Source organism: Myxocyprinus asiaticus, chromosome 42 (assembly GCF_019703515.2).
Source record: "Myxocyprinus asiaticus isolate MX2 ecotype Aquarium Trade chromosome 42, UBuf_Myxa_2, whole genome shotgun sequence".
Taxonomy (NCBI): domain Eukaryota; kingdom Metazoa; phylum Chordata; class Actinopteri; order Cypriniformes; family Catostomidae; genus Myxocyprinus; species Myxocyprinus asiaticus.
Genome location: NC_059385.1, coordinates 25,186,430 through 25,474,787, shown reverse-complemented (window position 1 = coordinate 25,474,787; position 288,358 = coordinate 25,186,430). Strand labels below are relative to the sequence as shown.

At 38.9% G+C, this 288,358-nt stretch overlaps 6 protein-coding genes, 2 long non-coding RNA genes and 1 pseudogene across 15 annotated transcripts in view; 3 read left to right on the top strand and 6 right to left on the bottom strand.

Moving 5' to 3' along the window:
* Positions 1 to 75,183, top strand: part of LOC127432382 (ADP-ribosylation factor-like protein 15) — a 108,303-nt gene extending 33,120 nt beyond the window's left edge. Inside the window, exons 2-6 of one of the 5 annotated variants that reach the window (XM_051683376.1) lie at positions 3,439 to 3,583; positions 3,819 to 3,878; positions 10,578 to 10,786; positions 70,820 to 70,949; positions 74,810 to 75,183. In XM_051683376.1, coding sequence (XP_051539336.1) covers positions 3,439 to 3,583; positions 3,819 to 3,878; positions 10,578 to 10,786; positions 70,820 to 70,948 — 543 coding nt within the window. In that variant the 3' untranslated portion in view covers position 70,949; positions 74,810 to 75,183. Of the gene's footprint in view, positions 1 to 3,438; positions 3,584 to 3,818; positions 3,879 to 10,577; positions 10,787 to 34,039; positions 34,403 to 52,835; positions 54,666 to 70,819; positions 70,950 to 74,809 lie in introns of those variants that run through there. The other 4 variants (XM_051683379.1, XM_051683375.1, XM_051683377.1 and 1 more) reach the window with 4 other exon arrangements.
* LOC127432384 (uncharacterized) lies at positions 73,001 to 74,132 on the bottom strand. Its single transcript, XR_007895740.1, has 3 exons — positions 73,635 to 74,132; positions 73,271 to 73,534; positions 73,001 to 73,183 (listed from the first exon to the last, which is right to left on the bottom strand). It is a non-coding gene; the product is annotated as an uncharacterized LOC127432384 (long non-coding RNA).
* Positions 75,184 to 77,802: 2,619 nt separating the features above from the next.
* On the bottom strand, positions 77,803 to 88,232 carry LOC127432878 (follistatin-A-like). The gene is made up of 6 exons (XM_051684378.1): positions 87,920 to 88,232; positions 85,902 to 86,093; positions 85,046 to 85,264; positions 82,949 to 83,173; positions 81,103 to 81,333; positions 77,803 to 78,738 (listed from the first exon to the last, which is right to left on the bottom strand). Exons 1-6 carry the CDS (start codon positions 88,173 to 88,175, stop codon positions 78,656 to 78,658), a joined length of 1,206 nt encoding a protein of 401 aa, XP_051540338.1. The 5' UTR covers positions 88,176 to 88,232; the 3' UTR covers positions 77,803 to 78,655.
* Positions 88,233 to 91,013: 2,781 nt separating this feature from the next.
* LOC127432947 (uncharacterized) lies at positions 91,014 to 97,960 on the top strand. 3 transcript variants are annotated; one of them, XR_007895818.1, is made up of 5 exons: positions 91,014 to 91,957; positions 92,084 to 93,774; positions 93,848 to 93,966; positions 97,092 to 97,245; positions 97,359 to 97,960. It is a non-coding gene; the product is annotated as an uncharacterized LOC127432947 (long non-coding RNA). The 3 variants fall into 3 exon arrangements; XR_007895819.1 differs by having other exon boundaries at positions 91,172 to 92,262; positions 93,637 to 93,774; XR_007895817.1 differs by having other exon boundaries at positions 91,189 to 93,774.
* A 1,045-nt stretch (positions 97,961 to 99,005) lies between these two features.
* Positions 99,006 to 127,052, bottom strand: LOC127432320 (integrin alpha-2-like; annotated as a pseudogene).
* LOC127432851 (integrin alpha-2) lies at positions 125,886 to 156,775 on the bottom strand. Of its 2 annotated transcripts, XR_007895803.1 has the most exons (32): positions 156,678 to 156,775; positions 156,077 to 156,200; positions 155,520 to 155,629; positions 153,833 to 153,924; positions 153,557 to 153,671; positions 153,322 to 153,449; positions 153,085 to 153,233; positions 152,779 to 152,929; positions 152,373 to 152,526; positions 152,163 to 152,236; positions 151,879 to 152,017; positions 150,217 to 150,362; positions 149,543 to 149,686; positions 149,214 to 149,417; positions 148,914 to 149,044; positions 148,666 to 148,829; positions 147,985 to 148,133; positions 147,759 to 147,869; positions 146,598 to 146,680; positions 146,192 to 146,333; positions 145,937 to 146,023; positions 145,611 to 145,687; positions 145,095 to 145,178; positions 144,576 to 144,678; positions 144,347 to 144,457; positions 143,490 to 143,600; positions 143,099 to 143,212; positions 142,919 to 143,008; positions 141,572 to 141,688; positions 140,345 to 141,445; positions 132,672 to 132,795; positions 125,886 to 126,143 (listed from the first exon to the last, which is right to left on the bottom strand). XR_007895803.1 is itself a non-coding variant. In XM_051684310.1 (30 exons), exons 1-30 carry the CDS (start codon positions 156,718 to 156,720, stop codon positions 141,356 to 141,358), a joined length of 3,537 nt encoding a protein of 1,178 aa, XP_051540270.1. In that variant the 5' UTR covers positions 156,721 to 156,775; the 3' UTR covers positions 138,894 to 141,355. The 2 variants fall into 2 exon arrangements, 1 of the variants encoding a protein (XP_051540270.1); XM_051684310.1 differs by lacking the exons at positions 125,886 to 126,143; positions 132,672 to 132,795 and having other exon boundaries at positions 138,894 to 141,445.
* A 2,987-nt stretch (positions 156,776 to 159,762) lies between these two features.
* Positions 159,763 to 240,791, bottom strand: LOC127432734 (integrin alpha-1-like). Its single transcript, XM_051684114.1, has 31 exons — positions 240,597 to 240,791; positions 240,359 to 240,484; positions 202,131 to 202,251; positions 198,922 to 199,034; positions 193,294 to 193,385; positions 192,682 to 192,796; positions 190,447 to 190,568; positions 188,568 to 188,716; positions 188,145 to 188,295; positions 187,828 to 188,002; positions 186,125 to 186,198; positions 185,335 to 185,479; positions 183,624 to 183,766; positions 182,562 to 182,705; positions 181,001 to 181,261; positions 180,293 to 180,423; positions 179,459 to 179,622; positions 178,886 to 179,022; positions 176,413 to 176,523; positions 175,216 to 175,292; positions 174,779 to 174,905; positions 172,186 to 172,266; positions 172,013 to 172,089; positions 171,818 to 171,907; positions 171,314 to 171,422; positions 169,458 to 169,571; positions 169,247 to 169,351; positions 168,604 to 168,714; positions 168,391 to 168,486; positions 167,709 to 167,822; positions 159,763 to 160,916 (listed from the first exon to the last, which is right to left on the bottom strand). Exons 1-31 carry the CDS (start codon positions 240,613 to 240,615, stop codon positions 160,854 to 160,856), a joined length of 3,657 nt encoding a protein of 1,218 aa, XP_051540074.1. The 5' UTR covers positions 240,616 to 240,791; the 3' UTR covers positions 159,763 to 160,853.
* Positions 240,792 to 269,345: 28,554 nt separating this feature from the next.
* LOC127432319 (insulin gene enhancer protein ISL-1-like) lies at positions 269,346 to 274,312 on the bottom strand. The gene is made up of 5 exons (XM_051683213.1): positions 274,294 to 274,312; positions 273,945 to 274,131; positions 272,599 to 272,852; positions 272,189 to 272,475; positions 269,346 to 269,468 (listed from the first exon to the last, which is right to left on the bottom strand). The coding sequence occupies exons 1-5, from the start codon at positions 274,310 to 274,312 to the stop codon at positions 269,346 to 269,348; spliced, it is 870 nt and encodes a 289-aa protein (XP_051539173.1).
* Positions 274,313 to 277,543: 3,231 nt separating this feature from the next.
* Positions 277,544 to 282,769, top strand: LOC127432775 (Golgi phosphoprotein 3-like). The gene is made up of 4 exons (XM_051684193.1): positions 277,544 to 277,945; positions 278,432 to 278,563; positions 278,661 to 278,775; positions 280,248 to 282,769. The coding sequence occupies exons 1-4, from the start codon at positions 277,736 to 277,738 to the stop codon at positions 280,670 to 280,672; spliced, it is 882 nt and encodes a 293-aa protein (XP_051540153.1). The 5' UTR covers positions 277,544 to 277,735; the 3' UTR covers positions 280,673 to 282,769.
* Positions 282,770 to 288,358: the final 5,589 nt, after the last annotated feature.

The window sequence follows — 288,358 nt, the reverse complement described above, 5'->3', positions numbered from 1 at the left end:
AATTTTTTTTTTTTTTTTTTTTTTTTTTTTTTTCATGAAAACCCTAAGGCTATATTTTGATTTTCTCTCAGTCAGCTTGTATAAAGTGGGCCTTAGTTGTACGGCTGTACTCAGGTGAAAAGCAATGGGTAATTTTAACAGTAACAGTACATGATTTATTGTGCATAGGAAGAGAAGGGACATTTATTAAGGAACATATTTTGGCCATGTATTGTATTTCTGAGTGAAACAGTATATTCAGCGAGAATTAAGATGTCAGTGGCAATAGATACTTATTGACTGGACACTGCAAAGAGAAAGGCGGAGAGAGGTTCAAAAATAAGAAGGCTTGCTTACCTCAACCATAAAGGAAAATAGTTTCCGAGGAAGAGCAAGTTATAACATTTTTGTGAAAAATGACAATGCATTTTTTTTTTTTTTTGGAATGATGTGCACTGATTAATCAAGACCAGAAAAGTGTATTAAAAAAGTAAATAGGGTAAATTTAGCAAAATTATATCTTGAACAAGGGGTTTAAGATACACATGTCTAGTAATTTGTTTAGAGTCACTGGTCTGTTTGCATCCTTTTTGTTCTTTAAAATGTAGCACTATGTTTTACAACCTCTTTGTTTGGTGTAAAGCCCAGTTTGTCCCCTAGAGGGCAGCATTTGCTAATCAAAAAACGCCCAAACTCAGTCTGTAGTCAATTTTAAACGAAGCCCCACCACGCCTCCCTCACATTTTCCTTGCAGTCACATGTTCAGGCTTTATAATATATATATATGCAAACAAACAAATGCATACGCTGATTTCTCCCTGTATTGGCCATGCTTTAGGCTCATGTGTGCTATGTTTGCTTTACTCAGCCTGTGAGTGTCACTTGAAGACTTAATGCATTAAGCACAGATATTTCCACGTGTGATGAAAGATTCCACTGTCTCAGTGGCACTTACATTAATGCATTTCTCATTGACTGATTTCTCAGGCTCATATACCTCTATATAAAGCCAGAATTCTGTTTTCAGTGGCACTTGATAGCTGTGTCTCAAATGACGCACTTCATTGTGCTCTTACACTATACACTCTCTCTTTATAGATGCATCTGTATACAGCTAACCAGATGTCAGATCTGCTGTTTTGTGACTCAAAAAGGAAGCAGACAGAGAAAGACATCAACGGAAGCATCAACGGAAAAATTTAACTGACAGTAGATAGATTTGTTTTTTACTCCAGAAGGGCCTGGCTGCATTAAGTTCCCTTTACCCGTACCATCATAATGTAACACAATGCAGTGCCTCCTGCTCACGTATTATGCATGTCAAACATACTCAAACAGAGGGCCCTGCCGGCTTTGATCTTCTTTGCTTAGGCTATATAGTAGGAAGCTTTTGATCTGTTAAGTGATCCGATCTGTTTTAGCAGTTTTTCTTTATGTGTACGTGTTTTGCCAGTTAGGTCAACTTTGCGGCGTTGACATTTACTGTCCAATTTTTTTATTTGCTTTATCATTCATTGTCATGATGTCAACCAAAGGGCTCTGACAACAGCTTACAGAAAACAGGGATATTTGGGTGGGGTGGGGGGGCTTACTTTGTCTAGAACACTGCAGTAACTTTCAGCCCATATGATTTCAATGGAGGCACTGTGCAGTAGACTTTGTTTTTTCTTCCGTAGTAACTTTTGCTGAACCAGATGGTGTCAACAGATGTCAGATGGCTTTGAGATGTGTTTCTGGTTCTAGAGTGATACACCCACAAAAATACACAAATACACCCACAAAATTTCTTTTGGAGAATCGCAGGCCAAAAGTTGCAAAAACAATCGCAAAAACCATCACAAAAACGCAAACCCGAGTGAGAAGTTTCTCCCAAAGTCACAACCCAAAAGGGGTTGCAGGTCTGTTCTAATATGGTTGTGGACAACTGGGAAAAACAATGCCAAATGTAAATAATAAAATGCAAGTAACCCTGTATTTGTGCATAGTTAAGTCCGAAACATACTCTATGCAAGTAAATGAACCTAAATGCTTCTAGCTATGCTAGATCGATTGCATGCACTGTTTAATGCAAGCATACGTTTGCATTCTCAACGTTGCCAAAAGGGGGATATAGTGGACATTAAGTGTGAACTGTCCGCATCTACGGTGACTTTCCTCTTTCAAGTCAACTACCATCATGGTAGAACAACAGTTTGAAGAGAGTATTGTTGCGCAAGTAATTTGGAGTCAATATATTTTTAGCATTTTACCTCAGTAATAAGACTTTTGAAGGTAACTCTATCACCCCCTTGTGTACTGTGGTTTGTTACCACCACAGTAATGCAAAAACACGTTAAAGGTATAGTTTACAAAAATGAAAATTATCTCATCATTTACTTACCTTCATGACATCCCAGATGTTTATGACTTTCTTTTTTCAGCAGAACACAAACAAATATTTTTAGAAGAATATTTCGGCCTTGTAGGTCCATACAATGCAAGTGAATGGTGATCAGAAATTTGTAGCTCCAAAAATCACATAAAGCAAACATAAAAGTAATCCAAATGACTCCAGTGTTTAAATCTATATCTTCAGAAGCGATACAATAGGTGTGGCTGAGAAACAGATCAAAAAGTCATTTTTTCACTCTAAATCTCCACTTTCACTTTTACATCAGAAAGTCACATGTGGTGCGAAAGTTAAATTGGAGATTTAAAGTAAAAAAGGATTTAAATTTTGTTCTGTTTCTCAACCACACCTATTATATTGCTTCTGAAGATATGGATTTAAACACTCTTATGGATTACCTTTATGTTTGCTTTGTGATTTTTGGAGCTACAAATGTTTGATCACCATTCTCTTGCATTGTATGGACCTACAGAGCTGAGATATTTTTCTGAAAATCTTAATTTGTGTTCTGCTGAAGAAAGAAAGTCACACACATCTGGGATGGCATGAGGGAGAGTAAATTATTTTTGGGTAAACTATCCCTTTAATTATGTTCAACTGGACTGCATGTTGCCAATGCATTGGCCAAGCGCTGCCATCTGCGTACGTGTACTGCATAAAGACAGGTTGTGTGACATGCCCTCACCCTCGAAAGACCATGAATAAATGTATGCAAAGAAAACAATATGACTCAGAGTACATTCAATATAGGTTCTCTTGCAATGATGTTAAGCATGGTGAAAACCACACTTGTGTTTGTACAGTGAATTATTGATTATTAATTGATCACAAATGTCATCGCTTACTGTGGTTCATTAAACACAAAATGAGATGTTAGGGGCCTACAACTTCAGTCACCATTAACTTTCTTTGTATGGAAAAAGATGCTTTGAAATTCAATGGTGACTGAGGCCGACTTTCTGCGTAACACCTTCTGAAGAAAGACAGTCATACAGGTTAACTTCCCTTCCTCCCCATTTCCTTATCTATACTTCACTCTACCTCCCTATCTTTCTGTCTCCCATCTTCAGTGTTTCAGGACGTTTTGCTGTAAAGGACCTCCACCTCCCAGACCAGAGTATGACGTGGTTTGCATCGGTCTGACAGGCTCTGGGAAGACCAGTCTGCTCTCCAGACTTTGCAGTGAGGCAACCGACAGCATCGTCCCTACCACAGGTCAGCCCACCATCAGACAGTAACACCAGACACATCCTGCAGACACAAACACGGATCTCTGCACTTCCTTTGCACCAATCACTTTATATTCCCTTGTATTCTGATTTTGGCTCAGCAAATGTCTTTGAAATCAAGCTTGATTAAATCTAGATCAGTGTTGCGACGGAGGTATATTTATGACTTAATGAAACCCTCATGGCTGCAGTCGGTAATGTTGTTCAACTTTCGTTCACAGGTTTTAGCATTAAAGCTGTGCCGTTCCAGAATGCCATTTTAAATGTCAAGGAACTCGGAGGTAAATGTTCTCTGTTGTTAATGAGAATACTTCTTTTGTGTTTTAAAATACAATTGGGTACAAAAATCTGAAACTTCTAGTGAACATGCTTCTATTGTACATTATTCTGATTTGATTATTTTTTGCATTACAACTTATTTTATCAACAATTTGAGTGAAAAGTTGAAATCCACAAGTTTGTGCGAACACTGATGATCCATATTTTCCAGCATGATTTGACAATTTTCCAAAGAGCATCTTGTGTGTTTATTGGAAGCAAGGAAGTCTGACTTTTGTACAAAATTTATTTTGCTTATTTATTACTGACCTAGAAAATTGTGCAGATTCTTGTGTATTTCTTATTCATTTCACTGCATAAAATGTATTTGTTTTAATTTTTCAAAGTCCTAAAACTTTGTTTATTTAAAAATTTCAATTAGATTTTAAATCCCAGATATTCAATGTGAACTCAGACTTTTAGATCCCACTGTGTGTCACAGTTAATTATAGCCAGTACTCACAGAGACATCTGTAAACAGCATTTCAATCCATTATTTCACATCTAAATGTTTGAAAAGTAAATGTTTGCAACATCTGACACATCTTAAGGAACGTTATTTGACACAGATGTTACATGAGGACCTGACCAGAAAAGACACAAACTCAGTTCTTTGATGACTAATGGTTTTCTCTTCAAGGTAAATTGAACCATCGGTGCTTAGATGCAGCACGCAAAGGAAATGTTTCTGATGTCACTCGCTAGCTGAACCCGTAGCCATCTTGTCCTGAGTAGCATGAGTCATGGACTTAAGCTTTGAATCTGTCTGTAGAATGAGTGAGTGATGACGGGAATAAGAGGGTGTTAAAGATGCAGGGAACACTAGGAGAAGGGAGGGATCAGTTTTTCGAAACTTATTTCTATGTGTCAGAAAAGGTCTATTTGTATTTCTCATTTAACATTAAGTTTGATATACCAAAAACGAAGCAATTTACAACAAATATTTATTAGGCTTTTAGTTGCAATAATAGCTAGAATTTATACAGCTATGCAATTCAATGACAGCTATAAATTCATTGGCAACACTTTGCAATAAGTTTCTATTCGTTACATTATTAAATGCATTAAATATCATGAACTAACAATAAAAAATGTTTGGTAACACTTTACAATAAGGTTCCATTTGTTAACATAAGTTAATGTATTAGGTATCATGGACTAACAATGAACAATATGGGTCATAAATCATGTCTAGTATTAACAGTGATTGTATCGGCAGGCACTTCACTTCTACCAGTTGATTTTGATTTAAAAAAATTAAATGCATGTATTCAAACACGAAAAAAATAAACCAAAAATATTTCTAAATTCAAATTACACTTTAAACGAAACGAAAATATAATCAAAATAGCGAAGTGGTACAAAATTCATACCAAATCCAAACATTTTGGTCTCTCCTTCCACCAGCCTCTTTTGCAGTAACTTAAAAATCAATCGCAACAACAGGTGGAAAATTACTAGTCAGCTACAAATTAAATCATAAATACAATCGTAAATATACAATAATAATAATAATAAAACATATAAACATAACATTAAAAAAAACAAATAAATAAATAAACCATGACCTCGAGAAAGTTTAATCCAAATCTCAAGCGATTACCTCTGAAAAATTGCGATTGTCAGACACATTATTTGATGCTCTACACTTTCAGAATTTCAGAATTTCACTTTCACCTTTATCCCTCGCTCGCCTTATCAGGCTGATTGGGATCCGGGTGTCCATCATTCCGCCCGGCCCCGCCCTCCTCCGTGCTACAACTTTCTTACCACCTGCTGGTGGAATCTCCAAACTGCAAATGTAGGAACTGAATTTGAACTTTGCGCTGAGTTAAGAGGTGATATTGATATTGATATTGAAACGTCTAGCGCAAACACTCCCACCCATGCCCATTTGTGCTTTATGCATGGCACAATATATGGCATTTAGAATTAGCGCTCTCACGAAAATTTGATAAGATGTTGCGCACGGTCGTAGCGCGTATCGCTGTACTTTGCGCACTCACGAAAATAGAGCCCTTATATATGTTTACAGCATCTATTAATCTTTGTTAATGTTAGTTAATAAAAATACAATAGTTCATTTTGTGTTTATGTTAGTTCATAACTAATATTAACAAATGCTGCTTTTAATTTAAAAAATGTATTAATGTCAAAATTAATATTAACCAAGATTAATAAATGCTGTAAAAGTATTGTGCATTGTTAGTTCCTGTTAACTGATGCTGTTAACTAATGTAAACAACTAGAACCTTATTGTAAAGTGTTACCAAATGTTTTTTAAAGAATACGGTAGTATTGGTTAATGTTAATTTATAAAAATACAATTGTTAATTGTTAAAATTGTTAAAGTTCATGTTCATAATTTATTAATGTTAACATACACAACTTTTTATTTGAAAAATGTATTAATATATGTTGAAATTAACATTAGTAAATACTGTAAAAGTATTTTTCATTGTTAGTTCTTGTTAACTAATGTAGTTAACAAATGTTAACAAATGCAACCTTGTTGTAAAGTGTTAGTAATGCATTTATTACACGGCTCTAGAATACATGGTTTTGATTGGTCAATCTTGACTTTCAGTGTTGAAATATTTCAAAACAATTATGATGATTATGAATTGACGATATTGTCCATGGCCTGTCATGGTTTATTTTGCAATATTGACTGGCTGAATATACATTATCCCTTACAAACACTTTTGCTGAAATGGTAGCATAGAGTGTAAAGCATTACTGATTTGTTTGTAATTTTCAACCCATTTTAACTGACGCTTCCAAGACAATAACAAGTCATTCTGAACAAAATTCCACTATTTGAACAAAACCTCATCTCTGCTAGCCAGCTAGATAACTTTACCTTGGTGACATATTTTAATCAGTATAGTTCACAACAATATTCAGTGCATTACAGAAAAACTAAAGCACATGTACATGATCAACGAACGTTAAATATAGTGACAACACAGTGACAGTTCTGCCACCATGCCATCCTTATTGTTGAGTCCTGGTTAGGGTTTAACAATATGGAAAAGGATATTCAGTGTGAGCTATTCTTACACAGTTTTTGGTGAGGAAAAAACTCCCATTAAGGTAAACGATCTTTAAATTGATTTAACCTTTGAATTCTCCTTGAATATTTTCCTTATTAAGCACTTTAGAAACCTTTCCTCTAGACCTCCAAAGAGTTCAGCTCGGTGTCAGGGGCCTGCAGAGTGTGACCTCTGTTTCCCCAAAAACACCAGTGTATGGTTACGGCTGGGACATTAACCTTGAACCTGACGCGGAAAGCTCATGTCACACTTTATTGATGGAGGTTGTGCGCTGGCTTGACACGACCACTCTCCTGTCTTTTCCGCCACGGCCATCGAGGCGGTTTACCGTTTTTGTGTGTTATTGCTTGGTCTGCCCGTCTGGCCCAAATTTTGGTTCTGTGTGAGTGATGTCAGGAAGCCGGGAGATGTTCAAAGCGCCGTGATGTCTGTGTGCATTTCCCATCAGTGTCACGATGACACCCTGTGTGATCTGCCAGGCTGAGAGGCGCTCCAGCGAGGGACCTCCACATGCTCACATTTACCATCTCACAGCGGCCATCTGAAAGCACTTAGCAAGCTCTCTCTCCCTCTTTCTCTCTTTGTTTCTCTGGACCTCAGCCATGATGTAATGATTTCTGTGAAAATGTGCTTTAGTTGCATTATCACATGAGATTGTAATGCAGCAGCCCGTTACTGATAAAAACACTGTTTTGTTCCGTCACATTTTTCTCGTCTTAATGCACATATTTATGTGTTGGAAATGAAAGTAAACCGCTGCTTTTCGAAGGCCGTCCTCCTCTCAAGACCTCCCAGAACTTTTATTTTTCTTGGCAGCCAGTAGATGGAGACTTTGAGCAAAACTGTAGGCACACGGTAAGGAAAGTGTCGGTGCAAATGTGTGACTGGTGGGATGTTGTGTGTTTTGGAAAAGCAAGGTTATCTAGTAATAAGGCCACAGGAAAAAAAAGATTGGAAACTGGCTGCATAGGGTAAGCAATTTAGTGTTAAAATTGAATAGTGCTTGCTTTAAAGGGATAGTTCCCCCAAAAATAAAGTCATACGTGATTGAACCAAGATGAGTATGGATAAATGATGATTTCAGTTTTGGGTGATTTATCCCTTTAAAGGCAGCCACAGATCAAACACTTGTTAATCAGATGAGTCAGTCTCAACCATGCCCTGTCTTTTTGCATCACAAATATTTATTTGAGCCTCAAATTGTCTAAACATCTGCAGAAAACATTAGTATTTCTCTGGAACGGTATCGGTAAGTGTGTTTGCTATTGCTGTCAGGGTCGCATGTCAGTGGTTTGAAAATTGTTGGTGAACCTCACAATGGATGATACCTAATGAGAACAGGAAGTATTATGCTTTCCATCATATACTGTGATGATATCGGGGAGTTGAGCTCTGCAACCCAATCTGAAAGGTGGACTCTGTTGCAAACTTGAACCTAGTACTCTAGAACAGTTTTAGTGGCGATAATTTGGTGATGCGTGACTAAGAGCTCAATTTGTTGTGTGACAAAGGCTCCGAAGTTTGGAAGTGGAACCATTCAACTCTCGTCCAGTGTTTTTAGTGGCCAGCAGTTGTGAAAAAAGTATCGCACAGCTGCTTAGTGTCAAGCAAATAGCTTATATGATCTGGCCAAACTTCAAGAGCTTTGAATAAAGCTGTCGATTATTCACAGACATTGATTTAAAGGAAAATTTCACCCAAAAAATTTAATTCTGTCATTATTTACTCATCTACTCAAATACTCTTAGTGCTCATTCACTCATGTGCCATCTGCAGCCAAAAACCATTCACACATCTGCCCAAATTAAGATATGCCTGTCATCATTCTTTCGTCATTCTTTCTGCCCATTAACACTCTTTTATACAGCCATTCTTGTAATAGTTTCAATGTCATCATAAATTACAATAACCGTATGTAATTGGCGCATATTATGGCAGCCTATAGCGTGTTAGCGCATTAGTGCCATGAATGCACAAGGTAAACATTACAAATTACACATCTACTGTGTATAGATTACTTTTAATCATCGTAGAGTAGTTAAAACAGCTTCTTTTACTGATATCGTGTGAATTAAGAATAAGGCATGAAGTCATTGATAACACATTTTTGTCATATTAGTTGATGTTTTGCATGTAGTCTTGAGCGTCCTCATATTTACATGCTCCTTTCAACGCCTCCCCCAGCAGCGTGACCAGTGTCTGAATGTTCGCAAACAGTATGTTGTTGCACAGCTCTTTCGATTTCATTTTGGCTATGAGCAAAAAACCAAGAAGCACTTCACTGTGTCTGCTGGGGCCTTTTAAGATGCCACCTTTCTGAACACCGGATGTGAATAAGATGAACTTAATATTTTCTCATATGGCATGCATAAAGATGAAACTTTCGTCCTGGACTTATCACATATGTGTGCAAGAGATGATGCACATGAAGCATGCTTGTAATTAATGCAGTGCATTCCATTCGGAAAAACTCACAAGGACAAGAGGTATAGAGAAACTGGGCTCTGTTTTTTCATGATCAGGGTACAGGCCCCTCAGTGACTCACTTTAACCAAAGCCATGCTGCGCATTTGCGCACTTGTGTGTCTTGGTGGCCACATTTTTGTACCCCCAAATTGCTGTGCACAAGAGAAACCATATGTTCACTGTAAAAGTGGGCCCATTTGAACTGTGCTGTAGACTGGCCATCAGAAGAAACCATTTTAATATGCTCTCAGGGTTGACTTTAAAGAAACACTGTTGTGTCGAATGCTCTTCATTTGGACACAGCTTTTCCTACAGCCCTCCCCAAGTGGGCGTGCGAGTTGGCATGCATTCTTGAAGTCATAAAAATACATAATGCAATATCCGCAATGATTTTTGAAAGGAGGCTGGGGTCCTCTCCAAATGCATTCCAGCAATGTTCGATTTGATACTGTGTCGAAATACACTGTAGTCTCTTTCACACTCAGTTGCCAGAAAGTTTAGTTGAACCTCTCATTGTCCATTTTCCTCAATTTGTAAAGCTGATCTGTGTAATTTCTGTCTTACTGGCATCACCAAACAGAATTGCAAAACCAAATAAACTGCCCCGTCTTTCATTGGTTGTAAAAATGTATAATCCCTCCCCAAACTCACACCATTGGTCAAGTCAATGTTTTTGTGTCGGGTTGGATGGACCGCTTAAACGTTTTGATAGCGCCTTAGAGATACAGTGTTACATAATGTCTTCCATATATTTGTCTCTGCATTTTAAAGGAATCACTTTTTTTAATGGGTGAGTTTACCCATTTATTCACCCTCATGTTTTAAACCAGTATGACTTTAATTTTTCTGTGGAACTCGAAAGGAGAAAATTTGAGGAAGACAGTCACTGGCTTTCTGCCTAACATCTCCTTTCTTGTTCCATGGAGGAAAGAACGTCTGAATTATGCCTTTAAACTGGGATACAAGACAGAATTTTTATGTTGAAAAAAATCACACGTTTGTGTTTTTGCCATGGGCACAATCTGATTTATGTCCAGCAGGAAAAACACCTTTTTCTGTGAAAGGGTTAATGTGTGTATTAAATGTTATGACTTCCTCGCTGAGATTCTGACAGTGTACATTTATGTGTTTTTGTTGCAGGAGCGGACTCAATTAAAAAGTACTGGAGCCGGTACTACCAGGGCTCTCAGGGGGTGGTGTTTGTTTTGGATAGTGCTTCATCGGAGGAGGATCTGGAGGTGGCGCGTACAGAACTCCACTCGGCCCTGCAGCATCCTCAGCTCTGCAGGCTTCCCTTCCTCATACTGGCCAACCACCAGGACAAACCTGCTGCCCGCTCTGCACAAGAGGTAACCTAATCCTCGCCTAATACTTCCCTTCCTTATCCTGGCTAACTACCAGGACAAACCTGCCGGCCGCTATGTACAAATGGAGACCAAATACCGAATTTGGACCACTCGTAAGTCAGTGGTCTTTCTTGCATCTGTCACAGATAATAAGAGACAAAGTGACATTTAATAAATTGTATTGATATATTTTGATCCTTGGAAAGCAATTGTACCACTGATATATAATAGATCAGTGCATTGTGCACTTTTTCTGAGGATAAAAAACATGTTGAAAAGTATGGATGGAACGATATGATTATCTCACGGTTCGTTTCGATATACGATATGAAGTTCATAATTCGATATTATCTCGATTCGATATGATAACACTTAAATGACAAAGTATGGCAGAATTTTTTTTTTTTTTTAAAAGCTTGTGCAAAATGCACATTATAATTTCTCATCAAAATAAAATTATTTAATACACAATTTAAATGCTCAAAGTTTAAATAATAAAGTTTCTCATATACATTCACTATAAGAAAAGATCACAAACAAATAAGCCTTCAAAAATAGTGAACTACATTTAGGCAGATCAGGTGCAGTATAAGCAACAGAGCTGAACAGAACCTGTCCTGAAAATGTATGTGAAAATAATTTGTTTGTCTTGATTATTATAATCACATTTTAACTTTTTAAAAATATAAAAATTCTACATTCTATCAATTAATATTATTTCTTTAAATTGTATATATAATAAAGGTGTGAGATGTCAATATTTAAAATGTGTACAATTTACAAGTAATAACATTAAGTTTACATTCATTTGTATAACAAGCGCTATAATGGTACTGTAACTTTAAGAGTTTAACATGCATCTCACAGACATGCACAGCTGTTGCGGTTCATTTATTAAAGAGAGAGAAGTCTCGATTTTTCAGTGCATCCATGCTATTTGCTATTAAAATTAATATTTCTTTTTACTTTTTTATCTGATTGTAAAGAACAGAAAGGATATTAAAAAACACATTATTCAATAAAAATGGAGTTCGGGATCTCGTCTTTGATGGACATTCATTACACGGAAGATATGGTCCGTTTTAATCTCAAGCTTTTTTCAACAAAACAAGGTGATTTTCCAGGTATTCCAGTACTTGAATATCTAAAAGCTAAATTCAAGCACTTTTGCGAACCCTGTAAACAGTGTAGGAAAAAAGTGCAGTGGGGTAAAATCAAGCGATAGAGAGATGATGATTTTTCACGGGTCATTTCATTTATAATCACATGGACAGAAAACAGTGTTTCAAATTTCGAAATATCGAGTTTGGCCTCGATATGGTTCGTAATTTTTTTGGGTTTGCTATATATCGAAATTAGATACAGTACTGTGCAAAAGTGTTAGGCACATAAGATGTTTCACAAAAACATTTATCTTAAGATGGTTAGTTATATCTTCAGCTTTAGTGTGTCAATAGGAAATATACATTTTAGACTCCCAAACATTCCTTTTGCAAATATAAAAGAACAGAAAAGAAGAACAGGGAACCCTGCAACAGATGGCATGACCCCACTGAACATTGAATCAGTCTGGGTTTACATGAAGAGATGGAAGAATTGGAGACAGCCTAAATAGATAGAAGAACTGTGGCAAATTCTCCAAGATGCTTGGAACATCCTATCTGCCAACAACCAAGAAAAACTGTTTCCAGGTGTACCTCTGATAATTGGTGATGTTTTGAAGGCAAAGGTGGTCACAACAAATATTGATTTAGCTTGTTTTATGTTTACTGCACCTTGTATGACATTAATTGATATATGAAAACTATTTATGGCATTATATTTGAAGACATCCTCACTATGCAACAGTTTTCACAAATGCCTCAAACTTTTGCACAGTTGTGTGTATCGTCCTATCCCAATTGAAAAGTACCGCATTAAAATTCGTCTCCTTGCATGCGACGAGAAAAGCGTAGATATTTGACAGATAGGTCTACATCTGAAACCATGTCTTGCCAAAGCCATCATTATTTATTTTATGTAATCCAATACTATGTAAAGACTTTCAGCGCCTTGACAAGATTACATACAATTTCCATATTTGGCAGTGTTTCATGTTGAGAAAACAAAATTCTGGACATATCGGTGAACATTGCAGCCTTAGTTCGGCACCTTTTCAGACGGACAGCTCCCGTATCGAAGAACTTATATGAAAAATGAATAACGAGTTATCTACGTGCTGGTTTGGGAAACAGGTACTCCTCCATCCTCAAATGACTTACGATGATATAGGAGAGAGTGAGAGAGATGTAACCCAACTTCAGTTTTTTCCCTTATGTGAATAGAACACTTTGTCTTGTTTTTTCCACGTGGGTTTTTAAATTCTACAATAAATCTTTGCTTGTAGTAAGTCCCCCCCCCCACACTCATGTACATCCTCACCATCATTAATTTTCAGTGAGCATTTGTGATCGGCATCGTTCTTATAATATTTGATAATGCTTGTTATGCTCATGATAGAGCATTATCGGAGCGGTCTTTGAGTGAGAGAAAACTTTCTGATGCTCTGACTTTCAGAAAAACCTGTCCTCCCTCCTGCCAAGATCATGCTCCCACTCCACACTTCTCACTTACACTGTTTGGGGGCCCCACTACAACCCAGGGCCCAGGTTAGCCCATGCATAAGTCCAGCCATGCAAATAACTAGTCTGCTGCCTGTCTGTACAAATGATAACCAAATGCTCACTTAACATTCATCTAATACTGTTTCACTTAATACTTTCCTTCCTCATACTGGCCAACCACTAGGACAGACCTGCCACTCGCTCAGTGCAAGAGGTTACCTAAAACTCAACTAATACTCGTCTAAATGTTCATGTTCAAGAGGTTCCAGAGGCTCATGTTCAAGATTATTATTTGTATTATTATTAGGTAACCTAATATTCCCCTAATACTTTCCCCCATCACAATGGCCAACCAACTCCAAAGAGGTAAAATACAAAGAGGCCTAATACTTGCCTTATACTAAACTAATTATCATGTTCAAGAGGAAATCTAATACTCACTTAATACTCATGCTCAAAAGTAACAATACAGGTACAAGATGTAGTCTAAACAATGTTCAGGAAGTTAGCCTAAGGTCATAGAGAACTACCTTTTTTATAACATAATATTGTCCATCCAAAACCACACTCCGAAAACCCTATTTTACTAAATACAACATTATACCTTGCAAGGCAGAACTGACACCAATGCATGCGTAATATTACACATACACACAAGATGAACTTAACGTTAGGCTCAGGGTCACTTTGCATACAATTTTGTATTATTTTATCATGTAAAATTGCACTCAGAATTGAGACACCTTGTATCATTTTGGGATCCCACACACTTTATATCAATCTAGAGATATTTTTACAGAAAACAAAAAGCCTAAATATTACAGCCATTCTGCTGTTTCACCTGAGCAAGTCCATGTGACATCCAAATTTAGCAGGGGCAGGCCATTGTCTTGGATAAAGATGGACTCTTTTAGGAATATTGTAAAGCTAATAAAATAGCTGCCTGATTACACTTGTTAACCTGCCTATTTAAGAACTGTTAATGATAATTGCATTAGCTACTGCTCAGTTTTGGCCCCTGGTTGGGGAAGTGGTGCTTGAGTCTCAGAGGGTTTGCTTGTTGTTTGCAAACACTAACAGGCCACAAGACATTCTCCCACAGATCTGCACCACTCAGCTTACCCACTTTCTCAGGCTTTCCCGACAATAAGGCATTGTATTGTTGGGATCCCAAAGAACTGGTGGTGTGGGGAAACACTACAGCTGTTGTCCCATCTCATTAGATTATATTCATTTTTCTGATTGCCCTATTAGAGATTCTTTCAAACATCGTTTCAAAAGCAAGTGGCATCAAAATTAAGATGAATTGCAAACTGCTGTTGTAATAGCAAACAGCTGGAATGTGCGGCATGTCTCTGCTGTCGCATTTCTATTTTAATGGACCCCTTGTCACTTTTTATGTTTGGAGGATTGAGTTACTCAGCCTGTTTGTCTTTTCCTGAATGATCTGGTGTGTGTGTGTTATTTGGCAATACCATGCAGATTGGTTTGTGTCCGTATGTGAGTATGCGTGTGCGCACATCTGCTCTGAGTAGAGAAATCGGTCCACGGGCTACAGGGTATCACCCAATGCACAGAGCACTAATTAACTGGCTGAGAAGTGGTCTCGAGTGTGCAGTAAATATCTGCCTTTGGAGAATAACACATCCCAGTTCAATGATGTGTGTCAAAATGGGGCTTTTCAGTTGGCAGCCACATTCGTTCCCTTTGCTGGAGATAGAACTTCGGTTACACAAGACGCGAATGAGATAGAAACTGACCAGCTTGTTTTCCATTAAATTGCTCTCAATTGATTTCAAACTGGATCAGCTCTCATGGACCTCCAATGGGCATTTTTAAAAAAGGGAAAAAGATTCACAGTGCAGAAAACAGACAAAGAATTAGTGGCATGTTTTTTGGTGGTGATAAAAGATAAAGTCGCTGCCAGTATTTAAAAAAATAAAATATAAATCTGCTGTCGAGTCAAATTGGCTTTTTGATATACACTCACTTAGTACTTTATTAGGAAGACCAGTACACCTTGTTATTAATTAGATTATCTAATCGGCCAGCTGTGGCAGCAGTGCAATGCATAAAATCATGCAGATATGGGTCAGGAGCTTCAGTTAATATTCACATCAACCATCAGATTGGGGAAAAATGTGATCTCAGTAATTTCGACCGTGGCATGATTGTTGGTGCCAGACAGGCTGGTTTGAGTATTGTGCCAAAAACAAAAAACAACCAGTGAGCGGCAGTTCTGCGGGCAGAAATGCCTTATTGATGAGAGAGGTCAACGGAGAATGGCTAGACTGGTTCAAGCTGACAGAAAGGCTATGGTAACTTAGATAACAACTCTGTACAATTGTAGTGAACATAATAGAATCTCAGAATGCACAACATGTCGAACCTTGAAGCGGACGGGCTACAAAAGCAGAAGACCACGTCGGGCACTTTATTAGGACCATAGTGTTCCTAATAAAGTGCTCAGTGAGTGTATGTATGTAGCTATTGTTTGGTAAACAAGGGGTGAGCCCTTCAGTATGTCCCACCTCAACTTTCTGCTTCAGTAGGAAATCAACGTCAACACAGTAAAGAAAACTGTGTTCGTCAAGCGATTTAATAGGGTCTTTAAAGACAATGCTTCGTCTGATCTTAATTGACTACCAACAGTCATGTGGCCACTGCTGTACCTACATAAAATGCATCGTTAGGACATTTTTAAATTGAGTGAGGAAATAAATTGAGTGCCGGGACCGTCTAGTGCAATGGTTGATATTTGAAATGTGATTGGTTTGGTGGATAATGTGACTGATTTTGGACTGGTGCATTTATTTTCTGTATACTGGAAATGTTTATGCCCCATATCATATCTTGAGATTTCATAAAGGCAAGTTGTATCACCTGAGCCTCCTCTTCTAAACCCCACATATCAAACCCAGCTTAACCAGCCATTTATCAGAGCACCAGGGCTCTACCAGAGGAAGTTGGAGCTTACAGACTGGCGACATGACATTAGACAGCTTTGTCTTGTTCTTCGTTGGGATTCTGAGACTCACTTCCTTAGACTGTTGTCTGTCTTTTGACATTTGCACATAAATACTTTGATTTACAGTAGGTTATTGTTACGAGATGATATTCACTCTATGTGCAGTAAGGTTACCATCTGGTCTTGTGGAAATGTGAACTCATAAGTGAACCATTAGCATAAAAAATGAACGATTTAGCATGTTGTGATTTTGATGGGTGTTGTTGTGAATATAAGTGAGATTGGAATTACATGACTAGGCATGGGCATGAGCTCACTCATCTTGAGAATAATTTTTCCCAACTTTATTTGAATTGGAATTGTTGAAAGTTGGGAGTTGAAGAGTTGGGATTTGTTGGCTTGAAAAATTAGGATTTCAAGGGGACCCATTTGCATGGACTGCTAGATTGATTCCTGTGTTTTCCTCTGTGCCTTATGAGGATGAGACAAAAAGTAGTATATTTAGGACCTGTTGAGATGTATGAGTGTGAGAATAATACAAGTTATTAAAAAGGTGGCAACAGGGACCTATTATACTGAAATTGAATAAACCAATGTGCGGCAATCTCAACAATCACAATACAAATAACACTGTATTTCCCCTCCTTGTGTAAACTTGAGTCAAGATCACCATAGGCTACTATTAAGGTTTCTCAAAGGGACAAATATAGTCATCCAAATTATGTTTTTAGGACTGAGATTTTAAATGGAATGAGGCATTAATTTTCTTGCAGACCTGTGTCTCTGTCATCATGTTATTGCACTGTTGACAATTCTGAGCCAAATGAGATGGGAAAAGTTGTGACAATACAGAGTTGATGAAGATCCAATTTAGAAGTCTCACTAGTAAAAAAAATAAAATAATAATTACCAGTTTGGACATGATACTCTTGAAATAAATTAAAAAGTACTGTATTATAAAGGATATGAGAACTTAGTTAGTTTGGTCTTGGCGGACTGGATCTCCTTATGCTGCTGCTGGAGAGGAAGTACAAAGACTTGTTACTGCTGAAAACATACACTTTCTCTGTCAAACATGTAAAATGTGCTGTTGTTGCTGCACAATTATACAAGCATACAATCCCCCTGAAGCAGATCTAGACCTGTGGTGCTAGGGAGGAGGAGTGTTTCACTGAGAAAACTCTGCTAGCATTCTGTAGTAAGACAGGCTTACTTGCAAACGTCTGCCAGTTTAAATGCAAGGCAAGTTGATTGGCTAACAGATGATAAATTAAAGAATTTATCATCTTAGGCCATGGAGTATGCAGCCAGTTGGCGAACAGATTGAACGTTCAAAGGACCTATCAGTTTATACCATGCATAGTTTCATGACTGAACTTAAAATTATTTAGCCCGTATATACACTTTAATTGTACATTAACACAAGAATAGACTGATGTCTTATCCAGGAGGTGATGTGAGAGATTGGCTCAGTTGAGTCAGTATGGAACTGGAATCTGTGTCGTGCATTGTCCCTCCTGTGGTCACGTAGCAATCTGGGTTCAAACAACAGACCCATTTGTTGTTTTCCTTGGGGGCTCGGAATTCGCTTAGCGGACATTGGCATGGTTTTAAGTGCTAGGTGCCAAGGCCAATGTCTGATCAGCAGGAGAAACACCATTCTCTCTCATACCACACACACACACACACACACACACACACACACACACACACACACACACACACACACACAACACTCACTCCACTGTCTGGGTGTCTGTCTGGCTTTACACCCCTTCCTCCGTCTCTTGTGTTACTTGCTGTGGGAAAGATTGGTGCTGTCGATTTTTGCTCCTTCCCTCTCTCCGAATCAGAGTCAGATATAGACAATACAGTAAATAAAAAAATATATAGGAACATCTCTCTCTCTCTCTCTCTCTCTCTCTCTCTCTCTCTCTCTCTCTCTCTCTCTATTTTGACAATGCAGAGATTCTGGAACCTAGAAAGCCCCAGGATGTGGACCAGGGGGTTTTAAACCACTCCTGGAGTTTCCCAGCACTGCAAATTTTGAATGTCACCCTTATTAAAAAAAAAAACTCAGTTAACTCAGCTTACACTCACATTTACAATATATGATAAATATCAGTTTGCTTCTGCAAAGATTCTTAAATTGACACCCCTAAATCTGAAATGTTTTCTCACTGCTACATACTAATTAGTGGTGGCATATAACATTAATTTAATGCATCACAATATGTTAACTGGGTGTGTCAAATAAGGGAGACATTCAAAATGTAACCCTGATATTATGATAGCAGCTCCCCCCATGCAGAAATGGAAGGGGTCAATGTTTACCTTTTAAAAGAACCACGATTTTTCCCCTGCCTGACCCACACACCCCTCACATTTTCCTGCAGCTGATCTCACTGGGTTGTGATTTAGAGTAATAATAAAATTACAGTGGTTCTGGAAGTAAACTGGGCACCCGTAACATCTGGCTCTAATGGAGTTATGACTGATAGAGATGGATGCACATCAGGGTTTCCCACAGGATTTTGTGAGGCTGTGGTGGGTGGACCTCGGGCCCTCTAGGGGGGTCGGGGGGCATGGTCCCCTACATTTTAAAGTTAAATGCATCAATCTGGTGCACTTTGAGAGCAAAATTAAGAAGCTAGGTCTATGAAGAACTTTGTGCTCTTGTAAACAATTTTGTGCTCTAGTAGTAATTTAATCATAAACACATTGGTTGTATAGATATGAATGGTGATGACACAGCAAAAAAGTCGTCCACAAAGCATGTAAACGAGACAGAGTTAAAACAGTAGTGTTACTTCAACTTGATTAAATAACATTACAAATAGCCTAACATTACATGATGAGCCAACTTGCTTCTCAGATGCTGAAAATAGTTATGTTGTCAGAGCTGCTGGTAGTAATGTTAACGTTAGATAATTAGCTAACGTTAGCTAGCTAGATATAAAGTTACATACGAAATACATTGTTTTTCACGACAAGCAGCCGGATATGTCAGTCGACATAAGCGAGGAGACTGATAGCTATTGTTGTTAGCTAACGTTAATGCTACGTAACGTTAAGGTTACCTAACTTAGCTAACATTATATTAACATTATTGATCAATGATAACTTCTGCAGTAATGTTATATGTTTGCTGTTGTACATTGATAATGATAAAATTGTGTTTGGACTAGTGGATAACTGACTGAGAGTGAGAGATGCTTTGCTGAAGCAACAGCGCAAAACACAGAGGGCCGCCACAGTCTAGGTAATTAATGGGAAACACTGTGCACATAGAATCAACATGATTGGAAGAGGCACATAGAGCTCAAGCTTCAGAAAGTATGACTGGACCTGCTTCAGATGATGGATATCTTTGGGCACTCTTGAAGCCTTCTACCTTAATGTATGCAGGAACTGTCTTTCCATGCAGAGAGGAATGGAAAGCAAATGTATTTGGTGGTATAAAGCTTGTCTGCTCTCCTCTTGTCCTCATTGACCCTCCTGACTTGCTTTTCTCCTCTTCGATACACACAAACCATTCTTGCTCAATGATGCTGTCATTCCAGAACGTTACTTTCTCGTTAAACGAATTTAGCTATACAATGGAATTCTATTGCAATTTGTTTTTTTGTTTTGTTTTTTTTGTAACATGAACGATGGGCCAACATTAGCAGTAGAACGTACAACATACCTTACGACACATTATGTAAGTGGTCCTGAGTGATTTGTTGTGTATCCCTAAAATACATGGGAGAAAAGGGATGAGGAAAGCCTTAGAGAAGTCATTGCCATCAGGCGCCATCAATTGAATGTTTTTTGGGGGAGGAATTTTTCCTCGCCTGTCCTGAAAGATGTGTTTGAGACATGCATACAAAGGCCATCTTGTGTGCCTGAAGGAGGCTGAACTGTGATAGAACTGTCTGGCGGGGTGGACTCTGTATTCTGTCTGGCCTTGAAAGAAACATGCTGGCCAGAAATTATTGTGTGGCCCGGCTGGCAGCCTGACTCAGGGCATTTTGCTGAGAGAGGTCATTGGTGCTGCCACATGGAGCACTTCTGTCTGGTGGCAATGCCCATTGTCTGAACAACCAGCATCCGCCTGCTCGGGGACCAAATGGTCTTGAAACTTGGATAGATAATGCAGTCAAAGTAACAACATTCTTGCAGTCCAGTTATGCTACTTAGGATAATCTGCTGTATCGAGACTACAACATGCAATGCAAAGAACATGTTGTCAACAAAATCATGATAGATTGTTGTTTGTGGTGTTCATACCACATTACAGGGTAACATCATGTACTGGAACATCTTGTATGGTTTCAGTGATGAGAATTAGAAGTTGCACTCTGAGCAGACATGTTTCCTTCGATCTGGCAGCTGATGCCCACCTTCTGTATAGAACAGACTGTACAAGCAAGCCAATACGGTAATAGGTCAGACCTAGGCATTGACAGGAAGAGCTCCTGGGGATATGTGTGATATCACCTAAACATATTTAAAACCCAAGCTATAGTTATGCCGCAAAGCATCTTCTTACCAGGACACTGGGACCCGTCTTCAAACCAGGCTGCTCACATCTCGTAATGGAGTATTTTTACCTCTACAGATCCCATTTGGCCACTCTAATTGAATTGCTGCCCTCATGGGCAACTATTGCTTTTGCCAATTAGGTATTTTTAACCAATTTGATTTGCAGTTCTGTGAGTCTGAGCAGCAATTCTTGCCTAGCATTTGAATTTGTCTGAGCAGGTCTGTTTACAGCTCTGTAAGCACATTAGAAGGATGTAAACGCATAAGCGAGATGCAAATTGCATTTGGCTGACTGTCTATTGGGGTAGAATCTCCTTTGGATTATCTTCTATGAATCACTACTGATATGGCCTGGGGCTCCTGGGTTGGAATTATGTTTAGGTAAAGTGTTGTGAAGATATCCAGGGGAGCAGGTTGAGCTCCTATTAATGTTTTCCTAATGTTGTGGAGCCAGACTTGGTGAGTTATGAGCACTCTGAATTTCAATCTTCAGTCATCGTCATAACTCAAACACATGCTTGCATAACAGCCGACCAACACTAGTCATGATGGCATGAAGCTATGCTTGTTCGAGGGGCCATGGCATGGGAGCAGTTGGTGTTTTTTCATATCAGGTGTATATAGAGCATTAAATACGTTTAGTTTGTTTCTGTGCTCGAAATTTGACAACGTAAGCAATCTATTTGTTGGAGAAGTATTTGCTTTGGAGAAGACTCCCTTGAGTCATTTGTCTCTTGGTTCATGTTCTAGATTTGCAAAGAGCTTCCTGTGTCAAAAGAGGTTGAGTAATGCATAACACACACATGTAAACCTCTAATACGTGCACATGTATACGCGTATTGCTTGGCCAGCACTTTTTTGTTTTGAAACTTGAACACGATTTTGGCTGGAGCTTTTGTTCTGAGATACTTTGTCAGGAATGTTTCTTCACAGTGGAATCCCCAGCGACAGGGCCTTCGTTGCCCTGCTTGAAATACTGTTCCATTTATTAATATGAGGAAATCTCTTCAGAAAGGGAGTACAGCCTCCGACATGCAAGTAGAGGGGGCCCATGGAACTGCTGTGGTTTGCTGTGGAATGAGCCTGATTTAACACATGAATAACAGAAACTAGAGCTCCACAAAACAACTGGCCAGAATCTCATCTATTGGGGGAGGAGGTGTGCTCACCACCATTTATCTAGTGGTCTGCTTGAACTCCATCTTTGGACTGAACCTTTTCATGTGTTTTTCTTTGAAATTGATGAATATTACAATGATTACATATTTAGGGCCCAAGGTCTGAAGGTGCAGAGGCCCTATTGTTCTTATAAGGATTATTTTTATTAGAGCCCAAGCACTGAAAATGCGGAGGCCCTATTGTTTTTCTAAGGATTATTAATATTAGGTCCCAAGCACTGAAAGTATGGAGGCCCTATTGTTCTTCTAAGGATTATTATTATAATTATTTTTATTAGGGCTCAAGCACTGAAAGTGCGGAGGCCGTATTGTTCTTCTAAGGATTATTAGGGCCCAAGCACTGAAAGTGTGGAGACCCTATTGTTCTTCTAAGGATTCTTCTTCTTCTTTTCAATGTTTTCGGTACTTTTGGGGTACTTAACGTGTGAAAACTCTTGCAAGTTTGCACACACATCAGAGTCACATTATTGTGGCTATTGTGGGTCACGGTTGTAGCGCCACAAACTGGTGGAAGTGTGACATTTATAACAGACTTTGAAATATCCCTCTTATGTTTACCTGAATTGCTCCAAATGTTTTTAGAATAATGTCAAGACAGTGCAGATTTAAAATTCTGAAGGGATTCTTGATATCTTAACTACTCTTGCCATGACAACGCATTAAATGTCATTATTCCTTTTTATGTATATTCACATCTTTTTTTAGGTATTTGGCATGCTTGGATTTTCACACATTAGAGTTGTTGGCCATTAGGCCTGGGCAAAAGTTATCACATGGGCGTGGCCTGGGAGCTCTGTTTCTTCTACGGTCACCAAACTTGCTACATATATTGTTCTCATCAAGCCAGACAACTTTCAAAATTAAAATCATTAGCTCTGCCCAACAGGAAGTCAGCCATTTTGGATTGAATGTGCATTTTTTGGAAAATTGCAGGCCCTAAACTTCTGAATACTCCTTGGGGATTCATGTGATTGTCACCAAATGTAGGCAATATTATGCCAAGACATTGAAGATGCTAAATTGCTAATGGATTTTTGATATATCAAATAGTGTTGCCATGGCAGGCAATAAATTAAGGGCAAAAATGTGAAACAGGAAGTTCCTTATATCTTCTGTGTGCATTTTATGATTTTGATGAAAATTCAGCTGTATGTTTGGTAATGGGGGCTGATCACATTTTTGTGGCTATTATGGGTCACGGTCATAGCGCCACCAACTGGCAGCAGGAAGTAAGGCAATTTTAACAGACTTTGAAATAGCCCTCTTGTGGTTACATGAATTGTTTCAAAATTCTAAAGAATAATGCCAAGACACTGCTGGTGTAAAATTGTAAAGGGATATTTGATATCTTAAATAGTGTTGCCATGGCAACACATTAATTGTTATTATTCCTTTGTTCCTATATTTGGGTGTAAACTTAAACAGTGGCAGCTCATGAATGCTAGGGAGTACAGTCCTAAGCCTGGTCTCTTTTTAAAGAAGACACTTGGCAGTTTATTGTGCAAGTGAAAGGAGTTTTTAAAGTTAAATAAAAAAGTTATAGAAGTTTAAGTTTATTGTAATGAAAATGTACTGCACAAATATATATAAATAAAATATACTAAAATTATCAACTGAAATGTAAAAATATTAGAAAATCAAAGCAATATGTCTAATCCAGTTCTGTTCTAAATTTTAGGTCGATATATCAAAAAATGACCTTTTGGTGGCAGATTTCATAAGCAGTACCAGAAATGTCCAATAGAGGACAGCCAAGTTCCATTGATGAATAATTCCCAAAATACCACATCTGCACAATAGACCTTTTTCACAGATTGTGATTACGCATTTCCATCTTATTTATTAGCGTAAATCTCACCATTTAAAAAAAAAAAAATTATACATTTATTGAGTGTCGTGTCTTGAGTATTGAGTGTAAATTTAAAACATTATACATATTGTTATATTACTGTAACACTTCTCAGTGGAAAGGAAGAGGCGAGAAGCAAGATTTCCTGGTTCAGGTAGGCGTTTAATTGTGCACCCTGACGCTTACAGTTCCACACACACTCGACAGTTTCACAAGCAAATATTTACTTAAAGAGTCCCACTTCATTACATCATCAACATAATAACATATAGCACCGTGGCCTTCCTTGCGCCAGTCTCTCTCCCCGTCTGCTGGCGGTGTGGCTCTTTATTGCCGCTCTCCCCGTGCTCACTGAAATTAGAGACAGGTGTTAGACATAATCTAGCTCAGGTGTAAGCACCCTTACCGCTTTCTCTCTCTCCGGAGAGATGCTTGACCACGCCCCCACTACCACAATTACCCTGGAATTATTTTTAAAAAACGTATTACCACAGCTGCGAAGAAGTTTCGATTACAGCTGCTGAGAGAGTGACAGTAAATTTGTCATCTTCTCCCATCTGACTGTCTTAATCCACCGCTCTCTATTTATTTCCTCTTCTGGAAAGTCATTCAAACATTATAGTGGATTTTTTATTTTGGTCTTAGAGCAAATGGATTAGTGAAAATAATATTTGCCGAGATCTCCCATTCCTGCTGTCGAAGTTTACCCTGCAAACGTTTACTTCCACGTTCCAAAATCCGGAGTGTGAAAAAGCTCTATTATCTGAGAAACTAGGCAGGAATTGGCATAAAACACCAAGGAACCAAAGTAACTTGTCTGACCATGTCTTGATATGAATTTAAGAACAATCTGTGCTTGAAGTGGGGCTGTACACAATACTTGCATTTCTATAATTTACTCTACAGCGTACAGGTGTCCTGAAAATATATGCTACCTATCAGGATGTGCTACCAACACTAAAATCACATTAGGGTTTGGGGTAGGGCTTAGTACAGCCTCCCGTCCATTTCACATCACAAACTTGACTGTGACATTAGCATAGCATCAGCTTAACTACAGCGTAACTGCAGCTACAGACTCGACAGGGCTTTCACTCTGCACAAAATGGCGGACGTGACTCTCATGGAGAGTTTGTCACACGAGACTTCCGGCCAGAGAATATGGCCGCGAATGTGGGCGGAGAGAAACCAGTCAATGGCTTCTACCAGTTACCGCGTGTATCCGCTTGTACGATAGCTTAGGGACAAAGCTGAGCTTTATCACGAAGCTATCTACTAGCCAAAAATGTGTCCAAGAATGTTTGTGAGGGATCGCGCGCTTGCATGTGCATGTGTGTGTACGTGCGTGTGCGTGCGTGTGTGCGTGCATGGTCCTCGGCCACTCCTCCACCCTCTAGTGGATGACAGTCGCACCTCCCATGGTGGATCGGAGGCAGTCCTCCAGCCCCTGGTGGAAACTCCCCGCCGTGTTTTTGGTGGATGGAAGGGGTCTCCCCCGCCCCTAGCAGCGGTTTTCCCGCTCCAGGCGGTCGGCCAGGAGCCCCTCCCTGCTCGCGGTCGGCGGTCCTCTCGAACCCGGCGCGTTCTAGCGGCTGGTAGGGGTCGGCTAGGATCCCCTCCTCCCCTTGCGGTCAGTGGCCGTTCCTCCGCTCTCAGGTGGCAGGGCTCCTCCGTCCCCCAGTGGATGGCCGCGGGTGCTCCGTTTGGATGGATGGTAGTGGCGAGGACTCTACTACGGTACATCCCTCCTCCTTCCCGGGTTGCGGCACCGGTGTAACGGGGTAAAAGGGAAAGGAGGCGGCGAGAACCGGCTTGACAATATAAATAATAGTTAAATAATAAACTTAAAAAGACAAACACATGCCGGGCAGCTGCCCGTAACTCACTCTCTCTAGAACTGCCACCTCCGGTCTCCTTTATCCCTCTCGAGGACTTGATTAGCCTGATTAGGGGCCGAGTGTGCAGCATCATGACCCGGCCCGCCCTCCTCCCTGCCACAGGGCATTACACCAAATCACACTATCTGATAGTTATGCTGGTATCACATCCTGATAGGTATTATCTGGCTGACAAGGTGTGCTACCTAGGTTTTTAACACCTTTAATGCTGTTGTAGTACATACCAACTGGTTTTCCCATGCCTCGACTACCCAATGTTCTACCCAAATTTAGGCTTTACATATCACTGTTTTCATTGCTGGTAGCACATCCTGAGCAGGTAGCACAGATTGTCAGAACACTGGCAGTTTTTCTTGCATACCACCACTTCTCAGAGTCTCCCAGTACAATGTAATGTCTTTATTGTAATGTAAGTCAGTGATTTGATGAGGCCAGCCAATCACTTTTATCTGACCTTTCAAAATAATTTTGATAAAATTGCGGTGGTAAATATCCGAGCCATCTCTGCGCAAAACTCAGTGGTGAGTTTAACAACATTGGACACATGCAACAACAGCATCAGCGGTCGTCAAGTTATACGTGGTCCAGTTCCGGACCGGAGTGCACATGTTTAAGCTTGTCTGGCCATAGTACAGTTACACTCTTTTCCAAAACATGAACCAGCAACTTTTAGGTGAGCGTATTTTATCGTGTCTTATTCAATCAAATGTATTTATGCAAATTGTTTATCCGCTGGGTACAGTCAAAACTACAGACTTAAAAAAATGTCAAAGCTGTTACAGAAGTGATGTCAGCTCATATGCACAACCTTTTTTCACAAAAGATAAATCGATGATGAAAACCGAAGTTTCAAAGAAAATACACAGGAAAATTTTCATTTTATTCTCAGTTCTTTTCTGTAGTGCTCATAAGAAGATTATGTGAAGTGTCACTGAACTTGCCTATGCTTAAATCCTGACAGTGTTTAATTGTATACAGGTGTGTGTCAGCATTCGCAAACATCATCAAATCAGTTTGTTCATCGTTTCTTATGATTATTTCTTACCTGCACAAGTATATGGCTCCTGTGTGCAAATTCATGAGTGCAGGACAAGAAAAGGCTAATTGTCCACTTATTGAATAAAATAATAATAATAAAAAAGGAAAAACAGACATTATGCTCTTTTTTCAGTTTTAGGCTACATTATTTTGTGTAAAAAGAGTGTTCTACATTAGATTGCCATTGTTCTCTTATGTGGGTTGATATGGTCAAAGATAGACTTAAGCAGGTCTAAATAGTCTTAAGAAGGAATTTATAGCCAGACTCAAATGTTAATTAAATACCCCTTGTAATGTATTGTAATTACATACTATTTTAATATAAATAAATGCATAATATTAACAGTAAGATCCCCCCAAGAGTACCTGCATTTCTTTCTTCCAGCACTGAGAACAATAATACAAAAAGATCAGATATATGAAATCTTTTTCTACTCCTCCTTGGGGATTCATGAGACTGTCATCACATTATGCCAAGACACTGAAGATGCTAAATTATTAACAGGTTTTTGATATATCGAACGGTGTTGCCATTGCGAGGCATTAAATTAATACATAAATATGGTAAAAAATGGGAAACAGGAAGTGTCTTATATCTTCTGTGTGCAATGTGTGATTTAGATCAAAATTAAGATGTATGTTTAGTCTTGAGGGCTAATAACATGGATGTAACTATTTTGGCTCACCGTCATAGCACCACCACCTGACAGCAGGAAGTGTGGCTCTTACAACAGACTTTAAAATAGTCCTCTTATATTTACCCAAATTGCTTCAAAATTGTACAGAAAAATGTCAAAATTGTCCACTTATTGAATAAAATAATAATAATAAAAAAGGAAAAACAGACATTATGCTCTTTTTTCAGTTTTAGGCTACATTATTTTGTGTAAAAAGAGTGTTCTACTGAAAGTGCGGAGGCCCTATTGTTCTTCTTAGGATTTGTCTTTATTAGGGCCCAAGCACTGAAAGTGAGGAGGCCCTATTGTTCTTCTAAGGATTATTATTATTAGGGCCCAAGCACTGAAAATGCGGAGGCCCTATTGTTCTTCTAAGGATTATTATTATTATTATTATTATTATTATTATTATTATTTCAAGGTTTTCTGTATTTTGGGGTACTTAACATGCGTGAAAACTCTTGAAAGTTTGCACACACATCAGAGTCATCAACCATTAGGGCTTGACAAAATTGGAGGGGGGGGTGGGGTGTGTAGGGGGGGGTCTGTAGTGCCACCTAGAATATGGGCATGTTCGCGGGGCTCTGTAGCAAATTTTTTATTTATCCCCTTTTCTGACAATTTTGAATGCCCAATTCCCACTACTTAGTTGGTCCTCGTGGTGGCGCAGTTACTCACCTCAATCCGGGTGGCGGAGGACAAGTCTCCGTTGACTCCGCTTCTGAGACCGTCAATCCGCGCATCTTATCACGTGGCTCGTTGTGCATGACACCGCGGAGACTCCACGTTTGGAGGCTCATGCTACTCTCCAGTGTATGTGTACAAAGTTTGGTGATGGTAGCTCAAAAAGGGATGTACTACCACCCCTGGAGTCGCGAGTTTGAATCCAGGGCATGCTGAGTGACTCCAGCCGGGTCTCTTAAGCAACCAAATTGGCCCGGTTGCTAGGGAGGGTAGAGTCACATGGGGTAACCTCCTCATGGTCGCAATTAGTGGTTCTCGCTCTCAATGGGGCACGTGGTAAGTTGTGCATGGATCGCGAGCTACCATCACCAAACTTTGTACACATACACTGGTGGCCAATAGTTTGGAATAATGTATGCTCTTAAATAATGCTCTTATGAAAAGAAATTGGTACTTTTTTTCACCAAAGTGGCATTCAACTGATCACAATGTATTGTCAGGACATTAATAATGTGAAAAATACTATTACAATTTGAAAAAAATGTTCAAAACTTCTTAAACTACTTCAAAGAGTTCTCATCAAAAAATACTCCATGTGCAGCAATGACAGCTTTGCAGATCCTTGGCATTCTAGCTTTCAGTTTGTCCAGATGCTCGGGTGACATTTCACCCCACGCTTGCTGTAGCACTTGCCATAGATGTGGCTGTCTTGTCGGGCACTTCTCATGCACCTTACAGTCTAGCTGATCCCACAAAACTCACTGGGGTTAAGATCCATAACACTCCTTAACACTGTTGTCCAATGTCTGTGTTTCTTTGTCCACTCTAACCTTTTATTTTTGTTTTTCTGTTTCAAAAGTGGCTTTTTCTTTGCAATTCTTCCAATAAGGCCTACACCCCTGAATCTTCTCTTTACTGTTGTACATGAAACTGGTGTTGAGCCGGTAGAATTCAATGAAACTGTCAGCGGAGGACATGTGAGGCATCTATTTCTCAAACTAGAGACTCTGATGTACTTATCCTCTTGTTTAGTTGTATATCTGACCTTCCACATCTCTTTCTGTCCTTGTTAGAGCCAGTTGTCCTTTGTCTTTGAAAACTGTAGTGTACACCTTTGGATGAAATCTTCAATTTTTTTGGCAATTTCAAGCATTCTGGAGCTTTCATTCCTCAAAACAATGATTAACTGACGAATTTCTAGAGAAAGCTGTTTCTTTTTTGCCATTTTTGACCTAATATTGACCATTTGCATTGCATACTGTGGCAACTCAAAAACAAACACAAAGACAATGTTAAGCTTCATTTAACAAACCAAATAGCTTTCAACCGTGTTTGATATAATGGCAAGTGATTTTCTAGTACCAAATGAGCAATTTAGCATGATTAATCAAGGATAAGGTGTTGAAGTAATGGCTGCTGGAAATGGGGCCTGTCTAGATTTGATCAAAAATTACTTTTTTCAAATAGTGATGGTGCTGTTTTTTTACATCAGTAATGTCCTGACTATACTTTGTGATCAGATCAATGCCACTTTAGTGAATTAAAGTACCAATTTCCTTCTGAAACAGCTAAATCTGAACATTATTCCAAACATTTGTCTGCCAGTGTATAGATCTCATCAAGCCGGACAACTTTTGTGCTGACAGTCATAAACTCTGCCCAACAGGAATTTGGCCAATTTGGATTGTTTGAAAAATGCGTGCTTTGAAATTTGAAATACTCCTCCTAGGGATTTCATGTTCCGGTTACCAAATGTGGGCGACATAATGGAAAGTTATTGATGATGCTAAATTGTGAATTGATTTTTGATGTACAGTATATCGAACGATGTTGCCATGGCAACGTGATAAAGTAACGTAAAAAAATGGGAAAAAGTAAGTGTCTCATATCTTCTGCGTGCATGGTGTGATTTACATCAAAATTTAGCCAAATGTTTGTCCTTACGGGCTGATCAAATAAAATCAAATCAAATCACTTTATTGTCACACAGCCATATAAACAAGTGCAATGGTGTGTGAAATTCTTGGGTGCAGTTCCGATCAGCATAGCAGTCGTGACAGTGATGAAACATATACCAATTTACAATAACATCAGATTAACACAACACAATTTAAACATCTGTTATACACATAATTACACTCAACAGTATACAAATAATAACATACACTGTACAGTATACAATATGCACTATATAGATACACATTATTCGATAAAAATAAAAAATAAAAATATATAAAAAAGTGTGTGTGTATATATATATATATATAGAATGTACAGTATTGTACTGTATTGACATTCAGGCTGTCGGTTGATAGTCAGTTGTTAAGAGAGAACATAATATAATAATAATATAATTTATGACAGTCCGGTGTGAGATATAAGAGTGAGGGTAATAAAGTGCAGTGCTGATGTATTTTGATCATGGGAGATCAAGAGTTCAGAAGTCTGATTGCTTGGGGGAAGAAGCTATCATGGAGTCGGCTGGTGAGGGTCCTGATTCTGCGATACCGCCTACCTGATGGTAGCAGTGAGAACAGCCCATGGCTCGGGTGTCTGGAGTCTCTGATGATCCTCCGAGCTTTTTTCACACACCACCTTGTATATATTTCCTGGAGGGAGGGAAGCTCACCTCCGATGATGTGTCTGGCAGTTCGCACCACCCTTTGCAGTGCTTTGCGGTTGTGGGCGGTGCTATTGCCGTACCAGGCGGAGATACAGCCAGTCAGGATGCTCTCCACAGTGCAGGTGTAGAACCGTGTGAGGATGTGGTGGTTCATTCCAAACTTCTTCAGCCGTCTCAGGAAGAAGAGGCGCTGATGAGCCTTCTTCACAACGACTTCAGTGTGGATGGGCCATGTGAGTTCCTCAGTGATGTGGACACCCAGGAACTTGAAGCTGCTGACTCTCACCACTGGTGCTCCATTGATGGTGATGGGACTGTGTTCTCTGTTTTTTCTTCTGAAGTCCACCACAAGCTCCTTTGTCTTACTGACGTTGAGGGAGAGGTTGTGCTCCTGACACCAGTGTGTCAGAGTGTGTACCTCCTCTCTGTAGGCTGTTTCATCATTGTCAGTGATCAGACCTACCACCGACGTCAAACAAACTTAATGATGGCATTGGAGCTATGTGTTTCCACACAGTCATGTGTGTACAGGTAATACAAGAGTGGGCTGAGAACACAGCCCTGTGGGGCTCCAGTGTTGAGGGTCAGTGATGAGGAGATGTTGCTGCCTATTCTAACCACCTGGCGTCTGCTTGACAGGAAGTCCAGGATCCAGCTGCACAGCAAGCTGTTTAAGCCCAGAGCCCGGAGTTTCTCATCTAGCTTGGAGGGCACTATGGTTGAATGTTGAATGCTGAGCTGTAGTCTACAAACAGCATTCTCACATAAGTGTTCCTTTTTTCCAGGTGGGAGAGAGCAGTGTGTATTGTAGATGTAATGGCATCATCAGTGGAGCGGTTGTTGCGGTAAGCAAACTGCAGCGGGTCAAGAGAGAGTGGCAATACAGAGCAGATGTAATCTCTGATTAGTCTCTCAAAACATTTGCTGATGATGGGGGTCAGAGCAACAGGACGCCAGTCATTTAAACAAGTTATTTTTGATTGTTTTGGAACAGGCACAATGGTGGATGTTTTAAAGCATGTGGGCATTACAGACAAAGAGAGGGAAAGGTTGAAAATGTCTGTAAAAACACCAGCCAGCTGGTTCGCGCACGCTCTGATGACGTGGCCCGGAATGCCATCTGGGCCAGCGGCTTTACGGATGTTCACCCGTCGGAAGGATCGGGTTACATCCGCTACAGAGACGGAGAGTGAACTAACCTCTGTAGCTTCAGCCGCGAGAGCTCTCTCCGCGAGGGCGGTGTTATTTCCCTCGAAACGAGCATAAAAAGTATTTAGCTCATCCGGTAGAGAGGCAGCGGTGTTCATGGCGGAGTTTTTATTCCCTTTAAAGTCCGTGATGATGTTAATTCCCTGCCACATGCTTCTAGAGTTGGTGGTGTTAAACTGTCCTTCAATCTTACTCCTGTACTGGCGTTTTGCGGTTCTGATAGTTTTTCGGAGGGCATAACTGGCTTGTTTATGCTCCTCCACGTTCCCGGAATTAAAAGCGGAGGTCCTCACATTAAGTGCCGTGCGAACATCGCTATTTATCCATGGCTTCTGATTCTGATTCGTACAGTTCTGGTCGGAACGACGTCCTCTACGCACGTTCTGATGAAACACATTACGCTATCAGCGTAAAGCTCGATGTCGCCATCAGAGGCGGACCGGAACATCTCCCAGTCCGTGTGATCAAAACAGTCTTGTAGCGTAGAATCTGATTGGTCCGACCAGCACTGGATCGTTCTGAGGGTGGGTGCTTCCTGTTTCAATTTCTGCCTGTAAGCGGGCAGAAGCAGAATGGAAGAGTGGTCCGATTTGCCAAATGGTGGGCAGGGGAGGGATTTGTAGCCATCCCGGAACGGAGAGTAGCAATGGTCCAAAACCCGGTCCCCTCGTGTGTTGAAACTAATGTGCTGGTGATATTTTGGTGTGACTGATTTTAAACTGGCTTTATTAAAGTCCCCGATCACAATGAACGTGGCCTCAGGGTGCGCGGTTTCCTGCTCACTTATAATCCCTTACAGTTCCTTGAGTGCCCGGTCTGTGTCGGCTTGTGGGGGGATGTACACAGCAGTGATAATGACCGCTGTGAATTCCCTCGGTAGCCAGAATGGTCGACACAGAAGCATAAGAAATTCCAGATCAGGAGAGCAGAAAGACTTGATATAATGTACATTCCTCTGATCACACCAGGATTTGTTGATCATAAAACATACACCACCACCTCTGCTTTTACCTGAGAGGTCTTTCGCTCTGTCCGCTCGGTGCACGGAGAACCCCGCGGGTTCAATGGCTGAGTCTGGAATCTCCGCAGACATCCAAGTTTCTGTTAGGCAGATAATGCAGTAGTCCCTTGTATCTCGTTGGAAAGAGATCCGCGCTTTCAGCTCGCAGAGCTTGTTATCCAGAGACAGAACATTTGCCAGTAGAATAGTGGGTAGCGGGGGTCGATTTGCGCGGCATCTTACTCTGGTGAGAACGCCGGCTCTGTTTCCCCTTTTCCTCCTGCGTTTCCGCAGCCGTGCTGCCCAGACAAAGGGCTCCGCTTGCGTGTTTGTAAACAGCGGGTTGGCATTGAGGAATGTGAAGTCCGGTTTACGGTGTGAGATTGCTGAACCAATGTCCAAAAGTGTTTGTCTGTCGTAGACAATAAGGCAGACAACATCCGAGACAAAAAACATAAGAATTGTGAACAAAACAAACAAAACATTACTATGTTGTGTCGGAGCTCGCAACGCAGCAGCCATACTCGGCGCCATCTTGATCACATTGATGTGGCTATTGTGGGTCACGGTCGTAGAGCCACTAACTGGCGGAAGGAAGTGTGGCATTTTTAACAGACTTTGAAATATCCCTTTTATGTTTACCTGAATTGTTTCAAATGTTTTTAGAATAATGTCAAGACAGTGCAGATTTAAAATTCTGAAGGGAGTTTTGATATCTTAAATACTCTTGCCATGGCAATGCATTAAATGTCATTGTAGCAAGGAGGAGGGCGGGGCTGGGCAGTGATGACGCACACCCGGCCCCTAATCAGGCTAATCAAGCTGATGAGAGGGACAAAGGCTGCCGGAGAGAGAGTTTGGCAGAGAGAGAGCTACAGGCAGCTGCCCTGTATGTGTTTGTGGTTAAGTTTGTGTCTTTTTGTTTAATTAAACATTACTTTGATGCTTTGTCCGGTTCTCGCCTCCTCCTTTCCCTTTTACCCCTTTACATTGGTGCCGAAGCCCAATAAGGAGGAGGGATGCACCATAGTAGAGTCCTCGCCATTACCATCCACCCCAAAGGAGCAGCCTTGGCCATCCGGCGTTGGACGGAGGAGCCCTGCTGCCTGAAAGCGGAGGAATGACTGCTGACCGTGAGGGGAGGAGGGGCTCCTTACCGAGGGACGGGGAGGGGCTCACTGCCGAATGGCTGGAGTGGGAGAACCACTGCCAGGGGCTGAGGAGACCCCTACCATTCACCAAAACGCAGCAGGGCGTTCCATCCGCCAGGGGCTGGAGGACTGCCTCCGATCTACCCTGGGAGGTGCGGCTGTCGTCCACTAGAAGGTGGAGGGGTGACCGTGGACCAGGCTACGGCGTATCAGAGAACCGGCGAGTACATTTTTTTTCTCTCTCTCTCTCCTCTCTCTCTTCCGCTATCGCTCCATGTTGGCCTTTCCCTCTCTTTTTTTTGTTTTTCCCTCCCCTTGTCTCCCTCCCAGGTCTGAGAGGGCAGGGAAGTCCTACCGGCAGGGCACGCCATCGTCCGGTTCTCGCCGCCTCCTTTCCCTTTTACCTTGTTACAGTCATTCCGTTTTATGTATATTCACATGTTTTTGAGGTATTTGTCATGTTTGATTTTTCATAATATTTTGGACACACATCAGAGTTGTTGGCCATTTGGCCTGGGCAAAAGTTAACACATGGGCGTGGCTGGGGAGCTTTGTAGCGCCACCTTTTGACAAAAGCGGTGGGGTCCGTTTCATCTACGGTAACCAAACTTGTTACATATATTTTTCACATCATGCCGGACAACTTTCAAAATATTAGTCATTAGCTCTACCCAACAGGAAGTTGGTTATTTTGGATTGAATGTGTACTTGTTGAAAATTGCAGGCCCTGAACTTTTGAATATTCCTCCTAGGGGACTCATGTTACTGGCACCAAACTTAGGCAATATTATGCCAAGACATTCTTTAGATGTAAAATTGTAAAGGGATATTTGATATCTTAAATAATGTTGCCATTGCAAGTGAAAGCATTTTTTAAAGTGAAATAAAAAGCTATAAGTTTATTGTAATGAATATGTACTGCATAAACTTTTTTATAGAAATAAAATATAATAAAAATATCAACTGAAGTGTAAAAATACTAGAAAATCAAAGTCAGTTCTGTTCCAAATTTTAGATCGAGTGGCAAAGTGCTCAGACGCAGTACCAGAAATGTCCAGTAGTGGACAGCCAAGTATGAGGGTATTTTTGGAGCAAAACAACTGAGTGCCTGTGACGGTGGAATTTGTAGTTGTAGAGATTAGTCACACATGTGTATCAGTAAATTTGAAGTCACAGAGAAAGATGTTTTAAGAGTTGCAAACTTGTAGATTTTGTTTTTTTCTCCCACAAACACAAAACAACAGTTACACCTTCTCAAATTCTTCATTGCAGGTGCACAAATCCTATTCTATGAATCACAAATTAAGAAACTCATATGCTCACATTTTTGCTACAGTTGCTGCAAAATGGTGCAAAACACATTCATACATCTGCATAAAAAATTTGAAGTCACGGACAAATTTTGCTCATCCGCAAATCAGTATGTGAATTCATCCAAAGAGAGTTGCACACTTGTAGAATATTTTCTCACAAAAAAGGGATAGTGCGCGAAACTTGTCATTTGAAAGCGAAAAACAGTGTTTGAGACTTGTAGCAGCAGATTCAAGCAGTTGTAGTTATGTACTTGTGTTTGTGCTAGAAAAATTTCCAAGAAATCTTTTTTTTTTGTGAGAAAATATTCTACAAGTGTGCAACTCTCATTGGATGAATTCACATACTGATTTGCGGATGAGCAAAATTTGTCCGTGACTTCACATTTTTTGATGCGGGTGTGTGAATGTGTTTTGCACCATATTCACTGAAGCAACTGTAGCAAAAATGTGAGCGTATGAGTTTCTTAATTTGTGATTCATAGAATAGGATTTGTGCACCTGCAATGAAGAATTTGAGAAGGTGTAACTGTTGTGTTGTGTTTGTGGGAGAGAAAACAAAATCTACAAGATTGCAACTCTTAACATTTTTCTCTGTGACTTCAAATTTACTGATAAACATGTGTGGCTAATCTCTACAACTACAAATTCCACTGTCACAGGCCCTCAGTTGTTTTGCTCCAAAAATACCCTCATAGCCAAGCTCCATTAGTCAGAGGACAGCCAAGCTCCAAGAGGTCCACACTGCAGCCTGAAGCACGATGACGTACTGGATTAGATCCAATATGTACTGGATGTTGTAACACGCATGCACCGGAGTGGATTTTGGTGATGTCATAATTGTTTGAACATGCATGCGCTAACTCAGTGGCACCGATGAACTGTTATTGTATGTGTTTTGAGTGTTCATGTTGTCTTTGTTTGGTAATTTTTTAATTATCGTTGTTTATGTCTGGATTAATGAAATATGTATAAATTTGTTATTTATAACAAATTTATACATGCCCATCTCAAATGAGCCTAATGAAATGCATGCTGTTTTTTCTTCAATCATTGGATAAGATCATAAGCAGAGAATGTGAAACAGAAGTAGCCTACTGTCGCTCACATGTTGCATGTTTTAAAATATCACTGTAATGTTCTAATTGTAATATAGACTGCAGAAGATGAAAGTTGAGTTTTTCAATTTAATTTGATACCAAGTATGTGAACACTGATGAAATTTTGGATATAAAACAAAGCATTTGTTTTTTAGCCACACTCAAATGGCCCACCTGTTGGCCAGTGACAGTTAACAGGTTTAAAATGGGTGAGTAAGAATATTTTAAAAATTATATATGTTTATAAGGCAGCAGAATGTGTGGCACTTAAAACAGACTTTGAAATAGTCCTCTTACATATACCCAAATCACTTCAAATATGTTTAGAATAATGTCAAAACACTGCTGATGGAAAATAGTGAAGGGATCCTTGATATCTTTAATAGTGTTGCCATGGCAATGGATTAAATTACATGGTGTTGTCAAACTGGAATGGTGGCATATCTATTATGCATTGTATGATTAGGGTCAGAGTTAACATGAATGTTGAGGTGTTGCGGTGTCCATCATGAATTGTTTTCTGAAAGCCAATGGTGGAAATGGACCCATGGTGCTTGGGCCCATCATCGCTGCTTGCAGCTATATTTGTTATTATTCCTTTCTTCCTATATTTGGGTGTTTTTGAGGCACTTGGCATGTTAAAATTTCATGAAATTTTGCACACACATCAGCATCGTTGGCCATTATGTCTGGGCAAAAGTTCATGCATGGGCGTGTAGGGGGGGCTCTGTAGCACTGGCGAGGCATTAAATTAATGGCGAAAAATGGGAAACAGGAAGTGTTTCATTTCTTCTGTGTGCAATGTGTGATTTAGATCAAAATTGAGATGTATGTTTAGTCTTGGGGGCTAATCACATGGATTTGACTATTTCGGGTCACAGTCATAGCACCACCACCTGGCAGCAGGAACTTTAAGGATACTTTAAAATAGTCCTCTTTTATTTATCCAAATTGCTTCAAAAAATTTTAGAATAATGTCAAATGCCAAATGCATGTGTCTGTTTTTTGTATTTTTACAAAAGCCACTGGGTGGAAATGGACCAGTTGTGTTTGGGCCCATCATCGCTGCTTGCAGCTATATTCCTATTGTTAGAAATTCATTGTGATATGATCTCTCACTTACTTGAAGTTAGCAATGGAGAATTTTTCCCTGTTTGGGGAGCAAAGCTGCAGGTGTGTGTGGTTAAATGTATTAAGTTCAGAGTCTGATGGATATCAGATGGATTTGTTGAATGTAGTTTGAATAGTGTGTTGATGTGGGCTTGCCAGTAGGTCACTTGTCAGTGCCTTAGAGAATGCTTGTCTCTGTGGGTGTATGTTCTTTCTTAGTGGGTATTTCTAAAAGTTCCTTGAGTGAAGGTCAGTCCACACACATGTTCAGAGCAAGAGAACAGCTGATTGTCAGTCAGATGGGTGGACGGCGAATAAGAAACCTTGCTGTCCTGCAATGCTGCAGTTAACTGGCTCAATCCCAGCTCCTTTTATCATTTTGCAAGTCCAGATGTGAACCGTCAAGCTTCACACAAATCAAGTTACTGTAAATCTGATCTGTGACCAGGCAAGCAGACGATGAAAGCACATAGGCCAAGAGGCTGGTTCACGGCCCTGGACCTGGAACCTGCAAGGTTCTGACTTCATGCAGGGGCATCAGTAGTCGGTCTACAAACAAAGTGATTTAGTCACTGCTTGTCTGCAGTTAGGCTTTATCCCAATGACACCGGAAAGGCTTCACATCCAAACACGTCATAAAGAGAAGCTGCCGTAAACCAGGTGTAACAGACAATCTGACTTGTAGAACTTGTGGAGCACTCAACAACGGCTTTATACAAATTTAGTTGGCTTCATGCGAGCAATGTACATGTCTTTACCTGAGGTCAGCTCCATCTTGGACTTATCTGCTCATTTACAAGGTTCCTCAAAGAAGAGCTGGAAATTACTGCATATCAGGCTGATCATGTTAGCAATGCCGCTGATCCAATTGACTGCAAACAGACTGGTTTGGCAGGAGTACAAGTTATTTTGGAGGACCAGACTCAGGTTGCATGAGGGGGCCACACAGTGCATTACATTTTACACTTGAGCAGACACTACACATGTAAACCGTCTCATGTAAATGTTTAAAACCAGTAAATATAAAAAAGTATAAAAGAATATTTTTCATAAAGAAAATGAACCCTGCATTTATAATCATTAATACACCCACCTATATTACTGTAACATGTCAGGAGATTTTACTTTTACTGTTTGGTTTTAGTGACGATTCTCATTACCATAACAGTCTGGACAATAATTTGTTACGTTAAAATTATAAAAAATGAAAGGCAGTACCAAGGAAGAACTAATTTGATGCATAAATACTTAATTTAATATATACTGTAATTTTTTTTTCACGTTGCGGTAATTAGAATATCATAATGACTATCTTTTTTCACATTGTGGTTAATGAGAATTGGAGGTTAAAATGTGCATAACTGTCATGAGAAAATGTCACAATGTAAACAACCTCAATGGCCCTAAAAATAGGCTTCATTTTCTTACAATTTGGAAATTAAAGAATTTCTTACATGTTTCTTTTGATTTTAAAATAAAATAGAATCAGAACATGTTCTTGACAGGTTTTGTGAGACATGTTTACAGGGTAGAGATGACACAAATTTTGCTGCATCAGCTGCTGCCGCCGTCAGACGATGCTGATGCCGTCTTTATCATCTTTGTGACGCACTGTTCATTAGCATCACCTTCAGCTCATACTAACCCCCCCACCCTGTCTTTCATAAACGTTACATTTTTAGGTTTGAATATGTTTCACTGTGAAACAATAGACAAATGTGGCTTTGCATTCCAAGTTTGTTCTTGCTCTTCGAAGCAGCAGGATTGTGTAATTTTGTAGCGATGAGGTCCCATACATGGAAATCTTAATCAACATTCTTGGAATGATAGGGAAGCTTTGGCTCAAAGAATGTTTTGTTTGATTATTTAATTTACTTTTTTTCTCAAAGAGAAGTAAAACATTCCAATGGCTTTTTTTTAACCCTTCCCTCTGGCTGTCAGTTAAGCTCAGTGTTTGCCTAGAAGTGACACTGACGCAATTTTCAACACTCTCGAGTAAGCTTAAACATGGTGGAACTAACGGAATCAGAGCTGGTTTGGGACTGAGCCAAGCAGGCAACGATACATTTTGCTGGCTCCCAGAAACAGCACCAAAACATGCTGAAAAAATATTAATATAGAGTTCCTGATGTGTCAAGAATGATGATTCTGTTAAATTAGTGCAGCATTTGAAATAATTTAGTCACATTCTTCACTCTTTACACCTGTGCTAGTGGCTTTGTTTGTATTTATTCTTGTCCTCTTTAAGTCCCCAAGGTCAGAGGTCAATGTTTTAGATGGAAGCATAAATTAGGAACTGGAGAGGGAAAGCACTGTGACAGACGTTTTTGGATAAGTGGTATAACAAAGAGTGCATTTACATGCACGTTGTTTCACTGTTTATGCTTAAAAAGCCCACAATGTGTGTGGTCATGTAAACGCATTAGACTGCTTTCCTTTATCAGTGTAAGACTATAAACGCCGTAAGAATAAACCGATTGGCACGGGTAGATTTTCGCACATTACCCCGATTTCGCGTTGCATGTAAACACCTTTAACAATGTTTCTACTGGCTTATTCAGTGTGCGCTTGTGTTGTGCACATGCCTCTCCACGGTTTGTCGTCAAAAGCAGAGAATAACACGATTATATAAAATCTCATGTAAACGGTTTTCTTGATTTGTTGGATTTTTTAAATGCGCTGATATTTGAGAGTTATCAGTGTAATGGTGTGCATGTAAATTGGCTAAATTTGTAGGTGCTGTTTAGGGCTCCATAGTTAATGACGTGATATGGCATTGTGCAGGAATTTATTTAAATGCATAGTCCTTTCAGCTCTCTCATCTACTACCAAATACACATAGGGTCTGTTCCATAACGTAGTAAGCTGCCTCGCTGTCTCCTGCCTATCTAGGCAGCTGTCTTCATGGCAGCATCCTTAATGAAATGATGCCTCATAAGAGACCGATTTAGAACGTTCTATATAGGCGGCAACTTCAAGCATCATTCAAGTAACGCTTCTCACACTCAGCGCATGGGACACTCAACTCTCAACTGATTTCAATACAGATGACATGAGGGAAACGACGCAGTCCTCTACTGAGCATAAATACAGATGGCACACACATTTTTGATAAAATTGTGGTTTTATTTCATATTAAACTGTTATTTATCAATACTTTTCAGTATTGAATTGATTGTAAGTATATTTATATCTAAATTTATTCTGCTTCATCTGCCATCTTGGATTTCTTTTTCCACCGAGCTCATCACGGTGCATTCTGGGATCGCCTACTCGGGGAAGGATACATACGATACTACCTTAAAATTTGGCCGAAACAAGATATCTTAAGATACCTAGCTTTTGAAACAGCCTTCACATCGGGAGCATGCCTGTGATGTCTTAAAATGCTGCCTCTGGAGGATGTTCACTAGGTTTTGGAACAGACCCATAGTCATAGCACACTTGGGGCTCCTTATACAGTGTTTTTAACAACCTCTGAGCAGTTCGCAACAGTTCTCAAGTGTTCTATGTTTGGTTTGCTTTATGTCTGTATTTCGTATAAAACATTCATTGTTAGCACAAAGCAATCAGGTGTACTTTATTTTCTCATTCATGTAATTCCAAATATTTTGGGCTGCTGTAAGTTATGTAAATCTAATAAAGCAATGCCAGATAACAGAAAAGGAGATTAAAGCTTTTTGCTGAAAAAGAAAAAGCTGTATGGAGTGCAATGTTTTACTTTTTTTTTTTTACTTGACACAGCATCTTAAAAATGTGGCATTCCTGCACAAGACACACAAAAAAAAAACATAAGACACGGTGCAACAGTCAAAGACAGACACAAAAACGTGAGCAGTGTGAAAGGTCACTTTGAATGCTGTATGAAATGCCACGGCCGGATGTTGGCATGGGCAGCGTAAGTTTTGCCCAACCATTAAATAATTAAGCAAACGGGACTTCCGGTTGGCATGTGTGGGGAGTAGCTGCATCTCAATCGCGCTCCCACAGTTTTCATTTTAAAGTTTCTTTTTTGGCCCATTAATGACTTGATAACCCAGTTTATCGGTCAGCTTACTACTTTGTAACTTTCTGGGTGAAAATGGCTTTGAAATCTAAACACAACACTAAGAAAGACGAAGTTAAGAAAGACGAAGCACAGGCTAGTGCGAGCTTAACAGATATGGCCACTCTGACGACGCTGCTGGAAGAACACAGAGCGGCATTGTCTTCGGAATTTAAATCAGCATTTTCCACCTTGGAGGCGAGGCTGGACACATTATATACAACGGTGAACGACCATGAACAGAGACTTCTCTCACTTGAAGCAAATGTGGACACGAGCAGCCTGAGTGTCGGAACCCTAGAGTCTAAGTATGCAACTTTAGCTGATGAACACGCTACACTCAAGGCCAAGGTTATGGATTTAGAAGGGAGGAGCCGCAGAAATAACATACGAATCTTCGGCTTACCTGAGACGATTGAAGGCCCTCATCCGTCCACTTTCTTTTCTGAGCTCTTAGTGGAAGTTTTTGGCGCGAGCCTGTTTACCTCTCCTCCTGAGTTGGATCGTGCTCATCGCACCCTCACAGTGAAACCGAAGTCGGGGGACAGACCTAGATCTGTTATTATTCCCTTTCATAAGTTCCAGACCAAGAATTTTGTTATTCGCGAAGCCCGCAAGCTAAGAGGAAAGCTTCAGTATCGTGGTAATCTGATTTTCATCAATGAGGACTATAGTCCCGAAGTTCTGGAAATGCGTGCCGAATATCAAGCGGTGATGAAGGAGCTGTACCAGCTGGGTCTGAGACCATCTCTTCACTACCCATCCAAACTTTTCATCATGACATCGGACGGTAAGAAGAGGTGGTTGTCGTCAGTTCATGAGGCCGGTGAGTTTCTCAGAGCCCACCGGCGCAAGACAACAGAAGCTACGTGAGCAGAACTTGAGTCTATTTTTGACTACTCGAGTCTACTCCTCACTAACCCAATGCTGTGTTTTGGATTTAACTTGTTAATGTGTCATCTAGTATACAGTAATCTGGACACCTGAGTTCATAGCTAATCATGCTATATGAACCAAAGGATGTTCACGTTACAACGTTTTATGAGTACAGAGGCTCACTGAACTCATACTGGGCATTGACTGTTTTTCTTTCTTGCTCATTTTGCTCCTGGATGATCATAAGACTGATAAGACTGTAATTTTGTACATCTACTGCCCAGGAGAACTTTTATGTGGACTGCTTTCTGTTATATATAACGATGCTTTTGTTGCTGATCGTTTGTTCTTGATCAGTTTTTGTTTTTCATTCATGGGCTAAACTACATATTTTTGTGGAGCTGGGGTCCTTTGTGCAATCTGATAGTAAATTAGAATATTTTGAGAATTACATTGAGATGCGGATGTTTAGCAGGTTCTCTGCGCGGTTTTGGGTTGATATGTTAGGAATGGGATTTAGGATCTTGAATTGGGTTTTTGTTTCTTTTTCTTTATTGTTTGCCATGGTTTTCTACCTTGCTCTATTGTGTTAAATTTTATTTCACTTGAAGTTTTCCTTTTTTCCTTTATTCTTTTGTATTTTGCTCAGATAGAAAACTGTCTTGTGGCAGATTGATAATGGCTAAGACTAAGGAGAGTTCCAGTACTCGTTTCATATCATGGAATGTTAAAGGGGTGAATAATAATGTTAATATTAGCCACATTCTGTCTCATCTCCAACATCTTAGGGGTGATGTTTTTTTTCTCCAAGAAACCCATCTTAAGTCAAGTGACATTCAACGACTTAAAAGAGCATGGGTGGGCCATTTGTATCACTCAAAGTTTAGTGCACGTGCAAGAGGTGCTGCTATTCTTATTCACAGAAGTATCCCTTTCGAGTTGGAAAATGTTTTTATCCGATTCTAATGGGCGTTATGCCATAATTACTGGCAAACTCAGAGATGTGCCTGTCGTTATGACAAGTATTTATGCCCCTAACCAGGATGACGACAAGTTTATATCCAATTTCTTTTCATCCATTCCTGATATTGATAGAAGACATGTTATTATAGGGGGTGACTTTAACTTCGTTCAAGACACGGTTTTAGATAGATCCTCGAGCAAACCTTGTGTATTAACTAACTCAGCCAAAACGTTGAATACCTTTGCTGGACAACTAGGGCTGTCCGATCCTTGGAGATCAAAATTTTCCACAAATAGGGCCTACTCATTTTTCTCCCATGTTCATCACTCATATTCACAGATAGATTTTTTCTTATTAGACAACAGATTACTTTCAAACCTATCGAGCTGTGAATATCACAACATTGTTATTTCGGATCACGCTCCCACTTCTGTTGACATTAATCTTTCTCAGTTCATACCTTTTCCTAAACAGTGGCGCTTCCCCTCTTTCTTTTTGGCTAGAGACGATTTTAAACAATTTTTGACTGAGCAAATAGCCCTATTTTTTTAAGTCAACAATATGCCAAGTATTAGTAGAGGGACTCTTTGGGAAACGTTTAAGGCATATTTAAGAGGTATGCTAATTTCTTATTTTTCTGGTACAAATAAGGCTGACAAACTTAAATTAGATACAATCCTGAAAGACCTACAAAGTTTAGATCGTCAGTATGTTGTTGATCCAAATAAAGATCCATATTAAGAGCACCTTCGTCTGCAAACGGAATTTGATCTTTTGACCACGAATAAGGCTGAAGCACAGTTGCTTAAATCTAGGCAATGTTTTTTTGAACTGGGTGATAAGGCAGGTAAATTATTAGCTCATCAAGCTAGAGCATCGGCAGCATCAAGGCTGATTACTGGAATAAGGTCACCACAGGAAGATATTTTTCATGATCCATATAAAATTAATAGCATTTTCCTAGAGTTTTACTCAGGCCTTTACACTTCTGAACTTCCCTTATGCATTGACTGTGGGGAATGGTTCTTGGATAAGATTACCTTTCCCAACATTGATAGTGCTATTGCTATAACCCTTGGTGATCCAATATCAGTTTCTGAGGTGGTGGAAGCTATCAAACTTTTACAGAATGGCAAGTCACCAGGCCCTGACGGGTTTACTACCGAGTTTTATAAAGCGTTTTCTACATCCCTAGCACCTGCACTACAGAATATGTTTAACGAGGCTTTTTCTAAGGGCTGCCTACCTCCCACCCTGTCATTAGCATCAATCACTTTGATTGCCAAGAAAGACAAAGACCCCTTATTGTGTAGCAGTTATAGACCCATTTCACTTTTGAACGTGGATTATAAATTTTTGTTTTAAGATTTTATCCTTGCATTTACAAGTGTTGCCCCAAATATTTTTGGCTGACAAAACAGGTTTTATGATTGGAAGACATTCTTTCTATAATACAAGGAAACTTTTTAATATTCTCAATATGCCTAATTCAGATGCGCCAGAGGTGGTTTTGTATCTTGATGCGGAAAAGGCGTTTGATAGAGTCGAATGGGGATATCTGTTTTGTGTAATGTAAAGCTTCGGCTTTGATGATTGCTTTATTTCCTGGATCAAAGTATTGTACGTCTTTCCACAGGCATCTGTGTTAACTAATGGTGTGGTTTCACCTCCATTTTTACATCAGAGGGGCACTAGGCAAGGCTGCCCTCTGTCGCCTTTGCTTTTTGCCATTGTCATTGCCATTGAGCCCTTAGCTATCTGGCTTTGTGAGGATGTAAATTTTAAAGGTATCAATCGGCTAGGTAGAAAGTATCAATTATCCCTATATGCAGACGATCTTCTACTTTTTATTTCTGATCCCGAGACTTCTGTTCCTATTATTTTGAACATTCTAAACCATTTTGGTAAAATTTCAGGGTATAAGATTAACTTTCATAAGAGTGAGTTGTTCCCTGTAAATTCTTTGGCAGATAACCTTGCACATTCACTTTTACCCTTTAGATGGATGGCTAATGAATTTATTTGTTTGGGTATTTTTGTGACCAAATCCTTAACTGGAATGTATGTTTCTAATTTTGTCCCCTTACTTAAAAATTGTGAATCTGACATGGAGCGCTGGGCTAACCTCCCTCTTTCTCTTGCTGGGCGTATAAGCCTAATTAAGATGACTGTTCTTCCCAAGTTTTTGTGCTTATTTCAACATATTCCAATTTACCTTAAGAAAAACATTTTTATGGATTTGGACAAATGAATAATTTCCTTTTTATGGGGAAATAGACCAGCTCGAATTAGGAAAGCAATTTTACAGCTCCCTAAAAATAAGGGAGGTTTTGCACTCCCAAATTTTTTGCACTATTATTGGGCTTGCAATATCCAGAAAATTTTATACTGGAGGAACAATCTGAATTCTGAACTCCCTTGCTGGGCCTACCTGGAACAGTCCTCGGCACGCCTCTCTCTGCATTCGGTTATATGCTCTCAATTACCATTACCTGCCAACATTAGTTCAAATTTAGTAGTATCTCACTCAGTTAAGATATGGACTCAATTTAGAAAGCACACTGGTTTGCACAGATCCTCCACCTTCTCTCCGATTTTCAAAAATCACTGTTTTGCACCATCTAATATGGATGAGGCGTTTCGAATATGGTTTGATGAAGGCATAAAGACCATTGATGATCTCTACGAGAGTGGAGTTTTCTCATCCTTTAATAACCTTTCCAAGAGATTTGACCTACCTAATTCCCACTTTTTTCGTTTCTTTCAAGTCAGGCACTTTGTGCAAAAACTATTCCCTCACTTTCCAAATCGCCCCCCTGAATCTCCATTGGATGACTTCTTAAAGCCCGAACCACATTCCAAACATTGTATTTCTGTCATTTATAATCTGATTCACACAATATCAGTCCAGGCTCTGCAAGTCAGGCCAGGTGTGCTTGGGAGGGGGACTTGGGATTTGAGTTGTCTGATGAACACTGGGAACGTATTCTTGATCTCACTCACACATCATCTATATGTGCAAGACACGGCCTGATACAGTGTAAGATTCTACATAGGGTTTACTATACTAATGCTAAACTTGCTAGAATATACCCCTCTGTCAGCGATGCATATAATATGTGCAAGCAATCACCAGCAGATCTCATTCATATATTGTGGGAATGTCCAAAATTACTCGATTACTGGACTAAAATATTTAAAACTTCGAGGGACGCTTTTGCCATAGATCTTGATACAAATCCACTTCTGGCCATTTTCGGGATGGCAGTTGATGTCAACCTTTCAGTAACGGTTCAAAAGGCTCTAGCCTTTACCACTTTACTAGCGAGATCTCATCCTTTTGAAGTGGAAACATGTCTCACCCCCTTCTTTTGATACATGGCTGAAAGAAGGGTTCACTTGCATTAAATTGGAAAAAATCAGGCTATCACTCACTGGTTCTTTAAGTACCTTTGATAAACTTTGGCGCTCCTTCTTAGATTATTTGCTGGCTAACTCTCAAGACACTTAAGCTGAGCATCCTCCATCCGCCCCCCCCCCCCCCCCCCCACACACCTTTTTTTGAAGGAGGGGGGGTTCTGAGTGTTGCAGACTTTAAGGGTCGGCTGTAGACCACCCCAACCAATCCCAAAGTAGCATCATAAATTTAGTTTATTTTTTTATATATGTCTGTCTGTCTGTCTTTCTCTCTATCTATCTCTCTATCTCTCTCTGTGTCTTTCTGTCATCTATCTGTCTGTCTGTCTATCTGTTTGTCTGTCTGTCTTTCCTGTCTGTAAGTGATTCCAGGATATACCTAAATTATTTGTTTGATTACTTAAATGGCATGTACATATAGGGTCTGTTCCAAAACCTAGTGAGCGTCCTCCGGAGGCAGAATTTTAAAGCATCATAGGTGCGCTTGCAACGCGAAGATTGTTCCAAAAGCTAGGTATCTTAATTATGCTGCCTCTTAAGATATCTCATTTTGGCCAAATTCTAAGGTAGCATCATATGTATCCTTCCCTGGGTAGGCGATCCCAGAATGCACCGTGATTAGCTCTGTGAAAAATGTATCCAAGATGGTGGACGAAGTGAGAGAAATTTTGATTATAAATATACTTATAATTCATTCACTACTGAAAAGTATCAGTAAATAACAGTTTAATATGACACAAAACTGACTATTTTACTCAAATTGTGTCTGTGCTGTGCATAATTATGCTCATTTGTATTTATGGTTGTTTCTTTTGCGTCACCTGTATTGAAATCTTCCGCTGCGCATGAGGAGTGCTATTTGAATGATGCATGGAGTTGCCACCTATGTACTGTAGAGTACGTTTTCTCTGAAACTCAGCATATAAGCCAAACTCATCTGTCAACTCATCTCCCCACCCCAAAATGACATCTCCCAGCTCACCCTAACATAGCTGGCTAGAGCCGAGCCTGCATGTGACATAGGGATGTGCACGAGTAATCGAGTACTCATTCTGCACCAGCTACTCGAGTATTAAAAACACTACTCAAATATCGCAAATGTATTTTCCTTTCCACATTTGCCTGCCATGAGCAACGCTGAATTACACTGTTTTCCCTCTGAATTTCTCATCAAATCTCACAGTTACAATTGAGTCCACTGGAGGGGCGCTGTGGATGTGTGTGGTGTTGAGGTGTTGGATGGGAGAAGAATATATGATGTTGTCTGAAGCTATATTACAACGCAATACTTAGAATATTTAGATTCTTATTGAATTCTACTCTATTTGTATTCAGTTCTTGTTGGAGTCATACAAACCAACAGACAAGGATCTTTTATTTGTGGAAAAAATGCCAAGCGAACTTGGAAGCTTAACAGGGCAGTATGTGTGCATGAAATCTCTCAACACCGAATGAGCGCATTTTATAAAAAGCAAAAATTCACTACTTGTTTTTCTGAATAATAACGTGAAATGATAAAAATGTGATAGCCTTTATATAGACTTAGAGTTTATGTATGTGCATTACCCTCATGCCATCAGTATTGGTTTCTATGTTATCTCCAAAGCTATTGGACATTATAATTATTTTTGATATTGTAATATTAAATTTTAGATGTTCCAATTTATTAACAATAATAATGAGATCTGAGTTTGGTTCTTTTAAAAGGGACTCAAATTTGAATGCCTTTAAAGACTTAATATTGACAACACAGTATGGATAAAACATGACTTTATTTGGAGACGAAAGGCATTGTCGGCAAGACTGAAGTGTTTGCACTTCATTCAACACGAGCGCTGCTGTTTCTGTGTGAATTTGTTGTTTTATACTTTTGGCCTTGACATCTTAGCAGCAATATGATATGTTTCTAGTTGTTTATCATATCACTGTTCAAATCACAATCACATATGATTTCTTGACTGAATCATGCAGCTCTAGTTCTGTTTTTGGTCAAATTAAGGTCAAATTTTTCTGGCATCATTATGTTCTTTCAGATCTTAACTACGTTAAGCTCTTACAGATGCGTCTTTAGTGAAACATACAGGCACCTGCCTGTTTTATTTTTGCAATCAACAGTTAAGAAATCACAGATCATTTGCAAAAGGGATTCAAGCATGGAAACCATTCAGTCTTGTTGAAATATTTATTATCTGTTGCTGTCTATTGTTGCCTTGGAAATTCTGAAAACACAGAAGCACTGCTAATAATCAGCAGAAATGTCCTTTATGATGCTTTGATTCATCCTAAAAATTTACTGTCCTTGAAATATTTTGCTTGCTATCTTTACTAATCATAGGGCAGCATAAATACCTACTGTATACTGTCTCATTCCCTTTTGAACATATTTCTGAATTTCTCTCTTGTGTTTCCCAAAGTTTTCCTCCACATCATTGACTGTAGCAAACACTGATCACTGCAGTGATTGAATTCAAATCTCCCCTCCACATTCTGCCCATTGAAAAGGACTGGTGCTAGTTCTACAACTTTGTCCTCATATTCCCCTGGCTAATACATTGGAATTTCTTGGCAGATAGCACACATTTTCTAACTTCAATAAAATACAGATCACATTATTTTACTTTGAAGCTCACATTACAAACTGAATATTTACCTTTTTTTAACCGATGCAGTTTAAAATGCATTTTTAATAGTGCTAACTGATTGCAAAATAACCACCCCTCCTAAGCGTTAGTAACCTTCATTGAATGCATTTGAAGACTAACAGTCTGATCTCAGGATTGTTTGGTCCCATGATGTTTGTACTGTACAGTGCAAACTAGTTAGCTAATTACCCTAATAAAAATGTTGTGCCAACATTTAAGTTGGAATGACGATTGTTCCTCTTAAAATTGCATCCAGTATTGGTTTTGATGTTTCTAGAACTTAAAGGTTATTTGTGTCATTTTATTATTATTATTATTATTTTTTTTTGGTGTTAAACACTTTCTTGTATCCCATCTTTTAATATGCAGAGACAACTGAGTTGTTTGAGCATCCCAACTTGCATAATTGGCTCAACCATTAGGGAGTGTTCGGTAGGGCTGGGTATTGATACAGAATTCCCAGTTCAATTCTGGTTCACATGCTCTCAATTGGATTCTGATTTCGATCCTATTCCGTCTCATTTGGGTATTTTTCAGTTACAGTTTTTTTAAATAATTTTTTTTATTTAAAATTAATTCTCTCACAGTTAATGCTGTTAAATATACAGGAAAGTCATACACATCTGGGATGGCATAAGGGTGAGTAAATAAGGTGTTTTCATTTTTGGGTGAACTATCCCTTCAACGTGACTTCACACAGATAGTTCCTGCAGTTTTTAACCAGATCTCATAGCAATGTTGTGTACAAGTTAAGAAATTATTAGAGAAATATTACTTATATAATAATAATAATAATAGTGTTGTTATTATTAGTTATTATTATACAGTTGTTATATATTTTGTCATTTTTTAATGTAGTATTAATAATCATTATTATAATGATGATGGTTATTATTATTATTTAGTATTATATTACAATGATGAATCCTTGACTGAATGAACTCACTGAATCACTGTTGTTCAATGTTCATATGACAACGTATAGCTAGCTACAGATGAAATTATGCATTAAATATTTTGTTTTTAAATAAATGTAAAAATTAAAATGTTACTAATATATAATAAAAATATAACAAACTATATAAATAATATAATGTAGTGTAATATAATATTGTGGGGGGAGGCATTGCAAGAGCTGAATTCTGTAGGAAACACTGTTGCATTTTATATACTGTATTTTATTATATATTTATTGTTGACATGCATAATTCGTACTAAGTACAAGTACATTAATATGTAAAACAAATGCTAAAATGGCACTGTCTCTTTAAGAATAACTACAGTTCGGCAAGCGTCTCATAGAAGTTTTTTGGTTGAGCGCATATTAATAAGAGTCGCATATGGCTTCTTCACCAAATCTTTTCTATGTGTGATTAGAATAACATGTTTGTTGTTGTTGTTTTTATGGACAACTGATTGTAAAGAACAAAAAGTGTATTAAGAGATGTTATTCAATGACACATGAATTGCATTGATCACACTTGGATTACACAAGCCAAACTTTTACTCTCAGCACGCATTGAAAGGATCTTTACCACTCAATCACAGGCAAGCGAAATCTGAAAATTTACCAGCAGTGTATTATCACAGATATTTTTAGTCACATAGCATGAAATTTGGTCACATATGCAAGTGATTTAGAGGGTTGTGCGTAAAGTAAAAGATAAAAATCAATATCTGGAGTTATTCAAATGAAGATTGCAATTAATCGGGAAATTCAATATTTTTACCCAGCCCTTGTGTTTGGGAAATGTATTTGAAAACAGTAAATTTTGGAGTTCTGTTTTTGGTGACGTTAGTGGTGAAGAAATTTTGCACTTCACTTTTAAGAATAAACCTAATAGCTAATACACAGTTCAGTCATGACAACTCTGGTAAAGACAAAACAAACAATCCCCATGTAGCAGATCTAAACATGTGGAGATGAGGTGGAGTTAAGTTTTAGAGAAATAACTCTTGCAGTGCGCTGCAGTGAAATCGGCATGTCTGCAAAACAGCAATTTAAATGTTAAACAAAGAGAGATACACAATTTGATTGGCTAACCGATTACATGTCAAAGAACCAATCCGCATACACCATGCGAGCCGATTGGCTTAACATGTCAGACGTGAGTGAGGCGATTAGCTGACATAAAACAAGCTCAAAGAAACTATCAGCACCACATAGAGTTGCAATGGCTGAAAAAAAAATTATTATTATTATTGTTTTTATTTTTTCTCCCCAATTTGGAATACCAAGTGCTCATGGTGGCGTAGTGACTCGCCTCGATCCGGGTGGCGGAGGACGAATCTCAGTTGCCTCCTCATCTGAGATAGTCAATCCACACATCTTATCAGATGGCTTGCTGAGCGCGTTACCGCAGAGACATGGCACATGTGGAGGCTTCACGCTATCCTCCGCAGCATCCACGCACAACACACTACGTGCCCCACCAAGAGCGAGAACCACATTATAGCGACCACGAGGATGTTACCCCATGTGACTCTACCCTCCCTAGCAACCGGACCAATTTGGTTGCTTAGGAGACCTGGCTGGAGTCACTTAGCACGCCCTGGATTGGAACTCTCGACTCCAGGGTTGGTAGTCAGCGTCTTTACTCGCTGAGCTACCCAGGCCCACTGAAGTTTGGTAATTTAACATGTTTGCAATGTTGCTTACTAGCCATGCTAATAGAGCTGTTCAGCTGTGATGTCAATTTGTAGGCGAACCTAGAAGTCTAATTCACTATGGGTTCCCTTGGTATTTTCCTGTGGGGTTTTGGATTTATGAATAAAATAAGGTCTGTGGTAAACATTACTTCACGATACGTGGACCTTTTGTTCTACAACATATATTATACACTTTCATACCTCAAACTTGAATTTTATAAAAACCCATAGGAAAATCCCAAGGGAACCCATGGTGAATTCTCTTCTGGGTTTGTGGACCACAACCTGAACAGCTCCAAATCACTGCAACCATCGTTTGTTAACATCTGCACTACTGCTTTGCTGACCCGCAAATGGGACGAGAATCAGCTGAGGTCGATGAAAACCAATTTTTATTTTTGCTATTTTTTTATTATTTTATAGTGGGAGATGTAACAGTTATCTTCTAAACTCTGACTACAGTACCACATACTTCTACTCTCGTCTCTTCCTAATTAAACCTAATGTCTCCCTGTCTCTTCGTTACACACACAGATAAAGAAATACTTTGAGCTGGAGCCGCTGGCACGAGGCAAATGCTGGATTCTTGAGGGCAGCGCTGTGGACAACATGGACGCAGTCAAGGAGAGCTTCGCTCAGCTCATTAATCTGCTCGAGGAGAAGGACCAGGAGACGGGCAGGATATGACCCAGGGAAGCCATTCCACCACCCATCAGACACTAGCAATCGCCAACTCACCACTGGCCAGCACAGCCCAGTTCACCATGGCCACTGTGCCAACTACACTGTTACTCTTAACTCTGTTACTGTGATGTAACAAATGAGCCATGGAAAAATGGACTTTGTCACTTACATGTAAGGATACATATCTGCAGAGAAATAAGAACTTCAGAACCTCTGAAATTTGATACCTTCTCCAGACCACATGTATTAACAGAGAACAAACATTTAACACACAATTACCTTTGTCAATTAATATGGTTCTATCTGTCCTCTTTAATACAGACCTAGTTGCACATTGCTACTAAATGGATAATGTAATCACGTACTTGGTCATGTAGGGCAACTGGAAGTCATGTTTTTGTAGTGCGTAGATTATTTTTCTTAGCACAGTGCGGCGTGAATGATCGTGCAAATGCATGTTTGCAAGCGAGAGATGCCAGTTTGTACTTCAAAGTCTTACAGTGAGTGCTAATGGATTTTTAAAACAAACGTATAAATGTGTTTTCACAAACAGCAGTCCTTAGATGTAATTTAAATAGGCAGTCTTAATTATTTGTGGCTGTAAAGTGAAATGTGAATTATGACTGATTCCAAAAATCACAAAGATATGAAATTTTTCTTTACCATTATAGAGTGAATTATAAAGACACATTCATGAAGTTATTCAGGTTTTTATAGTCTTTAAGAGATTAGGGAACCTTGTTGAGGGCAAAAGGATGTTTTCATAACTTGGTCTAGTATTATTTCAAACCAGAACATATCAAGGATTTTGCTCAACTATATCTCTATCTTGGTTGGTGACGGTTGACAGTACCCTACAAAACTGTTGAACCGGTAAACAACTTAAACAATCTTCACCAAAGACACGAAAACCACAACCAATTCTCTCTAGGTGGACTGGGACAGAGCCTTCAACTTAATTGGATATTATATTTCATTTGTTTGTTTTTTATTCTTTTTAATTTCTTTTGGCCCGAATGTAAAACACTCTTTGTATAAGTGCTCCTCCTATTGTCTAATGGCCTCACATTTAGATGGAGTAAAGCATTTGGTTTTGTTCTGCCGATTTCTGTTTTTACACCCATACTATCTCCGGAGATCTAAACAGAGGAGAAAGCTCATTCTGAGTGTTAGCCAAATGACTCATGTGATGCAGCCAGGCTTCCAAAAGCAAATATCCCTTGAAAAATGACCACCACCTGGATTTGCATAGTCATTGTAGAACTTGCGCAACAACATCTTTTGTTTTATTTATATCTACAAAAATGTTATACCCGCCAAACCAATTCAGCTGCCTTTTTGTAATTCTGATATTTGTACATTTGTTACAGATTTTGTCTTGTTCTTCGGAAAGGACATGTGCTTGTCTGTACTGGAAGAGAGAAAAAAAAGTCTAGGTGGACTTTTGAGCAGTTTACCATGGTTGGTGTTAAGTCATTCACATGTTTGACGGTGTTTATGTATGCATATGTATTTATACATAATTTCCATTGAGCAACTTGTAAAATAAAGGCTGAAGAAGGAACATGTCTTTCATGATTAGTGGAATTTGCTACAATAACTAAGGTGGTGGAAAAGGCTGGAAAACCTGGAATTTTTCAATGCAGTTTTCCAGTCATGGAAAAGTCATGGAAAATTAGAAAAATACATAAATGTCCTGGAAAATGTATTAGTATAATAAAACGGTTTGACTATGTTGCATGCAAGGTTTTCATTACAAAAACATGGTAACAAGTGGGACTTGGATTAGGAGTAAAATACAAAAATTCTTATTGTTTTTTCACTGCCGGCAGCTGCGCATTGTGAAACAACGTCAATGTTTAAGGGCGCCAACACACTAGAGTTTATGCTGCAAATGCATTGATTTCAATGAGGATGGTGCTTTGGAAGGACAAAGAGGAAAAACGCATGTGTTTCCGATAGTGAAGCTCCGTCATGCGAAAACATTTTTGTTCCACCCAAAATTTGAACAAATTGAAAACATTTAAACTTTTACTGCAGCGCACTTTGGTGTAGGCATGCATTGAGCAATGGGAATCTCGGCGAGGTGGGGCAAACTCAAACATGGCGGACAAACACAAATATGCAGTGTATTCATTCCCTGTCCTCTATTATCTTTCTCTGTCAGGCTAAAAAGATAGTAATTTAGGCGAGAGGGCCTGGAGAAGAGTTTCAATGTTAATTGGTACTTTGTCATTAAGATATATTTTTGGATAGCCATCTCTGTCCATGACCGCCTCTTCCCTGTGGTACACGCCTTCCAAACGGATCTTTCGCAGTCCCATGCACCAAACGCTCTGTAAGAGCTTTTGCCTAGTGCATAAGCGCCCTAACTGTCATGAACGAATCCCTGTCACATACACTCTCTGCTCATCTGCTGTCATCTCTGGTTTGCTCCAACTAAATAGTTTAAGTATTATAGTTTATAGTAGCAATAAAACGCAGAAAGTCATGGAATATGATATATTTGGACGAAAGGAGAAATTTTGGAGGTGAGAAACTACCATCAAAAAACACAGAAACATTCAAATAAAAGTTCGATTTAAATGGACGCATGGGTTTTTGCTTAAATATTACACTTGTTGGGCGCATAAAATGTCCTGGAAAATTGTGCCTTGAAAAGAGTGGGAACCCTGTAGTTCCAAAAAGCAACTATCAACACCGATTTATCTGTAAAACCGATTTATCTGTCTACCTATAATTTGTATGTAGGAATTTATCAAGTATCACTTTGGTGACTCATAAATAGTTAATGAAAGCCTTTATCAGTTTTGATGATTAACGCCTTTATTGCATATTGGAGTCTTTAGCTGTGTCCCAAATGATGCACTATACACTGTGCACTTGGCCATTTAGTTTATGAATTTTCATAGTGAAGTTATGTTCCAAATGGAACACAAAATGTTTTGACTACACTAAAGCAATTGCTGCTTTTCAGCTGACAGAAGTGTTGTTTCAAGCACGAGATGTGTTGCTGCTAGCTTTAGCTCTAGCTCAATACAACACTTGTATCTCAAATAATGTTCATGTTCACACAGTGTGGGGTAATGGTAAGCATTCAGTTAATTTATAAGATGCCCTCTTCACAGATATTTCACTAGTTGCCACATTCACAATTGATTACAATGGTTCTGTCAGGCCAGCATCACGACCACGTAACCACACCCCTTCCATTAAAGGCAAGCCACGACCGTAGCGTGCATGAAGTTTCCAACATTGCACACAACATTTCATCCGGGACTCTTCTCGTTGCATTTTCCGTGTGAACACACCATTTGCACTACTTACACTACAAAGTGCCGTAGAATGGTGCAGAAGTGTGCAATTTGGGATTAGGGTTGGCACTTTTGAAGTTTTACAATAAGGGACACTTAAATGAGGTTTGGGGGGATCACAGCCCCTAACCACATCCTCCACAGTTTTGGCAATAAATGCGTTGAGTTAATATGCGTTATTAATAAAATTGTATACCCTTTCTTATATGCTGAACTTTCCTGACCCCTGACTTATAAAAAAAAATAAAAAAATACATCTTTTATATGTTAAAAATACATTTATTTTTATCTTTTCGATTATTTGTCTACTTTATCTTATTTATGTATACATTTTGGTTGGTTTATACGTATTTCTTTTCTTCCTTCACCTGTACTTGTCTTTATGACTCAGTGATTGTATTCATACATTGTTTGATCTTATTGTACATTTATATAGAAAAAAATTCATAGTTTTAGCACCATTTGTGGACTTTTCGGATGGTCCTTTACCCACCATAGGCACATTTTCCAACTTATATCAATGTTAAATTAGCGATCTGGGACGATTTCACCATGACGCCAGCTGACCAGCTTAAATACGGGACAAATCGTGTATTGATTCGATACGGGACGCATAATTTTATCTTTAAATACGTGACGATCCCATATTTTATGGGACGGGTGGCAACCCTATTTGGTATATGACACATAAGTCGCATGGACTACTTTATTGACACTTTTGGGATGCTTTATTAAGCATTTAAACAAGTCTTTATGTACTGCCATTGAATTGAATTCAGCCAACGGGACATTCATTAAATTATTTCCTTTTTTGTTCCACAGAAGAAAGTCAGACATCTTTGAAATAACACGAGGATGAGTAAATGATAACAGAATTTTAATTTTGGGGTGAAATATTCCTTTAATAAAATGTAGGCTACTCAGATTTCCAGGATGGTCAATAAATGTTGTGTTTTATAAGCCTGACAAAATTTTTTAATACGTGAGATCAAACAAAGGTGCTTAGAGATATCAGCATTTTTTATGACTAAAACATTTATCCGTTTTCATACCGAGGGATATTATACCGCAAAGCTGGTATGTTTCATCCATTCATTATATTTTGGTATTTAAATGTGATGCATCTTTTTTTTATATAAAATATTTTCTCCTGGCTTAATATGCAAAAACAACTACAAGTATTGCTCAGTTTAAGTATCCCAACATAGCAACAGTCTTAACATGCAAACGGATAACATGTTTAAAAACCTTTAACAATATGTATAACTCTATTTTTATGATACTTTTCCTTGTTTTGGACATCGAGATGACTTTTAGCTCTCAACTGACTAAAGCTTAAAGAATGCCAGCGTCTGTGCAGGTCACCCCTCTAGGACTAGTGATTAGTCATAGTGTTTCCCTTTCATGGATTAGTCATCTACAACTGCCTGTCCTTCTAACCCACAAAGCTATTAGATGTAGGGAGTTTCAGTTCATTGGCTTGTAGGACTTCCCATAAACCAGCTAGTGAACAGTTACTTTATCCATGTATCCAAAAATATGTATCCATACAGGAGCTAAAAGGAATAGTCCAGTTACTCAGCATCGTTCCAAACCTGTATGACTTTCTCTTTTATGCACAGTACAAAAGGAAATCTTTTAAATGAAAAGATCGGTCTGTCTTCAATACAATGGCAGTTGATAGTTACTCACTTTATAGCTTCAAAAAGGACCCAGAAGTATCATAAAAATAGTACATGTGATCCGTGCATCATATTCCAAGTCTTCTGAAGCTATATGATTGGTTTTGGTGTGAAACAATAGTAAAACTAAAAACTGCTTTTGGATGAACACGCATACCACCTTGCAACATCAAAAACTTTCATCCAAATTTTCACAAAAAAAAAAAAAAAAAACGACTTAAATTTAGGAGTGTTTTAGTGTTCATAGAAAACATCTCATTTTGTGTTCCATAAAGTAAGAAAGAAAGTCATTGTGGCTTAAAACAAAATGAGGGTGAGTAAATTATGACAGTATATTCATTTTTTGGGTGGAATATTCCTTGAACACAACCAGATGCAGCACTAAAGCTTTTAAAATTTGAAACATTCGTATATGGTGACACTATATTTTGATACAGTTATACTGGAAATAACATAAAAGTTAAATTCAAAGTTGCATTATTTGACTCTTCTTGTACATATCAGCTTCAGGAAAAAGAAGAATATTGTGTTTGTCTGACTGTTAAGTAAGGAATAATTGACGACGGACCGTTGAATTGTTTAAAAATAATGCACACGACGCGCGGCGGAGTGACCATTGCACCTCAGGTGTGCATTATGTTTAAACAATTCAACGGGCTGGAGTCAATTATTCCGCTTATACCACAGTTACCACACCTTAAGACATCGTTCAGGGTTTTATCTCAAGACATTTTATGGTTTTCGTCCCTAAAACGCTCTTTTGGAACTACTTTCTTCCGCCACATATTAAGCGTCTTGCTTTAATACAGTCGGAGACTTCATTGCTAATTCGAAAACGTCACGTTAGAACCAGCAATGGGGGCTTGCGCTGCTTTACTCGAGGACTTACTGGAGTAATAAGTTAGTGCGTTTGTGCGTGTGTGTGTGTCCGTGAACCAATCAGAATAAGCATTCAACAGACCCGTGGTATAATCATTTAATAATCTCTAAATACAACCTTTTCTGGGGACAGAAAGAAAGTTATTCCTCTGATTTTCAGATCTGACTCACAAAACCCTTTTTGACTGAATAAAATGTAAATGAAGTTGCATGAAAGACCTTCTGAAAAACCTATCTGTTAGTATTGGGTATTGTGTCTGGGGAAGACACATTATCTAAAATAACCTGAGACTATTTGAAATTGCTCACTCACTCGCTATTCCAGACGAATATTAGTATGCAGACAGATGAACACTAGGGATTAATCTTTAAACTTTAGCCATGTCTGAACAATTTCACAAAGCTGTCTGCAAGACAGAAACTTTCAATCTTTCAATTGCTTTTATCCAGTGTCGGTCTGTCTGCCAGCCTTGCGTTAATCTTCTTTTTTTTTAAAGTCTCTTCTTTTCACACCGTCACACCTTTACCCTGGCAGAAGAGTTTCAGAAAGTTTTTTAAGTGTGGGCATTATTATTTTCTCTTGCAGCTGTTAACTTGCACAAGATGGGGAATTGCACCATTTAGCACCATCTTTCTGGGGCATGTGCAAATAAACAACGCTATCTGCGGGTGCAATTGATTCCTAGTGAATTCCCCTCTCAGAATTCCCCCTGAAGAGGCCCCTAAATAGACCTTGCATCCTTTTGTGCTACATTTCCTAAATTCAAGTGAGAAAGTTGCAATTTGCGTTGTCTTTTCAAATATGTAACTTTCCGAACAAGCTTGCGGTCGTGTAATGCAGTCATTGCATAGCTACTATACCTCCACATACATGCTCTCATGAATAATACTAGTGATTCAGAGCGGCAGCTTGCATCTCCTCCATTACTGAATGTAGCTGGCATGCCATTTTTTATTGTACTGCAACACAAAGGTCAAATGTAAGGACAAAATGGACATTCTCCCATTTGCATTAGTGGGACATCAAAACCGCCCCATCTGGGGTAACGAGGCATGCATGCTCATTTGGGACACTTTTGATGCATGGACATACTCCGTCACCCATCGGCCATTTGAAAGCGACTGAAAAAAACTCTTCTTAGTGATGTTTGGACTAACAATGAAGGCCAGTGATAGACTCTATAGTGAGCTCTCTGTGATCTCATTTCAAAGCCCAGTGCCAGGGTTTTAATTGCTGATTGTTTTTAACGGCAGATTCCGTTCCCTGTCTGATTCTAATATGATTCACTGTCGGCACAGTAAAGTGCAGCTTTGAAGGCGCTTATGCCCCTTTTGATGGCTCTGTGCATTCTGTCCATTGCGCTGTTACAATTCAAAACAAATATGACTACTAATAGAGAACATTTCTGTAAACTGCAGAAACAGTCAACAACACATTAATAGGCATGGACTTTACATACGGACCATCACTAACTTTATATAATCTCTGGTTTTAATAACTCTCTACTTATAACAACAGACTTGCTCTGTTCCAAAACCTAGTGAGCTGCCTTGCTGCCTAGAGCATACAGTATACAGGCAGCTGCCTTCTAACGCCACATCCACACTAATACTGTGTTTTCATCGTTTTCCAAAGTATGCGTTACTAGAGAGCTTTTTTGAAAATCTCCTTTGTCAGTGGAGAAAAATGCTGCTTCAGTGTGGATGAGAGGTGTAAATGTAGCAAAATCAATGCATTTTCAACCAAAAACGTATCACTGCTTCACCAGATTTGGAATATCTGTCATCCAAAAAGTTCTACCAAAGTCCCTTTCAAGGCAAGTTAGTCAATTCGAGGACCAAGCCATTTTGGGAATGCTCCCGGGCAGCTATTTTCTATGGATACAAGCTGCATGCAAGTACAGCTTCTATCTACTGTAACTGGAAAGTCTGAAATCTCCAAAACGGTTGGTCAAGATTACAATCAAAGAAAATGATTCAAATCAGCAGTAAAATCGGACAGCAATGGTAACATAAATTGTGCTTCTTTACCTCAGATATGAAAAAAAGGGAAAAAAAAGGCTATTTTTCAGACTGGTTCCGCTAATGCGCATTCATGAGTTGGCTGACAGGTGACGTCTGTATCTAAAAGGTGATTGGTTCTTTACCTGTAAGGTAGGACTTCCTTTTCTACATCCGCCATATTGGGCGTTCCCATTCCTCCCATTCATTTTAACACAAGTGCTCCATTATGGGAAAAATAGTCTGTGGTTCTGCTCATTCTTTGCCTATTGCATGTTTGTTTATTAAGTATTTTGGTCATTTAAAAGGGTCTTGAGCAACAGATTTGAGTGTAGTAATTTTTAAGATATTTTACCATGTTTAAATAAAAAAATTGAAAAATGTTTACCTTTTATTTTGGCACTAAATATTTTTTCCCCAAAAAATCAGTGCAGAAAAAGGTACACATTTCTGCAAATTGCGCCTGAGTTTGCTCATTGCAGCAACTCCAAACACCACACAATTAGCCCTCTGTATGGGAAATTTGACTCACCATTTATTTCAATAGAGGTTGATGCTAAATGTTGCTAAGCTAATGGTGCGAGACTCTCATGATCATAAAAATACATAGCACACTCAAATATTGGGTAAAATTATACATTTTAGAATTGATTTAAAAAAAAAATTGTGCTTTTCAGTAATGAATTAGGTATGTTTTCTTATAATCGACATTTCCCTGAACTTATACACAATGTTTATTTATTGTTTCTCTGAGTTTGTCACAATTCATTGGGGGTTGCTTCTGCACAAATGATTCAAGCAGTGCTGCCTCAGAATGTCCCATAAATAAGGTATCTTTAAGAAGGCAGCATAAAAGACTAAATTACCGTGATGTCGCACCACAGACAACCGTGCTGTTGGGTTCTTTTGAGCAGCATCTTTCAGTAGTGGACATGGACAGTGCTGCGATTTCAATAATCTGTTAAGCATTATATAATCTAACAGTGTTTACATTAATAAAAGTTATTATAAAGGGATATCTGTGGTTTATAGGGAAGAAATATGTATATAAATATGATTTTTTTAATGTCATTTTTTTTTTTTTTTTTACTATCGACAAAACCAAGTTTGAACTTGATCCAATAGGACTCTATGATTTAATCGTACATGTAAAAGGTTGATGAATACACATCTTCACACGTTTAACACTTCTAAAGCCTGAAAAACATGGCACCTACAAAAAAAAACTACCATTAAACATGCAATATGCATCTTTACTACTTAAATTATTGGTTTATATACAATACAGTACATAATAACATTTCACATATCTAAGATGCAAACAGATTGAGCAGGTTATTTGTACAAAATAAATGTATATAAAAATGTTAGAACTATGAACATTATTTTTTTAGTCACATATCGATTCACAATCAGCCAGTATCCAATCCAGGTCCGGTTCGTACCATTAGACCTTGTCTTGTTCAAATAAGATCATCGTTGGCCTCATTTCTGTCACAGTGGTTGTGCTTTAGAAATTAAAAAAACATCCACTGGCGAACAGCAACTGTGGGGCAATTGGGTCTTAATAGATCACAGATACATGATCTGTGAAATATCACGATTAATGTCAAATCTTGAGTTTGTCCTGATTCACTGATACTGATGAAAATATAAAAAGGCCCGTACCTTCAATAATCTTTTGGAAACAGCACGTTTTGGGCATATTCAGCTCAACTGGAGCAAAGTGCTCATTGAAACCAGTGCTTTTTTGGGTGCTGCTGCCGAGCATTTGTTTGTAAATAATAACTTAATCTATTAAAGGTGCAATCAATAAAATTTGTTTTTATGTTGCTTTGATAACTAGTGGTCATAGATGCAGCATCCCGCAAAAACAGAGGGTCTCTGTACCTATTACTGTTACTGTACTGTTACTGTTATTGTACCTATTTCATCATAAAAATGTGCAATTCGCAGTCAGCCATGATTAATTTATTCTGCAAGAAGTTATTAAGGTAAAGCGAGTAATATTTGGCTGGTCATGTGATCTCAACATGTCAGCGGTCATGAATGTGCACCCAGAACTATATGTAGAACAAATCATCTTTTTAACCTTATTTTTTAAAAACACTATTCTGCTATTACTATTTCTTTCTGTTTAAAATTTTTGCAATTAACAAAAACTACTGAGTGCATCTTTAAATTGATAACCTTTTAGAACACCTTTGATGCCTTAAAATGCTGCCTCCATAGGCAGCTCGCTTTGTTTTAGAACAGAGCATATAAACCTACAGCAGATAAAGGTTTGTATAATGCATGCATGAACTCCAACGGAAACACTCCAGTTTGCCTTAATCAAATGTGGCCAGAGACAGACAGAAGAGACTGTTTTGACTGCTGTCCAGAGCTGCAGAAATTTTCAATACACCCCCAAGTACATTTCTCATTCTATTTCCAGGCATCAGCCGTACACTGGGTGCACTAAACCTCAGCTGACCGGTGGCTGTCTCACAGACATCAATTGACTCACACGTTTGTATTGAACTTCTATAAGAGACCCAGCGGGGATCTAGTTGAATCAGGTTGCAAGAGAGACTCCAACAGATTGTCAGGAAATGACCCACAGTGCTCAAAACTCTCTAGGCTGGTTTGGTCCAAAACATTTTATTTGTGCATACAGAGAACATTATGATTTAATATCAACTACTGGCCTTTTTTTTTTTTTTTTTTTTTTTTTTTTTTTTTTTTGGACAAACTCTTTACCCAGTTGTTTTATACTGTACCTATAGAGTTAAAAGGACATTCATGAAATTGGTGTCCTTGCATAAACTTGGCAGAAAGTTGTAAATCTCTCAAATGAATGTTGCCTGTTTATACAGAACTGCAAAAACTCATTTTCTTAATCTTTATTTGGGTGTTTCTTCAACTTTGGGCACTTTTAGGACTGTGGACTTCTAGAAAGTAAAATCTGATTAAACATGTATCACACTCTCTACTAACAATGTCCAAACGTTTATGTACAAGGAGATTTATATCATTTTTGTCATTTATTTTTGAAAGTCATGAAAATTTCCACCACAGTGTCATTTCCAGCTCATCTCAAATTCTGTATATTGTTTAAAGGAATATTCCGGGTTCAGTACAAGTTAAGCTCAATCAACAGAATTTGTGGCATAATATTGATTACCACACAAGTTTACTTTGACTTGTCCCATCTTTTCTTTAAAGAAGCTAAAATCTTGGTTTCAGTGAGCCACTTACAATGGAAATGTATGGGGGGGGGATTTTTTTGAAGGTTAAAATACTCACTTTTTCAAAATGATTGCCAAATGACATTAACAATATGCGTGTAAACATGATTTTAGTGTGATAAAATCATTTACTAACTTTTTCTATGTAAAGTTATAGCCAATTTTACAACTACGCTACCATGGCAATGTTGTCAACAAACCCTAAAACCCTAAATTGAGTGTAAAAATTACAGTTTAAACAACTTTACAGCTCAAATAATACATGAGTTTTAACAGGAGAATTAATGTAAGTGCTTTTATAAAATTTTAAGCTTCGCATTCCTGCTTTTAAACCCTCCAAAAATTGTCCCCTTTTCACTTCCATTGTAAGTGCCTCACTGTAACCTTGATTTTTGCTTTTTGTTTTAAAGAAAATGAGGGACAAGTGTGGTAGTGGGTGTGTGGTCGAGAACCAGTTTGTGAATGGAGAGCGAGATTGGAACATGAGAACGGTAAGGATCATCACCTGTGGAGGATCGGCGGGCATTACGGTGCCTGGTACCCCAGAAGTCCTCACGCATGACCCCGGAGGCAGCGATGACCATGTCCCAGCTCATGGGGGGGGGGGGGTCTCCCCCTTTCTCTCCCCCTTTCTCTCCACCCAATTTCGCATACCCAATTCCCAATGCGTGCTAAGTCCTCGTGGTGGTGTAGAGACTCGCCTCAATCAGGGTGGTGGAGGATGAATCTCAGTTGCCTCCGCGTCTGAGACAGTCAATCTGAGCATCTTATCATGTGGCTTGTTGAGCGTGTTACCACGGAGATGTAGCGTGTCTGGCCAGGGAGGAGTGCGACGCCGAGGCGGTGATCGATCTGATTGTGTTGGAGCAATTCATCGCTCGTCTGCCAAGGGGAACCGCAGAGTGCGTCCAATGCCATTGCCCGGCGCCGCTGGATGATGTCATCCAGCTGGCAGAGGATCACATGGCAGCCTATCTGGGGGCCGGCGAGCCATCATCATCATCTCTCTCTCTCCCCTCCCCTGCCTCCTGTCCTGTTCCCACTCCCCGGAAGCGGGGAGTTCTCCCCCCAAACCATTTCTCTGGTTTTGGGGTTTGCCCATTTCTCCTGTTTCCTCTGTCCCTCTCCACTCTTACTCCCAGGTTGGTAGACCCGCTGCCATGGGCGTGAAGTCTGGGCCTGTTTGCTGGAGCTGCGTGGAGTCCGGACATTTCCAGGACCAATGCCCGGTGATGGAGGTGAGGACATTGGTTCAGGTCCCCGACGCACTGCAGGTCTCCCCCAGTCGAGCTGGGATGTACCACATACCTGTGAGTATTAAGGGGGGTACATACCGGGCCTTGGTGGATTCGGGTTGCAGCCAAACCTCCACCGCCTGATTCAACACGATGCTTTGCTAGTCACAAGGTGAAGGTATGGTGTGCGCATTGGAATATACACGATTATCCTGTAGTGACTGTGACAATTCAATTCCGGGCTAAAAGCATAGTGTCGAGGTGGCGGTTAGTTCACGCCTCAAACAGAGCATCTTGGTGTGGGATTTGTGATGCGCTGGCTGAGGAGGCTGAGCTTGGGCCATCTACGTCAGCTCTGCGTCAGGGTGACATAAGGGAGGGGGGAGTCTTGGCTTCCACAGCCCTTAGAGGATTCTCCGCCAGGGATTTCCCTCTGGAGCAGATGCGAGACGAGACTCTAAGCCTTTGACCTGTGAGAGTGATTGATGGTCAATGTCTTCAGCCAGACATTGCACTCGCATATAAGTACTTTTCATTATATATGATCGGTTGTATCAAGTGATGCAGGACGCTCAGACAAAAGAAGATACAACCCAGTTATTGATACCGAAGAGCTGTCAGGAAATGTTAATCCAGATGGCTCATTACAATGTAATGGCTGGTCACTTAGGGCAAAAAAAAAACACTAAACCATCTAATGGCCCACGGCATGCCATGAATGTCAGCTGGTGAATCCGCCGGCCACCCCAAGAGCGCCTTTGCACCCACTTCCTTTGATCGAGGTCCCCTTAGAAAGAATTGGTATGGACCTCATCGGGCCATTAGAGCAGATGGCACACGGACATCACTTTGTGTTTGTTCTGGTGGACTACGCAATGCGATATCAGAAAGCAGTGCCTCTACGCAACATTTCAGCACTCTTCAGAATTATCTCCTGAGTGGGGATTCCAAAATAAATCCTCACTGATCAAGGCACTACTTTCATGTCACATACATCATGCGAGCTGTATGAATTATTGGGAATTAAACCGATTCGGACAAGCGTGTACCACCCACAAACGGACTGCTTGGTCGAACGGTTTAATAAAACCCTGAAAAGCATGATTCATAAGTTCATGCATGAAGATGCTCGGAATTGGGATAAGTGACTTAAACCCCTGTTATTCGCAGTATGAGAGGTCCCGCAAGCCTCCACGGGGTTCTCCCCATTTAAATTATTGTATGGGCATAAGCCTCGCAGTGTCTTAGACATCATGAGGGAAAATTGGGTGAAGGGACCTTCAAACAGCAAAAACAAAATTCCATACATTCCTGACCTGAGAGCAAAACTCCACATTGAGGCAGCTACCACAGGAGAATTTGCTACAGGCTCAAGAACGTCAAAGCCGGCTGTATAACAGGGGAGCTCGGCTATGGGAATTTACACAGGGAGATAAAGTCCTTGTATTACTACCCACATCAAGCTTAAAATTACTTGCAAATTGGCAAGGGCCCTTTGAGGTCACACGATAAGTTGGGGAAGTCGATTATGAGTTTAAACAAATGGAGAGGGCGGAGCACGGCAAATTTACCACCTCAACCTCTTAAAACCATCAAGGGAGGCAGTCACTGTGTCTTTGGTGAAGGTGGTTCCGGAAAGGGAGGAGTTTGGGCTTGAGGTGAATGTAAAACCCAGGTGCCCCAGTCACTTGCAGAGACCACCTCTCACTGTCGCAAGTCACAGATATGGCCTGATTGCAAAAAGAATTCTCCGACATGTTCCCGGCCCTTCCTGGTCATGCGAACCTCATAGAACACCATATCGACACAACCCCAGGGGTAGTGGAATGCAGTCACCCCTCCCGATTACCTGAGCACAAAAAAAAAGTGGTTCGGGAAGAAGTAAAGGCCATGCTCGATATGGGGGTAATAGAAGAATCCCACAGTGAATGGGCCAGCCCGGTGGTGCTTGGTTCCGAAGAACGACTGCTCGGTCCGGTTCTGTGTGGATTATAGTAAGGTCAACATGGTTTCTAAATTTGACGCATATCCAAGGCCTCGTATTGATGAACTGCTCGATCGGTTGGCCGCAGCTCATTTTTATTCGACAATGGATTTGACTAAGGGATATTGGCAGATCCTCTTAACACCAGTGTCCCATGAGAAAACTGCCTTCTCCACACCGTTTGGCTTACACCAATTCATGACTCTTCCGTTCGGTTTGTTTTGGGCCCTGGCTACGTTTCAGTGCCTTATGGACCAAGTCCTCAGACCGCACGTCGCATACGCCGCTGCCTATCTGGATGACATCATAATATACAGTAATAATTGGCAGCAGCACATGCAGCATCTGAGGGCGGTTCTGAGGTCGCTGCATCAGACGGGACTCAAGGCAAACCCCAAGAAGTGCATAATTGGACGGGTGGAGGTATGGTATCTCCAGCCCACTGACTCATCTCACTAGAAAGGGAGCCCCAGATCCGGTCCAGTGGACGGAGCTGTGCCAGCAGGCTTTTATGCAGGTGAAAGCTGTGCTTTGTGGTGGCCGTTGTTACATGCTCCTGATTTCTCTCTCCCTTTTGTTTTACAGACCGACGTGTCAGACAGGGGGTTGCGAGCCTGTTGTCCCAGCAGGTCGAGGGGGAGGAGCACCCAGTGCTGTTCATCAGTCAGAAGCTCTCGGTGAGAGAGGAGAGGTACAACACCATTGAGAAGGAGTGTCTGGCCATCAAGTGTGCGATCCTCACCCTTCGTTATTACCTCCTGGGATGGGCTTTCACCCTCTGTTCGGACCACTCCCCACTCCAGTGGCTCCATCACATGAAGGATACCAATGCGTGGATCACCCGTTGGTATCTGGCTCTTCAGCCATTTAAGTTCGAGGTGATCCAGAGGCCGGGGGTGCAGATGGCTGTTGCGGATTTCCTCTCTTTGGGGGAGTGAGTACTGGGCAGGCCGGATGGCTCCCTGGCCTGAGTTGGGTGATGGGCTATGTGGTATTGGGGGTGTGGTCGAGCGCCGGCTTGTGAATGGAGAGCGAGATTGGGAGATGAGAACGGTAAAGATCATCACCTGTCAATGATTGTCTCTAACAGCTGCTTGTCATTGCAGTGAGGGTGGAAACGGAGTTAAAAGCGAGCCAGATGCCAGTAGAGGGGAGAGAGAGAGCCCTGCACACACACCCGCTGAGCCTGTGTGATTGTTAAGCTGAAAAGCTATTTATCGTTTGAGTGTGAAAATAAAACTTACCATTTCAGTTGAAGTTTCCGTCCTCCGCTTCCTCCTTTGTCAACATGTATATAACCCTGTTACAATTACATTTTGTGGTAATCAACATTATGTCACAAATGCTGTCGATTGAGCTTAGCTTGTGGTGGAAATGATGGTGATGGAAATTACATTTTTTGAAATAAAATGGCCAACTTCTTTGTCTTGCTGAGACTAATTTCAAAGCTAACATTTTATGTATCCTAAATACACACAATTAACCAATATTTTCACAGTTTTTGCTAAATTTAGCAAAATTACAGCTTGATTAGAAATGACCCCCAATAAAGATATTCTGCTCACAAGTGATATTTACCTTGATTTTTCTTTGTTTTCTTAAAACATCACTTGACTCATATTGCATCTCAAGCATGCTCTTTACTGACACTTGTTATTGGAAGAAAAATGTAATAAGGGGCAAATATGTTTGGTGTAGCAGAAATGACACCACAACAGTTGTCATTTTCGAAAAATGTACTTAAATCATTTTCACACAATAAATATTGAAATGGTTTATGTTAATTTTAATCTTTGTTTAGATGATTAAAGATTTTGAAGTTTGCAATAATGAGTATTTTTTATAATGGATTTTCATTGTTTAATATTAAAAGTCTGGGTGTGGGACAAGGCTAAAACAGTCAAATCTAATGTATGTATGTATGGCATCTGAAAAGTACCAAAAATAAATGAAGGCCTGGAAAAAAAAAGTGTCCAGGTCAGTTTTAATGTGACCTTCATAGAACAAAAATTACATGGAAGAAACACACATTTTTCTATTGTTTTTGTTTTCCTCAGTAAAATATCTAGTTAACCTTTTAACAAGAAACATTGACTTGAAGCAAAATTGTACGAGATATTAAGACTTCTTGTTTTTTTAACTGTTGGCAAATACTTTTTTCTTGTTTTAAGCATAAACCTAACAAAATTTGTGTGGTTAATCCTTAAAACAAGACAAAAACTATATTGAATGGCTCGTCCCTTTTTTTTTAAATAGCCAATAGCCTTGAACAGCCATGAACTGAGATTTGATACTCGCTATTGTTAGTGTGTGGCAGGTGTTATTAGGCTGGGAGGGACATTCTCATTCAAGAGAGCGTGTAGTGGGACAAAAATATGGACATGCGTTTAAGATGTGTTATCAATATTTTGGTCCATTTTCAAATACTATACATTTTAAATGTGTATATCTGTTAAATGTTCATTTTGTGAACTTTAAGATGTACACTAGCATATACTGTATACAGGGTTGGGAGGGTTACTTTTGAAATGTATTCCACTACAGATTACAGAATACATGCTGTAAAATGTAATTTGTAATGTATTCCGTTAGATTACTCAAGGTCAGTAACGTATTCTAAGTACTTTGATTACTTCTTCAGCACTGGTAGATTTTTTCACTAAAAACTCAGTAAGACAAAATACACATGTTAAAAATACATTCTCTGAAAACCTAAATATCTTATGCAGTGTTGTTTCTAAAACAAATCAAATTGATCTTGTTTTAAGGATTTTTAGATATTTTTACAGGAAAACAATACAAAAATTATTATCAAGAATACGATTTTTGCCCTAATATCAAAGGTCTTATTAGAAAAAAGAAATTATGATCCAACGTGAATTTTCTTGATAAAAAAATATGATCGTGCCTGGTCACGTGCATGTAAAATGGCTTGAAATAGCATTTTAACTTAGTGTAAAGCTGACAATTAACACAAGGTTTATTTCTATTTCTTCTGCTCCAAACTTACTTCAAACTTACTTCTCTGTCTGCTCATATGAATGTAACACATCGTAAGAAAGTGTTTCACCGCTGTTCAAATGCACTTTGGATCACATCATTTATATGGATAAATGTTTTCCATCTGAATGGACTAAATATTAAATGAAACAAATGACAATAAAATGCAAAGTAATCTCTTCAGTAATCAAAATACTTTTTGAATGTAACTGTATTCTAATTACCAATGATTTAAATTGTAACTGTATTGGAATACAGTTACTTATATTTTGTATTTTAAAAATGTAATCCCATTACATGTATTTCATTACTCCCCAACCCTGACTGTAGATAGTCTCAAAGCTAAAAGACATGGACTAAAAGCCACAAAACTCCAATTTTGATCTCATGGGGTCTTCAGTTGAAAAAAATATATTCTCTGAAAACTCATTATCTTAGGCGATTTTACTTCTCAAATAAATGTCTCTTGTTCTGAGGATGTTTATATATTTTATTTAATTTTTTACTAGAAAACGACGAAAATACATACTATTGGAAGGTCAAGGGAATTTAACCTTATCAGCATGAGCATGGAGGGAAAAAGAAGAAGAAGAAGAAGAAGAAGAAAAAAAAAAGAAAAACGAGTTTCTCCCCTCTAGTGTAAGTCAGCTTTTCCCTAACATTGTTATAGTGGCTGTCTGCTATTTTTTCCAAAACAAGTCTGATACAGTGACACAGTGTTCGCTCTGATTACCATCTTCCCCACTGCAATCATTTCAAATATAATTACTCTTTCTGTCTCTGAGCTATCACAGATTCTGCCCAGCAGGTAGCAGCAGGGCCCGGGTGCCCATATTCCCTTATGATAAAACAGCCTGGGCCCACTGCTGATTCAGCTACCCTATGAGAGACAGATTGATCATTCATGCCAGCACAGACTTTACTGAACAAAACCTCTGTCCATCATTTTCATTGAAGCCTAAATAAATTTGACAGGGATGACACTGGATGGACTGTTTGGAAATAGCTTAAAGGAATACTTCAGCTTAAAATGAAAATTTTGCTGTAATTTATTCACCCTCATGTTATTCCAAACCTGTATGACTTTCTTTCTTTCTTTCTTTCTTTCTTTCTTTCTCGGAAGACCAAAATAATTATTTTACACAATGAAAGTGAATGGGACTGAGGCTGTTGAGCTCCAAAAATGACTAAAATATCTAAATCCTGTTCGCATACATTCAAAAAGGGCATGTCAAGATGTATCATGCCAGGTTGAGCACCAGACACATGCAAGATGCAATTCTGTATTATGTCATTAACATGAAAACTACCACTGTGTTTTTATATACTGTACTGTGTGTGGACATGAAGGCAGTTTGAGAGCTATAATGAAGATTTTCAGTGAATCATTCCTGACACATTTACATTTCTATTCCTAACACAAAGCTATCGTGGTGTTTCAGAAGACTAAGAATATAGTGCACAGGTTGTATGGGCGACTTTTATGGTGCTTTTTATTTTTGGAGCTCAACAGCATCAGTTCCCATTCAGACTGATCGTACTGTGAAATTCGGCAATAGTAGGTTGAAAGTTCTGCTGCTAAATTGGTCTGTGCTTACCTAAATTCGAATCACTGCCCCCAGTGGCCAAATTTGGAAATGTTGTTGAATGTGTAGGCACGTGTGAACTCCAGTTTTCAGGTGAAATGTCCACAGAGTGGCTCCAAAAGCATGTATTTGTAGTTAATCATGTAATACAGTCAACATGCATATTTTCGCTGATTCTTGAGATAAGGGACAAAATGTGTTTTAAATCTTAGTTTTTATTTTTAAATACTAAATTAATTTGAAATGGATGTATTTGTAGACAAAGGTCTCAGCTAATGGACCATGTAAGGGAAAATGTTTTAGAGAAACACCTTTTTTGTTTTTTTATTTGTTGAAAATTGACATTTATTCACTTCATAACTTACATCTTACTGTAATTTGTGTCAACTCCGTCAGACAAACTAAAAAGCATGCTATTTTAATTTGATCCATCCAACAAGAGTGTAAAGTCTTTAATTATCTAATAATGGTGTTAAGTAAAGGAAATAAGTGGTAAAATACATTCTATACACACTCTAAGAAGAAAAGGTTCCATATAGAACCCCAAAGGATTCTATCGCTCACTTCATATTTGGAACCCCTAAAAGGTTCTATGTAGAACCTTTTTTAAGGGTTCTATCAAAATAACTCTAAAGGGTTCTTTGAGCCAGGTAAAAAGGTTCTATATAGAAACTTTTAGGGGTTCCCAACATGGAATCATGGAATAATGTTTATGGATATATGAATTAAATATTTCATATAGATACTCTATCACTAAGAAATTGAAATAACCATATAAAACATATTTAAGTATTATTCAGTAAGCATTTTAATAGTTTGTATTTACAGCAACATAAGCAATAAATAACACAATTCATAATGCTATTGTTATAAGAACTGACTTAAATAAATCCACAGGTTTGTAACAAGCTAAAAGTTGAAATAGTAGCAATATTATTTATGTAAAAATCATTAACATTAATTCATTTAATTTTAACCATAAGTTAAAATTATAACCAAAAGTAACATTAATAAGTAAGTACAAAGCTAAGTACAAATAAATAAATAAAAACCAATGACATATGAAAATCTGAATATAGAAAAAAAATGTGTTGCCACTAGGGGGTCTTTCTACAGCATGGTTATAATGAAACACACTGAGTGAGGTCTTTTGGATACAACAAATTAAAGAAAACTTCACTTGACTTCAGCCAACTCCATGTCATAAGTTTGATGCCGACTCTCTGCACTATCTGAGGGGTCTTGACACCATATGAAAGATCAGGTTGAGGATGGATGTGCTGATCCCTGAAAATAAGAGAACATTTATTAGACGTGCTGTCAGTATGCATAGTAATAGAAAAAAAAAATCTCTAAATTACATCTTAAACTTACATGAAGAGGAGTGTTGTGTTTTATCTGTATGAAGATGGTCAAACCAGTAATGCTGCACTCCAGAGCCATTGCAAACAGAAATTAACCATTATTTATCATAAAAACCTTGATGCAATGCAAAAAAATGACAAATAATGGGAAAATATTTAACTTTTATTTCTTTGTTTTGAAGTCAGATGTCCTGTGTGATTTTCACTTCTCATGGCTCTGATGATGTTGGTGACCAGAACTTCAGAAGTGCTCTGAGTTAGATGAAGGTCTTTCCTAAAACCCATGTGAAATAATATAGCATCTTCAATAAAAAAAATCCATAATTATCATATTTTTGTTAATTACAATAAAACTGCAAACACTAAATACTCACAAGTTGAGAAACTGAAACATTTCCATCACTTCCTCTCTTTGACATTAGACATTCTCTTGAATAGAGCTCAGTTAATCTCTTTATATCAGTGCAGTCGGCTTCATTCAGTTTTGGATGTAATGTGCTCTATGAATGAAACTACCTCCTGGCGGAGAACAGTGCAGGCCTGGACGAAACAGTTTGTGGACGTTTCTTCTTTGTGCTTGCTGAAATAAACATGTAAGTCATAAATGATGAGGAGTAAGTTCGAAATAAATAAAATAACAAAAGTAATCAACACATTTATGTATTTCTTACTTACCAGTGTAACTTCGCCCCCCTCAGGTTTTCAGCTCAACCGATTTTCCGTGACTGATTAAATTTGAAATAGGATGCTTGCGCGTTTTGATCACTCGTGCGAGTTGCGCGTCTGTGAGCGCACAGCTTAAATGACCCTTGGGTGATTACTTCAGCATGAAGTTGTTTGCTGTTTATGATTAACACGATTTTATGCATCTGTTGTTGAATTAAGAGTCAAGAATAGGGGGCCTGGGTAGCTCAGCGAGTAAAAATGCTGACTACCACCCCTGGGGTCGCAAGTTCGAATCCAGGGTGTGCTGAGTGACTCCAGCCAGGTCTCCTAAGTAACCAAATTGGCCCGGTTGCTAGGGAGGGTAGAGTCACATGGGTTAAGCTCCTCACTATAATGTGTGGTTCTCACTCTCAGTGGGGTGCGTGGTGAGTTGTGCATGGATGCCACGGAGAATAGTGTGAAGCCTCCACATGTGCTACATCTCCGCGGTAATGCACTCAATGTGCCACGTGATAAGATGCGCAGATTGACGGTCTCAGATGCAGAGGCAACTGAGATTCGTCCTCCACCACCCGGATTGAGGCGAGTCACTACACCATCACGAGGACTTAGAGCGCATTGGGAATTGAACAAAAAAGTGGAGAAAAAAAAAAAGATTCAAGAATAGACTGGACCATAGACTGATACTGAAATATGTCGTCTTAAAGAGAAAGGACATTGGACTGATCATCTGTCATTTATCCTTTGTTAAACCAAACCCAAAGCTGAAGAAGTAAATTGTAAAAGTTTTTTTTCCAGTATGAAATGCAAAAGTAATGTAATGTAGTGTTTAAAAATTTTTATAAATAAAACTTTTAATTATGTAAATTATACATACACATAGATACTCAAATTAAGGAGTCGCTGCTGGCTGCCAGAATGCGGAGGGGCGTTCCATCTGCCAGGGGTCAGAGGAATGGTCGAGGACCAGGCGACGGCGTGTCTGGGAACTGGCAAACAATTTTTTTTTTTCTCCTCTCTTTCTCTCACTGTCGCTCCGCCTTGCTCTTTCCATCTCCCCTTTTCCCTCCCATTGTCTCCCTCCCAGGTCTCGAAAGGCATGGAAAGCCTGCCGGCAGGCGCAGCCTTAAGGGCAACGCACCCTCCCCGTCGGAAAGGAGGGGGGATGTACGTCATGCGGGGGGTTCCCTGGCCTGAGGCAAAGGAGGGAGGAGTGTGACGAGGAGGAGGGCGGGGCGGGCCATGAGTGCGCACAGCCGGCCCCCAATTGGGCTAAAAATCCGAGGAGAGGGATAAAGCCGAGCCAGATGCAGCAGTTCGGGTGAGAGAGAGCCACACGCAGCTGCCATGTGTGTTTATGTTTGTGTCTTTTTAAGTTTTCATTAAAGGTGCAGTATGTAAGATTCAGAAACCCTTGTTATTAATGACATCTGTGGCCGTTAAGTGAACTGCAGCCAGCTATCTGTTGCTCGTGCACACATTCCATAGGGACGCGAGCGAGCGAGCATTGGCCAAAACAATGACGTAACGTACAAAGAGACTGAACGTGATTCACCGGTATCATGCTGACAGATGAGGTAGCGTAATAAAATTACACAATTATGATTGTTTTACTACAAACTTCGAGACTAAACTAAAACTACTTATCAGCTAACATAGCTTACTGATACACACATACAGCTACATACTACCAAACTATACCAGACAGTTTACTGTTGCACTGCACTGTTATGTTGCACTATTGTATGTTTTGTATGTCATATGTTGTACTACGATCAAGAAACCAGCGTATTTGCTTATATTTATCCTGTATACCTGACTTTTATTATAAAGAGAAGATCGTTGAAATTATTTGAAAGTTACAAAGCAAGGTAGCTTTTAATTCATCAGTGTTAACAGGCAAGATCAAGTTAGCTAAAATTACACAGATCAATCCTTATGCCACTATAATTCACATGCTTTGCAGTTATGTAAGCTTACCTGTCCAATAAGAAGAACGCCAATTCAGGGTCGGATTTGATCTCCAAAACCGAACAAAGGTCCCTCCAGGAATCAAATGCCCTGCTGATGTTAACTCTAGTTTTCGCTCGACCACGATCACGTTCCCGCTTAGCCAGAGTGTTTGTTGTCGCTGTTGAATAGCAGAAGAGAAGCACTGAGGCAAGGCTCTTGGGAGCGTGCATAAACATCACATCCTTTGGATTTTCCCGGCAAAAGTGACCCACTCCCTTTGCATGAAAATCAGTCTACAGGCTTTAATAGGCAACCTAGGAAGTCTGGGAAGGGCTCATTTTTTAAGTTGCGTTACAAGCCGTTCACACAGTGGCAAAAACAGGTGAATATTACATGAAAATTGTAACATACTGCGCCTTTAAACATTATTTTGACTGTTCAGCCAGTTCCCACCTCCTCTTTGCCCATTTTAAACCTTGTTACAAAAACTTACAAAACCACGTGTCCTACAGTTGCATCCACCATGAGCAGGAAGTGGTAAAGGGGTCCTCAGAGTTATACTGTAACTGACCCATCACATTGTCTGAATTATTTAGGATTATAAAAAAATCTGACTGAGTTGATGCAAAGTGAGGACCCAACTTTGATAGTCAGTTTTTTTTTAATGGAAAATATAATTTAAAGTTTACTTCATGTGTTTGAAATCTGACAGATCCATACCTTTCATTTGATATTTATATTTATGAATTTGTTGCATTATAAAACACTTTGTTTGGCAGTTTATCATTGTGACCTCTTGCTGAGGACAGGTTAAGTTACAAGTGCCTCCAAGAATAGAGCATGCACTGATAGATAATCTAATTAAATGATTTAAAAATAGCTAATAAATGCCCTGAGTATACATATTTCCCTTAGATTGAACTTTTTCAGTATTTTATTATTATAAATTTCTTGATTCTTAACATAAACAGGACTTTTGGATGTAGGAAATGTTTTGTCCCTTATCTAAAGAATCAGTGTTTTATTAACCATACCCCCTAACTTAAACCCTAAATCCTAACCGTCAGTAAAGTAAAAATATAATTTTAGCGTTAAAATGTAACCAATTGTAACCATTGTTTAGGTGAACACAATTACTTTATGGTTTCCACAGGACTAGAACCCACATCTTGAAAGTTGCTCTGGCAACATGCTGTCAGTAGCACTAGAGGGAAATGTGACCATGTTTGAATTGATGCAAAAATGTCTAATGGGGGATGGCCCTTGGAAGCAACAAGTCAATATCCCGTTGCCTCTTTCATGGTTATTGTATGTAAAAGAGCAGCTTAGACTTTCTGCTAAATTTCTGCTTTTGTGTTCCACAGAAGAAAATAAATTTTTTACTGATTTGGAAGGACACATTTTTTATTTCTAAAAATAAATGTCAATTTAAAACCCGTTAACTTGATGTTTGAAGGCATTTGTTCCATACAGTATGTACAATATCTAGGAATTAGTGCAGGAATCTGTGTCTCAAACATCTCTGTGGGTTGAAATTAACGGTAAGCATCCAGTGAAGGCAGGCAAAGCAAAGAGGTGGCGTCTTTCTCTTTTCCAATTAGCTCCGTCTGTACAGCTTCCTGGCAGATTAGTTTACATGCTTGAGCTCAGACAGTTCTGGTGGCTTCTAAAGAACTTTGCTGAATTGGTTTGTGTGTGTGCATGCTTTAGCGTGTATGTGTTCAGATAAACCTGCTTCTGGCTAGCTAGGAATAACAACACATTCACTTTCTAAGGATTTGAGGTCAAGGTTAATTATGCAAAATGTTTCCAAACACTGAATTCCACAGGATTTCTAGGAATGTTCTGGAATATTACTTGTTGCTTTTTGAGCCATAGGTTTTGAAACAAGCTTCCGACCACAGTAATTGAAGTAGGAGACTTAAAAGTTTTTTTTTCTTCAGTTTTTACACTTTATACTGCTTCTTTACAAATGGCATAATTAATTTTTATATACATTAAACATTTACATAAAAATACAAAACTACATTTATAGCTGGATGTCTAAAATAAAAAAAGACAAACAATGTATGGAAGAAAAACAATGTTAAAATTGATATAGTTCATTCTATACAATATATGATAAACTAGATTCCTCTGTCGAGCACCCACATACAACACTGGCAAAAATGTCAGTTTCTACAAAACAAAATGCATTGATTCCACTAGGATAACATGATCATTTTCTTTAACACTATTTTTGTAACATTAAACCACTGTTTTTTTTTTTGTTTTTTTTTTTTGGTGTACATGTTAAAATGGAAAAGAAAATCATTCAAAGTTTTTTTAATGACAAAGACGCTTTGGTCGGCTTTGATTGTAAACAGAACCAAGTCTACGGTAAGTACATTTATTAGTGAACATTAGATTACAAATAAATAAAACACATGCAAATTTGTTGCAGATATTCCATTTGGAAATTTGGCAAGTTGGAAGTTTTTTTTGTTTGTTTTTTCACAAAATGTAACATACACTTTTCAAAACACATTTACCTTACATAGAGTAACATTGCACGTTATAATAAATAATATTTTTCCAAAGATTACAATGAAAAAATGGTAGACAGTTCATTTATTCAGACTATGAATGCATAAATAATAAGAATAAAAATGTATAAATAAACATCTACAACAATAAGCATCTTCCATGTCTGTCCATGGAAAATAAATAAGAGTACATGTATGTACAATATCAACATGACTCTGTGCTTAAACCGAGTTCTGCTGTTGACTGTGGTTTATCCAGTCAGTAACAGAGATACATGGCTATAATCTGTGTAATCTTCATCTTCCTCCTCTTCATCCGTCTCCTCTGGGAGGGCTACAGAGAAATAAAGTAGCTGGTGCATTAGTATAAAACAGAACAGCATTGACGCACAGAGTCTTACTGCATAAAAAAGGTTGTAAAGGTTTTCACATCTTTCTCCCAAAGCAACTCAAATGATGCTTTGCAATTCACACAAGCTGGTAGGATCGTAACTTCTAGCTGAAGAGAATGGGATTGAGTTGCAGTGATTAAGCATGAAAGCATAGAGAAAGCACACTGCCAGGCTCATATTTGATTTTCGATAAGTTCAGCTCTCTATAGGGTGCCTTTGGAGACAATTTCTTGTTTTTTATTTTACAGAATAAAATAAAAACAAGCAAAGAGACATTGTGTCATCCCTTCTTATAAACAAAAATTTCCTTAAGCTTTTTGGAAAATGATTTGTCAATGCCACGCGCAAACTTGACTGGAGAAAAACTTAATTAGCATAAGCAGATGTTATAACTAATCATTTAACCATATAAACATTTTTACACTAAACATAATATCACAAAAAGGAAAAATTTTTCCACATGAGATTTGTTATGCCATGCATTATTCCATTGCAAAATTTTTGAAGAACTTTAAAAAGAAAAAAAATTGGATATTATAGTTTAGAAATATTTTATGTACAAAGAAATTTCCTCTTCGGGTTAGAGGAATAAGTGGCATGTATATGTACAGTTTCATTAGAAATAGTTTTACATTAAAAACACAAAATATAATGTGATAAATGACATAATTTTCACATATGTTGACATGAGCAAGATGGACATAACAAACCTTATGTTGAAAAAAATGATGGAGTGTCACTTTGTTACACACAGACAAGTACCACTACTATAAGAAGGTTGAGATGTTAACTTAAGTATTGCACAGTGTCAGAAATTAGTTGGATTTGCAATATTTGCCAACGGGAATTGATTTTAGAGGTATTTTATACTTTAATGTGGGCCTTTTTTTCCTAACCATATAAAAACACAGAGCATGCCATTAATTAATGTCAAATGCTTCAGTTAATTTAAATATCAGTAATAGTGATAGACCGATATATCGGCCAGGCAGATTAACTGTCCGATAGTTAGCCATTTAAAAAATATGGTAAGATAAATAACATTTGCACATATTTTGACATGCGCAAGATGGACATAACAAACCTTACATTGAAAAAATTGTGGAGTGTCCCTTTATTACACAAAAACGATAAAAACTACTACTATAAAATTATTGAGATATTAGCTTGAGTAATGAGCAGTGTCAGAAATTAACTGGATTTCCAATATTTGCCTCCTGGAATAGATTTTTCAGGGGCATTTCATACCTTAATAAGAGCCTTCATTTTTTTTCTAGCCATTTAAAAACACAGGGCATGCTGTTCTTTTATGTCAAATAATTGAATTACTTTACATATAAGAAATAGCGATAGACCGATATATTGGCCAGGCTGATTAATCAGCAATTTTGGCCATTTTTTGATTATTGGTATCGGCCAATAACCATATTTACTTGGCTGATTAACAGAAATGTGAACTTTCCCTTTTGTCAATTCTTCCAAAATCGACCAATGTATTATGTATTTCGGCATTTATATCAGCCATCCTGCTTGCTAGATATTGCATTGGCCATTGAAAAACCCATATCGGTCGACCACTAATCAGAAATATACAGTATCTATATATTAGATAACATAAAAACAGAGGAATTCACTACAGGAGCATTCTTTCACCCACATATTTTAAACATTTTTGTCACTTTCTGTGACATTTTTGCCCCAAAACCTGGTTAATTTCTGACCCTGGTATAGCAGCACCATAATGGCACCAGGCTCACTTTTCTTTGTCCATATCATGCATGCTCAGCCATATCACACGATGAGAAAGAGCATTCGAGGGTCAGCCATAGGCAGAGACAACAACATGATTCACAAACAGAGCACACTAAGTGAGTTTATGTCCCTATGTGCTTTCCACATGACTTGTCAACACCGTCAGTCTAGACATTTCTGTCTCTGATGCATAGACAGTGTAACCAATGAGCAATTGTCTCGCATTCCGAATCGAAATACTTCCAGGCTTGATCTCAAGGACTTTGGGTTAACACCTCTTTTAAGTCTAAGTCTATAGATGTGCAGAAGACATCTGCACTGTCCTGGACACAGCTAATGCATCAGAATGTCTTCTTGGACAGAATGTCTTTGTGGAGGAAGCCAACACAAGGGCACATAGATGCTCTCGAACAGTCCTAATGTTCCTTGTGGTGTCTTGTGGGGGCAATGGAAGGGGGTGTGGTTTTGGTGGGGCAAGATAGAGGGATATTTCTCTGCGGGGCAAGGGGATGGGGGTGCACATTTTGCAGGCTGGTTTAGCATCCTTTACTTACAGTTGCAGGAGCCCAAGTGTTTGACTTCCAGGACGAGACCCAAAGAGCAGGCAGCCTGTCGCATGCCGCACTCGCTAGGGTAAGTGGCATTATCGCTGGCACAGACACTGTCGCCTGGACGACTCTCGGGACAGGTGTCCTCACACACCAAACAGCGTCCCCTTCCTGTCTGCTTATCCCACAGACACTTTCGTCCCTCTCGGCAGTTGATGTCCTCACATGATCTGGCATCTGGGGAGAAGAAAGTGGATTGGAGAAGCTCAATGAGAACTAGCCTGTTGTGTGCATGTGCCCCTACACGTGACACAATGTGCAAGTGCGAAAAATGAGCAAACATTATGCAAAACAAACATTTGAATGGATGACATGAAAGGCATCTTTAAAAAACAAATACTTTAATATACTCCTAACCCTAGCCCCTAACCCCAAACCCTAATATTACTGAGACCAAAAGAGCATTTTTTTTACTTTTTTGCAAATGTGCTATCAAACTACAGGTGGAGATCAAAAGGGGTGCAACGTCAAAGCAGGCACATGCGGGCAATTTTTGGGGCATGAACATTCACCACATGGTGGCACTTCAGAATTCCGCACACTGGGTCCAAATATGGGTGAGAATAAAATTAGTAACTAACACGGTGATTTCCTTTGTGATCTGTAACTGTTTTGACTGCTAGATTTGCAACAATGAAGTGTGTCTAACAGTGTAATCATACTGTATATGATTAAAAGTTTAAAGATTCTTAAGGCACCATGTGGGGTTCCATTAGATGTCAGAGGGACTGTCTGGAGAACCTCCAGCCACCATTTATATCTCAAAAATATTTTTTAGATACTTAATACTTATTTATATTTAATATTTAAAGTTCCTCAAAACCAGCCTGATTTCATGAAAATTATGTGATTGGCAACATTTTTGCAAAATTATATTACTGAGAGGTATTGCGGCAGTTCCAAGGTGAAATGTCCACCGTGTGGTGCTAAAAGCAGGTTAAATTTTCTCCCAAACAGATGAGGTATTTAAGGTTAATGTTCTATCGAGTTTTAAATCAATAAAACCAACCTCCCTACCCTAAACCTAACCGATAGTGTAATAAAAAGCAAATGTGAGATGAAAAATGCAATTGCTGAAACAACCACGTCCTATTCTGGTGCTTTTATGACATCTTCGAGTCGTGTCGACTTGCGTGCCCTTCAGGACTCGTAACATTTGCATCGTAAGTGCAACGGCTCATTCAGTTGAGCCACCATGCAATTTGATCATGTTCAAACAAGCTTGTAAATGTAGTCGAATATGTAATGTAAACGTTAAAATGTATCGCCTTGCATGTTTAGATGTCAAAAGATAGCATTGTGTGAGGAAAATCACGTGTTTATGAACTAATAATCTGCCGTTTTACTTGTACATTTTGTGACAGTATAAATAAACAAGGAACCACTGACCATCTTTAGAGTTCTTGCAGGAAATAAGATTACGTTTCTCAGAGAACTGGAAGGGTGTCTAGAGGTTTTCCAGAGGGTTCCACTATATGGTATTTAAGGAACCCCAAATGGTGTCTTGAGAATCTAATTTTAAATCATACATGATTTCACTCTTTGTAAAACCACTTCCTTGAGCCACACTCTATATTGTTGCTATATGTCTTGAAATAAATGTTAATTTCAGTCATATTTCAAGCTTTGCACTCAATGTGGTTTGAGGAGGTATTAAATAACACAGAAAAGCAGCAACAGTCAGAGCTAACCATGTGAAACATGAATGTGTTATTGCAACAGAAAACAGATTAATGAGAACCACATGTTTAAGAGGCTATTGTGCAAGCACAAAATTCAGTCTGATTCTCACCTATGCATTTCCCTTCATAGGCTACTCCAATGGATCGTCCCATGATACACGTGGCTCTTCTGAGATGGCAGGCGCTGGCATACACAGTCCCATCATTACCACACAGGTATTGCTCTGGCGAAGTCACTTCAGGACAAAGCCGGTTACAGGTCACGCAGTAGGCGTTGTTGGTCTGGTCCAGTATACATGTTGAGCTTCCAGGGCAACGCACATCATTGCACGACTCTGTATGAATATTGTAGCCAGTCAAAGTTGGCAGCTTCAATGTTAATGTCCTTCTACCTATATTATACTATAAAGTTCATGCATTACTACATTACTACCACATTATTAGCAAATAACCATTTAATTCCTTTTCCAAAAATGTGTGACGCTTAAAATGTTTGATTATAGGAATGTCCCGGGTTGAATACAATTTGATTAGCACAATAAATCATTTCGATTTGTCCCTCATTCATTTAAAAAAAGATAGGGGGGCCTGGGTAGCTCAGCAAGTAAAGACGCTGACTACCACACGTGGAGTCGCAAGTTCGAATCCAGGGTGTGCTGAGTGACTCCAGCCAGGTCTTCTAAGCAACCAAATTGGCTAGGGAGAGTAAAGTCACACGGGGTAACCTCCTTGTGGTCGCTATAATGTGGTTCTCACTCTTGGTGGGGTGCGTGGTGAGTTGTGTGTGGATGCCGCGGAGAATAGCGTGAAGCCTCCATGCATGCTACGTCTCTGCGGTAACGCGCTCAACAAGACATGTGATAAGATACGCGGATAGACGGTCTCAGACGTGGAGGCAACTGAGATTCGTTCTCTGCCACCCGGATTGAGGCGAGTCACTATGTCACCATGAGGACCTAGAGCGCATTGGGAATTGGGCATTCCAAATTAGGGAGAAAAAGGGTAGAAAACAAAAAGACGGAAAAATTGTGGTCATAGGAAGGCACTTGCAATAGAAGTGAATGGGGCCAGTCCATAAACATTGAAATACACACTATTTCAAAAGTATAGCCACACGTAAAAACATTATAAATGTTAGCAAGATTTTAGTGTGATAAAATCGCTTGCTAACCTTTTCTTTGTAGAGTAATATCCAAAATTACAACTTTGTAGTCATGACGACGTAAACCAGTAAAACCCTGTAATCTGGTAAACACCAAAATGCCAGTAAACCCGTGATTTTATAACACAAACATAATGTTAGCATGTATAATGTTTACGTCTTGTGGCTATACATTTGAAGTATATTTTTCAATGTTTATGGACTGGCCCCATTAACTTCCATTGCAAGGGTCTAACAGTAACCACAATTTTGATTTTTAAATGAACAAGGGATGAGTTTTTGAACTTGGAATAACTCTTTCTAGTCTTGGATTATACGGAAAAACTTTACAATAAGGTTCCATTTGTTAACATTAGTTTATGCATTATGTATCAATGAACAAACAATGAACAATATATATTTTTACAGCATTTATTAATCTTTGTTAATAAAAATAGAATTGTTATACAATAAGTTATACAACTTTTGATTTAAAAAATGTATTAGTATATGTTGAAATTTACATTAACCAAGATTAATAAATGCTGTAAAAGTATTGTTCGTTGTTAGTTCATGTTAACTGATGTTGTTAACTAATGTTAACAAATGCAACCTAACTGTAAAGAGTTTTAGAAATTAGCTGTTAATATAATTTGTTCCTAAAAGGTTAAAGTCAACATGAAACACCATTTACAACCCTTTTTATCAGCAGTGTGATGCATTTCCAATTGGAAAAAAATATAGGATTGGGCTTTTATTCATTGGATCATGAAAAGTGTGCGATCCACACCAGAACAGAGCCAGACCTGAATGTGAGTTTGCTAAAACGATACCTAAATAACTATTTGGCTATTGATTATCCAATAGCTTGCGCAACCTAGATTACATCAGAGGGAAAGGAAAGTCATTTCAGAGTCATATTTGATGAAAGTTTATGAAGACAAACATTTCTTTGGAATAATGTGCAACGAGAAATCATGACCAGGAATGTTTATCAAGAAAATAAAAGGGTCAATTTTGATTTCATGTTGACTTTAAACTTTAAAGAGGATTTGGATAATCCTACTTTTGCATTTTCCCTGATACTGCGCAGTCAGGTCAGGATGTCTCTTGCACTTGGCTCTAAGCAGGGCACACTCGTTCCGGTAGGTTTTCCCATCTGAGCCACACACCGGCCCTTTAAAGGTGACACTGGAGCAGTCTGGGGCGCATACACAGCGGGGTTTATTCCGCTTGTTCATCTTGCACCTCTTCCCAGGACCACAGTCCACATTATCACAAGTCTCTGTGGAATCAATAAAATTATCTGATCAAATGAACTGACATTTCAATTCTGTTTTTATAAACATGTCTTTGCTTAACGGTCATGTTGTGTATTTCCATACTCTACAAATCATTATTAAGCTAAGTCAGACTGAAAAAGCTAATAATTTATGATGTTATTTTAATTCACAAGCAGGCGGCACTGCATGTTAAAGGGATATTTTACTCCAAAATGAAAATTATGCCATCATTTACTCACCTGCATGTTGTTCCAAACCCGTATGACCCATATGATGTACCTCAGTCACCATTCACATATATTGGATGAAAAACAAAATGCAATGAAAGTGAATGGTGACTGATATTATCATGCTGCCTATGTAATTTTCATTTTTGAATAAATTATCGCTTTATGTTGCACTGTATTTGTCCATATTTCTACTTTCCATGCTCATATCTGCTTAATACTGTATAAATTGAAACTCTTTTTTCATGTAGAGTGTTATGCCTTTTCACTTTAAAGTATAATATTTCCTTTTGGAAATCTCCTTAGACTGACAATACAATTCTCCCTTCAAGTTCAAGTCAAGAACTACCAAATAATGAAAAAAAAAATATATATGTTTTTTCTCTTTCTGTTTTGTAGTCTTTTGTAGTACCTTTACAAGGTATACAGTTTGGTGCACCGCCATTGAAGATCAGCCACCGGAAGAGTGTGTTATTTGGCACATCCTCTTCGGTCCACGCCGTGCCAAGTCGACCACTTCTACAGCAGTCCTCCCGACTCATCCCAGACATGTACAGAACCTGGCATCTCCCATTCTTGCCCTGCTGAAGCCAGCAGTTGCCACCTGATACATACAGAACACTACACTCAAAAAACTAATTCATTATCTTTAAAAAAAAAAAAAATTATCCCCTTTTCTCCCAATTTGGAATGCCCAATTCCCACTACTTAGTGGGGCCTCGTGGTGGCGCAGTTGCTCACCTCAACCCGGGTGGTGAAGGACAAGTCTCAGTTGCCTCCGCTTCTGAGACCGCCAATCCACGCATCTTATCACATGGCTTGCTGTGCATGACAGCGCGGAGACTCCCAGCATGTGGAGGCTCATTCTACTCTCCGTGATCCATGCACAATTTACCACACATACCATTGAGAGCGAGAACCACTAATCGTGACCACGAGGAGGTTACACCATGTGACTCTACCCTCCCTGGCAACCGGGCCAATTTGGTTGTTTAGGAGACCTGGCTGGAGTCACTCAGCACACCCTGGATTCGAACTTACGAGTCAGCGTCAATACCCGCTGAGCTACCCAGGCCCCCCTCATTATTTTAATTTAAGAAATTTTTTACAAGCAATTTAATTAAGTTACTTATAATTAATTCAGTTTCATTAAACCAACATAATTTTGTTGGATTACGTCAAACTTAGTTTTTTATGTTGGTTTTATGTAATCTTATTAACTCACGACCTTTAATTAAATTTATTGTCTTTTCAAATTAATTATCTTTTTTAATTGTTAATATATTACCAACTGCTTATAGAGCTCAGCAGCATTCAAATCAACCATCACTAAAGTCTGTAAGTCCATCCTCAACCAAAGCACAAGCACCAGACTTCACCGCAATGGTAACCCCAAAACTCCAGCCAAACAAACACTACTTTTAAAAAATGATAAAACAGAACAGTAAACATGAACAAAACTCATCCTGTTCTTATCTTGCTCAGAAATGCATAAAATAACACTTAGTTTCAACATTTGTTCACACCATCCAGTCCCCTGCAAAGCATGTTGGGAAATCGAAATCCCTTGGCCAGTTTCATCAATGCGACAAAAAATATTAATGTAGACCTTAAATGGATTTTGTTTTTTTGTTTTTTTTTTTTTGTTTTTTTACAAATTTAATTAAATTGAATGTAATGAATTTAAGACAAAATGTTCTAGAACTGTTGCTTTATTTAATTTTAATGAAGTTAAGAGAACAACCTGCAAAATTCCTTTTGTGTGTGTGTGTGTGTGTGTGTATACTGCTCATTTATCGCCCATACCAGTCATCTAATTGCCAAGAACCAAGTAGTGCCAAGCACCTTTCTGTCTATAAATTAAGCACTGATTATTGGTTTTGGCTGATCCAAGTACAAGAGCAAACAATCACTGTAGACTAAAGTTTTAGAGGAACTTTCTAAAGGAACTTGGATTTAAATTTCTAGCATGTGAAACAGACTCTTCTACCATATGAATCCACTAAATCTCTAAAAACACACTGTATTGTGGTTGTGCAAGGCTTTTTTGTGCATTGCAAGGAAACATGCTCAACCATTTAGACCTAATGCCATTATAAACACAATAAATGAATACAATACGACACTTATTGCACAATGTTTTCCCAATATTAATAAAATATTTTAAATTATTCAACATGTCAAGATCAAGTTATTAGGACAAGAAGGAGCCCTGGTAGATAGCCTACAGATCCCCTTGCAAGGACAAATTACTCTACGTTTCTTGAAAACAATCACTTATAATCAGCTTTTACGCACCAAATGTACCAGCGCGAAACAACACCATTCAAGCACGGATACATGCATGAAGCTCTTTAACACTGTAAAATCGTCCTCAGTCAGACTTTTCAGACTTTAAAGACTGCATGCAAATAGTATATCCCACATTACCTTGAACTTTATGCTGTTCCATCGAGTGCGCAAACCATATGAGAAGCGCGATGACGCTCTGTCGGAGCCGCGGCAACTGTAGCATCCTCATTGAAAAGTGGAGACGCGTGTTGGAGACGGACGGATAACAGACTGACAGATGTTCGCTCGATACTTTGCACTCAGTGACTGTCATACACACGGATTCCGTCTCGCTTTTTAAATCTATAAGGGGTCTCCAGTCGGATGCCTGTGGTGGGCGGTCTTCATAGTTCATAGGGGGTGGGGAGAATTTATTGTAATAGTTTGCCCACTATCAGGTGGCATCTGTAAGTCTCAAAACTTTCTCCGCTCAAGAGCAACATTGTGATTTGTGGGTGTGCTTAGGTGGTTTCAGAAGGTTGGGTAACGGCAGCGAAGTGATTTGGGAGTCTGGTTACATTTAATTTGGGAATGGCGCATTTGATTATAACATAACAGTTCTACGATATAAATACGTAAGTTGTTTCAACATGAGCCAAACTTTGAGCTTGAACTTGAGGACACAGGAGCCAGTTCAAGAACAATCACTTCTTGTTTAAAATAATAAATAACAGTCGTTTATTTTGATGTGATTCAAATATTACAATCGAAATCTTGTATGATTGTTCAGGTGCACTTATAAGACAAGATATACGATTGCCTTATAATAAATATATCTAAAAGCGATGCAAGCCTACTATTGATTTAGGTTAACTTCATCTACCCGTTTTTAATTAGTGTTTTATGGACAGCAAACCAGACAAGGAGAATAAATTCAATAGGTGCAATTATTACATTAGTAGGCTACTGTGCCATGGGAATGAATATGAACTTTGACTCCTCGGCTTTGAATAGATCCAGACATCCAGTTCAGTTCAGACGATAAGTGTTAATCTTTTAAAGTGGCTCATTACAGTGTATTCTGACGGGTAATAATAGCATCAAGGATATGGTCATTCTAATAATAGTTGAGACAGTTGTTTGGTCCTACCGGGGTCAAACCTGTAAATATAGCACAACAAATCCACCTTCAAAGGAAGCTATCGTGAAGGGTATTATGTCTTTTACCCCATCCACACTACTGATAGCGATGCAACGTGACAATTAAAACATTCCTATGGTCATCTTGGCGCAGTTTTCCACAGTTTTCCTGACTGACCACTGGGCGGCGCAATTACGTGAAGGGTGTTGTATGTTACACCCCATCTACACTACTGATAGCAAGGCAATTTGACAATTAAAACGCTCCTATTGTCATCTTGGTGCAATTTTCCTGACTGACCACTGGAAGGTTGCATTACGTGAAGAGTGTTGTATGTTACAACCCATCTACACTACTGATAGTGATGCAATGCGACAATTAAAATGCTCCTATTGTCATCTTGCTGCAGTTTTCCACAGGTTTCCTGACTGACCACTGGGTGGCGCCATTACATAAAGGGTGTTGCATGTTACACCCCTTCTACACTACTGATAGCGAAGCGACGCGACAATTAAAACTCAACTATCGTCATCGTGCCGCAGTTTTCCTGATTGACCATTGGGTGGCACCATTACATGAAGGGTATTGCGTGCTACACACCGTCTACACTACTGATAGCGATGCGACACGACAATTAAAACTCTCTTTTCGTCATCTTGACACAGTTTTCCACAGTTTTCCTGACTGACAACTGGGCAGAGCCATTACATGAAGGGTGTTGCGTGTTACACACCGTTTACACTACTGAAAGCGACGCGATGATTAAAACACTCCTATCATCATCTTAGCTAGTTTTCCTAACTGACCACAAGGTGGCGGCATTACGTGAAAGGTTTTGCATGTTACACTCCGTCTACACTACTGATAGCGATGCGACAATTAAAATAGTCCTATCGTCATCTTGCTGCAGTTTTCCACAGTTTTCCTGACTGACCACTGGGTGGAGCCATTACATGAAGGGTGTTGCGTGTTACACACCATTTACACTACTGATAACGATGCGATGCGTCAAGTAAAACACTCCTATTATCATCTTGCAGCAGTTTTCCACAGTTTTCCTGACTGACCACTGGGTGGAGCCATTACATGAAGGGTGTTGCGTGTTACACACCGTTTACACTACTGATAGCGACGCGACAATTAAAAAACTCTTATCGTCAACTTGCCGCAGTTTTCCACAGTTTTCCTGACTGACCACTGAGCAGAGCCGTTACATGAATGGTTCAACAGTCCCGCTGAGTATAATGAGCATTCTAGTTTTTTGCATTGCATCACAGACTTACTGTGTTAAGATAGAATGTATTATATTAGATCAGAGACTTTTAAGCCCAAGACTGACCCCTTGTTTTAAATGAATGGGAGAAATGGGAACACCCAGTATGATGGATGTAGAAAAGGAAGTCCCACCTTACAGGTAAAAGCCAATCACCTTTTAGATACAGACATTGCCTGTCAGTCAGCTCGAGAACACGCATGTGCATTAGCTGGACCAGCCTGAAGAAAATAGTGTTTTTAGAGAGATATGAGCTAAACAAGCATATTTTATTATTGCATTGTTGTGAGATTGTACTGATGATTTGAAATTTATTTTGAGATGATTATTTTCTTTGATCGTAATCTAGATTTCGGTCTTTCCCCATTCCAGTAGATAAGAACTAAACATTTATGCCGCTTGTATCCATAGAAAATAGCTGCACGTGACAGGAGCGTCCCCAAGATTGGGGCCAGAGTGGACTGACTTGCCTTGAAAGGGACTTTGATTAGATGCAAATAACGGGACACACTGGTCTTCTATGAAAGCACAGTCATATGGGACTATTTGATGGTGGCACATACTTTGTCAAAGTCTCAGGTTGAAGTCATTGGCTTGCTGTCCGTCTTTCGAATAATGGGGGAAAATGCAGGACTCTGAGTCTGAGAGTTGTGAACAATCACTGTGTAACGGGACATACGTTGCACAGCTGTGGTCTGTGGTTGCAGATGTCACTGGATTGATGGAATACCACACAGAATTGTCTTACTGAACAAAAACAGCCATCGGCTGTTTACTGATGGCAAAACGTGCGTCATGATCTTTATTTTTAATTGTTCTCGTGTATATACATTGCTAATTTTAAATTTTCATACAGGAGTCCCTAAATACTTAAATAATAAAAAGCTGTTTAGTGTTTGATATTAAATCGTATTGGAGTGATTTCATTTAGAGACATTACCATACCTGCCGGTATTGGATTGTGAAAAACCGGTGGGTGGGGTATTGTGTAAAATAAAACTTATTTAGCACGATGTGTGGACTTTTCAGACGGTCCTGACCACATCCTCCACACAGTATTAGAGCGTTTCAGCACAATATGTGCACTTTTCAGACGACCCCTTACCCACCATATGAAAAATTTCCAACTTGTTTCAATGTTACATTAACGATCTGGAACCACTTCGCCGTGACGCCATCTGACCAGCATACGGGACAAATCGCGTGCCGTAGGCTATTGATTTGATTCGGGACGTATCATTTTATATTTAAAAACGGGACGATCCCGTATTTTACGTGACAGGTGGCAACGCTACCTGGAGGTCTAATACATTCTCATGTGCAAAGTGTGGATGCGGAAAATCGTGAGTTTATCGGGAGAAATTGTAAATCGGGACTACAGCGGGAGGAGTGGTGGAAAAACGGGAGAAACCCGGTAAAATCGGGAGTGTTGGCAGGTATGCATTACAGGCTAATTGCTCCTTGTGGTCGGTGAATGGCTCGGTTTGACATTTACATGATGTGAATTTAGAGACATCTGCTGGTCAATGGTGGAAATGCAGGCAGAGGACAACACTGGTTAAATCGCGCAGCGTTTCAAAATTAAATCATAATATATATATATATTATAAAGGAAGACTAGTAAAAGTTTATGAAAAGTCAATTTAAGCAGGAAAAATAAAGCGTGACGTGCATGTTTCCTGCCACGAGTCAGCTGACCTGAAGCAAAACCAATAGGACCAAAGTCACGCTGCAACTGTATTAAATCTACGTGTTCAGACAACATACACACATGAATACCGAGGTAAGTACTGTAAGTCTACTTTTACATTTTCTGATTATTGACATGCACAGTGGAAATATCACTCATATACGTAATTCTGATGATATTGGATGAACTTGAATGTTTTGTTGCTTTTTTGGTTAACAGTTTCAGCTAGAAACTGCACATATTACTCTTATATATTTACACCGTTGCCTGAACCAGATGTCGGTTCTGTACTTTGCAAAAAGTGCCGAATTAACGGGGCTTTAATTAGAGAACATAACTATTCAGTCAAATACAACCTCTCTACAACTGTGGCAGGATTTGGAGAAGAGACATCCAAGGTACATTTTTACATTATTACATTTTTTGTTGGACTTTCACACTAATGATGCCCACTGTTTTCTTAAAGGTGCACTCAGTAATTTCTGACTCACTAAAAAGTTTTACTCCTAAAGAAATAATTTGTAATTTTGAAACATATGTATAAAATAATGAGCACTCACATGAGATGAAGACTCCAGTCATATCAGCAACATTATAAAAGCTCTTTTATTCTACATAGAGAGGGTCGCTTCATGGGGGCAGCCATGTTAGAATCACATGACCAGTCGAATACTACTTGCTAAATCTCAGTTACTGCACTGTTATTGTACACTTTCACTCTTGAATTAAATTAATCATGGCTGACAGTGAATAGTGAATTTCTGCCATGGCATCTCTAACAGAAAACTATTGTGTTTGAATGATGCTACGTCCACGCTGCTAGGTTTCAATGTAAAGGCATGGTCATATTTACCTTTGCACGGGTGCGAATGGGTGGATGTTGTCCGCTTGTGAAATCAGCATAATAAAATAACAACCAAGCAGTCTTTTTTTTAAATGCTACTCTAGTAGAGTGAAGTTTAAAAGAAACTTTCTGAGTTGCAGCTAAAATGATTCCTTGTCCATCGTGAATATTCAGTGTGGCTGTGTACAAACACCGCTCACTCAGATGTCAGCTGCCAGACGAAGCAACTTCTTACTGGTCAATGTGGCGAATTCGCCCATTAAAGTTCACAAAACTTGAACTCCACGTGAAGTCCACGAGAGGAAATTCTTCGCCACCGGAAGTCCATCGCATGAAATTCATGATTGCATTGATTCCCATTGAGAAATGCATTTTGCCCACAGAATTTCACTGTGAGAAGGTATGTTTGACTGCGCGTTAAGTCCAAGACGATGTGCAAAACAATATGCTGAAAAAACAAACACTTATGCTGCCTTTGGTAGGTCATGTACATCATGTATATTCACAGAAATATACAGTATATTAAAATATATGAGTCAAAGTGTCTAATGACATTTTATACTATTTGATTGACCATTTAAGAAATTATCTGATAAGAATATTATGTTTAATGATTTAAAAAAGAAAGAAAAGTGTTGCCATAGTTGCTTGAAATGGTATCTTATTGTATTGTGCTAGTTTGTAATACAGTATATAATGCAATCTGTACAGCTGTCACTGTAAATGTTATCTCAGTCAATAAATTTAGTACAGTTTTTCTGTGGGTGCCTCGTGCCACCCCCCTGCAATATGCCGCCCTGTGCAACTGCATATGTCGCCCATGCCTAAATCCGCTACTGTTGGCAGCTAGTTTTGCGAGGGCAAGCCCCACTCACATTCACTTTAGAAGATGCAAAATTCTAGTAAATTTGTTTCTCCTGTTTGTCAGACTCTGTGTTAAGGGATCAAGTGGTTCTGGCAGTGTGTCAGTAATACGTGCCTCTGGGTGAACAGCCCTTGACCCTCAGACAGGGAGACGAGGTGGCAATTATACCGCCCTTTAGTGGAGGGTAGAGGAATTACCGAGGTAGGCATCAAGTTTGATCTGTTTGTATTTCTGGGCGCCTGTCTCTGCCTAATGTAATAATTTGTTTGTACAGGAATGACTACAGATGGAGGTCAAGATCTAATCACATTAACAACTGACAAGCTTTCTGCTGATGCTGTTTCTGAATCTGTAACTTGTGCCTCCTGTGGAGCTATATCACTATTTATATTGGTAAGTCCTTTGATATATCTTTACGCTGTATTTAGTAGGGGTGTGGGGGAAATGGATTCTAATGCATCATGGTTCTTTCTCAAACAATTCTGAATCAATCTGCATAAATTCATAATTGGAATTTTAAAGGAATAGTTCACCCAAAAATTAAAACGATCTTACTAACTGCCATGCCATCCTCGATTTGTATGACTTTCTTTCTTCTGCAGAGCACAAACAAAGAACTCTGTAGATCCATACAATGCAAGTGAATGGTGACTAGAACTTTGAAGCCCCAAAAAGCACATAAGGGCACCATAAAAGCAATCCATACGACAGTGGTTATATGCATATCTTCAAGTCATTTTTACTGAAAACCACATTCAATTTCACATTCTTTTTCTTTTGTTTTTGGCGTTTCACATTCTTTGTGCATATCGCCACTTACTGGGCAGGGAGGAGAATTTTTTGTGAAAAAGGATTTAAATATTGACCTGTTTCTCACCCACACTTTTATTGCTTCAGAAGACATTGAATAAACCACTGGAATCTTATAGATTACTTTTATGCTGCTTTTGTCCTTTTTGGAGCTTCAAAGTTATGGTCACCATTCACTTGCATTGTATGGACCTGCAGAGCTGAAATATTCTCCTAAAAATCTTTGTTTGTGTTCAGCAGAAGTAAGTCATACACATCTAGGATGGCATGAGGGTGACTAAATCAGGGTTGCTGCAGAGTTTTTAAAATCAAATGTAAGACTTTTTTCAAGACCTGAGCAAATAAAATTAATACTGTATCCCCATACCAAAATAAACCAACACAATCTCAAAATAAATCATGTATCACAGACTCTTACTTAAACAGGCAGGGGCACACATTCAACATGGCCTTAACATTGCTTATCAGTAAAACAGGGTAGGCTATATGCAAGTTTAAAATATTCAAGACATGTTTTCCACATATATATCACATTCAAATTGGTTTATGTACCAATATATAAATAAATAAAAATTAGAGGTCGACCAATATTGGATTTTGCTGACACAATAATGTGTTGAAAGAAAGGCAATTCATCATTTTTCAGTAGTTTTTAAAATTGTAGGCCTATAATAAATGCAACCAAAATACCAGTGACCAGTGGAGAGGGTAAAAAAATGTGATTCATAGCGCAGAACTTTTAACTTTAACTTTGAAATACTTATTTGAAAGACTCTTATTTTAAAATGTTTGCGCTTCCCTGTTTCTAGCAGCTCATTCAAACAGATAAGGGAAATAAAAGGTGCACTCCTACAATAATCTATAGCGTATTAAAATATAAACAATTAAAAGTAAACATTGTCATATTTCATCAAAACTATTTCATCATAATCAACAGTTGATCTTTAGTGATGGCTTGTCATAAATTTCCGACATGGCCTAATGATTGTGAACTGCTCTGCAACAGCTGGAAACACTCACAAGCCCCCACGTGCTTAGAGAAAGTACAACAGTCCATGTTTTTACTTTGAAGGATGCAGCACATGCATTTATTCAATTAAATTGTATTCTTTTGAAGTTTGATAATCAAATTAGGTCAAATCACGATTCCTGTCTTTCCACCCCCAAATTTAAGACCTCTATAAATGAAAATTAAGACTTTTGTTGTATCATTTAAGATATTTTAGACTTTTTATGACCTTAAATGTTGGGTGATGAGATGATGAGAATTTTAATTTTTGGGTGAACTATCCCGTTAAATTAAGGCAGATGCTATTTGCACCCTGATGCAAATAATGGTATATGCTATTTATGCCCCAGTGCAAATAGTGGCAGATATTACCCCAGCTTTGGTGCAAATAATGGTAGATAGTAACTGCACCCTGGTGCAAATAGTGTCAGATACTATTCACCGTCACTCCCCGACATTCACCGTGACCAAATCGCTGCGATGAAATCAGCATTTATATTCAATTTCATATATTATTTTAAGTAGTATTAAAGGAAATATTAAGAGTGGAACGCCACTGCAGCGACATCTATTGGTTAGTTTGTCGTATATTTCTGTGGTTTCACCAGACTATTGGGGTGCAAATGGACACTCCGTTAAATTAATTACTAACAAATCTGGTTATTGAAAAGCATATGAAAGACAAACCATTTCAAAGTTATCTCTTTTTAACGGCAAGTTCAGGGCTCGAGTTGAGGGGGGATGCGAGGGGATGCCATCCCCTTTGTTGAAAGAAATGGCAAAAACATCCCCCTTGTTAAACAACCATCCCCTTTTAGATCAGCTGTGTCATGTATTACTTAGAACTAATCATGCAAAATATTGTACAATTTTTTAATTCTCTATGTTTGATAAATAACAGACTTTAAATAACAGCGATTAGCCGATCGTAATTAGATTGACATATTTGGGGTTGCCAGATATCAAGAGAGGCAATCCCCCAAATCAGATCGTTACACTTGAACAGTTTGGAAATATTCTGCCAGTGTTATACTTCAGTTGCTCAATCTGGCAGCCACGAGTGTGTAAGCTTTCTCTCCACTGCGGAAAGGCGCTGGTGTTCTGAAAACACCGGCAAACTGGTGTGTTGGAGGTTAGCGATGGGTTGATGTGTCCTTCTCAGTGTTCACATGAAACTTACGCCACTGAAGGTGATGCAAGTTTTCAAAACATATATTCAAAAATATAAAAGAGAATAGTTCAAGGAAATCTTTTGACTTTCTTTAAAAATAAGATAACAGAAGACTAGTGCACAGTTACAACATGTACATGTTTTTAACTTAAACAATTTGTAGGTTTTCGCCCATAAAAAAAATGCTTTTGTGTGTAGAACAACTTTCTTACACCACTGTTTAAGCATCCTTTAAAGAAACAGCCCAAACTTCCATTACTAGTTTGGTTATTTGAGCAGAAAAGATACGCGTGTGTAACAGTGAGCGAGCGAACTTTAACTAAGCCAAAGATTTGCACCCTTCTGCTGTTGCTGAACAATTGAGATGCATTGATAATCGTTTAGTAATCTGATTACTAAACGATTGCCATTGGGTGCCTAATGTTTCCTAAGCCCAATATTTAGTCTGGTCATTGCTACCATTTAGAGTTGCCTCTCTCACAAATACAGTGCATATTAATTTTATAGTTAATCTCTTTTTTTTTTTAGGGACTACCAGAGATAATTTTGAGGGCAAGATAGTAATACAGCTTGAATATGACGCATACATTCCAATGGCTGAATCAGAATTGAAGAAAATCTGCAGTGACATCAGGACAAAATGGCCAAGCGTCAGGCATATCAGCATAGAACACAGACTTGGGTGAGTCTCATTGTCTGTTCTGATTGACTGTCAATTGACTGATTATCATTATACTGTATATAAGTATATTTGTGTTCTTTTCCCCCATGGCCACCGTGTGGTTCCTATAACAGAAGCAAGTGTTATAATTAGTATTTCATCACCACATAGAAGTGATTCTCTGGAGTCGGTGAAGGACTGTATCGATACACTGAAAGCTACAGTGCCAATCTGGAAAAAGGTCTGAAAACCCATCATACATTTATATGTCCAAAAGTATGTGGACGCCCCCTAATGAACCTGTTAATTAGAATGGGGTGTTTATCCACATACTTTTGGCCATATAGTGTACCTAGAGTACTTGTAGTATCTGTATTGGCCTATATGGATTTTTTTTTTTTATATAAATGTTTATTAACTTGATTTTAATAATTTAAAGTATGTTATGTTGTGCAGTTGCGTGCAAAATGTAATTATTTCTTTTTTTTTTTTGTGGAAATATATGAATCTGGAGAGCCTTGTTGGAAAGTGAACAAGGAGTGTTTGTGGGCAGATGGTGGAGATCCCAAGAAAAACAGTTAACTAGCAAATGAGCTACAGTAAATATCAGTGCTTAAACTATGCAATTCATTAACAGCACTCAAAGCATCAACAATTTCTTTTATTGAAAAAATACTGAGCTCAGTTAAGATTTCTTTGCAACACTTGAACGAAAATAAAGCGTTTGATCAAAACATTTCAGTCAACTCTTTTCTTAAACAACAGAAATTATTAAAAAAGTTACCAGTGCAAAAATAGTATGTAAAAATCTCTCTTAAGGGCCACTCAAACCGAATGCATAGACCGAACAAATAGAACAGAACGCTGGTGTCTAGAGACGCGTTTTTAAAGGTTTTGAAAAAAGAGTTACATTTACAGTCTGTTCTCAACCAAAGCTGATTGGATCACTTCAGAAGACATGGATAAACCACTGGAGTCTTATGGATTACTGTTATACTGCCTTTATGTGCTTTTTGGAGCTTCAAAATTTTGGTCACCATTCACTTTCTTTGTATGGACCTACAGAGCTGAGATATTCTTCATTTCAAAACTCTTTGTGTTCTGCAAAAGAAAGAAAGTCATACACATCTAGGATGGCATGAGGGTGAGAAAATGATAAGAGAATAACATTTTTTGGGTGAACCAACTTGACACGGTGTCTACAAAATTTGGCACTCTTGGAAAAAAAACCAGCGAGAGTGTCTGGTGCATTTTTAAATTAAAAAATAAATAAAAACAGCAAAAACTTGTTTGGGGTGAACCTATGCTGCTTTCGATAAACCTCTGTTCCCAAATTGCCCTAAAAGATACCATCACATCACGGCATCAGTAGAAGCTAAACACTCAACTAATGCGTCTTATCCACTAATTTGCTGAAACAATATATTAGCGTTCATTAAGTCACTAACAATATATAATGCCTAACAGATCAGTAGTTCATGTACGTTCAAATATAAAAATATTGAATTTATAAAAATTTGATGACATTTCACATTAATCAGCTAAGCATTATATAATGTAAAAATATAATGTGCGATGAAGTGATGTCATTCATTTTGAATTTACAGTACAGTTTCTTATCTTTTTTTTTATTTTAATTTTTTTATCCCCTTTTATCCCAGTTTGGAATGCCCAATTTCCACTACATAGTAGGCCCTCGTGGGGTGCAGTTACTCACCTCTATCCGGGTGGCAGAGGACAAGTTTCAGTTGCCTCTGCGCATCTTATCACGTGGCTCATTGTGCATGACACAGCGGAGACTCACAGCATGTGGAGGCTCATGCTACTCTTCGCAATCCACGCACAACTTACCATGTGCCACATTGAGAGCGAGAACCACTAATTGCGACCATGAGGAAGTTACCCCATGTGACTCTACCCTCCCTAGCAACCGGGCCAATTTGGTTGCTTAGGAGACCTGGCTGTAGTCAGCGTCAATACTCGCTGAGCTACCCAGGCCCCCCACAGTTTCTTATCTTGAAAATTTGCGCAAGAATGCTTTCTCTGCATAATTTTTCGGGTGAAAATTATTGTCCAGAATGCTGCTGAAGCGGCACATTGACGGCCTGCCATGTGGTACCTGTTACTTTTCTCAGCACTGGTCAGGATGGACCAGTCACAGCTGTTTATTATTACTGGTTGAGGATTTTAAAATTCATTTTAAAGAGATTGCTGGGACTTCCATTCGTGGGTGTGAATCCTTGGAACTATCAGTTTGTTTGTTTTTGAATCAGTTTTATTGTACTTATGTCTCCAATTAGACATCAAACATCCTGAGATTTGAATGCAGATCAGTGGAGGATTCATCTTTTTGAGTCATCAAGCACCACTTTGTGGAAGAAAATACTGAGTACTGAAAATACATTCGTAATTTCAATCTGTTCCTCACACAAAGCTTTTGCCGGATTTTAGAAAACTAAAATATGGCACGAGTAATATGGCTTAGATTTATGGTGCTTGGATCTTGACAGTGCCAGTTATATTATATATGTCTCTATTTGTGTTCATGGTTTTTAGATGGTCCGGCCCTGGTACTCAAGTATAAAATAAATGATTAAATGTTTTTAAATAAATTAATCTTTAGCCAGTGACTCAAAGGTCTGTTCCATTTCCTCATATGACATGTATGTCTTTGTTGCTGGACATTATTTGCGCAATAGTCAAAAAATGTACAGTAGTTGTATATTAACTACACTGGAAATGAGTGGCAACAGGAATGCTATTCCAACACTCCTATTACATTTTATGTTACTAATACAGTGTAAAGCCTTGGGTAAATGTAAAGGGACACCAGTGTTCAAGTCAAACAGGGAAGAAGAGCAAAAAGGAGATGAATGTGTTGAGAATGCCAATACGGCATTACCATTGTTTCATTGTGTGTGCTTTCTTGAGATATCGGGATCAAAGAAACCGGGACCTAATTTGCCCCAGTTCATGAAAACCATGTTAGCTCTTTTTGTAGTTGTTTGAGCTGTTTATCCTTACTAGCCCTTGATGTAAAAGAAGTAATGAACCAGAGGTTGCCAAAGAGTCTCGGTAGATCTCTTTGATGTCTCACTGAGTGTTCTCCTGCAGTTTCTCAGTTTCTGTCCCATTCTCTGCATTCTTCATCAGTTGATACTTCCTCTTGAAGAAGCCGAGCTGGGATCACAATGTTTTGTGTTCATTTTTAAAAGCAGAAAAATTTAACCAGGCAAAAAAGGCAAAATCAAGTACCTTCCAAAGCAATGCGACGGCAAGAGCTAATAATAACAGACACCCAATAATGCTTCCTTCAATGACACCAACTGAAACATCACCTTTGGCTCCAGGTTTACTCACCGTGACTTCAACCTGCAATGAAGCTTCAACTCATGAAATGAAAACTTCAGAACATCCTGTAAACGCTAAATAGACCTCTGGTAGAACCAGAAAATGACATAGTTAACTCAACTGTTAGGTCTACAACGTGATGAAATCAATATTTTCTGGATGTGTTTTGACCGTACCTGCAGGTGTTTCTGTTCAATGAAGAGTAAATCTCTATCTCAGCTTTCACAAAGAGTAAGACAGACAGGAAATCAGCCTTCAAACAAACAGACAGAAAACAATTTGAGAATTGTCAGCAAGGAATATTAGACCAAAAGCTGTAAGTCAGAACCAATAGACCTTATTCACGCTAGCACCATCTTTGATTTTTAATGGGAATGACACCGAGGCTGTGAGGGATAGACTGTCTCTTCAATGGCATGAATGGTATAAAACTGTATAAAGCTCCTAGATCACTTCTGATTTTCCACAACTCATGTTGTCTGGAGTTCTTTGTATATTGAATGTTCTTGGACAGATATTTTATCAATGTTTTGTCTGCAGAATGATCCAAAAACTCTTTAAACTGCAGTACAGCCCATTGAAGAGGCTGTAAGGGTGCATATCAGTCAGCTCCCTACTTTAGTAATCAGGGCACTGAGCAGGGAGTCAGCATTTTTAAGGGCTGTCTAAATCGCAAAATCATTCCAGTGCACCGAAACTTTCACTACATAAGAAATCCCACAATACACCATAAAAATTAGGGAGCATCGTCAAAGTCTCTTTAGCAAGTCAGTCCACTGTCGGCCATATTTGGAATGCTCTCAGGAGGCTATTTCCAGTCATGCCAGTGCAGCTCCTATCTACTTGAATGCCGACATCTAAAAAATGGTTGGTCAAGATTACGATCAAAGAGCATATTTTAAATCAGCAGTAAAATCTGACAACGCTGAAATCATAAATTGTGCTTCTTTACCCAGAGGCATCATGCACATTCAGAGTAAGGGGGCATGTGCCCCCTCAGATATTTGAGCCAAGAGGATTTTAAATGGATTATTTGAACTTCCAAAAACATATTTTTACCTTTTGATAATTAAATTGAATGATTATTGCATGTAAAAAAGAATGTGTATGAGGCAGAAATCTTTATTCACATTCAAAATGTATTTTTTTTGTCAGTACAACTGAGTCACATGTTCCGCTAAAGGTGACATCCCGTGGCTGCCTTGGATCGCGCTCACGGGGAAGGTCGAGCACATATGGGAAAGCACGATGTTAAGCTAAATAATTAAATCAACTCGTGCATTTAACCTTTCCTAACTGTGTCTGTCTCAGTGGAACAGTCAATCGTTTTCTAATATAGATTATGTCAATATTTTTGTTTGATCGGTCGCTGTTCAGTTACTTTGGTGCTGAAATGCGTTTGACTGGTTTTGCAGCGTAACACTCTCTTTTCTGCATGTTTAAAGAAAGCAGCAGAATGGAAGGCAGTTTTACATGGTTCCTCTGTAGCAGCAGATTTTGTATCCATTGAGAAAGGTGGCGGGCGGCTGAATGGATTGAGATGACCCGCACTGTTTACATTCTCTCTCTAGGGAAATGCTGTAATGTGTCAAACACTGATGGCAATTGCGATAACTGGCGTGATGAAGAGAGACACTATTCTGTGTTTTCTTGGCATGTTTCAGAAGATGAAAGACAAACAGATATGGTTTGCTTGGTGACATTTCCACAGTATTTGTCCAATCACTGTTATTGTGAACAGTGCAGTGACTCTCACGTCTATGGGTTCTTCTCTTTTATAAAATTGTACATCCTCTTTCCCTTTCCTTGCATAATTTCTTTGCAAATTTTCTGTGAAATATCAAGAACATTTTTTATTATTTACTGTGAAAAAAAAAAAAACAATTCTCTCTGCAGATTATAAAAAGCTGGCATTTAAAACATTTCATTTTAATGTGGTGAGGCCTATGTTTAAAATTCGATGCCCTGTTCAGTACTTTATTTTAAATGCATCGACAGATTATTTATTTATTCATAGCCTACATATGAGCCATTCATTTATTATCGTAGTATTTTGAAACACTGACGTTCAACCTGGAATTTAGACTCTTAGACTATCGTCTAAGAGTGAGTTAGGCTACCTTTTGTAAATTAATGTTTGGTTTGATTGTTCTAAAGTTGATATGTGTAATTTGTTTATATTCAAAATTTATGAATTTTACTCATTATGTAATGAAGACACAAACAAAAAGAGGTATAGATAAAGCATGCATCTAAAGGTGAAAAACACCGCTACACCAAACAAAGCACCACAACAGTATTTTTTTATCTGACTTTTCCGCTTGGATTTTGATTACTTTTTTTTTTAATCCCCTTTTTCTCCCCATCTTATCACGTGGCTCGTTGTGCATGACACAGCGGAGACTCACAGCATGTGGAGGCTCATGCTACTCTCCACGATCCACGCACATTTTACCACGTGACCCACTGAGAGTGTAAAAAGGGGTATAAACCAAAACTATTGGTTCGATGTCTGATTCCAATAGAATGGCCCCTGAAGGTTTCTGCATTGTTCTGTCTTTTCTGAGCACTGAAACAAAAAACATATTAATTTGTACTTTATCAATTGACTTAATTTTATCTGACTCCAATTTAAGTTGAACCTGTAATTTAGATTTAAGCTCTAATTGATTTCTGATCATTCTTTTAGTGTAATCTTTTTAAGTTATTGTTTACTCTGAATCGTCCTAACTTTCATTAACCTTTCATTCGGGCCCCGATTGTCACTCAGAGTTATATGCCGGCCGATTAATTACATAGATCTTACAAACACAAAATAGCCAGTTCCGTTCATAGTCAGCGGTTGCAGGGCTTACTAATATCATCTGGTTCGGTCGCCTATTGCTTGCTCATAACCAGATGATAGTTTTATTTAGTCACATTTCATACAACTTGCTAAGACTGTGATAAGCAGTGACTGGTAGTCTTACGTGGTTTTCTCCTATTCATAAGCGCCAGTAATGATAATTATCCTGGACATAAGTTTGCGGTAACAAAAGGCGTCCCTCGAATCTACCGGTGATAAATGATTTCGGAGGAATACAGAATAAATCAAAAAGTAACAATTTATTTGCCAGGTAGGATTTAAAACATAAGTTTCAAAATCAATCAAAGCCAATTTCACACATGATCAGAATAAACAAACATTCTTAAAATAAAAGACAAGTCAAAGAAACATACCTGGCAATGGAAAACTACACACAGCAATTGTGTGGGATATCTGACTACAGACTCCCTGAGCTCCTTGCCAACCCTCCTTAAATACCAAACAATTCTATTGTTATTTCATATGTGTTTGTTTGATGTTATTCAGGATTTGGTTTACAATTTAAGGGGTTATAAATAGACCTTCGTGATTGTGATTGAGTAGGTCGTTTGATGTTTACAAATAATGCACCTAATCTGATGGTTCCTGCAAGAGATCTGGGAGGGGGGCATGTCCCAGATGCTTAAATCTTACTTGTGATTTGACTTTGCTGAGAGGGAATGAGACCGTTTTACCAGTTGTCTTGAATGATACCAAACATGTATGACCAGAAAACCTTTTACATTACAGAACAGGATAAATTCATAACTTAGTTTTTGGTGACCTTAAAGTGACCTGAGGTGAGAGAGAGGGCAGATGTGAGTGAGATTTGCATTTTATGGTCCTTAATCAGTAGGATGTGTTGGCACAGGTGGAGATGCTCTTCTGTGTGAGAGTTTTATGACGTTGGTTCTCACAGAGCCTTTTGGGTGTTGACATCCTTACAAGAGCGAGAACCACTAATCGCGACCACGACGAGGTTACCCCATGTGACTCTACCCTCCCTAGCAACCGGGCCAATTTGGTTGCTTAGGAGACCTGGCTGTAGTCACGCAGCACGCCCTGGATTTGAAATCGCGAATCCATGGTTGGTAATCAGCGTCTCTACCTCTGAGCTATCCAGGCCCCGATTTTGATGACTTTGACAGTTTTGTGCAAACAAAGGTTATAGTTATTAAGCTTATTTATTTTTTTAATGTCTGTTATCCTATTGAAGGGCTGCGCTTAGTGTCTAAGAAACGCATCTTATTAGTATCTTGTGGAAATTACCCCAACCTAATTATACAGGGCTTTGACTTATCATCGACATAACCCACGACTAGTCGATTTTGAAATTATGCCGTTTTAAACATCCCTAGCCGTTGTGTTGTTGAAATGTAATTAATTAATATATACATTTTAAATCCTAATAACTCATGATGTACTGTTGTATGTGACAATTATAGTTTATTAAAACCACAAAGTTAAAACATGAATTAGAACTGTTGTGCCAGATGATGTCCCAACAATGCCCTCTTAAAATGTAAAAAATGTCCATAAAAAACAACTCCAGGGGACAAATATTGCCCCTTAATGGAAAGGTTAATATATATCACTCTGATATGAATGCCAATAGATACATATGTACTCAAGAAAATTAAAAACTTCAACACAGGGAGCATGCCCGGACCCCCCTTGACAATAACACTTCTTTTCTTGGTCAGGTTGTTGTGCGTACCCTGAGATTAAATCCCGCAGGAATGCGATTATGAAATGTTTTTCTTTAAAAATATTTTATTTAATTTTTATAAAACAGAATGTAATGGTAATAGATACATGTTAAAAAGAACTAATATTACTTAAGAGTGTTTTTAGGTGTCAACCAAGTCCCCCAGCCATGACACCTATTTCAAATCTACTGAGTTTGCATGGATGATTTAAAGAGAAATACAAGACACAAAATACAAACAGTTTTATTTTGTTAATTTTCTTTTAGTAAGTTCATTTAGTTTTATTATCTACACTACCGGTCAAAAGTTTTGAAACACTTGACTGAAATGTTTTTCATGATCTTAAAAATCTTTTGATCTGAAGGCGTATGCTTAAATGTTTTAAATTAGTTTTGTAGACAAAAATATAATTGTGCCACCATATTAATTTCATTATAAAACTAAAATTTAATTAAAAACAAAAGTTTTTGAAATTGATGACTTGGACCAAATAATAAAGAAAAGCAGCCAATAAGTGCCCAACATAGATGGAAACTCCTTCAATACTGTTTAAAAATCATCCCAGTGTGATGCCTCAAGAAGTTGGTTGAGAAAATGTCAAGAGTACATGTCTGCAAATTCTAGGCAAAGGGTGACTACTTTGAAGATGCTAAAATATAACACAGTTTTGATTTATTTTGGATTTTGTTTAGTCACAACATAATTCACATAGTTCCATTTATGTTATTCCATAGTTTTGATGACTTTACTATTATTCTAAAATATGAAAACAATTATAATAAAGAATGAGTAAGTGTTTCAAAACTTTTGATCGGTAGTGTATAACTTACACTGAACATGGAAAACTACATTTACAGTAATTACCTCATTCAGGGGAAGGCTACATATTCACCTTCTTTAGAGATTGGCTTCAGCTCACTCTCTGTTGAGCTGAGACACATTTTGCACTGCCTCTTATGTTGAAAATATGTGCACAAATGAAGTGGCAAGAGCACAAGAAAGTGATGTAAAACTGTCTGAAGATGTAAAAATGCAATCGAATGCAACCATTACTGATACAATTACTAATTAAAACAGGTGTTTTATACAGTTTCCTGTGATTTATACAGCTTGTTGCAGCAATATGAACTTTGCATAAATGGCGGTGGTGGGTTGGATTTGGTTGATCCTGGGTCAATTAGATTGCTGTCCCCACAATGTATTTTTTCAGCCTGTTGAAGGAAATAAAAACAATATTTGTTAATTGTGAAATCAAATCATTCCCACTTGCACAGAAACTGCTTTCAGTGATTTTTAGGTGATTGAAAAATAATAAATGAAGCAATAAATCTAATAATAATTAGATTTATAATAATAATAATAATTGTTTATAAGTTTTTTTTTTTATTATTATTTTTTTGAAAGTATCAAGTACTTAATAATATATAAATACATTTGTTATTATTGATATTAATAAATACTACTACTATTACTAATAATAATACAATTATTTGTAAAGTGCTAAAGTGCTTCACATATCAGAAAATAAAAGAAAAATTAAGAAACTGGTTGTATTAAAAAGAAGTATCAAGTGTAAAAGTGTCACATATAAAGATGTCAAATAAAGCGTGGGTATAAATACTAAAATATGTCCCACCACATAGTTTGCTTCTGCTTGGATCTAACTTTTTAAGTTGCTTTGAAAAAAGCATCTGCTAAATGACTCGATGTTAAGGGAAGGTAATGTAATGAGATGCACTGAAACTCACAGGTGACTTTCTAACCGAGGTCACATACAGGAGGAGGTTTCCTGCTTTAGTGTTGTTTGGCAGTGAGACACTGAGGTAAACAAGACTGATTGGAAAAGTTCCTGTAGAAACCTGCAGAAATAAATACACTCAAAGTAGAAGATCACAGATCTCATAAAAGCAAGTGTGTAGAACATCACCCAGCAGTTGTAAATGACAGGTTGGAACATTAAGATTATGTCCACTACTTAGTTTTCAAAAATAACCAATAGGGTAGTGAACAACCTACAAGCTTTGAAAAAAAAAAAAAAGCATATGCACAACACAGAAATAGCGTCTTAGGAGTCAGGAGTTCAGTTTAGTTTTACCTTAAGACTTCAAAGACAACATTGGCATCGTTTTGTAGGTGATTCAAATTAAAGTCAAAGTTGATCACAAATGTAACCTGTGGGGAAAGAGATCAATACATTAGACTGTCAGTAAGATACACACAGTACTCATCACTGTCTCACCGACTGGTCCATCCTCAGGGCTGAATAACTCACTTGGCAAATGTGTGTGTCTGATTCTTTGATTAAAGTGCACTTTACCTCTGTTCCTTCAATCTGTAATAAAGATGTGAATCCACATAACATATACAGTAACATCTGGCTAATCTTAATATAATTGAACTGAAATTTACCAACAGTACAAAATTAGTAAATTAAGATTGACATTTGAACTGCTGATGTCAAATAGATCTTGACTGATGATGAAAATTGAGCATGTGCACGACTGTAGTTCCAGCTTTGACCACTAAAGGAAATTAAGAAAGCATGGGCCAATTTTAGAAAAAAAAAAAAAATTTGACATCCTGTGAGATCAGTCTGGTTGAACAGTCAATTGTAAACACAACATATTTAGTGTGTGTGTATATATATATATATATATATATATATATATATTAGTTTTGACTGAGCCACAGTCCTTTGAGAACGGGACCTGGACCACAAAACAAAATCCCAAAGAAACAAACAGTGAAAAAATACGATTTTGGAACAGTTCCCTGAATAAATATTATGTCTAGTCCTTGTTAATTTTCCAGAATCATTTTTCATTTCAGGACTAAGCTAAACACTTGTCCATCACACTGACCCACAGAGCCTAAAAACTCAAAGTTACTTCTTGCGACACTTACAAAAAACTCCATGCATTAGGGCTGAAGATGTTTAAAATGGGGTTGGCGCCTGGATGCCTGAGAATGATGTCCACTCTCAGAGCAATTGAGTTGATGAGGTCAGGGGTTTCCTGCACATAGACGTCATGCTCTTCACATGTGTCCTGTACATCAATGCTAAGATCTTTCTGGACGACTTGACCTGAGTTGCTAAAACGACCTCTGGAGCTGACTCAAGACAACTGCAAATCATCATCAAGGGTCAGGTTGTACTTCATATCTGTTTTTATAGAAGAAAGATTTATAAGAATATAAGAAGATTTATGATCTTTTGACCAATGTACTTGTCTCCCAACCATTTTTGTCTTAGATACAGATTTTTGATTTTTGGAAGTATTTCTCAGCTCTTTAGGTCCATACAATGTAAGTGCCAAAATTTTGAAGCTCCATAATCCACATAAGGGCAAAATAAAAGTACTACAGATGACTCTGGTGGTTAAATCCATATATTCTGAAGCGATTTGATAGGTGTGGGTGAGAAACAGATCAATATTTAAGTCCTTTTCTTAATATAAATTCTCATCCCTGCTCAGTCAATTTCAACTTTATTTTCTCATTCTCCTTCTTCTGTTATTGGTGATTCACATCGTTCTTGCATATTGCCCCTTAATGGGCAGGGAGGAGAATTTATTGATTTTTCTTTTCTTTTTTTTTAACAAAAAATGACTTAAATATTGATCTGTTTCTCACTCACACCTATCATATTGTGTCTGAACAAATGGATTTAACAACTCAAGTCATACAGATTACTTTTATGCTGCCTTGAATTATGGAGCTTCAAAATTTTGGCATCCATTCACTTGCTTTGTATGGACCTACAGAGCTGAGATATTCTTCCAAAAAACTTCATTTGTGTTCTGCAGAAGAAAGAAAGTCATACACATCTGGGATGGCATGAGGGTGAGTAAATCATGAGAGAATTAAAATGTTTGGGTGATCTATCCCTTTAAATAATAGTTCACTCAAAAATGTCTACTAAAATGTACTTATCATGTTGAATTAATCAATCATCATCTTCTGTGGAGCACAAAATCAGTTGATAGTAACTTATTCTGAAGTGTAAAAAAGAACACAAAAGTGTCAGAAAAGTAATCCATGCAACTTGTGCATCATATTCCAAGTCTTCTGAAGGCATACAATAGGTTTTAAGAAAAAATATGCTTTTGCTTTTTATGAACGTGCAAAGGAGTCTTCTGCTATGGCAGAAGTCAATATTTTAATGTAAAAAAATGTACATTTCGGCTTGTTTCTCTCCAAAACCTATCGTATGCCTTCTGAAGATTTGAAAAATGATGCACAAGTCACATGGACTAATTTTATGACACTTTTGGGTCCTTTTTTAAGCTTTAAAGTGAGTCACTTCTATGAATTGCCATTGTATTGAAATCAGAGAAAGGGACATCCTTAAAAAACTCCTTTTGTGTTCCACAGAAGAAAGAAAGTAATTTGGGTTTGAAAAAATATAAGGGTGAGAAAATTATTTTGGGTGAACTATCCCTTAAAAGAGCATAGTAAGTTGTCTTACCCACTTGTCCCACTGGATTTATCGGTCTGAATGTTGTGCAGAAACAGACTTTATCTTTGAAGCAGGACACTTGTTGTCCACCGTAGTGACAGGGTTTACTCAGAATACTGATCTTATCAGGGGTGAAGGAAACCTTGGCCGTGACCACTACAATTCCCCTGCTCCTAAAACCACACACATTATACAGCCAGAGAGTTCAAGAATGAATGCATCAATTAAAGCTCAACTGTTTAAGTGATTTATAGGTTTTGGAACAAACAGAACAGTCACACAGTAAGTTGAAGCTTAGAGAATCACTGCGGTGAAAAATGGGAACCAAGAGGACAGCTGAAGCAATCATTTTCTTGGCCACAAACAGATCCAGATATCCCACCATGACTGAGGCGACTGATGCAGCTGTTTCACTCTTAACTCAATTGTCGAAGGTGGGCAGTAAGTGAATTATTGCAAATTAGCATGGTATCCCGTTACATAGGACAGTCTAACTGGGCAGTTTTACAGCCCAACAGAGTATGAAAATCAATTGATACCCATTGTGAAATAATGGCTGATGTGTTGAAATTCTCACCAGAGTTGGACCACCTTCCCAAAACCCCAAAAAGTCGCTTTTCATATCCCCACTGCCATCTAGAGAACACCCAAAGAACATCAATCCTGGGTCCAGTTTTGATCCAAGAATTTTCTGAATTTGTGAGAACATTCAGAGTCTGGACACTTGCGAATATACTGTATTTTTTCTGTGTGGATGATTCTATTGTGTGTTTTGTGTTGTACCTGTGAGCTCTGATTTCCGATGGTTTAGATGGTCTCCATAGAAAATATAAATGGCACCTAGACCATTGCTTTCCAATGGAGCTCAAACCACCACAGCAGTTGATGGCCATGCCAAACTGACTGTTCTTTCGAGAACCCTCCAAAAAACCCTTGTTACTCAAGGTTCCCTAAAAAAACAGACAAGACTAGTACCACATGAGGGGACCGACATAATGACAGAACTTTTGTTTTGGACGAACTATCCCTCTAAATAGAGTTTCATAGGGTGCGTTGGCAGCGTGCCTACAGTATGATGCTTTAAAGTGCTGTCTCAGGAAGCAGCGCACTAGGTTTTGGTACTGACCCAAAAAGTGTTCTCTTTTGATAAGCTCCAATGGACAAGGAAGAGTGAAGATGTGGAAGAGTAAAAGGAGGAACCAGCAGTAGAAAATCAATCACCTTGGTAATGGAGAACAGGTAGACTCTCCCAGTTTCAAACTTCTCTTCACTCATGAACATTGGCGCTTCAACCAGCAGCAGATCAGTCACACCATCAGAATCCACATCAACAGGACAGAGAACACTGCCAAAATAAGATCCGATCTACAAACCACAGACATGATAATTAGACCTATATTTGCCATCCCTAAACTACACGTAAAAGCAAAACAAACTGTCATTGGTCACTTTAAATGAAGATCAGTTGGTATTTTCCTGTCTAAGTGGCTGGTTCTTGGCCAGAAGAAGCTGAAAAGTGGACCAGACATTGCTGTATGCTGTTAGTCAAAAGTCTGGTTATGTAAGACTATAGAGAAACAGTGTACCTGCTCTCCTCACAGTGAATCTACAATGGCAACAACCACATAAAACTGTCTGTTAATAATTAGGTGCATACAACAAAGCCAACTAATGGATACAGCATACAGTAATGCTGACTCTCCAAGTAATGAACTGTGATTTCTGTCCTCCAGGATTCTCTAAAAAGCACTTCTGGGGAAAATGTCTACTTTCTGAGCAGTTTGGTGAACAACAGTCCCAATCCAATTATAAGCTCCGGCTGCACCCAGTATTATCACATCCTACAATTAAAACAAACGATGTAAACTACTAGCAGATGTTTGAAATATCCGAAAATAAACATTGATGGAATTTCATAGCAGACACCTTATTTTTGGTCTGGTGTGCACTGAATCCCACTTGGGACATTTCCATTGTGAAATCAGCAACACCTTTTCCGACACCTAACATAAAGGTAAAATGGGATGTCAGCAAAAAAAAAAGAAAAAAGAAAATTGTGATTCATATGCTAGATGCTTCTCAATAGACCACACATTTCCATTATACAGTATTACCTTTAAAGGAATGCTTCACCCAAAAATGAAAATTCTGTTATTGTTTACTAACGCCCTCAACATTCCCAAACTTGTATTCTTTTTAGTCTTCTGTAGACCACAAAAGGAGATTATACAGAATGTTAAAACTCTTTTTCATACAGTGAAAGTGAATGGTGACCAAGCTCCACAAATGACAAAAATCACCATAAAAGACCATTTATACTATTTGATATTTACATATTCAAGTTTGGCATGTCACGACACGTCAAACATCTTGGTGTGCCTCATTTGAATATTTGAATGATATATGAGAGCTTTGATCTCTAACTTGAATTCAGACCTTACCTCACACAAAACTATCATATGGCTTCAGAAGACTTTAAGTGCGTTTGTAGTGCTTTTGGTAATTTGTGGCACTTGACAACCCCTGCTCACCATTTACTTTCATATAGTATGGAAAAGAGAAGTATCAACATTTTGCTAAACTTCTCCTTTTGTGTTCCATGGAAGAAAAACAATGATATAGGTTTGTAGAGCCGAGGAGGGTGGGGCCGGGCTGGAATAAGACACACCCGGTCCCCAATCAGCCTGATGGGCCGCGCGAGGGTTAAAGGCGGCCGGGGACGACAGTTCGAGAGAGAGAGAATTGCAGGCAGCTGTACTGTGTGTTTTCGGTTGTGTGTTTTGTTTAAATTGTTTATTAAATTATTATTTATATTATTAAGCCGGTTCTCGCCTCCTCCTTTCCACTGAACCCCCTTACAAGGTTTAAAATGACATAAGGGTGAGTAAATTCTGATAGAAATTACATTTTGGGGTTAACTATTTCTTCATAAACAACATACAATAAAATAAACATAATTATGGACCTTCAGTGTTGAAGATTCGATCTCCAAGAGTTCCAACGATCTCTAGAAGTGATTGTGACACATTGAAAAAGTATTTGTCTGTTGGAGAGCTGGCTATTGACTTTATCTCAGCAATGAGTTTACCTGTGTTAGTGTCATTTCTCAGGTAATATCTGTGCTTGGAGCACCTAGATCAGAGCAAAAATACAATCTCTTCACAATATTCAATTATACAGTGGGGTCCGAAAGTCTGAGACTTGTGAAAATGCTTTTATTTAGCATTTCTTTCTAATTTAATTGTTAATTTGACACATTTTCATGACATTATCAGCATCTTTTATTCATTTTACCTGAATTATGTTTCTTCGTTTTTATTATTATTTTTTCTTTCAAAATCCCAATGCTTTCTGTCTATTCCCAGGTTTAAATTAGATTTTGAATACCAGATTTTCAATGTGGACTTTTGAACCATGAAAGTTAAGACCCACATAAGAATGTGAATTCACTCTTTTAATTAGGACTGTTAATGTAACCACAATGCCAAAGCTAGTAATATTTTGGTTCTCACACACCAAAATAAATTTGTCCCTTAGTGCATTATCATGTGACTCTCTATCCATTACCACCACCATCACTTTAGTGGCCCCAAGATGACCTCCATTGTTGGTTAAGAATGCATTCTTTCGGGAGAGTCGTGTGGCGCCCTGCGAGGTTCGGACGTGTAAGCGGCGAGCTCTGCACACTTTGCTAGTTTTAATACTTTTTATGTCATAAACCAGTGAGATTTGATACACCCTGATCCTTACCTGTTCTAGGAAGACAATATGTCAAAGAATCCAAAATCCTCAGGCTCTGGACACATTAAAAGTCACCTATGTGCTCAAGCTGATGCCCACCAGAGGCCGCGGACAAGGGAGTCAATTTGGCCAGAGAAGTGAAGGTGATTCGGCGTGAATTGCTGAACGTGTTGGCAATGCTGATGAAGGTTTTTGCTGACTTGGAGGATCTTGCTGCAATACGTTGATCGATCACTGCCATGGAGATGAAATTCACTGATATGGTTACAAGAGTGGGGGATGTCGAGGAACGGATTGATTATCTGGAGTCGGGCTCTTTCCGAGTCTGCTCAACATAACAGGCCATAAACTGGAAATCGAGCGAGCTCACAGAGTTCTGGCTCGGCGATCTGCTGAGGGAGACAGGCCCTGATCAATTCTGGCCAAATTTCTGAGATCATCCGATAAAGATCTCGTGTTACGCGAGGTGAGGAGTAAAGGAAGGCTTTCTTGGAAGAACCACAGCATTTTCTTGTTCCCAGACTTTGCGAATTTGACAAGAGAGAAACGTGATCGATTCAAGGAATGCAAGAAACTCTTACATCAATGGAAGGTCGCTTTTGCACTGATGTTCCAGGCCAAATTGAGAATAGATGCTAAGGATGGCTGTAAAACATTCACATGCCCACAGCAAGCATTGTCCTTCATAAAGTCAATGGAGTTAAGTCATTTTGTGGTTCTCATGTTGCAGCCGAGTGGACCTGACTCACTGAACATTCACTTGACTGTTCGAGGAACTGAGCGCCTTTTTTGTTTCTTTTTGTGCTGGTTCCGCCTAGCGGCTGGAGTTTGTTTTGTGTAGTAACACTCCTTCGGGACAGTGTTGTGGATAAATCTGCACGTTCTTTGTGCTTATACCTCCTATTGGCTGGAGTTTGTTTTGTAGAGTATTTCTTGCAGGTCATTGGAGTGATTATGTCATTTGTTGCACTCATGTAGCAGTTGAATGGGACGGCTCACTGAATATTTGTTTGACTGTCCAAGGAAAATGTCCTTTTTTTTTTTTTTTTTGCTGGTTCTACTAGCGGCTGGAGCTTGTTTTGTGGAGGAACACACATTCGGGACAGTTATGTGGATGAATCTACACATTCTTTGTGTTTATTCCGCCTACTGGCTGGAGGTTGTTTTATAGATTATCTTTTGTTGTGTAAATCTGTCTCACAAAATTTGTATAGAAACACCGGACTTGAGCATTCCGAAGGCAAAGTTGTCCCGGGGGCCCTCGTAGGCTTACATGGACTGTTTGAGTTTAGAGGGATGGATGCCGGTTGGTGCTGTCGTGCGCGGGGTTAATGCACACATTTTTCTTTTTTCTGTTTGGTTGGTTCTGGGGAACGTTGGGGGTCTGATTGTTGCACTAATGTTGGAATGTGATCTTTATAATTTTATTTTTGACACACAATCTATTTTTTCTAATATTTCAAAATGTAAGTATGAGTGGATCCATGTGAAATGTGAATGGGTTGGGGCACCCCATAAAAAGAAGGAAAGTTATTTCTTTTCTTAAATGTAAGAAATATAATATAGTGTTTCTTCAAGAAACGCATCTTTCCCCACATGGAGACATGTTTTCTTTAGTGCTGGCACAAGTAAGAGCAGGGGAGTCATTACATTGATAAGTAAACATCTACAATTCAAATGTCTCAAACAGATTAAAGATAAATTAGGATGAGTCATTATTGTTTTAGCAGAAATTCAGGGGCAAAGTCTTATTTTGGCTAATATTTACACACCTAACGCTGATGATCAGGGCTTTTTTTTATAGATCTTGAAGGGATGTTGCAAGCTGCTGGCACCCCTCATGATATAATATAGGGAAGAGACTTTAATCTATTGATTGACTCAATCCTTGACCACAGTGAAGTAAAAGTGTGTAAGCCCCCTAGAGCAACATTGATGCTTCACAGGATGTGTAAAAATCTTGGTCTTACAGATATTTGGAGACATTTGAACCCATCTGGTAGGGACAATAAATTTTTTTCATCAGTTCATAAGATTGATTCTAGAATAGATTTTATATATATATATATATATATATATATATATATATATATATATATATATATTTATATATCTAAGTCCCTCATTTCATCTGTTGTTGATTGCTCAATTGGAAACATCTTAGTCTCAGATCACACCCTGGTGTGTTTAGAGATGTTGCCACATACGGAGAAAAAGAAATCATTTAGATGGGGCTTTAATGTATCCCTTTTGCAAAATCCTGAATTCAGTGTTTATATGGAGACCAATTGGTCCTCATTATCCTCTGTGGGTGTGGCTTGGGAGGCACTTAAGGCTGTTCTTAGGGGTCGGATCATACAGTATGACTCATTCACCAAAAAATCCAAAGCACAAGAACTTGTGGAATTGGAAGAAAATATTAAAAGTGCTGACGCAGAGCTGAAGCGCCAAATGTCATCTGATGGCCTCAGAGAACTGACCTGATTGAAATATAGATATAATACTATTTTGTCGCGGTAGATGGAGTTTTGGCTATTCGGGGGACAAAGCAGGGAAGCTTTTGGCTAGCTATATAAAGCAGAGAGAGTCTTTTTCTACCATTCCCTCAGTGAAATCTGCTGGTGGTGAAATATTTACCTCGGCCATTGATATTAATAATGCTTTTAAAGAATTCTATCTTGATCTCCATAGTTCCACATCTTCGTCTACTGTTGAAGATATTAGAAACTTTGTGGAACCATTAGATCTCCCTAAACTGACGACTGAGCAAAAAATTCTCTTGATTCTGAGATAACCTTGGAGGAGCTTGGCGAAGTAATTAAGGCCTTGCCTACAGGCAAGGCTCCGGGGCCATATGGCTTTGCCGCTGAATTTTTTAGATCTTACGCTACAGAACTGGCTCCAATTTTGCTAGAAGTTTATACGGGATCATTAAAGAATGGAAAGCTTCCGCCAACCATGACACAAGCTAGGATAAATCTGATTCTTAAAAAGGACAAAGATCCAAGCATTACTGTCCGATTTCCTGATCCAGATAGATGTAAAAATATTGTCAAAAATTTTGGCTAACCGATTAAGTAAAATTATGACATCTCTTATACATATAGATCAGGTGGGGTTTATTCGGGGCTGCAGCTCTTCTGATAACATTAGGCATTTCATCAATATCATGTGGTCAGTTGCGAACGATCAGACACCGGTCACTGCCATCTCACTTGATGGTAGGGGGGAGGGGTTTAATGTATACATTGATTCCGTATTTTATGTTATGTTTGTTTGTCTTATGAATGGAATCAATAAAAATTGTTAATAACAAAAAAGAATGCATTCTTTCTATAAAATCCCAAAACATCCAGACATGCACAAACCAAAAAAAGAAAAGGAAGTGTTACAGCTGTTAGAGTATCTTTAATTTTTTGCTCAAAAATCTACTTTAGTCACGTTCATATGGGGTGCATTCACTGAACAGGTCCTCCACTTTTGCGAGCTGTGTTTCAGCACAAAACTTGCATCTTATTCACTAACAAACTGCTATAGTTGTGCAATGCATATTTTTAAATATACCCTGCTCTTATTCTTTTCAGAGCAAACACTCCTCATCTCAATGTAAATGAGGTTTATTACAGATGCTTATTTACACTCAGAACCAGCATGCGAGATGGAGAACTGCGATGTGCAATTGGCGTTCAACATAGGTTTGTACTGTTTTGTGATTTCCATTATTCTTAGTGAATCGGATGCTGAAACAATAAAAATAATAATAATAATTTAAAAAAAATAGCAGCAGACACAATTCATAGTGAATTTCCCCTGAAATTAATACATACTACATTGTATATGGTCTTAAAGGGGTCATGACATGAGGAATTACATTTTCTTTGACCTTTTAACATATGAGAGGCCATTGCACTATAAAAACATACTGAAAGTTTCAGAACTCAAAACTTTCTCACTGCAAAAAAGAGCATTTGTTGAAACTAAGCTGCCAAAATGACTCGTTCTCTACTTCTTCCACACTGTGATGTCACACTGTGGTAGACATCTGCATCTGACCACCTCCACAACACATCAGTGCCTACTTGCCTACAGAGTGGTGGTGGCATAGTGGACTAAAGCACTGAACGTCATGGTTACTGGTGTAACCTCCGTTCCCTGATGGAGGGAACGAGACGTTGGTGTCGATGTAGTGACACTAGGGGTCACTCTTGGGAGCCCGAGACACCTCTGGTCTTTGATAAAAGGCCAATGAAAATTGGCGAGTGGTATTTGCATGCCACTCCCCCGAACATACGGGTATAAAAGGAGCTGGTATGCAACCACTCATTCAGGTTTTACGCTGAGGAGCCGATATAAGGTCCGGCCATTTCAGCGGGTAGTTCAGCGTTGTGGCAGGAGGGACCAACGTCTCGTTCCCTCCATCAGGGAACGGAGGTTACACCAGTAACCATGACGTTCCCTATCTGTCACTCACTCGACGTTGGTGTCGATGTAGTGACACTAGGGGTCCCTATACAAAACGCCACAAGGCTGAACTGTGTTACGTGAACTGGCGGTGTGTGGTGGGCAGACTTGCTGTGTGCCTCATAGCCAGCACACCAGGTCGACACGTAACCTCCCCCAACACAGTTATGAGTGTCGAACGGCCCTTTTTGGGGACAAGTCGACTACCCAGAGATAGAGACAGGCTTAACCCAGTCATGGCCTCTTTCCCCTTCTCTTTTTCCACTCCCTAAAAAAGAAGGGGGATTATCCGACTGGGCCGCCAGGTCTAGTCGGGGGGTGTCCCTCCCAAGGGGAGGACACCGCGGAGACCACACCTCGCCCCAAGAGAGGGGGGATATTTAAGTGGAAGAATACATCACATGGTCTTTCCAACCATGTGGAGAGCCTTCAAGGTAGATCCTACCCAATGGGGGAGGAGTTACTACAACATGGAGACTGAGGGGCTCTGCCCAAGGAAGACGCAGTTTGCCAGTAGGGAAACGAACTAGCGGAAGATATAGATCGCATGGGGTTAGCCTTACAGGGAACCGCCACATGCGGAGCACCTACCCCAGAACCGGGCTCTTAGTTAGCGCGTGTACTGGGCCGGCAGCGAGTCTCTCCGAAAACTCGACTGCCACAGGGCTCGGAGGAAGTCAACCAGGGAACAACCTTTGTGAACACTACTGGGAATTAACAGCGCACGTCTTCAGCTCAAAAGGAGGTGGAAGGCGCTATGTGCAAGCGATACACCCGGCCGGCTATCCCGGGCTTATCCGCTTGTGTTGCGTGCCACTACCTGGGACGAAACCGGTTCCACCCGTAGGTTGTAGAACCTTGCAAAGGTGTTGGGTGTTGCCCAGCCCGCTGCTCTGCAATGTCTGTTAGAGAGGCACCTCTGGCCAGGGCCCAAGAAGCCGCTACACCACGAGTAGAATGGGCTCGTAGCCCTACCGGGGGCGGCATGTTTTGGGCGAGACATGCCATAGTTATGGCGTCAATGAGCCAGTGGGCGATCCTCTGCTTGGAGACAGCGCTTCCTTTCCGCTGTGCACCGAAGCAGACAAAGAGCTGCTCAGAGAGTCTAAAGCTCTGCGTGCGATCCAAATAGATGCGCAAAGCGCGCACCGGACACAGCAACGCCAGGGCTGGGTCTGCCTCCTCCTGGGGCAGCGCTTGCAGGTTCACCACCTGGTCTCTAAAAGGAGTGGTGGGAACCTTGGGCACATAGCCCGGTCGGGGGTCTCAGGATCACATGAGAATAGCCCGGACCGAACTCCAGGCACGTTTCGCTGACAGAGAACGCTTGCAGGTCACCTACCCTCTTGATGGAAGTGAGCGCAGTCAGGAGGGCAGTCTTCAAGGAGAGTGCCTTAAGCCCGGCTGACTGCAAAACTCAAAGGGGGCTCTCTGTAGACCCTGAAAAACTACAGAGGTCCGATGAGGGAACAAGGCGTGGCCTGGAGGGATTCAGCCTCCTGGCGCCTCTTAGGAACCTGATGATCAGATCATGCTTCCCTAAGGACTCACCGTCGACTGCGTCATGGTGTGCTGCTATGGCAGCAACGTACACCTTCAAGGTGGAAGGGGACAGCCTCCCTTCCAACCTCTCTTGCAGGAAGGAAAGCACTGATCTGACTGCGCACCTCTGGGGGTCTTCCTGATGGGAAGAACACCACTTAGCGAACAGACACCACTTAAAGGCATACAGGCGCCTCGTAGAGGGAGCCCTAGCCTGAGTGAATGTGTCTACCACCGCAGGTGGGAGACAGCTTAGGTCTTCCACGTCCCGTCCAGGGGCCAGACATGGAGATTCCAGAGGTCTGGGCGCGGGTGCCGGATGGTGCCCCTTCCCTGAGAAAGAAGGGCCTTTCTCAGGGGAATTTGCCCGGGGGAGCTGTCACGAGGAGCGTGAGGTCCGAGCACCACGTCTGGGTGGGCCAGTAGGGTGCTTACCAGGACGACCTTCTCCTCGTCCTCCCTGACCTTGCACAGGGTCTGTGCGAGCAGGCTCACTGGGGAAAACGCATATTTGCGAATGCCAGGGGACCAGCTGTGTGCCAGCGCGTCTATGCTGAGGAAGGCCTCGGTGAGGGCGTACCAGAGCGGGCAGTGGGAGGATTCTTGGGAGGCGAACAGGTGCACCTGTGCCTGACTGAATCGACTCCAAATCAGCTGGACCACCTGAAGGTGGAGTCTCCACTCTCCCTTGAGGGTAACCTGTTGTTACGGCGCATCCGCCGAAGTGTTGAGGTTGCCCGGGATGTGAGTGGCTTGCAGCGACTTGGTGCTGCTAACTCCGTTGGAGGAGACAGCGGGTGAGTTATGACATACAGCGGGAGCGCAGACCGCCTTGGCGGTTGACATATGCTACCGCTGCCGTGCTGTCTGTCCGAACTAGCACGTGCTTGCCCTGGATCAACGGCCGGAACCTCCGCAGGGCGAGCAGAATTGCCAGTAACTCGAGGCAGTTGATGTGCCAACGCAGCTGCGGACCCGTCTAGAGGCCGGCAGCTGCGTGCCCGTTGCCAACAGCGCCCCAGCCCATTTTGGAGGCGTCTGTCGTGACCACGACGCGCCTGGAGACCAGTTCTAGCGGAACACCTGCTCGTGGAAACGAGAGGTCGGTCCAAGGGCTGAAAGACGGTGACAGACCGACGTAATGGCCACGCGGTGTGTCCCGTGGCGCCATGCCCGTCTCGGGACTCGAGCCTGGAGCCAGTGCTGAAGCGGCCTCATATGCATCAACCCGAGCGGGGTGGCCACCGCCGAGGACGCCATATGCCCCAGGAGCCTCTGAAAATGTTTCAGTGGAACCGCTGTTTTCTGTTTGAACGCCTTCAAACAGGCCAGCACTGACTGGGCACGCTCGTTCATAAGGTGCGCCGTCAAGGAGACTGAGTCCAACTCCAAACCGAGAAAAGAGATGCTCTGAACCGGGAGGAGCTTGCTCTTTTCCCAGCTGACCCGAAGCCCTAGTCGGCTGAGGTGTGAGAGCACCAGGTCCCTGTGTGCGCATAACCCGTCTCGAGAGTGAGCTAGGATTAGCCAGTCGTCGAGATAGTTGAGAATGCGAATGCCCACCTCCCTTAACGGGGCAAGGGCAGCCTCTGCGATCTTCGTAAAGACGCGAGGAGACAGGGACAGGCCGAAAGGGAGGACTTGTACCGATACGCCTGACCCTCGAACGCAAACCGCAGGAAGGGTCTGTGTCGAGGAAGGATCGAGACGTGAAAGTACGCATCCTTCGAGTCTACCGCCGCGAACCAATCTTGATGCCGGACGCTCGCTAGAATGCGTCTTTGCGTCAGCATCTTGAACAGGAGTCTGTGTAAGGCCCGGTTCAGTACTCGCAGGTCCAAGATTGGCCGCAACCCACCGCCTTTTTTCGGTACAATGAAGTAGGGGCTGTAAAACCCCCTCTTCATCTCGGCTGGAGGGACAGGTTCTATCGCGTCCTTCCGTAGGAGGGTAGCGATCTCCGCGCAAGGTAGCAGCGTTTCCATCTTTCACCAAGGTGAAGTGGACACCGCTGGACCTGGGCGGATGCCCAGCGAAGTGAATCGTGCAGCCGAGTCGGACGGTCCGGACCAGCCCTCGCGACGGACTGGAAAGCGCAAGCCATGCACCCGAGTTCCGCGCAAGGGGGACCAAAGGGACAACGGCATCGGATGTACCGGCGGGTGGGGCCTCGCGGCGGGGCGGAGCTTGAGGTGCCACACCCCATCGTGGCCGTGCTGAGTCCGAGGACATCGAAGCACTTACCTGGCTCCTTGTGACCACCCCCGGAACAGCCTGGGACGGGGGAGGAAGAGGCCTGTCCTCATGACCCGTGGAGACTGTCACATCGGGGGCGGATTTGTGCCACAGCTGGGCGCTCAGGGCGGGAGACCGCCGCTGGAGCGCCAACCTGCCAACTGGAGTGGTGGACGGTGGTCGTGATGCCAGCCGTACACACCGAATATGTGACCCAGGGAACAAGGAAACCACTCTTGCGGAGCTCTTGAGTACTGCAGCCACTTGGGCATGCAGCGCAATTAAATGCAAAAGGTAACAAAAAGAAGATCTGCTTACCAGCTCCAGAGCAGCGGGTTTCGTTGTCCCTGGGTCGCCCGTCTCAGGGGCGCTTCGAAGACCTCCGTGGGTTCTTCGGTGCCGGCTGTGAGACGGGTGGCGTCGGCTTCCTGCGGTGGGCTCCACGCCGGGGCCGGGCCGGAGGGGCGGGCTGCGGCGGAGCCGGTGCAGTCACCGCAGGGGGACGCCTTCGGCGATGAGTAGATGGGGGGATCTTGAGCCACGCCGGGGCAGGACAAGCCGGCTAGCATCCATCTACTGCTCTACCATCGAGAACTGCTGGGCAAAGTCCTCGACAGTGTCGCCGAATAGGCCCGCCTGGAAAATGGGGGCAGCAAGGAATCGTGTCCTGTCGGCCTCACCCATCTCGACCAGGTTGAGCCAAAGGTGGTGCTCCTGGACCACTAGTGTGGCCATCGTCCGCCCGGGAGACCGCGCCGTGACCTCCGTCGCTCGGAGAGCGAGGTCGGTCGTCGAGCGCAGTTCCTGCATCAATCCCGGGGCGGAACTACCCTCGTGCAGTTCCTTTAGCGCCTTGGCAGACTTGCAGGAGAGCCATGGCGTGCAGGGCGGAGGTGGCTTGTCCAGCAGCGCCGTAGGCTTTGACCGTCAGAGACGACGTAAACCTACAGGCCTTGGACGGGGGCTTTGGGCACCCACGCCAGGTGGCGGCGCTCTGCGGGCATAGGTGCACCGCGAGCGCCTTTATCCACCGGGGGATTGCCGAATAACCCTTGGCCGCCCCACCATCGAGGGTAGTGAGAGCGGGAAAGCTGAAAAGATCGGGACCGGGCAGTAAAAGGTGCCTCCCGCGATCTTGTCAGCTCTTCATGCACTTCCGGGAAGAAAGGAACGGGGCGGGGCGTGGCTTTGAGCGGCGCCGCGAGCCCAGGAACCAATCACAGAGCCGCGAGGGTTCAGGGAAGAGCGGTGAAATCCACTCTAACCGACGCTCGCGGCTGTCCGGGAAAGCATGTCGTCATCTCCGCGTCAGCCTGTGACTGGGCGATCGACCCCGAAGGGAGGAGCCCAGCCGAGGCTTCCGACTGGACGAGCCCGCTCTCCGATGCTGCGCTCGAGAGCTCATCACTTTCGCGGGCTCCGAATAAGAGGTCGAACTCGCCGTGAGACGAGCCGGCGGACTCACCCGGAAGCCCGATCGGGGCAGACGAGCGTGCTGGGGAATGGGAGTTCCGCGGGGGGATACCCGGCGGAGGCGGTCCCATTGGGGTCCCCAAATCGCCCCCAGTGCTAGCCGCGCTGGCCTCAAACCCGTGGGTAAAAGGACCGAGGCGGGAGCCTCTGGGGTGGCTCGCTTCCTTACGAAGGCGAGCCGCGACCGCAACGTTGCCATGGACACATTCTCGCAATGAGAATGTGACCATCCACGAACGCTGTCTCCGCGTGAGCAGTGCTCAGACACGAAAGACAGTGATCGTGACCGTTAGAAGGCGAGAGATAACGAGCACAACCAGGAATAACACACAATCGGAAAAGCATCTTTAAAAAGACGCGTCTTTAAAAAGACGTTCCGTGTGTGCGCTCTTTTAGAGAAATATATACTCTTTTAGAGGGGAAAAATGCTCTTTCAGAAAATATACTCTCTTGTTTTTCTGCCGAAGCGCCCAGGGGCGTTCTCTGCAGTGCACCAGTGCAGAGGAGGGAGAAGCCGCTGAAATGCGCCGTCAGATCCAGCAGAGGTGAATGAACAGTAGTATTCAGCTCAATGAGCATGACCGTTCGGCTCCGAAGAGAAAATCTGAATGAGTGGTTGCATACCAGCTCCTTTTATACCCGTATGTTCGGGGGAGTGGCATGCAAATACCACTCGCCAATTTTCATTGGCCTTTTATCAAAGACCAGAGGTGTCTCGGGCTCCCAAGAGTGACCCCTAGTGTCACTACATCGACACCAACGTCGAGTGAGTGACAGATAGGGAACTGGTAAGCAGAAGGTTGTTGGTTCAATCCCCATAGCACCACCATTGTGTCCTTGAGCAAGGCACTTAACTCCAGGTTGCTCCAGGGGGACTGTCCCTGTAATAAGGGCTATAATAAATGCTTTGTAAGTCACTTTGGATAAAAGCATCTGCCAAATGCATAAATGTACTTTAACTTGTCACTTCTGTAACCCCACCCAGTAGAGGTGAACAGTGAGAGTGCAGGTCAAGTAGAGAGCTACTGTATTATGAAAAATAAATGCAAACAGCAAAGAAACGTTTCTAAAAAGCTTTTTAAATTATTATTTATGTTATTTTTTAAGGGTAATTTCTCTCATTTAATTATTAATAATTTTTTCATTATTATTTTATTATCTATCAAAATGAAGTCATAGCAGTTTGTATGAAAGAACACAACACGTTTCGGATGTGTTACACACGGTTTACACATGGTCGGGAGCAGGTACAAATTTTGAGCATGCCGACTAACGTTTTGAAAATATGAAAACTTTCATGAATCCGAAAATTTACATCAGACCGGCTTTACGAATGAGTTACACGAAAATTCATTCTGCTCGTGTTTCATGAATGATGACCATTCAATCTAAAGTGGAGGTGCTCCAAACGTATTAAGTCATTCATACCTTGCAAAATCAATGGCTTTGAATGTATTTGTCTCTAATCCTTTTTTCTGCTGAATATTTGAAGCGGCTTTAATCATGGCCTCTTTTGTCTTGTAAGAGTTCAGATAGAACTCAAAGGAGCTATCAACAGCATACACTGACCTGTTCAAAAGAAACAGATATACAAACATCTTACATAAACTAGGTATAGAAAAGCAACAAAAGACAAACCCAGGTAATAAGTACACAACCTGTTTTCACTTGCCTGAGTGCTATGAGGTCCAATATCTAAGCTTTCCAACAGTTTCTTGAGGAAACCAACAATTGGATCCCATGGGTGTATACTGTTGAAGCCATCCAAAACAATGGCAATGTCCATAAGACTGTCACACTCTGTTTCAGATGGAACAACACTCACGTTAATATTTTGCTACTATATAATATCATTTATGATATACTGTCGGTGAACTGTGACAGTACACTTCCAGAGAGAAGAAATAAAACTGTCTTCATACTTTGAAGGGCAGTAGAGAAGGCCGACTGCAGTGAAAACTGTGGACTCACTTCAGCACAGACTCCTGGGTAAAAATACAGACTGCCTCAGAGCTGGGCCCACAGAGGACCACATGTCTGAAACACACACACAGATAAAATTGTATGTGATTTTTTTTAATGTGATTTAAAAAAAACAGTTTGTGGTAAATTTGTGGCAATTTTTTCCACAGGTGTTTGCCAGAACAGTATATTTTTATAAGAGTACTATGTCATATATGGGTACCAGTGCAGGTTATTACAGAATTTAATAAGATAATATTTGATTGTGAAATTATGATTTCAGATGCAAAGTGTCCCTGATTATGAATTTTACAGCATGGGAGAAACAACCTACACAAAATATCAGAAAATAATTTCTTACTATAAATCCGCCGTTCTTGGTTGTTTGAGTGAGAGTGAGACCTAAACTCATGTTGATGTTGTTGCTGCTGGAGACAGTTGGCATATCAACATTATCTGTGAGAACATTAAATACGGTGACATCTTTATCTATATGGGTGTTAATTTACAATACACTTACTAAATTTTTAGCAGGCTAAAAGTCCAAGGATTTGCTTTGGAATGTCACTGCAGCTCAAGATCAGGGGCCTGATGTATAAACGTGTTTTCCACGCTCATATCGGGATTTATAAAAAATAAACTTAGCGTAAATATGTGCGCACCGTACGGACACTCTTGACTGTGCGTACGCACTCTTTTACTGGTGTGTGTGTGAACTGACGACTCGAGCTGGACAAATAATGAACTGAACAGACTGATTACAAACTCTGATTTTCATTTAATTCACATTTAAAAAAGTATGTAGTTAAGCACTTGAAACAGAAGTAATCGTTATCAAGCCAATAGAAGGCTAAATTATTTTATGTAACTAGTAGTTGAACGGACCATTGGAGAGACATGTCTCATCAGAAACAGTTTTGTACAGCTGCAAACAGGTACAGCAATGCATATAAAATGTGCATCAAATGTGCTGCCTGCTCCTCTTCATCCCAAATATCGCAATGAAACCCCCATTCTAGTCTAATAAAAACATGCTGAAAAGTACATTTGCCGTTCAGCTGGGGTGTCTGTGTGGGTGTCTCGTGCCGATTTTGATTTTCGATTTTGAGTGTATCCCTTCCATGGAGAACCCAACAGGAGCCTGAAAAACAGTGAGAGGTGTTAGATAGTTCTACCATCCTGAATGAAAGGTTTAGCTGAGATTGCAGAGTACAAAACACATTATTTTACTGGATGTTCTGGATTGTCTATATTTAACTTTTTTATTACATGTAGGCTAATATTTATATTTTTATATTTATAGTTTCCTCTATTTTTAAGTTTATAGAGTTTGGGGAAGGGCAACTGTATCTGTTTGTCTGCAATAGTATAAGAGAGGATTGTTTGTGAATATTGTTCATTGTTATTTTAGCAGTTGAGCTTGGTGATGCTAGTGGCTAAATTACACACATCACCTTTAATGACTAGTGATAGCACAGTAGGGTGTGTGTATCTGAAAGCATATCTAAGTTTATGTGAGTGTAGGTGCAGGCAGCTTCTTTATATTATACATCTAAACACACCCACTAAATTACACAGAACATCACTAGGTCACTTAAGCATGATAAGGTGCTCTGCCCAGACTAAACACATCATTCCTCAAACAGTGACACACAAGCTTACTTCCCATCCTATGAGAAAAACAAAAACAAAACAAACCTGCCTTTAAAGGTGCACTCTGTAATTTTTCCTCATGAAAAAAAAAAGGATTTACTCCCAAATAAATAAATTGTAATTTTGAAACATATGTATAAATCATGACTAATCACATGAGATGAAGACTCCAGTCCTATCAGTAACCTTATGAAAGCTGTTTTATTATACATGGGGGAGGGGCGCCATTATGGGGGCTGCCATGTTAGGATCACATGACCAGGATCACATGATACTACTTGCTTAATTTCAGTAACTGCTCTAATATTACACACTTCTGGATTACATTTTCATGACTGATGGTGAATATTAGTGAAGTAATAATATTGGAATTACAAATTGTGCTTCTTTACCTCATATTACGCTAAAACGTGCAATTTTCCCGGCTTGTATAGCTAATGTGCATGCGCGTTAGCGAGTTAATTAACAGGCGATGTCTGTATCTAAAAGGTGATTGCCTCTTTTTCCTGTAAGGTGGGACTTCCTTTCTACATCCGTTGGCCGTTGGGTGCTAAAGCTTCTTAGTTGAGCGTTGCAATTTCCCCCATTCATTTAAATAGTGACCCGTCTAAAAAAATGCAAGCTAGTCTCATAGAATGAACGTTACTATTACTAAATTTTTTCAAACTGAATTTTATGTGCTGCTGTCTATGTTTCGTCACAGTTTTCTGATGAAATAAACACTAGAGGTGCAACAACAAACAAATCATGACTACAACGGCTAATTATGACTTTATAAACACTTATTTTTTTGCACTATTACTCACACACTGCTATGTTATCATGTCAAAACTCTTTTACTATAACACATCATTTGAAAAACTATATGTTTTAAAGCTTGTTTTACAGACCGATTTACATTTTCACACTTAATCCAATGTGATTAGCTTGCGTGGTAGCTCATCTGATAGAGTCCACAGTTCAAACTCAACCAAGCATGCAAGCTAACACGTGACATGAAACTGTCATAGAAGTGACACAAAATGACATGCTTGCTTCAGAAAATAACCTTTTCATGTCGCATTTGCTTTTTCCACACTATCGGTTAGGTTTAGGTATTGGTTAGGAGTAAAGATGTCTGATATGTTCACCTCTCATTTGCTTTTGGAACACTATTGGTGAGGTTAAGGTTAAAGTTTTAGGTTAGGGAGGTACATTTTACTCATTAAAATCTCGTCTGATTACGACACCATTTCACTCGCTTTTAGCAGCAAATTGTGTAATAAGGCACATCATTTCTTTTTGCCATGATAACATAGTTTTCATGAGATCAGGCTGAAAAAACAGCATGGATGGACACAAAAACACGTTCAGTGTGTAAGGCTCCTTCGAATTCAAGTGTAGTCTGTGTATATCGGCTGTTTCACCACGGCTTTGAATGTGGCTTATCCAATCAAAATTTAGAATCGAACTCAATATCTGTTTTATAGTTTTACTGATTTTCGTCTTTTTAAATTGTGAAGCTGTTTTTGCACTGATGCCAGATTTATCATTTGTTGGTTATAAATAATCTTATCTTTTAGTTTGTGTCCAACAAATTCAACATTGAAAGAGAAAATAATGAAATCAGATGAAGTACCTTTATTTGTAAAGTATTTAATTAACTAAATACCTACTTTTCAAAAAATAGGCATTACCATATGGCTATTATAATATTTAAAAAAAAATTCCCCCACAAATGTCATGCTAAAATATCTATATTGTGATATCTATTGTTAGTGTCATATAAAATTACTCATACTGTGATGTACGGTTCAGGTCAAACCACCCACCCCTACTTAATAGGGCTACAAAATTCTGTGTCGGGAAAGTTTAGGGGATTCTAAGGAATAGATACAAGGCATAAATCACTATTAACAGTAAGTAAAACTGAGTAAATAGACACAACAAGGGATTCTGGTAAAGACTGACTCATTTTTCATGGACATCCACTGACTCCAGGTTTTGTAGTCTCTTTTTAGGGGTTTCTAATATGTGTTTTGGGAGAGGGCAAATCAGATTAGTCAGACAGAACTAATGCCAGACTCACAGTGATAATGATGACATCAGCACCATTCAGTATAGTGCACACTAATGTATGAAACCTCTTGTTTAACAAATATGAGTTAACCAACACCCTCCAATGCAGCCCACACTAGCACAGGAAATGCCTCATCTGAAAATATGTGACCTGTTGCACAACAGGGAGATTGTTAAGAAACAGCTACATTAGAAGCTTGTCTAGACAGGGCAAAGGTAGCCATGAGTGAACAAAAACAGAGGCGTAAAGACATACTTTATGGGCACCACAATTAAAAACCAACAGAAGTAAATGGTGCCATCTGTTAAATACTCACTGTTTCAAAAGTATGTGTGTATATGCATGTTAAAATGATTTTACAGTGATAAAATTGCTTACTAACCTTTTCTGTGTAAAGTTATATCCAATTTTATAACTTTGTTGCCATGACAACATTGTCACCAAACCCTAAAACCCTAAAACTACCACAAAAACGCCAATTTAATCAACTTTTCAGCTTAAATAATACACAAGTTTTAACAGAAGAATTAATGTAAGTGCTTTTATAAAATCAAAAGCTTCACATTTCTGCCTTTAAACCCTCCAAAAATTTGCCCCATTCACTTCCATTATAAGCGCTTCACTGTAACATTAAAAAATTTATTTTTGTTTTCGAGAAAAGGAATGAGTCAAAATGTATTTTTGTGGTAATCAATGTTATGCCATAAATGCTGTCGATTGAGCTTAATTACTGACTATACTGAATAAACCTTTAATAAAAAATTTCGTTGAAATTGTGTCTTAATATATTTATTATATAGTAACCATTAAAAAAAGCAATATGGCACTTAAGGCCTTAAAATAGTCCTTTATTATATTCACAATATAGCATAGCCTTTCATAAATTATTGCTTAATTAAACCTTTTGGGGGAGTTCTGCACAGTGGAGAATATATATATATTTTTTTGTAAACATTGCAGACTTACAATGTGTGACTTATTGCTGCCGTTTCAGCTCTATATACAGTAATTAGGATTGCTATTATGTGTGTTTGGTGAAAGGAATGAGTGGAATGCATTCGTTTTCCTGCAGATAGTGATTTGTGATCTGCTGGATGCAGACAAATTTAATGACCACAGGAAGTGTTTTCTGTGAAGTATATATTCAGAGGAACGATATTGTAAGGGAAAACAGCTATCACCAGGGTTGGGGAGTAATGAAATACATGTAACGGGATTACGTATTTAAAATACAAAATATAAGTAACTGTATTCCACTACAGTTACAATTTAAATCATTGGTAATTAGAATACAGTTACATTCAAAAAGTATTTTGATTACTGAAGAGATTACTTTGCATTTTATTGTCATTTGATTCATTTAATATTTAGTCCTTGCAGCGGTGAAACACTTTCTTATGATGTGTTACATTCATACGAGCAGACAGATAAGTAAATTTGAAGTAAGTTTGGAGCTTGTGTAAATTGTCAGCTTTACGCTAAGCTAAAATGCTATTTCTAGACATTTTACATGCACGTTACCAGGCACGATCATATTTTTTATCAAGAAAATTCACGTTGGATCATAATTTCTTTTTTTTCTAGAAAGATTTTTGATATTAGGGCAAAAATTGTATTCCTGATAATAATTTTTGTATTGTTTTCCTGTAAAAATATCTAAAAATCCTTAAAACAAGATCAATACAATTGATCTTGTTTTAGAAACAACATTACATACGATATTTAGGTTTTTCAGAGAATGTATTTTTAACATGTGCATTTTGTCTTACTGTACTGGCAGAGTTTTTATAGTCAAAACAAGTGAAAAAATCTACCAGTGCTGAAGAAGTAATCCAAAGTATTTAGAATATGTTACTGACCTTGAGTAATCTAACGAAATAAGTTACAAATTACATTTTACAGCATGTATTCTGTAATCTGTAGTGGAATACATTTCAAAAGTAACTCTCCCAACCCTGGCTATCAGTATATGTGTATGTGCTTGTAAGTATGCATACTCAGGGCAGCATGTCACAGGCTTGATGCTCAGGTCATGTGACCCCCTCTAAATACATAATAAATGCATGGGAAAGAGGATACAGTGGGTGTCGGGGATGGACTGGGATATAAACACAGCCGAGACCTATGCTGGCTCAACCCACAGTAATCCCCCACTATGTATCACATATGCATATAATTAAAAAAAATTCCACACTTTTTAAATGCAATTAAATTACGTTTTTCTTCAAAAAAGTATTAATTTTAATCGATTTGATCTAGTCTTGTTGTATGAACGTTAATTCATTTTGATATATCTAATGGAAAAATATGTGTCAAAATCACCATTTTAATTATGTACCGTTTCTGACTTTTTGACCAGACTGATCACACTGTGAATTCGGCAACAGGAGGTTGAAAGTTCTTCAGCTGAAATCGGTCTGTGCTTACCGAACCACTGTCCCCAGTGGCCAAACGTGGAAGTGCTGTTCAGGAGAAATGTCCACAGGGTGGCACAAAAAGTGAGTATTTTTAGATGTAAAAGATGTAATTTACTCAAGAAGACCTAAACTTAAAGGGATAATTCACCCAAAATTGAAAATTCTGTCATTATTTACTCACCTTTGTGTTGTTCTAAACCAATATGACTTTCTTTCTTTTTCGTTACACAAAGAAAAAAATTCTGCTCAGTAATGTCATACAGTGAGGATGGTGACCACCTCGTCAAGCTTCAAAATACACAACAGTAATTCAAATAATTCAGAAGTCTAATAAATAATTTATGAATAATAAGCCCTGAATTAAGGCTGCACAATAAATGGAAATAAAATCGAAACCTCAATATGACCTTGTGTAATTATTAAACTGCAAAGAGCAGCGATTTAATTTAATGAATAAATGGTCTGCTCGTGCTGCTAGCTCCAAAGTTTATATACTCTGCTGTGTCCTGTCTGTATTGTTACTGCATTATTACAATGTTTTCAGAGTGGTTCTGTGCTGCATAATCCATTTCCTGCTCAGAGTAACAGATGAGCTAAGAGTTTGGTTCCAGTTTGGTTCCAACTTCACCCAGAACCGGCAAGTCCTGGGTGAAGTTGTCTTTATTATCGTCTGCGGTGGCGGCATATCAGTCTCTGCCTGCCAGATGCAAAATAATAATATTGCGGGATTAGGGTTGCACGGTATACTGGTACTAACGAAATATTGTGATACCAAAAAATGTAAAACGGTACGATATCATCTTGTTGTTAATTTTGGTACCATATTAAAGTATGATGACAACAGGGATCTAGGAGCTTAATACAGCTTTATTCTGTGCATGCCATTTAGGAGACTGTATGTCTATCCCTCACAGCCTCGCTTTCATTCTCGTTAAAAATTAAAGATGGCACTACTGTGAATAAGGTCTATGTCACGGTTCTCGCTCTCGGTGGGGCACGTGGTGAGTTGTGTGTGGATGCCGCGATGAATAGCGTGAGGGTGCTTACACACTAGGGAAAGCTTAGAGGGAGCGTTTGCTGCATGGGAGAGCAAAAGTTCCGTTTGGAAGGCGTGTACCACAGAGGGAAGACACGGGTGCTGGTCCCACTGAAGCCAGGACATAATCGCGTTCACACTAACAATGATGAGCATGATTCGGGGCTTGCATTTTATCTCTAAAAATTTAGTTTTTTAGTCCACTGACCATTAGGTTTAGCATTGGAGTTTGGGTTAGGGTGTATGGTTAGTATAATATGCATTCCTGTTGACCGTATTAAATCATTTAGAACTTAAAATACAGCTCGCTTTTGGCACCACTCTGTGGACATTTCACCAGGAAACTGAAGCTCACACATGCTCCCATTATCAACAACACTTCCAGCTTCAGCCACTGGGGGCAGTGATACAAATTGTGGTAAGCACATACAACATTTCCACACTTTCTAAACACAAAACAAAACAGAACAGAACACACTTACCACTATATCTTATATATCTTACCATTTTCCTTGAGAATTGCTGAATTGTTGTATAGTGTAGCCAAACTGTTCTGCTGCTGTCCCTGAGAAGATCTTAGCTCCTGAAGTCCCCACATTAAATCCCTGAGTGATACCAATGCTAAAACCTGTAGAGACATTGCAAAACTCAGTCACCTTTCTCAATAAATACACAACATCTCCCAGCACACATAGACAAACATTTAAGCACTTGTCCAAAGACAATGATTAGGAACTCGGATAAGATCGGATACAATGCATATTCTATCATCTGAAAGTGGAGGTGCTTTTTCAGTTAACTAGGAAAGAGATATATAGACATGCCACAACATGAGATGTGCACAGGTCAGGATATAGAAACTGTATGCAATGAAACTTTGATGTGGGACTCTCGGGGATTGTAAACAATACTTAGGCACCTAAACAGATAGCTAAACCAAATCAGTATGTTGCAAGAGCTTCATACCACATCCAAATTTATTTGCATGAAATCTTTTTACAGATTTTCAAACTCAACAGTCAGGGGAAACAACAATAGTCTTGGTTGCCAACAAATACAGTTTGAATGAAAATCTTTTACACCAAATGAGAAAACATGTTCTAATCTATGTACAGTTTAAACTGTTCAGTATGAGTTTTTGGCTATAAAACAATCATAAAAGACAGTTTATGTCTCATAGTTGCAATTTATAAGACAACGTATTAGTAGAGAGGACAAAACAATACATTTATGCACTCTAATACCTCTAATTTTGAAGGCTGATTCGAAATTTAATCTGAATCTAAGTTGCAAACTGGGCTACTTTTCAATTTACACCAAAAGGAAACTGACTCAGTGGGTTGGACTGCTCAAAAAGTTCATGAAATATACAGTAACTGATTCATTAATTGGTCATTATAAAACACATTATAAGAGAATGGAATATGTGTGTACTGTAAATTTTTCTGGGTCAGATGTTATGAACCGGTATTTGACAGTTCTGCAGGTCCCACTGTAGAAAAAGACTGTTTTAGACCTAATTTAAACATTTCTGGACCTAAACGTTTATGGAGAAAAACGACAAAGGTCTGTGTACTGAAGTTTAACAGGGAGACTTTTCAATTGATAAACCCATAAAATGTTGAAACATGCCTGCACAGGGCCTCCATCCTGAGTTATTTGTCTTAATCTGAACTTGTTTTAATTTATGCTCTCAAAGCTCTCTGTGTGTGTCCTTAAATATAAATTCTGGTCATCTGTTTTTCATCTTTATACTGTATATTCAAAAAATATTCTAGTCTAGTAATTAACAAAATCATATTCTGTGCCAAACGTGACACACAATCTGAAATTCTGGGAAAAAACACACAAGCTGGGAAGCGTGCAATAGTGTCCACAAGTGTCAAGCAGCATATGCTGTATGACCTATATATGGAAACAACAACTTAAAGAGACATTCATTACACAAAGAAAGCCTTTAAACAGTGTAGTGTGCAGACAGCACTGAAGGAAACACAAAACAAGACAGAGGAGGAATTAATTAATTAACATGAATGAAAAGAAAAAAAAAAAGGAGAGGTCAGACTGTGGGATTAGACAGAATGAGAGAGAGAGAGAGAAATTGTTCAGTGCCTGCATTATGATCAGTAAGCCAGATAACCCATTTTAGATACTGATCTTTGACATCACTGAGAATAGACACAGAATGAGAACAACACTTTTGCTAAGCATTCTTTACTATTTTAACTCTGACAGCACATTTTGTCCATTGCATGGGTTAGATATTTCCTGTCTGAAGTGTAAAGTTTTTAGCAGTCATGTAATTTGCCATTTCATGAATGTCAGGACAAAATATGTTATAACATAATAAAATGTCAAACAGCAAATTGTCTTAAATTGTACATTAATTTATCAAACTGACAAATATCTACTCACAGATCCATTTCAAGAACGGAAACAAAAAGGCTTAAAAGGATGATTCACCCCAAAATAAACATTCTGTCACCATTTACTCACCTAGGGGCTTTTCAGACCGCAAAAAAAAAAAAAAAAAAAAAAAAAAGACAAAGAGCAACAAATGAAACAGTGTCTCGAGTCACATTTTTAGAAGTTTGTGTTCTTTTTAACTTCAAATGGTGCATAAATGCGGCACTCCTTCGCAAGATGCTGAAAAAATGCGAAATGAGGCGCAACGGTCAAAAACATACATTTATCGCATGTTTACATACACTGTGGAAACAATTGAAAAACTCATTCGGTGTGAACAGCCCAACCCAAACTCACAAAAAGTCGTACGAATGCATAGAAGTTGGCTAAATTGTATGAAATCATACAAATTCTAGATATGCAAATATCTGTACTAAAAAATACTGTGTACATTCTGTACTTATTAATTATATGCCCTTACCCAAACCCCATATCTAAATCTAACCATAGAGAAGAGTCTGTAAGGATGATTTGAAATGTAAAAAGTCTGTTGTGTATGCTGGAAAAAAGTAATTGTTGCGTTTTAGAAGTAGATGAGGGAGTCACCTGACTGGCTGTTGTAAAAGTCGTACGCATTTATTCGACCTAACTAGTACAATTTCATACGATTTAGCCAACGATTTCTCTGTGAGAATGTGTTGGAAGGTGGAAACAGTCCCTGACTTTCTTACGTGGAACATAAAAGGAGATGTTAGGCAGAACAGAGACTTACTGCCTAAGTCACCATTTATGTCTGTTGCAATTATAACATTGTCTGATACTGAAATCTGATACTTGGCCATATATGAACAAATACAATTAGTTCATATATTTGAGCATTTATGTACAAATTTAAATTCCAAAAATTGGAATTTCTAAATTGCCAGTTTTGTCATGTTTTGAAATATGTGGCATATAGGTATATGTATATACAGCATGTGACCTTTTATATCAGTAAAAACATTAATGAACATTTACTTTCAGCATATTTTGCCATTTTCAGATTTGTAGCCTACTGTATTAATAGCACTTCAAATTTGACCACATGACCATTAACAACCATTGCTTCAGTTTCTTTTTGACTATAATTTTTGTTAAGCTCTGTGTAGTTTAAATGACTACCAAAAAAAAAAAAAAAAAGAGTAGTCCTTTTAATATATAAAAATATGAGGCTTAATAAGTAAACAACAACAACAACAACAACAACAAAGTTTTGGAATGACTCATCATCATTTTCCAAGATATGCTGAAGTCAAGTCATTTTTATTTGTATAGCGCTTTTCACAACACACATCGTTTCAAAGCAGTTTTACAGAAAATCATGCATTAACAGAAAATTAAACTGTAATATCTATAAAGTGTTAGAGTCATCATTGTGTAGTCTGATTAAATATGATTGTACATTTTGTATAAATATAAATAATTGAATAATAATTGTATTTAGAACCCCAGTGAGCAAGCCGAAGCCACCGTGGCAAGGAACACAAAACTCCATAAGATGTTGGTATATTATGTATTATTTACTATTATAAATGATAGTACAATTTGCACAATACAGAAAAAAGTAAAAATAAAAATACTTCAAATTTTAGCTACATTAATTGGTTTAAAAACTTAATTGTAAAAAAAGAAATAAACCAGTAATGCATTACGTTGAACAGAAGAATGCACAACTGTAAGAAGGATCAAAACCTTTTTTAAACATGCTTTGTATTTATGGAGTACAGGGAGAATTGGTTCATAATAAAGAAAAAGAAAAATAATACTGTTGTTACATTAATAATTCTCAGACACTGCTTTCTTTACATGTGTCAGCTACACATATACAGAACAGTAAGTGCTTATTTGAACATTAAAACATAATACAGGCAAAAAATGTCAAAGCCACCACTAATCTGTTTAAGATATGCTTATTATTCCAGAATGTCCATTCAGAAGGGTAAACAGACAACATAAACAAGTTTAGACAAAGACAATCTCCCTCAGGGCTTGCATAATCACAACAGAAAGAAGAGCCATTCATAATAGGAATTTCACATAGAGGAGTTGCAACCACAATGTGTGTCATCGAACTAGAGTGGGTTTTAAGTTTGTGTCATGAGTAAGTTAAATATGACTCAACTCTGGAAACACTTTACAAAGTTTGCCTCAAAGATCTGAATGCATGTCTTCGATAGAGGGGCTTTTGTGATTAACTTTAAGGAGACTTTTAAAGATCACTTCCTCACAAATCAAATGGAGATTTATACTTCAAAGTCTGTCAAGCTCAAGAGAGGACAAAAACACTATTAAAGCACCATAAGTGTAGTCCATATGACTTGTGCACTATATTCCAAGTCTTCTGAAGCAATGCAACAAATTTATGCGAGGACCAGACCAAACTTTTATTTGTTATTCTCTGAAAATCTTTGCTGTAGCTTTCAAATCAAATATGACGTCTTTAGTCGTCTTTGTGTTCCAAAAAAAAAAAAAAAAACAGTATGAGAGTCAATTAATAATGCATGCCACTGTGAATGTGTAATGGATGTCAAGATTGGAATGACATAAGGGTGAGTACATGATGACAGTATTTTCAGTTGGTGAACTATTCCTTTAACTGAAAACCAAGTTGCTACATACTGAATCAAATTAGAACGAGAATGTTGAAGACACACAGGAATTAACAGAGGCATAAACGTCTCCCTGTCTTTCCCCATCCTCCTCTGTCTTTAAAGAAGCATATCCCTGCTCTCCTGCATGCACAAACTCATTGGTTCATACTTCTGTCCAAAATCTGAGAACTGAGCTAAATTGAAAAAACACAAAGAACACAGCGTAATTCTATTACCCCATTTACACCTGGTATAAAGATGTGTCTCGGGTGATCGGATCACATGTGGTCAGGCAAGACACATTGCTGTTTACACCTGGTTGCTTAAATGCATCTCCTGTGACCAGTTCACTTGTGTTCAGATTTTGGGGGGAGGGTCTCTGTTTCATGACGATGTACATCAAATCACAATCATTCATGTCAGTGTGTTACTGCATGACATTAAAGTGCAACATAGTTAGAAAAGTCAAAAGAAAGTGTGAACAAAACGGCACATTGTTTCTCCCAGATGCAGCTGATATTTTATCTTAGCACAAATGCAACATTTCGAGCAGACTTCTCCATTTAGTGAATTACCTATATTAAAGGAGGTTCAAATGTTCGTGCTTATAATCTGTGTTGATATCAGACACACTGAAGAAGATCTGTAAAGTTCTCTTGCCTGTGTATGCTTTTTTACATTTTCTGATCGGATGGTTAATTCATTTTAAAGCTGCTCGTAACCAGCTAAGTTTAAACTCTTGTTTTAGCGCAGCGATTGATTGACAGGTGAGGGGAGGCACTTCACTGCTGTCTGGGATGCATCAGGATGGATAAGTGCTTACACCTCAAATGTGATGTGGTCACATGCATTTTTGACTACCTTTGTATGTGGTTTTTGTGATTTTATCACAAAACATTTTAGACCCCGTTTAGACCTGTATTTAGCGCTGACCACATGTGATCGAAAAAATGCATCTTAATACCAGGTGTAAAGGGGGTCTATAAGAGTGAACAGTTGTGATCAGGGCCAGTGCTATGATATGTGAGATAATAGGCAACCAACCAACCCCCCCATTATGACCGTCCATCAAAAATGGTCAATTTCATCTAATTTCTCAGCAAAACCTATCATATGCAGACTTAAAAAAAACTTGGAATGTGGCACACGAGTCAGATGGACTACATTTATGACGGACCTGAATATTCATAAAAAAATTCTCCTTTTGCATTCCACATCCAAGTCATATGGATATGAAACGACATGAGGGTAAGTAAATTATGTCACACTTTTCCATTGTGGGGTGGACTATTCTTTTAAAAGCTCATGTGCATTTTTCCCAGTTCAGAGTGTAAAAAGTGTCAATTTTAACATTGCTCTGTTTGTTTAAACAGCCCAACATGTCAACTTATGGCTCAAATAATGGCATGAGTTTGAGGCCGGAATACTTGGAGTGTTTGAGAAACCTGTTTGGAAATGATCATTATTTTCACAATTCTGTTTGGGGCCACCAGTGGCACTGAAACGACACACACAGTATGTTTACATGTGCAGTTGTATTTAGGAATGGCATTTTCAAGTAATTTTGTAGTCAAGGTCTCTAACCCACAAAAAACGAGTACCCAATTACTTGTAATGTAAAATATAAGTAAAAAATAACACGTATGACACATACATGAAATTTAAATTTTGTTTTATTCACAAACATCACCAAGAATAGTTTCAAAATAAGGTAACTTCAAAAAACTATGTTTTTCTTTTTGGTTGTGGGGGAATGAAATGAACAATATGCATCAATAAAAATGGAAAACAAAAAAGATTTTAAAATAACAGCATAAATATTTGCACTCACCCGCATCTTAAATAGAAACAAGTACTGACGGCATGAGGGTAAAGCACATATATAAATTCTGAGTCTGCATAAAGTCTTTCACATTTTTATCATTTCACATGTTATTATTCAGAAAAACAAGTGGTGAAAGTAGGTTTTTTATTAGATATGCTCTGTTGGTGTTCAGAAATGTAACACACATATACACATAATGAGCTGATAAGCTCTGAGTTCCTCATATCCTTCCACAGATAAAAGCAGATCCTCGTCCACTGGTTTGCATGACTCCAACAAGAACCGAATACAAATACAGTAGAATTCAATAAGAATCATAATAGTATTATGAAGTTGCGGGCCGTGCATTAAAGTCTAGGCCTTCAGTGTGATTCATTTATTAAGAAAATACAGTTTCACAATGAATAAGACACCCTATGCCTTTGGGCATTATACTTTATGTCACAGCTAACTAATAATACCAACTGACATTTTAAAAACACATCCACGCATGAAAGCCGGACTTGAAACGACACTTAATGCTCAAGCCCAATTTTAACTGCAGCATGACTGTTTGTGAAATGAACTTCTCTCGAACAGACATTCAAAATCATAATTTTTCATATGAATCTACCTCAAATCTATCTAATAATATTTGCGATTTAAATGTTGCTTGCAATACATTTCATTTCGTCAGGGTACACGGTTATGCTGCGTCCCATTCAAGTTGGATGTGGGATATTCCTACTTGACATCTCCGACCATAAATGCATTCCATTCCCTGATATTCGGAAGATGTCGTTTAAGGAAACAAAACTGTAACGCTCCTGTTAGCTTAGCAGGGGTTTGACTCACATTAGAGATGTATCCTAGCAACCCAACTGATAAACAATGCTGCAGCGCTAGCATTTGTGCTACAGGTGTACGATTATCAAAAGAGATTATAATGTTTTATTCACCTGTTTCTGCAGGCGTTTGTTAAACATGCTTTAATAATGTGGAAACGAATTCATTTATCGATATTACTTAATAAAGTGAATGTTTATCACTTACTTTGTATATCTCCCTGAGTGTCGACATATTTGTGTGACATCATGCCCCTGCATCTCGGCGAAATCGGAGTTGAGAATTTCTGCACGAGTCAACAAGTTGTAATTCTGACTTCAAGATGCATTCCATTACACTTTTCCTAGTAGGAAGTTGTAAAATCCGACTTTCCGAGTTGAATGGAACGCAGCACTACTTTTCAAAACTTGATCTGACACTGAATTCTCAAGCAGCCTAATTTACACTTAGAAAACTCCTGATGTTGCTATAACAACGCAAAAAGCACTTACCAATTTACTTGAAGTGAAAATCAGCCCTCCTTTCCTGTTTAATAAATTAAGCAATCACACGGTGCAGAACATCTCGGGTTTTTAAATCCATAAGGATCTCTTTCTCAGCCGACTGTCAGCAAGATATCGCACTCTTCGCTTTCAAATTACGTACATCACTTAAAGCGTGATTGCGTCACTCAAGGCCAGCTAGAAGGCCTCGACTGGGACATATCCTAAAGATCACACCCACCAAGAACAAATAAATCAATCTGATTGGCTGATGAATCTGACATTAAATGCTCATTCATTTGCAGTGTTGAGGGATTCTGTAGAAATTCTGAAGGCTTAGTGGGGTGGAGCTCAAACTCACGCAATGCTTCAGGCATGCGATTTGTGAAACAGTTGTCACACTTTGCTTGTAAGCATCAAGGAATAAATTTTGACTGGATAAACTTTTGATTTTTCTCTATTTGTTTGTAGATTAATTAAGAATGGAAAGCGTTTAAAAATACATAGGCAAAAAGGTGATTGAGAATGAAAGGATGAAAAATATTTATTTATTTATTTGGCATGTTAGGCCAGCAGAGAAGGCTTTGCTGGCCCTGAGAATTCGCCACTGGCATTATGCAGGTCTGTTAGTCCAACTTCTCAAAAATCAGAAAGTTGTACAATTTCAGTCGGACTAAAGCGTTAACATGACATTTTATTAAGTCTAATTATCGTTTTAGTCCAACTGAAATCCAACTTGTAAAGTGCATGAAAAATGTACTGTAGCTTTAACCAAATCCACCAGTGGTAGGGATTAGAATTTCACCCTCAAAGGGCTCTAGACTGAATATCAGTCATGTCACTGTTCATTTTGAGGCAACCTCAAAGAATTTACCATATCAGCACATCTGTGCAATTAACATTAAGCAAGTATTCAATAAGAATCTTAAATCTGCCAGTTTTCCAACTTCCAACAGTTCTTCAATGAGAAAGATTTATTCCACTCTCATGTATCCAGACACCTGAGTCTGTTTGTCCCATTCATGCTGGATTCTCAAACAGACCCTCTTCCTCTGCTTTGTTCTGTTCATTCCCAGTCAGTGGCAACTGCTTTCTCTTGAAAAAGCCAAGCTGTTGGGACATCAGATTAAAATTATTTTTTTTAGTAATGTTTTATGCAGGATTTTACTTTGTAAAATATACAGTGCAGCCAGTACTGTTTTAATCATAGTTAATGCTTAAAGAAAGATTACATACCTTCCATAAAATCACAGTGGCTAGAGCCAAAAGGAGGAGCCCGCCAATGACACTTCCAATGATAATACCAATCGGAATGTCCCCACTGGCCCCTTCTTTACTTACTGTAATTTTTATCTACGGCAGAGACAGTAAAGATTAGATAAAGTAAATCAATGACTGGGTTTGAAACATAATGACAAGACATGTTCCATTAAAGAAATACATTCTCTCATCATTTTCTCACCCTCATGCCAACCCAGATATGTGTACCCAGTGTATGACTTTCTGTCTTCTGTCTTCTACTGAACACAAACAAATATTTTTAGAATAAAACCTCAGTAGATCCTCACAATGCAAGTGAATGGGTACCAACATTTTTAAGTTTCAAAAAGCACAAAGGCAGCATAAAAGTAATCCATACAACTCCAGTTCTTCTCCCTGCCCAGTAGGTGGCGATATGCATGAGGAATGCGAATCACCACAAACACAAGAAGAAGAACGTGAAAGAGAAAGTAGAGATTTATTTTAAAAAGGACTTAAAATGGATCTGTATTTCACCCACAACTATCATATTGCTTCAGAAGACATGGATTAAACCACTGGAGGTGTGGGGATTACTTTTATGCTGCATTTATGTGCTTTTTGGAGCTTCATATTTCTGGTCACCATTCACTTGCATTGTATGGACCTACAGAGCTGAAATATTTTGTTATTTCTTTTGTTTGTTATTATTTTGTGTTCATCAGAAGAAAGTCATACACATCTAGGATGGCATGAGGGTGAGAAAATGATGAGAGAATTTTAATTTTTGGGTGAACTATCCTTTTAGAGGTGCACTCAGTAACTTTTTGTTTGTGTCATCTTGGACTTACAGTGACACCTAGTGGTGTGGATGAAGCATCATTCAAAATAAGTAGTTTTCTGTAACAAATACCATTGTAGAAATGAACTATTCACAATCAGTCTAAGAGTGAAAGTGTCCAATAGCAAGATGGTTACTGAGATTGAGCGAATAGTATTCAGCTGGTCATGTGATTCTAAAATGGCAGCCCCAGTGAAGGAGCCCCTGCCCCATGTAGAATAAAAAGCTTTTATAAGGTTACTGATATGAGTCCTCATCTCATGTCAGTGCTCATGATTTTATACATGTTTCAAAATTACAATTAATTTCTTTTGGAGTAAATTACTGAGTGCACCTTTAAGAAAATTCAATGTCAGATCTGGTTTTGCTAGTCATGACTATGCTGTCCACTTGCATCAAGCCAGCATAAACCAGTCTGGACCAGAAAATTCATGTTGGTCTAAGGTGATGTTTTTAGTAGGGTTGATCATATCTGTAGAAAACTAAAAGTCTTGTGACCATACCTGCTGTTGTTTGTGTGAGATGACTATGAGATCAGGCTGAGGTGTTTCTATCTCAGCACTTCCAGCCAATAAAACTGTCTGAAAATCAGCCTAGACAGAAAAAAACATGAAGCATCGGCTCAGAACAGATAACAGGGTAGATTGAGATCTTTTTAAAAAAAAAACTCAAGATATGCTTACAAAGGCAAAGGTGCCATTCCAGATCCGGGTAGTTATGTTAACAAAGTAGCTGGTCTTCATCCCCAGGTCTTTGAGAACACAATTCATGGGTTCACATTTTGCTGACTTACAATTCTGAAAATGAACCACTGTTATACTGTAGCCTATAGCCTACTGGTGGTGCAAGATGTACCATATATTATGTATAATAACAGATAAACACACAAGCACATGCATACATGGTTACGTAGCAATCTAAATGAGGACATACAGTACAGTACCATAGACTATTTTTATATACAGGTAATTAGAATTTATAATGACTCTAAACCCAACAGAAATTGTGCATTTTTAAAATTTAAAATATATAGTGCATAATGCTCAAACGCGCACGCACGCACCACACACTAACCAGTTCCTTTGTTCCTCTGAAGCTCTCTTTAGTGAAGCTGGCAGTGTAGATTTTCTCACTGATCTTCAGTGGATCAATCAGACTGCTGGTGTCACAGAGCACTTTTCCAACCTGTTCAGCAGAAATAAGTTTAAACAATGAAGTGGTGTACTTTGATTGCATCCTCATGGTTATGGCATGCGGTGTGACAAATAAAAGTTTTAAATACAAAAATATTCCATAGAGTCTTAAAGGTGCACCAAGTAATTTTTTTAATGTCGTTTTGGACTTAAACTAACACTTAGTGGTGTGGATGCAGCATCTATCAAACATAATAGTTTTCAGTTACTGATGTCTTTGGAGAAATTCACTATTCACATTTAACCATGATTAATTGAATCCCTGAGAGAAAGTGTCCAATATCAGGGTGATTACTGGGATTTAGTGTGTAGTATTCAGCTAGTCATGTGATTCTAACATGGCCGCCCCCATGAGGGGACCCTCTCCATGTAGAATAAAACAACTTTTTTATAAGGTTACTGATATGACTGGAGTCTTCATCTCATGGTCATGATTTTATACATATTTTTCAAAAGTTTTATGCTGTTTTAATGTTTAATGCCCATGTCAAATACGCTTATACTATATATGCAACATAATTAAATTACATTTATGCACAGTAAAATACATTTAAGGAAGGGTACAATTCAAATTACATAGTACATTGTTCTTTCCTTCCTTTTTTAGTTAAACTAAATACTATTATTTTATAAAAATATAATATATTTTATACATATTTATTTACATATTATATAAAATCACTATGGTATCTGAAAAACAACAGAGTTCAGTCTAGTTTAATACACAATCATACTCACAGGTGCAGTTTTGACTGAGGTCACATATAGTAAAGGATTACCAGCTTTGCTACTGGTGGGCAGTAAAACAGTGAGATGAGCCTGATTGATTGTGAACGTTCCAGTTGAAACCTGCAGGAAGACAAACCTCTAACAGCTATCATGTAGTTCTCATTACAAGCAACACTAGGAGGAACTAATGACAATTATATCATCATAAAATCAGGTTTAATGTGGCCATTTGACTCACTCGTAATGTCATGTTGAATTCTGGGCCGATGTCATCGAAATCTGTGACAATATTTTTAACTTGGTCTTCTGCACCAATGACGGTAAAATCCAAGTTCATCTCTCTTGAAAAACAAATAGAAGGATTTATTGAAAAACATATCCCAGTTTAATGTTTTTCTGATACAACAGAAAAACAAATATAAAGATTAAGATTCCAAGTCAAAAAAGCCCACACCCACAAGTCTGTATGATATTATGACCTCTAGATACTGTATGGCTCTGGGATTTTCTTTGTGCACTTTATCACCACACAATTTTAGGTATCACTCTTCTGCAGCACAAACAGTGTAGGTCGACACTAAAGTTAAATACTTACTGTAGGGTAAAAAGTTTGTTCAAACCCTTAGCAAGAACCAATAAGAACTGCATATACTTGTTTATTTTTCTTTAATCTGCAATAAGTATACAGTCATTTTTAATACTTAAACGCTTTAGTATTACTGGCAGGCATTTTCATAGTATGAGTTTGACCGCTGACCTGGTAAGGATGATTTCGGAGTCGTACTGGACTGGGATGGAGACAGAGACCTTGTTATCTGATGTCACTTCCTCCTCACTGTCACTGGAGAATATTGTTCATGATTAGTCACAGACAATGCAAACACACACACACACACACACACACACACACACTCATGTTGGTGCAGCTATCATTATGAGGATTCTCCATAGACATAATGATTTTTATACTGTACAAACTATAGATTCTATCCCCTAACCCTACCCCTAAACCTAACCCTCACAGAAAACTTTCTGCATTTTTACATTTTCAATAAAACATCGTTTAGTATGTTTTTTAAGTGATTTGAATTATGGGGACACTAGAAATGTCTTCATAAACCACATTTATAGCATAATACCCTTGTAATTACCAGTTGGTAACCTTAAAAAAAGTCCTGTAAACCACTTAAACCTGCACACACACACACACACACACACACACACACACACTGGGGGGGAGGGAGGAAGTATTTACAATACTGTAAATATTTACCTTTGAACTTCAAAATTTACCACAGCATTTTTCTGTAGTTGTTCCATATTGAAGTCAAAGTTGATCTCAAATGTTACCTGAAGAGTAAAAGTGATGCAGTATTGAATGAGGACATACTATAGAGTTCTATTGTTTTTATATACAGCTATATAAATACTCAACTAAATATATATATATATATACATAATTAATCGTTTTTCCAAGTGAGGACACCCGAAATGTCCCCTGAATGTTTATTTATTTATTTATTTTTAGCTAATTTCAAAAAGAATAGCTACGGTATGCAATAGGGGACAAACACACATACCTGTAGGCATTTCTCTTACCGTTTGGCTAGGTGTCAGGGTTGGATATCCAACTTGGCAGTTGAGCGAGTTTGCCTTTGAAGTGCATTTTACCTCTGTGTTATCTCTCTGCAAACACAAGCATGGGCGCTCACAAATACAATTTCTTGCACTCACATCAGAACCGATTTATGTCTGAATATTAAATGATAAAATAAATGGCAGGCGTTATTCTGAGATTCTAAAATTGGCAGGTATATTTCTGAAACTGATGCACTAAGATTCAAAAGCACATACAGGTGGTGTAATAGAAGCGTAGAACAGGTTACTGGAGAAGTCAGCAGACACTCTTGTATTATATGCATTCTCCTTCTTGTTCATTACAGTCACAACGAAAGTGAGTCTTCTTCTGTCCTGGCTGACTAGCAGTGAAGATGAGCTGCAAAACATAAAACAATCTATATAAACTTAAGGAGAGATGCACAAGACTGTACATGCAGATTTGAGCTTGGTTTAAATTTCAGGCTTCTGGTTCTTTAATAATATATGGTGTTCCACAAAAAAAAAAAAAAAAAAAAAAGGGGGTTCAAATGGCATGAAGGTAAGTAGGTGATGAACAAATTTAAATTTGTGTGTTAACTATTTCTTTAAGCTGTGTTTCAGAAACTGGCCCTTTAAATGACGTAAAGGAGCATGAAGTCACCTTGGTACATCAATAGCCTTCACAGTCAGCTTCAAGTCACTCGTGCATTTGTCATCAGAGCCACAGTCTTTCAAAAAATGAACCTGAGCAAAGAGAATAAAAAATTCCAACAAATTTTTCCAAATGTTTTTTTTTTTTTTTTTTTAAACCAATGATTCATGTTGGACTTAAAAGCTAAAGTGTGTAATTTCTGTGCCACAAGCGCCACGAAGGGAGCAAAAATAATCGTTTGGTTTCAAACCTCTTGTTGAATATGCATCCTGTTGGTCAAACAAACAGATAGTCCCACCCCAAACTCACGACACTGGTTATTGTTATTGTGTAGGGCTGGACCGGTTGTCAAAACAAACAGAGGAATTTTTATAGCTCCACGGAATCAACCTACATACTGTATGTATAAAATCATGAGCACTCACATTAGATGAAGACTCCAGTCATTTCAGTGTCCTTATAAACCAGGAGTGGGGAATCTTTTTCCTACTAAGGGCCATTCGATTATTTACAAAATTATTCGCAGGCCATTCAATTGCTTGCAATTTCTGATTGTGGGTTGAAATTAATGTATGCATTCTGTTACGTGCTTACGTACCAAGAAAAAAAGTTAAAAAGGTCTTTCTATTATACAATATTTAGCGTTGTTATTATTCAAAATAATTTGTAATCATTAATATATTTTGTTTTTTACAGTTAATGGAATCAAGGCAATTTTTTGCTGTTCGTTATTTCTCAAATGACCTCGTGGGCTGGGTAAAAACGTCTTGTGGGCCTTATACGGCTCTGAGGCCTGACGTTCCCCACCCCTGTTATAAAAGCTGTTTTATTGCACATGGAGAGGGTCCCCTCATGGGGGCGGCCATGTTATGATCACATAACCAGCCGAATACTACTCGCTTAATCTCAGTAACCACCCTGTTATTTGATACTTTCACTTGGGTATTAAATTAATCATGGCTGACTGTGAATAGTGATTTTCTACAATGGCATCTTTAACTGAAATCTATTGCACTAGAATGATGCTGTATCCATGCCCCTAGTTGTCAGTGTAAGTCCAAGATGACATAAACAAAAAATTATTGAGTGCACCTTTAAGCTTGGATAAGAGAAAGTATTTTAACACAGAAAAATTTACAGACTTCAGCTTTAAATTTGAGAGAATCTTACAAAAAATTTCCAAGATTTGGGCTGGAATACATCGAGAGCGAGGCCGGCTTCCAGATTTTGTGTACTGATGTCTACTTGCAAAGCAACCGGACTCACAAAATCCGGAGTTTCCTTTTGATAAATGAATACAACAAAGTGAGATAATAATTTTTAATATTAAAAAGATACAAATAGCGTATTGATATTCTAAACAATATGAAACTTGCAAAAAGTGGTCAAAACTAACCTGCACATAGACATTATGATCTATACACATTTCCTTCTTAGAGACACTGATAGTTTTCTGGATAAGATGCTCTGAGTTATCAAACTGGGCTCTGGAGTTGTCTCGAGGTGACTGCAGGTCAGCATCCAGGGTCAAATTGTACTTGATATCTGTTTAGAAGAACAGTACAGTTCTGCTCACTTTCGTGGAAATATTTATAAAGACCAGCTTAGCACAGCATGAATTCTCATGCTGGTCCAGGCTGGTTTATGTTGGTTTAGTGCTGGTCTAATGGACCAACATAACCATGCTGTTCATGTATGATGAGAAATCTTTAAATTCATATTGAAATCTCAGACATTTGAATGCAAACTGTGGGATCTTAGGCAAATCTGAGCGCAGTTTAAGACATTGAGATCTCCTCTGAAACTCTAGATGAGTTACATGTGAGATAACTGGGGTCTATTTTTCAGCAGAAACATCTGAGAAGAACGAGACTTAAGCAAAAGCCTCCATTTGATCTCCATTTAATTTATTTCCTACGGGAATGGCAGAACCGCTTTTCTTGATGGTGTCTACACCAAGAAATGGTATCTCCTCTAAAAACTACTCCTTTAATAATAATTTTTAAAAAATCCATCAGCTTTGAGTAAAAGATCTGGTATAGTTATCAGTAAGTGAAGATACTTAAGTTAGTCTTACCTACTGGTCCCAATAATGTTTTGGGTCTGAACGTTGACCTGAAACACACTTTAGCAGTGAAACAGGACACCATCCTTCCACCAAACTGACAGGGTTTACTCAGAATGCTGATCTTCTCAGGGTTAAAGGTGGCCGTTGTTGTGATAGCTGCAACTCCCTTTGACCTGAGATCGGAAATACTGCATAAACATTACAATTTAAGTGACTGATTTACTAGATCTTTAACAACTACACTTCGAGACCCTCACCAGAGTTGCACTACCTTCCCAAACCCTCCGACTGAAACATCAGGGATTGAGTCACCATTCATATCTCCACTGCTATCTAAAGAACGCCCAAAGAACCTGAGAGCCGGGTCCAGTTTGGATCCAAGTATTTTCTAGAAGAACATTAAGACACTGGATTTTAAGACATACTGTAAAAACATTATTTGTTCCACAAGTTAGACCAGCACCAAACCAGCATACTGTAGAAATTCATACAGGTCTAAAATGGTCTTTTCAGCAGGGATATTAATGATGAATATCTGCATCAACAGTGCATTCTACCTGTGAGCTCTGCTTTCTGATGGTTTTTCTGTCTCCATAGTAGATATAAATGGCACCTTGGCCATTGCCTTCCAATGGAGCTCCAACCACCACATCAATGAAGCTGTCCAGATTAATATCTGAAACGGCAGTGATGGCCGTTCCAAACCGAGCGTTCTCCAAAGGTGAGGAACCCTCTAAGATGCCCTGGTTGCTTAAGATGCCCTAAGAACAACATGTGGAAAAAAATCAAGACACTTGTAAACTTTTCAGTTCGTACAAGATGCTCTTTATGTGGATTTTTGCTAAGCTTTACATATGTCTGTGTATGGACAGTAAATCTATATCACCTTGGTAATGTAGAACAGGTAGACTCTCCCAGTTTCAAACTTCTCTTCACTCATGAACATTGGCGCTCCAACCAGCAGCAGATCAGTCATGCCATCAGAATCCACATCAACAGGACAGAGAACGCTGCCAAAATAAGACCCGATCTACAAAACACAGACATATCAATTAGACCTACATTTGCTGGCCCTAAACTACACATTTACATTTACATTTATTCATTTGGCAGACGCTTTTATCCAAAGCGACTTACAAGAGAGGAAAACATAAGCGAATCATCTTAGGAGACAGTGGTATGAAAAGTGCTGTATTACAAAGTATCACTAGCATCATAATAGTATTCAAAACAGAATAAAGTGCAACAGAATTTTTTATTTTTTATTTTTTTGAATGATTGGTTAAGTGCTCATGGAAAAGATGTTTTTAGTCGTTTTTTGAAGACAGAGAGTGAGTCAGCTTCACGGATGGAGTTGGGAAGGTCGTTCCACCAACGTGGTATGATGAAGCTGAAAGTCCGGGAAAGTGTTTTGGTGAAACAAAACACATGAAAACAAAACAAACAGTCATTGGTCACTTTAAATTAAAAGTGGTTCTTGGCCAGAAGAAGTGGACCATACTTTGCTGTATGCTGTTAGTCAAAAGTCTGGTTATGTAAGACTATAGAGAAACAGTGTACCTGCTCTCCTCGCTGTGAATCTACAATGACGGGTTGTCTCTGGTTGTTGATTATGTACACTATAACCTGTCCTCTATGAATGGCACGAGGAGCACCAGCCACATAAAACTCAGATGATCCATCAGTCAAAGTAGTGACAGAGTATCCTGAACATACAACAGGGGAAACAAATCAAACTGAGATAACAAACAAAAATCTATCAAAAACTACAATATCAGGAGTTTTGGAGAAATATGTACTGTAGGTTTGAATAGTAAGATGCATGACCACTTTACTGTATTTGTGCTACTTACAATATGTATGTATTTTGTATTTTGTTAATGAAACAATGTACTTTAAAACTACAATTTATTAGTTGATTCAGGACCACATCCGTCAATTTAATACTTGACTTGAATACTTGTCTTTTATTCACTTGTAGACAATTAAAGTAATTTGTTGGTGTTGGCGGTACGATTCTGTTCAAGGCAAACTCTCCGCCTATCCATATAGCCATACATGGACAGTGCAGCAAATAAAAAATGCCCAAAGGTAACAGAACATTACAGCAACATTATAACAACATTGTTCAATTTTTTTAACATTCTGACAGTGCAGAGTGTTATAATCCTTCATTGCGTAATAGATTAAATAAACAATTAAAAGAACTTCAAATATTGTATATCAAGTTAATGAATCAAGTACAAGGTGCAATGACACATTTAAAGGAATATCCCAGGTTCAACACAAGTTAAGCTCAATCAACAGCATTTGTAGCATAATATTAATTACCAAGAAAATCTATTTCAACTCGTTCCTCCTCTTCTATAATAAAAAAAAAGCAAAAATCTGTGTTACAGTGAGGCACTTACAATGGAAGTGGATGGGGCCAATTTATGAAGGGTTTAAATGCAGAAATGTAAAGCTTATAGTGTTATAAAAGCACTTGCATTAATTCTGTTAAAACTAATGTATTGTTTGAGCTGTAAAGTTGTTTAAATTGTCATTTGTAAAGTCATTTTAGGGTTTTAGGGTTCGTTGACATTACATCGCCATTGCAACGAAGTTGTAAAACTGGCTGTAACTTTATCACACTAAAATCATGTTTACGCACATATTGTTAATGTCTTGTGGCTATACTTTTGAAAAAGTGAGTATTTTAACATTCAGAAATTGGCCCCCATTCACTTCCATTGTAAATGCCTCATTGTAACCTAGATTTTTGCTTTTTTTAAAGAAAAGGCGGGACGAGTCGAAAATAAATTTTTGTGGTAATCAACATTATACCACAAATGCTGTTGATTGAGCTTAACTTGTGTTGAACCTGGAATATTCCTTTATGATAGGAATTCTAAACTGGCAAACAATTGTAGTCTTAGAGCGCAGAACACAAGACAGATTTAGAGAAATCTAAAAAGCAAAGCTGCCATACAAGAGGTGAAGCTGGGGATGGAGGAGGATATGAAGTGCAGCTTGCATCCATGCAATGAAAAGGCAGCTAAGGCAATTAATAAATGGAGGACTTAAATAGGACAGCTCTGATAACCATCTGAAATGTATTGGTAGACGTCATGATCTGCTGAGCGTCAGCTGATTGCAAGCTTGGCTCACGTGACCTGCCTGAACTGACGCTACGCTTGATATTATCCTCTTAAAACAAACTGATGTGTACCGCTGGCTCACCAAGTAATGAACTGTGGTTTCTGTCTTCCAGGATTTTCTCAAAAGCATTTTTTGGGAAAATGTGGGATTCCTGAGCAATTCGATGGACGATGGTCCCACTCCATCCATACGCCCCAACCGCACCGAGCATGATCATGTCCTGTGGAATAATATGACATCCTGTCAAACCTTTTAAAATGCATCTTTAATTTCTTGTCAATGATTGTGGCACATTATAAGGATTATTGGACTGTTCGATCAAATACATGATTCCTGGATAGATACTGTAGATCTCTTATTGGCACCTCATTATTGGTTTGATGTGCACTGAATCCAACTTGGGACATCTCCAATTGAAAATCTTGTCCTTGGCTGGTGCCTAAAATCAAATAAGAAAGAAAATTAATATCCTTAATATAATTTAAAGTAGTAATTTAGGTTAGCAATCTGATGTTGACATTTTCTTATTGGATGAAAAACTGTTAGTCCCTATTCTGAGAAGATGAATGGTTTACCTTCAATGTTAAAGATTCTGTCCCCAAGAGTTCCCGCAATATTAATTAGAGCTTTCTCTGACGACACATTGAACATGTAGTTCTCTGTCGGAGTGCTAGCAATCAATTCAATCTCCTGGATGAATTTTTCAATGTTGGCACTTTCCTTGAGAATCTGTTTGAAATCATAGATGGAAATATTACAAACTATTCGAACCAGTGTTTACAAAATTAGGCACACTTTATCACAATATGCCAATAAATTACTAGAATAATTTTTGTTGCCAAAATGATGCCTTTTGAAACAATGGTGACGTAAATTTAAATCAATATAAACCCTAATTTTCTGTCTGAGTAATAACCAATCCTTTACTAATGTGGTTTATTTGAACAGATTTTTATATGTGCTTTTTTCACATTCACTTACAGCAATGCCAAAGCGAATAATGCCATCTTCGTTACACCTCTTAATGACCTCTTGACCTATATGCCCATCAAAAGACTCTCCATCAGTTACTACTACCATCACCTTAGTGGCACCTGGACGGCCACCATTGTTTGGTAGGAAAGCCACTTTTCTGAAACAATAATAATTGCTACAATTAAGTTAAATTAGCCACACACACAAACAAGTTTGGAGGACATTTAATTATTGTAAAGTTGAATGCAAAGGCCTCACTCCTGAGTGACACAATGTATGGCAATAATTTAAAGTTTGAAGGGCAAAGTGTACCTGACATTGTCAATTGCATCAAAAGTGTGGGTTTCGTCTCCAGTTTTTTGAGGAATGGCAGAAGCCATGGAAATAACTTTTTCTTTGTTTTGGTCAGAACTAAAATGGTTATGAAAGGACCAATTATTTGAATACTGCACAATACTGACCTGAAACAAACAAACAGAAAGCAAATTAAATCAAATGTTCAAATGAATACTCCCAAAGAAAGATACGGATCAGGATCAGACTACTTACTCGAGTTTGATCAGGTCCAATATCAAGATTCTCCAGAAGTTTTATGAGAAAGTTTATGACATCAGGCCAAGGGTATATACTGTTTGATCCATCCAAAACAATGGCAACATCCATTGGCCCGCCGCATGCTGAATGAGAAATGATTAAGAATGACTAACTTACTGTAAGAACATGTGTGTATTGTGTAATTTTTTCAAAAAACATAATGAGAGAATACACATAACTGTGTTCCTACTTTGAAGGGCAGGGGAGAAGGCCGACTTGAGAGAAAACTGTGTTGTCACTTCAGCACAGACACCAGGATAAAAGTACTGACTGCCACAGCTCTGAGCCCACAGAGGACCACATGTCTGAAACACACATATATTTATTCTATTAATATTTTTTTATACATTTCTACAGTTGAATCTATGCCATAGTGTTTTCAGAATCTTAAAATTCTGGTGACTGCGCCCTCTGGTGTTGTTTGGAAAAACAATTGAATGGGTGCACTGATTTATTTTAAGCTTACCATAAATCTGTTACTTTTAGTTACTGGAGTGAGAGTCAGACCCAGACTCATGTTGATGTTGATGCTCTGCACGTCGCCTATGCTGACAGACTCTGTAAAGAAACAAATATGATTTCATGTAGATAGTTAAATAAGCAAAAAATCCTATTATTTTGAAACATTTTAAAGAATCCCTTAAAGTACAGTGACAGTACAATGGTATAGTGATGGTATCTGATGGTAGCACCTTGTAGCACTTTGATGCATACAATACTGAACCAGATAGATAACGTTTGTAAAGACAAACTTTGATGTTGGCTTGACAAAGCCAATACATTACATTAAGACAAACAGGCAACTAGCTAGACAGTCAGAAAGACTATCACACAGATAGATAGATAGATAGATAGATAGATAGATAGATAGATAGATAGATAGAGAGCGAGAGAGAGAGAGAGAGAGAGAGAGAGAGCAACTTAAAGCAGATTAAAGGCATTTTGTGGGTTTGTTTACATTAGAATTTTTGACAGAGTTTGAATTAACGAGCATTCCATTGGTCCACTTGATCGTCCGCTTTGCAAGAAACATTTGTCAACTCAAAAGCAGCCTGATCTCATGAACATTACGTGACCGTGGCATCTTTTACATTTTTGTAAAACGAAATTCCGTTCCTTATAAATAATACATTTCACTGTAGTTTCCCAGTGAAATGTCCAGCGTGGGGCGCCACAAACGAGTGCAATGGTGTTGTAATCAGACAAGGTTTGTTGACAAAGATGAATATTAGATGGAGGTTTAAATTAGTAAAACGTACCTCCCAAACCTTAACCTAATCAACAGTGATCAAAAATCTAATGAGAGGGAGACACAAAACAGACATCCTTACACTTAACCAATGCCTAAACCTAACTGATGGTGTCCAAAAACCAAAGAAAAGTGAAATGAAAAGCACATTTTCTGAAGCAACCAAGTAATTTTGTATCGCTTCATCTAATGTGGCAGTTTGTGCGCTTAGCTGGTCTTGAACTGCAGATTCCTGAATCCAGAGACCAAAACTCAGTGAGGTGAGTTACTGCGGAAGTTAATCACATTGGAATAAGTGTGTATATGTAGGTGAGTCTGTAATACAAGCGTTAAAATGTATTGTTTTTCAAAGGATGTGTGAGTAATAGAGAGAAAAATAAGTGTTTATAAAGTGTTTATGGTTGGTCTATAATCAACCATTGGAGTCGTGATTTGTGTGAAAGTGAATAAAACGGTTGTTGTAGCGCCTCTAGAGTTAATTTCACCAGGAAACTGTGCCGAAACAGAATTCTGAATGCAAAAGTCAGTTTGCAAAAATGTAGTTATACTAATGTTCATTCTATGAGACTAGGTTGTTGAAAAGTCATGTGTGTATGTAGCTTGAAAACTCTAGGAGGAGTTTGTGTCAGAAATTTTGTTCTCGGTTTAGGGATTTAAAAAAAAAAAAAAAAAAAAAAAAACTAAACTAAACAAAGTGTGTAAAATAACAGTATTTTGACTTCTTCAAGCCAACATAATAATACCATATTCATACTGTATTCCGCAATATTTACATGGTACTTACACACCCAAAGTACTTACAATAAAAAACATGGTATACTGTACGTGTCCAAATAAACATGATATTATCTTGGTAACATGGTACTTTTGTGAGTGCCTCATTATGAAATAAAGAGAAATTTACTTTCAAGGTGTAGTTTCTCACAACTGGATCTAGAATCACCAATCTCACACTTGTACACGTCTCCTTTTCTATTTTGTGGGTATCCGCTCCAGGGAGAACCCACCAGCAGCCTGAAGAGCAATAACAGAATTTGTCTGAAGGATCAAATAATAATTAAAGGTAATGCAAACAACTTTTTCATGCTAAAATAATGCCAGTGTTTGAGTTGACTAAGCCGACTACAGCACAAGCCATATGATTCTCTTGCTGTACTAAAAATATCATTATTTATGGTTAACTCAGGATGATAAAGACAGGTCTGTGTATGAACATATTGTGAGCATTAGACTTAAGTATCCTCCAGAGCCAAAATCAGATCTTTTTTTTTTTTTCACTACAATACAGTACTTCTTTGTATATGTGCACTTTTTCCAATTCCCTTATTATTATTATTCATTTTATTTTATCATCGTTGTATTTTATCATTTTGTATAGTCTATCATTGTATACAATCTAAGAGTGAAAACAGTGGCCTAACTAACATGTTTTAAACCATATGGCTCGAATACATATCTTACAATTTTCCTTGATCATTGCTTAATTGCTGTACAGTGTAACCGAATTCTTCGAGCGCAGGACCTGAGAAGATTTTAGCACCTGCTGTCCCCACATTAAACCCCTGAGTTTGAGCAATGTAGAAACCTATGGGGAAAAAAATTCTCAGGTTTTATTCATTGTAAACTTTGTTGTGTTTCAGATTAATTTCACATTTTTGCTTGTCAAAGTTTAAAAACTTAGTTGAAGAAACACTGGTAAAACCTTTTAAAAAATAGTGACAAGTGTTCAAGTGAGAACCCAACCCTTTTTAGACTTTACCCTAAACACACCCTCAAACTTATAATAAGGTAGTAGGGGTCTAACACCACACAGATTTATCATGTACACCTTTATAGTTAATTTACAAGATCGATGAGCAGATGTGTGACTAGCCTAGAGTCATTGTCATAAATTCTTCATTTGCTGCAGTTTGAGAATGTAAGACAAGTCTGTCCACTCCAGATAACCCACACACATAAAACTATTCTCTTTTTTTATGACTTCATGAAGATTACTATCAAGAATTACTGTATACATATTGTATATATTTAAAAACTTTGACAAAACAACAAGAGTACTCACTCTGCAATAAAAGTAGTATCACAGCTTTTTCCATTTTGTCCATGCTGGGAGAGATAGTTAACAAAGAAGAGCAGATACTGATGTCTGCAGTCTCACAGTCTTAATGAAACAACCTGAGTTACCACATGGCTCAGGGTTAAAATTGCTATGACAGGATGTGATGTCATTCCAGTGCTTTGGCAGACTTGTATCTGCCTTTGATGATGGCATTACAAAATGCAAACAACTGACCATAACAGGAAACTCTCTTTAGGGTTTATGTGTTTGCACATGTTATCCCAATTAATCTGGTAATCCGGACAAAATTGTGTAATATAAAATATGGAATTGAAAAAATTTCTTTAATAGCACAATTTAGGAAAAATCTTTCTCATAAGGAAAAAAGAGAGGAGTAATAAGTAAAATCAAGAGGGTAAGAAAAGACACTTAGATGTGCACACTTCTGATTTTATAACAGACAAATAAGACAAACATAGTGGAGTTAGCAAGATACATAAAGGAGAAGCTTTTATTTTACACAAATAATGCAAATAAAGGATAATCGTGATAACAGATTTCTGGCATAAATGTTAAGACACAGTATACACAGGTGTGTCTAGTCCTACCTGTATACGGCTAGGGTCTGTATTTTCATACACTCCTATTGGCCGAACCATGAGCCTGGGCATGGACAGGTGGACAGAGGGGTGGATTTAAAAGGACTGAGGAAAGATTGCTCTCTCACACTGTTAGTCATAGACATGAGTATGTCCATTGTAGACCATGACACACACACACACACATGCAAACAATGATAAAGCCAGTCCTAGAGTGATTTTATCTCCCAGACCGAGATGTAACTGAGAAGTTTATCTCACTGTCATAGTTTCAAAGCAAACAGGAAATACTTAAGATATACTCTAAAACACTAGCTCTGTTTGTACAGAATTCAGAAATTCAACTACAAGGTTCCACACTTTACAGGGGATTATCATGACACTTATGTAATTAGGAAAAGTTCAGCAGAATAAGGAAAATTCTGTCATTATTTACCCGCCTCATGTTGTTCCAAACCTGTATGACTTTTTTTTTCTGCAGAACACGCTGATAACATTAAACCTCATTTACTCATGACATTGGTCACAAGACGCACAAGAACCAATGAGATTTGATGTTACTGATGTGTCACATTATCTGATATAGGCTGTGTATACATGAGTTTAATTGACAGTGAATAACAACTTTAATTTTGTTCTGTACATCATACAAAACAAACAATTTGTATGCTGGGATTGTGTATATAGCAGGATATTGTATAATCGTTACTAATCCATTAAATAAGATTAATTTGTTTGTTAATTTGTGGCAGTTCACTGAACACTAATATTTTAGAAAATTATGCACTTGTCTTTAGAAACACTTATCATTAATAATATTTATCAAGATATTTTTATTTGATTCAGTAATTTGAGAGATGATTGTACATAGTTGTCTGTGTTATTATGCATGGGATTTTAAATTACAGCAGTATATTCTTGTATAAATAAACACTCACACCTCTCTTGAATTGTCTAAATTACAAAATAAGCATTTATTGTTCTGCACGTTTTCTGGACAATATGTACAATGCTTTTTACATCCATGCTGAAGAAAGTATGTACAATATAAAACATCAGTGCATTACACAGAAACTTCAGAGCAGAGTGTCTGACAGGTACCCAAGACATTTGAGAGTGAGGCATCATTATCCTATCATTAACTTTTTTTTTTAAATGTATATGCTCGAAACATGAATGCTGATGGTCATTATCTTATATATGGTATAACAGAATCAAATTATTCAAAAATGAAACAAAACATATGTAAACGGTTATACAAATTTGACAGTGTATGTTAAAGTTAACAATAGGTAATACAGTGACAAATATGAAGAGGAAATAATCATTCTTTGGAGCATCGTGAGCCTGCAGAACATTGTTCTGATCTTTGCATGCCTTTGTATGCATTTCCTTGTTCTTTTTTCTAATAGAAATCACCATTCATTTATTTTTTACAATATTTGAATGTTTAATGAAACTTATATTTAATTAGATTAGAGAAGCAGAGTTTGAAACTCTAACCATTCACTTAGTGTTTTTGACATCATTCTGTTAATGTCACGTTCTTGGCAACCTCAGCCCAACTACCAGCAAAAATAGGAATGTTAAAAACAAACAAACAGAAAACAACTACAAACTTGAAAAAAAAAAAAAGAGGAAACAACTACTGTATGAATTTCCATTGATGATTCCATTGCAACATGCAAACAGACCAAAAGAAACTTGTCGATGTAATTTGTGCTGAACAAATGCCTACAATGTACCTTTGAAAAATTTCAGCCTAAATTTGGAACGTAAAAAGAGAACTGATCTTATATTTATTTTTGGAGTAAAATGACAGACAGACAGCAGTTAGATGTTACAAAAATTATGTTGCACCCACCCAAAAAACAATAACTCGGAATTGCTACATTGCTTCTGTTTGGTTTAACAACTTAAATCTTTGGTTTAATGCATCATTAATGAACATGTAATTAAATGTATTAAGACACAGTTTCACTTAAATGTGTAACATAGCATTGTAAAGAAAGAGTTCTCCTTCCTATTCATAGACCCAGTGCATCACAAATTAAGGCACTCATAAAGTATATGCATCCTGCATGTCTCATTGCACCCTTTACAATATGAGTAATTCAGTCTAATGTTTTGCACTGTACATTATTTAACTGCATCTGTGTACTCTGTGTTCAGTGTTTCTGTTGTTTTGCACTGCATTTCCCCTTTGGGATCATAAACATTTATCCATATATTTAAAGGATTGGTTCACCCAAAAATGAAAATTCTGTCAGCATTTACACAACCACATGTTGTTCCAAACCTGTATGATTTCCTTTCTTCTGTGGAATACAAATGGAGAAATTATGAAAAATGTTCAGGCTGCTCTTTTCCATACAATGAAATGATATAAGTGATCAGGGACTGTAAAGCGCCCAAAAGAATATATATATATATATATATATATATATATATATATATATATATATATATATATATATATATATATATATATATATGAATGGAAAAGAACATTCTGAACATTCTTAAAATGTTCACATTTTGTGTTCCAAGGAAGAGAAAAAATCATACAGGTTGGGAACAATATGAGGGTGAGTAAATGATTACAAAATTGTCCTTTTTGTGGGTGAACTTACTCTTTAACATATATTTTAAGTAATTGTATTTCTGATATTTACATATGGCAAGAACTTGTCAAGACAATAACTGTCCAATTTTATGATTCCAGACATTGTAACGACATTGTAACAATCTGGAATACCTGAGAAACGTTGCATGAAAAGGTCAGGAAACAAGCCAGGAGTTATTCTGAACACAAATAAAGCAATAACTTTGATAAAGCCATTAATTTATAATTAAAGTGATATTGCAAACATGCATTTATATACATTTAAAGCTTTACATTTACAATACAAACAAATCTTTTCCTCTTCATTCTCGGATGAAGACAAAAAGCGTGAAAAACGTCAGTGAACAAAAATAAATGTGCCAATATTCAAAAGCCCACGGAAAAAAAAAAAAGAAAAAAGCTTTGATCTAAAAAAAACATCAATGTGCAGTGCTTTATACAGTATAAAAAAGCTCTAAAACTTAGTTATTGGAATAGATCTCTATATATAAACCTGTTACTCATAAGAGTGTAAGGTTCTGATTACAAGACTGTAGATCACTGCAGGGACTTTCATATGTAATGCCAGGATAGGCATGAGCTTTGCTGTGCTGATGATGAATGCTGTAGGAGGGTTGTGGAGGAGGGTAAATTTTTTTTAGGCTGGTGGGAGGTTCAGTTTTCAACAAAAGCTTGAAAACTGAAAAAGATGGGCAAAGCTTTCATGGTTTGGCAAAATGTCCACCACCAATCTTGTGGTGCTTCAGAGGTTCATTGATTTCATATACAATTCAATTCAGTTAAAGTTTAGCGTGAGCATGAGAAGATAAATCAATGAGTCAAGCCAAGCGCTGGGTGAAGGATCTTTGGTAAGCCCAGATGTTCTACCTGACTTTGGTTCTAGAATGTGATCTCGATGACCTTGGCTATGTGTAGTATGAGTTGACCTGAGGGACAGGGGCAACAGAACTGTACTCAATCAGAATCCTTCATATCCTCCTTCATGTCTTCAACTGATTTTCTCTTGAAGAATCCAGCCTGGAAGAGAACAGACATTCGAAGTCACACTGCAGTTTGAACTCCTTGAGCACTCTGAACTAACAGACACCATTATTTTTCTTGATTGTTCTAGCATATGTGCAGCATTGCATGTGCAGGACAAAGAGGGTGAGCTAACCAGTGTTGGAGTAGTTAACTAAAAGTAGCGACGCTACTACCTTAACAACATTTTTCAGAAATGTGACAGTAGCTCAGCTATTTTCACAATAGTGTAGCTTTCTCAGTAATAAACTACATTTTCATAATCAAACACACTCACCTACAGTAAACCGTCCTCATTCTCATATGTAGCGCAGCTGGGGAATCCAAATCATTTAATTGAAACAGTTCTTTCAGACATATCATGTAAATGAACTGGTTAAAATACACTATTCCCTTACATTTAATGTTGGGAATTCCGATTCATTTTAGTGAGTCAGTCCTTTCGAACAGTTCATGTAATTGTTCAAGTTCACATAATTGATTTGCTGATTCACTTAAGCTTTGTGCAGCCGTAAAATGATTTTGCCTTCTTTTCTTTGATAAGTGAACTATCTAGTTAATTGCTGCTGTTTATCACTATATTTCCATCCAGATATAAATTATAGGGTTTTTCAAGTTTTTTTAGTTTATATTAAGTATAAATTTATGTTATGTTTAATGTTGTCACCCTGTTTGTTTAACCCTTACGAAAATGAACCATGTCTTTACCATAGTTATATTGTAGTAATATTGACTGCAATAACCAAGGGTTTTGGAGATAACCATGATTTGATACAATTAACAATGGTTTCACTACAGTAATATTGTTGTATCTACATATAAACCATGATTTTACTATAGTAATATTGTAGCAACCATTTCTGTAGTAACCGTTTTGAGGTTACTTTGTTTTTACTAAAAAAACAATATTTGTCACTCACTCAACGTTGTGTCGATGTAGTGTCACTAGGGTTCGGACTTGGAAGCCCCAAACACCTCTGATATTTGAGAAAAGGCCAATGAGAATTGGCGAGTGGAATTTGCACGCCACTCCCCCGGACATCCGGGTATAAAAGGAGACAGCTCACAACCACTCATTCAGATTTGTTCTTCGGAGCCGAGCAGTGTTGAGAAATCCACCAGCGTTCCATTTACCTCTGAAGCGAAGCGAAAGTGTAAAACGGCTGTTGGATATATGGCGCATTACTACATGTTCTACCTTTCTTGCACAGATAAGTGCAGAGAACGCCCCTGGGTCGTTATTTCTCCGCCTCTGACGGCCACGATCGCTGTCTCAAGTGTTTGGGTCGCAGGCACGCTGAGACAGCGTTTGTGAACGATTAATGTTCTCACTGCGAGAACATGACCATGGCAATGTTGCGGTCGCAGCATTCTTTCTTCGGAGAGAAAGTCACTCCAGCTGCTCCTCACCCTGGTCCTTCTGCCTACATGCACAAGGCCGTGATGGTTAGCGCTGGGGGCGATTTGGGGACTCAAGTGGGAGCATTTCCGCTGGATGAGTCCCCACGGACCTCCCATTCCCCAGCAAGATCGTTTCCGCCGGTCGAGTTCATGGATGAGTCAGGAGGCTCGCACCAGGGCGAGCTTAATGTCTCATTCGGGGCTCGGGAGGAGGATGAGGTTTCGATCGCAGCATCGGAGAGTGGGCTGTTACAGTCTGACGCAGAGGACTTGGCTGGGCTCCCACCATCTGGTGCGGTCGACCAGTCTGAGGCCGACGCGGAGCTGGTGGCCATGCGTCGGGCTGGAGTGTAACCCTCCACCCTGCCCTGAGCGTTCGCAGCTGGGCGATGTCCACCATGGTGGTCCAGGAATGCCACCTGTGGCTCAACCTTGCAGAGATGAGCGACAGCTCCGACATGGTCCGCTTTCTTGACGTACCCATCTCTCAGGGTGGCCTGTTTGGCGACACTGTCAAGGACTTTGCCCAGCATTTCTCGACAGTCAAGAAGCAGATGGAGGCCATCCAGCACATACTGCCCCGGCATGATTCTTCCTACGGGCCGTCGAGATCCCGCACCCCATCTACTCGTCGCCGAGGGCGTCCTCCTGCGGCAGCAACACCGGCTCTGCCACAGCCCGAGCAAACTGCTCGGCCCCGGTGTAGAGCCCCCCGCAGGAAGCTGATGCCCCCGTCCCTCGGTCTGGTGCCAAGAACCCCAGGAAGGCTTCGAGGCGTCCTTGAGAAGGGCGAACCTGGGGTGAGGAGACCTGCTGTAAGCCAGGAGGTGGTACACAGACCACTCCATTCCCCGGTGGAGGGCCGGGAGGAGAATCTTTTGTTCCCTTTTGTTTTGATTTCACTGCATGCCCAAGGGGCTGTGGCACCCTCATTTAAAAAAAAGAGCGGTTTCCTCATTCTCTGGGTCACACACTTGATGTCTACGATGTCCGTACATCAAACACTCGCAGCAGGGGCGCTGCGGACATGGGTACTCCGCCTTCGCACACCCAGCTGCGACACACACACTCCCACGATTAGGTGGATGTGACGCGCCACAAGGATGCCAGCCTCCTCTCCCATCGCAGACCAGTCCTATGGTGGGTATGGTTCCTGCTCTGCCCTGCCACAAGGCCCCATCTGCAGGTATGTCAAAGGCGATTGTCCCCTTGGTGCCCCTTGCTCGGAGTTTGGAGGCATGGTTAGCGCTCATGGTTAGCACCTGTTGTTCTGGCTGGCCAGGACGATCCGACTCGGCTACACGATTCAGTTCACCAGGCGCCAGCCCAGGTTCAATGGAGTCCGTTTTACCTCAGTAGTAGACAAGGACGCTGCTGTTCTGCATGTGGAAATCGCAGTCCTTCTAGAGAAGGGCGCGATAGAACCTGTCCCTCCAGCCGAGATGAAGCAGGGGTTCTACAGCCCCTACTTCATCGTACCGAAGAAAGACAGTGGGTTGCGGCCAATCTTAGACCTGCAAGCTTTGAATCAGGCCCTGTACAAGCTCCCGTTCAAAATGCTGATGCAGAAGCGCATTCTGTCGTGCGTCTGGCATCAAGATTGGTTTGCGGCAGTAGACCTGAAGGATGCGCACTTTCATGTCTTGATTTTGCCTCAACACAGACCGTTCCTTTGGTTTGCCTTCGAGGGTTAGGCATATCAGTACAAGGACCTCCCCTTTGGTCTGTCCCTGTCACCTCGCGTCTTTATGAAAGTTGCGGAGGCAGCCCTTGCCCCGCTAAGGGAAGTGGGCGTTTCTCATCCTCAATTATCTCGACGACTGAATGATCAGCTGATTGGGGCTTCAGGTCAACTGGGAAAAGAGCAAGCTCTCCCCGGTGCAGAGCATCTCTTTTCTCGTGATGGAATTGGACTCAGTCACTATGACAGCATGCCTCATGAGTGGGTGCACCCAATCGGTGCTGAATTGCCTGAAGTCATTCAGGGGAAAAACAGCGGTCCCACTGAAACAGATCCAGAGGCTTCTGGGGCATATGGCGTCCTTGGCGGCGGTTACGCGGCTCGGGTTGATGCATATGAGACTGCTTCAGCACTGGCTTCAGACTCGAGTCCCGAGATGGGCATGGCGCCGCGGTACGCATCACGTGGCTATCACGCCGATCTGTTGCCGCTCGTTCAGCCCTTGGACGGACCTTGCATTTCTACAGGCAGGGGTTCCCAGCGGACATGCTGTCGCAGCAAGTGACCCTCAGAGGAGAGTGGAGACTCCACCCCCAGGTGGTTCAGCTGATTTGGAGTCGATTCGGAGAAGCGCAGGTAGACTTGTTTGCTTCCCAGGAATCCTCCCACTGCCCGCTATGGTACTCCCTGACCTCGGCACAGATGCATTGGCACACACCTGGCCCCGGGGCCTGCGCAAGTATGCATTTCCCCCATTGAGCCTGCTTGCACAGACTTTGTGCAAAGTCAGGGAGGACGAAAAACAGGTCATGTTGGAGGCGCCGTACTGGCCCAGCCAGACTTGATTCTCGGAGATCACGCTCCTCATGACAGCCCCTCCCTGGCAAATTCCCCTGAGGAAGGACCTCCTTTCTCAGGGACGGGGCATGATTTGGCACCATGTCTGGTCCTTGGACGGGATATGGAATACCTAAGTGGGCTACCACCGGCGGTGGTAGACACTATCACTCAGGCCAGGGCTCCCTCTGTGAGGCAGCTGTATGCCTTGAAGTCGCGTCTGTTCACGAATTGGTGTTCTTCCCGAGGTGAAGACCCACAGAGATGCGCAGTCAGGTTGGTGCTTTCTTTCCTGCAGGAGAGGTTGGAGGGCCAGCTGTCCCCCTCCACCTTAAAGGTGTATGTGGCCGCCATAGCGGCACATCACGATGCGGTAGACGGTAAGTCCTTGGGGAAGCATGACCTGATCATCAGGTTCCTTATAGGTGCCAGGAGGTTGAATCCTCCTAGGCCATGCCTCGTTCCCTCGAGGGACCTCTCTGTTGTCTTGCTGGGCCTACAGAGAGCCCCGTTTGAGCCCCTGGAGTCAGTCGAGCTAAAGGCCCTCTCATTGAAGATGGCCCTCCTGACTGTGCTCACTTCCGTCAAGAGGGTTGGGGACCTAGAGTTCGGTCCGGCATACTCTCACGTGATCTTGAGACCCCGGCCGGGCTATGTGCCTAAGGTTCCCACTATCTCTTTCAGGGATCAAGTGGTGAACTTGAAAGGGCTGCCCTGGGAGGAGGCAGACCCACCCTTGTCATTGCTGTGTCCAGTTTACGCTTTGTGTGTTTACTTGGACCGCACAGGGAGCTTTAGATGCTCTGAGCAGCTCTTTGTCTGTTTTGGGGGACAGCAGAAGGGGAAGGCTGTCTCCAAACAGAGGATTGCCCACTGGATTGTGGATGCCATCACTTTGGCATACCAGGCCCAGGGTGCGCCGTCCCCCCTGGGAGTACGAGCACACTCCACTAGGAGTGTGGCATCCTCCTGGGCTCTGGCGAACAGTGCCTCTCTAACAGACATCTGTAGAGCACCAATACCTTTGCAAGATTTTGCAATCTCCGGGTTAAGCCAGTTTCATCCCGTGTGTTAGCGGGTATGGACAGGTAAGTATGCTGGCGTATCACTTGCACTTAGCGCCTTTCCCCTCCCCGAGGGGATAACGTGCGCTTTTTTCATCCACGTGAGATCCTGGGGTCAGTGAACCCTGGATGTTCTTCCTCCCCCATCACCCTGCGGCAGATGAATTCAGTGGAGGAATTCGATGCCAGGCCCAGTACTCGTGAAGCATGCTCTGTTTGGTCAGCCCTTGTACTTGGGATAGGTGCTCCATATGTGGTGGTTCCCTGTCGGTAACTCCATATGAGGTGTTTTCCAAGGTACGGTTTCCTGACGGTAAACCCGTGTCTTCCCTTGGGCAGAGTTCTGCTCTGCCACCAGTCGCTGCGCTTGTAGAGCTCCTCCCTTCCAGGTAGGACCTACCGCAGGAACTCCCTTCCATATGTGGTACTTCCTGGTTGGTAAGTCCATGTGATGTGAAAACATCCACAGACATACTGAGTTAAGCAGGAGGCCATGCTGCTGCAGTTGCAAAACACAAACATCAAACAACACATGACATGCTGCTGCATAGGGATGCAAATTTTGGCAAATTCTTTTAAGCGAGTAACCACCAGTATTAAAGGGTTATTAATATAAGCCATGAATCAAACAAGTTGCCAAACAGGTGTGGCAAAGGTCTATACTGGCTGAATCAAAATAGGCTTAGATGACAGATGTGCACATTTAGCAATATTTATTACATCAACATTGGAATAAACAACCGTATATTTTTACAATTTAAAACAGTTTAACAATGGAAGAATAAGGACAGCCAGTCTTCCCACAATTTGTGCTGCTAGACAATTCTAACAATTTTGTTTAGAAGAAACAACATATCCATATAGAAACTTTGGTTTTACTATAGTAATATTAATACATGGGCAGAGGTCAGTATGGTATGCAGGCTGTTGATAGCAAGTCCAGGAACCCGCTCCAAAGGCACTGAAGTCTCACCGCACATGGCACTCCCGTCTCCCATGCAACAAAAGAAAAATGCGGGTTGCAGGGCTATAAACATATGCTCTAAGGTGTCGAGGCTTGCAGATGTTTCTTTTTTATATGGTACTGCATTGTAGTCGTGCTACTACTAAACTTTAAAGTCCTATTTTACAATTTGCATTGGAACATGTCTTCACGGATGAAACTGCATGCTTTATATTTGCTTGTAATTCAGACTGAGAGGAAGCTAGTTGTTTACGTGTTAACAGAGCCCTCGTGCGTACATATGCCCTACATGTTAAAACCATCAAATTACCTCTCTATTGTTTCTTTAATTAACGTCTTGTTTAATTTTGAACCAATATTATTAGTCGAACAAATCGTTAATGCCGGTTAATCAGTTAACCGATTAACTATCTACATCTCTACTGCTGCACAATAAGACATAAATACAATCCCCATGTTACAGATCTAGAAAAGTGGAGCTGAGGAGGTGGAGGGTTTTAGAGAACACTCTCACAGCACACTGCAGTGAAACCAGCTTGCAAACTAAGCAAATTTAAATATTAGGCAAAGTGAGTTGACTGGCTACCTGGTTACATGTCAAAGGACCTATTCAGCTAACACCATGTGAACCGAAAGGCTTGAAATATCACTTATAAGTGAGCTGATTGGCTAACAGAAAACAATTTCAAAGAACCAATCAGCTTACGCCATTCAGAGTTTCATGGCAGAACTTAGTCATTTTAACTACTTTAATTTATAAGTAGCTTGTAGCTTGTGAAGCTGCAGTTCCAAAGAAACTTCCCCAACACTGGAGCTAACATAATCCAGATGATGACACTTACCTTCCATAAAGCGAAGATAACAAGTGCCAGTATTAATAGTCCTATGAGAATACTAAGGATAATAATCCACAGTGGAATTCCACTTTGTATGTCTTTGGTGACTTGAATCTTGATCTGTAGCAAAGATGAGTCAACAATTTAAATTCTAAAACTGTATAAAACAACCACTTATTTAAAGGTGCTGTAAGTGATTTCAGCTGTTTTGCAAATGTCTGACATTTTGCAACTGACTTTGCACGCCCTTCTCCACAAGCCTGCCCTCCAAAGACATATAACAAATTTGAACGCACAAAATGAATCAGAGGCAGAAAGTATTTGTGACTAGTTAGTTTTTCCAGAGTCTACTTTCAGTCAGTGGGTTAAGGTTTGGCTGGTTAGCATTGGGAAGTTAGCCCTACTTTATATGAATGGGTTTGATTTACTGTACAGAGCCTAGTATTATCACAGAGAGAGATGTGATTACTCAGGACACATCTTTCAGTGATATCTGTCAGGTAGTTGGGACATTTTTATGTGTATTTCAACAAAAAGAAATCGCTTATAGCACCTTTAAAAAACAGAATGAACTTGAGCTACATTTAATCATAATGGTATGATTTTATTTTGGGGCTGAGTGTAATACTGCTGATATTGAACCCCATGTTTATGTGAAACATGAATATGGACACAACAGTTGTCATACCTCTCGTGTCTTGACATTCCCATTTAACACAAACAGGTCAGTGTTCTTGCTCTCCAGTTTGGCTTCAACAGCCATGTAGAGACTGGAAAACTCTCCCTAGATGATTCATGTTGTAGAAGGTTACATGTAATTAGCTAAGTATTTTACTGCAGCATATTGAGAGATCACACTCAACAGGACTGTGAAAGTAAAAGATCAGTGAGACTGACATACTTGGATGAAAGTGGGCCACCACACTCTAAAAGTGGTGTTGATCTGGTTGAAATCAGCAGGAGGGATATAGCAGCTAAATGACTTACAGGGGTTTCTCACTTCTTTACAACTCTGAGAGACAGAGAAAGGCAGAGAGAAAGAGATGAGACAAACACTTGCCATTAGTCTTTACAGGATATCTTATTCAATCAGATTTATTTATGTACAGTGGGGTTTCAAAGTCTGAGAAAACTTGGGGAAATGCTTTTATTTTGCATTTATTTTGCATTTGCATTCGAGCAGGCATGAAGTTTGTGCAAAACATGATGATGATCCATCTTATCCCAGCATGATTTGAGAACGTTCCACAGAGCATCCCGAGTACCTCAATGGAAGCAAGGAAATCTTTTGTGAAAACATTAATTAACATGAGTTAACATTAATGCCATAAATTTGCTTATTTGAATAGTAGCCTAGAAAAAGTGCAAAATCTTAAATATTTATTAATCATTTTAAATCAGAACATTGCTTTGTTTTACATTTGTCAAAATCCTAAAACTTTGTTTATTCCCAGGTTTCAATTTGATTTTGAATCCCAGATTTTCATTGTGCTTTTAGACTTTTGGACCCCACTGTATTCACTGGAAAAGCTGTTTCTACTCACCAGAATGTAGATGCTCAAGGTCTCTGTTTTAGAATTCACCTTGTGTGGATTGTCAGGTTTTATGTTTAAAGGGTTAATCAATTCACTGCCAGTACATCTGATGTTCTACAAGAACAGAATGAGGAAGATCAGACAGTTCTGATTCACTTATGGGCAGTCAGGGCTAAGTCATCTGTGCCACAAATAGCAATTGTGGAATCAGAGCACCTACCCCTGTGTGCACAAGATCTGTGAAGTACAGCAGGTAGTTATTTGCAGATGTGAGATGCGGGTAAGTTATCGTGAGCTGCAGCGGAGGACTCTGCATTTCTGGATCTCTCTCGATCTGTCGAACACAATCAGAGTGTAAATTCTGGATCAACAGTGCATTCTCACCTGAACCAGTTTATGTGAATCTGGATTGTGACCAATGTTCCCTCTAATTTTTGTTCTTGCTGAGCAAAACCTATTTCTATTGGGCAGACCCTTCGACCACATGAGCAGAAACACACAGTATATTCATAAATATGAAATATTTATGTATAAAAATGTAATATGTACTATGATTGAATGACATGAAATTAGTAATAAAATAGTCATTTATAAATAAGCAATATCATACGAGCAAGGAGTGTGAAAATGTTTTTAATACAACAGTTAAACAAACAAGTAACTAATATTAAATAACTAATGTTTCAAACAAAAACTGGCCAGTTAGTGCTTGCATTTCTTCTCCGTCAGTGACAGAAGCCAAAACATCAAGCACAACTCCACTCTCTTTACTGCTGTCATACTCTGTGGTGTTTTGTTTGTACATAAAGCAGTGCTTCTGAATGAATCCTTTAAGCGAATGAATGGTTTTGTTCACTTCCATTGTTTTAGTGGTGTACAACTTTGTGTTTTTAAATGAATCAGTTGAGTAAATGATTGAATGACTCACTCATATCATAAAATACACTAATTTGTCACCACCTACTGGAGTAAATGTGCAATCCCCAGAAACGGTCACTGAATGAATCAGGAAAATAAATCAAAATGAACGATGGATCAAAATCTTCACCACTATATAGAAAGCCAGAGGTATTAGGGAGGCCAGCAGGGGGTGCTCACCCTGTGGTCTGTGTGGGTCCTAATGCCCCAGTATAGTGATGGGGACACTATACTGTAAAAAGGCACTGTTTTTCGGATGAGACGTTAAACCGAGGTCCTGACTCTCTGTGGTCATTAAAAATCCCAAATTCCCCCCATTGGCTCTTCGCAGTCATGGCCTCCTGATAATCCCCATCGATTAATTGGCTCAATATCTGTACTCTCTCCTCTCCACCCATAGCTGGTGTGTGGTGGGCATACTGCCGCACTATGGCTGCTGTTGCATCATCCAGGTGGATGCTGCACACTGGTGGTGGTTGAGGAGATTCCCCCTATACTAAGTAAAGCGCTTTGAGTGCCTAGAAAAGCGCTATATAAATGTAAGGTATTATTATTTTTATTATTATTATAAAGCTACAAACGGTGAAGCTGAGTGATACAAATGGTAAAGTGTCCCAGTGTTGTTGGACAGTATATCAGCACTCTTAGAATGCCACTCATCCAATCAAACTCGAGGACTGGAACGGCTGTATAATTAATTATAAATAATGTTATCTAGAGGCCGTACTTTACTGTAGTTATTCAGCAAAACACAAGATAACTTCTTAAACAAGACTCTGTGGACTTCCGTATTTGCCGGCACCACAATGAACTGGAAATCGACTGTTAATTTACTGAAATAACTGTGAATGAATCCATTCGCTAATTAATCAGCACTCTTCATTTCCGAAGATTTCTCGATTTACGGGGAACAGTGAATCACGTTGGCACCAGATCCTATTAATCTAAGATGACTCTTTGATCACACTGTCTCTTAGTTTTTATAGTTTACACCAAATTTTTCTATTCTTTACCATGACATAGACATAGTTCTGCTTAATACTTCCTCCTTATTTTCCACCCTCGTCCACATGATAGTCTACTCTAGAGGACATTGACCTGAAGGAGGTGTTTAAATGAATGCAAACACTGTTCAAACATTGAAATTCTGTGTCTTACCGTGTAACTGATTTTCACCTCATCTCCGATCACACTAGTGTGGTTGAAAACACTTGGTATTGTCTCCTTCTCTTTCAATATGATGTAGTCCTCCTTCATATACTTGTTCCTGGGAAAAAAATATATAAAATTGTCAGATAAGAAACATGATCTTGAGGTGAGCATCTGTGTGGTGACACATCAAGTTGTGGTGGTCATGCAGCTGACTCTGATTCTTGTGTACATGTAAATATGCCTATATTGAAGAAAACTGTATTGTTAACCATATTTAAAAACTATAAGTTAAAATTATGTAAAGATTAATGCTCATCAATTGTATTGCACCTCACTATTATCAACATGGTGAAATGTATATTGACCATAGCGTTTATTGTATTGCAGGTCATATCACAAGGTATTTGCCAACAGTCTGCACTTCATGCTGTTGGTTCAGTAGAGCTGCTGCTTTGGCTCAGCTGATTGGCTGGTTTAAATAAGGTGGTGGAAGTGATTGGCTGCACTTACGCAATGAATCGTAGGTTGGCCACATACTTTACAGGGATGACGATGCTCACAAAGTTGTCTTTCAGTTCAGAAGCTGGCTCCTCGCTATCACTGCGGTAACAATATTGATTACACACATCAAAAACATCTCTATTGTCTGATCTTTAGAATTATATAAGTGACTTCCAAAAGAGAAACTATGGACGCAAGTCTTACGTGGTTGCAGTAACATTGATCACAATGTCCTTGAGAATATGAGAAGGATTAGACTCAAACTGGATTCTGAATGTTTCCTGTTGGATTGACATTGATGAATGAAAACAGAATGAGATGAGGGATACTAAACATTGATTTTATTATGTTAGTTCAATAACAGGGGCAAATCTCACCATTTTATCAGTTTTGAGGAAAGGGTATCCAACTGCACATACTATTTCGGTATTATTAGTTTCACAGTCCTTCTCTTTAGGCTGCAATAAATGTGAAAAAAAAAAAACAATTCAAATACCAAACAATTTAATCACAGGTGTGCCACAAGCAGTGCTATTGATTTATAATTTTTTTTTTGAACATTACGAACAACAATGAAAATATTTTTGTTTAACAGAACACATAGTATGATACAATTTCATAACTCCTAAACTGCTGGTAACTGAAATCAAATAAAAATTACTTTGAATTCGTTTTAGTTTTTGATACACAGTACATTATTAAATGTAAACCTTTACAACCCGCCTTCATTAAACAATAAACTAGGATTTTTATTTATTTATTTTTGCATTTCTGTTTGCAAAACAGAATTTTACCCTTAAAATAGAAAAATAAATGATAAAAAATTTAAAAGTTTATTTATGCATTGCAGTGGTGAATTCTCAGGGCCAGCAAAGCCTTCTCTGCTGGCCTAATGTGCCAAATAAACACATATTTTCATCCTTTCATTCTCAATCACCTTCTTGCCTATATATTTTTAATCGCTTTCTACTCTTAATTAATCTACCAACAAATAGAGAAAAACAAAAAGTTTATCCAGTCAGAATTTATTCCTTGATGCTTACAAGCAGAGCATGACAACTGTTTCACAAATCACATGCCTGAAGCAGTGCATGAGTCTGAGCTCCACCCCACTAAGCCTTCAGAATTTCTACAGAATCCCTCAACAGTGCAAATGAATGTGCATTTAATGTCAGATTCTTCAGCCAATCAGATTGATTTATTTGTTCTTGGTGGATGTGATCTTTAGGATATGTCCCGGTCGAGGCCTTCTAGCTGGCCTTGAGTGACGCAATCACGTTTTAAATGACGTAATTTGAAAGAGAAGAGCACCAGATCTTGCTGAGAAGTCTACTGTCATTACTGCCACTATCACCATTGAGAAAGAGATCCTTATGGATTTAAAAACACCAGATGTTCTGCATGACTGTGTGATTGATTAGTTAAAGAGGAAAGGAGGACTGATTTTCACTTCAAGTAAATTGGTAAGTGCTTTTTGCATTGTTATAGCAACATCAGGAGTTTTCTAAGTGTAAATTAGGCTGCTTGAGCATTCAGTGTCGAATCAAGTTTTGAAAAGTAGTGCTGCGTTCCATTCAACTCGGAAAGTCGGATTTTACAACTTCCCACTAGGAAAAGTGCAATGGAATGGATCTTGAAGTCAGAATTACAACTTGTAGGCTCGTGCAGAAATTCTGAACTCCGATTTCGCCGAGATGCAGGGGCATGATGTCACACCAACATGTCGACACTCAGGGAGATATACAAAGTAAGTGATAAACATTCACTTTATTAAGTAATATCGATAAATGAGTTTGTTTCCACATTACATGATATTAAAGCTTGTTTAACAAACGCCTGCAGAAACAGGTGAATAAAACTGTATAATCTCTTTTGATAATCGTACACCTGTAGCACAAATGCTAGCACTACAGCATTGTTTATCTGTTGGTTTGCTAGGAGACATCTTTAATGAGAGTCAAACGCCTGCTAAACTAATGGGAGCGTTTCAGTTCCGAATATCGGGGAATGGAATGCATTTATGGTCGGAGATATCAAGTAGGAATATCCCACATCCAACTTGAATGGAACGCAGCATAACCGTGTACCCTAAAGAAACTAAATTTATTGCAAGCAACATTTAAATCGCAAATATTATTAGATAGATTTTTCCAGGTATTATAGACCTCCTTGGTAGATTCATATGAAAAATTATGATTTTTGAATGTCTGTTCAGGAGACGTTCATTTCACAAAACAGTCATGCTGCAGTTTAAATTAGGCTTGCTTGAGCATTAAGTGTCATTTCAAGTTCTGCCTTTCATGCGTGGACGTGTTTTTAAAATGTCAATTGGTATTATTAGTAAGCTGTGACATAATATATGATGCCCAAAAGCATAGGGTGTCTTATTCAATGTGAAACTGTGATTTCTTAATGGCATGAATCACACTGAAGGGCTAGACTTTTAATGCACTAGTGCATTGATTTAAATGACATATATTGTAACTGTTTGGTTTCATCAAATGGCAAAACCAACTGTTAAAGGTGGACTCAGTAATTTTTTCCTCATTAAAAAAGTTTTACAACCAAAAAAATGTATAGTAATTTAAAACATATGTATAAAATCATGAGCACTCACATGAGATGAAGACTCCAGTCATATCAGTAACATTATAAAAGCTGTTTTATTCTACATGGAGAGGGTCCCCTCATGGGGGCGGCCATGTTAGAATCACATGACCAACATCTCAGTAGCCACCCTACTTTTGGACACTTTCACTCATGGATTAATCATGGCTGACTGTGAATAGTAAATTTCCACAATGGCATCGATAACTAAAAAGTGTAGCATTTGAATGATGCTGCATCCACACCCCTAGGTGTCAGTGTAAGTCCAAGACGACATATTAAATATGTGCTGAGTGCACCTTTAAGAAAACAGATCCAAAATCTTCTACATACATGCCACATTATAAAGAGGACAAAACTTACCTCGACTTTGACATAGTTGATATTTTCTGTGTGAGTCAGTGTAACCTTGGTGTTGTAAGCATTGTCTCTCTTGTTGTGGATGTTGATGTTGACATAAAATTTCTCCTGGTTGCTTTTTATGAGTAGACTACAGAAATAAATACAGAGATGAATACTGTTTAAATGCTCTGCAGACAAAACTGCGGCTGATATGGTATGTGCTTTAGATTTGATGGTCCTTCATAATATGGTGACAATAAGAACAACTTGTGTTCTATATAAAAGGAAATGTTTATTATTTTAAAAGTTGACACAGGGGGGCAGTAGAGAACAGAAAATGCCCAATCGGTATGGATTTATCAAGAAAAAGGAGCAGAAAGACACATATTTGGATGATTAAAATGATCACACAATAAAAGTTGCTAAAAATTACTATACTGGTAAATGTATAAATGTACCTTGAGATGCTGGCAGTCGATTTGAGGTGCAGATTAGCAATGCACTTTTTGTTGCTCCCACAGTCCACTAAAGCAATCTGAAGTGAAAGAAAATATGAAAAGACTGTAATAAAAGGAAGATGTACAATGATGTGCTTGAATAGCCATAAAAACTGTCTTAAAAAAATACTCACTTTATGTTCTCCAAACCTTCCAAAAGAAATCCTTGTTTTATACTCTTTCCCAGTAATGTTGTATAATTGCACCACCAAGGATTGCAGCAACTCAAATGTTTACCACAGGTATTTGTGCCAAGTGCTGTTTTCCTGCCTATACTTTTACTGCAGAACAACATAACTTGAGGGGATAATCCAGGCTGAGACAACTCTCTGATGTCTCTAGGAAATCATGCTTTTCCTCCATATAATCTTATCTTGTGGTCTTATCTTATCTCTTTGGTTTTCACAATATTATTATGCTATAAATGTGGTTTATGAGGACATTTCTAGTGTCCCCATAATTCATAGAATCTATAGTTCGTACAGTATAAAAATCATTATGTCTGTGGAGAGTCCTCATAAGGATAGCTACAACAACGTGTGTGTGTGTGTGTGTGTGTGTGTGTGTGTGTGTGTGCAGAGAGAAATATATACTGGCCCATTACAACCCACATAAGCTATGACAATCATGAAAGTGAATGTGGCCAAATTTTGGAGGATTTAAACAGAAATATAAAGTTTATCATTTTATAAAAGCACTTGCATTAATTCTTCTGTTAAAACTTGTGTATTATTTGAGCTGTAAAGTTGTTTAAATTGTCATTTTTACAGTCGTTTTAGGGTTTGTTGACATTACATCGTCATGCTAAGGAAGTTGTCAAATTGGCTATAACTTTACACAGAAAAGGTTTGTATATCAGTATTATGCCACAAATGCTGTCAATTGAGCTTAACTTGTATTGAACTCAGAACATTCCTTTAAGAGAGCGTTTTCTTCAACAAAGAGAAAGTCTTCCAGCACTTGTAAAATTAGAGCGAATTCATTTGGATAAATTACAGCTGCCACTCACATTTACTCCTTCTTTTTCATGAGTATCATTACTACAGCAGCCAATCTAGCGGTTACTGAAGCAGTGAATATTGCTGTGCTGTATTCACTGTAAACTTTCACCTCTGCAATAAAGACACAGCAGCAGAAAAAGATAGAACAGGATCTTACGGTCTTGTTGAGTGATGTCGGTAATTCCCCATCCAGAACTGGACCTTTGTCTTCATCCACTAAACCAAATTCCAATGTGACCATAATGGGATCTCTGAAATCTAGTTTATCCTGTGGGGATAATGGAGGATGTTTTTTTTTTTTTGTTTTTTTTTGCATAACGTTTTTTCTAACAACACAAATAAACAGATTGAGGATTTTCAGAAATTGTATGAAATGCATTCTCTTGCTAGCAATCCTCTATTAGCCATAACCCAGCAAGCACACAACATTTTTGCAACATTGCGTTTTGGTTGCATTTAGGTTCCATCGCTGTGCACATTTAAAAAACATTCTAGAATGTTTTGTAAATGTTGTGAAAATACCTACAAGGAAGGTTTTCTTTTTGTAGCCTCAAAAAAAATAAGGCCATATCCACACTAATCTGTCTGTGTTCGAAAACTTCATTTTTAGTTTCATAATGTCATAGTTTTCCAAAGTATGCATTAATGGAGTAATATTTTTAAAACATTCTAGTTCTAATGTGGATGAGAGGCATAAATGCAGCAAAATCAACCTCTTTTTAAACTAAAATGTGTTAGTTTGAAAACTGGCCTAACATTTTTACCACAGGGAAAAAAAAATTATTACAAAAACAGACCAAACTACAAACGTTTGTGCAATATTTTGACAAGGTCTGAAAAAATAATTTCAGATAAAAAAATGTAATAAAAATTAAATAATGTAAAAACAGTGCATTACATTAAAAATAATGCAATCTGTACATTTAAATGAAACGTTTCAAAAACTAATAAAACACAAATTAAATTATGTAATCTGTAAATTACAGTAAACTAATGAAATAATGTAATCTCTACATTTAAATTAAACTTTTAAAAAGCTAATTAAATACATTCATTAAATACTGTAATCTGTCAATGAAATAATTAAATAATGTTATCACAACATTTAAAATGAAATGTTAAAAAATAATTAAATAAATAAATTATATAATATAATCTGTAATTTAAATAATGTAATATGTACATATAAATGAACGTTTCAAAATTAAATAATGTAAAAATAATTTTTTACATTAAAAATATTGAAATCTATACTGAACTTTTTGTTTAAAAAACAATTTAACTGACAAACAAAGATTACAAACACTTGACTCTGTTGGCTTAGACTTAGACTATGCCAACATAGTCATTATTACCTTAAAAAAAAAAAAAAGTTGACATGTCATAACAACCTTTTCACAGCTTAAACAAAAGTTATTAAAATGTAGTTGTCAGGCTATGTATTATTGCTCTACTGAAGAAAAAAAAATGACATCATTAAATGATTAGAGATCTAGCTAATTTTCTCACATTGATCATACAGTATGGGACTATATGGTTCTTTGTGTATGGTATGTGGTTTTATTTATTTATTTTTTGCTTATGTACAGCATTCTCCCTCTAGAGCTCTAAAGCCAAATATGCACTGAAGTGGGATATGCTGCAGTCTCTCAATGGGGGCTGGGGGTGATTTTACTGTAGCAGTCAGGCCACTTTCTCAGGCCTGTGATCAGAGAACCTCTGGCTTTTATTAAACTCAAGTCCTCTTAGTTTCAAACGCTTAAAGTTTTTTGCTCTTTATCTACTGACAGACGTTAAAGTAACATAATCTAGATCAAAGGCAAAAAAGATACACAGTAAATGGCTTCAGAGAAGAGTGACTGCTTTTATAAGAGGGTTGTCTGCTCTACAGTCTAGTTGAGCCCAACTCAAAAATTCAGTCTGTCTTGTTGACCCAAAAAAAAGATAATTATAATGACTTTTTTTTTTTTTTTTTTTTGCAACAGAGGTACACAACTTAAGCAGGCTTATTCAAATCTTGTCCTGGAGGGCCACACTCCAAGAGTTTAGTTTCATCCCTGCTTTACACAACTGCCTATAATTTTCAAGTGGTCCTGGGGGCCTTGATTGGCTTGTTGCGGGGTGTTTGATTGGGGTTGGAAATATACTCTGCAGGACGGTGGCCCTTCAGAACCGGATCTGAATAACCTGATTCTCAACTGCTGAATTGCACCCAAAAATTAATCATAGGTCTTTTCTGATTGGGTCATAAAAAGAAGGGGAAAAACAATGAAGAATGCAAATAATAAAATTCTAACTAGGCAAATAAACATGCATAGTTAAGATTTGCCATGTCTTTTGCTGATGGTGTTATTTTAAAATATTAATAATTTCAATATATGATTTTAAGGACGTTTTTGTATACTTTTGTACAATAAACAATTTTGGCACTGTTTTGGGTCAATACTTGATGTCCAATGTAAAATCTGGTTCCTGAAACAAAACCAGCTGAGAACTACTGGTGTAAACATACCAAATTTGCACCATACAGTATATACATGCACACAAACATGCACAAATCACTTTCAAGACTTCCAAGTAGTATCCCGCTACTGCTCGGTTCTTGTGTGTGAAAAGACTGATTTACTTGCCGACGTGTAGAAGGTGTGCTCTCTGCAAAGCACATCATTGATAGACTCCTTCTTCTGCAACCTTCTGTCATCTGTCTCATTAAAACGTCCTCTGGTAATCGCTCTCAAAGAGTCCAGCGTTAAATTGTACCTGAAGACTGAATGGAGGTAAACAGTTTATGAAAAACTCATGCTTATAGATAATTTCAAATGCTTTGCTCTTATGAAAGTTGTCTAAAGAGGAACATGACAGGTTTGAATGTGGTCAATCAAGGCAAAACATAAAAGAGTGAATTCACTAAGAATGAACTGCGTATGCTGATAGCAGTGTTTATTTGCGCATGCTGTCTGTGTTTTTTAGGAACTGATTTTTTGGGGGGGAAGAAATTGCTTTAATCAGTTAAAAGCGTAAACCTGCCTAAAAATGTAGGGTTATATACATGGTCGGGTCTAAGAGGGGCCTTTTACTTTGATTTTATTTGCGCAAATATAAATTTTTTGGTGAACTATTCCTTAAAACTGCATTTCACGCAAATAAGAGCAAGTTTTTGCAAGTTTTGAAATACCACAGCCCATATTGTTGCGGTGACTCACCAGTTCCTGTGTTTGTTTCTTTTTCAGACTTGATCCGATACTTAAAACACACTTTGGTTTTCACACACACTGTGTTCTTTCCATAGACCTGACATGTCTGCTGCAGATTGATCTTGCTGGGGTCAAAGGTCATCTCTGCAAGCAGTTCTGCTACATCCCGAGACCTGGATTAAACAAATAAAATGTTCACAAGATGTTTACACAAATCGAGCAGCATTTGGAGGATAAATAGGTATTTCAATTCATCCAGTACAACAACAGCTGGTTCATAGATCATAGACCGATTTCAGTCCAACTAAACACTTCAGATCGTCTCCAGAAATATAATATGTGGTCAATTACAGGCAAATGAAGAACTCCTAAAAGGCTGGGTGGTGCAGTTTTGGATGTCGAGATGGCAGTGGTCGCTAGATTCCATGGGGTCATTTTGTGGACTTTCTGGAATCGGGGAGTGACTGTGCTCTCTATAGGGGGATCTAAGAAATGCTGCCAAGAGTTTACTTCATGGTTGGAGGCAATCTCACAAAAATTCAGATCCAAGATCCAAAAGTAACAAGCTGTAGCTGAGGACATAACCCCTAACAGACAAGCCTTGGTGGACAGTATGGGATATTTAGGCTCGGGTCCAAATTTGAGACAGCTGCTATGGGTTGGAACGAGGAAGCTAGACATCCAGAGGGTAGTGGGTTCAAGTTCCAAACAGATTTTTTAGCACCAGCCATGAGTGGGAATTTAAAATGTTAGCCAAACTCTATTTTGTGGATACACTGTCACAGTCACAAACAAAAAAGATACTTTAATCAAAAAAAAAAACAAAAAAACAGCCCTACTCACCAATAAAGTGCGGCCCCTCCTATTCCTCCGATAGTGACATCAATGATGCCGTCATTATTCAAATCCATAATGCCGTGAATTGATTGGCCAAAGAACTTCATGCTCACTCCATCTCCACCAGCAGCAATGCGCTAAACACAAACACACACAGTTTAGACCATACATAACATGCCCGGTGTGTGATGTACGTACACACAGTAGATTCAGCAATTCCTATAGGTGCTTATGAATCAGAGTTGCCAGATCTCGCAAGGCAAATAAGCAACCTAGTTTGACAAAGCAAGCCCAATATAACACACACTAGCCTCACCAAAATAATCCTAAATATATAACTCTATAATAAAAATATACCCTCATATATTAGGCTGGGGTATGGACTAGGAAGTGTGAAAACCGGAGAGGAAAAGGGAAACAGAATATGAGTAATAAAGACATAATTAAGCATGTCTGTTAAGTGTGGCTCGAACACCATATTTGACAACTGCAATTAGTGGTCAGTCATATTTTATTGTGCTATAAGCACTAGTCCAAATACGTGACCTTATTCTGAATATTAGTTAAAAAAACAAAAATGCAACTGAAGACTGTCCATATTAATACTTTATGAAGAAATTAGCCAAAACTTGCTTATAATAAGTCAACATGGCAACTATGTTATCAACACTGAGTCAGGAACTAGACACAACTCTTTGAAAATTCTTACTTTACCTGTACATATTTCTTTTTTATTGATTGCTGAGAACCGTGGTAAATATACACCACCCCTCGATGGTCGTTCTCCAAGGGGGATCCGATCACCAAGTCATTAAAGCCGTCCAGGTTGAGGTCAGGCACAGCAGCAATTGCAGTACCGAATCGTGCACCACACGGCTCGTTCTTATTCACGGTTTTACAGCTGCTGTGCGAGTGATCCGAACAGCACATTTGATTCACCGGCTTGAGTGTCATCTCATGTTCAAAGAGTCCATCCTACGAGGGTAACAAGAAGACAGACACTGTAAATACTTGGAATATGGAAGATCTTTGTGTGACACACATGCCAAAATATCACTGAACATCTGATGCATATTGCACATGAAACTGCTAAGCACTATCCGAAAAATAGGTCCAGTCTGATTGGTTGGCTTTTTTGCAATTTCCAGTAGTTGGGGTGCACAAAAATGGTACTGGACGGGTACAATGATTGGTTTAAAACTTGCATATATCTAAGTTGTATTAATTTAATTTATTTAAAGATTACTCAATTCAATTTGATGGAATTTTTTTTAATGAAATTCAGGTTACATCCACATTAATTATTTCTTTACATGATGATCAGACAAGCACTTCCTGTCTAAGTGAGCGGTTCACAGCCAGAATAAGTATCAAGGCTATAGTATAGGCTACGCTAGACTAGTTCAAATCCCGCAAGGGCCAATCTATGAACAATCACCATTGTGTTCTTGAGTAACTTAGGAAATTTCGTGAACAACGAAGTTGATTGTGAAATTATGAATTAAGTCTTACTTCAAGTCTCGATAAAATAACAATGCATAACAAAGAACCACTAACCAATGAGCAAAAGTTCCAAAACAATAGCAATTGCTTCATTTAAGCCACTATTTGGAAACTCTTGAGAGCAGGTGTTTGACAGAGGCTGGTATATTTGAGGAAGATATTGCAGTTTCATAAGATTTCCATTCCCATTATGCCAAGCTGCTGCCCTCTCCCTCTCATTCCAACCCTCGTTCTGCTCTGGGAGCACTTATCTCAAACAGAACACATGCACACACACACGCACACACACACACACACACACACACACACACACACACACACACACACACACACACATACTGTGTGTTGCGGATATCCTTATGAGGACTCTCCATAGATATTATGATTTTTATACTGTACTAACTATAGATTCTATCCCCTAACCCTAAACTTAAACCTAACCCTCACAAAAAACGTTCTGCATTTTTACATAAACACACACACACACACACACACACACACAAACATAGTTTAATATGTTTTTTACACGATTTGAATTATGGGGACACTAGTAATGTCCTCATAAACCACATTTATAGCATAATACCCTTGTAATTACCAATTTGTAACCTAAAAAAAGGCACACACACATGCACACACACAGATACAGATTTATTGCTCCCATATGCCCTCAGAGTGGAATTCAGGTATAGTACTCCCCTACACAAGTTTTTAGTATGTGGAATGGGGCATATCACACACACATGTGTACTGATTAAAGGCACATACACACCTCATTGAGTTTGTAGACATAGACTTGACCTTGTTCATCCCTCTCTGGACCCATGTACATTGGAGCTCCTACCAGAAGGATGTCAGTGTAATTGTCACGGTCGATGTCATGCGTCTGAAGAACGCTGCCGAAATAGGAGCCGATCTAAGAGGAACATGACATACTTAATCAAGCTTTCATACCTTTGAGAATTATATGAAACAGACAATGGAAACAAAGAATATGAAATCACTGACATCATTCCTATGTAGAAGTAGACCGATATATCAGTTCACCCAAAAATGAAAATTCTTTCATCATTTACTCACCTTCATGCCATCCCAGATGTATATGATTTTCTTTTTTCAGCAGAACACAAACAAAGATTTTTAGAAAAATATCTCAACTGTAGGTCCATACAATGCAAGTGAATTGTGATCAGACTTTTGTTGCTCCAAAAATCACATAAAGGAAACATACAAATTTATAAGAGATAAGATAAAAGACTCCAGTGTTTAAATCGAGATCTTCAGAAGCAATATAATAGATCTGGGTGAAAAACATAACAATTTGTAAGTCCTTTTTTACTCCAAATCTCCCCTTTCACTTTTACATGTGAAAGTGAAACTAAACAGGCATCACATGTTACTTTCAGATGTAAAAATAAAAGATTTATAGTACAAAATGAACATACATTTTCATTTGTTTCTCACCAACACCTATCATGTCACTTCTGAAGACATGGCTTTAACCACTAGAGTCTTATGGGTTACTTATATGCTTCCTTTATGGTGGTGCTGGTGCTACTTCACAAATTAGTCAAAGTTTGTGTCGACGCATCCAGTGTAGACAGCCTCAAGTCGCTGCGCCGCGTCAATGGACGTGACCGGTGTAGACAGGGTGTGAGAAAAGTTTTTTTAACATTCTATAAACCGATTTTAAAAACTATTGGCTGATAAATCAGTTATCAGCCTTTTCTGAATATGATTCTGGTGTGAAATATGACCTGAACATGTTTTTGTGAGATTTACCCAGACATTATTCAGATTGTAATGATGATGATGATGATGAAGATTCAGATACCTGCTCTCCTTTCAGCGTCTGTGTTATAGTGACATTTTCTCTGTCGAAGCGGTACACCGTGACACGCCCGCTGTGGTTAAAACGTGGTGCTCCGGTGATGTACAGCACCCCATTGGGTGTGTATGCAGACTGCACATCATAACCTGCATGCAAAACCACACTGCCACTTTACTACCACACACACGACCAACAAAACCTCCACTAACCTCATATATCATAAACAGTAGTCTGCACACATTATAAAAAACAGCTGGGAACAAAGTTATAACCAGGGACACAGATATTTAGGTCATGTCATGATAAACTAAGAGGACTGATTGTACTGTAATTCTGTTTAGTCAAATCAGCATTCATGAAATATTTCAAACAACAGTCCTATGCAGCTCATTCTCTGAACACTTTTACCAGACAAAGTCATTTCAAGTTGCGCTCTCTTTGTTTCATTCTGAAGCGACATCCTTAAAAGGGGATGTGAAAGTAGTGTGAGTGTTTGCACTTGGCGTGTGAGTGTTTATAGGATGGCAGCAGACCATGAAAATGTGATTAGACTACTACTGAGATTCACTCTTTTGTTATTAACTGCTCTCTCTCTATCTGAGCTGAGTATTACAATGGATATAAAATTCCTGGTGTGTACAAATTTTTATGGTTGATTATGTGGTACCCAAGATGTATCCACACAGAGGTCTCTGCCCAACCAAGCAACTTCCTATTAGTCTAATGCTGTGAATTCATTTGTCAAAGTTCACCAAACATAAACCCCACGCTAAATTCGCATTGGGAAATTTCTTCGACACTGGAAGTCCATCAGGTGAAATTCCTGATAGCACAGATTCCCATTGAAATGACTGTATTTCGCCGGGTGAAGGGGAGATTTATATGCTCCTACACATTGAGCTGTAGTGCTCCTGTCAGCAATGCAAGTTCGAATTTCATTCACAACATTTTGCAATTGCGTTCTTTCTCCCTCCTTGTTATTTCCTGTCCTCTTCCTACTTTTCACTTAAAAATGAAAATTCTCTCATCATTTACTCACTCTCATGTCATGCCAGATGTGTATGATTTTCTTTCTTCAGCAGAACACAAACAAAGATTTTTAGAAGAATATCTCAGCTCTGTAGATCCATACAATGCAAGTGTATAGTGATCAGACCTTTGTAGCTCCAAAAATCAGGTAAAAGAAACATAAAAGTAATCCATAAGACTCCAGTGGTTAAATCCATATCTCCAGAAGCAATATGATAGGTGTGGGTGAGAAACAAAACAATACACAAAACCCACACCTATCATATCGCTTCTGAAGACATGGATTTAACCACTGGAATTTTATGGATTACTTTTATGTTTCTTTTATGTGATTTTTGGAGCTAAAAAGTTCTGATCACCATTCACTTTCATTGTATGGACCTACAGAGCTAAAGATATTCTTAGAAAAATCTTTATTTGTGTTCTGCAGAAGAAAGAAAGGCATACACATCTGGGTTGGCATGAGGGTGAGAAAATGATGAGAGAATTTTCATTTTTGGGTGAACTATCTCTAATAAAAAAAGGAAAGATAAGTATTTTGATACATTACAAATTATTTTTTGTTTTAATTTAGAACAACATGCACTATTGAATTATGCACAATAGGACCGAGAATGTTTTTTAAGAAAACAACAGGGTCCATTTTAGTTTCATGTTGACTTAAATTGTTCATTTTAGTCCTTACCTACGTATCCCGCCATGCCTTCGTACCTCTGCACCTCAGGATCATGGAAGGTGTTTTTTTTTGGTACGATAAACTCTTTGTCTGCTTGCATCACAACAGTCCCATTCCAATCAAAAGCACCAACCGCTCCTAGCATCACACCCGCCTGTCGGGAAGACATCCATCAAAACCTGTACAAATCTGAGGATGCTATCACAGTGACACGGTGCAAAAATGCAATTTCTATCAATGCAGATGATTCTACGTGTTCATGCAGGCATATATTTGAAATATATAGAATGCTGTTTGGGAAGTCCTTTCGAATTTTGGAAGGCATTTTGTCATTTCATTGAATCCGATGGCAGTGATTCTTTATCAGCTCAAACCTCTCAGTTGCTTAGAGTTAACCTTAACCATATGCAATGTGTTTAGATATTCCCCACAGTGTATTTGAAAATATGTTGTCAATGTAAGGCTGTTGCATAAAGGTCATGTTCCTAATAGCACACGTGATTTTGGCTTGGGGTCTCATGACCTCTCATGACATGTATCCGTGAAGTTTACAAGACCATGAGGTGTCCAATTTGTCATCGGATGATTCGGAAAGTAGCTCAAAAAATGTCTTAACTAACCACTTAACAGTTTACTTGTTTCCTCTGACGGCAGGCCTATGCATGACATACTAACAGCATGATATATGAATTAGCAAAAGTCAATCAAAGAACAGGAGAGGCCAGAATCTGATAGGATATGCTCTATTTCACAATATTCAAGAGTATAAGCTTTATCAAGTAAATAGACAGACACTTACTTTCGATGTGTGAGCGCTGAAGCCAGACTGAGACATTTCCATGTCAAAGGAGGAGGTGTGAGTCCCTGATGTGGCTGTAAAGACATTTTGATATTTTTATGATTTCATCAGATATATTCTGTTTACTAAAACATGTAAAAATGTAAAAATTATTCAGGAATTTGCAAAAAGAGTGAAAATATAAATAGATTTGAGTGAGTTGTGCGGCCTGTGCACAAAGCTAAGGTGTTGTGAGTGGTTGCCAGGTCATTGCTATGTTGTTGTTAAGGAGTTCTGAGGGGTTTTAGCGCACTGCAGTGCGGTTGCTAGGGTGTTTTGGGTCGTCATAAGGTGGCTGTTTACTGGCTCAAAGAAAAGAGCCCACCCCCAAGTCTTGGGTCTCTCCTTTAAAGGAATATTCCTGGTTCAATACAAGTTAAACTCATGTGACAATATTTGTGGCATAATATTGATTATCACAAAAATTTACTTTGACTCGTCCCTGCTTTTCTTTAAAAAAGCAAAAATCGAGATGAAAGTGAGTCACTTACAATGGAAGTGAATGGGAGGCAATTTTTTTTTACGATAAAATACTCACTGTTTCAAAAGTACAGCCACAAGACATAAACAATATGCCTGTAAACATGATTTTAGTGTGAGAAAATCACTTACTAACCTTTTCTGTGCAAAGTTATAGCCAATTTTACAACTTTGTTGCCATGACGATGTTATGTCAACAAACCCTAAAACCTTAAAATGACTGTAACAATTACAATTTAAACAACTTTACAGCTCAAATAATACACAAGTTTTAACAAAAACTGTAAGCTTCACATTTAAAACCCTCCAAAAATGGTCCCCATTCACTTCCATTGTAAGTGCCACAATGTAACTTCGATTTTTGCTTTTTTAAAGAAAAGGACGGACGAGTCGAATGTAATTTTTGTGGTAATCAACATTATGCCAAAAATGCTGTCGATTGAGCTTAACTTGTATAACCGGAATATTCATTTAATGTAAGTCTGAGGATTTTATTTGCCCATTTTATCGTCCATCAGCCGAAAATTGTAAGTCTGACAGCTTAGAAAAGTAAAAGCACATTTTATGTATCAGTCATGTCTGTAGCACAAACAGGTTACCTGCTGAATTTTAATACTTATGGTTATGGGTTTGTTCAAACTATTGAGCATTAAGGCCGAAACATACTCTACGCAAGTATGTGAACGCATACACTTTTAGCTACGCAAGCTCAATTTTGTGCGTTGTTGTATTTTAAAATGTGTGCGACCACAATACATAACACAAAGCAAGTACGCGTTGCATTCTCAATGTTGCCACAAGGGGCACTGTAGTGAACATTAGTGTGAACTGTCCACTTCTACTGTGAATTTTCTCTTTCAAGCCAACTACTGTAATGGCAGAGCAACAGTTTAAAGAGAATACTGCTGAGCAAGTAAGTTAGAGTCCGTATATTTATATCAACTTACCTGAATAGTAACAAATCCAGTTTAATGGCACATATTTTTGAAGGTAACTCTATCGCCCCCTTGAGTATGGAGATTTGTTATAACCACAGTAAAGCAAGAATTGCGTAAAGTACGTTTTCTGGCCTTAGCCTTAGCAAGCACCACTAAATGCACAGAATATAGACTATTCACCCTATAACAAAAAAAAAAAAAGAAAAAATTTGCAATGTGTCATTTGTGATTTATCAGGTACTTTACCCTCTAAGGCAAAGATCTTGCTTCCCAAGGCGTCGACGATGTTCACTAGTGCTCTTTCATCCGACACATTGAAGAAATGATCATCTTTAAACTCGCTAGCAATGAATTTAATTTCATCAATAAACTTCTTCACATCTTCGATGCTTTTATTTAGACGATTATAGTCGCCAAGGACCTAGAATAAAAGACATTACAGGCAACATGTAATAGTCATTTCAATTTGTTGGTTCCAATTACCCTTGTGAAAAGATTTAAATCTACCAATGACAGTATTTAGTATTTGTTTATATCTATTAAACATAGTTGAATATACTTACAGCAATGGCAAACCTCTCAATACCATCTTCTTCACACTCATTAATGACACCTTTCAAATTGTAGTGGTCATGTGACTCCCCATCTGTGACAATCACCATGACTTTTTTGACACCTGGTCTTGCCCCTCGCTCCACTGTAAAGGCCTCTTTCCTTTAGAGGATAAACAACCAATCAGAGCACCCCTTTAGGTCAAGGTTCTTTACAAATTCTACAATTTATTTGTTTAAATAGAAGCTTTAAAAGTGATTATTTATTATAAGAGTTTTCTGAAATACACTGTATGGCCAGATGTATGTGGAAACAGTTTGTGCAAGCTGTTAGGGAGGGGCCAACTCCCTGTTATTGCCAATCATTTTGAAATTAAATGTTCATCTTTTGTGTCCACATTCTTTTGGATATATAGTGTACAGTAAGTGCAGCACCTTGCTTTGTCAATGCCGAGAGCTGTCATAGTTTTGTGGCCGGTTCTTTGGTGGATCTTGGCAGCTTCCAAAACAAGATCATTTGTGTTTAAGAACTGGCTGAGGTTGAAGACATGACCAACATCATCTCCATACGACACAATTCCCACCTACAGAAGCAAAAAGGTGGAATACAACAGAGTGGGTCAAAATCAGAATTTAAAAATCGGCTCCCTTTTAATTCATAAGTTGGAATATGAATTGCCCACCCCCTTAAGAATGTTGAATTGTAATTTGAATTGGAATGACAGGAAGAGGAATTTACTGAATTGCAGTTCAAAGAAATTCAACACAGTCAAACTAAATAATTTCATTGGTCCAACACAACAACAAAATGGGCAAGAACAGGCAACTTCTTAGCTGTTTAAGGCTTCCATTTTGCATGCCTGCTTCATGCTGGGTAATTTAGAGTGTTCTGGGAAATGAAGTATTTTTCCATTGTCTGTAAAGTGAAAATTAATTTATTAATTATAATGAATTATGTGTAAAGTAAATACAAGGGGGCATTTCAAACATTGTTTTTTACATAATATCAACTAATGTTTCAGGAAATACCTCATATGCTGTGTGTATTATAACATGTTTATGGGTAATTCATACTGAAAAATTAAATATAAGATTAAAAATTATACCTATAGTTGTTATTTGAATTTCTTTGAATTTCATTCCATTTTCATTCTGCTTCCTTAAATTTAATTACAATTCTGCATACAATTTGGTTCATGTACCATCTGGTCATTAAATTTTCACTTTAGAAGGAGAAAACAATAGGCTAAACGTTTGCTACCTAAGCTTAAATTAAATTCAAACTCAGGCCATCTCCACACTAATCCGTTTCCTAACGTCATCATTTTCCAAAGTATGTAGTAGCGTTTTCGAAAGTATCTGTTTTTGATTGGAGAAAAATACCATTCTAGGATGAGAGGCGTAAACGTAAAAAAAATGTAGTCGTGGCCTCAGGAATTTAATCAGAATTTAAATAATATTCAAAATTCAATTCTGAATGGCTCACAAATCTGGAATTAAACTCACACATGAAGCTCAGGAGATGCTACCAAACATGGCCACTTTGGGTGGCCCCCAGAAAACATACACACTCATCTCTTACTCTGTTAAATGTCTCTGTCTGTGCTCAAAAGTGATGTAATCCTCTTAAAAAAGCTCAGTGAACATTTATTTAACCATGGAATATGCGGTCTTCTGGGGCCATATTTTTCAGTACACTGCCCAAGAAAGCTGTTATTTCCTCAATATAAAACCACCCAATAGCTTCTCCATGGAAACTCTTTGTCGATGCCATTCTTCTTATAATAATGTTTGTATAAGCTGATGACAGTTCTACTTACAGTATGCATGAACAGCAGCAGATGATTTTGACAATGCAAATTGCTCTCGGTTTTCAAGTAAAAAATAACTGTAACCACTTTAGATCCAACAACTGAATCTCCTACTTTAGATGTCTTGAATGTTAAATCAGCACACGTTAAAACTTGGAAATACGATGTAGATGGATTTAGTTGAATTTACTTTAAACTCATGTCATTTCAAAGATGAGTTGAGTGTTTTTATTGCGTTGCTATATGGTTGCTAGGTTGTTGCTAGCGTCTTCTGGGGGGTTGCTTACTGGCTAGTAACAAGAGCCCACCCCAAGTCTCTATGATATTCTGGTCCCTCTTCTTCAATGAAAATACCGAATGTCATTTTTTTCTTCATTTTATCGTCTGACAGGGGAAAATGATGTCTCAAATTAATAGCACACCTCTCCTCAACAAGATTTATGATTATTGTATTAGCTGCACAGTCTAAATTCTATACAGTAATACAATCAAGAAAATCTAACCCGGGCTGGTCCAAGTTCAATGTTCTTGAGAAATTTGACCAGGAAGTCAGTGATAGGTTCCCAGGGGTAGATGCTGTTGGAGCCGTCCAACACTATTACAATGTCCATATCCTGCTTACACTCTGAAACATAACACACACACACAAATGTTTTTAAATAAAACAAATAAATAAAATAAGGAAACATAATGAGCACCTTCATTACAATTATCCTAGTGAAAAAAAGAAACAAATATCACATTACGTACATGGAAATTCCTGAGAAAGCTGACTGCCAATTGCCACTAGTAGGTTTACATACATAGGAAACATACTGTATATTACACAGCTCAGTAAAAATCCAATTTGAAGCTTTACACATTTCATAAACTTTACATACAGTATATGTTATGAAATGCACTGACCATGAAATTGAAAGTAAAATGCTGTTCTGACATTGGCCTTGCTGTAACATGGGAAAGCTGTCACTAAATGCAGTTTATGCAATTTTAACAATCATGTTTTACATTGGAAAATTATTTAACTTTTCATCAAAAACAAAATAATGTTTTCAAGGAATTTTCCATGGTCAGTGCAAGTTAAGCTGAGTCGACAGCATTTGTGGCATAATGTTTATAACCACAAAAAATTATTTTGCCTTGTTCCTTGTTTATAAAAAATGGAAAAAAGAAGAAAAAGAAGAAGAAGGCACTTACAATAGAAGTGAATGGGGCCAGTCCATAAATGTTAAAATACTCACTGTTTTAGAAGTAAAGCCACAAGGCATAAACTTTATATATGTGTTAACATGATTTCAGTGAGGCATAATCCCTTACTAACTTTATCAGTGTAAAGTTATACTGTATTTAAACTGATGAAGTGTAGCGTTAGTTCAGGCAGGTCACGTAAGTCATGCTTGCAATAAGCTGACGCTCAGCTGATTATAATGTCTACCAATACAATTTAGACGCTTATCAGAGCTGTCTTATGTAAGTCCTCCATTTATATTCAGTGCCTTAGCTGCCTTCCCACTGCATGGATGCAAGCTGCACTTCACACTCTCCTCCATCCCCAGCTCAACCTCTTGTATGGCAGCTTTGCTTTTAATTTTTCTCTTCATCTTTTTTTCTATGCTCTAAGACTACAACTGATTGCCCGTTTGGAATCTTCAATGTGTTATTGCACATGTTCTTGAATTACAAACCGATACACAGTATTTGAAGTTATTTTTTTAAGTGTCCACTTAATCTATTAGCAATGAAGGATTGTACTATGCTGCACTGTCAGAATGATAATTTTGTTTTACAAAATTGTAATATTTCTGCTGGATATGTTCTGTTTCCCCTGGTTATTTTATTTTATTTTTTTGCTGCACTCACTGCTCTGTCCATGAATGCTACATGAATGTAGGTCCATACAATGCAGGTGAATGGTGGCCAGAACTTTGAATCTCCAAAAAGCATATAAAGGCATCACAAAAGGAATCCATACAACTCCAGTGGTTTAATCCATGAGATATGATAGGTGTGGGTGAGAAACAGATCAAGGTGTGGGTGGTTGGTACAAGTAAAATCTAGGGGGGCAATGCCTAGACAGTCAGCCAACAACTATCGCAAAATAAACCCCTTTATGGTGATACAAGACCACTCAGCTCCATGTCAGAGGCCTGATCCCCCTTGCAGTGAATAAAAGCAATAAGCCCCTTGAGTCAGTGCTTAGGTACAATGTGAAGTGGAGTGCCTAAAACTCACTTACCTGTGGCAAATCTTTGTAACAGGTAATAAGTGGCTTGTTGCCATATATCATAAAAAAGCAGCAACATCAGTGTCAATATAATAATAAAAATAATCAGACTAAACAGTTAAAAATAAAATAGCTCATCAGCCTAACTGTAGGGTTTTTCGGTTGTCAAGCAACATAACAACTTGGCGCATTAACATAGAGTTAGAACTATCCGTTTTATAATTTGCAATAATGACCAGCTGGACATAATACCTTGTGCAAATCATGTTCTATACTATCTATCTGACTGCTAAGTACCTAATGATTGTTGGAACAGTCTTTCCGGGTTATGATACATCATACAATATATGTGTGTCTGTGTTTATGATGAGTCACTGGTTCTGTGGTGTGTTGAGAGACGTCAACTCTCCAAAACACTGTCCTAACATGGTCATGCAGAGCAGGGAGGACGACAGGCTGTGGTTTACATGGCTGGAATGTGCTAATGTACACTCACACCATGTGTGTATCATACCTCGTACTGTTGGAGCGATGGAGTTAAGGACTTTGAAGGAGGAACTGACATTGGAGCAGATCCCTGTGATGTACTGCTGCTTTCCACACATGTATCCATACTGAGGACCACAGGCCTGTTCAGGGAGAGAGAAAGAAACAATGGGGAAACAATATGTAAATTCTGTGCTACATACTGTAGCCCTTTCTCTCATAATTTGAGACCAATGAATAGGATCAAACAAGAATCTTCTAGGTATCAAATAAAATCCTACTGAATACACTGAAATTCTGAATATATATATATATATATATATATATATATATATATATATATATATATATATATATATATATATTTCTATAAAATATATATGTATGTGATATATCACATATCACAGACAATTTTGCACAGTCATAAATATAAGCCATTCAAAAATTCCCCACCAAAGACCAGCATGTTATTACGGGTCTAATTACAAACAAAATCTGGAAAAATGTAGTGTTTCCATGAATCTCTGCATTTTTTATTTAAAAATGTAAAAAGTCTGCCATATTCAGTGAGTACAGTGGCTATTATAACTGTGTATAACATGCAGATTACTGAGAAAATACATCTGCAAATGTTCCCTACCAGAAATCCGTTGCCATCTGGGTTAACCACAAGCGTCGTTCCCATAGTCATGTTTTCCTTGACTTCATGTATGTTTGGAATTGTTGTGCTTTCTGCAAGGAAAAATATACAAATAAGAAATCACATTGAAAATATTATGAAAATAAAAATGAACTGCTCCGGTCCTATATGTGGGGTGTAACTAATTTCCTCTGTAGGCCTAAGCAGTTTTGTGACTCCTGAGGACCCAGAGTTCCAAGAAAATTGAAAAATTAGAAAGATTGAGAGGAGAATTTCTAGTACTATCGGTTCTGGATTCAGAATTCTTGTCAAATGCATGTCATAATAAGGTAGATCTCCAGAGTAATGACAGACGACATGCAACATTGAGTTATCTGCTGAAGGATTATACAGCATAACTAGATTGAAAAGTTTGTGGACAAACTTTAGGTTGGCTTGAAAAAGCTCACTCTGAAAGTTTATAGATAGATAGACAGACAGACAGACAGACAGACAGATAGATAGACAGATGATAGATAGATAGATGGATGCTTTTCTACTTGGTTGTTAGGGTGAGCTCATTTGATTGCTAGGCAGTTACCAAGGTGATAATCAAAAGGCTCCTTGCTAGCCTGAGTAAATTACCCAACCCAGAAGTCTCTATGATATACTGATAAAGAGATATGTGTTTTGCTAATCGGTTGCTAGGGTAATCCCATCTGGTTGTTAGGCAGTTAGCAGGGTGATACACAAAAGATTCCTTGCTACCCTTAGTCAAATGACCCATCCTGGATGTCTCTAGGATGTTCTGTGCTGAGACATGTGTTTTGCTACTTGGTTGCTAGGGTGACCCCCATCTGGTTGCTAGGCAGTTGCTAGGGTGACGCTAACAAGGCTCCTTGCTAGCCTGAGTCAATGATCCAACCCAGAAGTCTCTACGATGTCCTGGTACAAAGATATGTATTTTGCTACTTGGTTGCTAGGCAGTTACCAAGGTAATACTTGAAAGGCTCCTTGCTAGTCTGAGTGAAATGAATGAAACCGGAAGTGTCTATGATGTTCTGGTGCAAAGATATGTGATTTTTTTTTAGCTAGGAATTGCTAGCATGTTTTAACACTTAGCTAAGCATTGTCAGCATGTTTTAACACTCAGCTAGGTGTTGCTAGCATGTTTTAGCAATTCACTAGGAATTGCTAGCATGTGCTAGCATGTTGCTAGCATGTTTTAGCACTCAGCTTCATGTTGCTAGCTTCTTGTTAGGTGTCGCTAGCATGTTTAATTGCTTGCTTGCCATCCCAAATAAAATGAGCCCATTCTCATTCCTCTACAATGTTTTGGTGCAGAGATGTTTGTATTGATATTTTGTTGCTACGGTGATTTTTATGGTTTCTAAGGCATGGATAGCCAGTTACCAGAGTTATTGTTAATGGCAAATTACTAACCTGTCTCAAAAAAGCCAATCTGTATGTCTCTAGTGCATTCTGATTCGAAGATATACCTCTAGATTTCCTCACTGTCTTGCCTCACAATTCTCCCCCGGCTCTTCTCCTAACCGTAGTTATGAAAGTGTTCTCCGATCTAGGAATTCCTATCGGCCAACAGAAAACCGCCGGTCCGTCCACTTCTATTGAGTTTCTAGGCATCCAACTCGATACGACAAAATTTCACGCCTCTCTTCCCAAAGGAAAGATCAATAGGATTATTTCAAACACCTCAAACATCCTATCAAACCCAAGTTGCACCAAGTGTGATCACCTCTCCCTCCTCGGCCATTTCAACTTTGCCATGCATGTCATCCCCCAAGGCCACCTGTTCATCTCACACCTCCTCTATCAAGCTACATCCGTCCACTCCTTAAATGGCATTGTAACCCTAGATCAAGCATGACAGGCATACTTACATCTATGGTTAATTTTTATCAGCCATTGGAACGGCCTTTCTTTTTTCTATGACGATTTAATCTCCTCCCCCAACAATATTCAATTGTACAACGATGCAGCTCCATCTATCGGATTCGGAGGTTATTACCGGGGCCGATGGTTTGCATCCACCTGGCCCTCGATTTTTCTCTCCTCCCTATATCTTCTTTCGTCTCACACCTCAATCAAACCAAAAACCTCTATCCCGGAACTATTAAAGGGTACTTAATTTCTTTTATCAATTAATTTTCAGAAAAAAACTCCTCCACAATAAGCCACCCCCAGATCTCACTTCTAATAAAGGGTATTCATAAAGCCCAACACACCAGAATTGATACCAGGCAACCACTTACCATCGATTTGCTAACGTGATGCCTAAATACATTCTGCCAGGGCTAAGTTTCCACAAACACCTCCAAAACCCTAGACCTCATGTTCATTCTCACTTTCTTTGGCTTCCTCCACTGCTAAGAAGTCACCACCATGATAAAATTAGATCCAAGAATCCATCCAACCATGTCGGACCTTATCCTAGACAACGATACAATCAGATACTACATCAAACAAAGCAAAACAGACCAAACCAAAAGAGGGCATTACATTTTCATCTTCAATCTGCCAACTCCCACCCAGCCCTTCCAATTTCTAGCACACTATCTCCGTTACAGGGTCCCAAACCAAATCCCCTCTCGATCCGCTCTTCGTCAACGTAAAACACCAAACAGTTTCCCGATTCTTGTTCCAAAAACACCTCAATTCCATCCTACTCAAATCTGGCATCTCAGCAAAACTATACTCAAGCCATTCCTTCCACATCGGTGCCACGACCACAGCAGCCCACAAAGGCCTGCCCGAGCACCAAATCCATTTAATGGGCCATTGTTCATTCAATGCATATCACAGCTATATCCATACCAACCATCTCCACATCAAAAAGACACAACAAGCCCTTATCAGCTAATCATGAAATCGTTTACAGTCGGGGCCAGGGGGCTCTTGCTTCATCCTTGTCCGTTCACTAGGACGCCCTACCATTTGGACGCCGCAAGGGCCCCCCTGGCCAGTCCGGGAGCCCTCCTGTCTCAAATCGCCATCAGGGTCCGTCTACTTTAGGGCTCTCCCATTTGAATCGCAGTAAGGGTTCTCCCATTCTAATTCAGTGTGAGCTAACTCACGTTTATTTGTATCATGGACTCTCCCATTCTAAGCGCTGTGAGGACTCCCCCGTTCAAATACAGTGAGGGCCCATGTTCAATCGCAGTAGCCGAGCCCCTCTCCTACGGGGTTCGCCCATTTGCTGCATGGGCCCATTCCATCAAACCAATTGCGTCGTGAGGGGGGCTCAAGGTTGGGTCCAGGCAGCATGGACTCATGCCTCCGCCCAGGGCCACGGAGGTGGCCCCCACGTTCAGGCGTAGCAGATCCCTCCAGCGCAATAACAGCTCCCACAAGAGCTCATTTCTATGTGGCCATAGCCGCCACTGTCCCTTCAGTGCTTCAGCCTTTTTTCACTCTCCATTTTCTACCTATCCTGCACATCCCAGTTTCCTCTCCCCCAAGTGGACCTTAGTATGAGGCTGCCTCCACTAGTGGCTCCGCTCGTTCTATCATCTTTGGCACCTCTGGTCATCTCACACACAAGGCTTAGCAAGCACCCCTTCACCCAGGATAGCAAGCCAAACACATTTACACTATCCCCAATGCAGGATTATATTAATTTGCAAACTACTGAAACATTTGTTTTTTATTTTGCACAGATGAATCATGCACAATAGACTGGGGATGTGTATTAAGAAAGTAAATAGAGTTGATATCAAACAGATTTTAATTTAATGGTTGTGACGAGGAGGGCGTGGTTGGGCCGTGAGGGTACACAGCCGGCACCAAGTCACCTAATCAGCGGGAGAGAGAGATAAAGGGGAGCCGGAGATGCCAGTGAGGGAGGGAGAGAGACACACGGATTTATGTTTGTGTGTGTCTTTAATGTTATGTTGAAGTTCATTTGTATCATAAAAACTTTATGTTGACAGCTCAGCCAGGTCCCAGCTTCCTCCTTTCCTGACTGAACAGAGGTCTTTTACATTTGGTGCCAAAACCTGGGAAGGAGGAAGAGCACGCTGTCCGGGAGAACTTGCCGTTGCCATCCGCCAGGGGATGGAGGGGTAGCTGCCGTCTGCCAGGAAGCGGAGGAACCACTGCCGTCAGCCAGGAAGTGGAGGAGCCATTGCCGGCTGCCAGGGGATGGAGGATCCGCTGCCGTCTGCCGGGTCACAGAGGAACTGCTGCCATCCACCAGGGGGTGGAGGAGTCGTTGCCGTCTGCCAGGGGGAGGAGTAGCTGAGGACCAGTGGACAGCGTGTTCAGGACAGGTGAGCCAGTTTTTCTCTCTCTCTCTCCTCTCTTTCTGTCTCTCCCCCTCACTCTTTCCCTCTCCTCTCTCCCTCCCCTCATCTCTCCTAGGGTCCAAGGAGGCGTGGAAGACCAGCTTCCTCCTTTCCTGACCGAACAGAGGTCTTTTACAATGGTGACTAAAAAAAACCATGAAATCAAAATACGAATTTTGTTGCGATTAGTCAAATTAGTCAAAACCTAGTGAGCGTCCTCTGGAAGTAGCATTTTAAGACATCATAGGTGCGCTCCCAACGCGAAGGCTGTTCCAAAAGTTAGATATCTTAATTATGCTGTCTCTTAAGTTATCTCATTTTGGTCAAATTCTATGGTAGCATCATATGTATCCTTCCCCAGGTAGGCGATCCCAGAATGCACCATGATGGACTTGGCGGAAAAATAAATCCAGGATGGCGGACGAAGTGAGATACATTTTTATTATAAATATACTTATAATTCAGTCATTACTTAAAGTATCCATAAATAATAGCTTAATATGACACAAAACCAACTATTTTCCCCAAAATGTGTGTGTACTGTGCCTATATAGGCTCATTAGAGGATTCCGAGTCGAGTCTCGCGTGCAGAATTTGAACGATGCGCGGAGCTGCCGCCTATGTAGCGCGTTCCAAATCACTCTCTTATGAGGCATCATTTCAGTAACGATGCTGTCATAGAAGACAACTCACTAGGTTTTGGAACAGACTCTACGACTCACATCTATGACATAACAAAATGCTAATTTCACACAAAAATTTCACACCCTCACTTCCTCTTTTTATCTTAGAAATATGTCCAGACTGGAGAATCCAGCTTTCTCATGGGGTGTTTAAGAAATGCACTGAAGCAGCTCTGGGGGTGAATATCTGTGTACCATTTCCTCTACCTGGAGGTGATATTTTGAAAATTGAAGTACCGGGAAAGAAGATTTGAATCAAAACCTGCAAACCAGGATGATTTTGCAGACCCTGTTTTGCACACTTAGTTAAAGAGAGTTGGTGCATGGTGTCCTACTCATCTGGCATACACTAGTAACCTTGAGCCATGCAGCAATGTTTGAGACTGTCAAAATGCCAATTCAGGAAGTATGACACAATTTCAAGACTACTGAGGTAATGTCTATTGCCCCTTCTTGCAACAGGTTGTCTTGTATATCACAGACACGGTGTAAAAAAACAAAAAGACTTAGACAGTCAACAATCAGTAAATACTGTGAACATAGACCAATGGTACCCAGAAATTCACAAAAATAATCTATGGAAAACTTGATGGCTAACCAAGCACACACTAACCAAGCAAACACACACACACACACACATTTACAGGAAGCCCACCTCTCACCTGACAAAAGGAATTTTTCACATACAGTGTTTTTGTTTTGTCCCACAGGGCACCTGTAGACATCTCCTGTCCGTTTAGCTGGCTGTCCCGTCAAAGGAGAACCAATCAGAACCCTTGGGGGGAAAAAGCAGTAGGCAAGTAGAGGTTGGTGTAATTTATATTTATACTTTAAGGTGTACATTTAGGCCAGAAACATACTTTGCACATGCATGCAAAGGCAGACGTGAATTCTTGTCCAATGCATTTCAAGTGCGCAGTGCCGTTAAACATATTTATGTGCATACTTGCGTTACTGTGGCGGTAACAAACCTCAGTACTCAAGGGGGAAATAGAGTTACTTTCAAATGTCTGTGCCATTTAAATGTGTATGCTGTTATTTAGGTAGCTAGCTATAAACATACTGACTTTAACTAACTTGCTTATCAAAACCACATGACAGTATTTGACCTAAAAGTGAAAACTGTCTGTAGAAGAACTTATGCTAATATCCACTATAGCGCCTCCCTGCGGCAACACTGAGAATGCAACGCTGACTTGTGGTCTGATACGTTTCAGAAAGCAACAGCGCTCAAAATCAAATTTGCATATATGTGTTCCTGTAGCTCGTAATTTTTGTGTTCACATATTTGCATTATACATTCCCTGGGAACCCACAACCTTGGCATTGTTTGCGCCATGCTCTACCAGTTCAGCTACAGGAACACCATTTTCCCGGACTATGAAAAAACTCCTGGGATTTGTGAGAAAGTTGAAGTCCACCGAGCCAAAGTTCAGTTGATTGATTCACCAGTTTTCCAGTGGGAAAGAAAAGCATAACATAAATATAAACATGCTTATTTTTTTATATAACAATAAAATGGAACATATGTGAAATGTGAGTACAATGGGGAGCAAAGTTCTTTTTTTATCACAAAAACAATAAAGATTTTCAAATTTGAGAGTTTAAAGAGGAAATCGACAGATATATGGTGGGTTTTACCCTTGAACTGCTCTGTGATTAATTTGCTTTACAGTGAGATAACGTTTGTGTTCTTTCACTCCCAAGGTTATTTACGTTTTATGTTCTGCGCTACATCTGAGTGCACTTAGCTGAACAGAGAACATTTGCAGTGTACGGTTTCTAATGGTGGTTTTTGACCACAGTGCTAAAACTAGACATCCTTCTGTAAGCATGTAAACAACTCAAATCATTAACATTCCTGTGCACAAATGGGCCTTGACGCAGTAGTGGAAACAACTAGGAGCCCACACAATCTTTCTTCTATACGTAGGCACCTGTCACCTCCAAGTCCATAAACTATATATTTTAGCCCTGACTTGGCCAGAATAGGTCACCCAAATCGTTCAGTAGATATTCAGAAGATTTTAGAAGATTTCATTTTTTTTCCAGAAGGTTGTAATCAATAGGATATTAGTACCCTTGAGCCTTAAAATTTAAAGAAAAGCCAATTTAAAGGAATAATTCACCCAAACAAGCTAAGTCAATCAGAATTTATTTATCCTTATGAAATTCTAAATCTGGAAGTTTTTCTTTCATTTGCAGAATTTTGCAGAGTGCTCTAATCTGATAAAAACGATTGGGGGCTTTTGAGCTTCAAAAATGAACCATGAAAGTATCATAAAAGTACTGTAGTCCATATAATGTTTTATATTAAATGTCTTTGAATTGAAAAAATAAATAAATTAAAAAATAATAATAATAAAAAAATAAAAATAAGCCAAACAATCTTCCACTAATGGCTCTTATGTATTATTTGCAGTCGCATTCATTCATATATGGCACATAAATTCAAGAATCAGTTATGTTTTATGTCACTGATGCTATACGGACCAAAAGCCCCAGTCCCCATTCATGGAAAAGATCCCAACAATCTGCCTAATATCCAACGTAGTCTCATAGAATGAACATTATTAAAACTACATTTGTGCTAACTGACTTTTACGTGCTACGGTCTATGTTTCACCGCAGTTTTCTGATGAAATTAACACTCAAAGTGTTAAAACAATTGTGCGTTTTATTCATTTTCACAAAAATCACGGCAACAAGAGTTTTTGTATTGTGTTTGATTGACTTTATAAACAAATATTTTTCGCAATATTACTCACCTACTGCTATGTTTTGATATCCATACACTTTTACTCTAATACATCATTAAAAAAATGACACATTTTAACACTTGCATTACAGACTGACCTTACACACTTATTACAGTGTGAATCCTCTGCGGTAGTTAACCTGATAGAGCATTGGACTTTGGACTCGGAAGACCGAGGCTCATGCCCAGCCAAACGCTACCAACACCTAAGCTGACACGTAAGGTGAGAGTGTCATAGAAGTGACACAAAATGAAGTGGTTGCTTCAGAAAATGTGCTTTGCATTTTGCTTTTTTTGTTTGGACACTATCGGTTAGGTTTAGGTGTTGGTTTAGGGTAAGCATGTCTGTTTTGTTCACCTCTCATTTGATCACTATTTGTTATGTTTAGGTTATAGTTTTATGTTAGTGAGATATGCTTTACATATTAAAACCTCCATCTATTAAAAATTTTTCATAAAACAAACTTATTTCCACGCCATTCACTCGCTTAGCTTCTTCAGGATGGATAAATGATTTGATTTTACTACAGAAAAGTTTTAATGAGAACACTGTGAACCTCATTAAAAATAATCTATATTTTTCTCTTAAATGTATCCAAATCAAGTCTGTCAAATCTTCCAACTGCCATGAAAAGTTCATTGGCAAGGTTTAGTCAATAAGGGCCACCTGTGAGAAGTTAACATGAAGCTATCTTGAGGATTTCATACCAGCTGAGGTATTTCTCTGGAGGGAATAGGTTAACCAAACAAGCACTGCTAAAATGTGCCTTCTGATCAATTTAAAGAGGGGCCACGGATGTCTGATTTTACTAAGGATTTACAGAGGGGAGCTTATAGATAATATAGGGAATAATTCCCATTTGTCTATATGCTTAATGGAGAAAGCAGACCTGAGTGCATTAGCTTGATTTCTTCATTAGAATAAAAGCAAAGACCATTTCAAATGCAAGCTACATCAGTGGCTCTCAGAGGTTTACCATGGCAATTCTGTGTACCATTATTGAGCTAGGTATTCTTTGACTGGAAAGAGGGAACTGGTGGTTCGGGGTGCACTGATACAATACAGATGGTCAGTGCAATCTGGCATTATTATAAACTTTAAAATAAACTTACCATTTTCCCTCACTGTTCTCAAATTGTTGAACAGTGTATCCGAACATGTCCTCCACTGGTCCACTGAATGACATCCTGTTCTTCTCGTCCACATTGAAACATGATAAACTTGGCAGCAGCACTGTAACAAAAAGAGACATTTGAATTTATTGACCTCATATGGACCACTTACGATATTTTTATGGTGCATTTTGGTCATTTTTGGAGCTCAACCCTCAACACAAGAACATAGGGACAAAGTAATGCATAAAATATCACTTTTTTGCATCTTGTACAAAAGACCACAGATATGTTCTTGACATATAATTTAAGACAGATAATTTATTTTAGGATCAGATTAAGATTTGGTGTCTAAAAATCTTAATTTGATAATGAAATAAATACCATAAATGTTGCAGAAACAAGATGGAACAAACATGCATGATGGAACAACTAGATTTTTACATTTTCTGACAAGAACGTAAGTGAAAACTAACAAGGGTGCCAGGTGCTCTGGCCAGGGCATTGCTATGCTGTTGCTAAGGTGTTCTGAGGGATTGTTAGTGCTTTTGTGGGTTGCTTGGTGGTTGCTACGAAGGATGTTTTGTGTGTTTACTAGATAGTTGCTTACTAGTTTACTGTAAAGAGCCTAGCCCCTGGTCTCTATGCACTTAAAAAAATACTTTCACTTTCATTAAGTTAACTGAATTCTACCTTGTCTAGATTACTCAAAAAATGCATGTAACAAAGTGAATTTAATTTAACTTAAATCCATTTGTGTTGGGACAACATGAAATTTTTTTGCTTGGTTATCTGAAACTGGGCAGGGGATACATGGGACTTGATAGGGAGAGAAAATCTTTAAATTAAGTGTTATGTTTTTGTGCAAGATGAATATATAAAGGGGGATACTTGTTAGTGTTTAATGTTTTATTATACTGAGATCTAGAAGAGTTCCTGTTATGTTTGAGTTTTGAGGGTTACCATTTTAATAAAGAGTGGAGCTTGAGCTTACGATGAGGACAGACATGTGGCACATGATTTTGTTTGTTTCCTTTGTTTAGCAATCGCTGTCCTAAACATAGCATAGTTGTTAAGCTACACTCTGTAATGCTTCCCACCAGCATGTATTTAGTGTGCTTACATACTAAAGAAATAAAAAGATTTATATGAGTTACTACGACATGTCTAATTTTGTTGGGTTTACCCAATTAAATAAGGTTGCCTCTACACAAAGCATTTGTGATGCGATTACGTCATAATTTTAGTTAAGAAAACTAATTTAAAACATATGTAATCACTGTCCACAACTGAATCAAGTTCAGCCAATCTTGCAATCAAGTTTTTTTTTTTTTTTGAGTGGGATATATTGGTCCCTTGATATGCAGTAGGTTAGGTTCCTCCTTCAATGTAAGTCTATGGGATTTTCGCCAATTTATTGTCAGAATGGTTATAAGTCACACAATTTCAGGTTTTCTTTGTGTCTGTAAACATACCATGGGAACTAGATACAGGCAAAGTTATAGAAAAATATGATGTGATAGTGCCTTTGCAAGCACCACTAATTTTTCAGTTACTTAGTCTTTAAGAAACATTATATTTAAAATGGAATTGTGCATTCAAAAATATACAATACATTCTTTATTATTTATTTTAATTTTGATTCAAGAAACAAACAAAAGCCTTCCATTTCCTATGAAAATGGAAGTGAGAGAGAGAGAGAGAGAGAGAGAGAGAGAGAGAGAGAGAGAGAGAGAGAAAGAAAGAAAGAGAGAGAGAGAAGACATCCTAAAAATGGTCCCAGTTGTGAAGTACATGACCAGTTGTGTGGGAATCAATCATCTGTTTTTGACGGGGAGCAATACATGCGAAGTAGGAAGAGGAATTTCGCAAAGCAATGTGGAGCAGCCTTTCTGAACACTTGGACAATGTCCTCTTCATGAAGACCACCAGCGTCTGTCCTTTAGTACTGTATATAAAAGGAGAACTAAATATAGTGTTTATATGCTCCATTGTGCCAAGGCCACAGAGAGCCTTTTCACATGTTGTGTGTAATGGAATTCCAGTCATGATTTCTTCAATTCATTTGGAAGGGATTTGGAAGGGAATTGTGAAGATTAACAAATCACTGTGGTATTGAAGAGATTTCTGGATATGTGTGAGAACACAGAGACAGTGAGACAGTAAGCCAGTTGTACTTCCTAATGTCTGTTTTTGATAACAGTCATGTTCTGAGCTAATGAACGTAGAATAATATGCAGTAAAATTTTGCAGTAAAAGCCATAGAGAGAGGAAACAGAGGAGGCAGTGTATGTCTTTGGGCACACCTTATACGAATGTCCACATGAAATCAACAACAACTACACTTTCCAGCCAAGCTTCCAAACCCTGTTTCTACTGTGTCTTGCTTTTGAGGAGGGTGTTCATGATGGGTGACCATCTGAGAGACCACAGACCATTTATACACTGACAGACATAGACAATGTATTTTATAAAAGCAAGAAGCAAAAACAATAAGAGAAAGATGAACACTAAAATGAAGACAAAGCATATTCATTAGAGATGTGCCAACCTGTGGACCTTTCTTGGCCTGAGGGACTGCTGTTTTGTGTAGGGTTGGATGTGCAAGTTAGATAAATCGAACACATTTCCTCTGCAATTTAGACATACTCAAGGAATTTTGCCAAAGCAAGGAACAGAAGAAATAAGATGAAGAAGACTATAATGAAGAAGCTAAAGATGAAGCTGAAGATGAACAAGACCACAAAAAAATGCTGAAGAAGACAAAGAAGACCACAACGAAGAAGCTGAAGAAGGCGAAGACCACTATAATGAAGAGACTGAAGAAGCTGAAGAAGACAAAGAAGACCACGATGAAGACAAAGCTGAAGAAGATTAATAAGAAGACCACAATAAAGATGAAGACAAAGAAGACCATGACGTAAAACGAAGCTGAAGATGAACAAGAAGGCCATGACAAAGAAGTCCAAGAACACAATGAAGATGCTAAAGAAGCTGACGAAGACCATGATTAAGAAGAAGCTGAAGAAGATAAAGAAGACCATGATAAAGAAGAAAAAGAACCTGAAGAAGACAGACAAGTATCTAAAGATGAACAAGAAGAAATTGCTAAAAATAAGACAAAGACCACAATAAAGAAGAAGCTAAAGATGATTAAGAAGACCACAATGAAGAACCTGAAGACAAAGCAGACCATAATGAAGAAGAAGCTAAAGAAGATGAAGAAGATGATGAACAAGAGGACCACGACAAAGAGGACAAAGAAAGACCAAAACGAAGAGGCTGAAGAAGATGAAGAAAGATGATAAACAAGAGGACCATGACAAAGAGGACAAAGAAAGACCACAACAAAGAAGCTGAAGAAGATGAAGAAAATCACAATAAAGAAGAAACTGAAGAAGACAAAGAAGAGGCTGAAGAAGAAAAAGACCATGATAAAAAGCTGATGAAGGTGAATAAGAAGACCACAATTAAGTAGTTGAAGAGGAAGAAGACCATGACGAAAAAGCTGAGGAAGAAGCTTAAGAAGACGAAGAAGAATTTAATGAAGCCAAAGAAGAAACATGCTCATTAGAAATATGCTAATCCTTTTTTCGGCCAGGGGAACTGCTGTTTTCATTTGAGTTAGATTTGCAAGTTAGATCTGCAGTCTAGACATGACCAGTGTGTTTTGGAAAAGCAAGAAAACAAAGAAGATGAAGGAAAAACTGAAAAAGTAGAAGATGATGAAGAAGCTGAAGAAGAAGACAAAGAAGAAGCTACAGAGAAGAAGATGATGCAGAAGATGAAGCATTCTCATTAGAGACATGACAACCTGTGGGCCTTTCTCAGCCTGAGGGACTGATGTCTTGTTTTTGGTCAGATTTGCAAGTTAGATAAACAGAATTAATTTCCAAACCAATTTACTGATCCTGTAAACAAAGACATAGAGGGCCAAAGGTAAGTGGACAGCCAGTTTCCTCTTTGACCACATCTATGTCCTTACAGATAAACACACACCCATCCTCTAAACCTGGAGAACTGACTCCTTTCTCAATAAAGTGGGTAATGTGGGGAAAGGAAAAGGGATGACTTCCCGCTGAGGTTGAACGCAGGACACACTCTGAACATCTGGTGAGCTAACACTTTGCAAACACACTACAAATCATACACACACAGTGCTTATGCAAACACATAGACACAAATGAATTCTCTGAGGATCTTGGAAAAGAGGCCTTAAAACCCCCTTGCCAGTTTCATTGGATTTCATACATTAAATCATACTTCTTTCATGTTAATGGTGAACCAGAATTTTTCAGCCATCTACAGTAGGACTGTAAAATCAGTCATGCAGCCCTGGTGTGGAAACCCAAGCCATCTTCCAATAGACATGATCGATTTCAAATATGTCAGAGAAAATATTTTCTCAATTAGCTGATTCAAGATGGCCACCAGCCAAAGATGTCTTTTGCATTGATCACAAATGGGGAAGACACCCAGACGCATGGATGACGGCATTCCAAGAAAACATTTTGTACTCAAGATTGAGACCTAGAGGTTGGTGTCTTGTCCTTAGAGAAAGACAGAATCCCTCCTAATATTCAGGTGCAGAAAGATACTGACATGTTTCACCAGAAAAAAAATCTGTGACATAATCAGACAGTGGCGAGCAGGGTGACGCCAAACAGCGTCTGGGCAGAGTGAGGCCGGGAAGATAAGTGGTGAATGAGTTCCACCTGGGAGAGAGAGATGCCTGAAGCTGTATGTTTATTGACAAGTTAGTGTGAAGCGACTGCTGAAAAACAGTGTTAGATATGTGACACTGAAAACTGTTTATACAATAAATGTCTACGTGTTGTCAAGCCAGTCCAAGCTTCCTCCTTTGCCATCCTTGAATCGTTACACAGACATTATTAGTGATGACACTAATAGTATCACTTTTAATGTTGCCTATACTTAGGGTTAGGGATTTAAACAAACCCCTAATCCTAACCATTAAACTTTGACACATAACTTGTGCTGCTTGTTGAGGAAAGGTGTGATATTACTTATCTACTTGATTATAGCTACAATGTTTATCTGCTGGATGTTAAAACAGGTTAAAAAACTCATAGACTTACATTGAAGGAGGGACCTGAACCATATCTATGGACCAGAATCTTATAGAGAGTTTGTGGTTGGCTCTTTTGACTTGAGCCACAAAGCTACAGTACCACCCAGAACACCCTAGCAATCAAAAACTGTATGAAAGTGCTTAAAACCACCCAGTACACCTCAGCAACCACATAGCAATGCTAAGGCAACCACCCACAACAATGCAATGTCATGGCATTGTGGTGGCAAGTTATGCACGAGCAAGCACTGCTTGCATTTTTTCAGAAAGTAAAAAAATTGGTTTCTGTTTAAATTCCATGACCATGGCAATGTCACACTAAAGCAAACTAAAGCACATCCTGTTAGTCACAATGGAGCATCTGCTAAACCTCTTTAATGTAAATGTAATTTGCTTTGCATGTTCAGTCGAATGAGACAGGACATCCTTTACACGTGCATGCACAGGCAAAGTGAGAAAAACAAATTGTACCCTACATAAAGCTGAAATCTATCGGACTGAAACTATATGCAGATAGTACCTTGACTATATCGTCCATACTGTAATATTACATAAGCATTTTTTAATCAAACCAACATCTGAGGGCAACATTTAGTGTTCTTAACATGCAAACCATATTCATAAAACAATTAGCCCAGTTCAGCTATCCACAACAAACAGATCACTCAAAGAGTAATTATTAGAAAGCTAATTAGAACAAATAATGAGGTCTTTATTGTCCAGCAGGGAAACTTTGTTCATTGACAGACCATCCAAAGTTGTACAGCTTATACCAATGTTGAAAGCTACAGTGTGTAATTCCTGCACAATTCATGGTACTTTCAAACAGGTTTCCCCTATTTGCCATTTCTGGGTCAAACGGGTAGTCCACCCCAAACTCACGCCACTGATGCTATGATCAACCAAACAGAGCAATGTGGAAAGTGCCACCAAAGTCACTTCAAGGTAAGTCAGTCCACTCCGCAGCCATCTTGGGAATGCTCCCAGGCAGCTACTTTCTATGAATACAAGAGGCATAAAAGTACAGCTCCTGTCAACTTGAATGGGGAAAGACCAAAATCCCCACAACGTCAGTCAATATTATGATCAAATAACATTTCAAATCAGCAGCAAAATCTGACAACAAATTATCATAAATTGTGCTTCTTTAGCTCAAATCACGCTAAAAAAAAAAACACATTATTTTTCAGGCTGGTCTATCTAATCCACATGCGTGTTCTCAAGTTAACTGACAGGTGATGTCTCTTTCTAAAAAGCGATTTGCTCTTTTACCTGTAAGACTTCCATTTCTACAGCCACCATATAGTGTGTTTCAATTTCTCACACTGATTTTAAATACAAGTGATCTTTCTTGGGTTATACAGTCTCTGGTGCCACAAAGTCACAGTGTTTACACTTTTCAACCTCTCAACATTAAGATGGCATAGAAGAATATTTTAACATAAAAAAAAATAAAAAAAAACATTAAGGCAGAGATTATTATACTGTCTTCTTTGAAGGGAGATTTTCAGTCAAGAGGAATTGCTGTAGATGTGCATAAGGTTTTCAGAAAACACAGCATGAAAGGTCATCTGAATTTGAAATGAAAAATCCATGCCAAACCGTATCACAAGCTTTAACTACAAAAGATTGATGACACTTCACAATTACATCATCAGAATACATCAACATCATGTCTGAATGTTTGAAGCGCAAGCCTTTGGTATCTATGGAGATGTGACAATAACACAGTGCAAACTGGGAACACATTCTGAATTTTTACAAGCTCTTTGAAGTGGTAAGCACAATGCTGATACTGCAGTCAAAGCCAAAGCTCATTAAATGACACCGTCTTCTCTCTATAGGTTCTTTAGGTTTGATAATTTGTCATATGCCAAAATGTGATTAATCCAGTGGAGTTGTAAAACAAAGCTGTAATCATTTAATGTATGCAATGTTTTGGATTTATCCGTGCTAAGACTCTTCTTAAATCAGTCCATTTGGCAGAGGGAGCTCTCAGTGATAATGAGAAATGATGCCTGTGCCAAGACCTTCTCTGGCACACACATGCTCTTGCATGACAAAGCAGATCTCAAGATAATCAAGTAAATGTATCTTATGCACTCCCTTTCCTCGTCTCTTGTTGTACAACATATTAAGCAGTTGAGCTGATTTATCAGCTGACTGAATTCAAGCATTAAAATGCACACAATGTAGAATGCAATTTCTTGGGCACTAAGTGCACTTCAAAGGTACTTGAGGAAGTTGCTTAAACAATCATAAGTATACCAGTTGCTCATATTGTCAACATGATATTTTATTAAAAAAAAATTCAAAACACCTAACACAGTGTCCTAACCAGACGAGATGCAACAAGATTCCAGTGACAAGCTATCTGTCAGTCCATACCGAACGTGACACTGCTGTGCGAAACAACACAATCACTGCTATTTAGAACATATTTGATGTTTCATGTGCCATTATGAGAAGCTGGAATTTGGACCAATGAGCATTCACAGTGGGCGGGGCTGGCAGAAAAAGAAACCAAGCTATCGTCAGAATTGCTTGCCGTTGCTGGTTAGGTCAAACTTTAATTAACATGGAAGAGATGAGTTTTAACATGCGTCGCTTTGTCACATCGTGTCTGGTTGTGTTCAATGTTGTGTTAATTCGAAACACAGGTTCTGGTCCCATGGAAACCAGGTAGTAAACATATTCACTCCAAGACATGGGCTCTGGTCCCACGGAAACCAGGAAGTAATCATGTTTGCTCCAAGACAATGGTTTTGGTCCCGTGGAAACCAGGAAGTAATCACATTCACTCCAAGACATGGGTTCTGGTCCCGTGGAAACCAGGGAGTAACTGCGTTCACTTCGAGACATGGTTCTGGTCCCATAGAAACCTGGAAGAAATCATGTTCTCTCCTTAACACAGATTATGTTCCCATGGTTACCAGAAAGTAACTGTGTTCACTTTGAGACATGGCTTCTGGTCCTATGGAAACCAGGAAGAAATCATGTTTTTTCAAGACACGGGTTCTGGTCCTGTGAAAAACAGGAAATAATCACGTTCACTTCGAGACATGGGTTCTGTTCCCATGAAAACCAGGAAGTAATCAGGTTCACTCCAAGACAAAGCTTCTGGTCCCATGGAAACCAGGAAGTAATCATGTTTTCCCAAGACATGGGTTCTTGTCCCATGAAAACCAGGAAGTAATCATGCTTTTTCAAGACACGGGTTCTGGTCCCGTGGAAAGCAGGAAGTAATTGCATTCATTTTGAGACACGGGTTCTGGTCCCATGGAAACCAGGAATTAATCACTTTCACTCCAAGACACAGGTTCTGGTCCCATGGGAAACAGGAAGTAATCAGGTTCACTCCAAGACACTGCTCCTGGTCCCACGGAAACCAGAAAGTAATCATGTTTTCCCAAGACACAGGTTCTGGTCCTGTGGAAAGCAGGAAGTAATCACGTTCACTCCAAAACATGGGTTGTGGTCCCTTGGAAACCAGGAAGTAACTGTGGTTACTTCGAGACACAGGTTCTGGTCCCGTGGAAACCAAGAAGTAACTGCTTTCTCTTTGAGACAAGGGTTCTGGTCCCATGGAAACCAGCAAGTAATCACGTTCTCTCCAAGATACGGGTTCTGGTCCCATGGAAACCAGAAAGTAATCATGTTTTCCCAAGACACAGGTTCTGGTCCTGTGGAAAGCAGGAAGTAATCACGTTCACTCCAAAACATGGGTTGTGGTCCCTTGGAAACCAGGAAGTAACTGTGGTCACTTCGAGACACAGGTTCTGGTCCCGTGGAAACCAAGAAGTAACTGCTTTCTCTTTGAGACAAGGGTTCTTGTCCCATGGAAACCAGCAAGTAATCACGTTCTCTCCAAGATATGGGTTCTGGTCCCATGGGAACCAGGAAGTAATCAGCTTCAGGCCAAAACATAGGTTGTGGTCCTGTGGAACCCGTCCTGGTTACTTTTGTAACCTCCGTTCCCTGATGGAGGGAACGAGACATTGTGTTGATGTAGTGACACTAGGGGTCACTCTTGGGAGCCCCAAACACCTTTTGAAAAAAGGCCAATGAGAATTGGCGAGTGGAATTTGCATGCCACTCCCCCGGACATATGGGTATAAAAGGAGCTGGTATGCAACCACTCATACAGGTTTTGTGCTGAGGAGCCGAGACCAGGTCTGGCCATTTCAGCGGGTAGTTCAGCATTGTGGCAAGAGGGACACAACGTCTTGTTCCCTCCATCAGGGAACGGAGGTTACGAAAGTAACCAGGACATTCCCTATTCCCTATCTAACTCGACGTTGTGTCGATGTAGTGACACTAGGGGTCCCTATACAAAACACCACAACTAGCTGAACTGTGTTGCATGAACTGGCGGTGTGTAACGGGCAGACTGCTGTGTGCCTCGTAGTCAGTGCACCAGGCCATCACGTAACCTCCCCCAATGCTCTTATGAGCGTCGAACGGTCCAGCAGGAACAAGTCGACTGCCCAACTATAGGCACAGGCTAGCCCAGCCGAGGCCTTTTTTCCTCTCTTTTCTCCCCAAAAAGAGTGGAATTTGTTAACTGACTGGGAGCCATAAGTGTCTGCGTCGGGGGGTGTCACCGGGGAAGACACCGCGGAGACCACACCCCGCCCAAAAACGGGGGGGGGGGGTATATTGAGTGGAATATGTCACGTGGTCTTACCAAGTCTGGTCAGAAGTATGTCATGTGGAGAGGTCCCATGGTAGGTCCTACCCAAAGGGAGGGAGTTTCTACAAAGCATGGCAACTGGGGGCAGAGGGGCCTCTGCCCAAGGAAGATGCAGTTTGCCATCAGGGAAACAATTTTGCAGAAGATATCACATGGGGTCACCTTCGGGAAACCAGCACATGTGGAGCACCTACCTCAGTACAGGGGCTCATTAGCGCACAGACTGTGTCAGTTAGCGAGTTTCTCCGCAAACTCAGCTGCCAGAGGGCTAAGGAGGAAAGTCATCCAGGGATCACAGTCTGTGAACATGACTGGGAGTCAAGAGCGCTAGTCTTCCCTCAAGGGAGGGGAAAGGTGCTATGCGCAAGCGGTACACCTGGCCAGTTGTCCCGGAACTTACCTGCTCATGCCTGCCAATACACGGGACGAGACCGGCTCAACCCGGAGATTGTAGAACCTCGTAAAGGTGTTGGGTGTTGCCCAGCCTGCTGCTCTGCAGATGTCTGCCAAAGAGGCGCCACTGGCCAGGGCCCAGGAGGCCGCCACATTCCTGGTGGAGTGAGCTCGTAACCCTGCAGGAGGTGGCATGTCCTGAGCCTGAAATGCCACCGTGATGGCATCGATGACCCAGTGGGCAATCCTCTGTTTGGAGACAGCGCTTCCTTTCCGCTGTCCACCAAAGCAAACAAAGAGCTGCTCAGAGCTTCTAAGGCTCTGTGTGCGATCCAAATAGATGTGTAAAGCTCACACTGGACACAGCAACGCCAAGGCTGGGTCTGCCTCCTCCTGGGGCAGCACTTGCAGGTTCACCACCTGATCCCTAAAAGGAGTCGTGGGAACCTTGGGCACATAGCCCAGTCGGGGTCTCAGGATCATGTGAGAGTATCCCGGACGGAACTCCAGGCACGATTCGCTGACAGAGAACACCTGCAGGTCCCCTACCCTTTTGAAGGAATTGAGCGCAGTCAGGAGGGCAGTCTTCAAAGAGAGTGCCTTCAGCTCAGCTGACTCCAAGGGCTCAAAGGGAGCTCCCCGTAGACCCCGAAGGACTATGGAGAGGTCCCATGAAGGGACAAGGCATGGTCTGGAGGGATTCAACCTCCTAGCGCCTCTCAGGAACCTGATGATCAAGTTGTGCTTCACCAAATACTTACCATCTACTGCATCGTGATGCTTCGAAATAGCGGCTACATACACCTTCAGGGTGGAGGGGGACAGCCGCCCCTCCAGCCTCTCCTGCAGGAAGGAAAGCACTGATCCGACTGCGCATCTCTGGGGGTCTTCGCCTCGGGAAGAACACCACTTAGCGAACAGATGCCACTTCAAGGCAGACAGGCGCCTCGTAGAGGGAGCCCTAGCCTGAGTGATCATGTCTACCACCTTGAGTGGTTGGCCACTTAGGTCTTCCACGTCCCGTCCAGGGGCCAGACGTGGAGATTCCAGAGGTCTGGTCGCAGGTTCCAGATGGTGCCCTGTCCCTGAGAAAGAAGGTCCTTCCTCAGGGGAATTCGCCGGGGGGCTGTCGCGAGGAGCGTGAGATCTGAGAACCACGTCTGGGTGGGCCAGTATGGTGCTACTAGGATGACCTGCTCCTCGTCCTCCCTGACCTTGCACAGGGTCTGTGCAAGTAGGCTCACTGGGGGAAACGAGTATTTGTGTAGTGTTGGGGGCCAGCTGTGTGCCAGCACATCTATACCGAGGGGTGCCTCGGTCAGGGCATACCAGAGTGGGCAGTGGAAGGATTCACGGGAAGCAAACAGGTCTACCTGTGCTCGACCGAATCGACTCCAAATCAGCTGGACCACCTGAGGGTGGAGTCTCCACTCTCCCCTGAGGGCAACCTGACGTGACAGCGCATCCGCTGCGGTGTTGAGGTCGCCTGGGATGTGAGTGGCTCGTAGCGACTTGAGGTGCCGCTGACTCCAGAGGAGGAGACGGCGGGCGAGTTGTGACATGCAGTGGGAGCGTTGACTGCCTTGGCAGTTGATGTACACTACCGATGCTGTGTTGTCCATCCGGACCAACACGTGCTTGCCCTGGATCAACGGCCAAAACCTCCACAGGGCGAGCAGTACAGCCAACAACTCTAGGCAGTTGATGTGCCAACGCAGCCGCTGGCCAGTCCAGGAGCCGGCGGCTGTGTGCCTGTTGCATACGGTGCCCCAGCCCATCTTGGAGGCATCTGTTGTAACCACGACACGCCTGGAGACCTGCTCTAGGGGAACCCCTGCCCGTAGAAATGCAAGGTCGTCCACGGGCTGAAGAGGCTGCAACAGATCGGTGTGATGGCCACACAATGTGTCCCGCGGCACCATGCCCATCTCGGGACTCGAGTCTGAAGCCAGTGCTGAAGCGGTCTCATATGCATCAACCCGAGCGGTGTGGCTGCCGCTGAGGATGCCATATGCCCCAGGAGCCTCTGAAAATGTTTCAGTGGAACTGCTGCTCTCCGTCTGAATGTCTTCAGACAGTTCAGCACCGACTGTGCACACTCGTTCGTGAGGCGCGCTGTCATTGAGTCTGAGTCCAACTCCAGACCGAGAAAAGAGATGCTCTGAAACGGGGAGAGCTTGCTCTTTTCCCAGTTGACCCGAAGCCCCAGTCGGCTGAGGTGCCGGAGCATAAGGTCCCTGTGTGCGCACAGCAACTCTCGAGAGTGAGCTAGGATTAGCCAGTTGTTGAGATAGTTGAGGATGCGGATGCCCACTTCCCTTAGCGGGGCAAGGGCAGCCTCTGCGACCTTTGTGAAGACATGAGGGGACAGGGACAGGCCGAAGGGGAGGACCTTGTACTGGTATGCCTGGCCTTCGAAGGTAAACTGCAAGAAGGGTCTGTGTCGAGGTAAGACTGAGACGTGAAAGTACGCGTCCTTCAGGTCTACCGCCGCGAACCAATGTTGATGCTGGACGCTCGCTAGAATGTGTTTTTGCGTCAGCATCTTGAATGGGAGTCTGTGCAAAGCCCGGTTCAGTACTCGCAGGTCCAGGATTGGTCGCAACCCACCACCTTTCTTCGGTATGATGAAGTAAGGGCGGTAAAACCCTTTCTTCATCTAGGCTGAAGGGACAGGCTCTATCGCGCCCTTGCGCAGAAGGGTAGCGATCTCCGCACGCAAGGTAGTGGCGTTCTCGCCCTTCACCAAGGTAAAGTGGACACTGCTGAACCTGGGCGGGTGCCTGGTGAACTGAATCGTGTGGCCGAGTTGGACGGTCCGGGTCAGCCACCGCGACGGGTTGGAAAGCACGAGCCACGCGTTCAAACTCCGGGCGAGGGGGACCAAGTGAATGATCACGTCGGACGTACCGGCGGGTGGGGCCTCACGGCGGGGCAGAGCTCGAGGTGCCACATCGAGGGGATTCGAGCCCCGTGGCCGTGCTGTGTCCAGGGACATCGAAGCACTTACCTGGCTCCTGCTGCCCACCATAAGATTGGCCGAGGATGGGGAGGAGGAGTCTTGTCCAAGTAGTCCACCGGACCCAATCCCGTGTGGGTGTGTTTGTGCCACAGCTGGGCGCACAGGGGCGGGGGGACCGCCGCTGGGGCACCATACCTGCAAAGATGGGACGGTGGATGGTGGTCGTGACGACGGTCGTGCACACCGAACATGTGACCCAGGGAACAAGAAAACCGCTCTTTTGTTGAATTTTTGGGTACCGCAGCCTCTTGGACATGCGGCGAAATTAAATGAAAATGAAACAAAAGATTCTCCTCCCGGCCCTCCACCGGGGGATGGTGTGGTCTGCTCACCAGCTCCGGAGAAGCGAGTTTCCTTGCCCCTGGGTCGCCCGTCTCAGAGGCGCTTCGAAGCCTTCCTCGGATTCTTGGCGGCCGGACCACGGGGGCGGGCTGCGGCAGAGCCGGTGTTGTAGTTACAGGAGGACGCCCTTGGTGACAAGCAGATGGGGTGTGGGGTCTTGAGCCACGCCGGGGCAGGATGTGCTGTATGGCCTCCATCTGCTGCTTCACTGGCGAGAACTGCTGGGCAAAGTCCTCGACGGTGTCGCCGAATAGGCCAACCTGGGAGATGGGGGCGTCAAGGAACTGTGCCTTGTCAGCCTCGCACATCTCAACCAAGTTGAGCCAAAGGTGGCGCTCCTGGACCACCAGGGTGGACATCGCCTGCCCGAGAGACCATGCCGTGACCTTCGTCGCCTGGAGAGCGAGGTCGGTCGCCGGGCGCAGTTCCTGCATCAGAACTACCCTCGTGCAGTTCTTTTAGCGCCTTGGCTTGGAGTACTTGCAGGAGAGCCATGGCATGCAGGGCGGAGGTGGCTTGTCCAGGGGCACCGTAGGCTCTAGCCATCAGGGACGATGTAAACTTACAGGCCCTGGACGGGAGTTTCGGGCGCCCATGGACACAGGTGCACCGAGAGCGCCTTATCCACCTGGGGGATCACCGAATACCCACTGGCCGCTCTGCCATCGAGGGTAGCAAGAGCGGGGGAGCTGAGAGACCGGGACCGGGTTAGTAAACGGTGCCTCCCACGATCTTGTCATCTCCTCATGCACTTCCGGGAAGAAAGGAACGGGGGCGGGGCGGGGCGTGGCCGTGGACGGTGCCCCGAGCCCAGGAACCAATCGTCAAGCCGTGAGGGTTCAGGGGAGAGCGAAGGGTTCCACTCTAGCTCGATGCTCGCGGCCGCCCGGGAAAGCATGTCCGTCATTTCCGCTTCGGCCTGGGACTGGGCGACCACTCCGGAAGGAGGAAGCCCAGTCAAAGCCTCTGCATCCGACTGGACGAGCCCGCTCTCCGATGCTGCGCTCGATAACTCGTCTTCTTCCCGGGCTCTGAACAAGATGTCGAACTTGCCCTGAGACGAGCCGGCGATCTCGTCTGAGAGCCCGACCGGAGCAAGCATGCGTGCTGGGGAATGGGAGGTCCGTGAGGGGATACCCGGCTGAGGTGGTCCCATTGAGGTCCCCAAATAGCCCCCAGTGCTAACCGGCACAGCCTCATACCCGTAGGTAGAAGGACTAAGGCGGGGAGCCGCTGGGGTTGCTTGCTTTCTTACGAATGCAAGTCGCGACCGCAACTTTGCCATGGTCATGTTCTTGCAGTGAGGACAAGACCCGAACGATGTCTCTGCGTGGGCAGCACCCAGACATGACAGACAGCGATTGTGGCCATCATAAACGGAGAGATATCGACCGCAACCAGGAATAACACACAGACGGGAAGGCATCTTTAAAAAGACGTTCCGTGTGTCCCTCTTTTAGAAAGAAAATATACAACTTACCATCCAGACAAACAGCTGACGAAACTGCCTCCCATGCCTTTTCTTTTGCATTTAAATCTTTATACAAGAAATCCTGCGGGTCATAGAGAACTTCATGTTTTTCCACCTCCACGATGAGATGAGTGTCATCCATTATGTCTTGTTTTTCCAAATGTGAGGTAAGGTGTAGTTCTGCGACCACTAGCCTGTCACATGACTGCCGTTTCTGCTGAGATGCGAGTGTCTCTCCCCCCACACACACAATATAACATGCTGTGTAGTGTATTTCATATGAAAAAAAATCTTTAGATATACTTCTGATCACATTAGTTATTTTTGCAAGGGTAAGAGTGTTTTGGTTTTCCTTGCTTTACCCAGGGCTGAAAGTCATATGGTGACTGTGAAACAGAGTAGGCTTTAATTATATACATTTTTGTGTCAATCCACGTTCACTTTGACCACGAATAATGCGCTATCACTTTAATTCAGCACGTGCAGCACAGCAAAAATAGACTCGGTGGAGAAACAATCGCTGCACTGCCACGTCTGCACCGCTCCTGCAACGCATTGTCGTGCTGTATCCGTGTGCAGTCTGAATGCTCTAACCTGTTAACATGGGTACTAAAAAAAAATACATAATGCAAATGGATCATGTGTGAAACAGGCATCACACTACTACCACCATGCTTGACCGCAGGTATGATGTTCTTTTTGTGGAATTCTGTGTTTGATTTACGCCAGATGTAACGGGACACCTGTCTTTATGGAATATTTTTATTTAATCATTCAGTTAACCCATTTTTGATAATTGAATTAATATATATGCAATATGCAATGATCTAACAATGACAATGTGTAATCAATGTACTATGAATAACTGCATTATGAATGTTATTCAATATGTTAGATATTTCATATTATATTTAGATATTTCATTTATTGATTTAATTATCATTTACTCAGTTTAATAATCAAAGTGCAAATCAATGGAAAAATGCAGCTTGGCTTCTCTTGGGAGAATTACAACCTCTTTTTGTCAAAATGTGTATGACCCAAAGGGAGATGTGCGTGGGGATACTAAAAGGATAATTTAATGTTTTAATAAGAGCAGAGCTGGTGTCCAAAAAAGCAGATGATATATCAGAATCAGAATTAGAATCAGATTTATTGCCAAGTATGCTTACACATACAAGGAATTTGTCTTGGTGACAGGAGCTTCCAGTGCACAACAATACAAAACATCAACAAGCAGGGTTGGGGAGTAATGGAATACATGTAATGGGATTACGTATTTAAAATACAAAATATAAGTAACTGTATTCCACTACAGTTACAGTTTAAATCATTGGTATTTAGAATACAGTTACATTCAAAAAGTATTTTGATTACTGAAGAGATGACTTTGCATTTTATTGTCATTTGTTTCATTTAATATTTAGTCCTTTCAGATGGAAAACATTTATACATATAAATGACGCGATCCAAAGTGCATTTGAACAGTGGTGAAACACTTTCTTATGATGTGCTACATTCATACGAGCAGACAGAGAAGTAAGTTTGAAGTAAGTTTGGAGCAGAAGAAATAGAAATAAACCTTGTGTAAATTGTCAGCTATACACTATAAGCTAAAATGCTATTTCTAGCAATTTTACATGCACATGTTACCAGGCACGATCATATTTGTTTATCAAGAAAAGTCACATTGGATCATACTTTATTTGTTTCTAGTAAGACCTTTGATATTAGAGCAAAAATCGTATTCTTGATAATAATTTTTGTATTGTTTTCCTGTAAAAATATCTAAAAATATTTAAAACAAGATCAGTTTGATTTATCTTGTTTTAGAAACAACACTGCATAAGATATTTAGGTTTTTCAGAGAATGTATTTTTAACATGTGTATTTTGTCTTACTGTACTGGCAGAGTTTTTATAGTCAAAACAAGTGAAAAAATCTACCAGTGCTGAAGAAGTAATCCAAAGTATATAGAATACGTTACTGACCTTGAGTAATCTAATGGAATACATTACAAATTACATTTTACAGCATGTATTCTGTAATCTGTAGTGGAATACATTTCAAAAGTAACAAATAATTAAAAAATAAATAAAAATAGAATGAAATAAATGTGTGCGTTAATTAGTGCTAGAAATGACATGAAAAACATGTAGGTGGACAGCCTTTATTTGTTAAACTTTATATGACTCTAAAGGTGGATATTAAAAGGATAACTTAATGTCAGAGACAGAAACTGCCTGGTGTCCAAAAAAGGCAGATGAAATATGTGTGCTAATTAGTGCTAGAAAAGAGATGAAACATGTATGTGGGCGGACATACAACTCTCCATTTTTAGGAATATGTGTAACTAACGACTGTAATAAGGGAAATCATTTAATATACTAATCAAATGAATGCAGGATGTAAGGATACTTAGTCAATATAAAATATGTAACCATATGAAGTGATTGCAGTGTGTTTTATACATAGAAAATGAAATAGTCATGCTTTTGCCATCATTGAAGCAAGTTGGGGTCAAGGGTGACCAGCTAAAAGGGAGACAGCAAAGATGAAATTAGGGAGGCATAAAACGATTTCATTGGATGAAGAGGCCATCACTCAAAGAGATAAGGGAGAACAGAAAGTGTATAAAAAACGGCATGATTCTGAAGTGTAATTTTAGATGCTCCATGGACCACTTCTGCTTTGTTACTCTGTAATAAAAGACTATTTTTGGAATCAGAACTTTGCGCCTCTGAGAAATCTTTGACTCGACTGAGCTTTGATGACTGTTTTGGAGAATCTGCCACAACATCTTCCAAACAGTTCCACTTTCGACTCATCATTCCACAGAACATTCTCCCAAAAGGTTTAAGGATCATCAAGGTGTGTTTTGGCAAAATTCAGATGAGCCTTAATGTTCTTCTGGGTTAGCAGTGGTTTTCGCCTCGCCACTCTTCCATGGATGCAATTTTTGGCCAGCGTCCTACTGACAGTGGAGTCATGAACAGTGACCTTTATTGATGCGAGAGAGGCCTGCAGTTCCTTGGATGTTGTCCTTGGCTTTTTTGTGACTTCCTGGATGAGTCGTCGATTTGCTCTTGGAGGAATTTTGGAAGGTCGGACACTTCTGGGAAGGTTCACTACTGCACCAATTTTTCTCCATTTGGAGATAATGGCTCTCACTGTGGTTTTTTTGGAGTCCCAGAGCCTTTGAAATAGCTTTGTAACCCTTCCCAGACTGATGTATTTCAATCACCTTTTTCCTCCTTATTTTAACCTTGGCATAGTGTGCTACTGGGTGAGACCTTTTAGCCAACTTCATGCTGCTGAAAAAGTTCTATTTAGGTGTTGATTTGATTGAACACAGCTGGCAGTAATCAGGCCTGGGTGTGTCTAGTCCAGAACCCTATTATTAATGCAGTTTTATAGATTTGGGGATTTAGTAACTAAGGGGCAAATGCTTTTTCACATAGGTCCAGTTGGTATTGGATAACTTTTTTGCTTCAATAAATAACATTATAATTAAAAAAAATTATTTTATGTTTACTCAGATTGCCTTTGTTTTATGTTAGATTTTGTTTTAATTTTTGAAACAATTTCGTATTAGATATACACAAAAACAGAAGAAATCAGGATGAGGGAAACACTTTTTCAGGGCAGCATAGAAGATTATAAAAACCTAGCCCTTCCACTTTCCCAGCCCCGGAAGTGGTGAGACTGAGTGACAGGCAGAATGGGAAAAGGCTCAAGTGGACTGACTAGTTTCAACATTCTTTGTTTGATGTCAGAAAATATCACCACAGCATTGCAGCAAAACTGTCAGCTCCAACGGTAATGGCTTTATACTTTTATTTGGTGATTATTTGAATGTTTGTAACATAAAAAAATTAAGATATTGTGATGCTGAAGACTATTTGAGAAACTGATTCATTATGACAACCGCTTCAGTCCCTCTCTGCTGGTAAGCAGCAGTATGAATGTAGATCGCACCGGCTTGATCATACGCGTCTGAGCCCAGTCTAGTGTAATCAAATCGGTTTGATCATATGTGTGAAAAGGTTAAGACTAGGGTCCTGGTCCCTTGGAAACCAGGAAGTAATCATGTTCACTCCGAGACATGGGTTATGTTCCTGTGGAAACCAGGAAGTAATTGAGTTCATAACACATAAACAATTGTGAGCGTGATTCTAGGTTGCATTTTCACTCAAAAATTTAATTTTTACTCCACTGACTGTTAGGTTTGGGGTTAGGGTTTGGATTAGTGGATTGAGTTAATAAGATATTAATTCCTGGTTTTTACACACTAAAAATACAACCCATTTTTGGTGCCACCCTGTGAACATTTCACCCAGAAAAGGGTCAACAACACTTCCAGCTTCAGGCACTGGGGGCAGTAGTTCGAATTTTGGTAAGCACAGACCGATTTCATCAGAAGAACTTTCAACATACTGTAGCTGAATTCACGGTGAACTCAAATTCATGTCAAACATACCTTCAAATCATCGTGCTGATTGGAAGGTTCGTGAATAGAAAACAACACATTATTTCACTCAAATATTAAATTAAAATCAAGCAATGACCTGGAAAAAAAAGCTTTTAGAGTGTATATGCTGTAAACAGATATTTTCTGTCGCGTTTCGCTTGTAACTTGTAACGCGATTTACAAAGAAACCTCATAATAACACATTACTGTTATTGTGAGATTATTACGAGATTTTAATTTTGTTTTATGCACCCCTGCTGCCCCCGTTCTGTGCATGTCACAGTATTTTATACATGAGCACAGATGTCAAAAAATGTCAAATGTCAGAATTAAAAAGATATCAACCCAATATCCCATTCAGAATCTGCTTCTCTGAATTGTGTCCTCTGGAGGGCCAGCATTTTATTGGCTATGTAAAAGTCTACCCACAGAATGACATAATGCTCCCTGCTGATTACAGAAGCTTTCATTCCAGATTTCACCCATGCTAAAAGGGGATGTGGACCCCTGATCATGTTCTGTCTGATGCCCATTTTGTACAAAAACACTCACACACACAAACACACCATGCACTGCCCAAAAACTGCCGTTCCCACTCAGTTTTGCATGTAGTCAGCCACACTGTGCACAGACGAGCCAGGAAGCCACCCTTGCTCAAACATCACACAGAGCTGTTTTGAAACTAAAAATACACAGAGCAGGAAACAGCAGGTCACATCCTGCATCAAACAAAGAAATAACAGCCAAATAATCAAGAGTATACAATGATATACAGTAGGGAAATGGATATGCTGTATATAAACTGTCATTGCAGTATCCATGACATTGACAGTGTTTCTCTATGTGTGAGGAAGTTGGGAAAGTAAATAAAAAATGTGATCTGCCTAATAGCTGAGCTGGGAAGTAACTATCCAAACCATCAACTCATCCCTGGAGAACCTTTCAAGACTGAACACAAGCTAGTATGACAGTTTCAGTCACCATCTACAAGCTGACAATAAATTATGGTACTTTTTTATTAAGAATATATTGCCTTCCCTCTTTATGTGAAGTGTTCCTTGAACTAGTGACTGCTTATCCAAAAATGAAAATTTGTCATCATCACTCATGTCGTTTGAAATGTTTTGAAAAAGATTTGAGAGATTTCTTTGTGAATAATGACAAAAATGTTGGTTTGTTTCTCACACAAAACTGTCTTCCAAGAAGGGTACTTGACTACGACAAGGAGATAAAAGGGAACAAATGGTGTGACTACTTTTTATGGTTCTTTTTGTCCTTTTGGAAGCTTGTCATAGTCACCATCCATTTTCATAGAATGGAAAAGTACAGCCTGAACATTCTGCAAACGAACTCCTTTTGTGTTCCACAGAAGAAACAAAGTCATATGGGGTTAGGATAACATGATCATAAATAAATGCTGACATAATTTTCATTTTGGGGTGAACTATCCCTTTAAGATATAGACATAAAACAGATGTTTTAATAATTATTGCACATTAAGTCAAATAAATACCACTACCCTCATTCCAAAAGAAAAAGTCTAGGCTATGTCTCTGCAGCATGAGAATAAAAAGGAAACATCCCAGGGGTTAATCACAGAACATCACAAGTGCTAGCTCGGCTCTGGAAATAGTTAGCTTGTTCTGCCTGTCCCACTGATGGGGAGTTCGATACTCTGCTCCAGATATTACCCAGACAATCCAGTTGAAATTCAAGCAGCCCTACATCATGTACATGGACTAACTGATGTCTTTAAGTTGGAGTGACATTATCATGGTCAAGCTTGCTTAGTTATGCCGTACGGTACAGTATATGATTCATGTGTTTCTTGGGATGAAATCACTCGAGAGAGCAAAGTTCAAGCTAAATATTATGGTGAGAAGGGGGGAAAAAAAGCTACAGTATTTTGTGGACATTTATACACACACACACACACACACACACACAAACACACACACACACACACACATACATATATACATATATATATATATATATATATATATATATATATATATATATATATATATATATATATATATATATATATATATATTGGCATGTGTATTTTGTTGATTCATGTTTTTCATGTCTTTTATTTTGAAAGTTATTTCCTGTTTCATGTCATGTGTCCCTAGTCATGTGATTTCATGTTTTCCCTCCATGTTCATGTGTCTTGTTTTCATTGGTTTATTGTTTGATTATCTTGTTTAAAGTTCTGTTTGTTCATTGGTTTATGTTCTCCCATGTCCAAGTATTTAAGCCCTCATGTTTTCCATTGTTGGTTGTCAGGTATTGTGAATGTAACATTGTCTGTTTATGTCCAGCCATGTTTATGCCAAGTCAAGTTCTAAGTCAAGTCATGTTTATGTTTCACATTTGTAATTAGAGTTTTTTGGATATCACGTTTATTAATAAATTTGCACTTGGGTTCTCACGTCATCGTCTTCGTCATTGTCAGCGCTAGCCACTCGTTACAGAATACCGGACCGCCCATAATGAACCCAGTAGTTAAGCTCGTTCGCCTACGTCAGGGGAATCGTCCCCTGGAGGATTACATGGAGGACTTTTGTGCTCTGGCCTGCCAGGTGGACTTTAAAGAGGTGGCCCTCAAGGACTGTTTCCGATTTGGACTTAATGAGCCCATCTCTTCTCTGATGCCAGGCGGTCAGAGTACCCACAGCCTGGCTCAATATATCGACCTCGCCCTGCAGATTATTGGTTCCACGTTCACTGTGGGGGAGGCAGATGCTGAGGTCCACGACATGGCCGCCGAGCCAGAGGTCCACGACATGGCCGCCGAGCCAGAGGTCCACGACATGGCCGCCGAGCCAGAGGTCCACGACTTGGCCGCCGAGCCAGAGGTCCACGACTTGGCCGCCGAGCCAGAGGTCCACGACATGGCCGCCGAGCCAGGGTCCACGACATGGCCGCTGAGCCAGAGGTCCACGACATGGCCACCGAGCCAGAGGTCCACGACATGGCCATGAGGACAATTTCCCTCCTTCCCCGTCCCGGACTGGTCCTATGGTGGGTATACGGAGCCAGGTAAGTGCTTCGATGTCCCCAGACTCAACACGGCCACGAGTTCAGGCTCGAGCCCCCCAACGTGGCGCCTCAGGCTCCACCCTGCTGCGAGGCCCCACCCGCCGGTACGTCCGACGCGATTGTTCCCTTGGTCCCCCTCGCCCGGAAATTGGGGCCATGGATTGCGCTCCCCAACCTATCGCGGTGGCTGACCAGGACCGTCCGCCTCGGCTATGCGATTCAGTTTGCCAGGCATCTGCCCAGGTTCAACGGCATCCACTGCACCTCGGTGATGGGTGAGAACGCCGCTGCCTTGCGTGCGGAGGTTGCGTCCCTTCTGGGGTGTACGTGGCCACTATGGCAGCACACCACAATGCAGTTGACGGTAAGTATTTAGGGAAGCACGACCTGTTCATCAGGTTCCTTAGAGGTGTGAGGAGGTTGAATCCTCCCAGACCACGCCTCATTCCCTCATGGGATCTCTCCGTGGTCCTTTGGGGGGAGCTCCATTTGAGCCCCTGGAGTCAGTTGAGCTAAAGGCACTCTACTTGAAAACTGCCCTCCTGACTGCGCTCACTTCCATCAAGAGGATAGGGGACCTACAGGCATTCTCTGTCAGCAACACATGCCTGGAATTCATTCTGGGATACTCCCATGTGGTACTGAGACCCTGACCGGGCTATGTGCCCAAGGTTTCTATGACTCCGTTTCGGGATCAGGTGGTGAACCTGCAAGCGCTTTCCCAGGAGGAGGCAGACCCAGCCTTATCGTTGCTGTGTCCGGTGCGTGCTTTGCGCATCTATTTGGATTGCACACAGAGCTTTAAATGATCTGAGCAGCTCTTTGTCTACTTTGGAGGACAGCGGAAAGGGAGCGCTGTCTCATATATATATATATATATATATATAATGGCAATTCTAGGATCGCCCACTGGGTCACTGACGCCATCGCTTTGGCATATCACACCCAGGACATGCCGCCCCCTTGGGGCTATGAGTACACTCTACTAGGAGTGGGACCAATGGCACCTCTTTAGCAGACATCTGCAGAGTAGCGGGCTGGGCAACACCCAATACCTTCACGAGATTCTACAATCTCTGGGTTGAGCCAGTCTCGTCCCATGTGTTGTCAGGTACGAGCAGGTAAGTTGCGGGATAGCTGGCCGGGTGTACCGCTTCCGTATAGCCTCTTTCCCCTCCCGGAGGCGAAGATGTGCGCTTTTTACCCCAGTCGTGTTCACGAAGTCGTGGAACCTGGATGTTCTTTCTCCTTAGCCCTGTGGCAGGCGAGTTTGCAGAGAAACTCGTTGCCAGCCCAGTATGTGAGCTAACTTGGCCCTGTACTGGGGTAGGTGCTCCACATGCACTGGTTGTCCATATGTAACCCTGTGTGATGTATCTTCCGTGAGACAGTCCCCCGTTGGTGAACCTGCATCTTCCTTGGGCAGAGGCCCCTCTGCCCCTGGTTGCCATGTTTGTAGAGCTCCTCCCCTCCTGGGTAGGACCTACCATGGGGACATCTCCACATGAGACACTGCCGACAAGACTCAGTAAGACTATGCGACGTATTTCCACACATTTTCCTCCCCCTCAGGCAGGGTGTGGTCTCCACAGTGTCTTCCCCTTGGGAGTGACACCCCCTGACGTGGACGCTATATGGCCCCCAACTGAATGATTTTTACTTTTGGTTAGTAGAAAGAGAAGAGGCCGTGGCTGGGGCAGCCAGTCCCCATTTTTTGGGCAGTCGACTTGTCCCCGAGGTGCAGGGGAGGTTATGTGACGGCTGGATGCGCTGGCTACGAGGCACACAATGGTCTGCCTGACTCGCACCGCAATTTCACGTAACACAGTTCAACTAGTTGTGGCGTTTTGTATAGGGACCCCTAGTGTCACTACATCGACACAACGTCGAGTGAGTGACAGATAAGGAAAGTTCTGGTTACTTTCGTAACCTCTGTTCCCTGATGGAGAGAACAAGATGTTGTGTCCCTCCTGCCACAACACTAAACTACCCACTGAAATGGCCGGGACCTTGTCTCGGCTACTCATCACAAAACCTGAATGAGTGGTTGCAAGCCAGCTCCTTTTATACCCGTAGGTCTGGGGGAGTGGCATGCAAATACCACTCGCCAATTCCCAGTGGCCTTTTCTCAAAGATCAGAGGTGTTTGGAGCTCCCAAGGGTGACCCCTAGTGTCACTACATCGACACAATGTCTCATTCCCTCCATCAGGGAACGGAGGTTACGAAAGTAACCAGGACGTTACTCTTACATACAACTGCAAAACCTCAGTAGATCTGCATGCAAATGCAAATGCAAATGCAAAAAAACAAAACAATTATTCTGTTCTCAGAAGTGGTAATTCCTGTGCATATGTCTTTTTGAAGTCAAGTGTATTAGCTCAAAAGTGTGGGCATGTTGACTGTTTCAAATGTGAAAAGTAAACAACATAAAATATGCCTTAGAAAACCAAGACCACTTTAACCACTTTAAATGGTCACTATAACTGAGTCCATGTTTAATCTCATTTAAGACAAATTCAGACTGCTGCAACAAAAAGCAACATTTAAAACATTTTAAGTTGGCTGTTGCATTCAGAAAGTTGAGAAACATAACCATCATTCTCACATTGCCCCAACAACCCAGTTTGTGGTTGGTTGATCTTTGTTGGGGAAATGTGAATTGGCTTTTAAAGACAAAAGACTAAAGTCAGATACCCAATATGTTTACATGGATGTTTTTGCATTGTCGAGTCTACAGTCTTCATCTGTTAGCACAAAGCTGATGGCAGGGGAGGGCCATTGTTTCCCAGGATGTTTAAAGGTGCAGTATGTAACAATTTTCATGTAATATTCACCTTTTTTTGCCACTGTGTGAACGGCTTGTAACGCAACATAAAAAATGAGCCCTTCCCAGACTTCCTAGGTTGCCCATTAAAGCCCGTAGACTGATTTTCATGCAAAGGGAGTGGGTTGGTTTTACCGGGAAAATCCAAAGGTTGTGACGTTTATGCACGCTCCCAAGAGCCTTGCCTCAGTGCTTCTCTTCCACTATTCAAATGCGACAACAAACAGTATGGCTAAGCGGGAACGTGATCATGGTCGAGCGAAAACTAGAGTGAACATCGGCAGGGCATTTGATTCCTGGAGGGACCTTCGTTCGGTTTTGGGGATTAAAACCAACCCTGAAATGCCGTTCTTCTTATTAGACAGGTAAGCTTACATAATTGCAAAGCATATGAAATATAGTGCCATAAGGACTGATCTGTGCAATTTTAGCTAAATTGATCTTGCCTGCTAATGCTGTGGAATTGCAAGCTACCTTGCTTCATAACTTTCAAATAATTTCAACAATCTTCTCTTCATACTAAAAGTCAGGTATACAGGATAAATGTAAGCAAATATGCTGGTTTCTTGATTGTAGTACAACATATGACATACAAAACATACAATAGTGCAACCAGACATGTTCACAAGTCCCTGAGGTCCAAGTCAAGTCTCAAGTCTTTGGTCACAAGTCTAACTCAAGTCTTAGTTGTTTTTTGTTTGTTTTTGACAATAGTCCTTAAACTCCTGCTGCTCTCCAGTGTAAGTAACCGTGTATTAGGCTAACTCAATTATGAAATATTAAAACTAATTACTTCTAGAGAATGTCTTGTTCATTTATTCAAAATTGTATAATGAAGCACACAAGGTTTTACTTAAATCATTAATTTAATTTTTATACAGTAAACAATAAAAAAAAAAAATCCAAAAGTTCTCCCTAAATAACATGAAAACAGATCAACAATGCAAAATGCAGTTGCAGGGCATAGTCCTAACCCAAGTGCTAATTTAATCAATTTAAACAGAAATTCAGAGCTCTATTTTCTAATAAGATAAGCAAATATCTTTTGATATTTATGAGCAGGAATATAGTAAACAATGAATTAAAGAATTAATTTACAATTTTCATAGAATTTTGATTCAAAAGTTTGCCAAAATATCATGAAACAGAACATAAAGAGAATTTTCAGGTAATTCAAGAAATTCCTCATTATCATACAGTGCGAAATGTACTATGCATACTACTAAAATCTTTCAATTAAAATACACAGTACTGTTTTCTACTACAGTGAGCAAATGTTTTTCTGTGTCCAAAGACAAAGTTTTATGCAGAAGGCTGGTTACATTTCAGAAAGATCAAATTTGATAGTGTTCTCGCACTAAGCCTGGCGTGATGAGGATGCATAGATATATACAGGTGCATCTCAATAAATTAGAATGGCGTGGAAAAGTTCATTTATTTCAGTAATTCAACTCAGATTGTGAAACTCGTGTATTAAATAAATTCAATGGACACAGACTGAAGTAGTTTAAGTCTTTGGTTCTTTTAATTGTGATGATTTTGGCTCACAATTAACAAAAACCCACCAATTCACTATCTCAAAAAATTAGAATATGGTGACATGCCAATCAGCTAATCAACTCAAAACACCTGCAAAGTTTCCTGAGCCTTCAAAATGGTCTCTCAGTTTGGTTCACTAGGCTACACAATCATGGGGAAGACTGCTGATCTGACAGTTGTCCAGAAGACAATCATTGACACCCTTCACAAGGAGGTTAAGCCACAAACATTCATTGCCAAAGAAGCTGGCTGTTCACAGAGTGCTGTATCCAAGCATGTTAACAGAAAGTTGAGTGGAAGGAAAAAGTGTGGAAGAAAAAAGATGCACAACCAACCGAGAGAACTGCAGCCTTATGAGGATTGTCAAGCAAAATCGATTCAAGAATTTGGGTGAACTTCACAAGGAATGGACTGAGGCTGGGGTCAAGGCATCAAGAGCCACCACACACAGACGTGTCAAGGAATTTGGCTACAGTTGTCGTATTCCTCTTGTTAAGCCACTCCTGAACCACAGACAACGTCAGAGGCGTCTTACCTGGGCTAAGGAGAAGAAGAACTGGACTGTTGCCCAGTGGTCCAAAGTCCTCTTTTCAGATGAGAGCAAGTTTTGTATTTCATTTGGAAACCAAGGTCCTAGAGTCTGGAGGAAGGGTGGAGAAGCTCATAGCTCAAGTTGCTTGAAGTCCAGTGTTAAGTTTCCACAGTCTGTGATGATTTGGGGTGCAATGTCATCTGCTGGTGTTGGTCCATTGTGTTTTTTGAAAACCAAAGTCACTGCACTCGTTTACCAAGAAATTTTGGAGCACTTCATGCTTCCTTCTGCTGAAAGATGCTGATTTCATTTTCCAGCAGGATTTGGCACCTGCCCACACTGCCAAAAGCACCAAAAGTTGGTTAAATGACCATGGTGTTGGTGTGCTTGACTGGCCAGCAAACTCACCAGACCTGAACCCCATAGAGAATCTATGGGGTATTGTCAAGAGGAAAATGAGAAACAAGACACCAAAAAATGCAGATGAGCTAAAGGCCACTGTCAAAGAAACCTGGGCTTCCATACCACCTCAGCAGTGCCACAAACTGATCACCTCCATGCCACGCCGAATTGAGGCAGTAATTAAAGCAAAAGGAGCCCCTACCAAGTATTGAGTACATATACAGTAAATTAACATACTTTCCAGAAGGCCAACAATTCACTAAAAATGTTTTTTTTTTATTGGTCTTATGATGTATTCTAATTTTTTGAGATAGTGAATTGGTGGGTTTTTGTTAAATGTGAGCCAAAATCATCACAATTAAAAGAACCAAAGACTTAAACTACTTCAGTCTGTGTGCACTGAATTTATTTAATACACGAGTTTCACAATTTGAGTTGAATTACTGAAATAAATGAACTTTTCCACGACATTCTAATTTATTGAGATGCACCTGTATATATGCATCCTCATTACTCCAGGCTATATATATAGACCCCATATGCATGACAATGGCATATACAAGTTTTACTGCAAATTTTACTATTTAGTCTTTTCATTTATAGAAAAGAGTGAGAAATAACAGAAGCCTCATTGAGATATTTGAGGGACTAGCGATGTTTTAACAATAATTTCAGTCAAGTTACTGCATATAGGTTTACATGCTAAAAAACATACTTAGTTTTCACTTTTTTGTAATTAAAAGGAGATGGGATTAGTAAAAACAAAATCGTAAAACTAAAGTAAGAAACCTAAAAACAACAGTTTACCTTTCTAGCTACATTAGCTAAACTTTTTTTCACAGCACGAAAGCATGATTTACCTTTCTGTGTGAGTTTTCAAATGTCTAATGAAGTTTGATGTAATTGTGCTAGCATCTTTGATGTTCATCCCACATGTTTTACATACAGCATTCTGTTTATTGCCATTATATTGAAGGTTTTTGAAAACAGATGTTATGATGAAGGGCGGTTTAGTTGATGCCATCATCGTGTTGAAGCGAAGATCAATGAATGAACGAATCGCTCCATTGTATCGGTTCTTTTGAATCAGTCGAGTTTGAGTGAGGCTGAATTCGGAATAGCATACTAGCGTACTACTCATAGCCTACTATTTCTACCATATAAATATATGGCAGAAATAGTCAGAGTAGTATGATAGTATGTGATTTTGAACTCAGCCTGAGTCTCTACGAATCACAGGCACCACGAGAAAGAACCGATCTGTGGGAATAAGTCATACAGGGTCATAAAATGCTTATGGAAGTGTAAATCATTTACAGGCCAGATGCGAGTTAAGTAAACCTGGAGTAAACCTTGCGACTTAAGCGCGACTGAAGTCCAAGTCGCAGACTCGAGTTTCCATCTCTGAGTGCAACATAACAGTGCAGAGCAACATAAAACTGTCTGGTATAGTTCGGTAGTATGTAGCTGTATTTGTGTATCAGTATGCTATGTTAGCTGATAAGTAGTTTTAGTTTAGTCTCAAAGTTTGTAGTAAAACAATCATAATTGTGTAATTTTAATTATGCTACCTCATCTGTCAGCATGATGCCGGTGAATCACATTCAGTCTCTTTGTACGTTATGTCATTGTTTTGGCCGATGCTCGCTCGCTCGCGTCCCTATGGAGTGTGTGCACGAGTAACAGGTAGCTGGCTGCAGTTCACTTAATGGCCACAGGTGTCATTAATAACAAGAGTTTCTGAATCTTACATACTGCACCTTTAATATACCCTGGAACATACTTAAGGTGATCACAAAATTTCATAAGAATCATTCCTGATCGCATGATAGGCATTTATCAGATTCAAAAAATGTTTTCATAGCTTGTTGAATTCATGGCATGTTTTAGTTGGAGGCTGACCAAACAAGCAATTATGTGTGATATATGTGATCATAACTGCATTTCTTTTAAACTCGACAGCCACATTCTGAGCCAGTTTTCAGAAAAAGTCAATGATTTCCTGTTATCCTCTCCACGCTTCCCAATCCGGTGGCCCCAAAAAGTACTTAAAATACAGTATATATGACTGTTACAGCATTAAATAACAAAATATCAAACCAAGTGTCATTTATTTTAAAGAAAGATAGCACAAGCACGCTTTTCAAGCCAAACGCCATTGGTTGAGCCAATGTTGTTAGGTTGGACTGGTCAGAATGCTCAAACAAACCAGACTGATCACACTGTGAATTCGGCAACAGTAGGTCGAAAGTTTACCAAAATTTTATTCACTGCCCCCAGTGGCTGAAGCTGGAAGTGTTGTTTAAATTTTTGTTGTTATTGATGCATAACAGTCAACAGGAATGTATATTTTATTACCACACCCTGTAACCCTAAACCTAACTGTCATGGAGTAAAAATGTGAATTTAGAGCTAAAATACAATTAAATACAAACATTTTTAAGCACAGCTTCAGTGGCCAAATACTTTTTGAACTACTATATGTGGATGCCTTTATGGTCAGTCTGACAGACACCAAATTAATTTTCCACTACCACCTTAAAAACAAATTGTCTGCAGTGCTATTGAACTGCCCATTAGGTACCATCAATCCACGCTAATTTGCCCGCTCTGGAAATTATTTCTCATAGCTGTGCAAAAACAGTACATGAACCATGTCTACTGTCTACAACAATTTTCTACCATAATCATGAGTCAAGGTGTTTCCTTTGAGAGGACTGGGGCCTGTCTGCCTGTAATGTTATGCCTTTTTTAAGTTTCCAAGTATGGAAGAAGACAGTTCAGAGCAAGGTCTTCAGGGAGATTTGAAGCATTTGCCTGTAGGTGCTTTAGATTTACAACTGTGACAATCTTCAAGCCAGTGAGAGGGGAGTGGCAGAGGACTAACTTCAGCTCCTAAGGCTACACTTGAAGCATTTATTCCTAATGACTCAATTTTGGGTGCACACATTATTAAATTAACTGCAAATGGTAACAATAAATCCAGAGGCAGCCATACTACATGTGCAGGCTAAAAGACAAATCAATTAATGAAGTGATAGTAACAAGTTTAATGAGTATGTGATTAAGATGAGATAAATTTAAAGGAGAGATGGTACCCAAACCATTCTGCCATTATGCATTCAACAAATTAATTATTTCCAGTGTTAGGTATATTGTTAACAATTGTCTCGTAAAAAAACAGTAAAGAACTGGCAGCAGGGTTGCCAGCATGTTACTGTAAAATTAAAAGTGTCTTGCTGTTGCTGAAATTAACAGCTAGATACTGTTTTTACAGCTACAGAATACAACTGTAATTTAGCAGCATATAGCTGTCAAATTACATACTATCTACTGTTGTTGAAATTAACAGCTATGTTCCCAGCATGCACTGCGGCATGAAGAAATTACTTTTTAAAGTAATACTGGTTTATTTTTACGTTGTTTTTGTTGTAGTCCAAGTTACTTATATTTTAATGTTCAGCTTTTACTTTTTTATGTAAAAGTATGTTTGTTAATTGTCACCATTGTTGCGTTTTGTATGCCGAGAGTTGATATCTGTGTGTCTTGATAAAAACTCGAGTTATGCTATAAATTCATCAGAAACATCAAACATTTGTTTTGGTAATATCATTTTGCTGAAATATCCTTTACTGTGTTTGCTTTTATGTGTAATGTATCACTATTGCCACATATAGTGCCATTTGCAAGGTAGGATCAGATATTCAGTCTGACCTTAGGTTTTGTCTTCCAAGTAGCACAGTGCAACAACTTGCGTTTTACTTAAACATAAATTGATTGGCTGGAAGAACATAATATAATAATAAAGAAGGTCCAAGGTGCTAGCTCAAGAGATCACTAATCACCGTAATGGTGACTTCAATCAAAACACAACTATTGATAACAAAACAACAACACTAATTAAACTAAGACTCTGAATAAAAACTTTTTGTATGTTTTTTTTTTTTTTTTTTTTTTTTTGTAGCCCCAATGCATTGCCAAAGCATACATACTTATTCAAGCGCAAAGGCTTATGGGTATTTCACCATTATAACCTACATTGAAGTGCTATACTGTTATTTTACTGTGTACAGATTGTTATTGTTGTTGTTTTTTTTTTTCATTTTTTTTTTTTCATAAATAAATACACTGTTCAGTTCTGGCAAAATTGTACATTTAATATGTACATTGCTTCAAAGGTTGATTTTTTATTATTATTTGACTTCTCATTAGACAGACAAGTGAAGGCTGATGTGAGATGATAAAGAACAGAGGAGTTGGTCAGAAACACCATGAGCACTAACCATGTGGGTGGGCGTGTGGGGTTAAAATATAAGTTTCAAAATGTCACTACAGCTTTCACCAAGATGACATCATGATTTTAAATGTTCATTTTCCCCTAATGCCTTGCATAGAACAGCTATTTACCATAAAACTAGTCACTTCACAGTGAGACTGCTCTTGATCTCCCAAAATGCAACATTTTAACAGCAAACTACTGTTTTAAGAATCACAGTAGATTGCTGTTGGAATTTGGCCATAAATTTACAGCAATTTTTTACAGTGTAGATTACTTCTGAAATGTAATTTGGTAATGATTACAGATTAAATTACTAAAATTGTTCTCAGTAACATGATCTTTTAGATGTAATCTATTCTGATTTCTTTTGTATTACCTATGTGTTACTCATTGAATTTTTTGATGAAAATCTAATCATTCATTTTAAATCTATTAAGTACCAAATAACATTCCTTTCATGAATAATTAGTAAACATAAAATCAAATGGCAACTTTTACTTTTTTCAGTCGTTAAGTAAAACCAATGTGCCTAAAGGGTCATTTATACTAAAACAATGTTTTTCAAAACTGATAGACAATGACGATTGGTAATGTAATAAAAAAATGTAATCCGTACATTTTTATATGTACATTAATAAAAGTAACATGAATCTGAAAATTTTTATGTAATCTAATTACAAGTACTATATATTAAAAATCTGATTACATAATCCAGAATACAAGTAATCTGTTACTACCCAACACTGATTTTTTCTTTGAAACAGTGCAAGCGTTTTGTATATAAAGCACACACAGAAGGAATGCATTCTATTAAAACCGAGTGCACTGTGGAAAGAGTTAGTCCAAGCAAGAAAATCCCAAGTATTGACAGACTGACCTTTACCACATACAGGAGTCTGTGTGTGTGTTTATCTGGAAATACAGTTACATTTGGTATTTTTTTCTAAACATTTGTTTGTGATCAGCAATGAAAAGCTATCTGGCTTGATTTCAAAGAATGGAGGAAGACTGTCTGTCTCTCTCCTCTCTCTGTGAACTGACCGTCTTTTTATCTCCCCTGACTCTCACTGTGAACATAGAGATGGCAATTAGTCACAATTCATCTCAGGTGGATGTCCTTACCGCTTTCTCTCTCCCCAGACAAGGTGCTCGACCACGCCCTCACCTCCACAAAGACATTTCAGAGTCTTCTGGGAGATTTGAGGCATCTGTGTGTAAGTGCCACAATGATGAAGAATGGTCAAGATCTAAAAGTCTAAACGAAAACCCAGTTTATGTAATTTTACTGACTTATCTAATAAAACAGTATGGTATGCTTGTAGTTCTAATCATAATTCTGAATCTCCAATGAATCAGCATTTGTAACAATCGGCACAACTTGAAAGAGCCAGCAAAAAAAATCTTTCAAAGTAAATTACTCAATAATCAACATTTACAGCAGAGCTTTTAATACCATGCTACACAGGGCCATTTCTGACCATTTAAGTACCCTAGGCGAGATTGCGATTGTCGAGGGAGTACGCAGACGTGGCTACCGCATCATTTGGCACCCCCCCTCCCCCAGCTGATGGCGCCCTAGGCGTCTGCCTAGTTCACCTATGCCTAGAAACGGTTCTGATGTTACACAGCCTTTAGACTAAATGTGAATGTATGTGAACATATGTGTATTTGTGTGGGGTTCCATGCAATCCATGTTAAGTTCACTTGTCCCACACGTGCAGATTGAATCCAGATGCTCTCTCTAAAGGGTCTCAAGCCAAAAAAACTACACGCTCATCTCCATTAGGAATTCACACAGCTTAAATGCCGCCACTACAGTCATCACATCTGGGGTCTTTGGGTCTATGGAGGAGAGACGCTCTTATAACCAAACATTAGTTTTCTCTGTGGTGTCCACAAGGGAGTGTGTGCTGTTCTGCAAAACTAGGAGGACACAAAAGTAAGTGAAGGAAAGTATTACCTGCACTAACACAAAAGTACTATGGCGTTACCATGTTTTTTAGACATAGTACAATAGTAATAACATGGTTTTCTGGACATGTCCCATTGCACTACCATATTCTTCACAGTACCAAATAAAAACCATGGACCATGAATTTGATTATACCACAGTTTGTTCTGGTCCTCTAATTTCAGTTGGACCGGCAGTGTTCCAAGAGTGCTGACATACAGCCCAACAACACTGGGACTCTTCACTATTTGTATCACTCCACTTCTCCGTATTAGTGGCTTGCCAAACAGCGGTGGGTATTTTAATTGAGAAGGGTCTGTCTGTGTCCTGCAAGATACGCCTACCACAAGCTACAGCCACAACAAATAAAACCCCCTTCTAATAACCTAATAACCCCCTTCAGCCAAATGCTGAAGTCTTGCAAGAGTTAGATGCCACATTCATACACTGTCTTTGTTGCGTTTATTTGGTGTCCTTCTGCAACCCTACACCTACACCTATCCCCAGAGGTGGGACCAAGTCATTGTTTTGCAAGTCACAATTAAGTCTCAAGTCTTTGCATTCAAGTCTCAAGTCAAGTCCTAAGTCAAGACAGGCAAGTCCCAAGACAAAACAGGCAAGTCCAAGTTAAGTCCCATGTCCTCAACTTTTAGTGTCAAGTCTTAAACAAGTAATTAGTGTTCTTTGCCCAAATTAGTGTCCAAGTATTAATTTCTTTAGTAATTACCCACAGTATTAGCATATTTTAGCACAATGTGTGGACTTTTTAGATGACCCCTTACCCACGTAAGCAAAATTTCCTACTTAATGTTAAATTAACAATCTGAAACGATTTCACCATGACACCATCTTACCAGCTTATATAAATGACAAATCGCATCCCCGTATTGATCCCGTATTTTAAGGGATGGGTGGCAACCCTACCTTCATTGGTCCACAGTGCATCTTTTATCTGGTTTCAGCAAGGAGGCATGCAAAATAATTGATGAAGCATCTGTCATTTTTAAACAACACGTTCTACTTGTTGCAATCCTTTTATTGCCTTCGATATTGTATTTTTTATATCCAAATGAAATTACCTTTGGTATCATTTTGGCTATGCCATCCTTGAATGCAATCGTCAAACTTGGTCCTACTCTCGTGGAAGTTGATTGGTTGGTTGTCTGATTGGTTGAATGTGGAGCATGGGAATGCAGGTTTGAAAATCAAATTAATTGTTTATTGGGGAAATGAATTGTTGATTTGCTGCACATTTTTAAATGTACAACTCTGATCTTTGGTTTTAGAAGGTATAAAGTCTTTCCAAGTCAAAGGGCTCGATTCCTAGTCAAGTCGCAAGTCATTGTTGTAAAAGTCTAAGTCGAGTCGCAAGTCTTCTTTGATTATGTCAAGTCAAGTCCAAGTCATGCGACTCAAATCCACAAACCTGCCTATACCTACCACTAAACCTAACCATAGCCTTAACCCTTTCCATATACCTAACCCTAATCACAAAGATTGAAAAATAAAAAGTTTAAAATTATTAAATATACTGCAATTTAAAAGTTATAATGGATACAATCATACCACCGTAGAGCTAGGTAGCAACAATGAAGAGAAGAGCAATGAAAATGAAGAGAAGAAGAAGCTGTACTGCTGTGTAGCTAACAGGCTAATCAGCTAGCGGTATGCTAAGCTAGTAGGCTAACTGGTTAGAGTGTGAACTAACTGGAGAAAACAGAATGAGAAATGCTGAATTTCAACATTTATAGCCTTGGTTTAATAATATGATATGTGACATAATTAAATGTTATTCTTTATCATATTTACATAGTTAAGACAACATGAAACATACAGCGATTGCATATGATTTTAAAAGTTCTTTTAGCTGCTTGTAGCGGACGTGCCGTGTAGTCTAGTGGAATGCCGACAAATACACTTGGATTCATTCTGTGACCATTTCTGGAGAATGCATATTTTCTCCAGTAGGTGGCGACAAATGAATGTCTATGTGTTATGAGTGAGTCATTTAATCAAGCGCCATAGCCAGAAACAAGACATTGGGTGTGTCAAGAGAAAACTGGGTGTGCAAGAACTAAAGCACAATTAAGTGAAATATAATAAAATGACCATTAACAACCATTAAGTCAATTTCTTTTGGCTATAACCTTTTTAGGCTCTGTCTATTTTAAATGACTGAAAAAAGTCAATGGATGAGTTGCCCTGTTAATATATAAAAAATATGAGGCTTAAAAATGCATTAAAATAAGTTTTGGAATGATTCATCATTATTTTCCAGAATACGCTAAAGGCACAAATATAAATGATGGTACAATTTGCAAAAAAATTAGTAATGCATTGTGTTGAACAGAAGAATGCACAACTGTTAAAAGAGTCAATTTTTTTTCTTTTTCTTTTTTTTTTTTTTTTTTACATTCTTTGTATTTATGGAGTATGGGAGGTTTGGTTCATAATTAAAAATAAATAAATAATATATACTGTTGTTACAGTAATTATTAAGCCAATATAAATAAAGGATAATACTATGGCTGACATGATGCAAAGAGCAAAACGTCAAAAAAAATTTAAAAATGTAAAAAAAAGACATTTCATTTAAGTGTACAAGTTTACATTTTGGCTGGCAGTTGCACACCGTGACACAGCCATCTGAAATGTTTTGACCAGCCCGCAGATCCATGACTGGCCAGCGCTGGAATTGCGAGACTGCTTTGGTGGCTTTTCATGTCTGTAACACTGAATATAGTGTGAGCCAATAGCATTTAAGTGCAGGCTGCGAAGGAGCATATAATTGGTTTCACCCAATGAACGAATACACCCCTTCACTGAAGTTCATGTCAGTCGTTTGAGTCTGAACGAGATGAGACGTCTCGTTAATGAACAAACTGAATGTACTGGTACACTTGTTTGCTAACAAAATGTATGAATAAGTCATCTAGTTCATGAACAAAAGGATCTGCTGACTGGCTGAACAAGAGGAGGAGGCAAGTCATTAGTTCAATTCAGCAGTCTTGTTCAATAAGGAAATAGGCCGGATGAATTACGAATACAATGATGTGATAAACAACTTATTATAATGGCATACAGACTTCATTGAAACTCATAATTATTTTTAGGCTGGTTTTGATATCTTTTATTATATAGCTTAATAAAAAGCCATGCTCTGCATTTGCAGAATATGATAGATATGCTTTGTTGTCATTTGTATGCTTTGTTGTCAAGCCTATGATGCTTAAACACTCTGCAGTGCTGAAGTCTCTCAGTACAATTGTTGACACACAAATGTTATGGGGTGATGTGCTTGCACCTAATATGAGTCAATGTGAACCTCTATCTGCACCTGCATCATCAACTCAATTCCTTAACGCGGATCACGAGCCTGCATCGCATGCATTCCTAAGAATCTGAACCCAAGAAGACATCTGAGCTCTCTTCATTTGGTTTAGACTAAAAACAGAGAGACCAACATCGACTGCTACTCAGACTGCTCGTTAACGGAGCTCTACCACGTAACATTTACGCTTCGCACTAAAGTTAATTAAGCTACAAGTAAACATAAAGTGTTTAAAAGTTTGCCAAATGCACTCTGATGGAAAACAGTCATAACTCTTGATTTATATTTCAATTTACGTGTAAATGAAATTCAGAATCTGAAAGTAGGCTAATGGATTATATGTGGGACAGCAATAGCAGAATGGCACCTGATGTCATGGCTTTACAACGCTTACGCACTACAAGGAATATACGTCTCTTATTACTCTTTAAAAGTTGTAAAAGTACGTTTCATATTAAAATTCATATATACAAATCGGCAGATAATGTACAAAGACTATGAACATGGTGTTGTGCGTAAATCGCAACGCGTAGTTCCGGGAAACCGTTATACGCCGCGTAAACGTGCGCTTCAGTAATGTTCGCTTCGTCTAAGAGAGGACACATAACAGGGCTTGTATTCAGAGTGGCGTTATAGACCGTGGAGCATTATGTCAAAGTGAATATTACACCAGATCATTAATAATATATTCTAAAGCATGCACTGCCTTCGGTACTGCAGTGCCACACGCAGCGAATAAACTGAGATGCGCACACTTTTGCGCTCAGGTTTTTGACATTGTAAAACAAATGTTACCGGAAACAGGTAAAATGAGACATAATGAAAAAAAAAACCTACCTAGAACTGCTGCTAGTCTGAAATGATGGACTCCAAAAAGCATCTTCCCCATTCCCTGTCTGAGGCTGGACATGACGCTGCTTCCCTTGGAAGCGCAGACGCTCAACTGTGCAGCACTCCGAGTCTCTGGAGGCAAAGAGTTGATTCAGTTACACTGAGTTTGCAAGAGGGCATTTCCTCTGCCGAGTCAATGTGACATAAACCAGTGCATGCGTGTGGTGATTTTAGGGTCTCACACCTAGACTGAAATTACTCATTGACTGATTTTACAAGGCATATTTCTCGAATCCAGGGGTGCTGAGTGACTCCATTCAGGCTTCCTAAGCAACCAATTGGCCCGGTTGCTAGGGTCGATTAGAGAGCGAGGTAAAGTTAGTTTTAAATTCGACATTCGTTGGATATTCGGTTTCTCTAACCCGCGCTCTCTTCAGTCAAAAATCTTATAAAGATGTCATTAGCACACTTGGTTTAAAGGGAGTTCAACTGTACTATATGGGCATAACAACTGGATTCTGAACAGTCAACGCTTGGTGTGGCTGCAAAATTATGCCTAAAACGCTCCGATGTGCTTTGACTGCCTTGCAGATGTAAGGGACCGTCTGAAAACTCCACTCACTACGCTAAAACATAGGAGATGTCCACTCATTCTTTCAATTGACGTGCAAGTTATACATTAAAATAAAAAAAAAAAAAAAAAAAAAAAACATTAAAATACATGTTCACATTCAGAATGTTGTAGTAACTTATTACCGACTTATTACAGGTGAGATTATTACATTATGTTCAATAATATGAGTACAGTAATCAATTATTTGAGAAAAAAAAATCACCAAAATTATATTTTCTCATTCTAAAGGTTGTAATAACTTCCCAGAGGATAGATGGACTTACTACACGTGCTATTATTACAGTATGGTCAATTATATAAGTACAGTAATCAATTATTTTAGAATAAAATCACTACAATTCACCAAAATGATATTTTCACATTCTAAAGGTTGTAATAACTTCCCAGAGGATAGATGGATTTACTACAGGTGAGATTATTATAGTATGATCAATTACATAAGTACAGTAATCAATTATTTTAGAAAATATTCACTAAAATTCACCAAAATGATATTTTCTCATTCTAAATGTTGTAGTAACTTTTCAGAGGATATACAGATTTACAACAGGTGATATTATTACAGTATGTTCTATGATATGAATACAGAAATCAGTTATTTTAGAAACAATTCTATACATTTCTGTTAATACTGTATCTGCTTCCTGTTATATAGGCTTATCAGGAGAGATGGCATAATAAAGTCTGATTGCTGAGGGCGAGAGAGATCTCCACTATCACTTCCTAGAGCACGGTGCTCATAAAATAGCTGTTGTGGAGAGGATGCTTTAACATCTGACTTCAGGAAATGTATATCAATTCTGGTATAGCTGTCCTTTCTGATCATTTCCTTTACATATATTTAGCCATCTGCTCTGATGTACTGTTGCGTCCTGTGCCTCAATGATAGTCAGACTCAGATGTTCCTTCAAAGTCCACCACCAGCTTTTTATGTTTGTGATATTCAGCTGCAGTTGTTTTCTACAATACAAGACAAAGTCATCCACCAGCTTTTTGTAATCGGGGTCTTCTGTTTTCAATGCAACATCAGGTTGAAGTTTTGCCTGCAAACTTAATGCAAGGAAACTGTGTTTGTATGAGTATTTCTCCAACTGGATATTTCATCAGATATTTCATTTTATATGAAGTGAGATAAGACCTGATATAAAAGTAATATTACTGTGATAATTCCCAGTAACAAATAAGTAGGACATCTGTGGTATTTATTTTTTCAAAAACTCCTCTTTTATAATGATCCCCAAGTTGTTATGTTAATTCTGTCATAAATAGTTTTCTTAACTAAGGTACATTTACTACATTTCCATTAACAAAATTATTAACAAATTCATAAAAAAGTTTCCACCAAAAAGTTTATTGCAATTATTCTATTTTTTTGTTCCTTCTGTAAGACTATTTTAAATTAAATTGGGATCTTCTTTAAAGAATGTGACAGGCAAGTCAACTTGCAGTGTTTTTCATTTTATTTCAGTAAATAACTGAAGTTGTTGCTAATTAATTGGCTTTGAGTGACATTGGAGATTTTAAGGGATACAATGGTTTTAATCAATGGTTGTTTCAGTCAGGACCACTTGCATCAAGTGTATCAATTTTACTTTCATTTGAAGTAATCATTTCATTGTATGCTTCTTTTCTGGGCTCTCACTGCCCAGCCATTCATGGGTAGAGCAGGGAGAACAGAACTGAATTTATAGTGAAAGTCCAATCAGAGGGCAAATTCATTAAATCAGGGCAAGAAAATGTAAGGTAGCATTGGTCGCAACAGACAGGGAGGCAGCAAACCAGATGAAAAAAACTTTAATTCAGAGACACAAAAGGAACATACAAAACACCCTGAACAAGTAACAGGAACAGACAGAAAGCAGATGATCTAACACATGATGATCTAGCAAAAAGCTAAATAACAGGCAGAGTATAAATACTCTGGGGAAAAGAAGACACTAGCACAATAATTAAGTGGGTGGAGGTGGAAAAGCACAACTATTTATTTTTTCTAAAATAATTCATTATTGTACTCATATTGTTATAAACACTGTAATATTCTCACCTATAGTAAATCCGTCTATCATCTGGGAAGTTACTACAACATTTAGAAGGTGAAAATATCATTTTGGTGAATTTTAGTGAATATTTTTCGAAAATAATTTATGACTGTACAAATATTATAAAAATGACTGTAAAAATCTCACCTGTAGTAAGTCAGTATATTCACTGAGAATATACTAAAACCTTTGGAATTTGAAAAAAGCATTTTGGTAAATGTAAAAATAATTGATTACTGTACTCATATTATTAAACTTACTGTAATAATCTCACCTGTAGTAAGTCTGTCTATCATCTGGGAAGTTACTACAACCTTTAGAATGAGAAAATATAATTTTGGTGAATTTTAGTGATTTTTTTTCTCAAATAATTGATTACTGTACTTATATAATTGACCATACTGTAATAATCTCATCTGTAATAAATCCGTCTATTCTCTGGGAAGTTACTACAACCTTTAGAATGAGAAATTATCATTTTGGTGAATTTTAGTGAATTATTTCTCAAATAATTGATTACTGTACTCATATACAGTTGAAGTCAGAAGTTTACATACACTTAGATTGAAGTCATTAGCAAACTATAGTTTTGGCAAGTCGTTTAGGACATCTACTTTGTGCATGACACAAGTAATTTTTCCAACAATTGTTTACAGACAGATTGTTTAACGTTTAATTGACTGTATCACAGTTCCAGTGGGTCAGAAGTTTACATATACTATAAGTTAACTGTGTCTTTAAGCAGCTTGGAAAATTCCAGAAAATGATGTCAAGCATTTAGCCAATTAGCCAATTAGCTTCTGATAGGAGGTGTACTCAATTGGAGGTGTACCTGTGGATGTATTTTAAGGCCTCCCTTCAAACTCAGTGCCTCTTTGCTTGACATCATAGAAAAATCAAAAGAAATCAGCCAAGACCTCAGAATAAAAAAAATTGTGGACCTCCACATGTCTGGTTCATCCTTGGGAGCAATTTCCAAACGCCTGAAGGTACCACGTTCATCTGTACAAACAACAGTACGCAAGTTTAAACGCCATGGGACCACGCAGCCATCATATGCTCAAGAAGGAGACTCATTCTGTCTCCTAGAGATGAACATAGTTTGGTGTGAAAAGTGCAAACAAATCCCAGAACAACAGCAAAGGACCTTGTGACAATGCTGGAGGAAACAGGTAGACAAGTATCTATATCCACAGTAAAACAAGTCCTATATCAACATAACCTGAAAGGCTGCTCAGCAAGGAAGAAGCCACTGCTCTAAAACCGCCATAAAAAAGCCAGACTACAGTTTGCAAATGCCCATGGGGACAAAGATCTTACTTTTTGGAGAAATGTCCTCTGGTCTAATGAAACAAATATTGAACTGTTTGGCCATAATGACCATTGATATGTTTGGAGGAAAAAGGGTGAGGCTTGCAAGCCGAAGAACACCATCCCAACCGTGAAGCATGGGGGTGGCAGCATCATATTGTGGGGGTGCTTTGCTGCAGGAGGGACTGGTGCACTTCACAAAATAGATGCCATCATGAGGAAGGAAAATTATGTGCATATACTGAAGCAACATCTCAAGACATCAGCCAGGAAGTTAAAGCTCGGTCGCAAATGGGTCTTCCAAATGGACAATGAGCCCAAGCATACCTCCAAAACTGTGCCAAAATGGCTTAAGGACAACAAAATCATGGTATTGGAGTGGCCATCACAAAGCCCTGACCTCAATCCGATAGAAAATGTGTGGGCAGAACTAAAAGCATGTGCGAGCAAGGAGGCCTACAAACCTGACTGAGTTACACCAGTTCTGTCTGGAGGAATGGTCCAAAATTCCAGCAACTTATTTTGAGAAGCTTGTGGAAGGCTACCCAAAATATTTGACCCAAGTTAAACAATTTTAAGGCAATGTTACCAAATACTAACAAAGTGTATGTAAACTTCTTACCCACTGGGAATGTGATGAAAGAAAGAATTATCCTGACATTTCACATTCTTAAAATAAAGTAGTGATCCGAACTGACCTAAGACAGGGAATGTTTTCTATGGCTAAATGTTAGGAATTGTGAAACACTGAGTTTAAATGTATTTAAAGGTGTATGTAAACTTCTGACTTCAACTGTAATTTAACATACTGTAATAATCTCACCTGTAGTAAGTCCATCTATCATCTGGGATGTTATTACAACCTTTAGAATGTGAAAATATTATTTTGGAGAATTTTAGTGTGTGGAGTTTTCAGACGGTCCCTAACTCTCTGTAGGCGAATATCCAACCAATATCGAACTTACACCAGCTTTTGGATAACAACCACACAGTCTTTTTCCAGAGCAGCCTGTATTTCTCCTGAGGTTACTTGGGGGTTTTTCTTTGTATCCTGAACAATTCTTCTGGCAGTTGTGGCTGAAATCTTTCTTGGTCTACCTGACCTTGGCTTGGTATCAAGAGATCCCAGAATTTTCCACTTTTAATAAGTGATTGAACAGTACTGACTGGCATTTTCGAGGCTTTGGATATATTTCTATATCTTTTTCCATCTTTATAAAGTTCCATTACCTTGTTAAGCAGGTCTTTTGACAGTTCTTTTCTGCTCCCCATGGTTCAGTATCTAGCCTGCTCAGTGCATCCACGTGAGAGCTAACAAACTCATTGAGTATTTATACACAGACACTAATTGCAATTTAAAAAGCCACAGGTGTGGGAAATTAATCTTTAATTGCCATTTAAACCCTTGTGTGTCACCTTGTGTGTCTGTAACAAGGCCAAACATTCAAGGGTATGTAAACTTTTGATCAGGGCCATTTGGGTGATTTCTGTTATCATTATGATTTAAAAGGAGCCAAACAACTATGTGATAATAAATGGCTTCATATGATCACTATCCTTAAATAAAATACTTTTTGCATGATCAGTCATATTTTCAAAATCAATGCCAAAATTTCACAATTTCTGCCAGGGTATGCAAACTTTTGAGCACAACTGTATATCCCAAACAAATCCCCCTGACTGAAGGAAATGAGGCAGGGTTTGACTGACTCTTCAGACAAATATTTGGCCAATGGGTCGACCCTCATCTGGTCAGTGTAAGCATAAAGCAAATCCTCTTTTCACAGGAATAATATTATTCAAGGTGCTTCTCAAATCAGAGCCTGTCACTCATGATCTGTAAAGGAATTAAATGCAGTTAGTGTGCTACCTGGGTCAATGACGTGAGACATTTATTTATTTATTGTTTGACGATGCAGGTCTATTTTTATTATCAAAAAACATACAATGCAATTCATACAGACAATGACTTGAATACACCTCTTGTAGAATGAACACGTTTTCAATTTCTGAATTTAAAATCATTTTTGATCTTTTATGTGGGGCTTAAAGTAAAAAAAAAAAAAATATTGTAACTGTCTGAAGATTCTAATAACAATTGAAAAAGTTTCATTAAGAGGCTTAAATTCTTAAAAAATAAAATAAAAAAAATCAATTAAGTTTTGCAAAATACTTTATTTCTAATTATATTATATTTTATTATAATATATTATACTTTCAAAAAAATTACTTGATTCTAGACAGTGGTTCCACATGTCTAAAATGAGTTTTCTTACATAAAAATTACCATGTAATTTCAACTTTAATACTTAAAATAAACCAAACCAAATTTTGCATGTCAAAGTAACTCAGTTGAAAAACTTTTTGTGATATGCTAGCTAGTGACAGTAAATGTTAGCATGCTAAATACATGCTGGTGGGAAGCAATACTAAATGCAACTTGGTCACTATGATATGGTTTGCACAGTTGGCACAGTTGGGCACTTCTTGTAAATAGTAGGGGTTTAACCCGAGTGTCCTGGCCAGATTCCCCCCATTGGCCCTTATCAATCATGGCCTCCTGATCATCCCCATCCATGAATTAGCTGTGTCACTCTACTCTCTCATCTCCACCAACAGCTGGTGTGTGGTGAGTGTATTACCTCACTATGGATGCCGGCGCATCATCCAGGTGGATGCTGCTCACTGATGGTGGTTGAGGAGAGTCCCCTGTTCACTATGTAAAGCGCTTTGAGAGCAGTGTCAGAAAGGTGCTAAATAAATGTAACATTCATTCATTAATTCATTAATTCATTCAGTTGCTCAATAGATAAAAGAAATATGTAGAATACTCAAAATGTAACCCACAAAATTACAACATAACAGAAATTCTTCTAAATCTCAACATAACAAAACATTAACACTAACAAGTCTCCCCCTTTATGTTCATCTATCACAAAAGACATATATAACACTTAGTTTTAACATTTACTCTTCCTGTCGAGTCCCATGACAAGCATGTTGGGAACTAGAATTCCTCTGCCCAGTTTCAGTTAACCAAACAAAAAAGATGAATGTTTCCCCAATGCAAATGGATTAAGTAAAGCTTAGGCAAATCAACTAAGTTAATTTAAGTTCCCTTGGTTACATTATTTTATTTATTTATTTATTTTGAGTAATATGAACATGGGAGGATTGTGTAAAACTAACGACAGTGTTTTTTTTATTATTATATTATATTATATTATATTATATTATATTATATTATATTATATTATATTGTATAATATTATATTCAATATTTGTTATTTTAATGTAATCTTAATTCAAGTATTTATTATTTAATACTTAATTATTATTAATATTGGAAAAACTTTTGCCCATCAAATCAGCGTCAATATACAGTGTCAAACAGTTTTTGCCATTGTGTTGAGACAATAATATTAAAAAAATATAAACTATAAAACAGGAAATTATATCATTGAGAGGACCCCTGTAGACCCTGTATTAATATCAGAAAGTTTCTTAACATATCAGATAATTTGACCTTTTTATGACATGTCAAGTTAATGCAGGTTAATGGCAAATGGCTGTACTTTCATATTTGAACAAGTTGATGGCTTCACCAAATTTCTTTTTTAGAGACATTAAATCAAAAGTTCAAATGGTTGAACGTTTGAAAAAATGTAAACATTCTTCACAAATGTATGAAACCAACACCAAAAATTTTCATTTTAAGAACTTTTGCACGTGTGTTGTAATTTAAATTTTCTCCTTTTCATGATGTCGGACATCCTTATTTGGTGGTTACCTAACAAAAGATCTGTGTGTCATATTGGATGCATTAGTTACAAAGGGGTTGATTACTTAGTAACAACACAAAATCATTTTCCACCCACACAAAAAAATGGCCTATTTGTTTACTTTGGACCCAGCGAGATCTTGATTAGTTATCCTGGTACCAAAGAAAAGCTTTTAAGCTGTCATTTGCTTTTCAGCAGACAGCTGTACATTAGCCATTATTACAGAAGATGCCAGTCAGATTGGTTTAAAATAATGAAATCCTCTTAATGTGGGAGAAAAGATGTTTGATGAAGGACAAGGATTCCCCTTACGACAGTGTAATCCGATTAGTCATGTCCAGGACAGACAGATGTCTGTTTTAAGCTTATGTTCTTTTCTTTTCTTGAATCTACTTTTAACTTAGATTTTAAATAGCAGTATTTTTAGAATGTAGAAATGAAAAACAACACATTCTAAATCAGTGTTGGAGAGTAACTATGTAAAAGTATCAACAACTACATTTTTCAGCATGACAGTTGCTCAAGCTACTTGAGGAAAGATTAGCAGTGTAGGGTGACCAAATGGCATATTGCTATTTTTAAATTCAGGTTTACAGCTGTGCAAACTGAGGTAATATTCAAGACATCAGCCAACTGATCAGACAACTCTAAAATTTTACTTTTTACTTGTTGCTTGCAGTGTTGCTAACTCCTTTTTCAAAAGGCTAGTTTTACTGTAGTTTAACTACTTTAATTTACAGAAGCTACAAATTCAAAAGTAGCTTAGCTTCCCCAACACTGTTCCAGATCACTGTTGAAACCCATCCTTTGTCATCTACCAAAGAAACATGCTTAAATTCATTTTGAGAATTTATGCTTCTCACGACTTATCATATTTTGTAAACAGGAAGACATTTGAAAGTGTAGTCAGCTGTAGCAACAATGACAACTCTAGAGGAAAATTGTTGAGCACTGGGAAACCAACAAACCTGAGGCCACATTTTCTCCTTAAACAGTGGCCCCAGGGGCACATCCTTGCCCAAGCCAACATCCTTCACCTCGTCTTCACTCCTTCGACTCCTAAGCCTTTTTGGATCACTAATGGTTGTGTTTCTGTGGTTTACCTCATCCACGCCCTTGCAGTTATTAGGCAACACCAGCAATGTTTTAAAAATGTTGCAATCTCACCCACACGTTACGAATTTTGGTAAACAGTTTGATAAATGCACATAAACAAAATCAGATGTGCTGTTAAGCTGCTGGTTTTCCATTTAATTTCATGATAATTAATTACTGAGTTACTCGATTACCCCATAATTACATAACACTAAATTAACATGCTCTTGTTGTTTGACAAAGGACCCTGGAATCAGTGGTGTAACTTGGATCTTACGGGCCCCAGTGCAAAGCACCTGTCGGGCCCCTTTTCACCTTCCATTTTTCCTTTGGTGTTTTTCATTGCCCCGTCTGCGTTTTTATAGTTCGCATTTGATCAGCCGTTGCTGGCCCCTTCTCACCTCTGTCTTTAGGGTGGCTGTCCTCCCTGCCCTCCCTGTAGAAACGCAACTGCCTGGAATGCTTCTGAAGAGTTAGGAAATTTCTCAAGTAATTTGTTTTATTTGGAGAAAGTGGTACAGACCATTAATGTAGATCCAAAGCTTTCCATCTGACCCCCCTCTAGACTGTTTCACACCAGTTTGTTTTTGTGCAACTGTGTTGGCTTGGCATGAATCTGTGTGAATGTTCTTGGTGGAATTCCATGTATGCCATTATTTTTTACCTTCTTCCCTTTCGGCACACTTGTTTGGAACTTGTGACCGTAATTTCACACATTTTTAGGATTTAGAGTGATTGGAGCATATCAGATTCTTTGTATGAGGTTCCTGAAGTGAAGAAAGCACATGACATGATCTGTGACGGATCAGTGTGATTTGGTACAATGCAGTGGCTTGTGAAAAACAAAAGTATACACTAATGCTGCACACTTTGCATTGAGACAAATGCAAACCATTTGTATGCATTTATGTGAAATCTGAACGATCAGAGTAGAGTATACAAATGACTCTCATGAAACAAGAACATGTCTGAGTCATATATCCCCTCTGAATTGAAAGAAAATCAAAATAAGAACTTACATTTTGTTTAATGAAAGAAAGTATATTAAGGACCATTATGTCAGAAATGTGTTAAACTGTATGTTTTGGGACATCTATCAAACCAAAATTTGACTTGAATGTGTAAAGGGACTAGCCAGAAATGAAAGTGTTCTCAAAACTTCAGCCACTGAAAAAAGACATTGTATTGCAATGATCAAACATAATTAAATAGCACAACCATTTTCAACCATTCTAAAGTTTCTTGAGCACCAGATTAGCACATTAGAATTGTTTCTTAAGGTTTAGGTGGCTTGGGCAAAAATGTCTTAGTGATTCCAAACTTTTGAACAGTAGTGTATAAATTCATAAGATTCATCCTTACAAACGGACACCATCAGATCTATACTTGAATCCAATGTTCATATTTACTGATTAAAAGTAACAAGATACACCTTCTTGATCTCCTTTTTTGACAGATCTCAACAGGTGTCCAAGCAATCAACACCAATTTTTAGAGTTCAAAGTTCATAGAAGCCAAAAGAGCCCCCTCAATGAGAGTTTCATATGTCTGCTACAATTAAGGAAAGAGGATGGGGAAAGTGGAGGAAAATCAAGCTACATATTCCTCCAGGACACTTGAGTTTTGGTCTGATTTTAGACGAGAGTTCAAATGTTAAACATCTAGCCCTTAGAGAGAAAGAGAGACGGTGATATGGTGATATGCTTGTTGACTCAGGTTGCCCGTTTTGCTGTAATCTAATGCTCACACTGGACTCTATATCACCATCCATGACCACAGGTCTTTGTGGAGGGTCCATCATGTGATCCCAATGCATCTGATGAATGCTCTGAAGCGTGATAAAAATCCATCACGGTGGGACGTCTCATGTGTGATTTCACCCCCCATAGACACTATTAAACATGCTATTACATCACATCTGTGAGACGATTTGGCCCCACTTACTGACTTGACAGAATCTTTCAGTGCATTAGGTTGGAGTTAGACCACCAGGCTATGACTTCTGCTCTCTCTTGTGACCTTGGTTGTGCATCACCTGGTGTAAATTAATTTAAAACAGATGCCTTACTACCAGAAATGGTGGGTAAGTTAGTTCCCCTTGCTATGGTTCGATTCTTACAGCTGAAGCTGTGCAAGACTTGAGCAGAGGGGGTCCCATTTTTAAGAACTTCCTGCACGTTTTCTTCTGGGGGAAGAGGAAAGGGAGGTTCATGTACTGTGTGATTTGGCAGCCACTTGCAAGAGTTTTTGCTCAAAGAGCATATCAGTGCATATAATTTGAGTGTATTTTATCAGCACGTTGAAATTTCTGCAGAAAGAATCAACATTCACTTTAAAAGATGTCACATTTCACTTCCATGCAACAGGAATTTAGCTGGATAGGCTTCATCTGACTTACAATAAACAGTTATAACCATACCAGCCCACTGTATAATCGTAGTGTGTAAAAATGGTGATTATTATTAGTGGTTTTAAGACAAGCATCACTATTACTATTGCTCAAACTTATGGTTAGGGATTCTAACAAATATAGACTTATGATTTTCACCTGGCAGACGATAAAATGGCAGACAAAATGCCATAGACTTTGACATAGACATGATTGATTTGAGCCAAATAGGGACAAGGATATCTCAGAAAGTTTAGCGTGGGCTCTTTTGACACAGTGCAGTAAGCAACCACCCAGAACACCCTAGCAACTATATAGCAACACCCAGAATACCATAGCAACTGCAAATCAACACTGGGAATCAAAACACTCAGAACACCTTAGCAACCTCCCTAGCAGCCACCCACAACACCCCTGTCTAGATCCGCTCTAAGGGTCTTGTATGTATGGCTAATTATGCAGTGCCATTCTTACATGCTAGATGCAGCATGTCTGTGTATGTTCTAGAAGTGCCAAGTCAGCAGCAGTTACAGCAGCTTAAGCAGACCTTATTTGCCACGACCAAACCTACCAACTTGTCATATCCATTATAACACATTATATTTATTCAGAGATGTCATGACTGAAATGCTATTGTAAAAATGTGAAATGTGTAAGAAACCAGTTTAAGAAAAGAGAAATCCAGACCTGAGATGTTCAAAAGTTCTTAATCCTCTGAATGTTTAATCAGGAGGCCAATGATTGCAACAGCATAACCATCAAATGCACAAAATAAATGTCAACTCTCCTAGTATTTATGATGATAGAAAATTAAGTCTAACTGACATTACTTTTCTGTTATTTATGACATGGCAACTGTGAAGGCCAAAGTGTGAGTGAGAGGTTGCATGTTTTAATTAGCTCATAAGGAATGCCTGGTTCAGCTGCTATATGCCTGCTGCAGCAAATGTATCATTCACTGATTCACTTCCTCAATACACCCACTGAATGCTTCTCTGTCAAACTCTTCTGATTGCATCAGTGTTATTGTTGTTCCATCAAGCACTGGTTTTTGTAGTTTCTCTAAAAGCAACAGGATGGAGCTTCCTCTGATTGTCCTGTCTGAACCGATGACATCTGAAATGCTTTCATGAAATTGCATGGCTATTTCCCTTGGTCTCACTTTACAGACATAATGTGTTTTGAACACATGGCATAGACTATTTAGCCTCTGTTTTGTGTATACAGTAAGAGGAATGTGACCTTGTCTTTCTTTATTAAGGCGACACTTAAAACTGCTGCATTGATTTCATACTGTGAAACATGCCACGTGGTATTTCTAAAAAAGTTATGGGGTAAATCTCAAGAAAACAGATGGGTCACATTTTTAATTTTTTTACGGTAATATTTTCATTACTGCAATGTATCCATATGTTTTGCTGTAGTTGCTGTGAGTTTATTTTAAATTGCACTAATGTCAACAGATTATATATCTATACAGTATATATATATATATATATATATATATATATATATATACTACCACAAATACTACCATAAAGTAGCTTATTTTACATTCTAAATATCTAAATATGTATTTCCCCACAATACAGTAATGAGAATGAGATTTTAATGCATTACAGTGATGAGAATTAGGGGAAATGTGCTTAATTGTCATGAAACTAATGTCACAATGCAAATGTCTTTGTTCTAAACAAGTCTGACTTTCTTTCTTCCATGGAACACTTAAGGAGATGTTAGGCAGAATGTTAGACTCGGTCGCCATTCATTTTCACTGCATATTCTTTTCCACACAATGAAAGTGAATGGTGACTAAGGCTAATATTCTGTATCCATTTCATGGAAGAAAGAAAGTAAGTCATACAGGTTTGAAAAAGCATGGACGGTGAATAAATAATGACAGAAGTTTTATTTTTGGGTGAACTGTCCCTTTAATGGTCTGAAAAAAAGGCTTTATTTAAGCAAAAAAATATATAAATATTATTTCTTTCTTTTAATTTTGGACAAAAATATGCCCTGGAAATGTTCACGTTACAAAAGATTCACCCATGAAGTCCTTTCAGCTTTGCACAGATGGTAATGTTGTATTTCAGTCTCTTCATAAATCTTCAAAATAAGATTACATGGACCTCACTTATGATGTGGAGCAAGAAGAAAGCTTTTTAAAAAGCTGCCTATCATCTCTGCATTTGCTGTCCCCTTGAGTCATAAATAATTCACAGTAGTTTTTGCAGTGCAGAGTGACCTAACATTTGCCATTAGGCCACTGCATGCTTACCTAAGCTCCTGGGGCCGGTTGCATCAGCTATACGCAAGTTACAACTTAGCCTTTTTGTGGCATAAATGGGCACTAAGTCACAATTTACACACTACCAAATATTTGAGCGTTGCACCATTAAACTTAGGTAGAACGTAACCCTACATATAAACTAAATATTTATGGAAGCCTCTGACCAGGAGTAATGGTTGGAATAAAAAAGCAGAGTGATATTTTAAGACATCAATGAGCTCATGTTTTGCGTAATAGGTTTCAATCCTTTCGACATACAGTATGATGTTGACATTTACACTTTACATTTATGAGAGAGGAAAAAAACATACTTTTAAGTGGCTCTTCAGCATGAAACCGTTCAGACGGTGCAGTTCGTATTTTAAAGGGGATATAATTTATTACAGTTGACAGTTACGTGAACAAACAAGGTTTGAACATCAACCATAACAAGATCAAACTGAAATTTACAGCTTTTTAACACATCTGTGTACAAATTATAAGGCTGTTAATTGGATCAATACAGGTAAACGTCATATTATGCGACTACGCATTACTTTACGGATAGCTTAAGACCTACTAGTTAAGTCTTGTCTTAAGAACAGGTGGTGCAACCAAATTAAGCACTGATTTAGTTACAAACTAACTAATAGTTACTAAGCCATTAGTGTGAACTTTACGTTCCAACTTATGTGAGACCTTACGCACAGCTGGTGCAACCCTACCCTGATGTTTTTGACGTATCCTGTGTGCGCAGTGGGGGAATTGTGCCTCAGTGGGCAGTGGTGTTTGGGGTAAGAGAATCTCACAGCATGTGAGTGTTGTCTTAAAGAGGGGCGCTGTCTGCAGGCTCACACAGGGGGTTCAAAGGCTACCGCATTAGCCAGGAAATGGCTCCAACATGGGCAGGAGTGGAGGTCTTCAGAGTCGACCTTTCTGGAATGATTTAGAGGTGCTGTCAGTGCAGCTCAAGCTGTATCATTTGTTTAGTGTGCAAAAGTGTATAAAGTGAACTTGTTCCTCTTTTTTAAGATCTATTAATTGGTTTCTCTGCTTCTGATATTGAGTCTCTGGCTGTTTTCTTTGATGTGAGCAGCAGGAACTAGAAACTAAATGAGCAATGCCTAAACTAGTCATTGAAAATATTAAATTATCATTTACTAGCTATACTGGCTGTGTGTATCTAGTATCCACACAGGCTCATTACCTGTTATGATACACTCATTACTTCATAAATGAACATTCTGAAGGATACATTGATGTTTTAGATGAGTAGTTCATGTTCTAGTCAACAATGTTCAAGAGTACACTGGTATAGTCCTGGACTGCATTAAGGTAAACATATTTGGCGTGCTGTCTATAGCGGAGGGGCTGGACCACAGCACTGAGCTTGAACTCTGAGACACAACCCCCTCCCCCAAGAACTATGAGACTAAACCAAAGACAATTTGGAAATACTGTAATTGGCATATTAAGATGGAAATGGGGAAGTGGAGGGCTGCCGGAAGTGTAGTGATGTCCAGTTTGTGAACAAGTTGTTCTTTTGAACTGGTTCTTTTTAGTGAATGAGTTCAACCAGTTCACCAAATCGGACTGAATCTTCACCTGTCTCTCGGACATGCATGACACTCTGACTCGAAATGAGCTGATATCTGGGAGTAATATGATCCTAGAACTGGTGATATCTGCATTTCCCATCTCTTCTTTGCAATGAACCGCTCCAACTAGTTCACAAATCAGACTGAACACTCCATTCACAACAGTTCTCGAGTCAACAGTACAATGAGTCGCTCACAACAGTTCTCCAGTCAACAGTACACTGAACAGAGAATCGCCTCTTTCGGAGGTGTCCGACATTTTGAGAACCGATGAACTGCTGACACTGAGTATGCTTGTGATTAAGGGGTGAAATGTATGTTTCTGTGGAATTTTGCTGAACAGCAGAAAGTATAACAATAAAAAGTATAACAATAAAACATACTGGAAATATGTTTATGACTTGATTGTATTACCGTTTTATCAACGTATGATGATGATCCGGTCGCAACAGTTCTCAAGTCAACAAGGCAAAGCAAGTTTATTTATATAGCACATTTCATACACAATGGCAATTCAAAGTGCTTTACAATTTTATTTTAAAGAAAATACAAGATACATAAAAGAATGTATATAGCACATTTCATACACAATGGCAATTCAAAGTGCTTTACATACAAATTTTAAAGAAAATACAAGATACATAAAAAAATAAAAACCAATTAAGAACATGAAATAAGAATTAAAAGTAATAAAATAATTTTTTTAAATGATTAAAATGAATAAGAAATTGTTTACACGCACATTGAGAAAGTTATATAAAAATAAAATAAAAATAATAAAATAGAATAATTTAAATGAAAGAAAGACAAAAGCAAAATGATTCAGTGAAATCAATAAGTGCAGCACAATGCTCAGTCAGAAAATGCACAGCTAAACAGATGTGTTTTCAGTCTGGATTTAAATATGGTTACTGTTGGGGCACATCTAACCTCTTCTGGAAGCTGGTTCCAGCTGCTGGTGGCATAATAGCTAAATGCTAACTCACCTTGTTTTAAGTGAACCCTCTGTATGTCACAACTGACTTGATCCTAATGATCTGAGAGGTCTGTTAGGTTTATATTCAACAAGCATATCTGAAATGTATTTAGGTCTTAGGCTATTCAGTGATTTATAAATGAGTAATAGTACTTTAAAATCAATTCTAAATATAACTGGAAGCCAGTGTAAAGACCTGAGGACTGGAGTAATATTCTCAGATTTTTTGGTTCAGGTGAGAATTCTGGCAGCGGCATTCTGAATGAGCTGCAGGTATCTAATGGTCTTTTTGGGAAGGCCGTTTTGGAGTCCATTGCAGTAGTCTACCCTACTGGTGATGATGCATGAACAAGTTTCTCTAAGTCTTGATTGGATACAAAGCATCTAATTCTGGCTATATTTTTTAGATGATAGTAGGCTGATTTAGTTATTGCTTTGATGTTACTACTGAAACTAAGGTCTGAATCCAAAATGACACCAAGACTTCTTACTTGATTTTTTTGTCTTTAGGCCCTTGGAGTCAAGGTATGTGTTCACCTTTGGAATTTTGCCTTTGTTGCCAAATACAATGACCTCTGTCTTGTCATTGTTTAACTGAAGGAAGTTTTGGCACATCCAACTGTTAATTTCATTAATGCACTGGCATAGAGAGTCTATGGGGCTGTAGTCATCTGGCGATAGGGCTAGATAGATCCGAGTATCATCTGCATAGCTATGGTATGCAATTTGGTTCGTTTTCATAATTTGGCCTAGTGAGAGCATATACAGGTTGAACAGGAGTGGTGCAAGAATTGAACCTTGTGGGACTCCGCACGTCATGGATGCCCACTCAGATTCATAGTTGCCTATGTTCACATAGTACCCCTACCTTCTAGATATGACCTGAACCAGCTGAGGACCGTCCCAGAGAGGCCTACCCAGTTTTCCAATCTGTCTAGGAGAACAGTGTCAAAAGCAGCTATGAGATCTAATAATACCAGAACTGATATTTTGCCTGAATCAGTATTTAGCCGAATATCATTTAGGATCTTTAGGAGCACCATCTCTGTGCTATGATGCGGTCAGAAACCAGACTGTAAATTGTCCAAGTAGCCAATCGAGATTAATAATTTGTTCAGCTGATTGAAAACAACCTTTTCAATGTTTTTGCCTATGAAAGGAAGATTTTAAATTGGTCTGTTGTTCAGTATTGAGTTATCTAGATTGTTCTTTTTAAGAAGGGGCTTGACAACTGCAGTTTTCAGGGACTTCGGAAATGTGCTTGAAAGGAGTGACGCATTTACTACTTCTAACAGATCTTTTATCAGACAGATAAACACGTTTTTAAAAAATGTTGTGGGGAGTGTGCCAAGACAGCAGGTTGAATTTTTAAGATGCTGTACTATTTCTTCCAGGGTTTTGCCATCAATTTCTTCAAAATCAGACATAGTGACTAATTTCTGAAGTTTTTGTGGTGGGTACTGTCTGACCTCAGTGCAACATGAGTATGAGCTGACCGCCATTCTAATATCATTTATCTTCTTCATGAAAAAGATGCAAACTCATTGCATTTTCTGTCAGAGAGCATTTCACAGGCAACCTGTGTTGCAGGGTTTGTTAGTCTCTCTACAGTAGCAAAAAGAGTGTGAGTGTTGTTTATATTGCTGTTAATAATGTTTGAGAAGGCCTGCCTAGCTGTGCACAAATCCAAATTGAAAGCATGAAGGATGTCTTTAGAGATATTATAATGGACTTCAAGTTGTGTTTTCCGCCACATTCGTTCTGCTTTCCTGCATTTTCTTCTCATGTTTTTCACTGCTGTTGTGTTTCTCCAAGGTGCTTCACGCCTGCCAGTGATCGTCTGGACCTTTACAGGAGCAATGCCATCAATAGCATTTTTAACTTTTGAGTTAAATTTATTGAGGAGATCATCAACACAGTCTGCAGATATACTCTGATTCAAAGATATAACCTTGATAAATTTCACACTAGTGTTCTCATTTATGTACCTCTTTTTGACAGATACATATCTAACTTCAGTGGCAGGAGAAATCAATATTTCAAAGAAAATACAGAAATGGTCAGATAGCACAAAATGGATAAAAATGTTCAGACCCTTGCTAATGAGCAGATCAAGAGTGTGTCCGCAATTGTGTGTGGGTCTGTGATGGCCATGATTTAGGCCGGACATAGGGTCTATACTTTTATATCTGGACTTGTCAATAAATGAAAGGACACTACACCATTGGTTTGGTTTATCTGTCATTATACTGAGTCAGTGCACGGGTTTAGTTATCTGGCTTAAAGGAAAACAATATTAAAATCAGTTAAAATTCCTTTAGACTAAAATGTTACTAAAACCTGATTAACACTTTAATTTATATTGACTAAAATAACTATAGGAAAGGCTCTAAATCTGTTATATCTTGATTAAAATGTTTGGTACCTGCTGTGGTTATTTCATTGTGTTCAGATGGACTGGTCCAGCAGCAAAGCGTTTCAAACAAAAATTGTAAGGATAGATGGAATAGACCAACTGTGAATTTCTGGAGGGAACATTGGGGAAGTTGGGATCTTGAGTAAATGTGATTTAATAGCAGAATGTTGTTTACATTAACCGAAATTATATCCATGGCTCTGATTCTGGTTAATTTATATAATGTTGTTTCCCGGACATGTGTTTTCAGTGTTTGGGTAATATTGAGTTTGTTAATTCCCCCTCCTGTATGTATATGGTGCTGGCCACCTCCTTTAAATTCAGTATGTGTCTTGTCTAGTGAGTCAGTCTGTTTGTTATTTATTTGAAGTGTCTAATACTTGTTAGGTTTTGCTCTGATTTGTCCTCTGAGAGAGTAAGAGGCCAGAGCAACCATTTGTTATTTGAAATATTTTTTGTTCTCTTCACAAATTAGATGATGTGAACTGAACTGCATTTTGATGATATTTTGTTTTTACCATTTTTGCTGCCTTCTCTTTGGCAGTGTTGTGTTCAGGATTATCTATATGACTGTTGAAATCCCCAGCACTAACAAAAGTTGTTGATAACAGTTCTGTAAAATTATCAACAAAGCCAGGAGAGTATTTTAGAGGCCTGTAAATAATTATAAATAGAATGCTTGGAACATCTTTTAGTACAATACTTAGATATTCAAAGGTCAAGTAATCACCAAGTGACGCTTGCACTGAAAGACATCTTTAAATATTGCCGCTAATCCTCCACCTCTCCTAACAGCTCTGCAGACACTCATGAAAGTAAAGTTTGGAGGGGCTGATTCACTGAGGACTGTTGCACTGCAGCTGTTACCTAACCAAGTATCATTTAGAAACATAAAGCCCAGGTTGTTTGCAGTGTTTGTGGAAACGACTTGTTCTTTAGTGAGCGGATGTTTAAAAGTGCTAACTTGACAGTATCTGGTTTTGGCCCCACAGTAATGTTGGATTTACGTCTAATGTGCAACCGATTAGATTGGTTTGCCATACGTATTGAGAAAGCCTTAGACTTCCCATCACTTAACATAACAGATATTGAAAAAGCTACTGGCACAGCGAGTTCCCGCTTGTTCTGTAAACATGTGTGAGTGTTGCTGCTACCGTAGCGGGAACCCGATACACATCAATTAGAGCTGATATCAGTTGTTTGTTGTTCATCGAGAGCAGAAGGACGAGATGTACCCTTGCATTGTGGCAGTGGCCGGAGAGCTCTCTCAGAGGGAGGGTAAGCTGGGCCTGCAGGCTTTGGTGGTAGAGGGGCCCGCCATTTTTTGGTGGGCATCTGGGTGCAGCAATGGCGAGGGAGAGCTTTCTATCTGCATACACTAGTTCCTCCATTTTCTCAGAGAAGCTCAGGAGTGGGGATATTGATGAGAGGGAGAAGGTGTGTGGTGACAGAGACTGTGGCTCTGGTGTTTCTGGAGGCTGATGTATGTTGTTGTTATCTTGGCTCCCTTGGCTTTTTTCACGGAAATCGTCCTTGGGTCCTGTATCTTGGAGCAGTTTTAAGTCGTCACAGTCTGACTGTAGTATGCTCTGTGTGTGGGGCTCAGCCTCATGTTGTTGTGTCTTCACTTTGTTATTGAGGGATTTGTCGATCAAATGTCAATCCAGGTGCTTAAGTGTGATCCTGTGGTCATCCAGACACTGTGGTGGTGTTTGTGTGCCATCCAGGTTGAGTGGATTTGTGCACGTTGCAGATGGATGAAGGAGAGAGAATTAGATATTGTCCTTTAGCACTTTTGCACCAAGTTTGTTTGGGTGAAGGCCATCTGATTTAAACAGTTCTCCTTGACTCCAGAAAAGATTGAAATTATCAATGTAGTTCAGTCCTCTCATGTTGCAGGTTTTGTGCAGCCAAGTGTTTAGACTTAGAAACCGAGAAAACATATTTGTTCCTCGGGCTGGGAGTGGTCCACTGATGAACGACTGAACTTGCAATCTCCTAAGTGTTTCAAAGAGTTCATTGAAATCCCTCTTAAGGAGTTCTGACTGCTCTTTCTGAATATAATTTTTCCTCACGTGTATAATAACTCGATTCACAGACTTATGGTTCATCAGAATGTTCATAAGTTCCTTATTTACCTCAGAAACCATTGCTCGAGGAATGCAGCAAGTGGTAATAGCCCTGCTACCAATGTTTCTGATAATGGAGTCCCCCACTATCAGAGTGCTGGGCTCAGCTGTGGTCTCAGCTGAATGCCGCTCCCTGCTCGAACTTGAGCGCCTCCCAGCTGTAGTGTTAGCTGCTGGCTGTTGTGATCTAAGCCTGATCACGTTTGGGGTTTCTTCCTCCACATTCATGAATTCATTTATATTGGATAGCAAAGTGTTTACTCAGTGGTAACTTAAATATACAGTAGACTCTACTGTATATTTAAGTTGCAAGATGCCGTGCTGTAGCAACATGATCACACGGGAAATCAACATGTGGCATTTCAAATGTTCAAGTACCCTGAAATTGACCCCAATCTGCCGAATTACTGACAAGCGCTATCCCCTATTAGACATTTTTGCATCAATTCAAAAGTGTTCCCCTTTTCGCATGACACAACTGAGAGATCTGGTACCACGGTTCTGGTACCACGGAAACCAGGAAATAATAGTCTTCACATAAACAAAACTGAGCATGATTCGAAGATTGCATTTTAGCTCTAAAATAAAAAACATGCATTCCTGTTGAATGTATTACATAATTTACAACTAAAATACAACTCGCTTTTGGTGCCACTCTGTGGACATTTCACCTGAACAGCACTTCCAGCTTCGGCCACTGGGGACAGTGGATTAGAATTCCCGTAAGCACAGACCAATTTTAACAGCAGAACTTTTGACCTCCTGTTGCCGAATTCACAGTGTGATAGCCTCAAGAGCCTTATTGCTTTTATAAAATGGTTACTACATTACCACAGAATAAAAAATAAACTACATAATAGGCTACTGGCATCCTTCCGCTAGTTCCTGACATGTAAACTAAGATTAGTATCTGTCTAGGTCGAGGTGTAATATTAGCACAGGAAACATTTGAGCATTGTCATCTTCACATAAACTAGCCAAAGAAAGGTCTGTGTACTTCGTCCTCTTGGAAAGCACACAAATATGTTAGCAAAATGGTCAGGGATGCACTGTGGGAACACGGTGCTTCTTGTTTATCCCTCTTCTTCCTGTCTCTACCTTTCTTCCTATTTTACTTTCTCTTATTGTTTCCCTCTCTTTAAATCATTGTCTCTTTTTGAGACTCTGTAAATAACCAATAACAAAATGTTTTTGTTTCAATTGAGCTCATGTTCTGTTTGACAGATACACTATATGGTTTGTGGACACCATATGTGCTTGATGACCATTTGATTTCAAAACCTTAGGAATCAATTTCCCCTTTTGCTGTTATAACAGCTTCCACTCTTTTGGGAAGGCTTTCCACTATACTGTATGTAGTAACATGGCTGCAGGGATTTGCTCTCAGTCAGACACAAGGCTATCAGTGAGGTCAGGAACTGATGTTGGTCGATGGGGCCTGACTTACAGTTGCTGTTCCAGTTCACCCCAAAAGTGATCAGTGGGGTCCAGGTCTGGGCTTTGTGCAGGCCAGTCAATTTCTTCAATGCCAGACACAGTAAACAATTTCTTTATGGACCTCACTTTGTTCACAGGGGCATTGTCATGCTGGAACAGAAAAGGGTTATCCCCAAACAGTTGCCACAAATTTGGAAGCACACAAAGCCCAAGCCATTTTACTTTACTGGATTTAATGGAGTAACCAAATTCGTTAATTAGAAGGGGGTGTCCACAAACTTTTGGTCATATAGTGTATATTTGCTGGTTTAGACGTCGCCTACCCTGGTATGCTAGCCTGCCCATTGTGGTTATGATGGTCTATTTTGGGGTTTTAAAGGGGTCTTGAGTACTTGTCAGGTGGGAGAGCTGCTGACCAACTAAACCAGCTAAACACCGTCTTAAGACCAGCTAACCACCCGCCAACCAATCTTTTCCGAGATATGTGAAATTTCTACTTCCGCCTGTCAACTTTTTAACCTCAAATCGTTATCGTCTTGTATAAGCGGAACAGCTGTATCAGCGCAGCTTTAGAAAAGGCAAGTGTTTTGTCTGCCATCTAGTGGCCATGGGTTGTTTTAACACAGAAAGCGGTTGCGTGTGTGTTTAAGTTCATGGAGGTGTATAACCACAGACCAAACACTTTACACTAACATTGACTGTGTACATTAGAAGGCACGATATTTGCTTTGTGAGTTTTACAGCAGGTGTCAGAAGTTGACGGAACTGACTAATGGAACATTTCTTGAAATCTGTAATCTGTGAATCTTTTCTTTCTTAGAAAATTATTATTTTGTTTTAATATGAAAAAAGTTCAGTTGTTGTTAAATTATTCAATATGTATTTGCATGATTAATTTGCATATATTAATTGTTGCTTACCACTGCATGCATATCTACACACAAGGTTTGTCAGTCTAATGGAAGATTTATCCTTTGCATTTCAATTGTATTAGCAATCTTTAAATCCTCTACATAAATTAAGCACAAATGTGAAGTATTAAAGTTGATTTATCATTTTGTTAAATATTACTCAATTCAGTTTGATTCAGTTTTGATTCCGTCAGATATTTTTCACAACTGAAATGTGTAAATCTTACAAACACTTTCTGTGTATCATAAATATACAAAGAATATACAATAGGCATATAGTCAAAGAAATGTTATATAAACAAACACGCAATGACTTAGTGAAGTTTTTATGCAAATGCAGATATAATCAAATGACAACTGACGCTGATATGCAGCAGTAACCAAGACACCTTTTATAGTAAGACTTTTATTTGCAGGATTGTTTTAGCTGCACACTTATTTATCAACAATCTCATTAAAGCATTAACTTAATCTATTTCATAAATAAATAATTCCACAAACACTAATATCACTTTAAAACAATGTTAATGTGAAAATTGCTGTATTCAGAGCATATAGACGACATCTGCCTTTGAAATTTTAAGCCATTAAAATAAAAGATAAATGAGTTATTGCTTATTTAGAATTTTACTGTAAGGTTTATTAACAATATCAATGTTATAAATATATTACACTTGGCCAAAGGAGGCCTCATATTTATCTTTTGTTGTGTAACTTGAAAATAAATTCACCAGGGCAACGATGAAAGCTCTGAGAGCAAAAAAACACAGATTTGACCCAGTAGTGATCTCCTTCTGCAGGATGAATTGCCATGTTGAAGTGCAGCACCTTTTTCATTATTTGATCTAGAGCACAAAAGGTGTCTGTATGGAGTTGAGAGCCCAGAGCAACAGTATAAAGCACACAAGATCTTTTCAATTCACCCACATTGAGTCCAACAGCAGAGAAATGGGGGAAATTGGTGAATGCACCGATCTGATTATATCATGCATGGTTTATTGTTCAAAACATAATGCATCCTCTATTAGAAACATCCTCTGTCCTCTTCACTGAATTGTGACCAGACCACAGGGGAAGACATGGTGGATGCAGTACTTATATTTACATATAGTTATTTAGCAGACGCTTTTATCCAAAGTGACTTTCAAGTGAGGAACGTAGCAAGCAATTTGCCACACAAAATTCAACAATATCTGCAGTATCACACTGCCAAGTTCTCAAAGTGGCTGGACTAGTATAGAAACTAGTGCAGAAGAAAGAGAAAGACAAGACAAGTGTTTTTTATTTGTATTTTTTTATTATTGTAAGAGCAATTAGTGTGAATTAACGTGCTCGCGGAACAGATCTGTTTTTTAGCTAGTTCTCAAATGTTGAGATCATATCAGCAGATTGTGTGGAGGTTGGAAGCTCATTAAACCACAGAGGAACAGAGAGAGTGAATGATCGGGAAATGGACTTTGTGCCTCTTTGCGACGGGACCACCAGGGGCCGCTCGTTCATCGACCACAGAGAGTGAGTTGGGACATAGACCTGGAGTAATTAATTTAAGTAAGAGGGTGCTGTTCCACTGGTTGTCCTGAAGGCCAGAGTCAAAGCCTTGAATTTGATGTGGGCAGCTACAGGTATCCAGTAGAGTGAAATCAATAGTGCGGTGACATGAGCCCTCTTTGGCTGATTGAATACCAGACGCACTGAAGCATTCTGGACCATCTGCAGCGGCTTACTCGTGCTAGCAGGGAGGCCTGCCAACAGGGCATTACAGTAGTCCAGTCTTGAAATGACCAAACCTTGGACCAGGAGCTGCCCAGGATTTTCAATACTTATAGACTAGAATTCACTCAGAGAATAATTTTGAAGACAGAAATAATTTGTCCCAAAGAGACGTCTTGTATATTTGTCTAATACATTTCTATTTGATACATTTTAGAACTGGTAATGCATATTAATGTATTGCATAGTTTTCTGCATCTACCATTATAGTTGCCGTGGTACTGTAGCTGTTAATATCAAACCTCTGCTGTTAATATCAACCCTCTTTTGATAATTTTTCACAGAAATTGGGCTGAAGCATTTCTTAAGAAGACCTCTGTGTTTTGTACATCCACCTGGTCTTACAAATCACTTCCATAACTGATGTTTAATCAGTGTAGACCAAACACTTAAGTATGGTGCCATCACGGAAAGAAAAAATTAAAAAAGTTAATTCTGACTTCATATCTCACAACTGCGACTTTATTTCTCACAATTGCAACTTCATCTCTAATTTTGAGTCTATATTTTGTCATTTAGAGTTTTTATCTTGTAAATGTGACTTTATCGCTATTTTGAGTTTATGTCTTGCAATTGTGACTTTATATCTAACAACTGCAACATTAGCCTATATCTCGCAATTTTGACATTATCTCGTAATTGCAACTTAATTTCTCATAATTGCAACATTAAATCAATTGCATAGCTTATATCTCGCAATTGCAACATAAAATCTCAATAGAGTCTTTATTTCTCATTATTGTGTCTTAATATCTCGAAATGTTTAATTTAATTTAATCAATTTTGACATTATATCATGCAATTTCAACCTTCTATTTTACAATCGTGACATTATTCAGTATATCACAATTGCTGCTTTATATCTTGCAATTTCAACTTTATATCTTGCAGAAATAAAGTCTCTATTGTGAGAAATAAAGTCACAATTTTGATATAAAGTCAGAATTACCTTTTTTATTTCCTTTATCCCTGGCAGGATCTAGCTTCCATACTTCAGAGATCAGAGATAAAAGCAGACAAGAACAAACATAGGACATATTTTGTGAAATATTGTAGTAATAAAAGCAACATGGCAGTTAGGAAAGAGAAACAGAGAGAAAGAAAGAGAAAGTGTAAATTAAAAATGGTCAGGATCAAGATATTTGCATGCTCATTTTTGCAATTTTTCATTGCTCTTGCTCTGAGCTGCCATTCAACAAAATTTTGACAGATGATGGAATAATTATGAAATTCACACTGGAATACCAAGCCCCAAACTTCATACAAAATGCATGAATCCTTTAGGAGGAAAAGACAAAAATGATCCTGGACTGAAGCATAAAGATGTTATACAATAAATGACAACAGGATTTTTATTAACAGAACTCCGTAACCAGCTGGAAATGAACAATCTTATCCAATCACTTATTAAAAGAGCTTCAACCACACCAACTCTGTGATACAAAATTGAAACAATGAGGTCCATATTTAATAAACAAACAAAAAAAAAAGTAAAAAATATAATAAAATATTGTTTAAAAGCAGACTAAATATTATTTAGTGAAAATTCTGCATTTAACGTTTCCCTGAAAATGGTTGATCAGTCTTTCCACATCTAGCATGTCGTGCTAATAACAGATGTACTTTCCTTGTGACGGCACATTCACTAAATTAGCATTTTAATGAAACCTACTCAAAGACGTGGATAATTACGATAGAGGCTTGATATTTCTCACTATTTTAGTAATTTGACAAATAAATAGGTAGGGGCAAAGATGAAAGCTCTGAGAGCAAAAAGCAGAGATTTGATCCATTAATTCATCTCTTTCTACTGGATGAATTGCCCAGTTGAAGTGCAGCACCACTTTCATTATTTGATCTGGAGCACAAAAGGTTGAGAGCCCAGACCAATGGTATAAAGCACCATCTCTGAACAAGATCTTTTCAATTCACCCACATGCAGTTCAACAGCACAGAAATGGGGGAAATTAAAGGATGCATTGATTTGATTATGGTGCGTGATTCCGTTCAAAACACGCATTCAGTATCGGAGGGGCTCTTGGTATGTGCCAGCAGTGTAATATGCACTACAGAACTGCATACTAATAGACTGGTATTAAAGCATATAACATTTCTTCCCTTTTCTTTAATGGAACAGTCTTAAAAACAGACATCTGCCCATATAAATCTCTAGTTCATTTGCTTTAAAGGCTTATCTGCCATTAAATTTGCCCGAAATGTTTGCGCCCATGTGTGTACTATCTGCTCCCTTTGTAATTCATAGGCATGTTTGGTAAGTAAAGTTAAGTGATGTGATGAAATGACTTTATCATTTCTGTTTATATCTGAATACTAATCTTTGTGGAAGTGAGAGTAATTACTCTACGTCTCCACCTCTTTGATCTTAATCTCTGTTAAAATTGTCAGATTAAATGCGATGGGGACTTTAATAAAGTCAATGAAGGGCAAACTACAATTGATGGTTGGAGAAATGTATTAGATGTAGATCAAAAATCAAAGATAAAGCTCAAGAGAAACCAATGTGATAGACTGATCCTGCCAGTAGTGAATTACAAATCTCTAGTCAATGAAAGAGAGGCCTGTCCACACTTTTAATAGATAATTTTTTAAGAGTTTTTGTTTGACATTGATTTGTTTTCTATGGCAAAAGATGGTCAACCATTAAAGGGATAGTTTACCCAAAAGTGAAAATGTTCTTATCATTTACTCACCCTCATGCCATCCCAGATGTGTATGACTTCAGTAGAACACAATTAAAGATTTTTAAAGACTTTTTTAGCTCTGTAGGTCCATACAATGCAAGTGAATGATATTCAGACCCAAAAATCACAAAGGAAAAAAATAAAAATAATAATAATAATCCAAAAGAAAAAAGAGATAAGATATAAGACTCCAGTGTTTAAATCCATATCTTCAGAAACAATATAATAGGTGTGCATGGATGAGAAACAGAACACTATTGAAGTCCTTTTTTACTCTAAATCTCCACTTTAACTTTCACTTTCAGATGTGAAAGTGAAACTAAACAGGCAAAACATGTGACTTTCAGATGTAAAAGTGAAATTTAAAGTGGAGATTTAGAGTAAAAAAGAATTTACATTTTTATCTGTTTCTCACCCACACCTATTATATCGCTTCAGAAGACATGGATTTAACCACTGGAGCCATATGAATTACTTCTGTTTCCTTTACGTGATTTTTGGAGCTACAAAGGTCTGATCACCATTCATTTGCATTGTATGGACCTTCGGAGCTGAAATATTCTTCTAAAAATCTTAATTTGTGTTCTGCTGAAGACAGAATGTCATACACATCTGGGATGGAATGAGGGTGAGTAAATGATGAGAGAATTTTCATTTTTGGGTGAACTATCCCTTTAAATTTAAAAAAAGAAACAAAAGGTGTCCAGTAATAAACATAAAATACAGTATGTTGCTATTTATCTATTATATATTTATCTATAATAACACAATGACAGGTGAACAAAACAATATTAATATTTAGAATAGGACATTATTACATAATATGTCAAGAAATAAATATAATATTAAACAATAAATATTCATATGTGAAATCTATGTAATGCAATACAATACCTAAACATGAATAATACATACAAAACATTATTTTATTAATTAAAAACACAAAATGAGGCACACAGGTTCATATGTAAACCATGTAAAACTAAGTATGCTAAGAATAGAAAAAAAGAATAAAATAGTTACCATCAAATACATAAAAATTGACCATAGACCCCAAATACTTTTTTACAATTTATCCCTGTATGAAAAGCCTGAGATTAAATAATTTCGAACACACCAGCTCACTATTATTTTAATAACACAGGCACAAATAAAAAGGCACACTTTAAGAAACCTTTAGAAATCAGTTGGTAGTTAGTTGGCTTGATAAACTATATATAAATTATATCACAGTGTTAAATGTAATAGGGAGATTGTTTTATAGTGGGAGAGAATTAATTCACTGTATTGCTCTGTTTTTATAAACTGTTTACTCATTCATTCCTGTGTGACTAGCAGCCATACTGTTGGGTGTGTCGGGTAACTGAGCTGATATTGACACAACTTCTCTTCCAGCAGAACAGGGATCATCCTTGGATAAAGAAAGCTAGGAACCAAACAAAATAAGTGAACACCAGTACAGAATGCTGCATCTATTAAGCTTTATTCATAATAAAAGTAATCTTTTCTGTCATGGTATTTACCACTTGCTGATATTATTGGAGGTCAGCACCCTTGTGCTCAATAAAGCAGGTGAGTAGTTTCCAAGGTGGGCTTACGAACATGTCACTGTCCTGACTCTTTGCACTGGCAATCAGTAGAGGCTCCTCAGAAATGTCCTAAATGATGAACAAACCATGCTCAAGTTTCATATTTTAAATTTCCAAGTTGGTCTTTACAATCTAGATGTTTTTAGAGAAACTTTTCGTTAGCATTAGATGATTTTCTCTTTAAACACATTTTATATTTTAATAGCAAAACGTATGTCATAGGGGGGCCTGGGTGGCCCTGGCCCACCCAGTCATGAGTTTGGTCCACCTTGACAATCACACCCACCCCTTCAAATGTTTGGCCCACCTGGAGGGTCCTATGGCCAACCTAACATCTGAGAGCTGAAGCCAGGCCTGGTCATAAGCCCTATCATGTTGAAAATGTGGCTAAGATTCTGGGCCTTGGCTCTTTGGTGGGGCAATTGTATGTTTAGGGGGGCAAAAGTGATGGGCATGCCTCAAACGCGTTCGTATTCGCTCACGAATAGTATACTCACAAAGGCAACGTGGTCGACCAGGTGCGAGCCGATACAGAACACACAAAAACAAAGTATACCTGGGTTTAAGGATGTCTGATTTGTTTACCTCTCATTTTATTTTAGATCACTATTGGTTATGTTTAGGTTAATGTTTTAGGTTAAGGAGGTATGCTTTACTCAGTAAAACCTCCATCTAATATTCATCTTAAAAGCCTCGTCTGAGTCCAAAAAGTAAAAGTGGTAAACTGCAATTGTTACCTTAAGGAGTAATTAATGATTTAACCATTGGCGAATTCTCAGGGCCAGCAAAGCCTTCTCTGCTTGCCTAACCTGCCAAATAAATAAATATTTTTCATCCTTTCATTACCATTTACCTTTTTGCTTATGTAATTTTAATCACTTTCCACTCTTAATTAATCTACAAACAAATAGAGAAAAACGAAAAGTTTATCCAGTCAGAATTTATTCCTTGATGCTTACAAGCAGAGCATGACAACTGTTTCACAAATCACATGCCTGAAGCATTGCATGAGTTTGAGCTCCACCCCACTAAGCCTTCAGAATTTCTACAGAATCCCTCAACAGTGCAAATGAATGTGCATTTAATGTCAGATTCATCAGCCAATCAGATTGATTTATTTGTTCTTGGTGGGTGTGATCTTTAGGATATGTCCCAGTCGAGGCCTTCTAGCTGGCCTTGAGTGACGCAATCATGCTTTAAGTGATGTACGTAATTTGAAAGCGAAGAGCGCGATATCTTGCTGACAGTCGGCTGAGAAAGAGATCCTTATGGATTTAAAAACCCGAGATGATCTGCACCGTGCGATTGCTTAATTTATTAAACAGGAAAGGAGGGCTGATTTTCACTTCAAGTAAATTGGTAAATGCCTTTTGCATTGTTATAGCAACATCAGGAGTTTCCTAAGTGTAAATTAGGCTGCTTGAGAATTCAGTGTCAGATCAAGTTTTGAAAAGTAGTGCTGTGTTCCATTCAACTCGGAAAGTCGGATTTTACAACTTCCTACTTGGAAAAGTGCAATGGAATGCATCTTGAAGTCAGAATTAACTTGAAGGCTCGTGCAGAATCAACTCTGATTTCGCCGAGATGCAGGGGCATGATGTCACACAAATATGTCGACACTCAGGGAGATATACAAAGTAAGTGATAAACATTCACTTTATTAAGTAATATCGATAAATGAGTTTGTTTCCACATTACATGATATTAAAGCTTGTTTAACAAACGCGAGAGTTATCAAGTAGGAATATCCCACATCCAACTTGAATGAAATGCAGCATAACCGTGTACCCTGACGAAACGAAATTTATTGCAAGCAACATTTAAATCGCAAATATTATTAGATAGATTTTTCCAGGTATTATAGACCTCCTTGGTAGATTCATATGAAACATTTCACAAACAGTCATGCTGCAGTTAAAATGAGGCTTGCTTGAGCATTAAGTGTCGTTTCAAGTTCTGGCTTTTGTGCGTGGACGTGTTTTTAAAATGTTAATTTGTATTAAGTTTGCTGTGACAATGTATGATGCCCAAAGGCATAGGGTGTCTTATTCAATGTGAAACTGTGTTTTCTTATGGTATGAATCACACTGAAGTCCTAGACTTTTAATGCACGGCCCACCACTGGATTTAATCCTTAAAAGTAGATATTTTGCTGTAACATAATGTATTCAGGTTGATAAAGTTCAATTTAAATAATATTTCTGACTCGAATCATACCAGTTTATATAGATGTTACCACATTTTTAGGCTATTTTTTTTTAGGAACTTGATGCATCAACACTTTTGTCAGCCATGTTGAATTTATGTTACCTCTTCATTAATATACAAATATAAAACACATAGAATGACATTAATAAAGGACAGCCATATAGCCTTATGCATAAGATAATCACCCATGGTGGTTTGAAGGTAACATCTCACCCAGAAAGGTTAAAATGCACTGATAAAATTATAACTTAAAAGTTGTGCTTGTAAATTAACTGGTTTTATAAATATCTAAAATATTATTTGACATTGCTGAATTAACATGAATACATTAGGTAACACCAAACAAAACTAATTTTAAGGGTTATGTCAAGTATAAACAGTTCTTTACGTTTTTTTAAATTGTGTTTTTAAAGATATCAAATGCACAGAAATATAGTATGCAGAATTGTTGGGGATGCAATGTAATTTCTGCATGCTTTAAAAAAAAGATCAATTAATAAATTGAGTTAAATTTTTTAACATTAAAAGCTAAAGGGATGTAAATGTTACTAAGCGAAGTAATGAAATAACTGCTCACTCACCAGGCAGCCCTCAAGCTGCTTCTGTGTGTGTCTCATCATTATACACCTTTTCTTATCTTGGCATCGCTTGTTCTGGAACCAGACTCGAATGACCCGGGGGCTGAGGCCCGTCATTTCTACTAGCTGTTCTTTCATGAGGGCATCGGGTCTGGGATTAGCACTGTAACAGGTCTGTAGCATGCGGAGTTGGGACTCGCTAAGAACCGTCCTCACGCGGACAGCCCTCTCTGACCTCCTCTGCATTGAAGACCAGGGAGGACTTAACTGTGATGCAGATTTGATGTCATCTGTGATAGACAGATACATAAAAAGAGGCTTTCCCTCAAACCATGTAAACCAATATGCTTTTTCTCCAAGGTAAAACATTGCAAAAAATGTCCCAAAATGAACTCTTTATTCTCCAGACTTACCGGACATACCAACAGTGTCTTGACATTTGTGATGTGGGTTATTTGAAGTACCCATTAATCTGTTGGAGTGCTTGTGATGGTCCGTACAGAGCAGTTGGCCGTCCCGCAGAACATACTCATCTCCAGGGAGTAATTGACGACTGCAGCTCTCACATCGAAAACACTGAGAATGATAAACATTCATTCGTGTTCGCATGACATACATGTTTCTGGTCAAGACATTGTGGCATTTTGCACATTTAATGGTGCAAAATCTGAAAGACAGAGAATAATAATAATAAAACAGCATTAAGTCAGAAGATTTTTTAGTTGTTCCTGAATATTAGGATTACATTTTATTAAACACACAATTTGTATAATAGCATATAAATATAAAATAACCCATAATGTATAGAGAAATTACATTACGATGCCCATGTTATATATGTTCATTTAATTAATTAGCCTACAATATTAATAATAGGCCTACTAACAAAGTCTATTTAGAAATTACTAGATTAAATATTTACATTTTAAGTATATGTTGTTCATTTATATTACTCAGTGCTTATTCAATGCTTATGTTATTACACTGTAATGTAACACTATAATGCAAACTGTGAAGAAATCTTATATTAGGCTGCTTTCTATTAAGAAAATGAACTTTTTAGAATATATATACATTAAAAAAGCATATAACAGCACAACTCAGAATGCAAGCTTATCTATTGGTCCTAATGTCTATAACAGTAAAGAGTAAAACAATCCTTTAGATTTACTAGTTTGTGACAATTTGTGGCTGTGGTATGTGGGTGTGTAAGTAGCCATTCACACCTAAATAAATTTTGACCGTATGTGCTTGTTTTTTAATTGTTTTTCTATGTAAACATGCGCTAGACGGACTTCTTTGACCATTGCACCTCGTCCCACTGTTTTGTAGCATATCACGTTGGGAGCACCATGTTTTAGACACCTGTCAAGTTAGAACTTCAGCTTTTAAAAATGCGTCTCGAGACACCTGCGTTCTGCTCTATTCGTAGCGTTTTAGTGCAAGAACGTGTTCATTCTGAACGGCCCCTAAACGCTGAGACATTCTCTTTGCAACTGATAAGTAATTAGCAAGACAATTAAACCTGTTCAAATCTAATGCACTTGGATTAAGCAGTTGGCCAAATGAAACATTAAATCATTTATATATATATATAATTATTGTGAAAGGAATATGGTAACACTTTACAGTGTAACACATCATCAAAATATTATGTTGCAACATGAATAGTCAGTACCACATAGCCTATCATAAACATTTAATAAAAAATAACTCATGCAGCGCAGCATCGCTCAGCATCCCATCTAATAACACGCACCTGCTGTGGTCTTTACAGAAGGTTTTTCCATCTCTGATGAAGCACGTGCATGACTCGTCCAGATATTGATGGCACTCTGCGCACTTCAGACACTCCGCGTGCCAATCCAGATCAGGAAAAACCCGCAGGATGAACCGATCCAGGATCTGATACCCACAACCCACGCAATATGAAGTCGGCTTATTTCCTTTAAGGTCGAAAAAATATGAATAATGCACACATTATTTTATGTCCCAATATGCGGATTAATTCGTGGTGACATCTGACTTTTTATTTATTTATAAATAAATACAAATTATAGCTACTCAACCGTCTCACCTTAACTAAGTTTAACAATTTGTTTCCTTACTTTTCAGTGGATCTTCCATGTCAGTAAGCGAAGTGTCGTTATCTTCTAAATATTAAAAGCTCGCACTTTATCGGGACGACAATGGTACTGAAGTGAAGTCTTGCTTCTGTGCATTTTATAAGGACTGTTAGATGTGACGCAAGGTGCATGAGCGGGCTGTAACCATTTGACTAACGTAGACCTCATGTAATATTAGATCTCATTCCCCGCCCTCTTTTTACTCTGACACGCCCAATGTGCAACAGGTGTACTTTGTGCTAGTGATTCATTACTAAAAACAAACAACATAAAAAATAACTTATCAGATAATGTATTGAGTGTTAATATGTTATATCATCCAATAAATATGAGTATACATGTATATCAAGGTTTAAGTAGGTTAGGCTATAAATTAGAGCAAATCCGTTAGAGAATAGATAGCCTTTAGGTGTTTAGATATAATTGTAATGGCTTACAATCACTAGGCACTTTTGAATTAAAACTGCATGCAACTAGATAATTATTGTATCTACTTTAACTTCTTTTTTTTTTTTTTTTACTTTACCAATTTGGAATGCCCAATTCCCAATGCGCTTTAAGTCCTCATGGTGGCGTAGTGACTCATCTCAATCCAGGTGGCGGAGGATGAATCCCAGTTGCCTCCGCGTCTGAGACCGTCAATCCGCGCATCTTATCACGTGACTTGTTGAGCGTGTTACTGCGGAGATGTAGCGCATGTGGAGGCTTCACGCTATTCTCAGCAGCATCCACACACAACTCACCACGCACCCCACTCAGAGCCAGAACCACACATTATAGAGACCACAAGGAGTTTAACCCATGTGACTCTACCCTCCCTAGCAACCGGGCTAATTTGGTTGCTTAAGAGACCTGGCTGGAGTCACTCAGCATGCTCTGGATTTGAACTCGCAACTCCAGGGGTGGTAGTCAGCGTCAATACTGGCTGAGCTACCCATGCCCCCTCTGCTGTAACTTCTAAATAGAAGTAGGCTTATTATTACTATTGTAGGCAAATTAATTAAATGTACATGTATAACATGGACATTGTAATGTAACTTCTTAATACATTATATGCTTAATGTGGGTTATTTAATAGTTGTATATGTTATTTTATGTTAGTTTAACATATTATTATACAAATGGTTTGTTTAATAAAATGTAATGTTTGTTGCCTAATATTCAGAAACAACTCAAAAATCTTCTGACTCATTTTTTATTTTTATTTTTTTATAGTAATTCCCCCAGTAACTATTGTCAACAGATTACTATAAGTAATCACAATAAATGTTGTGAGCCCAGAAGTTTCAGGAACAATCCGTTGAAAAGTAGTAGGCCTCTATCTTGATCTCTTTTAATAGTTTCTAGCATTTAAATTAAGTCTGTTTGAATGTAACTTCCTTTAAATAATTTTGAGTCATCTTGCGGCCCGCTTGGTAGTGTGCAAAGGCCCCTTGGATGAGAACCAATGAACTAGACTGTTGTGAGCACATGCAGCTTTTATTGAACACTTGAACACAAATATAAAACATTTATATCGCTTTTTTTAATCTAGCTTCTTTATTTTATTTTATTTCTAAAAGTTGCAACGCACAGCAGGTTTAGTTTGCTGATACCAATTTTGTTGCCACACTTTATTTTATTTTATACTAAATAAAATATAATTATACTATAATCAATTTCAAGGCTTATGAATATTTGCAATTAGTGCAAAACACCTGCTGCATATTCTTTTGGCCATAAACTGATATTTTATTTACCTTAAAATATTTTACTTTGTAATCTGTTTACCTTCAATGTACAAACTTCTATCTGGCTCGCTCTTGAGCAAGTTTGTCCCTACATAAGCAATCATCCGAAAGAGCTATAGATCTAGCAGATCAAATATTTTAGAGCAGACTTAATAATTAATGTCAGCTATTAATCATCTACACTGAAAATGTATATTGTGGTGAAGTAAATATATCAGAAAAGATTACGAACTTTGTAAACTGAATAAGTTAAAGTGTGAAATTAAAAGAAAATTCTAAATTTGTACTCAGTTAAAACATGTAAAAAAAAAAATTTTAAAAGCAATGCTCTAGCTTATAACTACATATTTTCTATGATTATCTTTACGGTGTGCCATCATGTATCAATCCTTAAAACTTTATCATATTTACAGTGTTTGCTAATTTTAGTACATTTCACAGGTAAATAAATTAAGTACATTTTACTTAACTTTTTTAAGCTGGTGTTCCCAGTATGCGCCGGGCTTGAATAATTAACGAGCTTTGTTTTCACTGTTTGCAAGTTGATTAACACAGTTTTTATTGTTAAATTTTGTTGTTGTGTTTGGAAACTTCTTGTTTTGTGAAGTCTGAAGTTAATTTTCTTCTCAGAATTATACATTCGTGATCAAAAAACTCATCTGTTGATAGTTACAGTCATCATGTTTTGTGCACTAAGTGATGATGTCTGCATGTGCATCACTGGATTTTTGCTTCAATTACCATTAAAGTGCATAGCATAAATTAAGCTTCCCTGTGGAAGGCTTTCGTGTGCATTGTGGTACATGACTAAGTATGCTTAAAAAGTATTGAAATGCAAGTGCCCGTTAAAAGCATGGCTTACTTCAGTGCTACATTAATTGAGTAAAATTTACAAACTAAATGTGATTCAATTCACTTGTAACAGACTCGTATTACAAAGTAAACTTTACTTGAGAATTTCTAATTAAAGCCACCAAGAGTTGTGTGTAGCCTTTACTTGAAAATATGGTGTGTTAAATGTACAAGCAATTTCTGCATGGAAATTGTAGGTTTTTTTTTTTAAGTAAACCCAACTCCAATTTATTTATTTTTGTGTGTGTGTAGGACTTATCCAGGCCTGAAATTGCCAGGTTTTCCACGACTGTAGGAACTCTGTTACATTTACTCAGACCTAATTTGAGTTCTAAAACAGAGCTCTCTGTTCTGTTAATTAGAGATACATAGGCCTATTTAGTATCGTGAAATAACAATTGTAGCCCTGCTGAAAAAGTAGTTTGAGGCTGTGATACACCAATAGTGATCAATAGTTTAAAAAGTAAGAATTACTCTCTTGTTTCACAACAGCGTAGTCGGCACAGCGATACAGTCTTTCAAATCCATAAATATGCATTTTTGTTTATTGTGCATTTTTTAAAGAAATAGAAGAAGCGGATGTAACCGCTTATTTAAACGTTCACATTGGCGTCACAGCACATGCGTCATTACGTCATCAATGTCCGCCATATTGACTAAAGAAATAAGAGTGGAAGTGGAGGAGTGTACCGGATGCATGTAAATATCCACGTCAACAAAAAGTATATTAATGAAACAGTTATAAGGACCAGGAGTAGCGTGAATATAGTCATTGTTGGCGCCGGTTAATGTGGAATTGAAAGGCTGCTCAACACGGTGGTGTTTTTAGGCTAGTGTAAACAATGACTTCCCTGACACAGAGAAACTCGGGCCTGGTGCAGAGACGGACCGAGGCCTCGCGTACCGCCGCGGATAAGGAGAGGGGCCCCGGGGAGGATGAGTACGACTCCCGCCGCGGAGAGGAAGAGGAGGAGGACGACAAGGGAGACTCCAAAGAAACACGACTAACTTTGATGGAAGAGGTGCTGCTGCTCGGACTGAAGGATCGAGAGGTTTGACGCGACTTTGGCGTTGTTTGTTAGTCAAATGGTTGCGAGGATGCGGCTGGTTAAGAGGACTAGAGAAGTAATAAGAGAGATTAAGCAACTGAAGTCCTGAAGACCTCCGCCGTTCTCTTACGATCGAGCCTGATCGAGAGTCCGAATAGTGCTTTTAGTAAACAAAATTAGTCAAAAGTCGCACGAGCTGTTGAAGTTTACGTTGTGTTCTGTCGTGAATATGAATGATGTAACCAATTAAACTGACTTTTCTAGGCACGTGCAATGGTTTGTTGCAGACACAGCTTGTTGCAAGATAGACAGATCTTAATTTTCTCACGTAATCTCACACTTTGAGCCCATAATGTGCATTTGTTGTCTTGTAAATGTTGACCAGAGAGGGATACCATCTGATTCATATTAAGCAAAGAAAAGAAAATGATGTAATATAATGAGCCCCACAGATCATTCAAATAACAATTTTGAACTCTTATTGTTTAGGGTTACACATCGTTTTGGAATGATTGCATTTCATCAGGACTGAGAGGTTGTATGCTTATTGAGCTGGCGTTAAGAGGACGTCTGCAATTGGAGGCATCTGGAATGAGGAGGAAAAGCCTGTTGACCAGAAAGGTGTGTGAATTTGGCTCATTTCTTATCAGATCATGCTCTTTCTTTAACCCTTTGCTTTACACTCTATCTTGACTCTCTAAACCTGTTTGTTCATTAGGTTTTATGTAAATCTGACACCCCCACTGGAGACATGTTGCTGGACGAGGCATTGAAACATATTAAAGAGACCCAGCCACCAGAGACAGTCCAGAGCTGGATTGAATTGCTAAGTGGTGAGTTACGGTAACATTTTTGGCACCTGTATAGTAGTAGGGCCACCCATGTTATTTAAAAAAAAAAAAAAAAAAGTAATATGTCTGAGTGAAACAGGATATTCAATGAGAAAAAAAAAGTGTGATTTTGTCTATCAGGTATTGACTGGATTGTGAGAAGTGTGTGTTTCATACTAGAATGGAGCCAGGAGCTTAAATTGAAGGGGTTGAAAAGTAAAGCCCAAAGTATTCTTTGATTTTGACACAAATGCTGTCGAATGCTAGCCTTTCAAAGTATACTTCATTTGACTGTGTGTGCCATGTATACACAGGCGTTTGGCACATGCCCGCTATGACTTCCATGAGATACTGGACCATTTCTCCTCAGGAGTTTAGACCTATAGAAATGTCTTTATAGTCCTTCTGACTCAAGTAATACAAATGTAGGTATCTCCTGACCTCTTAACAAATGCTCTCTTGACTTGCACATCCACTGTTGTTGTTTCTACCATTGTTTTCTGGTGTCAAGTGGTGATTACATCATCTAGCACTTTTTATTGAAAACAATGGCTCAACGGTGAGTATTTCCATATTGTGGACACACTAATTATTGCAAATGATTCTTCGCGCATGTGCATACTGATAATAATTTAATAATGTATAAAATTATTATTATATTAATTATTATTACTGTGCGTTCTGAGTACGTATGGTTAGAAAAATTGGTCCGTTCAGTGCTCATGAACCTTGCTGATGACAAAATTTGCGTCAAACATCTTGTACGATTACGCCTAGCATTCACATCTGACCGAAGTATGCTTTGGGCTTTATAGTGGCGTCATCCGAAAAGCAAAGTAATTTCAGAAATGGTGCAAGAATTTATGCATTTTGAATGGTTTTCAATACGATTCAAAAATGATCCAAAGGACAAGAGGAGGGTGCAGTTTCAATAGGAGAGTTAACAGAACAAAACATTACACTAACAAGTTTTTCCTTTTATATTCCTCTTGCACAAAAAGATAACACCTAATTTTAACATTTACTCTTCCGATCGAGCCCGACGCAAAGCATGCTGGGAACTAGAAATCCTCTGCCTAGTACAGTTACCCAAACAAAAAATATTCATGTTGTCCCAACACAAATGGAGTCAAGTAAAAAAAAATTATTTAACAACTACATTAAATTAGGTTAACTTTGGTTGCATTCATTTTTTGAATACTATGAACAAGAGAAGATTCAGTAAACCAAATCATAATTATAGTTCTTTTTTTTTTTTTTTTTTTTTTAGTGTAGAAAGGTCATTGAAGCTCATTGGTCAAAAAGTGTTGGAACCCTGATTAAAAGAAAAAGGAATCCGTTTTGATTTCATGTTGATTTTAGGCTAGATAATGCTAAAACAGATTGTGTGCTTGATTAAATGTGCTATAAATAGCAAAAACATGTTGTGGTCAAGTTATTCTTGCATTTCAAGAGGCCCTTTTCATGTTCTATAGGTGAAACATGGAATCCGTTGAAGCTGCACTACCAGTTGCGAAATGTGCGAGAGCGCTTGGCTAAGAACTTGGTGGAAAAGGGCGTTCTCACCACTGAGAAACAAAACTTCCTGCTTTTTGACATGACCACCCACCCGCTCACCAACAACACAATCAAGCAGCGGCTGGTGCGCAAGGTCCAGGAAGCTGTCCTGGAGAAATGGGTCAACGAGCCCCAACGAATGGATAAGCGCCTGCTGGCTCTGCTGTTCCTTGCACATTCCTCTGATGTTCTAGAAAATGCCTTTGCTCCTCTTCTGGATGACCAGTACGATCTGGCCATGAAGAGGGTGCGGTTGCTTCTGGATCTCGACCCCGAGGGAGAGGCTGCCAAGTCAGGTGCCAACGAGCTGGTTTGGGCGGTGGTGGCTGCTTTCACCAAATGAACCTCCAGAGTAGAGAGATAAAGGGACTCAACTTTGTGCTCATGGCATTGAACTCTGACCACTGGCCCCAAGCTTGGTTAATTAGGTATAAAATTGGTGATGGTAATGATGGAAATACAAATTATAAAGGAGATTATGATGATGCTGATTGCAATGAGGACTCATTGGAATGGACAGCTTTTTCTCATAGTCACGGATTTGTCTTTGACCTTCATAAAGATGTTGCTGTCTTTTACATGGCCAATAGTTTCTACATGATTGCAATTCACTGTGAGGCTTCTTGTAGTTCATGCACTTAGATCATAAACAGAGTTCATGTAAGAACAACACTGAGCATGTTGAAGGAGGCGGTTTGTAAAGAGTCTTTTGGCCCTGTACTTGACCATGCCACGACTCTAATTGTAATGCAGATCCTGATAGAATTCTACAATAATCTAACTCTCCATTTATCTTTGAATAAGGAGATCAGCCACTACTTAAGAATAGCCAAGCATGATGATCCGTGGCCTCTCCTTGACATGGTTAAGAAATGAAAAGATCCTGTTTCACTGGCTTTTCCATATTCAACAGGAAATGTTCTGTGACCCTTTTGCTACCTGAAATGGGGAAGATCTTGAGTTGAAAGCAAATAAATAATTTCACATTTCAAAACACTGAAATGAAAGCATCCGTTTGTCTCCAGAGGTTTTATCATGAACGCTTCCTTGCAAGTATTCTTTTCAGAATTTATTTCCACTCTTCAAGAATACTCAAAGAAAACAATGTTCTAATGTGTGCTAATATTACCAGTTTTAATTCAAAGACATTTGCCTGGTGTTTCATGTATAGAATAACTATAACTTCAAAGCATTGATCGATTGACACTGATAGCCTTTTTGTTCTGTCCAACTTATCAGGAAATCCAGTTCATCTCTTCAGTGTGGATCATGTTGCGAATGCTATTGGGTTTCTTACTAGTTTGTGACAATTTGTGGCTGTGGTATGTGGGTGTGTAAGTAGCCATTCACATCGAAATAAATTTTGACCGTATGTGCTTGTTTTTTAATTGTTTTTCTCTGTAAACATGCGCTAGACGGACTTCATTGACCATTGCACCTCGTCCCACTGTTTTGTAGCACATCATGTTGGGAGCACCACGTTTTAGACACCGTGTCAAGTTAGAACTTCAGCTTTTAAAAACACGTCTCAAGACACCTGCGTTCTGCTCTATTCGTAGCGTTTTAGTGCAAGAACGTGTTCATTCTTAACGGCTCCTAAATGCTGAGACATTCTCTTTGCAAGTACGTGAATACAGAGGCTTCTAGCAATGCAAGCTTGATTTCGTGTGTAGTTGCGTTCCAAAAATGTGTTAGAGTGCAATCATAACATAATGAAATTATGCTCAGACTTTTGAAGGTAACTCTAACGCCTCCTTGAGAACTGAGGTTTGTTCCCGCCACAGTAAAACAAGAATGCACGTTAAGCTTGTTTAGCCAGACTGAATTCTGACAATGCGGTGGCAAAGCGCTCGCATCTGCATTCACATACTCGCGTAAAGTATGTTTTGGCCTTAATACGCCACAAGGCAACATTGCACTCTCTTATATTTTGTAAGCCCAACTTCAAGATATCAGTTGCGTTATAAGTCTTGTTTATTTTTCAAGAATTGCAAGTCAAACATTATTAGAGCTTGCAGTGACCCAACGTAATGGAAGGCTTGTGTTATTGAAGCCTTTCTGTTTTTGCCACTACATTTATGTAACTGTCTCTTAACACACACATGGTTTTGTTCATGTCATAATCTCTTCTCCTCTCTCTCTCTCTCTATTTCCAGTTTGTATACTATGATTTTAATCAATTTATTTTGTTCCTTCCTTTAACTATTATTAGCTCAATATTACATGGAGTCGTCAGCCATGTTTTGCCATGTCTGGTGTTTTTTTGGTTGTCTCTTGTCCTGAAAGAGGATGGGTAAAGAATGGGATAGGGACATGCCCTTGACCATGTTGACTACTGTTAGTAAACGATACTTAAAGAACTGTAGAGAGATGTGGAATGGATGCCCTGATTTGTACATGTGCTTTTTACCATATAATAAAGAAATATCTAAGTGCCTGGGAGGGATGTGAATATTAGCTGTACTTTTTTTTTTTTTTATTTTTTTTTTTTTTTTTTATAAATATGTGTATTTACATGTTAAGTTCAAGAAATATTTAGTTAGTTGCTTGTTGGCAGTTGACATTTTAATTTTTACATGATAGTGAATGTTTGAATTTGGTATTATAATGCAGTCAACACTGTTTTATAGCATTGAATGTACTCTTTTGTGTGGCTGAAATACTTAAGTGTTAACTGATCCTTTATCATGCACAGTGGTCCCACACAGTATTTGGACACATAAAAATTTAGGAATGTCATGAATGATAAAATATCAAACTAAGTGGGATGCAAACAAATGATGCAAAACTAACTTCACTTTTCTTAGACGTCTTTGCATGCATTTTAACAAACTGGTCCCAAGGTAGTCCTAATTTAAGTTTAGACTGCTATATATATATATATATATATATATATATATATATATATATATATATACACATACGTACATACATTGGCGGCCAAAGGTTTGGAATAATGTACAGATTTTGCTGTTTCTGAAGGAAATTGGTACTTTAATTCACCAAAGTGGCATTCAACTGATCACAAAGTATAGTCAGGACATTACTGATGTAAAAAACAGCACCATCACTATTTGAAAAAAGTCATTTTTGATCAAATCTAGACAGGCCCCATTTCCAGCAGCCATCACTCCATCACCTTATCCTTGAGTAATCATGCTAAATTGTTAATTTGGTACTAGAAAATCACTTGCCATTATATCAAACACAGTTGAAAGTTATTTGGTTCGTTAAATCAAGCTTAGCATTGTCGTTGTGTTTGTTTTTGAGTTGCCACTGTATGCAATATATTGGCATTTCTTAAGGTCAATATTAGGTCAAAAATGGCAAAAAAGAAACAGCTTTCTCTAGAAACTCATCAGTCAATCATTGTTTTGAGGAATGAAGGCTATACAATGCTTAAAATTGCAAAAAAAAATCTTGATGATTTCATACAAAGGTGTACACTACAGTCTTCAAAGACAAAGGACAACTGTCTCTAACAAGGACATAGAGAGATGTGGAAGGCCAGATGTACAACTAAACAAGAGGATAAGTACATCAGAGTCTCTAGTTTGAGAAACAGACGCCTCACATGTCCTCAGCTGACAGCTTCATTGAATTCTACCCGCTCAACACCAGTTTCATGTACAACAGTAAAGGGAAGACTCGGGTGCAGGCCTTATGGGAAGAATTGGAAAGGAAAAGCCACTTTTGAAATAGAAAAACAAAAAGAAATGGTTAGAGTGGGCAAAGAAACCGACATTGGACAACAGATAATTGGAAAAGAGTGTTATGGATCTTAACCCATTGAACTTTTGTGGGATCAGCTAGACTGTAAGTTGTTGTGAGAAGTGCCCGTCTGTCACATCTATGACAAGTGCTGCGGGAAGCTTGGGGTGAAATGTCACCTGAGTATCTGGACAAACTGACAGCTAGAATGCCAAGGACCTGCAAAGCTGTCATTAATGCACATGGAGGATTTTTTGATGAGAACTCTGAAGTAGTTAAAAAAGTTCTGAATTTTTTTTTTTTTTTAATTGTAAAAGTAATTTTTCACATTATTAATGTCCTGACTATACATTGTGATCAGTTGAATGCCACTTTGGTGAATAAAAGTACCAAAAGTTATTTCCATAAGAGCAAAACCTGTACATTATTCCAAAATTTTGGCCGCCAGTGTATATATTACACTGGTTTTGATACTTAGTTAATAAAAAACCTTCAGGCATTTTTAAGTGTGGCTTAAGTGTCCAAATACGTTTTGAGGACAATGTAGCTGGATTCACAGAAAGCATTCGCCTTAGTTCACAAATAGTACACGTATATCTCAGAGATATCTTTTTTGGATCTTTTCATCTGGAAAGCATCAAATCTAACATCTGCTAAACATCTTAAAAAGGATCAGATTTACAAGCTAAATCATAAATGTCTCAAAGACATCTGCTGAATGTCTTATTGATGTCCGTATTGCAGATGAGCAAACAACCTAAAAAAAAAATACAATAAAATAAAAAATGTCTTCCAGATGTAAAAGCACACATCAAATAGACATATGGGTGATGTATCAGGGTTGCTTTCATTGAAACAATTTCAAGCAGTCAAGGAAAATTTGTGGTTCATATTCAGGAATTATGTGTGATGCAGTCAAACATAATCTCAAGCACGCAGTTTCTTTTTTGTAGTTTTAGTTAGATTTTAATTGGTTTCAGAAAACATAAATAGCATTTAGCAGCCATATCAACCATTCACCACTGGCAGTGCATTTTTGTACTTATTCATAAACGTACAGTACTTTGATGATATTTAAAAGGACAGTAGCTACATATTTGAGTATATAAATATAACAAAGGGAAAAAAATCCCATAAGCAATATTAATATGAAAGGATGAATATCAAACGTCCAAGCTTTCACCCAGCAAGAGTTTCATCAGGAAGGAGGTCAATGATCCGTGCGTGAAGTTTCACTCGTTACAGTCCAGATAGAAATAAGGCCTATTCGAATAATGAGCTCTCTGTGTGATATTCGACGATGTGCTGGCTGAATAAATGAAGACCCTCTTCGACACACAATCCCAAAGTCCTCTCACATACATCTTATACACTCCTAAAATGAACACAAATGAAAATGGCTAGGATGACAAGCGTTAAATGGTGCCCATTGTGTTTTATGTCCACAAAGACCTCCAGTTCTTCATCTCTGCCACTGATCTTCGTGTTGAAGGTTTTTGTTGTTGTTTTTTTTCGGAAGATGAGGAATTCATTGTCGGAACAGATCCTCTTCAGACGCACGTGTAAATCAGCAGCGTGCAGATTAATATGCTACAGCTTTCTCCAGGTCTTTTTCCAAGTGTTTTTTTTTTTTCTTCTTCTCTTTTTTTCAGCTTTTACCGTATATTTCTAATTTCTTGAGTGTTACTATGAGTTTCAGTAACTTGTATTTCCAATTTAACAGATCTCCAACTCTGCGCAACTCCCGCGCACATTCGATGAGGACGGTCTGCTCTGTACAGGTCAAAATCGAAAGTTAGTTAGTTAAAAGGCAGAAATACTCATTATTATACATCAAAAATATTTACAATTTTGAGCTTTGTTGATTTATAAAACCTTTTTAACCGAGTCAGTAAAACAGTTTACCTTTTTTCGCCATTTTTGTATACGCGATCTGTCGGTGTTTCACTAATGTATTCCCAGTGAAAGATTAGATGAATTCACGTCTCCAGTTCCTTCAAAGCAGCTGACTGCTGTGAACTTCCTTCTCACTTATAGATAGAAGCTCCGGAGTTAAATAGTAGCCTATGACGCGACACGTGACATATGTCAGAATCCACGTCATATTTGATGATCTTCCGTATTTGTTTACATGGCTTCTACCTGATACTCAATAGAGAAAGTCTATCCCCATTGAACTGATAAACCTACCACCTTATGCGCTTACATAACAAGTCATTGTACATTTTGAAAATGATGATAACAGTGAAAGTAGCTGAAGAATCTGTATTTGTTTTGTTGGAACACCACTCAAATCCAATGTCCTCAAAATCTGAAACAGCACTTGGTGATTGTAGAACACAGACATATCACAACACCCCAGATAGCACATGTACATTACCCAGATATGTGTGTTTACATCTGGAAGATGTATTTTTTAGGTTGCTTGCTCATCTGCAATACGTTAATACATTCAGGAGATGATTTTGAGATGTTTATGATTTAGAATGTGTGGAAATCTGATCTTTTTAAGATGTTTAGCAGATGTTATTTAGAATTCAACGCCTTCCAGATGAAACGCTCTTCAACAGACATCTCGGAGACGTATGCTATCTGGGACTTTAATATGTCTATCACAATTATTGTTTTGATGATCATGATTATTTTTTGTCATCCTTATGATAAAGCACTTTCAAATATCCTATAATACCCCCATGTAGGCCTGTATATACTCCTTTTAAGGTGTTTATATTTCTTTTATGCATAATGCAGAGTTTCCATCCAATCAGGTGACCAAATTTCGAAATTCCACAACAAAATCATCCCATTTACGGTAACCCGGTTTAAGTTTCATTTGTTTGTTTAGGCTTGTCTATCTCCTTCATGCAGGTGACTATTGGCTGCTTTGTATTTCCTCTCAGTGTTGATTGTTTGAAGTGAGCTGCAATGGCTATGCAATTTGCATAACCTTATCTTTTGTTATTCCAACAAAAACAGGCTCACAAACAGTCCATTGTGTTCTTTTCTGTAAAATATGCATGCAAAGTATTTTGTTTTTTAAAGAGACCTGTTATTATGCCACTATTAAGTGTGTAGATAACATTTATCTATGTTTGGAGGAATCATAAACACTGAAGATTCTATTACAGATACTAACTGACCTAATGTAGGACTATACTTTTATGGTGTTTACTAGAATTCAGGACATCAGGTTTATGGTATTTTCTCAAAAATAATTTTTAAATAAAAGTACAACTTGAAATGATACTAAAACTAGCTTAGATTCTACTTTTCCTAAACACCACAAGAAGACACAATTATTCTGTGTAATGAGTAAGATGTGGGGAAAGTCTGCCAACATTGTGCTATTCTTTATAGCACAAGTTTATTTTTTAACAAGGTCCTTGATCATTCAGTCTGAACCTTAACACACTGGAAAAAAAAATGTGTTGGATTTACTTTTTTGCATCACACTTTTTAAGTAAGTTCAACTTATGTCCATTTTATATCAGCACAACTAGAAAACCTTTGTTAGATATACACAAATGTATTAGTTCATTAACTTAATTTACATAAAATGTATGTCACACCAATAAGATTTAGGAACTAATAGCAGGTTGTTTCAAATTAACATTTACAGTATACCACTGTTTCTACTTAATTGACTTGACACTAAAGAAAATAATAACTGAGGTAAGGCTTTAAACTTGATTCCCCAAAGAAGTGCACATAAAGCTGCACTTCAGCTACACACATTCACATGTGGAAGTAAAAATTACATTGCACAGAATCCAAGTTGAACACTTATTGAAATCAAATCATGAGAACACTCTCATGGTGAAATCGTCAGGATTCGTGCGACTTTTCTAAATTTGCCTAATTCTTATGATATCGTGCGACTGCACTCGTTTGAATTCCTACGACTTTCACTACAGCCAATGACATCACTGGACATCATTTCCATCTAATACACAACAATTACTTGCTTCTGTCACACACAACAGCTTCCTATCATGTTTACACACTCTACTGATTGGTTAAGTTTAGATAAGGGGTTTGGGTAAGGGCATAACATTAATAAGTATGTCCTTCTCCCACCGTTGGAGTCGCGAGTTCAAATCCAGGGCGTGCTGAGTGACTCCAGCCAGATCTCATAAGCAACCAAATTGGCCAGGTTGCTAGGGAGGGTAGAGTCACATGGGGTAACCTCCTCATGGTCACGATTAGGTGTTCTCACTCTCAATGGGGAGCGTGGTAAATTGTGCGTGGATTGCGGAGAGTAGCATGAGCCTCCACATGTGCAGTCTCCGTGGTGTCAAGCACAGCGAGCCACGTGATA

Excerpts from the sequence above, each read along its gene's own strand:
- LOC127432734 (XM_051684114.1), bottom strand. Across the intron at positions 185,480-186,124 it reads TCAGCGCTCACACATCGAAA|GCGGGTGTGATGCTAGGAGC; the intron begins GTAAGTGTCTGT and ends TCTTCCCGACAG. Across the intron at positions 169,352-169,457 it reads CAGATCTTGTGCACACAGGG|AACATCAGATGTACTGGCAG; the intron begins GTAGGTGCTCTG and ends CTGTTCTTGTAG.
- LOC127432319 (XM_051683213.1), bottom strand. Across the intron at positions 272,853-273,944 it reads TTCTGTAAAGACCACAGCAG|ATTTTGCACCATTAAATGTG; the intron begins GTGCGTGTTATT and ends TCTGTCTTTCAG. Across the intron at positions 272,476-272,598 it reads AGACACTGTTGGTATGTCCG|ATGACATCAAATCTGCATCA; the intron begins GTAAGTCTGGAG and ends TGTCTATCACAG.
- LOC127432775 (XM_051684193.1), top strand. The coding sequence starts at position 277,736 with ATGACTTCCCTGACACAGAGAAACTCGGGCCTGGTGCAGAGACGGACC. Across the intron at positions 277,946-278,431 it reads TCGGACTGAAGGATCGAGAG|GGTTACACATCGTTTTGGAA; the intron begins GTTTGACGCGAC and ends CTTATTGTTTAG. Across the intron at positions 278,776-280,247 it reads CTGGATTGAATTGCTAAGTG|GTGAAACATGGAATCCGTTG; the intron begins GTGAGTTACGGT and ends CATGTTCTATAG.
- LOC127432878 (XM_051684378.1), bottom strand. The coding sequence starts at position 88,175 with ATGAACTATGAAGACCGCCCACCACAGGCATCCGACTGGAGACCCCTT. Across the intron at positions 83,174-85,045 it reads GTATCAGGGAAAATGCAAAA|AGTCGTGCAATGATGTGCGT; the intron begins GTAGGATTATCC and ends ATATTCATACAG. Across the intron at positions 78,739-81,102 it reads ACACTTGGGCTCCTGCAACT|CCCTCCCAGAGGAGACGGAT; the intron begins GTAAGTAAAGGA and ends ATTTCTCTGTAG.
- LOC127432851 (XM_051684310.1), bottom strand. The coding sequence starts at position 156,720 with ATGGACAAAATGGAAAAAGCTGTGATACTACTTTTATTGCAGA. Across the intron at positions 150,363-151,878 it reads AAACCACAGTTCATTACTTG|GATACTCTGTCACTACTTTG; the intron begins GTGAGCCAGCGG and ends TTGTATGTTCAG. Across the intron at positions 145,688-145,936 it reads CCCTGACACCTAGCCAAACG|GTAACATTTGAGATCAACTT; the intron begins GTAAGAGAAATG and ends TTTACTCTTCAG.